Source organism: Chrysemys picta, chromosome 1, assembly GCF_011386835.1.
Source record: "Chrysemys picta bellii isolate R12L10 chromosome 1, ASM1138683v2, whole genome shotgun sequence".
Classification (NCBI taxonomy): domain Eukaryota; kingdom Metazoa; phylum Chordata; order Testudines; family Emydidae; genus Chrysemys; species Chrysemys picta.
Genome location: NC_088791.1, coordinates 161,878,878 through 162,114,914, shown reverse-complemented (window position 1 = coordinate 162,114,914; position 236,037 = coordinate 161,878,878). Strand labels below are relative to the sequence as shown.

The window sequence follows — 236,037 nt, the reverse complement described above, 5'->3', positions numbered from 1 at the left end:
CCTTTCTAACAGCCCCAGATTGCCTTATTTCAATGTGACTAGTATGGAATGTGAGGATGTGACCATTCACTTCCCAGCTTATGCTGCCTCTGCTACTTAGCCGAAGGCCTTAGCCTAAGAACAGGGCCTCAGACTGTCACAGTAAGAGAAGGCCCTTACACCGGCAGACTGTGATTTTGATTCTTTCTTTTATACCTCTATAACTAGCTAAGTGACAAGAATACACCTAAATTCTTAAAGGATAGGCCTTTGCAGACAGGCCTGAATATCTATATGCTAACAGTTACTAAAAAAAAATTAATCAAGTTCAACTCAAGTGTTTTCCCGGTGCATAGCTGATCCAAAGGATCCTACTTCATCACTGTTCAGTGCACAGTCTAGGTCCCCTTTATATCTCCCTTCTGTCGAGATGAATTAACAAGCTCCTACCTGCCTCGGTTGGCAGAAACCTCTTAATTCTTTCTGAGCAGAATAAACACCTGCTATCAATGGTATATTCTAAGGAGAAAGCTGCCAGCCTTCTATAGTTCATTTGTGAAAGAGCTTAAAGAAACACATCTTGAGGCTTCATAGCTCTCTGAATAGTTTCATAGGTTTGCAAGAGTATCTAGATTCATTGCTGTTCAGGTTACTTTTCTCACAAGTTGCACAGCAGTTAAATTTCCAATTCAATCACAAGTTTAAAATTGCAGGTTCACAGTTCTAGTCAATGCCCATAATTCATTAACTTGCATTATTAAAATGTTGGCATTTAATGCACTTCTGGACAGTCTGACTGACTTTCACTGATGAAATAGCTTGTGGCCCAATAGTTCCCATTAATTCCAATGGGATTTAAGGGCACTCAATGCTTCATGGAAGTTGGGTCAGCCCCTTGCAACATCAGAGCCTTAACTCTCAGCATTGTACAGGTCGTGCTCTTTTTTTTCTTCTTCTTCAATCTAAAGCATATAAACCAGATTGCAGTGCCCTTAAAGGTCTGCAGTGATGGAGATGCCCTGAGTCTGCAGCTCAGGAAATTGGTGTTTACAATATATCGCTTACTGTTCAGCAGAATGAGAAGAAAAAAGACCTGAAACGGATATCCTAATGACTTGAGGTTATTAAAGATCCCCGGTCCTGTGGTATTCTGGCTAAATGTTAAGGTCGGGTACTGAATTCTGCCTCCTGAACAACCCCCATAGTTTTCTACCCAAAGAATTGTTATGCACTGTTACTCTGTCTGTGTGACAGACCCAGACCCAGTGGGGTACAGGAATCTGGTAGAAGGCAAATATACTGGCCACTGGATGAATAGTTTTCTGTTCCCTGAGTGACCAGAGCAGGGGCTGCACTAGAGCAATCAGGAACGGGCTAGAACCAATTAAGACAGCCAAGCTAATTAAGACACCTGGAGCCAATTAAGAGCATACTAGAATCAATTATGGCAGGCAGACTAATCAGGACACCTGGTTTAAAAGGGACCTCCCATTAGTTAGTGGAGGGTGAGCAAGGAGTGAGAAGGTGTGCTGCTGGAGGACTGAGGCGTACAAGCATGATCAGGCTTCAGGAGGAAGACCCTGCAGTGAGGATCAAGAAGGTGCTGGGGGGAGGCTATGGGGAAGTAGCCCAGAGAGTTGTAGCTGTAGCTGTCCTGTAGCTGATACAGGAGACATAGACAGCTGCTATCCACAGGGCCCTGGTCTGGAACCTGATCTTGAGGGCGGGCCCAGGTTCACCCCATACTCCCAACTCCTGATCGGACACAGGAGGAGTTGACCTGGTCTGTGAGCAACACCAGAAGGGAAGGTTGAATTTGGAAAGGGACCTGGCCTGTCCCTGACCCACTAGGTGGGACAACAGAGACTGCAGAGATTGTTCTCCATTTCCCCCATGCTGGCCAGTGATGAGGTTAGCTGAGTGAACGGCAGGTTTGAGCCTCTAACAGAAGTGGCCAAACTGAGGGCTGCCGTGAACCTCTGAGGCAAGCAAATCCTCCAAAAAGCGCAGGACCCACCAAGGCAGAGGAGGATCTTTGTCACACCTGTTACAAAGCTGCCATATTTTACAGTAGAGGTGGCTATATCTCAGTAATGGATGATGTGATCTGTGTACAGTTTTCATTTGGGGTGCAGGTTGCTTTGGCATATTTCAGGAAGGTAAGTACTACGGCCATCTAAGTAGTACATTTGTTCTAGTACTTAACATTAGCCTGCCATTGTTAAACCTGTATTTCTTTAATTGGTTTCTTTTCTAAGAAAAGCTACATTTGTAAATCAAGGAAAAGGTCTTTGGGAGAACAATCACGTGATTGTTTACAAGCTTGTCCCTCCCAGTGTGTTTCCTATTTTAGGGGGAGACTCTAGACTAGAGAACAGGTCCAGTTACAAGTCTACAGTATCTGAAGAAAGAGTTTCAGGCTTCTGAAGTAGAGTGAATTGGCCCTTCACAAGGGCTGGCACTAGTGATGGATGATCCTGATGCCCCGCCCTGACACCAACATTTGGAGTCACCAAATCATTGCATTCTGAGTTGTCAAATCCTTGGAGGGTGGAGTGGAGGATTGGGGGATATTTTTGTGTTTTGCAATTCCAAGACCTAGTAAGAAGGGTACCTATGCACTACAAACTCCTCAACATTTTGCAGAGCATTGAGTCTAGCAAGTTGCCACTCCCCATTAATGAAGTCATCTTAAAACTTGCCAAGGTGGTCTGGCATACCCCAGCCTCATGCGCCCCCCGTCCCACTCCAAAGAGGACAGAAAAGAAATAGTTGGTGCCAGGGAACAGAATTTTTATTCACACCTCTCGCCAAACTCTTTTGTAGTCCAAGCAGTTACTGAAAGAAGCAGGCAACATCAATCCAGATCTACCCCGTCCAATAAGAAATATAACTGGCAAACTCATAGCTGGAGACCAGATCAGTTCACCTGTATGTTAGTTTTGCTCAAAATACGCATTAGTCTTATAAGAATGTATTTAGTGTTTAGACTCTATGAAATGCTTCTAAGTTGCCGCGTGCATCAGTCTCACTTGCAATGTCTGTATTCCATGCTATGAGAAAATGCCTCAGTTTTGCTTTATAACTTTGAAAATGTTTGCTCTGAACTTGTGAACCCAGACATGGGAATTTTCCCCCCCTGCCCATTCGGAAAGATCCAAATCAGAAGGGCCATCAAGGAACATCGCAATACAAAGACTTGGTTAATGGATATTGAGTAGGAGTAGAGAGGTTATTTTACTGCTGTATTTAGCACTGCTGGAACACTGTGTCCCAGTGAATTGGAACATCACAATTCAAGAAGGATGTTGATAAATGGCAGAGGGTTTGGAGAAAAGAGACGTGAGAATGGTGAAAGGGTTAGAAAACCTGCCTCATAGCGATAGACTCAAGGTGCTCAATATGTTTAGTTTAACAAAGAGATGGCTAAGGGGTGACTTGATCACAGTTTATAAGTACCTATGTGGGGAACAAATATTTGATAATGAGCTCTTCAGTCTAGCAGGGAAAGGTATAACATGATCCAATAGCTGGAAGTGGAAGCTAGACAAATTCAGACTGGAAATAAGGTGTAATTTTTTAACAGTGAGAGTAATTAATGATTGGAACAATTTACTGAGGGTCAGGGTGGATTCCCATCTCTGGCAATTTTTAAATCAAGATTGGATGTTTTTTAAAAATTTGTTCTGTGAATTATTTTGGTGAATTTTATTGGTCTGTGTTACACAGGAGGTCAGACTAGATGAGAACAATGGTCCATTGTGGCCTTGGAATCTGTGAATCTGTTAATCTTTAGCTGTCTCCACTGATCTAGCAATTTCTAATGTACATTTTAGGGCCACATCAGCCTCTGGTGATGGCAGTTTTTGGATTGCTTCGTTTTGTTTACCGTACACAACCTGATCCCAAATCCACATTTAAACTCTCTCAAAATTGGCAGTGTTCTTTTATATTTCCTTAATCCAGCCACACAGTCAAAAGTTATTTTTTTATTGTTTCGTATTTTTTCCTGTTTATAAAAGCAGTAATGTGCTATCACCAGTGGCTTTGGGGATTTTTATGGAATTGCTGCAGTGTCAGTGAATGCTTTGTCTGTGGGTTTAATAGAAACTGTTAAACTATAAATTTTAGCCCCCATTGCATTCCATAAAACCACCACCTTTTCCCATCAGTTATACTATCAGCTATTAACATAGTAACTAACATATCCTTAGTGAGAGACAGAATTACGTTCTCTATTTTACATTTATTGTATTCTGTTGCAGTCTCTTCCTAGAGGTGGGACAGTCCTTTACTGAACTACAAAATCCATTTCCCCCCATATATTTTAGCTGCTGTTCACAGGCTTTATAGCTATTGCTAAGTAAACGAAATACCATTCCAGTATAATGTAATATCTGTTTCGGGATCCCTTTTAGAGGATGTAGCACTTTTTGTGTATGTCCTATACAAAACTGTATAAGCAAATTATGATGGAGGTAACATACAAGCACCACTGTATGTCTGAGACCTGGAATAAAACCAGAGCAGAGTGTTGGATTTATTTAATCCATCAGTGTTAGAAGACTAGAAGTCAAAGAAATTGGGTTCTGAGCACTACTCAGGAAGCACATCAGGAGGGAGTCCAACAGAACTTTGGTTTAGAAAAGGCTCCACTCACACACAGCTTTGCTGTCTGAGTTCTCCCTCGCATCACACATGCCCGTTAATTCCTGACCTTTTCCTTCTTACTTACAACATGCATTGTAGCCATTATTTACAACCATTTAGGGATTAGACTTTTGTGTGTCATTAATAGTTACCATACAGTTTAAAGACAACCAGTTTGAGGATATGCTAACATATTTTTGCTAGTAGTTGCCTTAACTATCAGTGGGGAAAAAACTACTGGATAGAATCACATCCTTGGGAATTTGAAGAAACAATCTTTTAAGTATCCCTATTAGCTTTGACTTTAAACATGTTACAAAACCTTTCTGGTTTAAAACTGGGTATTGACGGTAATCTCACTTAGGTTTCTATTTTTAATTGGCTTGTATCGGCTCTCTCATAAGAGGTTTACATTAGCTCTTTAGGGGCAGGGCTTGAGTTTGAATTTTAGTTGGGTGCAAGCCACTGAAGTTGAGAAACATAAGTTTATGAAAAAAAGATACTCATTGTGTGACACTATGGGAGCCGGTGCATCAGCAGCAGATGATATCAATGCTCCAGAGATCCATCAATGGTACACCAAATTTATGAGGGAGTGCCCATCTGGGCAACTTAGTCTCTATGAATTCAAGACACTTCTGGATCTGCATGGTCTGAATCCACAGGCAGACACATATGTTGATCAAGTGTTTAATACCTTTGACTTGAATAAGGTAAGATTTGTTTAGTACACATTTGTTTAGTACACATTTTATTTTACTATGCAACCTGTGATCTGCTTTGAATTGCTCACAGACCTAACACTGCAGAGAGTTGCGTTAATATAATTTGAGTTGCTTGCAAATAAATGTGGCTATTTAGATATAGCTAAACTTCCTTTTGAGTACTTTAAAGGGCACGTTTGGAAAACTAAGACTGTGCTCATGATTTTTAATAATGATATTAAGAAATAGTCTTGAAAATTGGATTAAGTTTGCTATTTGTTTATATGCTTTATTCTTCCGCTCATTGCTCTAGTATTTGCGCACTTCTAAAACATACATGAATGTACTTTCACAACACCCATAGGGCATGTCTATACAACAAAAGCTGTGCACAGGCTAGCCTACCAAGCTAGCTTGAAGCCAGCACAGCATGGGTTAGCAAGTTGAGTATTTACCTCTAGTCTGTGCCAGGCTTGTATGACCCATGTTGTGCAGTCTTCATTGTTATTGTTACCTATAGCTGGAGTCAAGCTGGATCCGCTAGCCTGTGCACAGCTTTTGCTGTGTAAATATATCCTTAGTGAGAGCAGAATTATGTTCTCTATTTTACGGATGGGGAACTGAAGCAGAGAGAGAGCTGTGACTTGCCCAGAGTCACACAAGTGGCAGATCTTTATCTATCTATCTTTTTTTATTCCCTGTCAATACAATAACAGTTTATATAGTATATTCAAATTTGTCTGATTTACTCTGAAATAAATCATGTTACAGAAACAGTCACCTCTTCTATCTGGCAGCTATTATACAGTCTAATAATTGTATTTTACTTATATGCAGTCTAAATGTCCCTTCATTCCATTTTATACCATTACTTACAACATTTTATTTCCATTAAGTCAAATTACATTATTTATTCTTAATTTTAAAGGCCAAATAACCACTACTACTTAAAATACACTTTAAGCAAAAATAATAGAGCCAAAAACACATGTCCCCAATAATTTGTACTTCGATAGGTTTAGAATAAAATGGCACTGTGCCAAGCAGCAGTGAAAAATAAGAGTGTAATTGGTTATGTAATGTGTAAGTGTAGCCTTTGGGTGGGCTAGAGATTACTTTATTGCCCTTCCCCAGTGTCTAAAAACCCCAGCCCCCATGGAAAAGCACCTGGAGACCCAGAGTTCAGTCTCTAAGGATTTTCAGGAAGGATTACACAGGATCAACCTTCCCACATTCAAGTCCCCAAAAAAACAAAAGGAATTAACTTAATTTTCAAGTACCAATTTTATAAAACCGTATGATAAAGAAACATAATAATTAATAACTACTACTTGCCCTCAAGGAGTCTGACTCTAGCAGACTAACTCTTGGCACTGTGCCCTTCCCACTGGTTTTCTTTCTCACTTGTGCTGCCTTTTTTGACCCAGCAGCTAGTCAGAGTTCAGGGTTCTGGGGATGTTCTAGTTAGGGACAGAAATTGATGGAGTCTGGTATTTTCTGCAACCTTATTTATATACAAATAATGTACAACATCCTGCTTATCTGAATGCAGGAGGAACCAGAAATAAAAGAATAACTTCTTAGCTGACTGCCCCAAACCGGCCAAAACTAGATCCCAAAAAGCCCCCTTTCTAGATTTTTCAAGGGTCATATGCTATGCTCGCAGGCTACTTCTTGGATTTCTTGCTTTTTCCCTTCTGTGTCTGTTTTCCCTACACACCACAAACACACACACACACATACACACTCTTTCTCTCTAAAACAACACCTGGTAAAGGGAAAGTTATATTAACAGGTCAGAAATCAAATCCGATCCATTTTATAGTGTTTCTATATATTTAGCTTTTACTTGCTAACCTTATTGCTTCTAGCCAAATGGGAAGCTCCAGACAGACATGGGTAAAATACTTTTGCCATGTACGTTTTAGTCAAAGCGAAGGGTTTACTGTACATCATCTTGTCACCACACTCCTACGATGCTTTGCCATTGCTTCCTGCTCAGGAATGGTATTTCCAGTCTGTGATCATTGATTGAAAGCTCCAATCATTCCTCTTGGCAACCATTTCAGAGACGCTAGAAACTCAGGATTTCAAGATTCTGTGGCATCTTACTGCAGAAGACAGACAGCTTCCTTTAAAGCAACAGGCTTAAACAAAAACATCTGCTGCTTAAATACAGATTGTTTTAGACATCCAGCAGTTCTTGCCATCCATTTTAATTATTTGGAATATTTTGTTAGATGCTCCTCATTTGTGTACACGCCTGTTAGAATACATAATTGAGAGGGTCCAGGGCACATCCATCTTCTCTCACATTTTCTTCATGGTAGAAAGCAGCACATTTTTCTTCTAGGAGACAGGCCCTCAAACCTAGCTAGGCCACTGGAGATTCTGGGGAATAGTGAGGCCTATGATTCAAGCAAGATTGTCTTGAGGGCAATCATAATAGAAGCCAAATGTAAATGTCAAAACTCAACTTACCCTCCTTATTGATAAAATCATGTTTAACAATTGCTAAAATTGTTTGGAAATGTGGGGAGGGAGAGAGGGTTATGCCTAAACCCCACAAGTTTCCTAAGAGATTTCTCGTGAAGTCTGAATCAAAAGTGTCCCTTCTTCAAAATCATAAAAAATAGTGTTTATTTTTCTATGGCGCTGGGTAGCACAAGACTTGAAAAATTTGCAACGTTTTCAGTGAAATTTGTTATCAATTAATCTGTTTGGCGGGTGGGTATAATTTTTATGCAGAAACAAAACAGAAACTTCATGCCTTTGGGCTTGCAAAATCATTTCAGTACTTATGACATTTCAAATCGAACCCTCTCACCTCAAAAGGTGCACATCAGTCCCTTACTGCTTTCAGTCAAATTAGCCATATATTAATCTATAGGTGTCTGGCTGCAAGCAGAATTTGAGAGCTCCAAGGATCACTGTTGAATGTGTGGTCACAAGGAGACTGAGCTCACATCCTAAACTTATGTAAACCACCCTAGTCAGTTAAAGTCAATCAAGCAATAGCACGTCACATCAGGCGAGGATCTGCCCTTGTGTGCCCTGCTTAGAGGAGTCTATACAGTCATTGGGCAGAACTTGATCTGCTTCCACTGGGCCTGGCCAGAGCGAGCTATATTCTAATGCTTGATTTGGACAATGCTTCTGTAAGCCACAAGTTATATTTAATACAGTCTTTTGGAGGCAAAGGGAACTGTCTGTGCTATAAGTTGGTTTGTGTGTGTATGCGGGTGGGGGGGCATGATTAACGTAGTATCCCCATACTGGCAAACTTCCATCAGAAAGGCTTCTTATCTATCTTTAAACTGCTGGGTCAAAAAAGGCAGCACAAGTGAGGGAGAAAACCATTGGGAAGGGCATAGGACAAAGAGAGTGTCTGCTAGAGTCAGACTTCATGAGGGCACGTTATTGATGAATGGTGTATAATAAAATATAGACTGTCCTTGTAATGGAAAAGCTTTCACACCAAGTATAATACAAGAGAAGCACCAAAAAGAGGAGTAATATTTAGAAATTTGGTCACTCTTTCTAGCATACTCACAAGATGAGGGTTCCCCAGCCAGCAAACCAGGATCTTTAGCCAGGTTCTTTGAATATTAATTAGTAATGTACATATACAAGTAATATCAATATGTAACAAGTAATATATGATGTAATATGTTAATGTTTTATTGTAACTTTGCCTTAATAAAATGTTTATCTATCTATCTATCTAAAAACAATCCTGTGGGCTCACTCCCCTACTGGTTCTCCTATTTTCTCTGCTCCCTGGACATGCTGAATGGTCACCTGGTCCTCCACCATGCACTCCATGGATGTACTTCCAGGCAAAAGCTCCTTTGTTTATACAAATGTAACTAGTTTTGAAGTTGTGTTCCTTCAGCAACTCTGTGTGCATGACACAGACCATGTTTCAGAGATCTCATATATGTTGTGGGCACAAACACATTCAAGAAGCGAGATTACATTGACCCTAATGCAGTAGGCCTTTCTAGAGATTTTAATGCCTAGTGCATTGACTATAAATGACAACATGTTTTTTGAATCATTCTTAAACTGGAATATCAATATGGAAATATTTCCTAAATGTTAAATTGCTACTAATTAAATGTTCTCATCCTAACCTATAGATAAGGATGTCTTATTTGTCAGTTTATAAAAGAAACCGAATCATAATGGTACAGGCAATTAGGGTTTGATTTAGTGTAAGGAGAAAATCCTTACAACCCAAATGTAGATGAAATCTTGTTAAAATTGGCTACAATACTTTAATGAGATTTACTTTGATTTGAAAAGTTGTATTCAAAGACTTATTTGATCATTTAATCAATGTGTTGCCATGCACTTCCACTAACTTATAGATAAGCTACTTGTTCTATTCATCTCTGTTAAATGTAGTAAGTAAATAATGCAAGAATCAGTTGGTTAGGTTCCTGTGACCTGTGAAGAATGAGATTTTCATACTCATTTAGCATAGGGAACAATATACTGAAAATAGGATCTTGCTATCCAAGTTCTTATGCTACTTATTATGGCCGTAAAGGAAACTAGCCAAAGGAATAAATGACTGTCGTATTATAAGAAAATTGGATTTTAAAATGTAGGTTCTAATTAGTCCTCCAGTGCTACAAGCCAAAATCCTGTTGATCTTTTTTTACTTTTCTATTCTATTTTTTACTATTCTATTCCAGTGATTTTCTGCTAACATTTCAGAAAGCACTGGATAGACCTCATTTGGAGAATAGTGTCTTTTTTTGTCATCCCACCCGAGAAAGGTTGAAGTCCAGAGGAATGGAATCTCCACAGCAAGGAGGGGGAGGGGGTTATATATGAGGAGACAGTGATAAGAGTAGCTTCGAAAGCTGATGACCAAGAGGTGACATGAACAAAGTACTTACAGGTTAATGTAATACATAAGTAGTTTATCTGATATCACTGAAGAGATGAGAATAAGAAAAGATAGATTCAAGAGGGACTATTTAAAAAAGTATTTAAGGAAACATTTTAAAGAGAGACTGGTGAATACGCTGCAGGACTTCCAGGAGGTGAGGGCACAGCAGAAAAGTTTTAAGCAAAAATTGGTTGATAACATGGAATTTCATTTAAAAGAATATTAGTTTTATGCTTGGAAGGATAGTTATGTAGCCATGTAAACAAAATCATGTATTTTGACACAGTCCCACATGATTGTTTTTCTGTCTCTGGTATCCAGTGCTGAATTGGGTTGGGTTTAGCCAAGTTGTGCCTCTTTTTCCTGGAAACAGTCTTCTTTTGCTCCGGAATCTAAGCTTTCCTTTTTTAAAAAAAGTTTCTAGTTCTTGTACTTGCAAACAGAATCTTCAAAATGTGAAAGATCTAATGTTAACAAATGATGTCTATTTGAATCTGTAGACAGCTTGCTATAATTCAAGAGAGGTGTGAACTGCTCCTTTACATCATTTGGAAAATTAACAATGTACACATTGATATCACTAGGCTTCAGGCTTAACTTCTGGTCAAAGCACATAGGAAAGGAGAAGGGTGATCATATTATGAATATTCACTCCATCTACTGTGAGCAGTGTTTTCTTTTGGTATCGCAAGTGTGCAGAGTTTTGTGTAAAGGGAAACGTGGTGGAATATGTAACTTAGCAGTACCACTTCTTTCTTTCCCAGTCTGAGCCCTGCTTCTATCATTACCATCACCAGCAATCAAGTTTCTGGTATTAAAACTTTGACTTTTTCTTGTTTCATGGAAAAAACAGATCTTGCTCTCCCATAGCCTTGTTGTTTGCATGGTAAAGCAGTAATAAAAGCTTTTGTATCAATAAATTAAGCAGATTCTACACAAAGATCTAGAGGGAGCAGATAAATATATAGGAACAACACTGACCATCTTTCTTACTACAGCTGGAAATGACACCACCATTGTCTCTCATGTTTAAAATAGAGAGAGAGAAAGAGTGTGTGTGTGTCTGTGTATATATACACACAGTCTCTGCTAGTCTGAGACACAAACCAACAAAACTCATTTGCCCCCTCAATCAGTTTATTGTGCCCAAGTGATGCTGCAAAAACTTATCTTGTGTATATAAAGTAACTCACATTTTTGGTATGCAACACTTGGATATTACAAGGCATCTTATTAGTAAATTATGAATTGTCAACTTTGAAGATTGGGTTACATTGTTTGGGCCCCATATTCAAAGGACCCTTAACATTTAGTTCATCTTTATAGAAAATCCTGTGGAATGCAATAGAAATTAAACTGGTCTATGTTCTACAAATATTGAATCGGATTCTATAGAAACTACTCTAATAACCTATAAACTCTATTAGAGAATTACATCCTTTCCATAGATTTTAATTCCCTAAAGAATTGTATTATCAGATTTTTCTACTGCACTCTGCAGGATGGTTTAAAAAAAAATCTCAATCTGTTAAATTGTAAAAGACTTCCCCATAACAGCAGGTACAGACCTAAGCTTTAGAAGATTTCTTTATAACTGTATTGTATAATGGTTTGGCTAAGTGCACTCTGGCTGGTTATATCATTGTACTGTCAGCTAGGTCCCCAGGCTCCAGAGCCTAATATGGTTTCTGGTGAACTTTAGCTATTTTCTTGTTACAGTGAGAAAAATAACCTAGAATTCATCTCATAACATAAACAACTTTCCTGTCATATTCTAGACGTCTTTTTTTTTTTAATGTGGTAAACATCTTGTGCATCTGTTATGACTTTGTTCAGTGTTTGGAGATGTCTATTACCTGTCTCTCAAACAGAGTTGTGTTACCCTTTGACTATGGTAAGTCTGCTAGGAATTTTGCTGGCGACTGTTCACATTGCAGCAGTGTTGCTCTGTTGAGAAGAGCTAAGTATTGACGTTCTCTTTAATAAATTGCTTTTTGATCAAGTCCTTCAGTGTATGGACTTCTAATCTGTTCATTTCTGGGTGTATCTAAGTCTGCATGTCTTATGATGATATTCATGACTTTCAGAAAAGTCCAGGAACTGAGATTTAACATTGTCACATATGAAACTGTGGTATCTTCCTGCAACTTCTCAGAAGTAGTGACCCTGGAACAGTCCATTATGAATGATCATGAGGCTGTGTTCCCAATGTCAGTGAGGACTCCCAAGGGCCTGGGTTCTTTCCACTGAGCTTCTCTGTATCTCAGGAAGTCTCCTCACTTACTTCCTCTTTCATCTGTGGCCAGAATGATTTCTCTGACTTTCTGCTGTAGTCATTTGAAGACACTTTGCATTATCCTTTCCACACCTGACTTCTTGTTCCTGTGGTTTTTCAATTCTAGTGCTCCCTAAATCGTAGACAGTTCTTTTATACTATTAAAATGCAGGTGAGAAGGGTTAACTTCTCCATCCATTAATTGTAGCTTGTATTATTGCTTGAAATATGTCATCGTTGGTTATTTCTCCTTCCATTTCATACCATATTCCTGCTGATCTATCACATGATGCTTTTAGCATAATCTCACATTATTAGTGTTTGTGCCAGATAATCTGGTAGCATGTTCCTTGGAGATACCATTGCCCTCTCTGCCCCCCACTTTTGAGCACTTTAACTTGGCAGGGGGACAATGAAGGGATGGCATAATGGTGGAACCCCTTCTTTGTTGGCATGATGAGGGGTGAGTAGGCCAAATTTGAGTGGTGTTGTAACACTGTGCCCAGGTTGTAGCACCATTCTCTCAGAATTGGCCAGGTTGTTCCTTCCTGGTGCACGGGGTTGCAACACCACTCAAATTTGGCCTGTCTGGGTTGCTTCTGCCCCCCTCCCACCATGTTATCCTCCCCATAAATACTTCTTGCAATCCTTCTGGTGCCAATGCCTGGTTGTGTCATCAAACAAAGCATGCGCTCTTGACAGCACATCTGTTGTTAATGGGTGATGTCCTGGCTGGGACCAGGGTGCATGTTCGGCACTGAAAATCAGGCCCTTTTCAAATGTCAAATTGGGCACCTACAAATGGATTACTCTGTTTGTAAATCTTGGCCTGAATTTCCTTTATTTTCAGGTGTCTGTATGTTCAAAAACATCTGACTCTTAAAATAATGAAATGTATCCCCCGTGTGACCAATTTCTCTCAATTATTAGAAATTGACTCTTGGATTTATTGGTTGCTGCTTCTTGAAATTTCCAGTACTTTCTGCAGTTAATATTTAAGAGCAGTGCTGCCCCCATCCAGTTATCAATGTACATGTTCACTCCCAAGATCCAGTGTTCAATGTATTCTAAAAGGCAATATTGAGAAGCAGTAACTATCAAAATGCATTGAAAGAACAAATCTTGGCACTTTGAGTCCCAGAAAAAGAAGTTTCTTCAAGACATCCAATTTCTGGAAGGAAAGAAAAAAAGGGAAAAAACAGCTCCTGTCTTCTCTGTAAATATTTTTTTCTTTGTGGAAAAAGCGGAAATCTTCTTTTTTTTTTTTTTTTTTATCCCCGTTTTCTTGTTCAGCTCCTCAAACTCAACACAAAGTTTGTTTCCATCTTTGTAGCAATAAAAGGAGTGATCAGATTCAGAGTGTGGGCTCTTCTAATCTATTATTAATTATTTGTAAATTTATATTACAGTATTTCCTAGAAGGCCCAACCAAGATTGGACCTCATTTATTTAGGTACTGTAAAAATGAAAGCTGGTCCAATTTTATATTTTTGGGATGATTTTTGGTATTGAGAAATGGGGTTTTGATGCCAAACATTTTGTGGAAAAACAATTTCTAATGTCTCCATTTTAAATTTCAAAATAAAAAGTTATACCAATTCAAAGTTGGCTGAAAATTATCATTTTGAAAATGTGCAGAAATCCCAGTGTTTTTTTTTTTTTAAACTATCCACAATTTTTTTCACTGGGAGAAAGCTTTTTAAAAAAGTGAAAGGAAATAAGTGGGGACCCAGGGTTGGATATCTGCATAATAGTTCATGGAAGGGTAGCATGTGAGGGTCACTACAGAGAGCCAGTTACTCCCTGGTTGCCACAATAATTGTGAAACATATGTATGGATAGTATTTATGAAGCTATGTATGTATTCTGAAATCTATATGTTCTTAAGGTCCAGGAGTTAAGGCAGGTCACTGAAAGGTGACATATCTCCAACATGTTTCTTTCAGGCAAGAGGTAACAGACACCTATCTCCCTGTCAGGCCATTTGTGTATTGTGTATTTTATTCCACACACTATTTGCCTACTTAGCCAAGGACTAAATAAGTTTGTGAAATTGACAAAAGAGGAAATCTACAGAATGGAAAAAAACCAGCAGGGGGCAGGGTGCCCTGTTTCTGAATAAAGACCAAGAATTGTTCTAGTTTATCTTGATGTGCAAAGGAACACACTAGTATCTTCACCTAGGAGGCAAGCTGCCAGCCTGAATTTCATGAGGGGAGGATCACAGGCAACCCTGGCTATAAAGTGGTGCATGGATTTTGGGTGACCATTATGATACAAGATATGAGTATCTTGTTAAGTCTAAGCTCTAGAATGAGAGTTATGATTTTATTTTATATATAATCATTGCTTTCCAACTTGCTATTACTTGAATCTCTAGGCTTTGTTAAATACACTTATACTTGATCTCACTATAAACACATCTAAGTGCTGTGTGTTAAGTGTAGCGGTGATCGGAGCTGTAACTGGTAAGCAGGGGTGTATTGCTTCTTTGGGAACAGCAATTCTGTAAATACTGCAAGTGTCCACTGGCCATGTGGTTGGACACTTCAGGGAGATGTTCAGAGGACTCAAGAGAGCCTGTTACCTGTAAAGTAACAGCAGGGCTTGCAAGGCCTAGGAAGGGAGTGCTTGCGTAGCCAGTGGAGTTGAGGAGCTGACCTGCAGCAGGCACAGACAAGGTTTCCTTGCACTGGGGCAGGTGGTAGTGATGTGTGTGTCAACCCTGGGTACCCCTGCAGGGTATCACTGGCAGATTGGTAGCCCCTGTGAATACCTGAAACACATCAGATGTTCTTTCTGTTACAGGCAATTTACTTCATAACCACCGGATTAGCTGTAAACCTCAGACAGTTAGTCTAAGCTATCAAAATCTGATACTTGACCACAGCAAATACTTAACCTCTTCCTTCTATTTTATCAGGTTTCTTAAGTGTTTTAAAAGGTGTGGGGTGTGTTAATAGTCTAAGCCTTGGATTTGAAATCCCTAGACTCTCTAGATTTACAAGTTTATCATCCTGGTAGAGTCAACGCAACCCTTCTGATGTAGCTAAATAGAGTTCTGTGCAGTTTACTATATAGGAATCCTTCAGATGCAAACTTAAAACCAAGATCCTGCTTGTTTGCATAGCCCCTTAATGAGCCCAAGGTATTCTTACTAAGAGTGAGGGTTCACCATTAGTGTTCCTTGCCAAAATTTCCCCTCCCCACATCGTTAAGCAGTGGCAGAGTGCAACTGGGGGCAAGGGGAAAGTAATGGGTCATTGGTGGTGCTTCTCTCTTCAATGTGTGCATTCCGCTGCTATAATCTCCTCCTCGCCCTACTGAGGGGGAACAGACCACCTGCAGCAGCACCCTCCACCCCACCACCGCAACCCTTACATTGGCCCAGGGGGAGGGAAGGGAAGGGAGAGCAATTGAGCAAGCGTGCCCCACATTCACTCCACAGGGGCAGCTCCTGTCCCATGGCACTGGACCCAGCTCCCTATTCTAAGTGTTGTGACCTGACCCGTGGGACCATTCAGGTTTGGCCCAGCTGCCTTGTATCATGACAAAGGGGCAGCCAGAGCAAAGTGAGTGCTGTTGTGACATTGTGCATGAGGTCACAGCACTGTGTGATGTGGTGTGCCCCATTGCACTGCCCAGAGTGGGAGGCGGGACCCAGCCCCATGGGACAGGAGCTGCCACTGAAGCTGAGTGGGGGGCAGGCTCGCTCACCAGTCCATGTGAAAATTCATGTCCTGCACCTCCTATCAATTGCATAATAGGTTTGAAAAGGCACCACACATACACCTAACCACACCAGGCCTGGGAGGCGGGGGGCACAGTTGCCACCCCTGTTAGTTCTGCCACTGCTGTTAAGCAGTGTGCTTTGTGCTAATTGGTTGGCTCACACTCTCCCACAGTTGTCTGCATTTCAGTGGCGCTGCTTTTACGTGGTTAGGAAATTGCTTTGGGATACAAGGCATTATGCAAATTCTCAAATTATTACTAATGTACACACCTTTGATAGCACTGGCTGAATAGAAACATCAGCCGTCACATCTAACCTGCTTTATATTAATTCTGATTCAGTGCAAACGTGAGTCTCAGCCCTGTTAAAATCAGTTGTGCATTCACAACATCAGAAGTGACTGTTTAAAGTACTTGCAAATAAATTAATTAGGAAGAATTGTTTGAATGGCCATTGGGAGGGCAATGTTTAGAGCTTTTTAACTAATTCTGAAGATTATCAACTCTATTCTAGATACAAAAGGATAATGTTCTTGTTAAATTCCTGGTGCTAGAGAGTATTACCTAATTAGCGTTGCATAATGTCATAATTCCTTTAGTGCCCCATTTTCTTTTTACAGGCCACAGAGCTCTGGTGAGTGACTAAAGAGAACAGCCGCCAGCAACTGCACACAGCTGACATTCTAAAGCAATATCCTGTCATAAAAGGATGAAAATAAATTGCCCCGTTCCTTACGAGATGCAACTACTACTGAACAAACCCCCTTTAAACACCTCATCAGGCTTGCCAGCTGCACACTAATGTCTTCTCATTACATCCAGAGCAAGAGCTTTCCCCTTTTGCATTTAGTGTGATTAATCTGTCAAAATAAGTGCATAGAAATGCCTCACATAATCTGGTTTTGATACAAATGCCACACAAATCTTGAAAGATTGTGTATCTTTCCCTTCAGCAGAAGCATCATATAATTCAACTAAAATAATTAACTGGAAGTAAATAGTGCTCCTATTTAGCCTTTCAGTGTTAACCTTTGTTTAGTAACTAATCATTTAATTTCCTTCTCTCCAGCCAATTTTTTTTCATGGTTTCCAACCCAAACCATTCAGAATTTGGTTGCTTTAATTTAATTTTGCTGGGAATTTTTAAGGATATTTGAAAGCCAGCTCAAAACATAACTCCCCCGTCTCCAGTTTTAATGTCTGCTTTCTCCAGTGCTCATTAGAGCTGAACAGTTCTCAGGGGAGCAGGGGAAAATGTCCACCACTAATGCCCACACACACTGAGGAGTCTCCAATGACTCACTTGAGGAACTCCCTCCTCACATGTTCTGTTGACTGTCTCTGTGGGGCTTTTAACCCTGTAAGCATAGTGAGCAAGGGACAGGGCCTGGGAATGAAAGCTACTTCTCTAGCATGGCCGCGCAATGCATGTTGAAACCTGCTCTAAGAGGCAAAGGTTGCTTAAAGGAGGTGATGTGCTAGGAGCAGTGGAACAGAACTCTTGTCAATATATTTCAGGAGATTTAATAAAAATCAGGAAGTTGCCTAATAAGGGTAGCCACTTAGACCAGTTGCACTGGACTAGTTAAAGGGCTAGCAAGGTTTTTTTTGTTTGAAGTTTTATTCAAATGCAAGCTTCTGGTGTTATTGTAGGGTCTACATTGTCACAGTGCATTGAGAAAAATTGCATAGGAACTGAATATTAAAAAATGGATCCAAGAAATAAGTTTTTGGTGTGTGAATTTGCTCATCTGTACTAGAACTAGGTGTTGCTGTTTTTGTTTTGTTGGTTAGTGTTTTGTGGGTGGGAGTAGGGAGAAGGTTGGTTGCTAACCCCAAAACTGGGTGTATTAGGTCAGGGATCCATTTTATCTGAATTCCCCACGTTTATTTTGTGTAGTGGCTTAAATAAAGGGTTTTGGTCTTCATTATCTCTAGAGTTCAGTGTTCATGAAAGTAGCTAGGCTGATGTTTAGGTTTAAGACAGTAGAGCTGCCTCTGTGTCACTTTAAAGGAGTGTGATGCTCCCCGTGGGTTGCCAGGTTTGTGAGGCACCTCACCATCTCCTGCCTTTAGCATGATGATGTCTTGTCTGTGCCTGTCGCGGATCACCTCCCTGAAACCACCAGCCTCTGGCAGCACAAGCGCTGTTTTCCAGGCCTTGTTCTCTCTGTTTTGGTAACAATAGGCACACACCAACCCTGCAGCGTCCAGCCCCTTATCCACAGAACACTTACAGAATTAAGTGACCTGCAGTTCCCAAGGGAACAGTACACACCAGCTTGTAAGATTCAACTCAGAACCATCACTGTGCTTAACACCACAGCACTTAAACTTATTCTTGTTTTCATGATAAATATAGCTATTATCAAAGAACAAAGACCCAAGTGCTTGTGAGTAAGAATTTTGGAAACAAATGATTACTTATAAAACAAAATCGTAAAACACTTTCTAGAGACTAAACTTAACTAGCAGGTTAACCTCCCATCTAAAGAAGTTTATCTCAACCAAAGTTCTTGCCAGTCTTTTCTACCAAGCCTGGCTGAGATCCCTTTTTCCATCAAGCAAACTTGCTGTCCATTTACTTCCTCAGTGAAGGGTGCCTGGGTGTCTTTTTTGTAGAGTAGAGTAAGCCTTTAATCTGCACCCCCAGACAGGGATTCCCCTCTTCTGCTGTTTCTCTCTTCCCATTAGTGTCTTTCTGAAGTTCCCATCAGCTCTTCAGTAGCATTTAACATAAAATGCTAATAATTGCCCATTGTGAAAGAGACAATACTCAGTTTACATGTAAACAGATGGCTGAACACCTCTTGTCTGACAGAAAACCTGTTTTTCATCTTTGCTGGTGACCAATACTTAGAAACAAGCTGTAAGAAAGAACATATTTTCAGGGTATCTACATAACTCCTTACGCAACATTCGTAAATGCATTCTGCAATGGTATTGATGACCAATGTGACACCAGCTTTTGAGATCTCACATGACACACATTGGGAAACTAGATTGTAGATGCCAGACCCAAGAGATTCCTGTAACCCCTCTGAACCCCCTTGCCAGTTGGCATCTAGAGGTTCTTGGGTTACAGAGAGGCTGGTGCACAGCTTCTATGACATTGCACCCTCCTTTGTTTTCTTCTCCCCACTACTTTTCTGCATTTATACAGGTCTGGGCCCAGGACCTCCTAGAAGTTAAATGGAAACAAATTATAGTCATTGTAGGATTTTTGCCTAATTTTCTAGTGCTTGTTCCTAAAGTTGTACCCAGGTTTAGAGCTGTGACCAGAATAGTTCCAAAAAAAAAAAGCCCCAGTGGTGGCTGAGTGTTAATGGGCTCCCTGTTGTGCATGTCCTATATAGAGAAAGAACAGCTTAACTCTTTCTCATGGAGCCTCCGAGTTAGCACAAGAGATTAATAAGCACCAAATCCCCACGCTTGTTTGGAGTCTCGTCAGCACAGTTCTATTTTTTGTTAATCAAGCACTGATACTTTAAAAAACCTCAAAAAAACAAAAACAAAATACCCCAACCCTGCAATATAGTGAAATATAGATAAAACTCTCACATTTTGCCTCTCAGTCATCAGATCAAATTGGTAGGGGCAAAATCTATCTTTTCAAAGCCTATTAGATTCGGTGATCTGTGTAAAATGTGTTCTCAGCCCAGTTCCTAGTGGGCAGATCCTCACATTGCCAAATTCCTGTCAAGATGGTCACTAACCGACATTCTTGCTGGCCATCTTAGCAAAGAGGTTAAACATCTGAGTGGGCATGGAGTCTGAACTAACCTTTAACCCACTAAATATGGACGGGGTTTAGGACAGCCCAGGCAGCCTAGCATGGGCTACCAAATGACGAGGCCTGAAACTATAGGTGAGAAAAGGCGTAATGGGTGACACCTTGGACATTACCCTGGTGACCTTTTGGGAAGTGTGAAAGGCTCCCCTGGTCCCCCTTTCAGAGCAATGTCCCTGGTGGGGCCCCTCGCCCAGAGCATCTCCAGGTTCCTCTATATCCTGGTGACTATGGATTACACCACCCGCTTCCCCAAGACCATCCCGCTAAGGAACACCACCGCTCGAACCATCGTGGTGGAAGTTTTGAAGGTCTTCAGCTGGGTGGGCTTGCCCCGAGAGATCCTTACTGACCAGGGAGCAGATTTTACATCCTGGCAACTCCACCAGGTCTGTGGGCTTCTGGGATCAAGAAGCTGCAGACTTCAGTCTATCACCCCCAAACCGATGGGCTGGTCAAGCAGTTCAACAGAATGCTGAAGGACATGCTCTGCAAGTTTCCACCCAGGGACCTGCGCCAGTGGGACCAATTAATCCCACCCCTGCTGCTCACCATCAGGGAGGTGTCCTAATCCTCCACAAAGTTCTCACCCTTCAAACTGCTGTACAGTTGCTAGCCTCTGGACCTGCTCAACCTAATGGGGGAAACCTCGGAACAGACATCGTCACAGGCCCAGGGCCTCTACAATATCTGCTACAGTTATAGGATGCCTGGCGAGGGAGAGCTTGCAGGCTGCCTAGAGAGGCACAGGTGAGAACATACAACAAGGGAGCCTGGACACAGGCCTTTGAACCCAGTGATTGGGTTCTCCTCTTACTTTCCTTGGAGGAGTCAAAACTCCTAGCCCAATGGCAGAGGCGATATGAAATCCGGCAACCCGAATGACAAAGGAAGTGATAGCTATACCACGTCAATCTCCTGAAGCTGTGGCATGAGTGGGAAGGGCTGCTAATTGCCCCATACCTTCCAAACCAGACCTGGGTCCCCAGGTCCCTGGGACCGCTTACTCCAAAAAGCCCCTACTCAGAGACACCCTCATATAGGAGAAGCAGGCCATATGCCTGTTGAAGACCTTTCCCAGGACCTTCACGGTCTTACTGGGCCAAAACACCCTGGTCCAGCACACCATCATGACAAAATCAGGAGAGGTAATCCATGAGGCAACGTGACCCCTCCCGCAGCGAATGTGGGAGGTGGTAGAGAAGGAGGTCCAGGTGATGGTGGACCTAAGGGTTATCAAAAGGTCGAAGAGCACGTGGCGCAACCCCATAGTGCTGGTCCCAAAGCTGGAAAGGACCCTTTGCTTCTGCATCGATTTTCAGAAGGTCAATGCCTTCTCCAAATTCGATGCCTACCCAATGCCCCAGATTGACAAGCTGCTCAATTGACTCTGAGAGGCCCGGTACATAACAACCCTCAATCTCATCAAGAGTTATTGGCAAAACCCACTTGATCCAGGATCAAGGGGGAAAAGAGCCTTTGTCACCCCAAGCAGGCTCTATCAATTCTCCTGGATGCCTTTCAGCCTTCATGGCACCCCTGAAACATTCCAGCGACTAATGGGCCACCTACTCCAGCCCCACACTGAGTAGCCACCACTTATCTCGATGATGTGGTGGTATACAGTCGCCGCTGGGAGGACCATCTAATGCACGTGGCAACTGTTCTGAGGGCTCTCCCCAGGAAGATGTTAGGCAAACCTGGGGGTCTGTGGAGGAACAAACATAAGTGGTAAAATTACTACCCCTTCTGAGTGTACCTTGGTCTCTTGGTCCAGCTTTGGGACCAAGAGACCAAGGTACACTCAGAAGGGGTAGTAAGAAGTAGCCCAGGGACACCAGATATTAGTTCAGTTGTGTTGCCAGAGTCTAGGTCCACATGTTTCGGTGGGATCCCCGATGACCAAGTGGCAGAACTCTCGGCCACTGTCAAGGCCCTGAGCTGGGACCCAGTGGACTACAGCAGGCCCGGGTCCCCTTACTCCCTTGCCACCTCCTCCTTTTGGGGGCTGGTGGCCTACTCACTTGAGGCCAGCGGGTCTACTCACAGAGCCCTTAGGCTACTTATTGCTGTGTCCTATCCAGGGGGACAGAGCCCTTAGACTGCTAATTCCCCTGTTGAGCACTGCACTTATAGGCACAACATAGTGAGCTACATGAACCCTTCATTTTGAAAGGGGTATTATCTTTGTAGAGCTGATGGATGTCATGTAGCTGGAGACAGGAAATATATTTCAATCTCTTATCAGCACTCCTGTGTCACACTTCTATTACAGTATGTATTGGGTAGGCATGCCGTGTATCTGCCTGCATTTAAAAAAGAATTTTGATACGAGCTTGGGAGTCTAATAAGTGTTCTGCACAGCCTCTCAGTGCCTCAGCCAATTTCTACACTACTAAATTATGTTGGCATATAGCCACTGCAGTTATTAAGTAGCTTGTGCGTGTGCACACTCTGCTCCTTGTGTCAGCAGTGCGCATCCTCACCCGGAGCACTTGTATTGATGGTATTGTCAGTGTTGGGGCAGTGTGGGACTGCTCCTCAAAGCCAGTAACAGTCTACATAAGCAACACAGTGTCCACACTGACATGGTGTCAACCTAATTACATTAACTATAACTCTACGCTGCTCAGGGAGGTGGTGTTACTAAATCAGCATACAGAGGCACTTATGCCGGTGGGAGCCAAATTTTAGTGATGACACTTCCACAGCTAGGTCAACGTAATGCAGCTTACATTGGCCTAACCCTGTAGTGTAAACCAGGCCTCACTCTACCTAGATTACCAAATAGAAATGGATGAACTTCAAAATGTTCAGAGTTCTGTTTGGACAGGCATCCAACAACTTATCCTTCTTTAGTTTTTCCAGACATTTGAGCTCCTAATTTAAAACTGTCAAAATTAGCCAAACCTCCAGTCCTGAGTAAACAAAACTGAGTTGGAAATCTCAACTAAAAAAAAATATTGTAATTTTTTTTGGGGGGGGGTCTCTTTATCCTGGTACCAGATGGAAATATTGTGGCAATTCCTTTTCCAGAAAATGGTTACTAAATACTATTATGGGATGATGCTTCAGGGATAGATACTCAAGAAATACTCATTTATCAAAGGCTAACCCTGTCGCTGTGACAAAAGCATCTTTATCCCTCCCTTCCTCTGGTACACTGGCTGCTCAGGCTACGATGTGGCTCAAGGTTTTTGCAGGTCTATAGTTTTTGCTGGTGAGGCATGATTAGCTATGTTGGTTTCAATCTCACTGTTAGCCAGGCTTTTCATCTTGGCCTGACAGCCCATCATTACTTAGGGAGTGGGTGGATATGCACACATGCAAATGACAACTCAGCACATTATATACCAGCATCCTGTAGCCCAGCATGCTAACAGGTTAGCTAATAAACTTCCTCAACTGTTGACACTTTTAATAAAAAAAAAAAAAAAAAGTCAGAGAAACACCAGTGGAACCAGATTACAGGAAAGACACAGATGTGATAGCATTCTCCAAAAACCAAAATAAAATAGAGTGAGAGAGGGGGTATGTTTACACTACAAAATTGATTTCTATAAAATTGACTTAATCTTTAGAAATCGATTTTATACAGTTGATTGTGTACGTCCCCACTAAGTGCATTAAGTCAGCGGAGTGCATCCTCAATACCCTGGCTAGCATCGACTCACGGAGCGTTGCACTGTGGGTAGCTATCCCACAGTTCCCACAGTCTCCGCTGCCCATTGGAATTCTGGGTTAAGCTCCCAATGCCTGATGGGGCAAAAACATTGTTGTGGGTGGTTTTGGGTACATGTCGTCAGTCTTCCCTCCCTCCGTGAAAGCAACGGCAGACAATCGTTTTGTGCCTTTTTGCCTGGGTTACCCATGCAGACACCATAGCATGGCAAGCATGGAGCCCGCTCAGCTCACCGCTGCTGTTGTGAGCATTGTAAACACCTCACACATTATCCTGCAGTATGTGCAAAACTGGCTAAGAGATGCCAGCACAAGGACGATTGTGAGGAGGACATGGACACAGACATTCCTGAAAACACAGGCTTGATGTGAGTGTCATGCACCTTTCCCGGCCATCCCACATTGATGTCAGTGAAACGTCCCTTGTGATCCACCAGTGCTTGCAGCACCATTGAGAAGTACCCCTTGCGGTTTACATACTGGTTGACAAGGTGGTCCAGTGCCAAGACAGAGATATGAGTTCCGTCTATTGCCCCACCACAGTTAGGGAACCCCATTGCAGCAAAGCCATCCACTATGACCTGCACATTTCCCAGAGTCACCACCCTTGATAACAGAATGTCAGTGATTGCAATTGGGACATCATAGCAGCAGTGGGGCTGGTTGATACAGTGGAACATCTATTCTGGGCCTGGCAAACAAGCACAGACTGGTGGGACCACATAGTGTTGCCGGTATGGGATGATTCACAGTGGCTGCGAAAGTTTTGCAGGCATAACGTCACTTTCCTTGAACTTTGTAAGTCGCTTTCCCCTGCCCTGAAGCACAGGAATACCAAGATGAGAGCTGCCCTGACAGTTGAGAAGCGAGTGGTGATAGCCCTGTGGAAGCTTGCAACGCCAGACAGCTACCGGTCAGTCGGGAATCAATTTGGAGTGGGCAAATCTACTGTGGGGACTGCTGTGATCCAAGTAGCCAATGCAATCACTGACGTTCTGTTATCAAGGGTATCAAAAACAGCACAGCCCCACTGTAACAACCCCACCCCGAGTGCCGCCCTGCCGAAACAAAAACAAAACAAACAAAAAAACCCAAGTGCCGCCCCGCCAAACCAAAAAAAAATTAAAAAAAACCCCGCGTGCCACCTCGCCACCCCAAGATTGGCCGCCCCTTACAACGTGTCGCCCCAAGCACGTGCTTGGTCGGCTGGTGCCTGGAGCTGGCCCGGAGAACAGGAAATGAAATTCAAAATTTGCTGAGGCTTTTCCTGTGTACCTGGCTAGTGCATCAGAGTTCAAAGTGCTGTCCAGAGCAGTGACATTGGCGCACTTTGGGATAGCTCCTGGACGCCAATACCGCCGAATTGCATCTCCACTACCCCAAATTCAACTCAGCAAAGTCGATTTTAGCACTACTCCCCTCATTGGGGAGGAGTACAGAAGTCGATTTTAAGAGCCCTTTAGGTCGATGGAACGGGGTTGGTTGTGTAGACGCATTCATTTTAAAATCAACCTAACGCGGCTAAATTTGACCTAACCCCGTAGTGTAAACCAGGCCAGAGAGAGGGAAGAAAGTAGATCCTGGTAATACTTGCTGAGTAAGCCTAAAGTTTATCTGTAGTTCCATGAGAAATAAGCAGCATGAACTTCTCAAAAAGCAACAGTGCCAGACACATCTGATCACTTTCTTAACACAATTATAAAATTAGAGGAAGAAGGTCACACGCTCGGTATAATAAATCTGGGTTTCAGTAAAACTTTTTATAAATTGTTTCATGAAATCACACTTGAAAAATCAAAATTTAAACTGGTGTGGACATGATACTGCCATGGAGACTAGACACTGTCCAAAGAAGGTTTTGCTATATGACACACCAAATTCTGGAGAGATGTCCAATTTCATATTGTCAGGTTCAGTATCAGGCTTGGTCTTAATACCTTCATGCAATGGCTGGCAAATTTCATTGACAATCTGTTTATCCCCTAACCATGAATGAAGAATCTATCTTTATATGATTATTGGAAGGGTGTAAATGCTAAGCACCATATTCTTATCTATATTACACCAGTAAAAATAATTCCACTAGTTAATGGAGAAGTCCCTATCACTACAAGACCCTGGGATCCAGGTAGCTCCATCACACCTTTTGGGCTTGCCTCTTCCTGGACCAGAAAAGTATTCACACTATATTGGAGTAAGGGTCTGTGTTAGCCAGTTAGGATAGATCTAATCTTGCAACCCTTGGCTGTGACCAGCTTAGCAAGGTTGAAAATAATTTCTGAGCACCTTGATCTCATTAATAGTTAGCTGTGATTCCCAGAGGTCTTAATTGACTCGTGTTGTCTGTCTTCAAGCAGCTGACTTACAGACCAGAGACAGAAGGTACATTTTCACAGCTCTCGGTGTTCTTGCCTCTCACATTTTATATATGTGTTTCTTTTTGGAGAAGAAACAAGAAACTTCTTATGGTCTATTCAAATCCTGAGAGCCACCACCTACAAGAACAATTTCTATCATTTAAAACTTTCAAGCAAGGACTGATCTCTTTAAACACTTGAACATAGTCCCCTATTTTCTCCCTTTGTATAGTCTTCTTTTTAAAGAGTTTTTATTCATTAACATTATTGTTTCACGTGAGCACCAAATAAGGATTTTAGCATTTATTAATTGCAAAGTCCTCAACAATCCAAATGCCTCTTAATGTTCTGGCAGTAACTATAAGTTACAAATTATAACTTCTTAAATACCCAGGCAGTCCTTGCAATACTGCCTCTCTTTTATTATTAACATGAATATTGGCCAGATCCTTCAAAGGGATATGATTCAGACCCTTGAGGAAGATCACAAGAAAATTACCCAACTGCAAATTTTTGATATGTGATTGAGATATGACTGGAGTAAATTCCCCTTCAAATTCTTCTTCGCTTTAACCATCTTCAGCACTACTCCATATCATAGAAACTATCAAACTGGATCAGATCTGTGGACCATCTAATCTAGTGTCCCCTCTCTGAGAGTGGCCAGCATTACATGCTTCAGAGAAGGAGCAAAAAATGCTGCAGTAGGTGTGCCATACTGTCCGGAGTGGTTCATGAGCAAGAATACCAACCTCAGGGCAGATCATTACAAACCAGGGCACAAATCCCACTCTATCATTCGATTTCACAACCAAGTAACAAGTATAAACTCCTCAGGCACTATACAGTCTTAACTTGGAGCCACACACAGTCCCCTTGGGCATTCCGTTCTATCTTGTCACCCAGGCAAGCTTCACTCGGTGATATATTGTCTCTTTTACACACAAGATCACAAAATATTCAGGTTACTCCCAGTGCCAAAGGACCAGTCACTTACCCCATGTCAATTTGCACCCTAGATCTCACACCAAAGACATGGCTTGTAGCCAATCCTGTAACAACCTAACTAAAGGTTTGTTAACCAGGAAAAAGAAGTGAGTTATTTACAAGGTTAAAGCAGGTAAGCATACACACACACACACACACACACACAAATGAGATACAAACTTAAATTCAAAAGTTAACAGAAGCTTCTATAATAAGCAAGCTTTTATGTCATTCGGGGCTAACCCAAGCCAAGCAGCTTGGGGATCTCTTGCTAATGTTTAGGAATCTTTGTCCCTCAGAGTCCAGACAGCACAAAGAGACCCTAACGCCCTCTGGTCAGCTCAGGGATTTATTAGCTCCACCTCCCTAGAGCCCAAGCTGATAGGACAAGCACTTCTGCACATGGGTGGGTGGTGGGGGAGCAATCAACAAAGTCTTTGTTCCACAATGGCCCATTTGGATTCAATAGTCCTTCCTGATGGGCAGGAGATAATACCTCCTCTAGAAATCCAGCTTTTTGCATTAGGTGAAGTTTTTTTCCGATTTGGTGAGTTAACATAGTTTCAGAACAAATATTTTACAGTTATGGAGCAAAGACTTAAGTATCACCTTTTATAGTATGGGTTATTGATATAATAAGTAGGATTAATACATGCAGCATCCTACAAGCATTCCATAAAGTCTAAACACTTCACATATTCTTATAACACTAATATCTATTTTAACTATGCTAACCCACAGGTAAGCCAGACTGGTTTCCAGCTATGCACTTGTTAGTGTTCAGTGAGGCCTGGGCCATGGCATGATCTACCAGCGTCACAAGGCAGATGTTGGCTATTGTCCCCCATGAAGGTCTCCTCCTAATCCAATAGTAAGAGACTGGTTTAAATTCTGAAGCATGAGGTTTTTATAGCCATTCCAAAATTTGTTAGCTGGAGTCGAAGAGAGATTGGACACTTATGTGGATAAACAATATCCAGAGTTATAGTTATAGTTAAAGCTAAATTCTTGGCCCCAACGTCCTGTAACAATGACCTCCCACCAAGAGATCAAGTCCCTGCCCTTTTTCCCCACCCCCAAAGTGAAATTGCCTCTAGATCTCCCACTTGTGTCCCCAGCACTCCAAGGTCTTGCAACTGCTAATCTACCTAGCAGTGGTGGTGTTTATGCACTCTGGCCAGCTCTGGTCCTGTCGCTGCTGGAGCAATACTCAAAGCCTTCTGTGTTGTATCACTACTACTGTTCCTTTATAAGTAGGCAGCAGTCAGAAAATGAATGGGTTCTGGATCTCTGGGGGACATGAGTGGTGCCACAACAGGTAAACAGTAGGATGGTGGGACAAAGTTTTATTTACTTATGTTCTTTTTAAGAATTCATTGGGGGAGGGGTGGGGAGGATGGGAGAAGGGGAGATACCCACCCTAACGCTGTTTTACTGGTGGAGTTTACCACACGAACACCACAGGGAGTAGGTCTGCTGGGTATGAAGATGTCATTTTTCAGTCACTTTTTCAAAGCATTACATTTTAATGAGCATCATTTTGTATCATTAGTACCAGTGAAGACAGGCTGCTGGAATTCCTCTTTGGGGCATGAAAGTATATTGAGAAGCCATTTTCTGTATTCCATTCCAGACCATGTCAATATCAGCTGCTTAGCACAGAGCTTCCCCATGGCTCACAGGGGACGATATGATATGTACTAAGGCTCTTTTCCACATTGATTTAGGCTGAGCTATGTATTATTCTTTTTAAATGCCATGGAAGATTTTCACAGCAAGGTGCTTTATAAATGAGCTTATATTATATTGTATTAGATGACCTGCTTATGCAAGATTGCTGCCAGAATGAAAGCAGACCTTACTTGTTAAACACTACTTTTTTAATCTTCCTTAGGATGGATTTATAGACTTTTTGGAGTTTATAGCCGCAATAAATTTGGTTATACGAGGGAAAATCGACCAAAAACTGAAATGGTATTTTAAGCTATATGATGCTGATGGAAATGGATCTATTGACAAAAAAGAACTCCTAAGCATATTCACGGTAAGCAAGTCATATACAGTAGCAAGTCCATTTAACATAGCACATTGCCTTTGGTGGAGTGATTTGCCATGTAATGTAAATGATTCAACTACAGTTTACCAAATGTTTCTGGTTGGAGATGTTCTCGCCATTATTTATGCTTGTTGAAGTGCATGTATCTGAGTATTTTACTTCAAGCCTTATCCTACAGGTGTACCACTTGAGTCAAAGAGAAATACTATAAATCAGTTATTTACTGTAGAGAGATTATTTTGATAAACTGCACTATACAGAAGAACAAACCTGTACCAGCATAATGATTAGAGCTGATCAACATTTTTGAACCATTTTTTTCATAGAACAATGGCCTATTCTCAAACTAAACTTTTTACACACAAAAAATGATGCTATCACAATTTCCCAATTTTTGTAAAATTTCCCACAATATCAACTTTTATTGAAATAGTGTTCAGAGCAGTTACATTTGTTTAAAAACTCAATTATCAGTAAGCAAATGCAGTTTTGGTAAATTTAATGAATGTGTGGAAGAACCTCAAAATTATTGTGATATAATTTTTTATAAAAATTCAAAAAATTTCATGGAACCAAACAATTGCCAAATTATTTGCAAAATCATTTCCCTATTCAACCAACTCTGATGAATAATAATTTGCATTTAAATAGTTCATTTCATCTAAAATGGCTTAAGGTGCTTTGCAAACTTATGGAACTGTCTTAAAAACAAATCAAAAATATAGGAGGACTCTTTACAGACAGGTAGGACAAGGTTCTTGCTCCAAATAGCATACAATCTAAATGAAGTCAACGTGAGTCTTCTCCTGATTCGTTGCTGCTGCCGATGAGTGGCTGTATCTTCCAGAAGAGCTGAGACCCTTTTAAGGGCTATTACGAGAAAGGCAAGATGTGGTAGCTAGGTTAGCCATATGTTGGCAAGAGGGAAGTTGCTGGACCTCATACTTCTGAGCTGCTCTGAAGAGAGGGAGAGGAGAGGTTGGCAGGCCCAGATTGCTCACTGGCTCCATGTTGAACTTTACGCTTCTCTAATATAGGTGTTACACCTCTTGTGTAGCTAGGGAAACTAAGGTGTAGAGTCTTTGCGCTGGCCTTTATCTAACCAGGGAAATTGCAATGATTTAAATTAAATTGATTTTTAAACCAAGAGTTAAAGTCAGCACAGCCCCCGGTGTGGACATTCTTATTTCAGTTTGAACGTCTTACTTTAGCTTTCAGAGTTGCAGCCGTGTTAGTCTGTATCCGCAAAAAGAACAGGAGTACTTGTGGCACCTTAGAGACTAACAAATTTATTAGAGCATAAGCTTTCGTGGACTACAGCCCACTTCTTCGGATGCATATAGAGTGGAACATATATTGAGGAGATATATATACACACATACAGAGAGCACTGTATGTGTGTATATATATCTCCTCAATATATGTTCCACTCTATATGCATCCGAAGAAGTGGGCTGTAGCCCACGAAAGCTTATGCTCTAATAAATTTGTTAGTCTCTAAGGTGCCACAAGTACTCCTGTTCTTTTTACTTTAGCTTAACTTAATCCAGTTGCCAATTGATTTAACATAAACTTAAATAAATCACTTATGCCAAATAAGATTGTCCACACACTGGTTTGCATCAGCTTAACTGTACCACTCACTTTGTGCAATAATAACCAAAGTCTTCCCTACACAGGAAAGCTGAACCAGTGTAAACCTAAGATCTGAATGTAAAATGATAAAGTCCTGCTCCCTTGCTGAAACCACTACACTACAATTAACCGTGATACAGTGTACTACTTTCTACCCAAAGCTTCAGTAGGTTCATGTAGAATGCTAAAAATGGATGTAATTTGGAGTATGATCAGATGAATGCAGACTAATTCATATAGCTATGCTTAAAGACTGGCTATTAATTAAAGTATTGCCCATAAAATAGCTCAAGGCAAGGACAGTCATGATCAGATTCCCAAAGCAGATGCTGGATATGATACACTTTAAATTTCAATATTAAGATAAAAATAACAATAAACTCTAACGTCTGCTTTTTCTGTACCATGAGGACTGTGGCAATATCTATATCCATAACTGGTTATATCCACAGCAAATTTGTTGAGCATATATATTTAATGAGTCTGTTGGCATCATTTACAATTAAAGATAGACTTCCCGAGCCATACTTTGTGGCTTTAGCCCATTGATACAGAGAACACTGTTGTAGTGAGGCCCACTTTTTTGATTGACAGCATTTTACTTAGCCTGAGGGTTGACTTGTCATGTCTGTTGCTAGATTGAATCTTGGGTGGCAGTGCTTAGAGATGAACGCTAATCTTTCTACTTCATGATCAGCAAATATTTGTCCAATGACTTTTTTTGGTTTGCAAAAATATTCATGGAAAACAAGTCTCACATATACTCCTGTGACTGCATGCAAATTTGTGGGCATTTTGAAATGCCTGAGTCCTCTCTGCCTCTTCATAAGTGCCATCCAGTCAGTGAAGAGATTTACATGACCAATCACAAACAAATAATCAATAGCTAATCGTTACAAATAACCCATATACTGAAACATATTCGGATACAATGCTTGGGATTTATAGATTGTATTATTATTTATAAATTTGCAGGAGTCATTTGGGTTAAAATGTTCAACAAAATCTCTTTGGAGATGATTTAGGAAGAGGGTGACCAGATGTTCTAATTTTATAGGGACAGTCCCAATATTTGGGGTTTTGTCTTATATCAGCGCCTATTACCTCTCACCCCAACCCACCCCTATTTTTCACACGTGCTATCTGGTCACCCTATTTAGGAACAGAAATAAAGGACTAAAATCATAGCCTCCGTTCTCTTCTACCAGTGGATCAATAGCTATAATAGTAACTCTAAGGCCTGATTCAGCAGATCCCTTAAGCATTTGCCAAGTGCATTGTGGAACTGGAGTCTCAGTCATTATTAGTGGGCAATACTTCTACATCACGTCACAACTGGCACTAAATGACAATCTTAGCAGAGAAGACTGCAATGGAATGGGACCAATTTGCATTTTCACTCCTAGAGGTAAGTCCCTCCACTAACAAGAAAGTGGTAGAGAAGCTTCTGTTTAACTCAATCAGAGGATAAGTAAAGGCCTTCAATATCCAGGGCTATCAGTCTGACATTTATTTGTGATCACTGAAAAAAAAATTTTTTTCAATAGAAAAGTTACATAAATTTTCTCACCATGTTCATTCCACTGTGTAAAATATAGTTGTTGTTTTTTAAAATTGCACAGAACATTATGCATTGTCCAAACTATAGAATTCTCTAGAGCAGGATACAAGTCCTGCTGTGGAATCTAAAGTGTGTTTCAGAATTGAGGTGTCACATGGTTTGACTAGACCTTTAATGGTATGTAAATTAGGTCTATAATCCTTCAGGCTCTGTTATGATAATTAAATTTCCAATCCTCATTACTGAAGATTTACTTGAATTCATAGCTGTTTCTTTTAGTGGCTCAAATGGATTGTTAAGCTGAAGTGTCACAGCCAAGTGCCTCAGTTGCTGCCACGTCCTTTCTTAGTTTGAGGGAGCAAACCCTGAAAACTCTTCCTTTATTTGTGTTTTCAGGCTATCCAGGCTATTAATGGCAACCAGAGTATGACTCCTGAAGAGTTCACAAACATGGTATTTCAGAAGATAGATGTAAACAATGATGGTAAGAGTCTGTACCACTTCACTTGACTTTGTGATTGTTTTTTTCTGGGAGGAATGGGGGGAATATTGAATATATATGTATAAAAAGATTGAAGTGATTAGCAGTAGTAGTAGGCCTCATTCTTCTCTCATTTACGTGTATGTCAGAGGAGTTACTCCTGATTTCAACTGTTGTATGAACTAGAGCAGAGGTGCGCAAACTACAGCCCGCGGGCTGGATCCGGCCCATCGGGGCTTTGGATCCGGCCCGTGGGATTGCCACTCCTGTGGCGCCGCGGGCCCCGCGCCACTGCTGGAAGCAGCCGGCACCAAGTCCCTGTGGCCCCTGGGGGAGGGGAGACAGAGGGCTCCATGCACGGCCCTCACCTGCAGGCACTGCCCCTGCAGCTCCCATTGGCCAGGATCGGGGAGGTACCCGCAGGTGAGGGAGCCCTCTGCCCTCCCTCCCCCAGGGGCCGCAGGGATGTGGTGCCAGCCACTTCCGGGAGTGGCGCGGGGCCAGGGCAGGCAGGGAACCTGTCTTATCCCTGCTGTGTGCCACTGCCACCCTGGAGCTGCTCCAGGTAAGTGGTGCCGGGCCAGAGCCCGCACCTCAGCCCCCTGCCACACCCTGAGCCCCCTGCCATACCCAGAACCCTCCTGCACCCAACCCTCTGCCCTGAGCCCCCTTGTACACCCTGCACCCCTCCTGTACCAAACCCCCTACCCTGATCCCCCTAACCCCCGCCTTGAGCCCCCAACACACCCCTCCTGCACCCCAACCCCCTGCCCTGAGCCCCCTTGTACACCCCACACCACTCCTGTGCCCCAACCCCTTGCCCTAAGCCCCTTCCTGCACACTACACCCCCTCCCGCACCCCAACCCCCAGCCCTACATTCATGGCCCTGCATGCAATTTCCCCACTCAGATGTGGCCCTCGGGCCAAAAAGTTTGCCCACCCCTGAACTAGAGTATCATCAGGCCCATTGACTTACATGCACATAATGGCTGTAAAGTATCAGAGGGGTAGCCGTGTTAGGCTGAATCTGTAGAAAGCAACAGAGGGTCCTGTGGCACCTTTAAGACTAATGGCTGTAGGGCCCCCATATTGTTTTTTTCTAAAATACTGTGCATTACAAGACAACATAGAATTGAAAATGCATTTGGAAACTAAAATCTTGATCCACCATTTGGAGTTGGGGCAAATGTTTATAATATGAAGTCGTCAAACTTCTTCATAATTTGGGCCACAACTTAATAGTGTCTTGTGGTCACCTCTCCTGCCAGTGGTGATCATGCAGACCACCTCGCCCTCTCAGTAGCAATCACATAACATCTGTGTGACTATTACCACAATTGCTGACAAATCAGCAATATTAGGAAAATATTGTGAAGCAAGGTCATGCATTATCAGATTTTTATTGTATAGCTATTGGTACCTAATGTTTGGTTTTAAAAATAACCTGTGTGCAGTATTTACAGATCATAAATAGTATCCCCTTGGATGCACTTTTCCTGTCATTTGGCTCATCTTTTGTCAGAACTCAGATTCCAGGCTCCAAATGTCAAATGCCAATGTTCTGGACTCTACAATCAATCATATTGTTATGCTTTCTGCTGTTAATGAAACTGATTTATGTAGCAATTGGACTGTAATCAGTAATCCATAGCAAAAAGAATCTGTAAATAACATTGAAATCAGACCAGGATTTGGGCCTAGTATTTTGGAGGAGGTGCTCCAGTGCTTCTGATGGTAGAAAATCAGACTAAAAGTAAACTGTTTCTTCCTAGTTCTGATAGCTGCATCTCACCACTGTCTTTAAGTAATTCTGGTGTTCAGCACAGACTCCGGAAATCTGGAGCACTTTACATGAGTCTGTCATTATCTAATCAATATTTGTGCTCTGAGTGTCCAGTTACAACACAGGCTTCAAATACATCAGGACTAATTACTACAGCTGAGAATAGATGTTGCTGTGCAGCTGGCTAACTGTAAACACCATAGTTTGGAGGAGCCTGCATAAGTGTTATCATTTCCTTTATAGGGCTGTGCAGTTAAGTTTCGCCTTTATGCAGCTTTCACTAGTGGCCTTTCCCCCCTCCCCAACCTCCACCCCCAGGAAATGCAGAGCATTCACAGCTGCCATTGATTTCAGTGAGAGTTGTGGTTGATTAGTTCCTCTGTTAACAGACAAAAACTACCTATGATCTGATTTTCAGAGTTTGAAATAAAACAGGCAGGGTAGGCAATGCCAGTTCCATACTCCCAGTGATCTCTGTTCAGATCTTGAGTGAGACAGAACAGGAAAATAACAAGGGTCCCAACTCACAGAAAATAGCCATCCCTTGGGTAGTGTGTTAATTTAGATGGACTATATGGGTCCAAAGAGTCAAAGGAGTTAACATATCCCAGTCACTGCCCAACATTAAACAGTGTTAAACAAGATTTGGGGTTTAGTATACAGGCACCTCAGCTTGCCTAGTGCGATGGTAAACACATCATTAACAATCGTTTAAACCATTTATTAAAGATACAGAAAAAAAGGAAAAACAGTCAAAGCCTATGAAGAGTGAGATATTAATTAAGGCTTTCATTTCAACGACATCCCTTGTTCCCTTTCCCTTTAGCTGTAGAGAGCTTTTAAAAGAACACCCTTTGTTTGACAATCTTTTAGATGGTATTAAAGATGGTAACAACTGCCATTTTGGGGAAAAGAGAAGTTAGTTGAAATCGACTGGAGTTGCTGTTGTAAAGTTGGATCCCATTTCCTGATAGACAAAACAAGACAAACACACTAGGGGGGAGAGAAAAGAACAGCAAAGATAGAAAATGCAGCTTCTATCTCTGGTGTTGACTTTCACTTGCAACCTCACTTCTGGAAAAACACAGGCACGGCACACGGTCTATTGAGCCACTCCAAGACCTGGCAACCAGGACCTGTGTCAGGCTATTAGGGGATTGCTTTTAGCTGCCTTTCTGGTCACAGGTTTACAGCGGTATTGTAAAATGGCCAGCTAAGCTAGACTCTTATTAGACAGAAGGAAAAAGGAGAGGGATAGGAAAGAGAAGAAATTAGGTGTGGCAGGAAAAGGATAAACAAGGGGGGTGCGGCGGAGGGAGGTGATAGTCTTTCACAGCCCAGGTGGTGTTTGGGATTCAGCCAGCATCAGTGGAGGTGGTGATGTCATCTTAATTTCTCTCAAGGCCTGGTCTGGTCAGGACATTTCTCAATATCAGGTTGACAAATGCCCAACAGTATTACAGTAGATCCTGGGGTCCCTGGAGATGGTGAGAGTGTTAGCCATGATGGTTAAGCTCACTGCAGAGGTTGTCAGTAGACAGCTTCTTTTCAGCTTCTCTCCTAATTTCCCTCCCAAAGTCTTTTCTTTTAAGGCTCCCAAAAGGGATTGATGGACAGAATAGCTCATCCTCTCATTATTTTGTCCACCAGTTAGGCCTAATTTCTGACATATCAGTTTGGGTTCACTGATTTCCAGTCCCACACTCCTCTTGTTTACCAGGCATGATCTTGACACACTCCTTGAGTTATATCAGTAGGCCTTTTTGTTTGGACTAATTCTATCTTTCTGTTTCCCTTTTGCACCTTTTCTCATCAACATTTATTGTTATAGGTTATTGTGACATTTTATAAACTTTAATCTATTTTTCCACAGTGAAGCTCACAAGTGGAGTAAATTTGTAAGCCCAATTATTACAACAGGGCTAAGAGGGATCTAATAACCTGTGGCCTCCAGTTTCTAACCTGCATTTTATTTCATTTTAGGTGAACTGACATTAGAAGAGTTTATCAATGGTGTGGAAAGTGACGCAAGCCTCTTGGAACTGATTTCAAAAAGTTTTGACCTTTCCAATGTACTTAAAGTCATACAAAGTGGGAGGCGGCACAGCATCTGAGGTTTTCTGACCCTGAGTGGGGTCTGTGACACCACGGATATTGCAGGGAAGATAATATTTAGTACTTTCACAGAGCTTTAAATTTTCCAAGCTCTGCATAGACAGTCACTGACGTCAAACTCCAGGAATAATTGTCACTTCAGAGATTTCACCCTTGAGTCCGTACCTTTTTTTCCTTTCTTTCTTTCTTGTCAATGGATGCAGCAGCCACTGAACATCAAACTTTATCTATTTATTGCAGTACAACCAGCCTCTCTGTCACTATCAACACCGTTCTGAGTAATGGATAAACACTGATAACAGTACAAAAATTAACCTTTGCAGAAGACCTTGAGTTAATGAATTGCTTCTTTTAAGTACAGGTTGTTTAACCTGCTATTTACAATGTGGTGATAAACCATTAGATAGGATTGGCTTCTATCTGGATCAATTAAGAATGAAGCTTAAAATAGGAGTGGATTATCTGGGAAACACCTCAATCAGCTTACTGTGCCAGAGATAAACATCCATTTGGAAAAGCTGTTCTTGGTTTTATTACATCTGTAAATTAAAATGACTTAATGCTTTGATATTCGATGGGGGGCTTATTAAACCTAGTTTTCTTCTCACCTTAATCTTAATGCAAACATTAATCAATTCATTAGCCTTTGGAACTTCTCGAGTAACACAGCTCCTTATGGAGCAATTATTAAAAAGTTCAGAAGACAGTTTAAAAAAATCCCACAATTTTACTTTATAAATAATAAGATTAGTTGCCTGAGCTGAAAAGAAACTTCATGAGCGGACTGCAAAGGCAGAATTATAGTTCTCTCTGGTTCCACTGAGGATTGAGTCTCTCTCAAATCTGCAACAGTTATCAAATTACAAGCATTATATTATAAGAATAAATTCTCATTGGCTGATCATACCATGGGGCACGACACCGGTGCTAGTTTCTTTTGAAAGCACCAGCTTCATGCACATTAATGCTTGCCTGGGTTATTGCACCACATAGATGAAGGAAAATTATCAAGGCTTGAAAATGAAAATGTTTTTCTCCCAAATTCACCTCAAATCTGTGTCCAATTGCACATATGTGCCACATCATCTGTAATTATTATACCAGTTGCTGGCTTGATCAATACAGCAGACAGCCAGGGTATGCAACAAACAACACTTGACATTATAAACAGTCCTGACATTATAGCTTTGACATTTAAATCTTTCATTTCCCTTCCAAAAAATAGAATGATAAATGAGACTGCTGGTGGGTTAGAACTTTAAAATCTTCTATTTATTCATTATAGACACATTACTATGTCAACATCAGTCTCATTTTTTCCCCAACTTAAGGACTAAAAAAGTGAGCTTGAAAAAACAATAAGGGATATTTCTGTTTTTAGACTCTTTTGAGGGCATTTATAATTCAAAATAGGCTTTGATTTAACACACGAAGGTCAGAGTTAATAATGTTGTTTAATCAATTTGAGTACATTGAAATTGTTAGGTTATAGGCTCTTAAACAAGTGAAGTGATTATCTTTTCAAACTGACTACTAAACATCTATTGTGACCTTTTTCATAAGGGTTTTTTACTATGCAGAGATTTTTTTTAAATTGCCTAACTATTGTATCGAACTGTAATTACATATTAGAAATGACCAGGTCACAAGGAGTGTTATGGTCTATGAAAGGAATAATGAACATGAGAAATCTTAGTTGACTCTTTGTTAAACTATGGGCAGGTCTACTCTTAGGCTATGTCTACACTTACAAGCTTACAGCGGCACAGCTGTACCGATTTTTCACACCCCTGAGTGAACAAAGTTTTGCCAACACAAGTACTGGTGTAGACATGGCCTTAGACACTGCAGCTGTGCCGCTGTAGCACTTCAGTGGAGATGCTACTTACATCGATGGGAGGCCTTCTCCTGTTGTTGACAATACTCTACTTCCCTGAGAGGCAGTATCTATGTTGGTAGGAGAAGTCCTCCCCTTGCCATAGCACCGTCCACACCCTGGGGTTGGTGGGTTTAATTGCATTACTCAAGGGTGTGGATTTTTTACACACCTGAGTGAAGTAGTTATACCAACCTAATTTCCCTGTCTATATCAGGCCTAATACATAAATGAGGAACTGAAATGCCAAAATATCATACATTAAGATTCTTACTATTATTATATTTGTATTACTGTAACACCTAGGAGCCCTAGTCATGGGCCAGAACCCCATTGTACTAAGTGCTGTACAAATACCAAAGGACTGTCTAGCAGAAACCCAGGTCATTAAGAGACAATTAGCCTCTTTCTGTTATGCCTAAATATTGCAGCACATTTGTCATCTCAAAATTTTGCTCATCATTGGTCTCTGCATTAGTTCTTCGTATGTTTGGTCATGTACAAGGGTTTTTATGTATATACATATATATATAATTTTTTTCTTAGTTGCTTAAGATATATTTCCTTTAGCTAGCTCAGAAGACCATTTGAGGTACAGGTGCACTATGAAACAAATGCATTAGAGCTACAGATTAACCATTGATTCCACCCCTTTGAATTCGTCACCTGCTCATCTAGTATATGCAATGAAATTAGGTGATATCTGGAAAAAATGTGTCAGTTCTGACAGCCTAAAGGTTTGCTCAGAGCCAAATTACAACAGCAAGTCAAGACCCTGGGCCCCACCTGTGATGGATTTGGAGCTGTACTGTAATAATCTATGAATAGTGTATGTTGACCTGGTAACTGGAATGTTTACGGTATGGATATAATGGGTTTATCACAGGGGCAATGTAAGGAAAAACTAGCAGGAAGCCAATGAATAGCTCAAGATAAGCCACCTCTCAGCAAACACTTGAGAGTTGTTAAAGGACAATGTTAGAGGCATTTGGCTTGATCTCCTGCTGAGCCTACCAGAGCAATTTTGTCCCAAACCCTTGCTACACAGAAGCACAAAAGGATTATAGCTGTTTATAAAGGAACACTCTCGTCAAGAGAGGGGGAAATGATTTGGGGTAGCCAAACAGAGACTGACTTTATTATGTCGGCATAGCAGGGGAGTTACAGCAGCAGGAGGAGCATTTCAGTGTGTGTACTTCCACTGTTTTGTCAATAAAACTGTGTAGCATAGACAAGGCCTTAGAGTGGGACAATTGCAGAATTTCACTCTGAGATAGGTAAAGATATGAGACCTGAGAGGGAACATAGGTACAACCAGCCGTGTAACCATGTGTCACCACCTTGTAGCCACAGTACTCTGTGTGCCCAACTCAGAGGTGAGGGGTCCATGTGCATGGAGCAATTGCATGACTGAGCCCTAGATAGTTTCTCGGGATTGGCAAACCCCACCTACGCGTCTAAGCCTTCACTGAGCAGACAGTATAACTGAGGCTTCTTTGGTAGCTTTGCTCTCCGCATATGAGCTTTTTTAATGTTAAAATGCATTCATGTGTATATGCTCTTCTTATTCCATTTGGGGAACAACCAAAGGTAATCAGCGTTACAATCCCCCTTTCTTAACTAATTTATAAATCCTGTCAATTACTATCTTAATTTTTTTCAATGTTCTTCTCACAATAACTTAATTTAGTGAGAACCTAACAGCTAATTTTGTCTATGAGAGTCTAGGAAGCAAGGCTATAATGAAATTGCCTTTTTCTAGAGTTCAGCATTTGCATGTTCATTAAAGTGACATTCCTACACCTGATGGTAAATCCATACATCCCCAAAGAGGTAGGAAGGAAGTCTGATGTTATGTGCAAGAGATATAACTGCTCCATTTCATTTTTGACCTGATGCAGGATTGGTTCTATCATACAGGTCAACTAGCAGCTAAATGTTCAAAACTCTTTATGTGGGTGACTGCATGCTGGGAACCAGTGGAAATTTGTTGAGATGCTTAAGGAAGCAGAAGCTCAGAGAATTGGCTTTGGATTGACCAAGTGGAAAGGTTTAAAAGACAACTGAATTATCAGAAAAAGAGATCCAGAAAGCAACTTAGGATGTAAGTTGTTTGCACAGTATAAATTGTCAGCTCTGAAGTATATTTCAGAAGAGTTGAACCAAGCATGCCAGATCTTGTTTTTACAAATGCTCTATTGACTTTCTCTTATACAAAAAACAAACACACACGGGGATGATTCAGATTTGAATTCCATTTTATCCAGGCTATCAAAGGTCAAGAGTGATAGAGGATGGTGGTGTCAGGTAAATATTTGCTTCTTTTCAGTCTATATTTTTGAGTGCTTGCAATTTAAGGAACATGAGCTAAGGAACACACAATACATTTTTAAACTAACTGGATTATCTAGAAATATCCCATGACAGGGAACAGAAGCTCTCCTTGATTTCCAGAAAGCTGGGAATTAACGTCATGCTTAAACCTTGCATAAGTGTACCAGGTTGTGGCATTGAAAGTCTAATCCGGTTCTGAGGATCTAAAGGAAACTCTACAATAACTGCTATTTGCCAGAAGAAGGAAGGGTCTCCGAGGATATGTCTACCCTTAAAATGCTACAGCTGCACCACTGTAGTGCTTCAGTGTAGACACTATTGCAACAGGGGGTGTTTTCCCATCACTGTCGTTAATCCACCTCCCCGAGAGGTGGTAGCTAGGTGGACCAAAGAATTCTTCTGTCGACCCAGCACCATCTACTCTGGGAGGTAGGTCAGCATAGCTACGTTCTCAGGAGTGTGAGACCAGCCCCGAGCCAGCAGAACTGACTGTGTAACAGGGCTGAATTAAAACCCAAGACAGGATTTCTCAGTATGGCATTCAGCTGTGTAAAATGACATTGGTTTTGTTTTTCTAGTTATAATCAATGCACTCCACAAACCTCAAAAATGTAACCTGAAGGAAGAAATTTGCTGAATGCCTTTTTTTTAACTAAGCCAGCTGATCAACTTCATCAACTTGCAGATCCATTTTAATTAAAAATAGAAAGTTTGTTCTTGCCTTCCCTCACTCAGAGAAACAAACCACAATCATGCTCTCTGATGCCATCTACAGAAGCATTTGAAAATCAAACATCATTCAAACATATCTCCTGCTGAGCTTGGCTACCGAATGTAGATGGAACCTAACTGTGATGCTAGTAAACCAAGTGCCAGCTCTGGGCAAGGCTTTAGGCATTAGCTAAGAACTGACAAACTCATAGTTCAAAATAGGTATTAGTCTTATAAGAATGTATTTAGTGTTTAGATCTATGAAATGTTTGTAACTTGCTGCATGCATTAATGTCACTTGTAAAGTCTGTATTCCATGCTATAAGGAAATATGTATCGGGGGTAGCCGTGTTAGACAGTACTACAAAAACAACAAGGAGTCTGGTGGCACCTTAAAGACTAACAGATTTATTTGGGCATAAGCTTTTGTGGGTAAAAACCTCACATTTATTTGGGCATAAGCTTTCGTCGGTAAAAACCTCACTTCTTCAGATGCATCTGAAGAAGTGAGGTTTTTACCGACGAAAGCTTATGCCCAAATAAATCTGTTAGTCTTTAAGGTGCCACCAGACTCCTTGTTGTTTTTATAAGGAAATATGTAAGTTTTGCTTTATAACTTTGAAAGTGTTTGTTCTGAGCTTGTGAACCCAGGCATGAAAATTGTCCTCCTCGCCCATCCAGGTGGACATCAAAAATTAAGTGGGCCATTTTAAGACAAAAGTTTTGTTAGTTGCCCCATCCACCCATGGAGAAGTACATGCAGAAGGCCTTGTCCCATCGGTTTGAATGCTGGAAGAAGGAAATAAAATACTTGACATGAAGATTGTTCATCTCTTTGCTGTTTGAACTCTTACAGGGCCAGAGACATTAAACTAAGGCAGAAATCTCCAGGGATTACTCTTTCTTCTGCCCTGAAAGACATTTTGAATTGACAGATTACCACATCTCTGGCATTTTTAAGAATCAAAGATGGTAACTCATTTGTGTGCATATGCTTGCTTTCATTAACTTTTCCCCCTTTTTCTTAGTTAATACTTTACTTTCCTAGTTAAAAACGTTCTTTTCCCCAGTTAATAAAACCTTCAGATTGCTTATTACAGGATTGGCTTCAGCGGTTGCCTTTGGTGTAAGATCTAGGGCAGAGTTTCTCAACCCATGGGTCGGGACCCAAGATTGGGTCACCAGAATGTTTCAAAGGGTCGCAGTCCCTGTGGCTTGTGTCCAACAGGGCAGGCTGGGCTCACCTCCCTGCTACAGGCACTGCATCCTCACCGGTCATAGCACAACTCAGGTTTAGCCCAGCCATCATGACAATGGAGAATCCTGGTAAGCCATATTTGAGTGACTGGCACTGCAACCCCATGAGCCAAGTCACAACTCCACTCTCACAAATTTGGTCCAGTCAGGAGGGTGTGGCCAAACCTGAGCAGTGCTGCAACCTGGAGGTTGCAATGCTCAGAGCCAAACCCAGCCAGCCCCACAGCAGAGGAGTTGCAGGAGCCACCACTGTGGGGTGAGTGCCGGGCAGGACCGAACCCCCTCAGGGGGCAGGACCCAACTGAAACCACCCCAGGACCTCCACCCCCACACTATTTACTAGGTTGCAATAGGCCATAAATGTACAAATGGGTCCTGAGCCCAAAAAGGTTGAAAACCACTGATCTAGGGTACCAACTGATCTGGGGTAAATGACTGGTCTCTTGGGACTGGAAGAAACCTGAATATCGTATAATTTTTGGTACAAGTGACCATTTATCACTAAGTCCAGTTTGTCTGGGTGGCAAGATAGGCTGGAGGCTCTAAGGGGAACTGTCTGTGATTCTATGGTAAGACTATTATAGTGATTCAGGAGTTCACGTTTGTTACTGGCTTGGTGACTTCTAATCATAGAACACATGACCAGTTTGGGGTGCCTGTCCAGTTTTGATAGTCTTCCCTGAGGTAGGCACTCATGGACCTGAGCCACTCCATACAGCGTGACACTAACCATGTCAAGACAGTGTTCAAAAAATGTTTTAGCAGGAGAGCACCTGCTAGTAAGAGTCAAGGCTACAACGTAAATTGGACACTGTTCTAACAACATTTGGCCTAGCTCACGATGTCTGGCAAAACTATATTAGAAATATAGCTGGTCAAAAAAATTAAAAATATATATATTTGTGCTAATTTTGAGGTTACTTTCATTTTAAAGTGTTTGAAATGGAACTAGTTTAAAATGTCTTAAATTTTTACCAAAATGGTTAATGAAATCCAGGTTTTGGTCATCTAAAATTTTCTAAAACCATTGCAGCAATATTTTTTATGAAAAGGGTTTCCAAAAATAAAAACACTACATTTTTCATGAAAAACAAACAAAATCATTTTCAAAAAAAGGCCACTGATCATCTCTCATTGGAAAACAGTCCTACCATGAATGTAGTTTTAAAACGCTACATTGATAAGCCTAGTAGAGGTGAGATTCTGAGGGGACCCTTTGCAAACAAACAAATGGGAGTGCCTATCTCCCATTGGGACCAGGCACTTCTCTCCATGGCCTAGTCAAAGCCATGCCATCTTTGCCATTCTGCATGCATGCTCAGGCTTTGGTGATCCAGCCCTTCCCTCTTTCAAGGTTTGGCAGCTTCTGGTGACCTACGAAGCCAAGAAAGGAGCCACAAATGGTGTCTGGGGAAATGGACAGTTAGGAAATTCTTTCTGTCTACAATTGTTGGGACCACAGAGTGGAGAATCAAAACTCTGGCTAATGAATGAAGGGTGTGTTTGGTTGTGCAAGGCCTCTGGAAGAGTGGGGCCATATGCTTTAGGACTAAGGCATGCTTAGGCTGACAGCCACGCCTTGTGCTAATGAAAGGGTGCATTACTGGTGTGACATTATGGCAGTTGGTACATGTTATCAGTCCTGGGCCTCCAGATCACACAGAGCGATGAGGGTGGTAAGAGTATTTGTACAAAAATGTTTAAGCTTTAATATCTGTTTCTCTTCCAAATATGTGCCTGGGGTTAATAATGGCATAGCAGATGCATTGTCTCATTTTCAGATGGACAGATTCTGGGATCTGATACCAGGAGCCAACAAGGACGCTGAATAGATGCCACTAGCACTGTGGAACCTTGGCATAAGATGGCTGTCAGTGTAGCGCAGAAATTGGTGGCTCCACCAGAGCTATGAGAGAAGTTTTAATGATTTTGTTCAATTTTAGGAGCTGGAGCACCTGTCACTGATATGGCGGTTACAGAGGACTGGGTGCTGCAGTACGTGGTGTCATTAGCAACCTGGCTGCAGTACCTGGTGTCATCAACCATCTCCACTCATCTATTGGCCCTTACATTTGTCAGTAGGCTGAATGGTTACCCAGGTCGTCGTAGGAGGTTTTCAGTTCAGAGGTTTCTAGTAAAGTGGTCTTGAAGCACCAACTCTAGGCAGGATACATGTCATCCCATTGCTGTCAATATGCTTAGGGATCTGGTGCAGAGCCTAGAGTACATTGTTGTTGTGGACACAAAGGGGCCTTATTCAGGGCAGCCTTCCTGGTCGTGATTTTTGGAGCTTTTAGTATCAGTGAGCTAGTACCTGGGTCCTCTAGGGATTTTTCTGGAAGAGCTTCGGTATTGAGGAATATTCGTTGGGAGGGGTGATCAATGATATTAACCTTGAGGACGTCAAAGATGGATCAAGCAGGCTGGGGTGAATCCATTATTTTACAGGAGGGTGGAAAGCCCAGGATATGCCCTGTGGAGGTTGTGAGGGCAAATATGGCAATAAGACCACAGAGGTATGAGCCCCTCTTTATTCACAGTGACAGGAATCTCCTCACAATATACCTGTTCGTTATAATTTTAAGATGGGGCTAACAAGTTTGGAGCTTCCAACACATGAATTTGGTTTCCACTCATTCAGGATCAGGAAGGAAACAGCAGTGGCCCAGCTGGGTCTGAGGGCCAGGGAAATTCAGGCGCTGGCATTCTGAAGCATACAAAACATATGTGAAGCCCCAGGTAGGGAATTGGTGTTAATTTGTCTTTGTGCTTGCATCAGGATGCTTGCATATGGGTGGTGTGGATCTGTGGGCACAGTATTGTTCACTGGGCACATAGGCGGGCTTCCAAGTTGTTTGGAGGTTCGCAGCTGGGCCTTGGTGGTGAAGGAGTCCTGAGCTGGCATGGGAGGAGGGGCATATTATGGGACTAGCTGATGTCCCTTCTGTACACTGTGGTGGCCTGTAAGCGGGCACCACATATGATTGTAGTTCACCTTGGGGAAAATGTGTAACAGGGTTGATTTAATGATCAAAACTAAGAGGGACTTGGGGCAGATCCTGGAACTTTTCCCAGGAGTAAAAATTATTTGATCAGACATGTTGCAACACAAGGCATGGCAGGGAGCTGTTAAGCTCCCATGTGTTGACAAGGCTAGGAGGTAGGTGAACACGAAGGTGGTCAAATTCATAGAAGGCATGGGTGGGGGTTGGTAATTTCTCATCTTGGCATAGCATATGGGGCACCAGAATTATTTAGGGAGGATGGGGTCCACCTGTCAGACTTGGGAGTTGATACGTTTTTAGCCTATATTAAAAAAAGCATCAAGAGACATCTGGGAACCCAAGTAGGCAGCCGAGCTAATTGCTGTCGCTTTCTTGCAGCAGATGTCCAGTGCAGGTACTCCATAGGGAATTAATAAGGCGATCAGAAAAAACAGATTGGGAAAGGATTTAAAGGAAGTATTCTTTAAAGGAGCTTGTGATGAGGCATTCACCCATGGGGTTAATACAGCCTTGAGGAGGCTGCATGGGGACCTAGGGAAATGCAGCGGTAGTTGAGGTAAAGGAACACAGTAAGTGACTGTGGTTCAGAAGTTCCCTGGGTTGGGACCCAGACCCCTAACTCACCACTGGGGAAGTGGCTGGACAGTTGGATGGCCGTACTAAACCCCAGAAGGGGGACGCACACATAGGGACACAGCCGGAGGGCCGTGTCATGAAGAGCGTGTTGCGGTCCCTGGAGTGATGCAGGTCAGAGAACAGACATAATGGTGGGTTAGGCACCATTGGGAGAAGGCATACCAATCTGAGGAGCTAATCCCCAAGACGACCAGCAGGAGGTGCCAGTGTGGTGAGCAGAGCCCTGTCACAGAACTGAAATAGGGAAGGTTTGGGGCTCTTATGACTGGTATGGCAAGGAGTCAACTCCCCCTCCTTTATAGCCCCCCTTAGCCCTCATTTGAACAGTGGCCTGGAGGAAAGGTGAGGTCACAGCAGTGGGTTGGCTGTGGACCAGGATGGATAAGGAGAAGGGCTGCCAGCAACCCCCAGGGTATACATAAATGATTATGGAATTACCTTCACTGTTCAGTTTTATCTGCCAAATACTCCCAGACATTAAGAAATAAAGTTGCCATCTAATTAAATTACATCCAGTGTCTCCTGACCACCTTCCAGCATAGCCAGACAAAGAACTGATTTCTCATGAGCATCACTAAACCGGCAGTGCTGGAGATTGAAGTCCTCTATCGATTGACAGATCAGGGTACAGCAGCAGCAAAACAAATTTCTCCTCCAATGTCCCACATAGCTCAGTCTCAGCAGCCAATGAAGACTCTGCCTCTGAGGCTGCTAAGAGTGTGCTAGTTCTAATTGTGGCAGGGATTTTAGTGAGGAGGAGAACTCTCCACTTGGGAACTGAACAGAAACCACCAAATGCATTTTACATAGGACACCAGTCTATCTAGACTGGATTTGGGCAATTGATCTAAGGGGGAAATATGTGGTATTGCTTTCCCAATCCCCTGAGCCATCTAACCTTCCAGCTCTTCTTTGAATATACAAATTGATTACAGATTTTTTAAACGGTCTGATTTTCTTGGAAATCATGACGTATACTTAAAATGATAAATATTTCTGTATATAGGAGTCCCTTCCTGAACGTATTTAAATTAGTGGGAGTTCTGCCATTGATTTCAAAGGGAAACAGAATCTCTCTGTGACGTTGTGCATTCTATATGGTTTTATAAAAACATAATAAGAAGTGAATATAATGTAACTGGAATATGCTTCATGCAAAAGGTCTCTTGTAAGGTATCATTACAAAGCTTATAATCTACTGAGTGTGACCTATTTGTAGAAATGTACCACTCTTGTATCTAAAACTAGAAATATGAAATATAACTTTGAGGGTCTATTGTAATTATGCAAAGTGTGGGCCATTAATAGTGGTTTGGAATCTTGATGACTCCCATTAACCAGGACCATTGTGTGCAGATGGCTGTGTTTACCCGTTAGTCTTCCTGTATATGTGTGTGCTGGCAAGTGGGTAATGAAGTCTTGCAGTGACATGTGATCATGTCACCTGACCTGGAATCCATCTTTAACCTGGTGCTTTTCCAGTGAGGGGGGGGGTGGAAACCCAGAGGGACAAAGGGTTCCCGCCTTATATATATAAAGGGGTGGAAAAGAACACACTAGGGGAGGAGCCATCATGAAGAATCCCCTAGCTATCACCTGAGCTGTAACAAGAGCTGTACCAGGGGAAAGAATTGTGCCCAGGCCTGGAAGGTGTCCAGTCTGAGAAAAAGCTTACCTAAGCATCTCTGAGGGTGAGATTATCTGTATTCAGTTTGATTAGACATAGATTTGCGCATTTTATTTTATTTTGTTTGGTGACTTACTTTGTTTTGTCTGTTACTACTTGGAACCACTTAAATTCTACTTTCTGTATTTAATAAAATCACTTTTTATTCATTAACTCAGAGTATGTATTAATACCTGGGGGAGCAAACAACTGTGCATATCTCTCTATCAGTGTTATAGAGGGCGAACAATTTATGAGTTTGCCCTGCATAAGCTTTATACAGGGTAAAACGGATTTATCTGGGTTTAGACCCCATTGGGAGTTGGGCATCTGAATGCTAAAGACAAGTACACTTCTGTGAGCTGTTTTCAGGTAAACCTGCAGTTTTGGGGCACGTAATTCAGACCCTGGGTCTGTGTTGGAGCAGACAAGAGTGTCTGGCTCAGCAAGACAGGGTGCTGGAGTCCTGAGCTGGCAGGGAAAACAGAAGCAGGGGTAGTCTTTGCACATCAGGTGGTCGCTCCCAAGGGGGTTTCTGTGACCTCCACCATCACACTCTCCATACTAACATCTGAAGTATATGTCAAGCCCCTGATTTATTCAGCATTTTATTAACCTTTTATGTGGTGTTGCATTTCTGTGGGCTAGGGTGGAGGGAAAAATGCGGAAAAAAAGGTTTTCAGAACACATAAATGATGGCAGCAATGATACATTCCTTTTAAAAGCAATGAAATATTCATGACAAGCATTGGCATGGTTTTGAGTGTTCAGACAAACTGAATTCCCTTCAGATTTTAGGCATTAGGGTTTCATTTTCAGCATCCATTCCCACGTTTCTTCTATCTCCCTCCCACACCCCCAAGCAATAGAAGTGACAGTCTTTTGCCTTGGAGGCATTTCTTCTGGCACGCAGCTTTAGAGGGTCCAGTTAGTTAGGACCGTCCCTAGGGAGGTGCAGGGCCCGGGGCGGAAGTGACAAATCCATCACTTCCAGGACTGACCATGCTGGCCAATCGCACCGGCCTGAGGGTCCCCCCCCCCAAAGCGTGGAGCCCAGACCGGTTGCCCCAATTCACTGTACCCAAGGGATGGCTCTGCAGTTAGTTTAGGGTTTTTTTTTCTTATGTTTGTTCTTCTATAGCTAGTTCATCTCCCTTTAACTTCAGTATATTTGACAAGCATTATTTCTAATCTGGAAAAGCTCGAAATCCATAGAAATTCCAAATACAATGAACAGTTTTAATTTTAAAGAGCTGCTAACACCTGCTGGATGGCCCTGTACATTTTTATTTAAAACAAATCTGATATTTTGTAAAGGGTCAGAGGAGCTTCTTCCATTATTTCCTTATAATGCTAAACAGGATTACACAAAAAGAGGACCTTTGTTCCATAGGTTTCAGAGTAGCAGCCGTGTTAGTCTGTTTGTTCCATAGTTCATCATCTTTCACCGCACTTGAAGTCAGTTCTTGAAGAGAACTCTGCTCTTAGGTAATATGTTTTGTATGTTGATGTCTGAGTTTACTTTTCATTACTAGGGACATATTGCTGGAAAACATCTTATTTCTTAAATGTTCACCTAATGCTTATGGTGCCTCACCTGAAGTCATAATCCTCTTAGCACTATTCCTCTGTTACCAAGTTTGAATGGGAAGAAAATGTTTCCCCCAGCACCAGCTCGCACAAAAGGGCTGGGGAGAATAACTATCCCCTTCACTGGACCATTAATTTCCTCTTAATGGAAGATCCCTTGGCCTCTCTAGTCCCATTGGAAACATGAGAGAGAGAAATAAATTGCCCCTTCAGTTTCTCATTTCCTTAGATAGGGTGAACGAATGAGGGCAGAGTGAGTAATAACAGAGTCAGAGAAATGGAACCCCTCCTGGAGCTTCCTCTGGGGCAATGTTGTACTTTGCCTCCCCCCATAGCAGAGCTGCGTTTATCAAGCTAAATGGAACCCTTAATATGTAATGATGATTTCCTTTAAAATGTTGCCATGGATGGTATTAGTATTTGTGGCTAAGGATCCTGCCCCATGCCTCTCTGTGCCCTCATAGTGCAGAATGAAAAGCTGAAGCAGCCTGATTTAGCAGCATGTGGCACATGTTACTAAACTGATTACCTTGGTCCTTTATTGTAAGCCATTTAGCTGTATAAATACTAAATATAGCACATTTAAATCCATCTCTAATTCCCACCCCCCCCAAGCTAAAATTAAATCTATAACTATAAATGAAGCCTGATCCTTATGGGTCAGAGTGTTCCTTATATAAGACACTACAAGAGGTTCCCCAAAAAATAATGATTCCTGATGTCAGATTTGTGTCCATTAATTCTTTTGCGTAGAGACTGTCCAGTTTGGCCAATGTACATGGCAGAGGGGCATTGCCGGCACATGATGGCATATATCACATTGGTAGATGTGCAGGTGAATGAGCCCCTGATGGCATGGCTGATGTGATTAGGTCCTATGGATAGTACATCAGGAATCATAACATTCAAAAACCAGTAGGAGAACACTTTAACCTGTCTGGTCACTCAATAACAGACCTGCGGGTGGCAATTTTGCAACAGAAAAGCTTCAAAAACAGACTCCAACGAGAAACTGCTGAGCTTGAATTGATATGCAAACTAGATACAATCAACTTAGGCTTGAAGAGAGACTGGGAATGGCTGAGCCATTACAAACATTGAATCTATCTCCCCATGTAAGTATTCTCACACTTCTTATCAAACTGTCTGTACTGGGCTATCTTGATTATCACTTCAAAAGTTTTTTTTTCTTACTTAATTGGCATCTCAGAGTTGGTAAGACAACTCCCACCTTTTCATGCTCTCTGTATGTGTATATATATCTCCTCAATATATGTTCCATTCTATGCATCTGAAGAAGTGGGCTGTAGCCCACGAAAACTTATGCTCAAATAAATTTGTTAGTCTCTAAGGTGCCACAAGTACTCCTGTTCTTTTTGTGGATACAGACTAACACGGCTGCTACTCTGAAACCTGTTTTTAAAAAGTTTCCATGCAGCTTTCAGGCGTTTAACTCTTGTGACTGCTCCTTTTAATTTTTAAGTAGCCTCCTCATTTTTGTGTAGTTCCCCTTTTGGAAGTTAAATACTACTGTGGTGGGTTTCTTTGGTATTTTCTTCCCTACAAGGGTGTTAAATTTAATTACATTATGGTTGCTAATACCAAAAGCGGTTCAACTATATTCCCCTCTTGGACCAGATCATGTGTGCCACTTAGGACTAAATCAAGATTTGCCTCTCCCCTTCTGGGTTCCAGGACTAGCTGCTCCAAGAATCAGTCATTAATGATATCTAGAAATGTTATCTCTGCATCCTGTCCAGAGGTGACATGTACCAAGTCAAGATGGGGATAGTTAAAATCCCCCTTCATTACTGCATTTTCTGTTTTTGTAGCCACTCTTACCTCATTGAGCATTTCACATGCACTGTCATCATCTTGGTTGGTAGTATATTCCTACTGCTGAACTCTTTACTATTCAAGCATTCTATGGTACTGTTTTATTCATTTAAGACTTTCTTTCACATATAGTGCCACTTCTCCAGCAGTGCACTGTCATTCCTATATATTTTGTGCCCTCGTATTACCATGTCCCATTGATTACCATCATTCCAAGTTTTTGTGATGCTAGTACATCAATATCCTCATTAAATACCAGGCACTCATGTTCACCCATTTTAGTATTTAGACTTCTTTCATTTGTATACAAGCATCTATAAAATTTGTCAATATTTAGTTGTCTGCCTTCATGTGATGTAATTGATGTAATTTGTTTGACTGTTTCTCCGCTCACTGTTACCCTCTTCTAGTCCCAGGACAGCATGGAACTCTCTCCTCTGCTAGACAATGTGTCAGAAACTCTTAAAGAGCAAGGAAATCTCTAAGTGAATGTTACCTCATGCAGTATGAACAGTGTCAGAAATTTACAGCATAGCTGCCAACATTAAAAATAAAAGTACTCAGAATAAGTGTGCAAAGAAGCTAGACCCCTGTGTGAGCATCCTAGGAAGTTTTACATGATTTTTTGTTGAAAATCTGAAGTCTTAGGGCCTTATCAGGCTTGAGGGGGTTCAGCTAAGCAGTCAGAACCCAAAAAACAACTTCCCTCCCCGCACCCTTAACAAGCAGGCCCCCAGTGTGCAGTTGTCTTCCTGATGAGAGGCTCTGGAGCCTCACTCCCTTGCCAGCACCTTCAGGGAGAAGTAGCAGGCCCATACCACCTTCTGGGCTCTTCAGGGGAATTTCCCTACATTCATTCTTGGCTGCGATTGTGTGGAGTATCTTCCCCTCTCTTAAAGGGAGACTTCCAGGTATCTCCTATTTGTCTCTCTGGCAGGAGTTGGGGAGATTTTCAAGTTTCCTCCATTCGTTACCCACGAAAGCTTATGCTCCCAATACTTCTGTTAGTCTTAAAGGTGCCACAGGACCCTCTGTTGCTCCATTCCTTATGGCACCCCCTTTGTACTTCCCAGCCCTTCGCCCATGTGTTCCACTTCCAAGAAAAAGCAATTCTTCCCCCAGAATAACTCTTCACTTTACAAAACATCGACCCCATTACTGCCATGCCTCCAAAACAAAATCTATCTTCTCACTTTGTCTGCCCAACCCTCCCTCCTAGTTCCTACAAGCCTCGGCTCATTCTACTGCTTTCCGTGTGTTACAGGCACCCTCAGGCTTCCCTGAAGAGATAATACTGTTGCAGCACCGAAAGCACACATTACCTTCTCTAATATCCCCATTCTGGCCAGGATGGACCTATATGGAGGGGGAACAGAAGTCAACATCTCAGGACTCTGCCAACTTATTTGTCTTTCCACTGAGTGACATTAAGCATTGGGAGGAGTCCTCCCAGTTTTAGGAAGCATGGATTTACTTATTTAGTTTATATCCTGGCATCAGCAACAAGCCAAACAACAGGCTGGAGCTGAGTGAGCTGGAAGCCAGACCGAGTCACTCCTTTCTCTGCACAGTACCCCCTATTTGTCAGAGGCTGACAGTGCAGCAAACTCTACTCACCTGGCCCACTAACCAGGACACTAACCAGGTTTGCGAAATTTGACTATTCCAGCATATTGAGACTGTTGGTCGCTATGATTTAACATGAGCTTTGTAGGGGGAGAGGGAGAAGGAGTCCAATAATCAGATAGTATTCCTCCCCCTCCCGCCACCTTCCCAGTTTTGGAGATAGTGGAGCTCCAATGGAGGGTCTGCCATAGGAATGGGAGAAAGAGGGAATGATGGCGCAGACATAGCACTCCTCTCTTTCTGCCTCCTGCAGCAAGGATCCCTTGGGTTTTCATCTTCCCACTTGTGGGGCTGATCTTAATAACTGTCCCCAGCTGGTCTATTTCCTGTCTTCTCTTGGTCAGCATTAACTATTTCCCTGCTCTCCAGCTGCATAATGCTTCTATATCTCATTATGCCAAGAGTATTCATGCTAAAAGTGCTCCTGTTGCCATTTTGAAATTTTCCTTTCATTATTTACACAGTAGATTACTCACTCATGAACATTTGCATTCATGTTTAACTTGCTAACAGGGAGCTGGACACATTGTTTTAATAAAAGTCACATGATCCAATCAGGGAATGGGAACAATGCCATGTGGTCTAAGTGATTGGTCATATGGCAATATGAATAGCAATAATGAATAGCAATGCTTACAGTGACCAGTTCAAGAATAAGCCCTAGGCTAAAACTGGTTTGCCCCATTATTTGTTAAATATTTGCAAATAAGGAACAAATTCATAAAAATCACAACCTGTTCACAGATAATTTGTGCACAAGAAGAGCTACATTGCTCAGATAAATCATTTGCAATGAATAATTCTACCATTCTATATGGATGCAGAGCTTCTGAATTTACAGAACATTATGGAAATATATCTTCAGTCCTCATGAGACACAAAAATGTTAATTTCTGGCACAGAAGGAAGGCTTGAATGAGAATGTGATTAAACATTTATAACTGCTTGCTGTTTTCTTGGCTCAATCAATATTCTTTTCAACAAACACTTGGACTGTTTTAGAAACACCGCCAATATTTGCCATTCAATAAGTATTCTTCATTGTCATTGATCTTAGCAATGGGTAACATTGATTACATTGGGCACTGGATTCAGCTTTTTAAAACAATTGGATCTCCTTGTTCAGGAGGAAGGCTAGGGATTCATGCTGATTTTATTAGATCTTTCAGCAGCCTTTGATAGAGCCGATATGCTTTGTTACAGCCTTTGATACAGATGATCATGATCATTCATCTGTGCAACCTGGCAGGAATGGCTGGGATGACTTTAGAATGGTTCTTTTTGTTCCTTGCGGATAATTACGCATTCTTCACGAGGGCTACATAAGGTGGGGGGACCAGTAGACTTCCATCCTATCACTCATCCTGGTGTAAATGAAATAAGGAATAGCTATAAACATTTTGGGTTTCCTATCTATCAATCAGGGATAATGATACTTGCCCTCCTTAGTGAAGCAATTTGAGATCTATGGATGAGAAGTGCCATGCAAGTGCTAAGTATTATTAATACTATTAATATGCTGATGATATGCAGTAGCGCATCTCTCCAATAAATCCACGTTCTATAGTATCCTTGTTTTCCAAGTGGCGGTCTGAATTTAGGGATTGGATGAAAGTCAATCCAGGAAAGTCTGAGTTGATCCTGGTGGATTGGGGAAAGTACCTTGTGGCATTGAGAGGGGCTGTAATTGATCCATTGAGAGGGTATTCCTTCTCTTTGTCCTAACGGCTTGCAATAGTAGGGTCTTATTGGATCTGCTCCTGCTCTCAAATTCCAAGATGAAAAAAGTGGTCCAAAGTGCTTTTTATGATTTCAGTCTGCTACTTCAAGATGTAATGGAAGGTATTGTGTCTCTGAGCAATGAGTCTCTGAATAATGGGCACCTGGCTTTCCTAGTAATTGCCTCTCCACCTTGCTCTGTCATGGCAATTGTGATCAGCCAGAATACTTCTGCTGTCTGTCCCCAGGCCTGAACTCACTGCGGCTTAGTGACTGGCATTCAGCAAAGCCCGAGATGGACCAGTGCAAGTCATTGTTCACTCTGACTTTTTACTTAATTTGGGCCTGTAACCAAAAGGCTTTTTATTTCTTGTGTGAATAGGGCTGAGAAATAAATTAATGGAGATATCCTATCTTCTAGAATTGGAAGGGACCTTGAAAGGTCATCAAGGCCAGGCCCCTGCCTTCACTAGCAGGACCACGTACTGATTTTGCCCCAGATCCCTAAGTGGCTCCCTCAAGGATTGATTTCACAACCGTGGGTTTAGTAGGCTAATGCTCAAACCACTGAGCTATCCCTCCCCCAAAGAAAGGCTTGGATGGGTTTAGTTTGTGATAATGTTAGTAACCAGACATATGTTTCACTATGTGCATAGATATTCGGATGTGCATTCTATAGGAATTGTGACTATAGCTAAGGTACAGTGTGGTACAGCTTTCACACTGCCCCAGAGGGAGAAGTGGAGGCACTGTGCCTCTGAGAGACAGTACTGGGGCTCTGTGCCTGTCGTGGCTCCTCTTTTGCATTGTGGGGAATAATTTACTACACCTTTTTCGGTATACTTCCAGAGGCAGCAAGTACTGCTCTGTGGCTACATCCACTCCCTACCCAGATGCTCACAGAAGGTACAGCGAGGTAAAGTTCTTGTGTGCTGCCCAAGCACTCAGGGGTGTAATATACATAGACCTAAACCAAGGTGGGCCATGCCAAGGCTTGTGGAAAAGCAGGGTGACCAAACTCTCCTGTGTGGCCAAACAGATAGAACTATCTAGTCCTGAAGTGTAGACATGACTTTGCATCACAACATGGAAGCTTAACCTGACAGTGTGATTTGGGCTGCATATGGAGAGAGAGAAGTTTACAGAGTACACATGTGGAAATCCCTTTTTATGTGGCTCTACAAAGGCTGCTCCTAAATTATTTACAGTTATGAACACCAAATAGCAACATAAGAATGTCCATACTGGGTCAGACCAGTGTTCCATCTAGCCCAGTATCCTGTCTTCTAACAGTGGTCAGTGAAAAATGCTTTAGAGGGAATTAACAGAACAGGGCAATTATCGAGTGATACACTGCTGTTGTCCAGTCCTAGTTTTTAGTAGTCAGAGGTTTATAGACACCCAGAGTAAGGGATTGCTTCCCTAACCATCTTGGCTATGAGCCATTGATGGACCTATCTATCCTCCATGAATTTATCAAATTCTTTTTTTGAATTCAGTTATAATTTTGGCCTTCACAATATCCCCCGGCAATGAGTTCTACAGGTTGACTATGCATTGTGTGAAGAAGTACTTCCTTCTGTTCGTTTTAAACCTGTTGCCTATTAATTTCAGTGGGTGACCCCTGTTCTTATGTTATACGAAGGGGTAAATAACACTTTCTGATTCAATTTCTCCACACCATTCATGATTTTATAGACCTCTACTATTGCCACTCAGTTGTCTCTTTTCGAAGCTGAACAGTCCCAGTTTTTTTAATCTCCCCTTTATGGAAGTTGCTCCATACTCCTGGTCAATTTTGTTGCCATTCTTTGTACCTTTTCCAATTCTAATATATCTTTTTTTGAGATGAGGCAACCAGAACGACACGCAGTATTCAAGCTGAGGGTGTACCATGGATTTATATAGTGGCATTAGTATATTTTTTGTCTTATTATCTATCCCTTTAATAACAGTTCCTTACATTGTTAGTTTTTTTGACTGTCACTGCACAATGAACAAATGTTTTCAGAGAACTATCCACAATGACTCCAACGTCTCTTTTTTGAGTGGAAACAGCTAATGTAGACCACATAATTTTGTATGTATATTTGGGATTATGTTTTCCAATATGCATTTCTTTGTACTTATCAACGCTGAATTTCATCCTGCATTTTGTTGCCCAGTCATCCAGTTTTGTGAGACTCCTTTGTAACTCTTCACAGTTAGTTTTGGACTTAACTATTTTGAGTAATTTTGTAGCATCTGCAAACTTTGCCATCCCATTGTTTACCCCTTTTTCCAGATCATTTATGAATATGTTGAACATCACAGGTCCCAGTACAGATCCTTGGGGGACCCTGCTATTTACCTATCTCAACTGTGAAAACTGACCATTTAATCCTACCCTTTCCTAGCATTTAACCAGTTACTGCTCCATGACAGGACCTTCCCTCATATCCCATGACTGCTTACTTTGCTTAAAAGCCTCTTGTGTGGGACCTTGTCAAAGGTTTTCTGAAAGTCCAAGTAACAGGATCACCCTTGTCCACATGCTTGTTGTTGTTGTCAAAGAATTCTAATAGATTGGTGAGGCGTGATTTCATTTTACAAAAGCTGTATTGACTGTACTCCAACATATCTTGTTCATCAATGTATAAATAGTAAAAGATATTGACCAACTGGAGGGAGTTCAGAGAAGAGTAGCAAAAATGGTTAGTGGGCTCAGAAGGACTGATTTATAAGGAAAGATTAGAAGAACAATATACAGTATGAGGCTTGGCTAATTGATGATTTAGGGAGACCACAATAACTTCTACAAGTGCATGAAGGAAGTAAATACTAGGAAGAAAGAGAAATTATAGAAGGGGACATAACTAGGAGTAATGAGACATAAGTACGCATGGCAGAATTTTATCTGAATGTTTTTATATAATTTTGACAGGTAATATCACTATTTATTTTTAAACCTTTTTTCAATTTTTATCAATTTAGATTGTCACAATTGCACAAAATTATAAGTTTTAAGCATTCTTATTGATTTAAATTTAGATTTTCACAGTTGTAGGAAATTATGGGGATAGTGGGATCAGACAATTATTTAGTGGCAGACAGAGATTCATGAACTTTTAACTTTATAACAGTTAAAACACATATCATCAACCTCATATGTCAAAACACACAAATATCTTTAAATCAAACTCTAAAAAGTTCTCATGCAGCATTTTTCTTCCTTTGCCTATCTATAAATTTTGATTATTACTGATGAAATATTTTTTCATCAGTTTATGTGAGTATGGTGAAATCAATGTTTACCAATATTTACCAACAAAAATTTAATCCTTCCAAGCCTAGACATAAGGCCTAATCCCATAAACTACATTGCACGCAGAACTACTACTGAAATCAAATTAATTAAGGGGAAGTTTAGTTTGAATATTGGGAGAAACTTTTCTGCCCAGATCTGTTAAATAGACTTCCGAGAGAAACAGTGGAAATCCCATGCTATAGGAATTTCAAAACCTTGATTGGACAGAAAAGGTTCTAAAGCGATCCAGTACTAGGACCAAATAGGTTTTGTCCTTTAGAATTTCTATGCTTCTGCATCATACTAAATAACATTTGATTTATATCTGAAGGCACTAAATGGTTAATGACATTCCATAAAGGATTTAGAGGATAATGGCTATTTTCATTCCATAGGAAATATCTCTCTGACATAAGTAATGTTTTTCTCATCCTGTGGCTGAGCATCAGAAGGGGGATATTAAGCTCTGTGAGTGTATAGTCCCAGAAGTTACAGAACTGCTTTATCCAACCTCATCATATTGCTTGGGTTTTCTTTAGCAATAGCTTTAATTTTTATATAATTTTTCTTTTTTCCTTTTTCTCATTTGTTTTCCACAACAGCACTACCCTACTTTGCAGTCTACACAGGCACATTCTCTGGGCACAAGATTGACAACCATGACATTTGCTGACTTCATGAATCCTAAGGTCACTGAGGTTGGAAGTTTTGGTTACGTATAATTAAACAGGTGACTTCTGACATACAACAGCTCTGTGCGTAACTGCACAATGCAGCCCTCATTCTTTCAAATGGTTTGGAGAATAATTCCTTTGTAATTGAGTGCTCCTGTCATTCCTGTGAAATATACTATGAATTCAAAACAGCCAACATTAACTACCAGCTATACTGTGCTGGATGGCTGATCTTCTATTGATGATACTAGAATGACAAGAGCATACTCTATTTTTCTAGGTTAGTGCTCACTCCCAATACAAAATTCCTTTAAAAAAAAAGTCAAACAAATATTAATGTTGCAAAGTCAAGCCGTTAAAAGTTTGGAAATATTACAAATAAGACTGTGCCGCTTAATTCAGCCTCCTTGTGCTTATGCTGTATGATAGTCTTTAGTTACATGATCACATACTATTTTTTTCCATAAGAACCCTGCCTCATTCAGAGACTTGATTAGTTATTCAACATTTCTCCTTTTCTCTTCTCATTCAGTGTGTGTCCTGAGGTCTTGTTTAAAACACATCATCCAAAGCCTGCTCTAAATATAAAACTATTAATTTCCTCTTGGGTATCTGTGGGCTTCACAAACATTAATTAATCTTCACAACACTCCATTGAGCATAAGTGGTATTACTATTGCCATTTTACTCATGGGAAACTGAAGGTCAGAGAGACTAAAGCCACAACTGTCAGGTGTCCACTAAATTCGGAAGCCCAACTTAAGATATGTAGATTTTGAATTTTTTTCAGAGTACTTGGCATTTTTATAATACTTGATATAAGAATGTAAGAACGGCAATACTGGGTCAGACCAAAGGTCAATCTAGCCCAGTATCCTGTCTTCCGGCAGTGGCCAGTGCCAGGTGCTTCAGAGGGAATGAACAGAACAGGTAATCATCGAGTGATCCATTCCCTGTGACCCATTCCCAGCTTCTGGCAAACAGAGGCTAGGGATACCATCCCTGCCCATCCTGGCTAATAGCCATTGGTGGACCTATCCTCCATTAATTTATCTAGCTCTTTTTTGAACCCTGTTATAGTCTTGGCCTTCACAACATTCTCTGGCAAGGAGTTCCACAGGTTGACTGTGCATTGTGTGAAGAAATACTTCTTTTTGTTTGTTTCAAACTGGCTGCCTATTAATTTTATTTGGTGACTCCTAGTTTGTGTGTTATGAGAAGGAGTAAATAACACTTCCTTATTTACTTTCTCCACACCAGTCATGATTTTATAGACCTTTATCATATCTCCTCTTACTTGTCTCTTTTCCAAGATGAAAAGTCCCACTCTTATCAATCTCTCCTCATACGGAAGCCGTTCCATACCGCTAATCATTTTTGTTACCCTTTTCTGAACATTTTCCAATTCCAATATATCTTTTTTGACATGGGGCGACCACATCTGTATGCAATATTCAAGATGTGGGTGTACCGTGGATTTATATAGAGGCAATATGATATTTTCTGTCTTATTATCTATACTTTTCTTAATTATGCCCAACATTCTGTTTGCTTTTTTGACTACTGCTGCACATGGAGTGGATGTTGTCAGAAAACTATCCACAATGACTCCAAGATCTCTTTCTTGAGTGGTAACAGCTAATTTAGACCCCATCATTTTATATGTATAGTTGGGATTATGTTTTCCAATGTGCATTACTTTGCATTTATCAACATTGAATTTCATCTGCCATTTTGTTGCCCAGTCACCCAGTTTTGAGAGATCCTTTTGTAGCTTGTCGCAGTCTGACTGGGATTTAATTATCTTGTGTAGTTTTATACCATCTGCAAATTTTGCCACCTCACTGTTTACCCCTTTTACCAGATCATTTATGAATATGTTGAATAGTACTGGTCCCAGTACAGACCTTTGGGGGACACCACTATTTATCTCTCTCCATTCTGAAAATTGACTATTTATTCCTACCCTTTGTTTCCTATCTCTTAACCAGTTACCAATCCATGAGAGGACCTTCCCTCTTATCCCATGACAGCTTACTTTGCTTAAGAGCCTTTGGTGAGGGACCTTGTCAAAGGCTTTCTGAAAATCTGAGTACACTACATCCACTGGATCCCCCTTGTCCACATGCTTGTTGACCACCACAACGAATTCCAGTAGTTTGGTGAGGCGTGATTTCCCTTTACAAAGACCATGTTGACTCTTCCCCAACAAGTTATATTCATCTATGTGTCTGATGTCTATGTGTAGCTGTTCTTCAAATTCTTGTTTGGCCTTCCTAATTATATTTTTACACTTCATTTGTCAGAGTTTATGCTCCTTTCTATTTTCCTCACTAGGATTTAACCTCCACTTTTTAAAGGATGCCTTTTTGCCTCTCACTGCTTCTTTTACTTTGTAGTTTAGCCACAGTGGCTCTTTTTTGGTTTTCTTACTATATTTTTTAATTTGGATTATACACTTAAGTTGAGCCTCTGTTATGGTGTCTTAAAAACGTTTCCATGCAGTTTCCAGGGATTTTACTTTTGCTGTTGTGCCTTTTAATTTCTGTTTAACTAACCTCCTCATTTTTGTGTAGTTCCCCTTTCTGAAATTAAATGCTACAGTGTTGGGCCGCTGAGTTCAAAGCATGTCTACAGTCAACTTTATTTGCAATTGTGTGCTCAACACATCTGTAAATCTGGCCCAAGGTATCTCAGATTGAGTATCCAAAACATAAGGAACACACAATTAGTGACTATCTGTGAGAAATTTAGTTTAAAGTGACTTGTCCAGCAGCCTATGGGAACTCTGTGGCAGAGGCAGGGATAAAATACAGTTCTCCAGGGCAGCATTCACCTGCCTGAACCCTCAGGCCATCCTCTGCCTTCCTGCAAGCTGTTGCTTCATTCACTAAACACCTTCCAATTTCTGCAAAAACTCAGGCGGGGTCCTGCAGACCACAGGCCCATTTACTATATGTAACATCAAGACCACTGGGTGGATTTGGATTCTCTTCTGACACCTACAAAGTTCCCTAGTCTGGAGACCTATGGGGGGCTCAGCTGGCTGTCAGTAGCCGGTGCCAGGCCAGATCTCTGCCACTCTGGACGCTGGTCTCCGTGGGGCTAATCTGTCTGATCCTTGCAATCTTCCCACAGTAGTTCAAACACTCCTTTATGTGTAGTGGGAGTTAATCAGAGACTCCCTGAGCTGTCTGCTTCATTCTATTTCATTCTCTCTCTCTCTCTGAGTCAGACTGTCATCTCCCATTAAGGGGCTGAGCAACCCTGGCTCATCAGCAAACTGCTTGTCCAGGCAATTCCATGCAGCAGCCAACATATTGACCTCAGCCAAGTTTCTAGTCCATTCTGTCCCCACCCCTGACTCCAAACACACTGGAAAATAGTGTCAAAGAGTTCTAGTAGCCACTACAGTCATAGTTTGTTCGATAGAGCTCCCTGAGGCTCAATCTGGCACTCCAAGAGCTGGCAAACTGCAAGTGGGGGCACATATACAATGCCCAAACACCTCCAGAGCACTGGCCATCCTATGTACTGAATGAGTCAGGAGTTTATAAAAATGACCCTAGTAAATGGTAAAGTCTGCCAAGGCGGGTGGGACCAAATGGTGTCCTAGGTGTCCCCCTCCCCGATTTGTTAAACTTTTGAATACCTTATTTTTATTGCATTTGTAGCCTATTTCACAACTTTGATGCACGATTTGCATGCATGATTTATCCCTGTCAGGCTCAAGTCCTAACTTTTCCGCCATTTCTTTGGCAGCAGTGATGGCATCTTCAAATCCGTTGTCTCTGTAGGCCACAACGAAATCAAGGCAGTTTCTCATCAAAGGAGTAGTGGTTACGATGTCCATCGACTGAGTTAGTAATGCCTTGCTTACAAAGTTTACTTGGAACAGGATATTGTGCCAAACCACAATTGAGACCAGAAATTTGAAGTCAGTGATCTGGTTTGCCAGGCTTTGCACCTCGTGTCAGATTTCAGCCTTTGCTTTACTCGAGAGTGCCAGTTCCATTAGGGCATCCTAAACCTCAGTCACTTGGTACCTCACTGGCCTTATGCTGTCAATGCAGCTCTCCCAGTGAGTGTCACTTAGCGGCTTCATTGTCAGAATTGTAACATTGTCTATGAGGATCTTCCACCTGATACTTGATATACATCCTTTGCAGCACTCCACAGAGAGATACTGAATCTAAAGAAGATGACTCTGAATTTGACACAGCCAGATTGAGGGAATAGCAGCCATAAGGCACGAAGAAAGCTCTTGAATTCACTGCAAGGATCTTTGCCTGGACACCAGTGTTTCTTCTCTACATGTTGAAGCTTTATTTTATTCTCATTCAAAAACATTCATAAACAGTCCTGTTAAGCTTTTTCAAGTAGAGTTGTCCACAGACAAAAAAAAATAAAGAGTTCCTTTACTTGGATACAGCCATCCTTGTCATCAACAAATCTTACTGTAAGTGACATCTTTTCACTGTGACTAATGTCGTGAGTGCAGTGCACTTTGCTGAGCTGCATCAATATATTATCAAGCACCTTCCTTGCTATAAGATCAATCAATTTGTTTTTAATTGTTTTGCTGCAGTAACGGCCCATAGTTTCTTTACAAACTACTTGACGTAGGTGCTCACATATGACCTCATATTTCCCAAGGAACTGTACCAAACTGAGGAAATTACTGTTATGTTCAGTGAACAACATATCTGACGAGCCCTGGAAAGCCAAATTATTCTTGCAAGGAAGTGGGTAATTGAGATCAGATACTTAAGCACATTTCTCCAGTGCTGGGTTTCTACATTAATAACGTGCTGGTTGTCTGCGTATATGCATTTATTCAGCTTGAGCCTGGACTCGACTGCTATCCATTTGGAATAGTGGGCCATAAAATGTCTGGGTGACTTTTCATGTTGCTTCTGAGCATCAGCTAAGTTATGCCAATAATTGTACATGGAAAGCTCAAGCAACAACTTGGCATCCTTGTCAAATATTTTGCAACAAAAACAGAATACTTTGTCAGTTGATTTTGAGTAAATTAGCCAATGTCAATTCAGTTTCTCACCATTATCGAGCACTCGTGACTCTGAGAAGAGTTGCTTCTGCTCATTTACTGGAAATGTCATATCCTCGATTTGGCCCAGCCCATTTAAAATTGTATGATCAATATCATTACTCTCCTTTTCATGTGAGCCACATTCTTCTTTATCATCACTCTCCTTTACACTGCCAGGAAAACTGAATGATTCTCCATCACTTTCTTCACCATTCCATTCCTTATTTTCAGGTAAATCTGCTAATTCCTTAGTAATAGTACTTCTATCATTTTCTTCTGCACTGGGATGATCGCTACTGCCTAAAGCCTAGTCTATATTTTCCCCATCAAATTTGCCCCTTGCTACAAATAAGATTGCAATTGATCTTTACGCTTCTTATACTGAGCTCCCTGAAGGCTTCTTCGCGGGCATCTTTTATTTTCTATGGAAGAAAACGGACACTATTAGGGAGAGCAAAAGTCTACGTACCACAGTCTTAGAAAGTCATCAAACATTATATGTAAAGTATGGCAAAAGAAGTAACAGTATTTCTTTTCTACAGCTGCGTAGATAGGAGGTCGATAAGTATTCTGGCTTCTCATTGAATATGTCCTTTATTAGTCACTACTTGAATAGTTTAAATCTCACACAAGTACACTTTTGCAATTACACAATAAAACACGGTTCACAATATTGCAGCTGGGCTCTCACTTCACTTCACTTCACTTTGTTCTTATATCTCACTGACTGGCATCGCCCCACCCCTTATATACCCGCAAGGACATGGCTGACAACATTCTAGGAGGTTCGAGGAAAATATAGTTCTCAGAAAGTCTGGAAGGTTCCACGAGAACAAAAGTCCAGAACATTCTAGGAGGTTAGTGAAAAATTAATCCACATACAGAATACCTGATACATTTTACTTCAAACATTCTATTTTCCCTTTTTTCACTAACAACAAAAACAGGAAGCCTGGCGCCCCAGTGGTCACCTGGGTCGCCTGCCCCTAAATCCAGCAGCGAGAATACTGCCTTTTCATGTGATCAAGGCAACCACATGAGCAACAGTTTCTGTTTCTTTGGCTGAGGTCCGATAATTAGGGTTACTAGGAAGAGGCCGGTACTGTGATGGTGTGGGCTTCACTCCCTTTCCTTCCCTCCCTCCCGTTCTTCCCCCTTCCTTATTCCCAGGGATAAACTGAAGACCCACTTTTACTCTAGCTTTTTGCCTTTCTCCATGGGACTTGTGCTCCCTGTATAGCCTTGCTTGTATGTACAAGTCAGCTGGTTTTGCAGCTGCTTCTACTGATACAGGAGTTTTTTATCACATGGGGGGGTTGTGCTCCATCAGTGCAAACCTCAAAGAACTACCCTTGAGCTATTAAATCCACCAGCTTGTCTCAGGTGTCTGCCCCTTTACCCTTTATACACTTTTTCAAATAATTCACCTTTTTATGCACATATTCCCCATAGGGTGACCAGATAGCAAGGGGGTGAGGGGTAATAGGTGCCTATATAAGAAAAAGCCCCCAAAATTGGGACTGTCCCTATAAAATCAGGACATCTGTTCACCCTAATTCCCCATGATTTAACTTATTCATCTTTTTAAGGTTCCTGAAATTGAGATGGTGTGCCATTGACGTAATTTGAAACCTTTTAACACAGATGATTTTAAAACATCATATTTCACAGCTTCACTTACATCGTATTTTTAACAATTTGTAATGCTTTCCCCATCAGCTTAGAGAGCAAAACCATCATTCTTAAGGCTTGTTGAGTAATGATATTGTGGGGTGGGATAATGTTGTTTTGTTGTGGTGCACAGAAAGTTTTGAGGAGTGATATAATATGAGAACACGAAGCATCATAGTGATGTATTTGATAGCGTCATATCACAGTGTGACGATGTGATGCCATGGTATGTCGTCACTGACTCAGGATCAGGGTGCAGGCTGACCGTGAATTGATCACATTATGATGGGATCACATTGCACCTCAGGGGGTGGTGGTGCCTGGTACAGCATAATGGCTGCCTTGTGGTGTGGCATGATTAGCAGTGTGGTATATTAACAGTATTGCCATCTTTTGCAATTCTATTGCTAATCTCACAGTTTTCTGTCTTTTTTCTTAAGGGCCCAGCTCTTGGAGCCATTTCATTAAAAATGTTTTTTCCCCTCAATTTTCATTAAAAAACAACAGAAAGTTTCTGGTCATCTTAGTGGCAGGTAAACGCTTGAAAATCTGAATTCTGAAGCTCAAAAACCAGAAGACATAAAAGTACCTTAAACTTATTATTTTAGGGTAGTTTTATGATTGTAAGAGGGTGGGGCTAAATCATGTTTTTTGCATACTTGAAGTTGGCAATAAGTATCACTGCAGAAAAGTGTAATGACTTGTCACAGAGTCATCCCCTGAGGTGAGTCCCCCAGTCCCTGCACCCTCCAGACCAGTGGTCACCAACCACTTCCCAGTCAATCGTGATCTCCGGTGGTACAGCGGGGCTGCCGCTAAAGCAGTCTCCCTGCCTGCCCTGGCCCCACTCCCCTCCCGGAAGCAGCCAGCATGGCCCAGAGAGTGGGGGGCAGTGGTCTTCCCCCCCACGTGCTGCTCTGCCTGTGAACAGGGAGCTGTGGCCAATGGGTGCTACAGGGATGGTGACAGCTCAGTGGTTTGAGCATTGGCCTGCTAAACCCCAGGGTTATGAGCTCAATCCTTGAGGGGGCCACTTAGGGAGCTGAAGCAAAATCAGTACTTGGTCCTGCTAGTGAAGGCAGGGGGCTGGACTTGATGACCTTCCAGTTCTAGGAGATGGGATATCTCCATTAATTTATTTTTATTTTAATTTGCAGCGAGGGACCACGTGCCCCCTGCCCCAATCCAGGGGCACATTGGCCCCTACTGGGAGCAGCGTGGGGCAGGGGGAGGCTGGGAGCCTGCCTGATGGGAGGCTGCACCCCAAGCCCCAGTCCTGACCCCCAACCCAGAGCCAGCATCCTGAACCCCCTCCTGCACCCCACACTCTGCCCCAGCCCTGACTGCCCCAGAGCCAGCACCCATACCCCCTCCTGCACCCCAACCCCCTGCCACAAGCCAGATCCCCCCTCCCAGAACCAGCACCCTGTCCCCCCTCCTGCACCCCAGTACTCTGCCCCAGCCCAGAGCCCCCTCCTGCACCCAAACTACCTCTCAGAGCTTGCACCTCCTACCCTCTGCCCCAGGTTCAAACCAGAGCCCCCCTCACACTGGAAACCCATCAGCCCCAGCCCAGCCCAGCCCCCTGGCCCAGCCTGGTGAAAGTGAGTGAGGGTGGGGCAGAGCAAGCAAGGGGGAGAGAGAGGGGGAGGAAGTGAGGAGGGCGGGGCTTTGGGGAAAGGGGTGGGGTAGCTCCTGTGTTGCCTTAAATTCAAAAAGTGATCTTGGGCATAAAAAGGTTGGAGATCAGGGCTCCAGTCTGCAGCGGAAGAGAAACTACCCCTCCCCTTTTCTCCAGCATTTTCTCTTCATGGCTCTGGGGACAGCTGGGGTTTAAAAGAAATACTCAGGGCCGCAGTGACCAATAGCCGGCCACCAGCATGTTCCCTCCAATAGGAGCTCACAGTGGGCCGGTGTTGCTAGGTAGAACAGAGACCGTTCCCCCTTTTTCCTAATCCTCGTCCTTTCCGAGTCCGGCGTCCAATTAGAGAGCTCTGAGAAGGAGATGGGCGGGACACAAAAAGGAAAAAAGGGCGGAATTCCGTTTACGATAGCCAATCGACAGGAGAAACATTGACTCTAGGATCACTGATTCGCTGTTCCGAATAAAGTGACACGGCCAACCTCCAATCCGGTTGTCAGGGGCTGCGGAAGACGGCGCGAAGTTTGAATCGGCGCGAGGAAGCTTGACGAGGAACTGGGGAGCGACGGATACGCCCGGGGGAAGCGGGGGGCGCGGGGCGCCCCGCCCCGCCATGGAGGAGCTGGAGGAGAGGCTGCGCCGCAGCAACGCGCGGTTCGTGGACTCGCTGCAGCGGATCATAGAGAAGGTGAGGTGGGGGCGGGGCCTCGTCATTCCCCCCCCCTCGTTATGCCGGGAGTCGCGCGGCCCAGGCTCGCGCGGGGCGGGGGTGTCGCAGAACGACAGGCAAAGTCCAGCCGCTGGCCAGCCCCGCCCCCCCCCCCCCCCCCCCATCGAAATCAGCCGCCCGGGCCGGCGGCGCTTGGGGGCCGGGCGCTCAACGGTGTAAAACTTTAGGTGCCGCTTTCCAACGTGTCTGCGCATAAAGTTAGGCTCCTACATGCGTCGTCCGTCACTTAACTTCGCAAAGGTGCTGAGCCCCCCCAGTCCCGCGGAAGCCTGGAGAGCGCACGGGCGTGTCACCCTCGGGAAGTCGGGGGCCTTTTACTCACGTTTGGTTTGGGGAGTTAATTTTAGGAAGCTTGTAGCTCGGGGGTCTTGCATGTGGCAGCGATGTCACTGGTAACAAGCAAGTTATTGCAGCTTCCACGTTGTTGACAGGGAAGGTGGTGGCTCCCGTTTGATACATCCAGCGCCTTAGAGAGGGAAATTCCCCAAGTATTTTTGTTTGGTCTTCATCTTTATTTATAAACTTTAAAAATATGTATGCAGTATTTTTTTAAAACACCCTTCATTGTCTTGGTAATAGCATTTAGATCATGATGATGGTAAATGCTTTTTCTCATCTTGCCAGTCCCCTCTAGACTGTATTGCCATACGGGATCAGACCAGTAGGCCCTCTAATCAGATTCTCAGTCTATCAATGGCCAAAACCAGTTACTTCAGAGGAAGGTGGAAGAAGCCCTGTAAAGGACAGTTATGGGCTATCTTGTCCATGGTGCACATTTACTTCTAAACACCTGTCAATTAGTGTTTGGCTTATGCCCTGGAACAGCAGTATTTATAGCCTTTAAAAATGTATTTCATCTAAAGTAAAGTGGGTATTGTCAGATTGCAGACTTTAAAATACTTTAAAGTAAAAGTCTCTCTCTCTGAAACACACACACACACACAATCTACACAAGCTTATGAAAATCTTTGAACTTTATGTAAAACCTCTGCTGTTAGAAATTTAACCAATAATTTCTGTTAAAATGGTCTGTTTTTTTGTTGTTGTTGTTTTGTAATAGTACAATTATCCCTTTGAAGATGATATACTTGTCTCTATGGAATCATTGACTTACGATACACCCATTGGTAAGAATTCCTTAAAATAGCATTTTTCATTTTTTATTTTTTTAGACCTACTACAGTGTACAGATTTACACAAATAGGACTGGATAATGTCTGGGCAAAAAGAATTCACTCTGTGGTCCAGATCCTACAAAAACTTCAGTATCTGCTGTAGTTTGCCCATGGGCATAGTCCCATCGAAGCCATATGTAAAATGCAATGCATGGGTAATTTTTACAGGCTCTGGCTCTATGTCCATATGTAGCAATGGGTGAAGGGTAAAAGGAAATTACAATTTTAGTCATTATTTAGACCCCAAAAAAAGTCATTGGGGCTCAAGAGAACAGTGATTAATACTATAGTGAGTTGTAAGGAACAAACATTAGGGTAGAAGAGGAATTTAAAGGAAGGAAAGTAAGTGAGAAAAGAGAATGAAGGGGAGAACCCGGTAGCTGTTATGTAAAAGCTGTTGTGATGTGAATATTTTGCAGTATCTCATTGGATGGAATAGATTGCGTTATCTTAAGAAGACTTTTTCTTCACTGTGAGAGCACATGGTTAATTCACAAAAAGAACAGGAGTACTTGTGGCACCTTAGAGACTAACAAATTTATTTGAGCATTAGCTTTCGTGGGCTGCAGCCCACTTCATCGGATGCATGCAGTGGAAAATACAGTAGAAAGATATATAATCTTTCCACTGCATGTTGTTTGTGTGTGTATGTATATATATATATATATATATATGTGTGTGTGTATATCTTCCTACTGTATTTTCCACTGGATGCATCCAATGAAGTGGGCTGAAGCCCACGAAAACTTATGCTCAAATACATTTGTTGGTCTCTAAGGTGCCACAAGTACTCCTGTTCTTTTTGTGGATACAGACTAACACGGCTGCTACTCTGAAACCCATGGTTAATTCAGTTACTGTACTGAGATTGGGGGAGTACATGTTTTTCCAGGGTCTGATAAAAGTTGTCAGAAGGGTTGCATGTATATGAGGAGATTCTAACCTAAAAGGCTGAGATCTCTCTAAAATGTCATATGGTCTGCAGTTTAATAGGCATTGTCGTCTAATGGTTTGAATATGTTACTTGGAGCCAAGAACTGCTCTGCTAGCTTCCTACCTGTCAAATGAGGATTGATACCTAAGTGCCTTAACAAGGTTAACTTAACTATTGTACGCATATGTAAAATGCTACAAAAATACCAACTATTATGTAGTCCCAGGTCCACAATTAGGTTGTGTGTTTTTAAAGGCTTTTACAATCTTAATATGATTAAATATATCATCAGGAGTTAAGGATTAGTGTTGGATTTTTTGTGTGTTTACATTTTTGCCACTTGGAATGTGTGAATTTGCAATGGCTGGTAATGTGTCTGGTTTTTGTAACATCTGTTTACACGTTATAGGAAACACTATATATAGGTCCCAGACCTTGGAAGACTTAATCATCCGAGTTGCTGTACACTCCACAAAGGCTTGGTGCATTTAATGGGACTACTCACATATAAAGTTAGCTGCTTGATTAGGTCTTTGTAGGATCAGTGCCATAACATGCAATGGAGCTGAGTTATGTTATTAAGGAAACTAACTTTGAATTTACTGACTGTATCCAATTTAATCTCAAACATAGAACTGCATTAAAGAAGTCATTTTCATATAAATTGCTGGCCAACACACAGCGTAAATGACCTGCAGGTGTAGTTTGGTTTTGATGGTATTTTCATTGCCTCACACACACTCCTTAAATACAGAAAGATTATTCAACATAGACTTGTACTGTAATGTATGCAAAATGTTTGTAGTAATTTGTTTTGTTATATCTAGGACCACAGCTATGGGGTGATATGTCAGAAAAAAACATTAACGAATGGAAGAAAAAATTACATAAGGTATCTAATAACTCTCTTGCATGGTATGATTTCCTTAATTTAACCTTGCTGTTCCAAAGAATATTTGTGGGATACAATCAAAGAGAAATAGTTTTCCATTTCATAGTGACAAATAAGCTCAGCGGCCAAAAAAATATTGTGGAGAGAATACAGTTTGAAGCTCTTTTAACAGTACTCTTGTACCTCTTCAGCATATCACTGTTGACTTTAAAGTATACTTGAGGTAAAATGACAGCAGTTGGCTAAGTTCTGCCCTGGGGTCCCACCTCTAGCGTTATTAACATGCATTGTTTTGTAGAGATTGAAATAAAGGAATTACAATGTCTTTGCAATCTGAGTTGTCTCTAAGGCCATGTCTACACTACCGCTTCTGTCTGCAAAATTTAGGTCGCTCAGGGGTGTGAAAAAACACCCCCCTGAATGACATAAGTTTCGCTGACAAGTGCTAGAGTGCACAGCACTATGTTGATGAGAGATCTTCTCCCACTGACAAAGCTACTGCTGCTCGTTGGACATGGTTTAATTATGCCAATGAGAGAATTCTCTCCCACTGGTATAGAGCGGCTACACGAAAGATCTTACAGCAGCACAGATGCATTGGTACAGCTCTGCTGCTGTAAGGTCTCTCGTGTAGACATAGCCTAAGTGTGCACATGCCAGGCTCAATTCTCTTCCTCCTTTATTGTTGTGGAAATTATAGTACATGTGTTTCCTTTTTCCCTCTCTTTCTGCTCCACTCCAAAAAACAAATATTGGCCCCCTCAGCAAATGTATATTACAAACATTTGTAAGAAACCAAACCTTCAGTCTTCTCCCAAATGGCTGTTCTAAAAGGTGGGCTGTGTGGAGTGTCTTGAAGGTCAACAAATCTGGATTTTTTTGAACTAGGTAGATTAAAGGAAAGAAGAGTGAATTTTTAGTCTTGAGGGACCCAAAGGAGAATGCTCTCTCCTTAGCTCTCTGATATACCAAGGTAGCTGCAGCTTGCGTGTCTTTGATTTTAACAGTTAGCAGTATGGTCTGAGAAAGTAAGGTGGTGCTTCAGGTAAGATGATCCTAGGATAGTCAGTGCTTTGTAGGTCAATAACCTCTTAGACTGCAACCAAAAGCTGTTGGGAATTGAGGTTGAATAGTACTTTACAGAATCAGGACCCTTATAAATAAATAAGCAAAGTAAATAAGTGTCTTGCAAAATAACTTACACTGTTCTAAGGTTCTTCTGACTCTTCTCTTTTTTTGTTTTTAATTGCAGAGGGCCACACAATGTCAAAAAACCACAGGTAAAGGAAAAGTTTTGTATATTTCAACATGTACTGTATTTAATCTCTTCAAAAGGAAAATAAAAATGCCGTATCACTATGTGTGTTGTTTTAGAAATATACATTTGCTTTTAATATGCTATGCAGTATAAGACTGAAGACATCTGCTGTCTTCACTCCAGAAAATATTTTTACAGTGGTACTACTGGACATGTTACTATGCCTTTTTTTAAAAAAGCGTGAACTTTTTTTTTTTATAAGATTATCATTAGGGCTGTCAAGCGATTAAAAAAATGAATCTCGATTAATCGTGCTGTTAATAATAGAATACCATTTATTTAAATATTTTTGATTTTTTTCTACATTTTCAAATATATTGATTTTAATTACAACACAGAATACAAAGTGTACAGTGCTCACTTTATATTTATTTTTGATTACAAGTATTTACACTGTAAAAAAAAAACAAAAAAACCCCAAAGAAATAGTATTTTTCAATTCACCTAATACAAGTACTATAGTGCAATCTCTTAATCATGGAAGTTGAATTTACAAATGTGGAATTATGTACAAAAAAACTGCATTCAAAAATAAAACAATGTAAAATTTTAGAGCCTGCAAGTCCACTCAGTCCTACTTGTTCAGCCAATCACTCAGATAAACAAGTTTGTTTGCATTTGCAGGAGATAATGCTGCCCGCTTCTTGTTTACAATGTCGCCTGAAAGTGAGAACAGGCTTTCTCTGTGGCACTGTTGTAGCCGGCGTCACAAGATAAATATTCATATGTCGCTTCATGCTTCAACCACCATTCCAGGGGACATGCGTCCATGCCGATGACTAGTTCTGCTTGATAACAATCCAAAGCAATGCGGACCAACGCATGTTCATTTTCATTATCTGAATCAGATGCCACCAGCAGAAGGTTGATTTTCTTTTTCGGTAGTTCAGATTCTATAGTTTCCGCATTGGAGTGTTGCTCTTTTAAGACTTCTGAAAGCATGCTCCACACATCGGGTTGAGTGCTGTAGCCATCTTTAGAAATCTCACATTGGCAACTTCTTTGTGTTTTGTGAAATCTGCAGTGGAAATGTTCTTAAAATGAACAACATGTGCTGGGTCATCATCCTAGACTGCTATAACATGAAACATATGGCAGAATACAGGTAAAACAGAGCAGCGGACATACAATTCTCCCCCAAGGAGTTCAGTCACAAATTTAATTAACACATTATTTTTTTAAAGAGCGTCATCAGGATGGACACATGTCCTCTGGAATGGTGGCTGAAGCATGCAGGGGGATACAAATATTTAGCATATCTGGCACATAAATATCTTGCAATGCCAGCTACAAAAGTGCCATGCAAATGCCTTTTCTCACTTTCTGGGTGACATTGTAAATAAGAAGAGGGCCCCATTATCTCCTGTAAATGTAAACAAACTTCTTTGTCTTAGCTATTGGTGAACAAGAAGTAGACAAGAACAAGAGTGGACTTGTAGGCTCTAAAGTTTTACATTGTTTTGAGTGCAGTTATGTAACAAAACAAAAAAATCTACATTTATTAATTGCACTTTCACGACAGAGATTGCACTATGGTACTTGTATGAGGTGAATTGAAAAATGCTATTTCTTTTGTTTTGATCATTTTTACAGTACAAATATTTATAATAAAAAATGATACACACTTTGATTTCAATTACAAAACAGAATACAATATATATGAAAATGTAGAGAAACATCCAAAGTATTTAATAAATTTCAATTGGTATTCTATTGTTTAACAGTGCGATTAAAATTGTGATTAATCGCGATTAATTTTTTTTGGTTAATCGCGTGATTTAACTGCTATTGAGCTACAACCCTAATTATTGTATACATTTTTACTATGGGATATTTTTAAAAAGTCCTGTTTTTAAATCTGAACTCTTCAAAGTGCAAATTGTTAGTGAATGGAGGTCAGACGAATGCTCCAAAAGGTTCAGAAATGTGGATTTAAACAAAGCTTGAAATGAGTGCTTACACGGTAGGTGTGGTTGGTATCATTGCTTATTAAGATTTCCCAACACTTCCTGTTATAAGACCCTGTTTTCAGTTACTTATAGCAACCAAATCTTTCAAGCTGAAATTTTCCATGCTGGATGTTTGCCTCAGGCTGAGTTTTGAAAAATTTCAGCCAAATTATTCAACAGTCGCCACTCTCTGTCTGCCCAGCTCTGAAGACAATGCAGAAGTAAGGATGGCAATACTGTGACACCCCCCCCCCACACCCCCCGCAACTCCCTTTTGGGTCAGGACCCCCCCAATTTGAGAAACATTGGCCTCCCTGTGAAATCTGTACGGTATAGAGTAAAAGCACACAGAAGACCCGATTTCACGGGGGGAGACCCGATTTCATGGTCCTTGACTTTGGTTGGACCCTAGTCATCCTCATAGAGTGATTGAGCATGTTCCAGCTCAGGGCTATGCAGGCTAAGCAGGACACTCCCTCTAATGATTGCTCTGGGCCTAGGTGCTGCTGGGTATTGAAAATCAGAGCTCGGAAGCTTGTCTCTCCTGTGCTCGTAGGGACCCCTCCCCCCAGTTAGCACTCAGACGGCATGGAGGAGGAAGCAGTCTGATTTGAATGCAAAGTGAACAAAAGCTGTACGGGGGGAAGGTAAGGAGTAAATTAGGACAAATTGGTGAAACTGGGACTGGAGGGAGTGAGGGAGAGAAGCTGGAATTGAGGCTAGTGGGGGTAATGGAGACTAGGACTGGCTGGGCACGGAGATTAAGACTGGGAGGGGGTGGGGGATGGGGTTCTGGGAACTGGTTGGTGGAGCGGATGGGGTCACTGAGATTGGATGAGGAGCTGAAGGGGAGCAAGGACACTGGGACAGGCTGGTCTAAGAGACAGTCACTAAGAAACAGTGGGGGGAAAAGAATAGGGGTGTGGTGGGAAGAGAGAGTTAGATTGTATGAGGAGCATGAGGAGGGAGACTAGCGCTAGGTCTACACTACCCGCCTGAATCGGCGGGTAGAAATCGATCTCTCGGGGATCGAATTATCGCGTCTCGTCGGGACGCGACAATCGATCCCCCGAATCAACGCTCTTACTCCACCAGTGGAGTTGAGGGTAAGCGCCGTCGACGGGGAGCCGCGGAGGTCGATTTTGCCGCTGTCCTCACAGCGGGGTAAGTCGGCTCCGATAGGTCGAATTTGCGTATCTTAAATCGTCCTCCCCTCCCCCCCCCCCCCCCCCCGGTAGCGAAGACCTGCCCTAGGACTGACGGGGCAAGAAGAGTGGGACTAGGATGTGAAGCCTTAGGGGTGGAGACTTGGACTGGATAGGCAAGGAGAAAGGGCCTGGGACAAGGAGCCACAGGTGGGGAAGAGACAGGGCTGGAATAGACAGGTTGGGAAGGGGTCAAACTTGGGGGGGAAGGGAGGGAAAGGGGAAATGTGTTGTATTTTGTGTTGAAATTGAAATTAATATATTTGAAAATGTAGAAAACATCCAAAAATCTTTTAATAAATGGTATTCTGTTATTATTTAACAGTGCAATTAATCATGCAATTGATTTTTGTAATTGCATGATTAATCATGATTAATTTTTTTAATCGCTTGACAGCCCTAATACAAATACATAAACAAAGAGAAAAACTGGAAAATTTATTTTTTTGCCTCAGAACAAAAGCAGAGAAACATCCATGCTGTCCATCCATTTTTGATAACAAATGTAAAGTATTTCTTGCTTAGGAGGACTTAAGACTAGCATAACTAAATTCAAAAATACTTCTGCTATAGGGCTTACTTTAATAAAATGGGAAAAAAACAAACAGAAGGTGTGAAGTGTTTTTTCTTCTACATGGTCTTGCATACAATAAAGAAGATGAGATTTAAAAGTAGTTCAAATCAAGCCTTTAGAATACTAAAAAACAAAACAAAAAAACCCTCAAACCCAACAAATAAATTTATTTGGCATTAATTCCAATGCCATTAGCACATAGCAGGGCTAGGGTCAAATCCTTTGCTTAACGCGAAGACTTCCCAGTGCAGAGACATTAAACACTATCTTTTGAAGTCTTCATTGGAGGCTGTTCCAGTGTCTGAATTTCATTCCACTACCTAACAATATGTTTTAATTACCATTCTTTCCCCTCCCCCCGTCAACATATACATGTAGTATTATAAAATTAGAAAGTTAAGAGGTGTGATCAAATGACTTCAGTGGTCTTTGGATCAAGCCTACAGTTAACATACTAGAAACCTTTTTTCAGGGAGAATTTCTATTACACCATCTGATTTATGAATACTGCTCTTGTGCTCACACCTGAGCCATATAAACAGTGTAACTACATCAGTTGAACTTGATAGTAAAGGACAAGTGTTACATTTAAAGAAAAAGGCCCTCAACCCTAAAGGATAGTTGACCCCAACATCCTTTTGTTGTGCTATCTACATTCATTCCCCATTCAAGAGTCCACCTTTAACCCAGTCTAACAATACATTAACAAAGAAAAACCTAACCAAACCAAAACCACCCCTATGTTCAAAGAACATTCAGGATGCAAAGACAAGCATCAGTAGTTGGAAAAAAAAATCACGATTAATCGCACTGTTAAACAATAATAGAATACCATTAATTTTAATTTTTTTGGATGTTTTCTACATTTTCAAATTATATTAATTTCAGTTTCAACACAGAATATAAAGTGTACAGTGGGGGTAAGAGGACCAAGGAAGGAATGTGTTAAACTCCTGGCAGGATGATATTTCTGTGGTGTTTAACATATAGTCCAAATTTTTTCTTACTTAAATGAAGGGGATGTTTTGTTCCAGTTTCAAACAAACAAAAAACCCCTCTGTGATGTTTAATGGATTTTGCTCTATAGGGACAAAAGCAGAAATTTGGTTGATCTGACTACCCTTGTTGCTTCCCAATAGCACAGTTAAGTTGGGGGTAATATAACCCTGAATCAGCATTTTAAAAATAAAATATATTGCTAAAAGATATTTGCAATCCACTGTAGATGTACGTCATGTTCACAAAGTGAGCAAGATGTGATCCCTGACCCAAAGAACTTATAAGCTAAGGTCCTGATCCTGCAAACATCATAAACTCATGTGCTTAACTTTATGCATGCGAGTAATCCCATCCTCCTCTTGTTTGGTCCTCCTACCCTTATCATTCCATATGCATTTCTCTAAGGCCTCATCCTGCAAACTGCTAGGCATGAAATTAGTCCCACTAACTTCAGTGGGACTACTTGTATGTGTAAAATTGAACACAATGAATAAATATTTGCAGGATCCCCATATGCTTAATTTAAGAAGCCAAAAGGTTTTTCCCTATCATAATAAATATAAATAATGCTTTGATCTTTGACTAACCTCAGTTTATCTAGAAACAGACTTGAAGCAGTTAAAGCAAAAGCAACAAATTTTTCCTTCTGCAGGAACTTTTTTTTTTCCTATGTCAAACATGGATGGGTAGCTTTAGACTGTCTGGTTATACATATATTTTTATTATACATAATGTTTCCATTTTTTGCAGACCAATTGCATCACATGTGTTCTGTCATGAGAAGACATAAGAACTACAGTTTTAGTACCAGCAGATTAGGAAGATTTAGGTACAGAACTTTTATTAGGTATCCTTAGTTCTAGAGAGGAGAATCAAATTCTTGCTAATAGTGTAATAATATCAAACTGAGTTAATTACTCCTTTTCCCTGCCTCTCGTGCACATCAAAAGCATGTCCCATGTATAGATATTAGAGGCTGTACTACTATTGAGAAACTAGATCCTGTTTTCCAATAAAACAAGGAGTTATCCTTGTTTAAGATGCCTATTAGTATTATTTAATTCTGTTTCCAAAGCCAAAGGCTTTTTCTTCATATTTTCAGATTTCTTCTCAACTACTTCAAATCAGTTTTCAGTCTGAGAAATTTTATTAAGGATAGTATCTAGTTTAGTATATCAAGAATCAAATTACCCTTCAAGAGTATTCACAGCTCTAAATACAAATTAAACAAAGTTGGCATCAGATGTAATCACCGGTTTTAAGGAAATTTAATTATTCTTTTTTTAATCAGCTAGGCTGAGTGCTTCTGGTGCACTAATAAGCTAAGGGAGAAGATGGCGGGGACTGAAGCACAAAGTAAAATCTTTCACTGGATTCTTAAAGGAGAAAAAAGCTTGGAGCACATTTTAGACTCTTTTTATAATCACAGATGCTGTTAAGGTCTTTACATTTGTTTTGCTTCTTATGAACGAAAAATAAAATTAAAATATAAGGATGGAGACAAGTGCTCCCTTAAGCCAAGGAGGGCAAGCACCATTTGTAAAGGAAGAAACTGTTCTAAGATGGGCTGCCCAAAATATACCAGAAAGCTATGAAGCTCCTGAAGTAGCGGGTGGGGAAAAAAACCAAACTTCCCTGCTACCCCCTTCAAAATACATAGAAAATTGCCTCCCCTCTTCCTCTTCCTCTTCTCTCATGACTCTCAAAGACAGTACCAGGAAATGTAGGCAGAGGATATCCACCTTCTGGTGTCACTTGAGGGAGCACGCGGGAAGAGTATAGGAGCTCACACTGATGTGTGCATGTGGAGGTGTCGCTCCCTTGTTCAGTCATGGCACATTTGATAGTTGCAAGATGGTACTGGTGAAGCAGTCCAGGAAGGGTCAGATCTGGGAACACCAGCAGAGCTATTATGTGTAAATAGTGTTCATTTAATGCAGTGCTGTGTTTGAGGCAGGTATCTGGAGCAGGCAAAAGGCAAAATAAAAGTTACTTGAAACTAGACAAATGTATATTTATGATTCTCTATTTTTCCTTATATATTACTAAAAAATGTAGCTCTAGTCTAAATCATCTCCTTCCTTGCTTCCTAGCACATTTTTGGGCACTGTGTAAATAATCCACACAAAGAACACAGAAGAAGGCATGCTGCATCTCATTAGAACATTATAAATGGTTCTAACAGTATTTGCAACTCGTAATCAGTAATTACTAGTTGTAAGTAGTATAAATATTTATCTACCTAAAAGAGCAAATTAATGACTCTAGTGTAAGCCTTGTAAATCTTTTTGTTTAAAAGAGAAATTCTTATGCTTTGAATGTAATTTCCAGTATCTATGGCATGCATTTTTTTTTTGATGTGTACAACTTTAAAAAATTGAGTAAAAATGTTCAGGAACCAATGCTTATGGGAAAGCTTCATAGCTAGAAGGGATTATGCAGAAGTCCAGAACTATTGGATGACTTCTAGAGGTATAAAGGGCAGTTTAGCACGCAACTATACTTGTTCCCCTGAAAATCTCTCCCCCTAACATTTAAGAATGTTAATCATTCGTTTTGGGCAACTTGTATATTTTAAAGGCAAATATTACTTGTACTGTATAGAAATAGGCTCTGATCCTGCAAACACTTAAGTGTGTGTTTGTATAACTTGATTTGTGTGTAGTCCCAATGAGGTTAATAGAACTACCCACATAAATAAAGTTAAGACAGTTGCTTAAGTATTGTAAGATTGGGTCCCTAGAGATTAGCAGTGTTTTACAAATAGTTTGCAGTTGTCTGTTAGAGAGGTTTTTGAGTATCTGTCTAAAAGCATCGGGCGAGATCTACAGCTGATCTAATGAACATAGCTTCATTGACTTCAGTTACACTATGCCAATTTATATTGGGTGAAAATCTGACGTGGTGTGTCATTCTTCCTTTCTTTCATTCCTTTGTATGTGTGCTGAATTTGTTAAACTTTTCCGGAGTTTACTTATTTAGAAAATACTTTAATTATAAATATTTACGTCTAAATGAGGAATTAGTTAAATCAGTTTTTGGATGCAAATCTAACACTCATTTGCAATATGTCACGTTCTAAAAGAGATGTCTTTTTTTCATACCTTCTAATTAAGAAACACGAAAGCAATGGATCTCTGATTTTGAAGATGAAGATTTAAAAGTACCTCAGGTATGGACAAAGTGTTCTGGCAAATGTGAATGTGTTAGACATTAATGTATGACATGTAAATATAATTACTATGTTTTTCTTCCTGCAGGATTCTGTATGATTTTTATAAGAGCCTAACTTAAAATAAAAGTGTGAATTATTGAATTAAATTTCCATGCTGTTTAATACAGATCCTAATTTTTTCAAAAAGGTTGTATGTTTTCTTCCTTGGCTACTACAGTATTCCACCTTGGTTCAGACATTGTATATTTGAATTTTTGCAAAGTGTTTGCAACAGTGCATCTCCTTCAAGAATTGTCCATATAGTTCCTCAGCTGTTGAATGCACATGCTTCCTTTGTGGCCAGTTGCATCCTTTAGAAGAGCTCTTACTATTAGTATGTGCATGTTCCTTCATGGGTTGAAACAGAATTTATTCTCATAGTTACTGTGATCATCTAATTTACTTTTCCTATCTTTAAAGCAATGGAGCAACTCGCTGTGATCTGCAGTTGTTATGGGTTTTGTGCCTTATCATACCCTTTTCAGCTGTATCCCCCATCTGCCATCAAGATGAGTTTGAGGCTTCATTTTATCTGTGCTGGGGCACAATGGTTTCTAATTGCATTACTTGGTGCAATGGAGTCCAGATTACGTCAAACTCTGATCTAATGTGCCCTTGCATTTGGTGCACCCCACGTCATACAGAAGTTCAACTAAACTGTACTACTTAGGTGTCTAGCCCTGATGTAACTGGGCCTCAAGTTTTTTAGTAAATGTTCACAGTTTAACAGAAAGGCTGCAGGGGCTCCCTGCGCAGCTGCAGGGCCAATGACATTGCAGGCACAAGTTGCAGGGAAGTCTGCGGTCTTGATGGGGAATGAGCAGAGACCCCCCCAAGACCACGGGAAGGAGAGCGAGTCCCTGACTGCAAGGAGGCCACCCTGCTGCTGAATAGCTCCTCCTCAGGGATGGTCCCCACACTCCCAGCTGGTGAATGAGTGAGTGGGACTGTAACAGCAGGGCTGCAGAGAGTTTCCTGTGTGGCTGGGATACTGGACCCTATGGGCATAAGGTGTGTGGGAGACGTCATTTGCTAACTGCAATGGATGGATATGTTTTTCAGCCATTTCTGTGTGTCAGGTGACATCAGTGTTTACTAACGACTGAATCCTGCTAAGCTTAAGTCATCTGGCAGGCTGAGGCTTTTATGGGTAGAGTGAAGCAGGAAAGCCAGTGAGCAGTATGGTCCTTAGAGCAGTTATCATCTTTTTCTCTGGTTATAGCTCTCAACAATATTGGGAAATTATATTTGGACCTTGGTATTGGTCACCATTGTTCTAAAGTGGGGTGGGAGTTTTTTAAGCCTGTTCCTACTGTTTTTAAAAGTGTACTATAATCTTCTTTCCTCTTGTACTGCACATATTGACAGTTGTATTTTTATTTCACTTTTTATAGAGAAATGCATGTTGTTTATATGAAAGGCTGTATAGAAATAGTCTTTTGTATTATGTCTTCTATAACTATCTTTGTCCATCATGTGATTATCTCCTCCCTACTGTGCTGTGGATCTATGAACATCCACTGAATCCCAGCCTCTGTTTTAAATTAATCTAAAATGAAAGAGCTATTTCTTGTGGGCTTTGAAACCTACAGATGGGGTGGTGGTGGTTGTTGTTTTTTCCAATTGAAGACAGGTTTTTTTTTTAACCTTACTTATGTTTAAGGTGTTTTCAGTTGTAAACTCTACGGGCTTTTTAAGGGTTAGTTGCTTTGGGGACTTGCTCCTTCTCAGGATCAAATGTGAAACAGTACCTGAAATTCAGTATGGCAGGCTTCATGGATTTGTTGCACCCTTTAAGTAATGATGTTGTTTTTCTAGTTATTTGTTTCAAGTTCCTGAAAGTTTTTTGTCTGTCTGCATTTTGCTGTTGTCTTCAGTCCAAAGTGCATTTTTGAATTAGATAGAAAAATAGTGTTTAGATTTGTTTTACCAGAGTTCTTTAAGAACCTCGTTGCAAGATGTCAATTGAAAACATGTAGAAAAAGCTATTTGTCTGTATCCGTACCTTTGCATTGAATTGTAAAAAGTTACTAAAAAATTGACTCTGAAATTTTCTCTACTGAAACCTTTTTCATAAACCGTTAAGAGCCTCATCTGCATACATTGTGATTTATTGCCATTGACTCCGATTATTTTATTGGGTGCAGGATCAAACCCCTACATTCTGGGGAATATTAATATAGTGTTAAGAAAACCAGTTGCAGATAACCAGTCCCTTTCTTTGTGTAAGTAGAAAACTTCATTTGACTCTCTCCATAATGTAATAGTATCTGCAGTAAAGTAAGTTAATCAGTCTTGCAAATTTCTGTTTTTCTGTGGCACGCAACTATAATTGACAGGAAAATAAGATTTCTGTTCTTTTCATTATCCTTCTTATAATAGAGGATGAGGGAATAAACTTTTTTTCTCAGCTGGTAAACTTCCATGACCATTTTGCAAGGCAGCCTTCATATAAACACTTTAAAAAGCCTTTGCAGTTAAGTAACCTCAAGTGTGGTACTACTTCGAAACTAGGTGGCTCTGCTCTTGATTCTACTCCAAGAATAACATTGTGATGTTGAAGATTTGTTGTCTCTGCATGACACCAGATGAAATGTACTTAGTTTATAAGTATATGTTTTTTTTCCCTAATTGCCAGGTCTACAAACTCAACATGGAATCTGAACCTCAAACTGGATTTTTTTTGGCTCATAGATTACCTACAGTAAAGATACAGCAATCAAAATTCTTTTAGCTATTCTATTAAACTAATCTATCTGATCCCCATCACTATATCATTGTTGAGCTGTTATATTGTTCCCCTGAAAATCTCTCTCCCTAACATTTAAGAATGTTAATCATTCATTTTGGGCAACTTGTATATTTTATTGTATATTCTAAAGGCAAATAAAAAAAACGAGTACACACTAGCTTCCTTTCACTGTTATGTTGGCTCTCTGTGAATAAAAGGAGTAAAATGTAGTAAAAAACTGAGTATTCAGCTGAGAGTCAAGAACAGGCTTTAGGAGCAGTTTTGTTGATTACGATGCCATTTTGACATAGTCATTTTCACAAGAGAATTGGGCTTTCCAGCAGTAACAGTGGAACTAATGGCAAAGGGAATTTGAGTAGTCCAGATTATTAGAGCTAAACTGCTACTAGTTCTTGTGACTTTGTTCATGTGTGTTTTTATTTTAAGGAACCTGCTAGGAAATCCTTTATAGACTCCTATGAAGAAATTCAAGTTGCTGACACAGGTAAGATTTCAATAAAGTTATTATACTTGCCATTAGTATTTATTAATTTAAAATGCATGGAAGTCCTGCTAGTTGCCATTTTTCCAAAATAATTAAAATGGTGGGTTTAATCTGGGTCTGCTTTTTACACTCTTATTATGTTATAGCTGAAGTATTGACTAGGGACCATAAGAGACATTGCTAATGCTGACCAGTGCAATATTCGTGTTCTTGATTAGACTCCAGCACAGAAGTGACTGGTATGGCAGGCAAGAAGAGCTCTGTGTAAGCTCGAAAGCTTGTGTCTCTCACCAACAGAAGTTGGTCCAATAAAAGATATTACCTTACCCACATTGTCTCTCTAAGTCTGAAATAGGTTCATTTGCATCCTTTTGCCATTTCTATAAATCAAAAGGGGGAGAAAGTATGAAAACTTGTACTGCAAAGTAGAGATGAGTGGTTTATTATTTTTTTGTTTGGTTTGTGTGTATCACCATAGTGCCTAAGAGGTTTGTACCAGAAAGGCATGGGGAGTAATTTTAATGGACATGCAAGTGAAGTCATTGAACTGAACCATCATGATGTGTCTGCAAGAGAGACCAGGACTCCTGCAACTGTTGTCACAGTCTCCATTTCAAACTTTTGAAAATGTTTTGTATTCCTGACTGACTTATTAATTGATCATGACACTTTTACTAATACTGTTGTCTTCAAATAGCTGTGTTCTGAATGGCATTACACAACTTGTATACTTCAGATGAGATTTTTTTCTATCTGTAAGAGTAAGATTTGTCCCTTTGAGTAAGGTAATGGTTGGTAATGTTCTACTTATAATTCATATCCCAGTGCAGCAGTCTGATTAGTTGGTACATAATCTCTTTGGTATAATTATTGAAAATGAAACTTCTCCATAAGTAGGGTCCCATCAAATTCATGATCCATTTTGGTCAATTTCACTGTCATAGGTTTTTAAAAATCATACATTTCATGGTTTCAGCTATTCAAATCTGAAATTTCACAGTATTGTAATTGTAGGGTCCTGACCCAAAATGTAGTTGTGTGTGGTGAGGGAGTCGCGAGGTTATTGTAGGGAGGGTTGTGGTACTGCTACCCTTACTTCTGTACTGCTGCTGGTGGCAGTGCTGCCTTCAGAGCTGGGCAGCTGGAGAGTAGTAGCTGCTGGCCAGGAGCCCAGCTCTGAAGGCAGAGCTGCCACCTACAGAGCTGGACCCTCAGTCAGCAGCCACGACTCTCTGGCCACCCAGCTCTGAAGGCAGCAGCGCAGAAGTAAGGGTGGCATGGTATGGTATTACCATCCTTACTTCTGTGCCGCTGGTGGGGCACTGCCTTCAGAACTGGGCGCCTGGTCACCAGCTGCTGCTCTCCTGCCACCCAGTTCTGACGGGAGCGCAGAAGTAAGGGTGGCAAAATGGTGTGCCCCCACCCCTAAAATAACCTTGTGATCCCTCTGCACAACCTTTTGGGTCAGGACCCTCAATTTGAGAAACACTGGTCTCCCCTGTGAAATCTGTATAGTATAGGGTAAAATCACACAAAAGACAGAATTTACAGGGGGGAGACCAGATTTCATGGTCCATGAAGCGTTTTTCATGTCCGTGAATTTGGTAGGGCCCTATCCATAAGCATGTCATCGCATATCTCTTAAAATGCCCCTCTGCATTTATCTATCAATGGAAAACAACTATTTCAAGATGAGACATTTCTGACAATTAAACGGACAGTCACATTCGTTTTTTAAATGTCCTTATCTCTCTCCTCAGCATATTTGTACTCATGGGATCTTACGGCTACTGTAGCTCAGATGGTGGAAACTTCTTCTAGCAAGGCCTGTTAAAGCATTCATGCCGCCTCCTACTCATTTGCGTTCTCTAATGTGTTCTGAGAGCAAGGCTTTAAAAGGGGGCATGGCACCCTCTGCAGACTCAGTTCCTTCCAACTGCAGCATCAGATGGATGTAAACCTTCATTAATCTAGATCCTTCACTTAGATGATTATAGTGCTTTAGCTTTGTGTAGTTTACTGCTTTATAGTTGGTGTTAGTCTTGGCTTAAGTTTGTGATTTAAGGCAAGTTTTGTTCTTATTGAACTTTATAGAGACTTTGGTTCTGACTACTGGTTCCATGGTGTATCCAAAGGCAAAGATACTTGGCTTTAAAGCGTCTAGTAGTCTTCCTGGCATCGGATGTCCATACTAAATGATTGGTATGTCGTGGTGAGAGTCATTCTTCTTCAGAATACTTTGTCTGCAGTACGCTTACCCTGAGAGCATGCAAGGAGTGCAACAGCAGACTAAGACCTATTGCTTCAAAAAGCTTTAATAGCTAAGCTTCTCAGATCCGACACCACAAAGGGATCTGATGATAATGCAAAACGACCAGTATTGATGCTGGAAAGTTTTGGCTCTCAGAAGACCACAATGCAAAAAACACTGGGTTCAGCCCTGAGATCCAGTGACAAAACTGCTTTGCAGTTGGCTCCTAAATCACCAGATTCAACTTTGAAGCTCTTACTTCATAGCCCTGTGTGAGAGGCACAGACAGGGAAACTGTCTGTCTTGGTTCCAAAGAAGGTAGTATGGGACAAAAAGACTTCTGTTACCAGGACTAACAGAAGGAGAGAGAGACCCACACTCCTCAGATCCATTTGAGCAGGATCATAGAATAATGGATCCCAAATCAAAAGCTAGGTTTTCAAATGGGCAGGGTGGATTTGATTTAAATCAAATTGATTTAAATAATTTAAATCGCTAGTCAGGAAGACTCAATTTACTCATGGTTTTCTACATAAAAGGGCATTCTTGTTGGTTGTTATAACCTTAATACATATTCTTCACAACTCAGAGATAGATGTAGGTTTCATTTTTAGAAGGTACACACTATTCATTTTTAAACCATGTTTTATTTTGAAAACTTTTCAGATTAGTTTTACAGCTATATCAGAAAATGAATGATTGTTTGGTTATTTCATTTACCAAAGTTAATTGAAGCAGATATTTATGAAGTCATTGGGTGGTGAACTAGCTCCAATTCAACAGGTTAATCATTAATATTTGGAGGATTTTCTTGCCATGCTGTATTAGGAGGAGAACATCACCAGACAGACATTTAAATTGTTTTATTTAACTAAAACAACGTTATGTATGTATAATATTTTAACAAAACAAGTATATGTCCTTCACTTCGTACATTTATCTCCAGACTTCTTTTCCTTGTCCAGACCTATTCCACCCCCAACAATCTTTCTATTCATTGAACTTTTTGAAACTTTTCACTTTTAGAGAGAGGTAAGCAATTGACTCTGTGTACACAAATTTGCAGAGGGACAATAGAGTTGAGGTCTGTTATTTCTCACCTCTACATATTATTTATTTATTTATTTATTTATTTAAAAACATTTTTGCTGTTAACAAGCATGTTACCTCTGGAGACACTAATCCACAGTTTGAGAACTGTAAAACTAAGCATCTCTAATGGTATCTTCTAGACTGAGCACTGAGTCCCATTGGGTAGATAGAAGGATTAACCTAAATAATCTCTACAGATGCCTGTCAAACCCCATAAGATTGGGTCCCTAATCCATAAACTATTGGAACTCATTTACAAAACTTTTCTTAACATTACATGAATATATTGTCTCATACTATAGAATTAGAATTTATAATTCCATGATGAGATATCTTTGAGCTATTATTTATCTTAATTAAAACTACCTTTTAGATAGGCTTTCTCCTCAAAAAGCATTTTATCAAAAAAAAATCTGATTTTAAAAAACAAAAAAAAAATCTTTGATTTTTATCCACCCTGCAAATCGGTATAGCTAAGGATCCTCCAGCTCAGAGGATTGCATTGGATCTAAAGAAAGTTCCGGAAGTGGTGATAGCTTCATCACCAGTACTTTTAGCTTCTTCTGTCATGGTTTTAGATCAAGTGCATCACATAGGTTCACAGTCAGATTTCCCGGATCTGCACGTTACATTGCCTAGAAGGGAAGTGGGGGGGGAAAAGTTCTTGCACGTCTCACAACTCTCCACTTGAGAAAGCAAGGTTAGAAGACTTGTTTGATGTTCCCTGAACAGGGTATTGAGTGTCCATGAGTGGGAATATGCAGAGGACATTTGAAGGAAGAAAAACAGAGTTTACTTACCTCTAACCGGAGTTGTTTGAGATGGACTCTGCATATACACGCTCCTTGCCAACCTTCCTGTCCTCTTCAGAGTCCTAATGAAATATTGACTGAGGAAACCGTGGAAGGAATTAAGGCTGCAGAGGTCACCATGTCCCCTTTAATAGTCTTGCCCTTGGAACATTTGGGAATAAACAGTGGGGTAGAGGGGCATGTGAGCTCTCTAACAGTCACTCCTGTGAGAAAGTTCCACCATTTGAGTTACACTGTCCAGCACATCCCATGAGTGTGGATATATATAATCCATCTCAAAGAGCTCTGGTTACGCCATTTTTCAAAAGTGACTTACGTGCTTCGGAGCCCACTGACTTTCAATGAGATTTAAATTAAAAATATAACACAGGAACGTATTTCTTCAGGATTTTGTAAAAATGTATTTTTTTCAAGATATAATTTTTTGGGCAGTTTGGTCTTCACAATGTCAGTTTAAAATAATTCACAGAAATACAAATTTATTACATTGGTTTTGGATGAATTGGAATTTACTTAGTGTTTAACTTCAAATTGTAGATACAGAAAGCGAAGCTGATTTGGTTTCGATTAGAAGAAAATTTGAAAATGTTAACCTCAAGGTAAAAACAATTCTGCTTTATACCTTTTGCATTCACTTTAAGAGGCTGGATTTTTTTAATTTAAAATATTTTCATGTGGATTTTCTGTAGGTGACAAGTTTTGGACTGACAGCCACAAACTCTTAATTCCTGTTCATCCACAGGTCAATTACAGCACGGCCAACAGCAAGCACTGTACTAATACAACTTTCTCCTATTGTTCTCCACTGTGTTGCCTATACACCTCTTTGGTGCTAGTGACCAACTGTAGATGTGGGAGGGAGATTCATTTTCCATCCTTGTTCAGACCTGAGACTGTTTACAAGGGTATTGATTAATATTACAGGTCTGTCATATCTTATGCGCATTTAACATGCGCGATTTCAACTTTACGCGGTCGGCAAAAACAAAACAAAAAAAAGAGAAAAATAACAATTTTAATACTATACCTGTAGTGCGGGCGATTTTGCCTGCCATTGAACTTAACGGAATTTTGGCTATACACGGTTTTCGCTTTGCGCGCTAACCGCGGAATGGAACCCCTGCGTAAGATGAGACAGACCTGTATTAAACACTTTCAGTGCATTTGTGATCTGGACTGATACAAACGAAGCCATTTCATATAAGCTGTTGTTTAGGGTTTCTAGTTCCAGAGAAGACTGCAAAGAATTTCAGAGAGACCTAAACAAGCAATATGATGGCAAATTAAGTTCAGTGTTGATAAATGTAAAGTAACATACATTAGATGGGGTGGGGGGAATTGAACTATTCAGAACATTTTACAGGTTTCTGAAGTTATTGTTGACTCAGGAAAGGGACAGGAGTGTCAGACAGCTCAGTGAAGACTTCAGGTCAATGCACAACAGCAGTCAAAACAGGAAATGATGTTAAGATACATAAGGAGTGAGATGGAGAATATAAATAAATGGTGTGTCCTCATCTGAAATATTGTATGCAGTACTGATCACTGGTATCTCTAAAGGGATATTGCAGAATTAGTGAGTTCAGAGATTGGCAACGAAAGGATGTTGCAGAATTAGTGGGTTCAGATCAAGAGCATGAAAAACTCATCTGACAAGATTAAACAGATGGGGATTGTTCACATTAGAAAGGAGTTGAGTAAGAGGAGGTGGGTGTGATAAAAGTATATAAAATAATGAATTGTAAAGAAGCAATAGATCAGGAATTAGTTTTCCTTGTCTCTTAACACAAGAACAAAGGGCCATTTGGTGGCAAATTCAAAATCAATACAATGCGTAATTAGACTGAAACACCTTGCCCTCACAGGGCTGAGGCCAAGAATTTAGCAAAATCAAAAAGAGAGAGTTTTGATATCCATATGCAATCTGGAGTTGTTTTAAAAATCAAAAAGTTTGAAGGCATGTTAAATCTTATGCCTCAATGCATACGCCAATCTTTAACTGTTAGAGACCAGGATAAGACATTCCAGATGGGAGACAATCCAGAAGATTGGAAAAGGTCAAATATGATGCCCATCTATAAAAAGGGAAATAAGGACAACCCGGGGAATTACAGACCAGTCAGCTTAACTTCTGTACCTGGAAAGATAATGGAGCAAATAATGAAGTAATCAATTTGCAAACACCTAGAAGATAAATAAGTCAGCATGGATTTGTCAAGAACAAATGGTGTCAAACCAACCTGATAGCTTTCTTTGACAGGGTAACAAGCCTTGTGGATAGGGGAGAAGCGGTAGATGTGGTATATCTTGACTTTAGTAAGGCTTTTGATACTCTCTCGCGTGACCTTCTCATTAACAAACTAGGGAAATACAACCCAGGTGGAGCTACTGTAAGGTGGGTACATAACTGGTTGGAAAATCATTCCCAGAGAGTAATCCTCAATGGTTCACAGTCATGCTGGAAGGGCATAACGAGTGGGGTCCTGCAGGGATCGGTTCTGGGTCTGGTTCTGTTCAATATCTTCATCAATGATTTAGATAATGGCATAGAGAGTACACCTATAAAGTTTGCGTACGATACCAAGCTGGGCGGGGTTGCAAGTGCTTTCGAGGATAGGATTAAAATTCAAAATGATCTGGACAAACTGGAGAAATGGTCTGAAGTAAATAGGATGAAATTCAAGAAGGACAAATGCAAAGTGCTCCACTTAAGAAGGAACAATCAGTTGCACCCATACAAAATGGGAAATGAGTGCCTAGGAAGGAGGGATCTGGGGGTCTTGGTGGATCACAAGCTAAATATGAGTCAACTGTGTAATGTTGTTGCAGAAAAAGCAAACATCATTCTGGGATGTATTAGCAGGAATATTGTAAGCAAGACATAAGAAGTAATTCTTCCGCTCTACTCCGGGCTGATAGGCCTCAACGGGATTATTGTGTCCAGTTCTGGGCACCACATTTCAGGAAAGATGTGGACAAATTGGAGAAAGTCCAGAGAAGAGCAACAAAAATGATTAAAGGTCTAGAAAACATGACCTATGAGGGAAGATTGAAAAAATTGGGTTTGTTTAATCTGGAGAAGAGAAGACTGAGAAGGGAACGTAACAGTTTTCGAGTACATAAAAGGTTGTTACAAGGAGGAGGGAGAAAAATTGTTGTTCTTAACCTCTGAGGATAGGACAAGAAGCAATGGGCTTAAATTGCAGCAAGGGCAGTTTAGGTTGGACATTAGGAAAACTTCCTAACTCTGAGTGGTTAAGCACTGGAATAAATTGCCTAGGGAGGTTGTGGAATCTCTGTCATTGCAGATTTTTAAAAGCAGATTGGACAGCCACCTGTCAGGGATGGTCTAGATAATACTTAGTCCTGCAGGAATGCAGGAGACTGGACTAGATGACCTCTCAAGGTCCTTCCAGTTCTATGATTCTAAGATCTAATGCAGGGCTGCAGATTGCTCTACATGCCAACTGTGGGGTTCTGACACTTTTCTGTGATGCATCTACTGTTGGCCACTGTCAAAGACAGGAAAGTGGACTAGGTGGATCTCATGTCTGATCCAGGATGGCAATTCCTATGTTTTTGGTAAAGGCACATATTAACACTGAGAAGGCCAGAGAATCTAGAGTTAAGAGTGGAGACAAATCTCCCTTTTATGTAGGAGTATGGATTATCATTTGCATCTCATTTATTATTATACAATAGTTAGCATTTTTGTTATTTGCATCCAAGGATCTCAGTACTTTACAAAATTTTGTCTCAGAATATTTTGAAGTATTATTAACCTTTTTTACAGATGGGACTCTGAGGCTCAGAGGTTGACTTGTCTAGGATCACCCAACTAGTCAGTGATGTATAGCTATGAGAAGACAGTATCTTTCCATAAATCATTATCAGACTTCTCCTATTTAAAAATAAATTAAAGTTGAAGAAGGTCTGCTGGAAAGTAGTGGAAGTGGTATTGGCTTCTAGTTAGGCTATCTCTTTGGAGCCATGTGTACCTGTGAGGTCTTAGGAAGTGACTGTGAATTTCTTGTTTCCTATAGCTATTTATACATGCATCTAATGTGAACACAGTTTCATATTTTTCCTTAAAACAGATAATCTATATAATTGAAAAGTTAGATTAAAGTTACTGAATATTTTATACTGCTTTCTGTCTGGCTTCCAGTATAAACATCATTTACTTGACATGCAATGACCTGATTGGGCATGTCTTTATTGGTCAGTATTTATAGTGTTCTGTTTTAACCAATCTTTTATTTGTTTTTCTTCAAGTTTGAAATCCCTATGATTTGAATATGTATTGTGTTTTGTGAAGTTTTCTGTTACTAACTTGTTACTGTGTAAACATTTTTTGTTGTGGATGTTACATTTGACATGTTTTTGTTTCTGTGAATAAAAGGAGGACATTCTACTTGTAAACCCTTCTGAGCTGGAAATGAGAGAGAAAGTCAAAGTTCGTGTGGATGTGATAGTACAAGATGATGAAAGAAACATCCCTAAATGGATTATGGTAATGCATCTGCTTGGGTTTGTTAGAATTAATTCACTACTTAAAACTGGTATCTTTAAACTACTAGCCAAACCGTTGCTTGTTGTGCCTTGGCTAGGGGCAATCCAAATCTGTGAGAACTTCTTAGTGAAAAATAGGGTGAGTTTCTTGAAGAGGGAACATCTTATTCATTTATAAAAATTTGAATTGTTCGTCAATTTAAAGCAAACTTGTGAGTCCGTATACCAGTAAGTGTCATATTCAAATTTGTTTTCTTCCTATTCGGTTGGAGACCAGTGGTATGCCCCTAGAATTAGCTATCTTGGTTTATTAAGCCCTATTTTTGGCTGCTGAACAAAGACACAGTCTCAGTATATGGCAGGTACATTCATCACTGAACTAGCTCCTTTGTGTAACATTCCTTCAAACTCTCAAATATTGTCTTCAGTATCCCTGATTTTTTTTCTTTCAGCATAGGATACAGTGACCAGTATGCAATAGTAGTGGACTTTTTATTAGAATTGCATCACAAAGACCACCAAAATACCTTTCTTTGCTGCTTGTCACTTGAATTTTTATTGCCTTTTCTGGTGGAGTAGGGAGCGCTGGCTTTTGCCCATTGTGGAAAGCATTGCCCTGTTACCCTGTTTCCCCGAAAATAAGACATCCTCCGAAAATAAGGCCTACTTACAGTTTTGCCTCTCGTTGTAATATAAGGCATCCCCCCGATAATAAGACCTCCCCGATAATAAGGCAAAAAAATGTGTACCGTATCCTTCTTCATTGAAAAATAAGACATCCCCTGAAAATAAGACCTAGCGCGTCTTTGGGAGCAAAAATTAATATAAGACACTGTCTTATTTTCGGGGAAACAGGGTAGCTTTGAAACATTGTGAGATGATTCAAAGAAACTGAACAAACATCATTTAACTATTCTTTCCCGTTATACGTTATTTGCCTGTCATGCTAAAGGCTAACTTATGCAACTTAATAGACTTTCTCAAGAAGCAAATATTTTTGGGCTTGATGTTCATGGAAAATAAGAAATTGGAGGAAGTGGGGAGCTGTCTGGTTATGTAATAGTGTTTTATGTTATAGGGCTGCTGGGTTTTTTTTTAATTTATTGTATTTGTCAGATGTGCCTAGAGTGTTCAGATATGTGTTTTATAAATGGAAGTAAATTTAAATATTCAGGAAAGAAATGCAAACTTTATGCTTAATTTAGAAATTATACATGTCATGTAAGTTTTTGAATATTTTGCCAAATATCCTTTTTCTCAAGTTTTTATCTGTTGCTTTGTCTAAGAAAACATACTGCAACTGTAATTGAAGCAAAAGCAAATCTTAAATAGAACTTTTTCCTCCCTGTTTTACTGAGTTCTTCAGGGTATGGTTCATGTCTTTTGTACAGTGCCTAGCACAATGGGACCACAATCCTGAATGGGGCCTGAGTGCTACTGTAATATAAACATAAATTACTAAATAAGTTCTGTGGGTTTTTCAGGTTGCACCTGGTGAAAAATCAAAGCGTCTTCACATAACATCTCCATGGCAAGACTTGATGGGTATGACTAAATCTCCAGTTGGTGAGTATGACACTGAACTGTAGTTATTTAACAAATGAAAGAGAATGATAGAGAATCTCCAGGTTATAGTCAGGAGCAGAGGATGGAGGAGGATAATGTAAGGGCCAGATCAGATGATAAACATTCACATAAAAAAGAATCTGACAAATCAGAAAAGGGCAGACAAATAAACAGTGACAAGTTTTTAAAGTGCTTGTACACAAATGCTAGAAGTCTAAATAATAAGATGGGTGAACTAGAGTGCCTTGTGATAAAGGAGGATATTGATATAATAGGCATCACAGAAACCTGGTGGACTGAGAGCAATCAATGGGATACAATCATTCCGGGTTACAAAATATATCGGAAGGACAGAACAGGTCGTGCGGGGGGGGGGGAGGGGGAGGAGGGGAGTGGCACTATATGTGAAAGAAAATGTAGAATCAAATGAAGTAAAAATCTTAAGTGAATCCACATGTTCCATAGAATCTCTATGGATAGAAATTTCATGCTCTAATAAGAATATAACATTAGGGATCTGTTATCGACCGGCAATCATGGATCGGTAAGTCTAACGTCTACTGGGCAAATTAGTCGAAACAATAGTTAAGAATAAAATTGTCAGACACATAGAAAAACATAAACTGTTGAGCAATAGTCAACATGGTTTTTGTAAAGGGAAATCGTGTCTTACTAATCTATTAGAGCTCTTTGAAGAGGTCAACAAACATGTGGACAAGGGGGATCCAGTAGACATAGTGTACTTAGATTTCCAGAAAGCCTTTGACAAGGTCACTCACCAAAGGCTCTTACGTAAATTAAGCTGTCATGGGATAAAAGGGAAGGTCCTTTCATGGATTGAGAACTGGTTAAAAGACAGGGAACAAAGGGTAGGAATAAATGATAAATTCTCAGAATGGAGAGGGGTAACTAGTGGTGTTCCCCAAGGGTCAGTCCTCGACCAATCCTATTCAACTTATTCATAAATGATCTGGAGAAAGGGGTAAACAGTGAGGTGGCAAAGTTTGCAGATGATACTAAACTGCTGAAGATAGTTAAGACCAAAGCAGACTGTGAAGAAGTTCAAAAAGATCTCACAAAACTAAGTGATTGGGCAACAAAATGGCAAATGAAATTTAATGTGGATAAATGTAAAGTAATGCACTTTGGAAAACATAACCCCAACTATACATACAATATGATGGGGGTTAATTTAGCTACAACAAGTCAGGAAAGAGATCTTGGAGTCATCGTGGATAGTTTTCTGAAGATGTCCATGCAGTGTGCAGAGGCGGTCAAAAAAGCAAACAGGATGTTAGGAATCATTAAAAAGGAGATAGAGAATAAGACGGAGAATATATTATTGCCCTTATATAATTCAATGGTACGCCCACATCTCGAATACTGCGTACAGATGTGGTCTCCTCATCTCAAAAAAGATATACTGGCACTAGAAAAGCTTCAGAAAAGAGCAACTAAAATGATTAGGGGTTTGGAACGGGTCCCATATGAGGAGAGATTAAAGAGGCTAGGACTCTTCAGCTTGGAAAAGAGGAGACTAAGGGGGGATATGATAGAGGTATATAAAATCATGAGTGATGTGGAGAAAGTGGATAAGGAAAAGTTATTTACTTATTCCCATAATACAAGAACTAGGGGTCACCAAATTAAATTAATAGGCAGCAGGTTTAAAACAAATACAAGGAAGTTCTTCTTCATGTAGCGCACAGTCAACTTGTGGAACTCCTTACCTGAGGAGGTGGTGAAGGCTAGGACTATAACAGCGTTTAAAAGAGAAATGGATAAATTCATGGTGGTTAAGTCCATTAATGGCTATTAGCCAGGATGGGTAAGGAAGCGTGTCCCTAGCCTCTGTTTGTCAGAGGCTGGAGATGGATGGCAGGAGAGAGATCACTTGATCATTGCCTGTTAGGTTCACTCCCTCTGGGGCACCTGGCATTGGCCACTGTCGGTAGACAGGATACTGGGTTAGATGGGCCTTTGGTCTGACCCGGTACGGCTGTTCTTATGTAACATATTTATTGAAAATGCAAAAAAGTGGGTTAACCTGGACATAAAGATACAACAATTTGAATTCTTGAGGCGTTATATAGGCCCATTGTTAATGTTTTGCCATAGGCGTATTTTAAACATTTTTTAAAAAGGAATTATCTCTTATAAATGAACTCAGCTATTCTAAAATGGTCAGAGAAAAAGATACATTTAAAAACCCACCGTAATAAAGAATTTAAACATGGTCAAGTTATTCTATATTTTTGTGCTTGCTTTGGTTTAGCTGGTAGCACAACACAGTCTCATGGGTGTCTTGTATTTGGCAGTAACTGCTTGTGCAGGAGCAGCATGAAGATAATGGGCCTGATTTTTGCAGCCTTTAGGTAGGGAAAAACTTGCATTGAAGTCTGGTGCTCTTTTGCAGAAGGGTTTACTTTTTCCATGGTATTTTCACATCCTAACATTTGCTATCAGACATATCAAACATTCTGTTCCCTAGCATTTTAGACATAGCGGTTAGTGGGCTCCTAATTGCCGTTTGTGCCTTTTGAAAACATTTCCTTTCGGTACACAGTGCCCTGGGATTATAGAAAGTCCTCTTGATCCTTCCACATTTTTGGACTTAATGGGCTTCAATTACTAAAGGTGGGACAATAAAAGTCTTGGGTAAAAACTTGGCTTTTAAGGAGAATCATTGTACTTCTTTGAGGGAATAAAATAACCAAAAACTCTACATAAGGCTATGCCCTAGGCTTCATTATTCAATTGAACCTTGTTAATTTACACATTTGCTCATATGCAGATTGTAATTGACCCCAAAATCAGTAGTCTCCCCCGTGTCACAAAGACTTAGTAGTGGCATGCTGCCATTTATGAATCTTTGTTACTTTTACAGTAAATACTTCAGAGCACTTAGTAAGTTACTCATTATAACTTTAAAACAACATTACAATTGTCAAATGAACATAGTAAATTTTATGACACTTTTGTCTTTGCTAAGAAATTCACATTCTTTTCCCAGTCATTATTGCAGATTTGATAAGAGGAGAGGCTCTATTTGTCTTGGCAGTGAAAATATTTTGCACTAACATGCATTCACCACTGAGTGTTGTACATATTCTTGTTGCAAGAAGTCCTTTTTGGACGACTCCCACTTACACCTCAGAAGAACTTTAAAATAGTTTGTACTCCAAGACACTTGGTATCCATTTTCTACAGTCTGTTAATATAGCCTTGTACAAACTTTGATGAAAATTTACTAAAACGTATTTGTCCAGCAACAATCCTGTAACCTGATGGGAATCGTGATGAAAAACACTAGAAATTTTACTCATGAAAAAAACAATCTAGAATTTTACAAGGCTTTATTAACAGCAAATGAAGATCAACACTGCAAGAATATTTGTACACCTTCTAATATTTAAAATTAGATTTATGCTATGTAATTAATACATTATTTGAAAGGTTCTAATCACTGTTGTATATAACTTTATTTGGCCTAATACATAACCAAGCTAATGGTTTCAGAAGGAAAGCAGAATCTAGAAATGCACCTCCTGCATCCAGTCTCTCATACTATGTGTTTCTGCTTTTCTTATTTCAGCAGATAAGATAACTCTACCCAGACATGTACCTTTTCTGGAAAAAAATGAAACGGGCTATGATAGCTTCATGGAAGAGTACCAGTCTGCAAATGAAGAATGTTCCTGGAACAATGTCACACTTGCAGATTTGTATCCAGGAATGGTGGAGACACTTAGCAAGTTGATGAACAAACACTCTCAGAAAAAAGCAGCTGATTCCATAATCAGACACTACAAACACAGAGGATGGCCTCCTAGAAAATCAAAGCTTAATGTCACCATAGAAAGAATAAGAAGGTTCAGGACATCTAAATTGAAGCCTATGCTGCTTAATACAAATAGTAATGATCATAAATTGCCTGTTGGAAATAATTTAAATGAGCGTAACCAACTTCATGATGGCAAATGTCAGACACGGTGTGTGACTAATGGTGAATCTGGTATGGTATCTTACCCACATGGTAGTACAAGTGAAATGGAAATAGATTGGCCTGGAAATTTAGAAGATAATTCATACATTCAAAGAATAGACCAAAACATCTCCGAGTCTGTTTTTCCAAATGTTACTGCTAGAACAGAAGAAACATTTCTAACTGAGGGTCCACCTCAGACCACCGTGTCATTACATGACTCAAAAGGCAGCCCAAATGGGAAGCTGCCTGAAGTACTTTCTCTGGGATGCTTTTCTGTAACTTGCACAACATCTCCTTGTCTAGTGAAAGAGAGCAAGAACGGCAAAACTGACAATACAGCTTTCGATGGTACATCAGGGTTCCATTTGTCCACTTGCAACTTGAATGGTGATGCTAATACCTTTCCACCACTTAACAACTATTCTCTAGTAAGAACATCAAATACATTAATCAGAAATCCTGAAATAAAAACTTTCAGGGGAGGTTTTTCACTGCAGCGCAGTCATTCTTTTTCCTCACTTCCTGTGAATCAAAGTCCAGTCAAGACTCACCAGAAATGTGAAGATGAATTTGAAAAACTTTACCAGAAGCTGTGCCCCAAAGAACTTCAGAAACCTCTTAAGATTAGAAAGCCTCTTTCAAACACTAAAGAAAAAGAGAGACTAATCAAGTCTTACTTCTGTAATTCTGTAAAGTCTCATAAAAAATATGATAGTGCATTTGACGAGGTTTATCAGAGATTGTGTTCCGAAGGGTTTCCAAAACTGCCCACGTTTCTGAGAGCTTCGAACTTAAGGAAATATGAAGGCATACAGATGTCAGAAACTGTAAATGCTTTAATTAACTCACCCATACGAACTTTGCCTGCAGTTACCAGAATTAAAAGAGTAGCAGATTTCCACAATGAAGATCTTCTGTCTTCACCTGTAAAGAAACTGAAAAATATACCTGATGATATTTTTCCTAGAGCAAGTAATCAGTCTCCTCATAGAAAAAATATTAATCCTCAGACAACTGGCCTGGATTTCTCAAGTGTGATGGATGGGATTGTTCCTGGCATATTTGATAGTCCTAATTGTCAAAGTCAGGCATCTGAAAACTTTGTAAGGACACTTTTACTATACTATTTTTGGTTGATAATGTGCAGAAGTGTAAAAAATTATATCTTGTACTATAGTCATTTTGAAAAAGATTGATTTAGTCCAAGAGAAGCTTTAAGTCAATCTAAAATTTCTGCTTCAGTTTTTTGACCAGTATGGTTGAAATGCTTGAAATGTTATTAAAATCATGGGCCCCCTAATCCCATTTCCCCATTTTAGGGAATATGGCCCCTACAAATATTCAACAAAAGTATTAGTTTAATCTTAGTTCATTGCAATTGAGTTTAAACGGAATAAAATCTCAAACTATGAGCATTGTTAAATCCTCTTCACAGCCCTGTGTGAGAGAGGCAGGCAGAGAAACTGAGCCGGACAAGATAATGGCCTGGAATCATTAGACTCCTATTAACTTCAGTGGGTTTTAAATCAGGCCCTTAGTGCAGGATTCCCAACTCCTTGTTCTGACCCAGGCTGTTAACTGTAACACACTTGTAAGTGTCTACTTTGATTTAATTTCTCAGTGCTTCATTTTCAGGATTCTGGGTTTCATACTTCTTCAAATCACACTTATCCAGTTAGTCCAAGTACTTTTGTGCAAGGTAAGTTTCAAAAGGCATTATGAATTACTTTATCAATTAGGAGGGCTTTTCTTAAAGGGAAGCCAGCAGATCTCCAACTCATTCATTCTGCAGACCTCTTCCTAAGGGACACCCATTCTTCTCCCAACAATCCTTGGATATGTCTCAAAATGTTCCTTTCTGGAGATCCCCAAGAAGGGCATCCTGGACCACAGCTTGAGAGTTGTTGGGGTGTTTTACTTTTTTTCTTTGGATAAGATCAGAATTTTCTTCTTAAGGCTTCATTTAATAAATACTGGTTTTCCTGTTCCCCTTCTCTGCTGTATTGCTAATATCTTACATAGCTAATATCCGTTAATGTGTAATAGGGAAGTCGCTGATTAGTTAATCATGTTTTCAAGAACTAAGTTTTTTACTACCACTCTTGCGGAGTTCCTGCTTCCAGCTCTACAGAACTGGTGGTTACACAGTAACAAGATTACAAATATGTCCTAGGTCAGGTCTACACTGCAGACTTATATCAGTATAACTATCTCTCAGGTGTGTGAAAATCAAGGCTCCTGGATGACATAGTTATACCAACCTAACCTTCAGCGTAGACAGGGCTATGTCAGCAGAGAGCTTCCCCCATTGACATAGACGCTGTCTCTTGCAGAGGTGGATTAATTACGGCGATGGGAGAAGCTCTCCCAACAGCATAGGAGTATCTTTGCTTAAGTGGTGCAGCTGCACTGTTGCAGCATTGTAAGTGTAGATCTGCAGGAGGACTTAAACTAAATTAAAGTGCTGCCAGCGAGTCAGCAAGAAGATTTGCTCAAGTTCTGAATTTGAAAAATTAAACTGGTATGAGATTAGATGAGCACAAACTCCCGGGGCCTATAAAATTCCTAATCTTTATATTTACCATCAAAAAGACTTGCTGAGAATTGTAAATCTGAAGCTTGAGATTTAAAATAAGCTACTTCAGATACAACAGTACCTGCTTCAATAGTTCTCATAGTTAAAGTTGTCAATATTTCCAATGTAATACATTATTTTCAGGTCCATCTAAATTGGCCATAAAATCTCCAGGCTGAAACTTATGGGGACACTGTCAACTTGAAAAATCTCATTACTCATTGGAGGTGTTATACATCCTCTTGTTGCAAGAAGTACATAAGATAACCTGAAAGTGATTCAAGATTTTTTTCTGTTTCCTCGGCTTTTTTTACTTTGTGCATTTTGACAGCACTGTGTTTGTTCACTTTCATGATTCTGTTAATGGTGAGTTGTCATTAGCATGTCATCACTTTTGCATTGCTCTTGGGGGGAGCAGGTATGCCTCTCCTTAGTGCCTGTAAGGGGGCATTTACTTTTTACCAGAAACACAAGAGAAGAGCTTCTGCTGTTTCTAAGTTTGGTGCCATTAGAGTGTACCCTTTTCCTGGGAGCCCTGTGTAGGCAAGAGGCAAAAAGGGACAGCCAGGGGGACCCCCTTCTTCCCTTCACAGACCATTTTGTATGTGGCTGGGGGTGGGGACAGGAAGGTTGTTCATCCTTCTCCAAACTATAGTGTAGACAAGGGAGTAGTGGGAGCCAGGAGAGGGATTTTTCACTCTTTGGGACTCCTCTAGAGTTCAGAGGTTGGGAGGTCTTGCTTCAGTGCTGCTGCTGCTGAAGCTGGCCTGCAGTCAGTAGTGTAAACAGAAGCTGGAGACAAGTGGGAAATGGGCAGACCCAGACACATTTAATGGGTGTGCTGGCCTTTTCCCTTGATGAAAAGACTCTTCTAAACATCAGCAGGGGCGGAGGAAAGCCCTTAAGATTTTTAAAGAAGTCATGTAAGGGGAAAGAATTTTCTGGTCAGAGTCTTTCTTGCTCTCTTACAACAGCATTTAGTCAAGCAAAATTTTTCAGGTTATCCATAATGTATTAGCTATATTGGCAAAAGCTCAGTTTTGCCAGTATAAACTGAATCTGCACTAGGCATGCATTGCCACTGTGGTACACTTATACCAGCAAAGCTCTCCTAGTTGTAGAGCTGGGCTAAATCTGTACAACAGCTAACCTAGATTGGTGGTATCAACATAATTAGAGTAATAAACTTTCACACTTTGGGGACCGCATCTTTTTCCAGAGGTTACCCTTTGACAGAATAGCTTGATGGAGATCCAGCTTCTGGTCTCAAAGGAGGTGTCATTTACCTCTGATATCTCTTGTCATCCTTGCCTTACATCCCTGGATCTCCTAGTGATAACTTTTTGGTTCCTCTGATCTACCTTCTGTGATCTCTGAACTAGTTGTTTACATAAATATCCTTCTCCAAGGAGGATATGATATTCTCTCATGAAATGTCCATTCTGGGGTTCCCAAAGAAGGACACACTTGATATATAGGGATGAACAATTTCAATCATGTCAGAGGAAAAGTGGAAAATAGTATGTAAACAAACTTGACTTTCTTTTCTTTAAAGTTGTCGCCCTGATCTGCTTGTTAAAAGTGACAGTATCGGATACGTTTACAGAAAGTAGACATGAAACGTTCCTGTGAGGTTATCTAGCCCATCTCCATTTCACGTCAGAGTTTTATTTCCTGTTATACACTTTTGTTGTTTAGCACAGTTAGTCCTTGCATGTCCCAGGTGATGGAGCTTCCACCACCTCTGTTGGGTCAGGATTCTTCAGTCTAAATAGCTTTTGTTTCCCTCTGATATTCAACCAAAATGTTGACATTTTTATTATATACTGCCTTTATTATTGATACTCCCCTGTATCTGTGATATTTTATACTATTTAAATATTTTGTAGCCCACTACTATGTTCCAGTTCATACCTGATTAAATGCCAAACTATAAGTATTGAACTGTCCTAATCATTCTTTATAAATCAATCACAGCAGCCCTTCATGTCATTTCTTGTTGCTGTTCCCTAAGTTCTGTCCAGTTAGTATAGGTCCAGTAATGAGTAGCGCCCTGCAAATCCGCAGATATCCGCTTAATATTTGTATACATGAATCATTTTTGCTGATCGCAGATAGATGCAAATCCAAATTTTGCATTTGCACAGGGCTCTAATAATGAAACCCAGAATTGAATGCCGTATTCCATGTCTGATGACATACAAGCGATATGGAAGAGGGACTGTTCACTTTCTACTCCGATCTGATGTTTCTATGTAAGCAAATTGCACTAGCTTTTTTCCCTACAAGGTAGCATTGCAAACATGTATCTAATTTGTCTACTGCCATCAGTTTCAGCATTTCTGTTTGAGAAGTTTCTCACTCCCATTGAACATTTGTGTTCTGAATTATTTTCCCCAGATATATGAATGGACACTATCAAATTTAACTTCTTTTAGAAAAGTGTTTCTGTTACACTAGAATCTTTTCAGCAAGGGAAGAACTAAATATGCAGGGGAAATGGTGACAGACTACATAAAACAATCTCAAATGCACATAGTTAAAAGACTGGAAAAAATATACTTTTTTGTTAATGCCTTACAGTTTTAATAATCTGTGTTTCTGGTAAGTATAGTAGGTACAAATTCTTCAGAAATAAGGTTTTTTTCATGTTAACAGGTTTCAGGGTAGCAGCCGTGTTAGTCTGTATACTCAAAAAGAACAGGAGTACTTGTGGCACCTTAGCGACTAACAAATTTATTAGAGCATACAACCCACTTCTTCGGATGCATATAAAGTGAAACATATATTGTCTTGTAAGACAACTCCCACCTGTTCATGCTCTCTGTATGTGTGTATATATATCTCCTCAATATATGTTTCACTCTATATGCATCCGAAGAAGTGGGTTGTAGCCCACGAAAGCTTATGCTCTGATAAATTTGTTAGTCTCTAAGATGCCACAAGTACTCTTTTTCATGTTAACAGTATTTCTTTAGGTCTCATTTTTCCAAGATAAGTCTCATTTTATTGTTTGCTCTGAGTTGTTAACCTCTTATATCCCTTTGTATTATATCTCTTAACTGATGTTTGCAGCTCCCCGCAATGCCTTTCTGTGACCCTAAACCTAATTGCAAGATATTTCCATCCTTTTCTAATGCTGATAAATTATAAGGTCTTTAAAGGAAATTAGTTTTACATTTAAGTATGTTCACTGTTATAAAGTACAAATTGTATTTGAAATTAAATTTGGCCAGAGGCTTTCATGTAAAGAACGTTCATTATACTTCACAGATGGAAGTAAGTTGATGCTTTTTTTTAATACTTAGAACTGCTGCTCTGAGCTTGCTCCTAAGGTCAGAATAGTCCAGTATTGTACTGGATAGGTTGCTCAATGTGATGCTTAACCTTATGACCCCATTATTTTTATTATCAGAATCCAGGATTGCAAATGTCTATGCAAGTATCCCTAGAACATTGCAAAGTAATGGCTCATCCAGAAGTGCACAAAAATATTAACAAAGGCAAGTGACTTTTCAGTAGTTACAAAATAGCAGCAAAATAAGTTAGATTTTTTTTTTTTTTTAAGAAAATGTTTACAAATGTGCTGTGCTCCTTTGGAGGAGTGGGGGGGGCCTAGGTTATGGACTTAGGATAAAAAAATGATTGCAGCTAATCACTGAATTGATAACACTACATTACTCTTTGTATAAACCTATATTTTTAGGATCCATTTGTCACTGACTTTTTGTAATATATTGTATCAAGGGACTTTTTTACATTAAGATTTTAAAGGCTGTAGTTGGTATGTATACATGATACAGGAATACATTATTTAAATCTATGTGCACATGTATGGAATATATGATAAAGTATGAAACGTGACAGACATCTTGTCTGCCTTATCAATATATAGAAAGAGCACTAACGTTCCAATCTGCAGATTGACTTAACATCCGCAAGTATTTTTAAACGTACCACAGAATTTGCTTCTCTTCTCATCACGTGTCCTTCCCTAAATCCTATCCTCCGTCCGAAAAAAATTACTTTTCTGAGACCCAGGATTAATAACTTTAGTACATTGACAGGTTCAGGTTTTGATATCTTGTGGCATACTAGCTAGAAACAGGTACAATATTATCTACCACTGGAAATGGGAGACTTCCAGCTTTCCAGTGGGCAAATATTAATTTGTGATTTTTGTTTAGAAAGAAAATATTAAGGTAACAGATTTCTGAAACTTCAGCTCCCTCAGAGCCTTGTTCTTTTGTAGACTCATAACTAATCCAGCTTTATAGACAACAGAATACACAATACAGTAGACTCATAGACTTTAAGGTCAGAAGGGACCATTATGATCATCTAGTCTGACCTCCTGCACAAAGCAGGCCACAGAATCTCACCCACCCACTCCTGTAACCAACCCCAACCTATGTCTGAGTTATTGAAGTCCTCAAATCGTGGTTTAAAGACCTCAAGGTGCAGAGAATCCTCCAGCAAGTGACCCGTGCCCCACGCTGCAGAGGAAGGTGAAAAACCTCCAGGGCCTCAACCAATCTGCCCTGGAGGAAAATTCCTTCCAGACCCCAAATATGGCGATCAGTTAAACCCTGAGCATGTGGGCAAGACTCACCAGCCAGCACCCAGGAAAGAATTCTCTGTAGTAACTCGGATCCCACCCCATCTAACATCCCATCACAGACCATTGGGCTAATAATCAAAGATCAATTAATTGCCAAAATTAGGCTATCCCATCATACCATCTCCTCCATAAACTTATCAAGCTTAGTCTTGATGCCAGATATGTCTCTTGCCCCCACTCTTCCCCTTGGAAGGCTGTTCCAGAACTTCACTCCTCTAACGGTTAGAAACCTTCGTCTAATTTCATGTCTAAACTTCCTGATGTCCAGTTTATATCCATTTGTTCTTGTGTCCACATTAGTACTAGGCTTAAATAATTCCTCTTCCTTCCTGATATTTATCCCTCTGATATATTTATAAAGAACAATCATATCTCCCCTCAGCCCTCTTTTGGTTAGGTTAAACAAGCCAAGCTCTTTGAGTTTCCTTTCATAAGACAGGTTTTCCATTCCTCAGATCATCCTAGTAGCCCTTCTCTGTACCTGTTCCAGTTTGAATTCATCCTTCTTAAACATGGGAGACCAGAACTGCACACAATATTCCAGATGAGGTCTCACCAGTGCCTTGTATAACGGTACTAACACCTCCTTATCTTTACTGGAAATACCTCGCCTGATGCATCCCAAGACTGCATTAGCTTTTTTCACAGCCATATCACATTGGCGGCTCATAGTCATCCTGTGATCAACCAATACTCCGAGGTCCTTCTCCTCCTCTGTTACATCCAACTGATGTGTCCCCAATTTTTAACCAAAATTCTTGTTATTAATCCCTAAATGCATAACCTTGCACTTTTCACTATTAAATTTCATCCTATTACTATTACTCCAGTTTACAAGGTCATCCAGATCTTCCTGTATGATATCCCGGTCCTTCTCTGTATTAGCAATATCTCCCAGCTTTGTGTCATCCGCAAACTTTATTAGCACATTCCCACTTTTTGTGCCAAGGTCAGTAATAAAAAGATTAAATAAGATTGGTCCCAAAACCAATCCCTGAGGAACTCCACTAGTAACCTTCTTCCAGCCTGACAGTTAACCTTTCAGTATGATCCGTTGTAGTCTCCCCTTTAACCAGTTCCTTATCCACCTTTCAATTTTCATATTGATCCCCATCTTTTCCAATTTAGCTAATAATTCCCCATGTGGAACCGTATCAAATGCCTTACTGAAATCAAGGTAAATTAGATCCACTGCGTTTCCTTTGTCTAAAAAATCTGTTACCTTCTCAAAGAAGGAGATCAGGTTGGTTTGGCACGATCTACCTTTCGTAAAACCATGTTGTATTTTGTCCCAATTGCCATTGACCTCAATGTCCTTAACTACTTTCTCCTTCAAAAATTTTTCCAAGACCTTGCATACTACAGATGTCAAACTAACAGGCCTACAGTTACTTGGATCACTTTTTTTCCCTTTCTTAAAAATAGGAACTATGTTAGCAATTCCCCAGTCGGATGGTACAACCCCTGAGTTTACTGATTCATTAAAAATTCTTGCTAATGGGCTTGCAATTTCATGTGCCAGTTCCTTTAATAGTCTTGAAGATGAAGATTATCTGGGCCCCCCGATTTAGTCCCATTAAACTGTTCGAGTTTGGCTTCTACCTCAGATGTGGTAATATCTACCTCCATATCCTCATTCCCATTTGTCATCCTACCATTATCCCTAAGCTCCTCATTAAAGACTGAGGCAAAGTATTTGTTTAGATATTGGACCATGCCTAGATTATCCTTAATCTAGTAACCTTTTAAAAAACGACAAAAATATATTTTCAAAAACAATTTCTCTAACTTATATACAGAAAATGTAGTAGGCTGGTTATGTGTGTGTGTGTGTGTTTCTGCAGTTTCATCTCCACTTCTGCTTAGCTGTTTGCTGTTTTCATTTTCTTTTTTAATTAAAGTATGGAATTTCTCTCTGGTTAAGGCCTTTCATTTATATATGAGATTAAAAAATAGTTGATTTAGTGGATGATCTTGAGCAAGCTAATGGATAGGTGGTCTTTCTGTGAGCTTTGCTTGAGCTTGCTCACATAAATATTTTTTATTACATCTTTACTCAGTTTCTTAATTCATGCTTTTTTCTTCTCTCTGTTATAAGTGGAAACCTCTCCCTATGATATGGGCAAGTTGTTTTGAGCCAGAAACTTTTTTTTTCTTCGTGCCTACAAGTAACAGGCTTCATGTGAAAAGCATTAGTGACTCTTCGATTGCTAACTTATCTGGAATAGAAAATGTGTTCCTTAATTGCAAATCAGTGACTATACATTTGTGTAACCTGAATTAAGACTCAGATGGATAGTTTCCTCAGGCCAGCGCTATGATAGCTTTAGAGGTCCAAGAGATGACTGCAGTAAACATCCTGGAAATGGAACTTGCCCTGTGTGGTTTGAAGTCTTCAGAAATCTTAGTCAAGTAGATAACAAAGCTGCTGTATGTTCTAATCAGCAGCTGGGGAAGAACCAGCCAAGTCCTCTTGTGTCTGTAATGACTTTGGATTTGGTAATCTCTAGCAAGAAGCTAATTATTAAAGATCAACTTCAGAGATGGAAAGGTCAATAACTAACAGATTTATTATAGATCTGTTATGAATTGTTGGCTCAGACTGTATTCAGATAGACCACTTGAGGGTGTGATCACAGAGTGGATTAGTTTACAACAAATTTAAACAACAAGCTGCCAATCCTTCAATTCCTGAGGGGGGAAATGAAAAGTAGAGCTGTAGATGAATTCTGTATAGATGTATTTGCTTCAGTGGAGCAAAACTTTAATTTACCTTTCTGTTCGTACACATGCAGTAAGTTGTTTTTAAAGCTTTTAACCTAAATTAGGTTAAAGCAGATTTCATTTAATTTATTCATATTATTTAGGCATTAATACAATGAAAAAATAAAGGATTTTCGGCAGTTGGGTGGATGTGGGAATTCCTGTATTAGGCCTATTGCATTTTGCCATTAATATTTTAAGGTTACTAGATTCTTTGCTTTGGCATTCAGCTTCTGTTCTGTTCTTTGGAGATTCAGCTAGCATGGATGCTTTTTAATTACCAGTAACTTATGATCTAAAATTCTTTTCCAGGGTATCCAGAAAACTCAGCTACAATAATGGGAGAGAGAAAAGCGCAGGTGTTCTTTTGGAAGACTTCATCACTAAAGATACAGAAGGAGCATTTCTGGAAGGCTACAGAGAGAATATTATTTTATAAATTTGTAAAGACATCAAAGACATTTTAATTAACCATTGCAATCTGAAAATTGCATTTTTTGATAGGGAGAGAGCTGAGGAATAGTGCTCTAGTATATAGTTAGTCCTGCTATGTACATTCCCTCTCATCCAAAATAATATCTTGGAGACCAGCTTTGCCTTCAGCCAAGGTGGGCCGGGCACCTTTCCTTAATGAGGAGTCATTCATTTGGCCCCAGAAGTCCACCGGAGGGAATCAAGATTCCTTCTTTGGGCTGAATTATTTGTTAAACTTTTATATTTAGTAGTGTTTGCCATAATAGAATGTGATTTGCATTTCTTTGTTTGCTTATAGACATGGATTTTAATATGCTAATAATAATGTACATTGGCTTTGTATTCCACCAGAATTCCTAGCCTCTGCTGTGCACCCCTGCTTTATATATACACGTTATTAAGCTCCTGGAAACACTGGTCTGGAAGGTCCAAATGCAGTATAATGTATTATGACTTTGTAATGTACTATCAGATTTGCGATTTTAATGTTTAATTTTCAATTTACTTCATCATAAATCTTAATTGCGTAATAAATTTTTTATACATTCTTGGATTTGGCAGTTTTTTATAAAGTTTAATAGATTACGTTTGTTTTACTAAATTTAGGGCTGTCAGGCGATTAAAAAAATTAATTGCAATTAATGACGCAATTAAAAAAATTAATTTCATTGTTAAACAATAACATGCCATTTATTTAAATATTTTTGGGTGTTTTCTACATTTTCAAATACAGTATGTTGATTCCAATTACAACAGAGAATATGAAGTGTACAGTGCTCACTTTATATTTATTTTTTATTACAAATATTTGCACTGTAAAAAAAATCATATTCTTCAATTCACCTAATACAAATACTGTAGTGCAATCTCTTTATCATGAAAGTTGAACTTATAAATGTAGAATTATGTATACAAAAAAATGCGTTCAAAAATAAAACAATGTAAAACTTTAGAACCTACAAGTCCACTCAGCCCTATTTCTTGTTCAGCCAATCGCTCAGACAAACCAGTTTATTTACATTTGGAGGAGATAATGCTGCCTGCTTCTTTTTTACAATGTCACCTGAAAGTGAGAGCAGGTATTCTCATGGTACTGTTGTAGCTGGCATCACAAGATATTACATGCCAGATGTGCCAAAGATTCATGTCCCATCCACCATGCCAGAGGACATGCATTCATGCTGATAATGGGTTCTGCTCGATAAGAATCCAAAGCAGTCCGGACTGACGCATGTTCATTTTCATAATCTGAGTCAGATGCCATCAGCAGAAGGTTGATTTTCTTATTTGGTGGTTCAGGTTCTGTAGATTCCGCATGTAGTGTTGCTCTTTTAAGACTTCTGAAAGCATGCTGCACACCTCGTCCCTCTCAGATTTTGGAAGGTACTTCAGATTCTTAAACCTTGGGTCAAGTGCTGTAGCTATCTTTAGAAATCTCACATTGGTAACTTCTTTGCGTTTTGTGAAATCTGCAGTGGAAGTGTTCTTAAAATGAACAACGTGCTGGGTCATCATCCGAGACTGCTATAACATGAAATATATGGCAGAATGCGGGTAACACAGAGCAGGAGACGTACAATTCTCCCCCAAGGAGTTGAGTCACAAATTTAATTAGCGCATTATTTTTTTAACACGTGTCATCAGCATGGAAGCATGTCCTCTGGAATGGTGGCCGAAGCATGAAGGGACATATGAATGTTTAGCATATCTGGCATGTAAATATCTTGCAATGCCGGCTACAAAAGTGTCATGTGAACGCCTGTTCTCACTTTCAGGTGACATTGTAAATAAGAAGTGGGCAGCATTATCTCCTGTAAATGTAAACAAACTTGTTTGTCTTTGCGATTGGCTGAATCAGAAGTAGGACTGAGTGGACTTGTAGGTGCTAAAGTTTTGCATTGTTTTGTTTTTTAATGCAGCTATGTAACAAAAAAAATCTACATTTATAAGTTGCCTTTTCCCGATAGAGATTGCAATTCAGTACTTGTATGAGGTGAACTGAAAAATGCTATTTCTTTTATCATTTTTACAGTGCAAATATTTATAATCATAAATAATCCACACTTTGATTTCAATTACAACGCAGAAAACAATATATATGAAAATGTAGAGAAACATCCAAAGTATTTAATAAATTTCAATTGGTATTCTATTGTTTAACAGTGCGATTAAAATTGCGATTAATCGCGATTAATTTTTTTTGATTAATCGCGTGAGTTAACTGCTATTAATCTACAGCCCTAATTGTATACATTTTTACTATGGGATATTTTTAAGTCCTGTTTTTAAATCTGAACTCTTCAAAGTGCAAATTGTTAGTGAAGGGAGGTCAGACAAATGCTCCAAAAGGTTCAGAAATGTGGATTTAAAAAAAGCTTGCATGGTAGGTGTGGTTGGTATCATTGCTTATTAAGATTTCCCAACACTTCCTGTTATAAGACCCTGTTTTCAGTTACTTATAGCAACCAAATCTTTCAAGCTGAAATTTTCCATGCTGAATGTTTGCCTCAGGCTGAGTTTTGAAACATTTCAGCTAAATTATTCAACAGTCGCCACTCTCTGGCTGCCCAGCTCTGAAGACAATGCAGAAGTAAGGATGGCAATACTGTGACACCCCACCCCACCCCCTGCAACTCCCTTTTGGGTCAGGACCCCCCAATTTGAGAAACATTGGTCTCCCTGTGAAATCTGTACGGTATAGAATAAAAGCACACAGAAGACCCGATTTCATGGTCCTTGACTTGTTTTTCATGGCCATGACTTTGGTTGGACCCTAGTCATCCTCATAGAGTGACTGAGCATGTTCCAGCTCAGGGCTATGCAGGCTAAGCAGGACACTCCCTCTAATGACTGTTCTGGGCCTAGGTGCTGCTGGGCACTGAAAATCAGAGCTCATTTTTACAATGCAAATATTTGTAATAAAAAATAATGTAAAGTGAGCAGGGTACACTTTGTATTCTGTGTCGTAACTGAAATCAATATATCTGAATATATAGAAAAACATCCCCAAAAAATTAATAAATTTCAATTGGTAGTCTATTGTTTAACAGTGTGATTAAAACTGCGATTAATCGCGATTAATTTTTTTGAATTAATCACGTTAGTTAACTGCAATTAATCGACAGCACTACTAAATATGAACTTGGTGTTGCAATTTCATCATTCCCAGTCTTACAAATGACAATTTCCTCATGCTAATGTGATGTAATAAGGGTCCACATACTCTATAGCACAGAAAAAATAACATGCTAGTGACCCCATGTTTGGTAGGTACTTCAAGGGCAAATGCTCTCCCAGATTTACAGAGCACATCACTTCAGCTGGTGCACGTTTTGGCTTAGCTGTCATTGCTGGGTAATCTTTTCTGCTCCATGAAGAAAACTTTCTAGCTGTTGCAAGCACTTCATTGTGTTGTGGGTCTTTGTTTTGTTTTTCATGGCCCCACTTCCTGTTCCTTTCTTGGCAGGGAGATTGTTCTAATGTAATTGCTAGTATAACTGCTGCAAGCACAGCAGCTTTATTACAGCCCTCTTTCAGGCCACAGGAGCATGCTTCTCTTTCCCAACAGGTCCTGGGAGGTTTGATGCTGCTTCCTAAAAGTTAGAGGAATCATTTTAAGGTTCCTGGTGCCCATTAGGTCACATGCACATACATTCTGTGTCCACAATAACCCTAACTGGCCATTGTTGCACTCCTTAGGAAGGAAAACCAGTGTTCCGTATGCATGTGACTTTGTACCGAGGTAGTCATCTGGTTGGTTGGTTGGTTGCATGTATATATTACTGTAGTACCTTGGAGCCCCAGTACAAAAAGATGGTCCTAACCCAGAAGAGCTTTCAATTTCAGTGTAAGATGCGAGACTTCTCATCTGTTTTTTGAGAAACCAGAAAACTTGTTCTAAGGGCAACAACTCTCCCCAGCTAACAGTTCAGCTACCCAGTTCATATTGACTTTAAAGATAATTTTATTGGGAAAATAATCGAGTGAAAGGTAGGCAGAACCTCTCCTGAATATTACAGAAAGCATTGCTAAGTTGTCGCTAATCTTAGTAGTAGAAAAGGCTCTTGTGCATGTAGTTTTAGAAGTCCTTCATCCCAATCTCAAGCGCTCTCTTTTTGTTTGCTATACCCCCCAGGATAGGTGATATGGCACAAAGGAACATAAATCAGTTATAAGATTCCATTCACTGGGTGGGTTTTTTTGACTTTAGGAACACTGGATTCTTCCATGGGATGATGTCTGTCTTTTAACAATAAACACAAACAATTCTTTCTTATATATTTTTTGTTGGCTGATGTTTCTTCCTGTTCTAAACACACATGAATAGTAGTTGATATGCTCTACAAATACCCTTTCCAATGGATCTTTTAAAATAAAATTCTTCCCCACTCAATGATCCCAAATCCTCTCCATCCTTGAAATATTGCATGCATAATTTATCTTCTTTTGTTTTAACTCTTCTGAAACATCTTTAAAGTAGATTTCAATATGTTCCTTGGATGGGCCCTGGCTGTTCTAGGGGTAATATTTCCAATACAGGTGATAGAAGGTGATGTCCATTCCTACCTAGCAGTATTGTACAATTCTTACTCAGTTAAGCTATAGTAGAAATTATTTAGAGAGAAGCTATCAGATTGAGTTTAAATAGATATATTCCAACATACTTGTCCCAACAGACTAGAATTCTAGAGAAGTGGTCCAGGAAAAACCTCGAGGCATTTGTTTGATCCTGTATCTGATACTAATTTCTGTAAGTGAAAGAAGCTAGCAGTTCCCGATTGAGGATGCTGAGAGTAGCGCATAACAAAAATTGTGGAATTCTTTGTCATTTGTTTTTCAATATTTAGTTCTATCCACTATCTAAGAAATGGTGATGTATCCAGGGAGCTCTATTGATGTGCCAGGTGACACTGTTGAAAAACTTATAGACTAGACGGGTGATATCTGTATGACATCTTGGCTCTACATGGTACCTTTTCTGTCTGGTCTGCCATCTCTTGTCTTAGTCATCTTTCCCCTGTTCACTATGGCTTTGTTCTTTTTCCTCTCTTTGTTTCTTTTTCTTTTGACTTTAGTGAATGTCAAAAATTCTTTTGATATGATGAAGGTGGTTTCAGACTATACTGTATCATTTTAAAAGTTTGTTATTAACATTGTAAAATATTTAAATAGCGCAAGTGTTTATTCTTAATATTATCCTAATAAATTCACTTTTATAGTTCATTGTAATTATATAACATTTAATCAATAACACCAAAATATTTAATCAATAACACCAAAAGTTACGTCAGGTCCACTAGGTGATATGTTGCCTAAAGAGCAGGGAAGAATTCTCTGCCAGACAGCTTGTTTTTAAGAGGCATTCAGCAACCCCCAAAAAACCACTATCACAAAAAAAACCAACAAAGGCTATTGCTGGGCCAGGTTATGGCTTTCTGGGATGTAGTGCCTAAACGCAACAGGCTTAGTCCAGGTTAAAAAGTGAACCTGAGACCAAAGAGCCAGCAAAATGCTTCATTATATAGATATCTGCAGCCTGGGGAGAAAAAAATCTCTATCTCACACAGCAACAGTAGAAGTGTCTCAGTGTATTATTGACATGAACGTTACGGATATTTATCTTAAAATGGAGGCTGTGGTGACAACGGTAGATAATTTAACCATTGCAGTGATCAGCCAGGAAGGGAAAGCTAAGTGCGGGAGAGAATCTCTGATAAGTTCCATCTACACTTCTCCCACCAAACTGCGAAGGGACAAGTAAAAGAATATTGCAGGCCCTATGTTGGTGTAAATTGTCATAACTTGACTGAAATCAGTGAAGACTGACAATGCCACAGAGGGAACCAAGTGTACTGACTTAGGCACCAACTCAGTAAAGGACTTTAAGTACATGCCCTTAAGTGTAGCAAGCGCTTAAATGCCACTGACTTGAATGGGCATTAAGCATAAGTGCTTTGTGGAATTGGGGCCTTGATAAAGTTCTCTGAACCTTGATTATCAGACACTTGGGATTTTCAGCGTGAGAGAGGGAAGCCAAAGATACACTCCATGCACAGAGTACAAGCAGTGTGTTACAATGTCACTGGCCCCTTCGAGAGGGAGTGTGGGGTCCAGTGCACCTGGACTGATTACCTGGTGCCCAGTTGTGCTTAAGGGAAGGCACCTGGGCCTTACAAAGGGCTAGACAGCTGCAGGTTAGCAGCAGTTACAGGCACTGTAGGGCATAAGAAGGCCCTGGCTGGGCTGTTAATCAGTAGGAGGAAGATAGCAATGGAAAAGGCTATCCTTCAGGCCTCCTGGAAGGCTGGCTGTGCTGTGCTTAGCACAGCACAGGAGGTGAACAGTACTGGAACTCCATAGGAAAGACAGAGCCTCAGGGAGGAGGGACTGGTCCCAGCTGAAACTGGGATGAAGAGATTGTAAGTCTTGAGTTTTCTTTTGAAAGACTTTCTGCAGGTTTTAATAAACTGGACCCTAGGAGGGGGGAATGTTCTGAATATCTGGCCTGTGTGGACTTTTTAAGGGAGACTGAGTTAAATAGAAGCTAAGGCAGGTCTCAGCAGAGCTATCTAGCCAGGAAGTGGGTAATGTGGGGTAGGAGTGCCCTTTGAAAAAGTGAGAGAAACATAGGGAGTAACAGACCCTGGCCAATCTTTATTTAGATGAAAGGCTTCATAAATTGTATTCACTGAGAATATTATATTCCCTATTTTGTATTCCCTGTATAATATAAATGTGACAACATGAATACTTGTCCTGGGGGCTGTTTGCTTGTCTAATTAGTTAGATAAGCCTTACTTGTAATCACCTCGAAGGGGCTTGGTACTAGATCTGTTTGGTGTGTCAGCTTAGTTGAAATACTTATTTTACATCTCATCATTAACTAGGGTGACCAGACAGCAAATGTGAAAAATCGGGACAGGAGGTGGGGGGGTTAATAGGACCCTATATAAGAAAAAGACACGCAAATTGGGACTGTCCCTATAAAATTGGGATATCTGGTCACCTTACCATTAACAGAGATGCTGTTCAAAACTTTTTTGGCTCATGGGGCCAAGAGCTTGTTGATATAAGGCTCAGTCTTTACTTTGATTCAATCTCACTCGACTATGGTAACTAAGGTGACCAGATTAAGATAGCATTTCTTGTTCTGATGTTCCTGTGTTTAGGTTCAGGTTTACCTCTTTTGGGGGGGCAGGGAGGTATTAGCCTGGGGAATTGTTTTCTTATCATGCTTCATGTATTTTCTATTGATTCCATACTAGCGTTATTTCTGCCTCTGTAACATTAGTTGTCTACATCTCACTTAGAATGAAATAGTTTCTAGGAAAGCAAGTTAATTTGTGTGTTGCTTTTAAATGGGATCTTGAGCAATCAAGTTCTTTCTGCTTATCTTTGGCAACAGAGCCCATTATGCTTTTTATATGGGAAAAATCTACCCCTTTGCCCTGGCACCCAGATGCAGCAGCATTATAGCAGTGGTGTGTTATTGTTTGCTACTATTACTATTTACAAAGCACACAAAATGTGCCATACATAAAATTAGTCTTTGCACCCAAAGAGCTTTCAAACTAAAATTGTGCTGTAAGTTTTAAGTATGACATATGCATATAGTTACTGAATTGTTAGGAAAAGTCTTTTTATTCCCCAGTCTTCCTAAAATAGTTTTTACAGTGACAATGTAAAACCCAGTAGAAATCATTCTGTCCTCCTCAAGAGGCTTATTTTTACAGATCATTTGCCACTTTCTTTTATAGACTGTTGAATACAGACCGATAAAATGTAATTGGTACAGAAGTAGAGATTTGAGATTCTAGTACTGTTCACCATAGGAAGCTAAGAGTATACAAGGGATATCATTAAATTTGCTGGATGTACAAAGCACTAATGAAATGAACTGAAGCAGTTACATTATTTTCTAATTAACCTTAAATATTCCTGCAGGTCACAGTAGCAAAGTATTAAATATTGAACAGCAGAACAAGTTTTAACTATTAAATATGTCAGTCTTAAAGTGCCTCTGATGATTTCCCAAACTACTTCTGAAACAACATAGAATAACAGACAAAATATGCTAGCTTTCTACAGAGGGCCATGTGGCCCATTTTAGATCCCTTGAAGTGGGATCCATGGACAACAGAAATGAAGAAGTAAGTCCTGCTATAAAGTATGCAGGATAATTGCTAATTTGGGGGCAAATTCTGAGAGATACTTGGCTCTTGTAACTCCTTTACAAAATAGATACATATGAAGGCGGCCAGCTCTTCTTTGGGTTGCTTTAAAAATTAGCAGTCTGTGTCTAAAATCCTGCTACCTGCTGACCTAAATTAGTTTGCAGTTATGCCCAGCAATTTGAATGCATCACTTACCCATTTATACCATTGATCAGTGTTTCATTTGCCAAGCTATTCTCCCAAATTCAGGATACTATTTATTCAGTCTCTTTCCCCCAACATAAACAAGTGAAAGATCTATTTTATCTTGTGTGATCATTTGGATCAGGGATCCTCTTTAGGAGTCTTTTCCTATGTTGCATGAATCAACCCAAACAGTCTGATAGGGTCATCATGAATGGCTTCCTCTGTTGATTTATTTTCAGCGGCCAGCTGGTCACTGTTGAGATAAATGCTAGTTTGGGAAGCCAGGGTGCTGTTTTTAGATGGCATCTCTTCTTCATTCACTTCTAACGGAGGAGCTTTCTTTTTCCTAGGCTTCCTGTGTTTTTCCTTGATGCTGTGATCGAGGGAGGCATAGCACATCTGACCTTCAGCGTCCACCTGAGAGGAAAATCATTTTTGTTCAGTTTTTAATCCTTTTCTTAATCACTACACCTTTTAAGATTTTCAGCTTCTTAAGGCAACCCACCAGTCTGGAACCTTCAGCATAGTGTTCTTGTGAGATGTTTCAGTTTTGAAGGATGAGGGGTGTATTGTAAAAGTCAGTGGTTTGCAAGTTATTTTCTGCCAAGGACCCCTTTGGCATCTGACTAAATGTCCTGGACCCCTTTCGTTTCTGGTACTATTGGAACATATCTGCCAATGTGACCTCTCTCTCACAGCATGTGTGAGGTCATGCTATGCAGAGGATGCCATTTTGTTCTTTGTGCGGCAAAAGTGCCAGAATGCTGTTGTGTTCTGGCCTGGTTCAAGGGACAGACCCCTGCATAACCCAGGGTGGACACCCAGGAGTGTGGGAACCCCACTTTAGGAGTTACTGGTATAAGTCAACCCCAAATTTTTGGGATCAGAGACATCACTAGATGGTTTCCCAACCCTGTTTCTTCTTTTCCCTATCCTGGTATTTAGTAAAGAGTTAACTCGGATGCCAGTTTTTTTGCAGGGTGTGCAAAATCCTACACCGGTTTTGCTTTGGGAGTAGGGAGGATGTGTGGTGTTGGCCACAGGGTGTGGTATTGACTCTGGGCCTTACGTTTTTAGGGTACTTGTACTGGGCATGTTAGAGATAATCAAATATAGAACTCTATCCCTAATGAATTCATGATTACCATGTTTTTCAGCTTGCAACTTATTTGGCAACTTCTTATTAGCAATGGTTAGCAACATTTTTAATTTCAGGCCATTGCTGAATTTATAGTAGTGGATATGTCTTCCACATAACCAAAAATCCTGGTTTTCTAGTTTTTAATACAGTATCCTAATACTACATGGCTGAGCACATTACAAAACATTGGTAATCAAAATACTAAAATGACTTCAACATGTAATCTTTCATCAGACTAATGGATGAATTGACAAGTTTGACACATCTGACTGGTACTTAGCTGCTTGCAATCCTCAGACTTCCTCAATTAAGGTCCTGATGGAGCAAAACACCCTACATACATGCTTAAGTGCTCTGCTGAATTGGTGTGTCCATTTTTGTAAGGAGAAGACTGAAGTCTTGGGTTATATTCTGCCATTGGGTACATGTGAGGAGCTCTGAGGCAAAGTGCCTTCCTTAATGCAGAAGGCTAAGAGCAAGAATATAAATAAGGGTACCTTTACTTCATTAGCATTTCTCCGCGGGTGGGCCTTCATTTGTTCATAGCAACATTCATCTAGAGATTATTAGAAATGGAAAAAATTTCATAGTGGTTAGAAGATTCTTCCTCTGATTAAAGAGTAAACCAATACCCTGTTATAGAACTCAATTCTCCAAATCTACTTTAGTGGAAGTTCAGGTTCTAAACTATATTCCCTTTCTCACTCTCCCGGCTGCCAGGAAATAAAAAGCTAGGAAATCCCTGGGTAGAGTTTATTTTCACGGTATCACATTATTGGACAGTATTAGGTTGTCCAGAAAAAGTTTTACTGGAACTTTTAATTATGGGATAACTTAAAACATTGACAGACTTGATAGTGCCAGTCTCCATGTAACTTGTCAGGTCTCACAAGCTAAATATAGCTGAGAAGGGACAGTACCTGGGTAAGAGAAATACCCTGACTCCGGGTTAGAGTAACGGCAGGGCCTGGGGGAGGGGGCAAAATGACAAGGTTCTATTCCTCGCTTTGCCACTAACTTTCTATGAATTTGGGCCAAGTTACCTTTTCTTTTCATGCCTCATTTTATGCCCTGATAACATGGACATCTTCCCTCATAGAGCAGTTTTGAGGCTGAAGGTGTGAACACAAATTTGCACTGGTTCTAGTTAGACTGGTGCAAACCCCCTTGTGAACACTGTGTCTTCTTTGAGTTTAGTTTAAACCTATTGCTAATCTCTCTAAGAAAAAAACAAAATAAGCCTAGTTGAATCTGAAATAAGTCCACGCAGCCTTTTGTACTGGTTTAACATTGCACCTTTAGTTAAACTGGTGCAACTCTGCATGTAGACTAGACTAGCCCTTACGTGCTTTTGAGAACCTTTAAATAGCCCTCTTCATTCACATATCTTAATGTCTGGAGAGTAAAATAGCAAACTCAGTTTGCACTAGTCAATCCACTGTCTCAGCACAATCCCAGGTTCTAGGTTAATATTATGGGAATTAACACATTTTGGTTTTAAAATGAGCAACTGGAGGTTCACTGCTTCTCTCCCCTGTAACTGGAACAAGTGCGTATCCATTTTATCAACAAACAGTGCTTCAGAAATTCATGTTTTAAGAGCCATTCATAAAGGATGTTAATCATTCTGACTCTAAGTAATGTATGTTGATTTTAATAAGTTCTTAGAATAAGATATCTTACCTAAAATCTCCTGATTGAGGTTGCCATAAACTGGGCATTCTTCAGTATAATCATCTTCATAGCTATAATGGGGAATCATAAATAATTTTAATTTACTCTCTAATTGTGTGTTGAAGTATCTTATGCTGCACATAGTGAACCTGACCCTTTTTTATTTAAATTGCAGTGGTGTCTTGAGGCCCCAATCAAGGTTAGGAGCCCATTGCACTGAGCACTTTTCATATAGACCTACATACATAGATAACACTGGTCTACGATTTTTGAGAAGTCGTCTGCTTCAGAGATAAAATGTGCTATTTATTATGTATTTTGATGTGCTGAATTCAAATATGACAATTAAAACAACTGATTGGCTACTGTTTCTAAGATATTTAAGTTTTTACATTTTATGTCCATGTATATTGTGTAGATAGTAGAGTTTTAATCATAAATTGTAAACCTAGGTCTTTTCATGTGTTTATGGTTGCTTTACATGATGATATTTCACCTGTCCTGTTTATGTTACACTTTAAAAATCAGCAAAAGGGTTATATAAATAAAATGTATTATGAAACAAAAGGCAAAAAACTATTATGTACATAATTTAGTCCTATTCAGTGTCTACTTGGCACTTCTTGGCTTGTCACTTCTGCATGCTGCCTCCATGAATACAAGAAACACTTGCTGGTATGATCTGTTGGCTCTCTCCAAATCATTGGCACTGCAAAAGGCATAGATTTCCTTTTCCTATTCAACCACTGGCAAAGATTTGTTGCACAAGTGTTGCAGCATATGTGTGGGGTCCATGTCTTGTCCTGATCTCCAGTTTTGTAGCCAAAATAAAGGTGATAGGCTTTCTTAACCATAGTGGTTATACTGCGCTTTTGTGATGCAAAAGTCACTTCACCACAAACATAGCAGAAGTTATCTGCACTGTTCACACACGTACGAGGCATCTTTGCTCACTTTGGCTAAACAGAAATGTGTCCCTTTGCAAAATCAAACACTGACAAATAAGAGAGCACGACACTGTATGATTTCTAGAGCTGATATAGGGCAATTTGTTCTGCAGAGTGCTGTAAGCTTTGTTATGATTGCATCATCCATGACTTCTAGGAATAACATGATGCAATTCATATCATGTATGACGCAATACCAGCTTCAGATTGAATCATTCATTGTTTTGTCTAAAAAGCAAGTAGTGTCCAAACCCAGTCATAGATTTATTCATAGATCCAGTCAAAGATGTATTTTAGTCATTTCTGGTTTAAATTGAGATCCCTTCCCTTTATAACTCACTTATCCTCCGCCATTCCCAAGTCAAGGGTCGTATATACTGACCCAATAGCATATCTTGAAAACTAGAGCCAATCAACAATTTGAAGCATCATTTTCGTTCTCAGTGTCTCAGAATTAGTAAAGTTTTGACTACATTTATTTCAGAAGCATTTTGGCTGTAGAGCAGTGTAATTAACAAAAACCAGTATGTGCCTTAGAAGAGATTACAGTCCAAATAGCCAAGACAGGTGAAGTGTGGGAGACCACAGGTATCATTTTATAGATAGGGGACCTGGGGCAAGGCATCTGTGGAACAGCCAGGAGTTGAACCCAGATCTCCTGAATCCCAGTTCAGGATCTTAATTGTAATATCATCCTTGTAGTTCACTTGAAGAATTTAATATGCTTGTAATCCATTTTGTAAAAACCACACTTAGCCCAAATATTTTCTGACCTTCAAAGCTCTACAAACTGAAGGTGATGAAAGTGTAGAGGAGAAAAGCAGATCTGAAGAAGGAAAAAGAAATCATTGGCAAGTGCAATCCCCAGTTTGCATTATAGAACATCCAGAATCTTCCAGGTCTTGGTGCTCAAGAGCATCGTATACTCAATGAATGGTATAATTTAAAGGCTAGATGTTTTTAAATGGCGTGTGCCCAAAAAATGGAAATTGTGCATGCAGGCTTCTGCATGCTGAAAGATGTTTTGTATGACACATTCCTAGCTATGCATCTTATTCCGTGCCTGATCAGAATGAATGAAGTCATGGGGTATAGTTTTTCAAATGGTATTTTTCATTGTTTGGGCAGTTATGGCTGTCTACATGCTAACTTCAGACAAATCAACGGTAGGGTATTGTTGGAGAGCATTTTTGTATTAAGGTTTTTATGTGTTTGTTTTGAGGTGAAGAAGGGCTTTGTCAATGTCTCCATTTTCTGAAAAACATGAGGTTAGATCATCCAGAGCCATTTTTTTTAAACATATTCTGTAAAATATAAGTACAAATACTAAGAGTATGGAGTGGTAATTAATGAGAGCAGTTAGCAGTGAGTTCGGAGGGCTCATCTTCATTCTCGCTGAGGCCAAGCAATAATAAATACCCATTTAGCCTGCTATCCTAAACTGATTAACTCTATCATGCTTCTCATACTGCTAATAGAACTCCCTCCAACTGCTTAATAAAGTGAGCGCAGTATGTCCCATTACAAGTTGCATTCTTTCCTTCATTCCTTAAGTACCCCTTTTAGCTGTAAAAATGTTTCTATGTACAGTAACTCCTTGCTTAACGTTGTAGTTATGTTCCTGAAAAATGCGAATTTAAGCATTTAAAGATGTTAAGCGGGGTTAGGTTCCAGGGAAATTTTTTTCACCAGACAAACTATATATTGTATAGATATACACACAGTATACGTTTTAAACAAACAATTTAATACTGTTCACAGCTATGACGATTGTGAAGCTTGGTTGAGGTGGTGAAGTTAGAGGGTGGAAGAGGGAGGAATATTTCCCAGGGAATGTCTTGCTGCTAAATGATGAACTAGCAGTCGGCTGAGCCCTCCAGGGTTAACACATTGTTGTTAATGTAGCCTCTCACACAAGGCAGCATGAACACGAGGGAGGGGAGACAGCATAGCAGACAGAGACAGACCCACACCTTGTGTGTGTGGGGGAGAGAGAGAGAGAGAGATGTACACTGCCCCTTTAAGTAAGCTGACCCACTCTTAAATGCATTGTCTTTTTAAGTGGATCAGGAAGTTGAGACAGCAGCTGCTGCCCCAAGCTCTCTATGCCTTTCTCCGTCCGTGTCCCCTCCCTGCTCTATATTGAGAAAGGGTAAGGGGGGGAAGACCCTGACATTAGCGCCCCTCTTCCCCCTCCCCCTCCGCACAGCAAGCAGGAGTCTCTGGGAGCAGCTCCAAGGCAGGAGCAGCACATGGCAGTGGGGGGAGGGACAGCTGAACTGCCAGGAATTGATAGCCTGCTGTGCGGCTGCAGTACAGGGAACTTAGGGGAGTCAGGAGCTGATGGGGGGGGGGGGGGGAGGGAGCGGCCAGCCCACCCTGGTTACAAGCCCCCACCAGCTAGCTGCAACGGGCTACTCTTCCTGCAAGCAGTGGACAAAGCAGGTAGCTGCCAAATGATATTAAAAGGGAGCATTGCACAACTTTAAACAAGCATGTTCCCTAATTGATCAGCAACGAAACAACGTTAACTGGGACGTCTTTAAGTGAGGAGTTACTGTACATCAAACAAGACCTTTTATATGTCCTCTGGTCCATTCCTTCAAATCCAGACATTGTAACTTAATACTCTATTTTAACCTTTTTAAATCAGACATAATTTATTTTCAACATACCTTGGATTATATTCTTGATAGTCTCTGTACGTGTAACCTGGAAAATATTTTAAAACACAAGTAGTTTAAGCAGAAAGAAAATATTAATTGTGTAATTGTTGAACAGTTCCATTTGCTGTCTTTACGGCTTTGTTCTTAACAGAATTGTGTTGTGTGACTCATGGAGAGAAACGTGATGTGAGTCTAAGAATGTCTCAGTAGCATTATTCATGCTGTTTGTGTGAGATTGAAAGCTGTAGGCTCTCAGATTCAGATTGAGGATTTTTTTTTCCCCTCAGGAGTATCTAGATTTAAATTGTGGCTAACACAGTTTATTAATATTCTGTGTATTGTACTAATGCCTACAAGCCCCCATTAAGTCCCCATTTTAGTCATTGTGCCCAAAGAATTTACAGTGTAAACTTATGATGCACCACACTCGGTGGAGATAAACAGGATGTGGTAGAACAAGGAAACAATGAAAGAATGCTGTGTGAGTAAGCAGTAGCCTTGGTAGGCTCACCACCTTTTCCTCTTCATTTGGTTTTACAAACATTACTAGTGATGTCTCAGTAAGGGGGTACCTACTGTTACACAAATAGGGAAAGCGAAGCAGAGAGTCCCAGGACACAAAGGGATGAATTGTTGGAGCTGGGTTTAGAATTCAAGAATTCCTGTCTCTCAGTTCTGCGTTCTGGCCTCCAGAATGTGCCTCTCAGAAAATCTGATTGCATGGACATCACATCCTCAATCTCATTGCTCCCCTGCTTAGTTTTGGAAATAATTTCATTTTCATCATAAAAATATTTTACCTTGCAGCTCATTGAGTAGGTGTCACCTTAGCAGCTCTCAGCCAAATCGTTTTTCTTGTAAACAACTGGTACTAGCAGTGCACATAGGACTTCTTTATTCACAATTTGTATACCTGTGCACTGGTATAGTTAAAGCAATATAACCCCCTCTCTAGTAAGGACACAGTTATATCACTCCAGGGCTGGTTATATCAGTACGGCTTACTCCTATATAGGAAGGGGAATAAGCTATCTTTATACTGGTGTAACTACATCCACTCTAGGGGTTGTACTGGTATAGTTGTTTCAGTTTAAAAAAAAAAAACAACACCCCTATTCAAAAATAATTATACCAATGTAAAATCTGTGTGTAGACCAGACCAATAGTCATGGGCTAGCATCTATGAAGCAGAATAAGTCACCTCTTTGTCAGCAATAGGATGGCTTGACAGCTACCTTGGTGTGTGCACACTCTCACGCGCACACACACCCTTTGGAGCAGAGCTGAATTCCTAATGAAGAAAAAATAGAATTTGGATGAAATCTGAAATTCTAATAAGCATTCCTGAATTCAGAGGGAGAAAATCTTGCCGCCTAGATTCATCGCTTGTATTAATGTGTGCTTCTAGTGCTGTCGTGTCTGAAATTCAGGTAGCTAAAACTTACAGATGGGGGAAATTGTCTATGTGAAAAATGTTGAAAACATTATCTGAATTAAAATCTGCCCCTTCCTCATATCTGGCTGGCTTGTTTGGGGACAGTAGGTTGGAGGATTGTTTTTAGCCTTTTTTTTTTTTTAAATTATGGAGTAATACTGATTTGAAAGCTTTTATTTTTAGTTGTCATACCATGTGACATCAGGCATCCATGCCTTGCAAGTTAAAAATGCATTAGTACTAGAATAAATTTTTAGAAAAAGATTCATTTTAAAAACCTTGTCTGCTTGCCAGAAAATTCCCAGTGGTGATGAATTTGTTTGTAGTCTCTCTCAAATACTCAAACACAATCTTTTGCGTGCGCATGCACGAACGTCATTTCTTACCTTTTCGCTTGTTTGCTATGCAGTATGAAATATTTATGACCAATGAAACAATCAGACCCATAGTCATAAAGGCTAGAAGTCCCCAGATTGAAAAGTGGCATTCAAACTCCATTTCTGTAACAGAAAGCAAATTCCTGCATATTATGCGTTGTCTAATAGCTGCACTTCCCCTCCCCTCCCCCCCTTCTCGCCCCCTTTAGTTGAGGTGGTGACTTTAATTTTTTTATTCCAGGCACAGCCACTGACATGCAACCCAATTAAATGCTCGTGAGAACGTTTGGATGTCAAAGAGTACAAAACTAGTGTTGATAAACTACTTGTAGTGATGACATGTAACCCCAACTCTAGGTCAAACCAAAATGCTGTTATCAATTTATGATCCCCAAACTACTAGGAAAATAGAAAGGCTTCTACCACACAAATGCACAGATTATTTTTTTTTTCAAAAACTGCTAGTTTGTGGCTGAATTACGTGGGTTGGTGAGCCAAATTCTGAAGTTATAGACCAGCCTTTATATGAAAATTAATCTGGAATAAAGTATAGTGTGAATTGAACACAGATTAACTATTCCTGATTAACTCCATGTGTGGACACTCTTATTCCAGAATTAGAGTGCCTTATTCCAAACTAGTTTAAACTAATTCTGGAATATGAGCATTCACACATGGAGCTAATATGGAATAAGTGTTCTGGAATAACTCCCTGGATAGTCAAGGCCTTACTCTCTATTCAGGCAAAACTATTGGCTTCAGTGGGAGTTTGCCTCTTTAAAAGCTAAGACTTCATTATTTGGTCATATATTGGGACTTTTTTTTTTTTCCAAAAGGACCCCAAGGCTTGGTCTATTCTTGCATCTTCATATTTTCTGCTCCTTCTCCACATCTCCTTTCCAGTGAAAAATACATTAGCCCTGTTTCTCCCTCTTCCCCTACCAAAAACTGCCATTTTCTCCTCCTGACCAGCTGGGCTACTGGTCAGAAGTCTTTCTACCCCGTTAATGAGATGGGGGAGAGAAGTTGAGGACCCAGCGCTGTAAGAATATAAGCAGCTGGGAGTCCATGGACCTCCAAGGGGTTTCAGAGGCAGATCTTAGCAACAATAGCTTCAAAGGAACCCTAAAGTAATAACCAGCCAGTATTAATTGTGCATATAGTGGGGGGGATATGGGGGCAGCTTGAGGCCCCTCCATCCCATGTCCTCCTCTCCTTGGTGTCCCAGACAGGTACTCAGGCAGGAACCTCCCTCACCAAATGCCTTCCTCATTTTTCACAGTGGTTCATCTTGTGATGCTAACTTAGCTCATTCAAATTCTCCACCATCAAGCCTGGGTGAGAAGACCATAGTGTGTTTGCAACCTCCTGCTCTGACGTAGCCACAAAACTGGGCAGTGTGTCATGTGTCTGACTACTCTTATCTGCCAAGTAGTGGGAAAACTATTCCCAGAGAGAAACAGTCAACTGTATAAGTAGAGGCAACCTGAATCTACATCTGCTTCTCTGTAGGTTCTTGCTTCTCCCATCATGGCAGTATCTGAGCACTTGAAATGGATCCCTGCAGGAGAGGGAGGGTGTTGAAAGCACTTGAACGCCAGTAATGCTGCAGGAAAGGATTGAGCTGGAAAAGGGGCCAATGTGGGGGTTGGGGCGTGGGGTGGCAATTGGAGTGAAGGTTGATCAGCAGGTCTGATCTGACCCTTAATGTCATTCTCATTTGATTGTCCTTGAACTTCCTTTGCCTATTTTTTACAAATATCTAAAGGGGGGAAACTTTTTTTCCTTGCAGGAAGAGCCAGGGCTTTCACTCCTGTTGAGAAAAGACAGCTCAGCTCTTTAGTTTCTGCTTGTTAGCTGCTGCTCAGCTCATTAGCTGCTGCTCACCTGCAGCATTGCTCCCTCTGGTTGCAGCACTTTTTATTTCCTAATGATGTACATACTGCAAGAGCTGCTTTTTAAAAAAAAAAAAAAAAGAAGAAGAATAAAAGCCAAGCAACGGTTGCTTCTGTGTAAAATGTCCTTTTCATAAGGTCCAATACATTGGTCATTAAAGTCAATGGAAAAACTCTAAATGATTTTTAAAGGTATTGGATCACACCCTTAGAATTCAATTTTGCTACCATTGAGGCCAATGACAAAGCTTCCATTGATTTTACTGGGAGCAATGTCAAGCTCACAATTATTGCCCTGTGTCTGTACAGAACAACTGCTCAATAGCCAGAGCTAGAAATGTACCAGAAGAGCCAGGAGATGGTACTTGGTAGTAAAATTGCTCCCATCACAAATTGCACAAGTCTCTGGTATAAGATTCCTTCCCCCACAATTATTTCTCCTCACACACAATTATTTCAAATTTGGTGACAATATATACCCCCAGACCAGTGGCACTGCTATGGGCACCTGCATGACCCCACAATATGCCAACATTTTTATGGCTGACCTGGCACAACGCTTCCTCAGCTATGGTCCACTCATGCCCCTTCTCTACCTACGCTACATTGATGACATTTGGACCCATGGGAAGGAGACTCTGGAAGAATTCCACCACGATTTCAACAGCTTCCACCCCACCATTAACCTCAGCCTAGAGCAATCTACATGGGGCGGTCCACTTCCTAGACACCACGGTACAAATAAGTGACGGTCACATTAACACCACCCTATACCGAAAACCCACTGACTGCTATGCCTACCTTCATGTCTCCAGCTTCCATCCCAGACACCCCACACGATCCATCGTCTATAGCCAAGCGCTGAGGTACAACCACATTTGCTCCAACCCCTCAGACAGAGACCAGATCTTCAAGCATTCTCAAAACTACGATTCCCGCCTGAGGAAATAAGGAAACAAATCAACAGAGCCAGATGTGTACCCAGAAGCCTCCTGCTGCAAGACCAGCCCAAGAAAGAAACCAACAGAACTCCACTGGCCATCACCTACAGTCCTCAACTCAAACCTCTCCAATGCATCATCAGTGATCTACAACCCATCCTTGTCAATGACCCCTCACTTTCACAGACCTTGGGAGGCAGGCCACTCCTCACTCACAGACAACCCACCAACCTTAAGCATATTCTCACTAGCAATCATACACCACACCATAGTAACTCTAACTCAGGAACCAATCCATGCAACAAACCTCGATGCCAGCTCTGCCCGCATATCTACACCAGCAACACTATCACAGGACCTAACCAGATGAGCTACAACATCACCGGTTCATTCACCTGCACGTCCATCAATGTTATATATGCCATCATGTGCTAGCAATGCCCCTCTGCTATGTACATCAGCCAAATTGGACAGTCCCTACGGTAAAAGGATAACTGGACACAAGTCAGATATTAGGAATGGCAATATACAAAAACCTGTAGGAGAACACTTCAGCCTTCCTGGACACACAATAGCAGATTTAAAGGTAGCCATCCTACAGCAAAAAAACCTTCAGGGCCAGACTTCAAAGAGAAACTGCTGAGTTTCAGTTCATTTGCAAATTTGACACCATCAGCTCAGGATTAAACAAAGACTGTGAATGGCTAGCCAACTACAAAAGCAGTTTCTCCTCCCTTGGTGTTCACACTTCAACTGCTAGAAGAGGGCCTCATCCTTCCTGATTGAACTAACCTCGTTATCTCCAGACTGATTCTGGCCTGCCTATTTATATCTGCCTCTGGAAATTTCCATTACATGTGTCTGATGAAGTGGGTATTCACCCACGAAAGCTTATGCTCCGATACATTTGTTAGTCTATAAGGTGCCACGGGACTCTTTGTTGCTTCCCCCACAAATCTCCTTTTCTTTGTAGAATTGTTTTAATCATAACTTTCTCTCTGAAAGAATGTTGTTGGTTGTTGTACACTATCCATCCACAGCCACTTTTTTTGAAGCATTTTAAACTAAGCCATCGAATTTCCATTCCTTGCTTTTTTTTTAGCCTTTTCAGCCTCTCCCCTTCAGTATTCGTTTGTATAGTAGTACGATGATTTTATCTGTAGAGCACCAACAAGGTATTTCTCATTGTGTCCTATTGACCTCAGTCACTGCAGCTCGGATCTTGCTTCTGGTTTTCAGGGTGATTTGACCTGAGGCAACAAGGAGGTCCAACAACTTGCCAGGATACAGTGGCACAGTGAGTGTATGGCATGGCCTCTCTTAGAACTCCCTGCTTCTCAGCTGTTTGCTGAAACCACCAGCTGACATGGCTGCTTCTTCATTGACAGCCAACTGACTTGTAATCAACTTGATACCCAGGCTGCAAGTTGTTCTCATATTTAAGGGTTAAGGCCCTGATACGACAAAGAGAATGGCATACCGGGACCCCTATGTCTTTCCTGAGTCCCAGGGAAGTCAGAGGCTTCCCAGGTACAGAGATCTGCCAGTAACAGGGGCTAAGTGGTGTTACTTAATCATAGAAGATTAGGGTTGCAAGAGACCTCAGGAGGTCATCTAGTCCAATCCCCTTCTCAACACCAACTAAATCATCCCAGCCAAGGCTTTGTCAAGCCAGGCCTTAAAAACCTCTAAGGATAGAGATTCCACCACCTCCCTAGGTAACCCATTCCAGTGCTTCACCGCCCTCCTAGTGAAATAGTGTTTTCTAATATCCAACCTAGACCTCCCCCACTGCAACTTGAGACCATTGCTCCTTGTGTTGTCATCTGCCACCACTGAGAACAGTTTAGATCCATCCTCTTTGGAACCCCCCTTCAGGTAGTTGAAGGCTGCTATTAAATCCCCCACCACTCTTCTCTTCTGCAGACTAAACAAGCCCAGTTCCCTCAGCCTCTCCTCATAAGTCATGTGCCCCAGCTTCCTGATCATTTTTGTTGTCCTCTGCTGGACTCTCTCCAATTTGTCCACATCCTTTCTGTAGTGCGGGGCCCAAAACTGGATGCAATACTCCAGATGTGGCCTCATCATTGCCAAATAGAGGGGAATAATCACTTCCCTCGATCTGCTGGCAATGCTCCTACTAATGCAGCCCAATATGCCGTTAGCCTTCTTGGCAACAAGGGCACACTGACTCATATCCAGCTTCTCATCCACTGTAATCCCCAGGTCCTTTCCTGCAGAACTGCTGCTTAGCCAGTCCGTCCCTAGCCTGTAGCGATGCATGGGATTCTTCCGTCCTAAGCGTAGGACTCTGCACTCATCAAGTTTCTTTTGGCCTAATCCTCCAATTTGTTTAGGTCACTCTGGACCCTAGCCTTACCCTCCAGCATATCTACCTGTCCCCCCAGCTGAGTGTCATCTGTGAACTAGCTGAGGGTGCAATCCATCCCATCATCCAGATCATTAATAAAGATGTTGAACAAAACTGGCCCCAGGACCGACCCCTGGGGCACTCCGCTTGATACCGGCTGCCAAATAGACATCGAGCTGTTGATCACTACCCATTGAGTCTGACAATCTAGCCAGATTTCTATCCACCTTATAATCCATTCATCTAATCCATACTTTTTTAACTTGCTGGCAAGAATATTGTGTTAGACCATATCAAAAGCTTTGCTAAAGTCAAGATATATCACGTCCACTGCTTTCCCCATATCTCATCATAGAGGGCAATCATGTTGGTCAGTCATGACTTGCCTTTGATGAATCCATGTTGACTGTTCCTGATCACCTCCCTCTCCTCCAAGTGCTTCAAAATGGTTTCCTTGAAGACCTGCTTCATGATTTTTCCAGGGACTGAGGTGAGGCTGACCGATCTATAGTTCCCTGGGTTCAACAATGTATGGAATATTTTGAGCACTATAACTACATTGCTCCCTCTGATTCAATCTCTCTCCTGCTAGCATTCTCTCACATGGGGCATGAAACCTCCTTAGTGCATTTTCTTAAATATTAAGAAAAATATTTTCTTGGCAAGTGCAGTGCTGGTTTCAAGAAGCCCTATTTTTTTCTCCTTCTCCCAGAAGACACACTGCTGCAGTCAGATCACAGCTGTTGCTACTGTGAGACTTCTCCCATTATTTTGCAGTGCGTCTGAAACATCCTTCAGGCCTCTGCTTTCTGAGACTACAGTTCTGCCTGCCTAAAGTATTTCTAGGCTCTCCTTTGCTATGCTGGCTCTCCTTTGCTATGCTGTCTGAACACCAGTAACACCTTGTATGTTTACAAGTGCCTGCCATTTGAAGATCATGAATAGAACTTAGACTTCAGATCCCTATGAAATAGGTGTGCATTACTCCCCTTTCTTCTCCAGGAGGAAATGAGGAACAAAGGGATCTCCTCTTAGGGAAAATTTCCAGGAACTGCAAAGGGTTTTGGGTCTCCTGAAAATCTCCCCCAAATTTGCCCAGTGTCACATAAGTCTTGCAGCAGAGCCAGGAATTGAACTCTGATCACTTGAGTCACGGTCCAGTACCTTAATCACAAAACCATCCTTGCTTGTGTTGCTGTCTCACTCCTTCTGAAGATATTTATTACCCTTCTCCCCTCCCCAACCTCTCTTTTTGCTTTTCATTTTCTTTACTTTCATTTTATTGCCAGGCATGGGAGAGAGAAGGAAATGACGTGGCTTGAGAGGGAGGAAAGTATAAGGAGCTGTAATGGATAAAAATGTCACTCCTGCCTTCACTGGATTAGAAAGTTTTGTAGAAGAGAGTCTCCCAAAAAGTGAGTTTTAAGGTGGCTTGCAAGTGATGTTTTTTTTTTTTTTAAAGCGGAGATGGTGCCCCTTTCTGAAGTAGAGAAGGCCTGAAATTTAAAACAAACAAAAATCCAGTTTGTCCTTTTACTGAAGGAATATTGTGAATTTTAATCGTCCCTGACTTTGCTGGAGCAGGAAGAGCAGTCTGAGGTGTGAACTGAGCTTTCTCAGCCCCTAACTGAAGAGGCCGGGGTTACTGAACCTTTAAAATGAACAGTTCTCCCAGCAGTTTTGGGGGCATTTGATTTAATTTGGCATTAATAACAAACCAATATTTCAGTCTAGATAAAACTCACTTCTCAGTTAATCAGGTTTAACTTCCTTGGTATCTTAAGATGTCACAAGCCTCCTACATCTTTAGAATCTCCTAGCAAAACCAGGAGATGCAAGATCTGAATTTCTAATGTAAAAAGACAACCAGACAATTAAAAACAAACTCCACAACTATTTAAAAGGGAAAAAAAAAGGCTTGTAACTTCATTAAGAAATATTTAAAAGGGCTGAGGGGAGGCACACACCCAATTGAGCTTTTTCCTCAGGGGATCACTTTGCATTTAAATCTTAAAATTATTTTCCAAAGCCCTCATTCAAACATTCTGTTATTGGCTTTTATTTAAGTTGGAAATATAAATACACACACATCCCATTTCTGTTCTGAATCTTTAATCATTCTTACATAAGTGAACACATATTTGATCTGCTTGTCAGCCAACATTTTTTTTATATTTCATGAACAATGAGTCTTAAGATATCCATAAGGCCCCAAGAATGCCTCTCTGTGTGTCCGACCCTTTTTAAATGTAAATTTCAAGCTAATTTCACTATCTAAACAGAAAATGAGCAAAATCTTGTATTTCCATATTCCTAGCTTTATAGATATGTTCCCCTTCTTTTCCCCATCTGATCCTTTATCACCCACATGCTTGCAATAGACTCCTACCTGTATTTACTATGCTAAATGAATTATTTCAATATCCACAACTTTGGAGGCAGTGGTGGGGGAAACCCAATAGCTCTGCACAGAAAAGAATGTCTCTGTAGATAATTGAAGCTGTCTATATCATTTGGATTGCTCTATGGATTAATTTCTCTAATTTTAATTCTCATCCACATAATCTGCTGTTATATATTGCAAAAACAGTACATTTTGTGTAGGCGAGAGATTGTTTTTAAAGATCTTTATCACCACATTTGGTTGCATTCTCTCCATTTATATGTAAATAAGTGATCAAACTGAACCCTCTTTTAAAAAACAAGACAAAAGATTGAAACAATTGAGTTGTGTTTTATTTAAAAAAAAAGTCTCAGAACAAAGAAAATCTGTAGGAATAATAACTGTAGCTTGACTATAATAAATCTGCAATTTCATCAAGGGCTTCTAGGATCATTTTCAGACTCTGACAAAGAAACGTAAAGGGCTAGATTCCAATAATTTACTTGCTCTCAAAAGCAGCTTGCTCCAGGTACAAATCTTATCAAAGTCAATTGGGCTGCTTTTGGAGCAACATGCTCCTCTGTGTGTGAGGAAGAGGGTCACAATGTGTTTTCATAAAACAATTAATGAGAACCAGGAATTCTAGGTTTCAATTTTTGTACCTTGTGGGGGGATATATTTAATACATTACATGGTTGTATATTAAAAACATTTTGCATTTGGGTCTCTTCTGAATTAATGCCATTTCTCGTGCTACTCTATTGTTTCCCGCAGCCAAGGGATTACTGGTTTGCAAACTACAGGTCAAATTGAGAGGGGAGACTAAATGAAACACACACCTTCCTCTGGTCCCTTTAGTCCAGGGGTTTTCAAACTGGGGGTTGGGACCCCTCAGGGGGTTGTGAGGTTATTACATGGGGGGTCGCGAGCGGTCAACCTCCACCCCCAAAACTGCTTTGCTTCCAGCATTTATAATGGTGTTAAATATATAAAAACGTGTTTTTAATTTATAAGGGGAGTTGCACTCACACTTGCTATGTAAAAGGGGTCACCAGTACAAAAGTTTGAGAGCCACTGCTTTAGCCTGTAAATTTCAACAACTGGATGATGCGTGTGTGTGCTTTTTTTGGCTGCTGATCTTCAGGGCAGAGTTTGCCCTTTGTTTTAGCATCTTGTACATTGCCTTGTACATTAATGGTACTATCATAGTGCTAATAAAAAGTTTAAGATTCTTTTTAAATATTTTTCTAGCAATGCAATTGCTTTTTACTCTTTTCTAATTCCCCTCTTCAGATATCTTGTGAATATCTTGTCCTGTTTGCAGAGCCCACTCTACTAGAATTGCAATCAAAAATCCACTGTCTGAACTTCTGCTCATCAGCTCTGATATAATCAGAAAGGGGGGGACGCAGCAAGGCTTCTTACAGAATTAATTGAGTGCTGGTGAAAGGTGGTGAACTGACCGGTTTGGGGGCAATCAATCATTTATTTATCCAATAGCTATAGCTTGGGCTGTTGCAGTGCCAAGCTTCCCCACATTGCTCCTGTACCTGACTTAGAGAAGCCATCACTAAGCAGGATCAGACAGTTCATTCTCTGTTCGGTTCTTTCAGCTGAGACTGCTATGAAGGCTTCTCTAAGTCAGGTACAGGAGCAAGGTGGGGGAGCTTAGCACTGCAGCAGCCCAAGCTATAGCTATTCAGAGGATAAATAAATGATTGCCCCCAAACCAGTCAGTTCACCACCTTTCACCAGCACCCAATTAATTCTGATTTCTCATGGAAACCGACATCTGTCCACTTGGAACTGGATTCACCACATCCTCTAACACCTTGTGTCACAGAGGGAAATGTATTGAATTACTTCTGGGCACTACCAACATGATCCAGATTTTAAGGGGTGATTTGGAGGATAAAAGTCGGTGGATTTTGACTCTTCCATTGGCCATTCTGTTTCTCTGTGCAGACTAAAATCTGATTTTGTCTATGAAAAGAAAATATTCTTTCCAATTAAACAGTGGGATAATGTTCTGTAGTAATGACCCTTACCCAAAAATCCATTAAGTGACTGATGAATGTTAAATTAACATTAATAAAGCTTCCTCGGCTGTGAACTTTAAAGACAGGATTGATTCCCTGGAAAGGAGTCCTTAACTTGCAGTTAACTAGAGCGTGGCTAATTGCTTTTTAAGATCTCAAGTATGAAGTTTTTATAAGGGAAAAAGCACACAGTAAAATCAGATCCCCCTATGCAGACAAAAATTTTAAGTCTAAAAATTATGCCAGTGTTTCTTCTTCTTTAACAAATCTTCATGCACTCTGGCCCACTTAGCTGGAGATTAACTAAGGTTTATGGTGATGACTCATTATTATTAATATTCAGCCTTTGAGTCTCTAAGCAACATACTCAGGGGATATGTAATCCATTGAAACACTTTTTCTGTACAATACACCCAGAAACAAGAGATTAGGAAGAAAAGACGTACCTGTTCATATATTGCTGTTTTGTAGCAAGACCTCCCCCTTTATCTCAAACAAAATTTGGTTTTAAAACGTTGGCAGATGTTGATGTGCTGTTCTGCTTTGGCCTTGCAATTTGAGTATGTACCTGAAGACTTCTATTCAATCTTAAGTCTTAACATCTGTTCCTTGCACACTTATGAACAGGAAATGTGGTGGAGGCGGCTTTTATCTCGTATCAAATTGGCGATCTCCTGCATTGTTTTCCTCAAAGAGAAGTGAAACCTACATGTGTGAGCACTTGAATTTGTATTTGGTATTATCTATCTGTCCTGCCACCAAAAAAGCATGAGACTGTGAGACTTAAAATTCTCATGTGATGAGCCGGATTCTGCAATCCGCTCATGTTAGGCAGTACTTACATGAATAGTTCCATTAAATTCAATGGTATGGTTAGTATGTTTGAGTGAGAAACAAGGCTGATGCCAAAGGTAACAGTATTCAGTTACCTCAATAGCACAATTGCAGCACAGTCATGTATGCTGTGGAGTGACATCTTAATACAATGGATATATATCCTTCAGAATCCAGATTCAAACTTTGTTCAGTTTTGTGGGGAAACTGGACATGTATGAATGATACCAGAGTAGTGCTGAATTCAGGCCTGCCTGTGGTAATACCTTTTAACATTTAACAAGGTCTCTTTCTATAAGTCTATAATATATAACTAAACTATTGTTGTATGTAAAGTAAATAAGGTTTTAAAATTTTAAATTAAAATGCAGAGCCCTCCGGACCAGTGGCCAGAACCCAGGCAGTGTGAGTGCCACTGAAAATCAGCTTGTGTGCTGCCTTCGGCACGCGTGCCATAGGTTGCCTACCCTTGCTCTAGCTCAACCAGAATTTACAGGCTTGTTGTAGAAATCACTAAGTGAAATTCTATGGTCTGTGTTATGCATAGATCATAGTATGGCCCCCATCACACCTTAAAATCTATTATCTAGGTTCTTGCAATATGCAGATTTACAAGTATAACCTGCACAAGACCTGGAGCAGAGGCCAGGTCATAGTGTATTGTATCTTTAAATTTTTGTGGTATCTGCCTGCTGTTCAGATACTGAAGCCATTTTGTTCTTAGAGAAGCTATAGCTTGTTGTCGAGGAGACGTGCACACACTGCGCGTTCATGGAGACATGCCTTTTATTTTTGTTTTCCTCAGACTAAAATGCCTTATTTTAGGTTAAACCTATGTATACACTTTTTTAATGCAAAAACAATCATTCTGACTATATATAATTTCTGAATAAACCTACAGTAAGTAAAATGACCCTGCTGGTCTCTGCAGTCTATATAAGAGTTGTAATTTCATGTATGTTTTACATTTTTATCATACTGGTGCTGATTCCAGTCCCATTGGAAAAGACTCTGTGGGGAAAAAATATCCTGCTGTTTTCCATGCCTCTCCTACTCCAACTATTCCTTGAGGATTATTTTTATATATTAATTTTCTTAGATCAGTATTTAGAAAATGCATTTACTACACCAGTATCTTATCTAGGGATGAATGAGTAAACAAGCTGGAGAATAAGGCTATAGATTTCTAGGTTTCAGCTGAACTGTTAAACCAGACCCCATAAGGGGAGAATAATTACAAAGCACCAGCTGTGGTGAAAGGAGTGGGAAATTGAGGCAGTGGCCTGGTCTTAGATTGGTTTGAATAAGACCCATCTTTGTGGGTGTCTCCATATACTTCTGATTCTGAGCAGAGTACTCCACACCTTGCAGGAATAAGTTATTGGCCAGGGCACCAAGCTGCCTGAAAAGACTATCTTCGAGCAAAACTTTTTATCAAAAAGCCCATCCTTACCTTAATTGCTTTGCATAGTTCTCATCCAAACCTCCACAGCCTGCACAATTTGATTGGAAATCTCAGACAAAACCAGGTTCGAATCCACTCAAATTAAAAGGAATGTCAGGATTTGTCAAAAATGTGTCTAAATGATTCCACCAACCATCACCCTGCTATTTGCCCACTTCTAATGGGAACTAATTTCTAATGTTGTCAGAGAGATGAGATTTGTCACTCCCTCAAATAGTTGCCCTACTGAAATGTGGTTGTTTATACGGTCTGTCTTATAGTGCAAACACTAGATGGGAAGCCTCAGCAGTTTCGTTAAAAAAAATAAATTGCTTTTCAAAAATTGATGTAAAACAAATTAATCAAATAAGAGAAAAAACACGTACATAAATCAAAGGAATGACAGTCTAGACAGATGGTACAAGGCTCAGGTATACTTGATTAGAGTGGAGAGAACCATCTCTTTCAAGTAATAGGGTAAATTAGCTTCATAAATTGTATTCCATATTTGCAAACTCGCAATTTGCACATATTGCTGTAGGGGTTTAAGAATGAGAGTCATTCTATCAGTCTCAATAAGCATTGGTAATATAACTTTCTGGAACTGGGCTAAATCATCAGATGTGTTTATGCCCCACATAACTCCTACTGAAATTAGTAGCATAACTGACAGCAGAGTTTGGCCCTTCATGTGTACTTTGTGTATGAGCCAGCTTCCTAAAGGATAATGATTACCTGAATCAAAACCACTGAAAGACAGACAGACCTCAGCATAATAAGTGGCATCGTGGCTAACAATGGAATGCACTGGTGAACGGAGAGTGATTTTGTTTATGGTGAAAGTCCTGAATAGTTTCAGTGCTACTACAAGGTGCAGATAGTAATTCTGTTTACCGTGTGCATCTCTTAGGGCAGTGGTTCTCAACCAGGGGTATGCATACCCCTGGGGGTACACAAAGGTCTTCCAGGGGTATATGAACTCATCTAGATATTTGCCTAGTTTTACAACAGGCTACAGAAAAAGCACTAGTGAAGTCAGTACAAACTAAAATTTCATACAATGACTTGTTCATACTGCTCTATATACTATACACTGAAATGTAAGTACAATATTTATATTCAAATTGATTTTTTTATAATTATATGGTAAAAATGAGACAAAGCAATTTCTCAGTAATGTGCTTTATTTTTACTCCTATATTTTTGTGTCTGATTTTATAAGCAAGTAGTTTTTAAGTGAGGTGAAACTTGGGGTACACAAGACAAATCAGACTCCTGAAAGGGGTACAGTAGTCTGGAAAGGTTGAGAGCCTCTGTCTTAGGGCACACAGCAACTGAGAAGGTGCTTCCCCAGCGCAAGTGGGCAGAAATGTGCTAGGTCTGCACCACTTAAGCCTTTGGAGGGGGACTTGATTCTGTTTTCACAGCAATTTTACTCCAGTGTAATGTCAGTAGCATTACTCCTGACTTACACCACCGTGTAAAGAGGCCCATAAGCAGGACTTGGGGCTCAGATGTGTTGAGTAGTCTCTGTGCATTCAGTGTCCAACTGCGGCCAGCTTGGATTCCACTTCTGCAGTGCCATGCACAGTCCCCCTCAAAAATGTGGGTGTATTTCAACTATAGTTGTCTTTTCCCAGCGCTCCAGAACAGATTCACTTCAAGGGTGTGACTTCACAGCTGCTGGAGTGTATGTGGATAGACATGCACTAGCTCTGCTTCAGCTAGCATGCCGGTGCTACTGGTTGCAGCTGGATCTAGCCACCTGCATGCAATCCTGCCTGACCCCCGTGTATGTAGCTGGGTGACTACTAGCCTGATCGCTGCCCATGCTGCCACAGCCACACTGCTATTTTTAGCCCACTCACTCGAGCAAATGATGGCTTTTATTACAACCTGTATCTCAGATTTCCTGTGGGGAAACCACTACTTTTTTCCGATTTCTGCACAACCTTATTCTCAAGGACGCTGACACTAAGCTGAATCTGCAGAAAAACCTCTTATCTTTGTGGCAATCAGTGTCAAAATTTCCATTGAGAGAGAGAACACACCTTAGTCTTGCAATATTTAAGGACTACTTGCATGAGAAAGCTGAGTGGGTTTTGGACCCAGGTGGAATAGGCAGAGCCCGTTGTCCAGAATCCATTGAAGTCAATAGTAGCCTTTTCATTAACTTCAATGGGCTTTAGTTCAGGCTCAGGAGAGCTGCTACTGGGGGGAGGGGAAGAGAGAGACAGAAGTCATCCCTCTCTGCCAGTGGCTCTTTTGATAGCCACTGTAAAGAGGGACTTTTCCATTGGAGGAATGTTTTTATATATTCTACTTATGAGTAGATTTTTGATAGTCATAATTTCCCTTGACACTGTTAACTAAGCAACTTGTGTTTTTTTTTTTTTTTTTAATAAGTTTTCCCCTTTGTAAGTAGAAGTCTGATCCTGCTGCTAACATGACTTGCCCCACAGAACTCAAGGCGTCTGGTTCGCCTCTTTCTTGCTGGCTTTACCCCCTCCCAGCTCTGTGAACTTCTATTCTCTGATTTGCACCATAGTGTGAGGTGAATTCATAACACTGTGGGTAAAACTTTCAAACTGTGCTTCACTCCCATTTTTAAAAGTGACTTAGGAACCCATTAGAGAGACAAGGTGGATGAGGTAATATCTTTTATTAAACCAACTTCTGTTGGTGAGCGAGACAAGCTTTCAAGCTACACAGAGACCTGAAGAAGAGCTTGAAAGCTTCTCTCTCATCAACAGAAGTTGATCCAATAAAAGATATTACCTCACCCACCTTGTGTCTTTAATATACTGGGATCAACATGACTACAACACTTCAGACAATTAGGAGCCCATTGACTAGAAGTGAGAGAGAAGCTGCCAAGCAGCTGTCACTTTTGAAAATGGGACTTAGGCACTTTAGAAAATTTTACCCATTGAGTGTCTGAGACTCATGTATACACATGTATACACTTCTAGTGATACTGTGTTAACCCTTCATTCTAATCCCCTTTGTATTTACACAGTGCTTTTCAATAGATCTCAAAGTATTATTGCCACTATTATGTTGTCAGCTTATGTAACTTTGTTCCCTGCTTAGGTGTTTGAGTTCCAGTCATAGGTGCTGAGTTTCTAATCTGCTGGGGGGTGCTCCCCCCTAGGTCTGCCTGGCCCCACCCCCACTCCACCCCTTCCCCCAAGGCCCCGCAGATCAGCACCTCTCTCTCCCTCCCTGCGCATCCTGATGCTGTGAAACAGCTGATCTGCAGTGGGCGGTAGGTGCTGGGAGGGAGGGGGAGATGCTAATCTGCAGGGCCTGCTGGCGGGGTGGGGGGAGGTTCTGGTAGGGGGGCTACCAGTGGGTGCTCAGCATCCACCTCCTTTTTTTTTTTTTTTTTTTTTTTTCCCTGTGGGTGCTCCAGCCCCGGAGCACCCACCGAGTCCGCACCTATGGTACCAGTGCCTTAGAAAGTAAAAGAAGTGGTGTACTATATTGCAGTAGCTAATAGGTTGAATAACCAAGCTGCTTTTCAGCTCAGCCATGTTTTGCGGCTGGCTATTTAAAGAAATATCTGATAGATGAAAATAGTGATGTCTCACCACATTCTCCACTGTACTGCTTTAGCATTGTTCTTGTGTTCTTTCCTTTTCAACAGAATATGTGGGTTAAGAAAAACGTGCACCAACTTCTTTGTAATACAACAGTCGGTATGTGCCTACACGTGCAGTAGGGAAGAGCTCTGTTGCTAGTCCAGAAGACTTGTGTAAATTAGTGAGACCCCTATATGTGATTATCCAATTTTTTTTTTAATGCCTTTTGTGGTATTTCCTATCTCAAACAGACTCTCCTTGCTTTCTACTTCCTAAAGTCCTATTTTACACATTTTTATTTGGAGGTTATTGACACATTTGGGTCTAAAGACTAGCATTGCCATTCCTGTTGTATGCTAAAATCCTGTGTTCTAAAGAGGATGATGATCAATTGTTCTCCATGTCCATTGAAGATAGGATAAGAAGTAATGGGCTTAATCTGCAGCAAGGGAGATTTAGGTTAAATATCAGGAAAAACTTTCCCATTAGAAGAGCAGTCAAGCATTGGAATAAAGCTTCTGAAGGAGGCTCTGGAATCCCCATCATTGGAGGCCTTTAAAAACAGGCTAGATGAGCAACTGTCAGGGTAGGTCTAGGTTTACTTGGGCCTGGCTGAGCACATGGGGCTCTCAAGGTCCCTTCCAGCCCTACGTTTCTATGATTCTATGAAAAGGCAGATATGACAAGGAAATATTTTTAAGTCACTTGTGACTGTTTTCCCCACCATTGTAAGTGAATTTAGCACTCAAAAAAACTAAAGGCCATCACAGAGTCAGGTCATATCGTTAGTAGATGATGTATGATCTGCAGTGGGCCACTTTCAGTGATTTATTGTATTTTTAATATTGGTCAGAGGGGTTCAGTGGTGGTTTTCTTGTCCTTTCATAAAGATAAGCAAATCCATATAATGGCCTTTAAAAATAAAAGGTACCACTGTTGACATTAGCTGGCGGCTGCTGGGAGACTTCAGTTCAGAGCCTGATTTGACTGACAATTTAAAATGCTTGAGTCTGTTCACATCACTGAACTGTAGTACAGCACGCTGCTGTATGGCTGTCAATACAAGACCAGCCAAGCTTGTAATAATACTAAATAGACAGGCACCACTGAGAGAAATGGAATGTCTGACTTTCCCAATGAGTCATTCTTCACACTGTTTTAGGAAGGCTCCTGAAGAAGCCAACCATGAGGCTTACAAAATAACCTGAAGGGCACACTTTAAAATAATGAATTAAAAGGGAGGCTCTTTAGCCGGTAGTCAGAAGCTGCCAGTTCCTGAATGCAGGGTAGGCAATGAGAGCCCTAAGTGAAATGTTTGCTTTCATGTTAATTCACTTTCTCCATCAGTGACAACGCAGAATACTAGTATTAATAATATTACAAAGCAACAGAGGGTCCTGTTTAAGACTAACAGAAGTATTGGGAGCATAAGCTTTCGTGGGTAAGAACCTCGCCTCTTGCATCTGAAGAAGTGAGGTTCTTACCCACGAAAGCTTATGCTCCCAATACTTCTGTTAGTCTTAAAGGTGCCACAGGACCCTCTGTTGCTTTTTACAGATTCAGACTAACACGGCTACCCCTCGAATAATATTACAGTAGATTTAGAAGACTGGACCCATGAGGTTACTCTCTATAACACATAACACAACTTAAAGGATGAGCCGTGCCCCCAAAGTGGTTACAATTTAAATGAAAAGTAAGTGAGTTTAACATGCAATGGTCCCACATGTATGGAGCCCTTTGCTGACTTCAAGGTACAGTTTAAAACACTCAGCTTTGCTTCCAGGTGAAAGTATGATGGAAAATGCATTCATGTTCACCCTAGCGAAAGGGACTTCTCCATAGATGTAGTGAAATGTTAATGTAAGAGTAGGGAAGAACCTGTGCTGTAGCTTTGTTTGACACCTGTAGTTTAAAAAAATAAATGGACAGCTTTTAACACTGTTTTGTATATAATCCTCAGAAGGTGAGTGCTCAGTACTCAAACAACACAGGTGTTACAGCCTTTGTAAAAAGCCATGTGGTCAAGGCTGACCACGTTGGTTTGTGGGTTTTTTCCTTTTTTTACAAGCCCTTTTGTTCTTCCTTTTTAAATGTCTGTTCTGTGACTTTTACGGCTGTCCTGGCAGGCGTCACCAGCTCACTTTCTTAAGATGCTCACTGTAGAAAATGTAGCCAGACACTAATCATTTATAAGAAAATAAAGAATCAAAGACTTTGAGGTTTAGTTCATAGTCAGGGACCAAGCAAAGCAAAGTTCGGTCATCATTCTTGAGACTATGCAACTGATAACTTTTTTTCACCATGTAATTCTGCATTTTTAATATTAGTAGACCCAGAAGCCCAAGTTCTGCCCTCCATTATATGAGTGAAACCTTCTTGGAGTCAGGTACTACAAGGCACCAGAATTAGCTGTAAATGAGAACTGAATTTGGCCCAAAAATGAGGGTGAGGGGGAGTTTGGGCTAATTCCCTGTATATACCTGGTGATGGAGCTGATAAATGTATACACAACTGTGCAATACTTCATTTGTAAACACAAGCCCTTTGTCTCTGCGGTTACAGTGAGGGTATTTTTTTGATGTTTTTAAGTACATATTCTAGGAAACGATAGTATCTAGGAAAGGACCTGCCACCTCCTTTTTTTTTTTTTTTTTTTTTTTCCCTCCCTCTAAAGATCTTCCTTTAAAGAAGTTTCCTAATCTCTTATTTATGGTAAGAGAGAAGAAACATCTGAGGGATTTGTAGCACAACAGATTGTATGTTTAACATTTTCTTTGATGCTTGGGTCTGTCAAGTATGTATAATCGGATGCAAGATTCATATGTTAAAATAGTGAGTTGACAAGACAGGCACTATTTCCCTATGCGTTGGAATTCAGTATCTCAATATGCCATCTTCTATCAGCGTGGGTAAAACTAATCCCAAAATCTAATCCATACTGGCATGCAGGAATGAAAGTCTGATTTGAAGATTTGTTACAAAGGACTTAAATGGAATTCATGTTTTGCATGCTTGAAACATCTCAAATGTTTTACAAATTGAATTCAATAAATGATACATATTATTATTCACCAGGATCATTTCATTCAACATTGAATTGCAGCCAGTTTTGATGTAAAACATAGCAACCATTCAGCAGTAACTCTACACAAGAGTTTAAGGCAGAAATGGAAGAATGCGGCCTAATGGAAAAATACAGGGAGAATTCTACCAAGCAGAATGTAATTAGGCGACTTGGAATTTGGCCAGGATGCTGGAGTTAATTTCCCTATTCTTCTAAAGGGTGGTATGGGATCTTTAATTACTGTTCCAAAAGTGCCCCAAATCTTCTTTATATTTCATCTGAAAGACCGCACTGTCAGTAGCACAGTGCCCACTAGCAACATACTTGGAATCTGGTTTACTACTAATTGACGCCCTGATCATGCAAACTCTTTTGCACATGCTTCATTTGAATATGAGTAGTCCAACTGTCATCAGTTGATCTGTTCACAGGGCTAAAGCTAAGTGCACAAATGTGGAGGAGTGGGGCCTACTGCAGCATTTTCTGCTTATCCACTTCCAGGGGTACAGATAGGCCTCTGTTGTTCTCCTTAGTTTTCATTCTTTCTTTCCTTCTTCCTTCTTTTTCTTTTTCCATTAGCCTCTAGCAGTTGGGTCACATTAGGAAGTCTGTCTCTATGACCCTGAGTATAACAGATGCAGTAATGTTTGCAGAGAGCCGGACACAATAGCTCTGAAGTATGTATTGTCCTGTTCATTTCAGCGGGTGCTAACTGTGATGCCAATGATGATTCTTTAAATGTCAGCTTCAACTATTTTACTGCTCTTCACAACATATTAAAAAAGAGAGGGAGGAGTAATGGTAAGATCCACATTGTGTGTGTGTGTGTGTGTGGGTGTGGTGCTTGGGAATGCACAAAAGATTAGGTGTGGTAGAAAACAGAGGCGGTATATAGTGACGTATAGGCCTTTGAGAACATGTTGCAGGATTTCTTTTTTCATGGGGTAGGGCTCAGCTTTTAAAAGTTGGGAAATCACTGGCCTAACACAAGACTGCTGCCTGCTCCGTCCCCATTTAATGTTCAAATAGCGATCTGACTCAGCTCAGCATAATTTGTGAAGTGTGATGGGATCCCAGTATAAAGTGGTAGGGGCACACACCAGACACATTCCCCACCAGCCATATTGCCCAGGCAACGGAGGCTGCCCTGCCGTAACTCGGATGTAAAAATGTTGATGTCCTGGAACGGTTCTACTTACCTAGGTCTGGTACAATGATCCACGGGTCACACAATTGCAAGGCTAGCTACCCTTCTGTCCCCTTCTTGGCCTGAGCATACCCAGGGCCGGCTCCAGGGTTTTGGCCGTCCCAAGCAGCCCAAAAAAAAAAAAAAAAAAAAAAGCCGCAATCGCGATCTGCGGCGGCAATTCAGCAGAAGGTCCTTCACTCCACACACACTTAATGCTGAAGCCCTTCAGCCAAGTCTATTTTTAACACATATATTCTGATTCTTCTATTTGCTTTTACAACTTCAGTAACTTCCATTATTATGTCGATATGTTTGCTTAGCATTCTAGTGTCCCCCCAAACCAGACTCTCCAATATGGCCTTCGGGGTCAACACCTCCCTCCCCACATAGAGGAGTTCATGGTCACGTTCCAATATTGCAGCTTGAGCCCCTGACTGATTTTTCCACCACTGGGGCTCTTGTGCCAGTGCCAGACTAGGCCCTACATTGAATTTAGCCCAATGTCCACCCATTCATTCAGATTTTTTCCCCTGGTCTTCTTTAAAGGGAGAGTCTATTAACCATGTTTTAAGAAATCTTCCATGTTTAAATGTCTGTTGTACGGTTCAATAGCCTTTAACCCACTCTGATCCAAAAAACTGCTCACTGGGTGAAATGCCCCCTGTGCAGAGGCACAGCACAAGTCCTATGCATCACTTAAACCTGTTATTTGTACACAGGAACATAGGACTGGAAGGGACCTTCTGGGTCATCAAGTCCAGTCCACTGCTGTTGCAGGCAACTCCATCGTATAATCCCGTTTGTAAATTTATCAAGTGCTATTTTAAAATTAATTAGGTTGTTTGCCCTATTAGAACCTCACTCCTGGTAGAGACCTTCTAATTTCCAGCTTAAATTAAGCCTTATGCTGGCTCTCTGCTTTGGGGGTGAATTTCCCCTTCCCAGAACACAATCTAGGCTGTAGTATTTCATGTCCGTTAATGTCGCAGTGTTATGAATGAAGAACGTTGCTTTGCCTGCTTCCTATTTTAATGCAGCACAAAGCAAGAAGTCTGACCACAAACCCCACCCCCTTTCTCTCTCCCTCTGTGCACTAGCACCACTTAGTGTAGTGATAAATAGACCTGAGGCCACCAATAGACGAATAGTCTTAAACAAGACCATATTCAATTTCAAGATGAAATTGAAGTTTTGAGTATACCTCAAGTTGACACGGAGGGATCCTCTGTACCTGGGGCCTAGTAGGCCTACCCTGACTGTTAGTCTAACTCTGAGAGAGTGGATAAAAGTTGTTAAAATGTCACTAACCTGTAACAATAACTCGTGATGTGGAGGTGCAAAAAAGAGATGGACTGAATTGCCTAAACAAAAAGGCCTCAAATTCTGTGTTAGAATCATGCCCAGAAAACAGAACAATTATGGGCCTGGAAAGCAATGGATCAAAATTGGTATTGGAAATTCATCCTATTTGATGGACAAAATGACGAGGGGATGAGCTATTCCACTTATCACTTCCCTGTTTTGGGTCCTCAAAAACAAACAAACAAACAAACAAACAAAAAAAAGACAGACTTTGGGAAGAAAATGTGGTGGACACAGATGCTGAAAGATGAAAGAACAGGAAGGAGTGAACATCACCATCATGGCAGCCACCCCTACCACTTCCTGAGACCCTAGGATCTACTATGATACCACTGCGCTTCACTATCCTGAGCCTGTGTGGTGTCCAGACCAGGCCAAAGATGGGGACCCACATGACATCACCATCTCTGGCTAAGTTTCAAACCCACCTGGGATGTGTGAGACCTCATTGCCATCTCTTTCCCCTGTGTATCCTTTGTCTTCCCCACCTTATTTTTTTCTCTTTTCTATCCTTTCCTTTTGCCTTCGGTCTAAGGCGACTTTGGCTTAGTTGGCCTAGACTGCATATTTTGCAACACTGCTGTTAGCCTGTGACCAAAAAGCAATGCCCTAATTAGCCTGACGCTGGTACAAGTTTTCTAGGTCTGAGTGGCTGATAAGACCATGTGCAGTACCCATGTCTTTTCTAGCATATAAGTCAGCAGCAAAGACAGAAGCTAAATTTTTCATCTTTGCTATTGTGATGAAGTGGGGGGATTTTCTTATCTTTTCATTGTTTTCGAAGGGTTTGCACGCAGTGGGAGTGGGACTCAGTGCCCCTGGGTGTTACTGGTTTAACGAAGTGAGGGGAGAGGGAGTTTGTTGTTGCGGAGGACTGGAGAGGGAACTTGGGACCCCAGCCAATGCCCTGGAGGAGGCACACCCTGGCGACTGGTGACCTGATGACACTCACCGGAGACCCAGCTCAGGAGTCGCAGCCAGTTCTGGCCAGTGGAAGGACCATGGGCTGCGAAGAGAGGACCCCATGACCTAACCAGACGGTTCCAGCCCGAGGGGGGGTGGAGAGGAGAGGAGGCCCAGAGGACCCTGTTTACCTGGAAAGAAGACAATGGACAAAGGCGGGGCCTGGGGCCGGTGATATCAGATGCCCAGCTGGGAAGCAGGGGGGCTCTGAGCTGGAGAGGGCCTGAGGGTCAGAAGGTTTCCTGTGCTGTGCTGTGTTCAGTTGCTCAATAAACCCTCCTGTTTTACGCTGGCTGAGAGTCACTCCGGTCTAGAGAACAGGGTTGCATCAACCCCTTCGGGGGGGTGTGGAGGCCCCGGGGTCTAAAGCAAGTGGACTCCCTGAGGGGGCCCATGGCGAGAGACAGACGTGCTAAGGCTCAGAGCGGTGCAGCTCCAGGAGGTGGAGGGGCCTGGCCCCGAGAGAGATGGACCCCTGCGAAGGGCTGTCTCACTGAAAGGGGCTCCCCCCACGGACCACACGGGGCCAAGAGTGGGCATGATCTGTGAGTCCGTGACAGATATTCTTTCCTCTTCCCTTTTGTCTTGAACAATAGCAGCTCCAGCTCCTCTCAGCTAACATTTTTTTCTTTTCCCCAAAGAGAGTATAGTTATTACCTTTAATACTATCTAAAAGACTGTCAATTAGGGGTTTTTTCCCCTTATAAAGACTCCTAACAGCTAAAGGGAAAAAGGAATGTTGTTAAAATGAAACCTTTACTTAATACTTTACATTTCAAATCATAGAATCATAGAATCATAGAATATCAGAGTTGGAAGGGACCTCAAGAGGTCATCTAGTCCAACCCCCTGCTCAAAGCTCAAATGCTTAACTGTTTCTCCTTCTCTTGTATTTTTAATAAAAGGTTAACAAGATTTTTAATCATGTGTTTGCCATGGTAATAAGCGACCTGAGGTCTCTGTATACCAAACCCAGAAACTTGTTTAAAACTGTTTTAATGTTTAATGGACAGTGATAGTCATGTTAACATTTTTGAGACTCTAAGCTAGGGTGACCAGATGTCCTGATTTTTATAGGGACAGTCCCGATATTTGGGGATTTTTCTTGTATAGGTGCCTATTATCCCCCACACTCTGTCCTGATTTTTCATACTTGCTATCTGGTCACCCTACTGTAGGCCCATATATTTCATCTAAAATAATTCACCACCCCAAATCAGTGGATGAGTATTTCATTATTTGCATTCTTTCAGTCCTTTCACTCTCTACAACTGGTAACAAGAATGCCAATAGCAGTGGTATGTTTGTGAAGCGCACACTTAAGTTATTGGAAACTGGACTAAGACTCCTTTCACAGCAATTGCTGAACTTCAGGCACTATACATTTGGGATGATGCTATGTACTTTAGGACTCTGTATATCACAACTTTAAGTCTCTGTGAACTCTCCTGAATAGAGAGAGAATCATTTTTGTCCTTCAATTTAGTGCTGACGGTTTCAAGAAATATTTACAAATCACAAATTTTAATCTTTATAAATCTGTTCTGTTTCTCCATACACAAAAGGCAAACAAATACTTTGTCTGAATTAAGTCTTCCGGTCAGAATGCTTTCCCTTTGCATACAGAGAAACATAACAGATTTGAAAAGGTGACTTTGAAATGAATGGATCTTTATCTGTTTCCTGACTACCCTGTTCTGCCTCACCTCAGCCTGCCCCAAATGTAAACAAACCCTGCAAGAATTCTTAGCTTTGCAAGAAAATACCAGTTGAGAACAATGCTCCCATGCATGTTTAAAGATGACATTTCAGATACAAGATTGAAACATTACTAGTTATCGTATTCTACAGGCAATTTATTTCCTCTCGTTTGCAGGTGCTTGGCGGCTGCTGCTTTTGATCCAGTGACAAACTGATAATGCTTGTTTACTCATTTTAGCCAAAAAGAAAGTCAAGTCCAGAGGACACAGTGAGATGCAAAGTACAGATAGAATTCTCCCATGCTAGGTCATGTGCTCGGGAAAGGCAAAGTGTAGTTTGTATGGCAAACAAAAAAAGGTTTGGACAGCCTATATGTAGTGCTGGTGTCTATCTTCAAAATCCTCATTGGTAGAGAACCTGTTTGTGTCAGGGAACAGCTGTTCTTCCGCACCACCCTGCAAATACTCCGAGCAACAAGAACAGCCGAGTTGATGGAGCCCAGTGAAAAACCTTAGGAGTCAGAGACAGGGCTTCTGGAGTAGAAGGGCTATGGCTGTGAAGTTGTGGAAATCAGGCTGGGTTTGTTTCTCACTTCCTTGAGAGCACATTACAAGACACCTCTTAATGATTAACAAGTAGCCAAGAAGAAAGAAAAATGGTTCATCATTTGCCAGTGATAACTATTTCTTACTTGCTAATTCATTGCATTTGGTACCTTTCTACTGCAATGATGGGCATATTAAACTTATGTGGGAGAGGGGAAGGAGAGAGAGAGGAATGGGAAGCCCACCTGCTTCATGACTTTGCAAGACAGCAAACTGTTTATCTGCAGAGTTGAGGTTTACAAACTAGGGCCTTGCTCCTGCAAACTTATGCATGTTTAACTTTAAACACAGGAGTTGTCCCATGATTTCTGACTGCTCTCTAATGGTAGAGGGTTCCATAATTACAGACCTGGTACAGAATGAGCCCTGAGTTCAGTGGGATTGCCTGTGTAAAGTCAACAATGCTCATAAATACTAGGATTGGGGCCTAAATATCTTACTGTAAAAATTCACATGCATCTAAACATTTAAGGCCCAGCCTTCTTTTGCTCCAAAGGAAATGTAAGGATTTTCCAAGAAATACTCAAATACATTAAGCTACCCTTACATTAAACATTCACCTCAGAGCTACTTGTGACACTCCCATACTTTTTCAAACTGGTCTTTTATACTTTATCCTTAGGAGTAGGTGCGCTCAGGTGTGTTGTGAGCAGAGCAATGCCTGTAATGAGCATCAAATGCTGGGAAATCAACAGATCTTTTTCTCTAAAGATAGGGTTGCCTAGAGTTCTCTTTCAGGCTCCACCCACACAACACCAATGTAGTTTCTCTCTCAGCTCCAGAAAGAGGTTGTGTTCTCGTTTCAAGAAAGTAGAGGGCTTCTGGGTTGTGGTTTGCTGCTGACTTAAAATCAGTATTCCTGCAATTTGACTGTATCCCCATGCTACTTACCCTGGTTATATTAGTTTTGTTTTCTAACATGGAAAAGCAATGATCTGTCAAGAGAAACCAACTGAAAAACTGTTAAGAAATCCTGTAGGTAAGAAAGGTATAGTGCTCTTTTAATGATTGCATCAAAACATATTTCAGCTATAAAATGGTGTTTAGTTTCCTCAAAAACTCTCATCGCTATTTGATCTATATAGCTTACCTAACTGGAAATTTTCTGTTCAGGAATTTTTAACTCTGAGAGGAGTGACCCACAATGAGATTTCTCTCAACAATTATGTCATAATTTTTAAATGTGTGGTGGGGATATGAAAGCATAACAGTTTATCTTGCTGATGCCTAGGTTGCTCTCCTTTATACTCTGAGGTCTGAGGTGGTCTTGCAGGCTTGATTCCACTTTCAAAACAGGTAGTGCAGGAATGGTAGATTAGTGAGCTTCTCTGTACTCTTGTGAGTGTTTTCTTTTCTTTTTTTGAGAGGGGATGGAACTATTGAGTGGTGAACTGTTAAACTATAGATGATGGCTAGCGTTTCATGAAAGCGGGACCCCGAACACTTTTTGTGCAACGGATGACTCATGATTGTGGTGACTGGCTGTATCTGGACATCTGATTTTAAGTTTCTGTTTTAAATTTGGGAACTTTGTGATTTCTTTATGACTCAATTGTACTTGAAATGAATCATTTTTGTTAGCTCATGGAGGAGACATGGGGAACATGCCTTCGTGGGAACTCTTGGGTGTTACCCTAATAGTGAGGCAATGCGTGCTTTCTTGGTTGTGATGATTTAGTTTTCCTGATTTTTCTACCCCACCCCACCCCACCCCCTTGTCCCCTACCTTTTTGGACAGCTGTGAATGAGGAAGAACTTGCCTTCAAAGTAAAGCATGCCTCCATAACACCAAAAAATATAAATAAAAAAGACTGAGTTGATGCTGTAATCACTAACCTGCTGCTGTCTCCTCTAAAGTTTTGCTGGAGACTGGATCCTTGCAGGCAGACCTTTGCACCCATTGATCTAAGTGGGACACTAAGAGAATTCATAGGATCCCATAGCTGAATTAGCATTTGGCAGTCTTCTCCTTGCTACAAACTGGGGTGAGGGGGTGAACTCTGGTATCTGCACTACGGTGTTCCCAAGTGCAGGTCTTCTAGGTGGGAACATGGCTCAAACCTCCCCTCGGCAAGTCAACCTCATCTCAACCACCCAAGCAGAAGCAATCTGCTCTGTAGCTTTATGCATTACAGTCTGCTTCCTGCTGTTGCTGCAGAGGACAAATTTGCACTCTGAATGGAATGAGTGGTTCGTATAATGCTATCCCCTCCATTTCTTTTGCTGATCCCCCTACAGCCTGTGCAGCAGCAGCGTATTGCCTCTCCATCATGGAGATGGAAACCTCCTGCTTCCTGTGTCTGACAAAAGACGGGAAAGATCATTTGTAACTGCACATCTTCTAATTCCTCTCTGCTGAAGTACATTACATTGTTACTATTAATAATGTTTCCATGTATAATCTTCTAAGCTGACTTTCTTGTGCTTATTTAAGAATTAGGAGGCCAAGAGTAACAAAAATAGGTGCAAAAAAAGCTATTCTTTCTGTTTTTAAATATACAACTGTGTAGAAACCAATTTTCTTACACTGGTAGCAGCTGCTCTGCTTGTGTTCATAGCACAACCCTGGCTTAGTTTGTACTGAGATGTGCAGCGGACACAAGGTAAAACAACCAGAAACTCCATTAGGGTTGAGAGCAGATCATCTGCAGTGCTATTGTTGCTGTGGGCTAACCTCTTAACATTTTTGGAAGGATCATTTGAGGAAGGATGATCCTGTGGTTAAGACACCAGAATGGGACTGACATTAGTGATCAATTCTGGGCTCTGCCACACACTTCCTGTGTGACCGTAGGCAAGTCACTTAGGCCCCCAGGCTCAGAAATACTTAGGCAACCAATTCCAAGTAGGTGCTTAATTCCTTTGAGGATCTGGGCCTTTAGTCCATGTACCTGCATAATGGGGAAATATCCTTTTTTCTCTTTTGAAGAGCTTACAATGGGATTCTTGTGTCAGTTGGGACCTTTAGGTGGTACTGTAACAAAAATAAGCTATTTTTTTTTTTTTTAGCAAGACCACCTGGGGAGAAGAAAAATAAAATACCTTCCCTCCTTTTTTTTTTTTTTTTTTTTTTTTTTTATATAGACATAAGCTTATTTTCTGGAGAATGACTATGGGAAAGGGTGGAAGGATACAGGATAAAGGACTGAAGAGGAAGGGTAAGATGGTAAGGAAAACAGTAAGTGAAGATAATGGAAATTTGGAAAGAGATGGAGGAGGGGACAGTAATAAAGGGAGTAAAAGGAAATGCAATTGAATGGTCAAAACTATAAGGACAGAGGAATTAAAAAAAGATGAGATGCAGATAAAAGAGGACCTGAAGTGAACAAGGAGGTTGGGAGAAACCAGCAATGATGAAAGTTGGTTCCTTAGATAATAAACACTCTTGTTACATGCTATGATCTCTAAGCATTGTACACAAGTAAAAGTTCACAACACCCCAGTAGCTACCATGGCATTAATATCATTGTTGTTGTTGTTTTCCAGATATGTTAAGTGACTCCACCAGGATCATGCTGGGAATCAGTGGCAGAGCCAGCAATGAAATCCGGGGGTCCTGACTCTGCTAGCCAGGTTGCCTTCCTTGAAGTTTGCTAGCTGGTAAACTCTCCATACAGCATGAGGGGTTTCTGCTGATGAAGAATGTGATTGGAACAGCTAATTGGCTGATGAGGAAAGCCATGGGCGTTGGAGAATGAAGCACTGTTACCACTGAGTACAACAGACAACTACTTTAGAGATTTTAATTTGGTGAAAATAATATTCCAAAAGCTGAGCAAGGATTTGTTAGGCTGGGCTTTGTGCTACACAGTGAGGCAACCTAGAGGATTAAGATAATAGTTAAGAAGATAAATGCAAAGGATATGAGCAAAGGTTATTCACCTCCATTGATATCAGTCCCTTATTAGCAACATCACAGAATGCTAGATGACCTAATTCTTAACCTCATGTGCTTGACCTGCTGCTAAGCCAATTTAAAGCTTTATTATTCTTAGTTGATGAGATTTACAGTAACCTCTACAAATCTGTTTCTCTTTAATGTTAATTCGACCTCCCATTTTTATAATGTTCTTTGGAGCCATTAGCAGTAAGTGAGACTGATTATTCTGTTTAACGTTTTTCTGTACAAATTAGTTGTCCAGCTAACTCTCTTCCACGTAACATGGCTGAACCATCCTTTAGGTACTAAAAGCAGCATGTGGCTGGGGATATATTGTCCTGGTAAATTTGTCTCCTCCTGAGCATCTTGATATCTGTCTCCATGGGAACAGAATCCTAATTAATACTTATGCATAAGCTTACTGGGGCCTTTTCAATCTTACTCTTGCTTCTTTTAAGAAAAGGCAGTAGTGAGAGAATAGCACAAGTGAATTAACCCAAGAGAGAAGTCTTCTTCCTGCTTGACAGATAACTGCGATAATGCTGAGAAAAGTAAGTGATTCTCATGCTAGTTACACCGGGCTAGAATAAAAGATTTAAGGCATGTAGGTAAAGTATTAGAGAAGGTACTGGTAGCGTCTATCCAGAGAGGTTATTGGCTTGTGGTAACCAGATTAAAAGAAACATTGTAGTGGGCCTGGATAGCTCAGGGGAATTGGTAATGGGATACAAATAGTCTTTCACCTCACTGGTTCGAACATGGCTTAGGCTGAGAGTGAATGAACATTTGTCCTCTTTTGAAGGCTGTTAGGTTCCTATGAAAAGTGGAATTCAACTGAGATCAAGTCTACTGGATCAGGTATCCTTCCTCCCACACAAACCCAACCACTAATGGCTTTCTCATTTGGACAACCTAAGCACTAAATGCTCTTAAAAACACTTCAGTAATTGCCCTACCACAGCAGTATCGTAGCAATAGGATAATGACCGAAGTATTGTTCTATAAGAGTGGGCATGAAGAACCAAGTGCTGCTTACCCTTAAGTGATCTTGACAGGCAGCAGTGAGTGACATTTGCAGGGCCCTGAGCGGAACCTTGTATTGCCGCTTTTTTTGTCTCACCTAGCCTAGTGAAAGGCTATCAGTCTGAAACCTTTAACATGCACTAACAAACACTTCGGATTTGGAGAAATAAATAGAAGTGTCATTAAAGAAAATTATGTCTATAATGAAGACAGGCCTGGGTAAACCCTGGGTGAAAGTGCAGATGATCTATCCAACTACTGACAGTGCCCTTTCTGGCAAGTGCTTGGATGTTCTCTGTGTGATTAAGGATGAAAGGAACAGTTGATTCACCTGATTTTCATCCCTTGCTCTCTGCGGGGAAAAAACTGCTCTATAGCTATTTTTTTTTTGTTTAATTAAGCAGGACAGTCCCCTTCGTTTTTCTAATGATTCTCTTGGAAGAGAAACTTTACTCCGGATGTCTGTTCTGTATGTGTCCTCTAGTAGGTTTGAATCATGGTCTTTTCTGCCTCATTAGGTAGTTTGAACTGGAGCTGATTGGGAGTTTTCACACTAAATGTCTTTTGTCTGAAAATGCTGATTTGTCAAAACAAAGTGTTCACTAGAAAGGGTCTATTTTGATGAATCTCCTGATATTTAAAAAAAAGTTTCAAAATTGTCTTATTTTGACACTTTTGAAATGAAAAGTTTGTTTTGTGCAAAAAGATTCTTTGTTTCAAATTTTAGTGGTTTTTTTTCTACCAAAAAATCAATAGAAATTACTGACATGTTTTGGGTTTGGTGTTTTGGATTATTCGTTCATGAAAACTTAGATTTTTTTTTTTTTTTTTTTTTTTTTTACTTTGGTCCTGATTTGGGATGGAGTGTGGTTGGTTTTTTTTTTTTTTTTAACCTTGAAAATTTTCATGGAATGGGAAAACCATTTCCCACTTGGCTCCACTTCAGACAGCTGTGTGAACCCTTTAAATATGTATGTTTAAAGGATTCATGTGGCTCAAGTCTCATCTCACTCTTCTTATTTCAGGACAACTGGGTTACTTGAAGCCTTTCCAAAGAGGGACAGGTAGCTAAGTACCAGCAAGTAGGAGAAGAGATGAACTGTCCTCTTGTAGAGCTCTTCCCACCTCATCTCTCAACCAGATGTACCATGTTTCATATGGCTCCAACATATGTCTCCTCTTGATACCGTCTCTTCTTCAGAGGCTGGTGTGTGTGTGTGTGTGTGTGTGTGTGTGTGTGTGTTTCTTTCTGCTGACACTATTTTTAAAATACATATTGTATTCAGAAGGGGAAGATAACTAAAACTTCATACAGACAATTAGTGTGTGAATGGAATATGAAATAGAATGGATTAAGTCAGTGGTGCTGGAACAATTTTAGTATTGGGAGTGCTGAAAGCCATCTCCTTACCGCTGTCCGCGCTCCACGCCCCCCCTCTCCCCGGAGCTGAGGCTGGAAGCAGGGCTCTGTGTTTGGGAGTGGGGGGACCCGAACGGGGGTAAGGAGGGCCAAGGCTGTGGCCACAGCTAGGGGCGGGCATAGGGCCAAGAGCAGAGCCCTGGGCAGGGGCCGGCAGCTGGGACCCCACATGCAGGGCCAGGAGCAGGGCCCTGTGACCAGGAGTGGGGCCAGCAGCCAGGGAGCAGGGCCAGCAGCTGGGGCCCCAGGAGCAGAGCCCCAGGTGTGGGGCTGGGTGTGAGCTCTTCCATCAAGATGAATGGCTCCTTTACCATGTTCACTAGTTAGTCAGAATGCTTCATAATGCAGGGGTTCATGGTGATTGCTTTTAAAAACAAACCAAAAGAACTCTTGTCAAGTTGCTCCAATCGCTATTATTTGGGCAGCCACAAAAAGATTGGCTTCTTGTAAAGGCTACAATACAACACAAGTGGTAAGAGAAACCATAAAAAATAATTAAGATAATGTGCAACTAACAACAGCTAATCATTGAGCTCCATGGGACATAAGCACTTGCTTAACCTCAAGTGATACTTAAGTGCTTTGCTGACTAAGGGCCTGACCTACATGCTACAATAACAAATTCTAGTTCTACAATGTTTAAAAACAAACAAATCAAAATCCCACCAAACTGATGCTATTCTTAAGCATATAGTGCTCTATACCCATCATGCTTTATGATGAAAAAATATAATCATTCTAGAATTTCAACCAAGGCTGGGATAGCCACTTTCCAACATTTCTAGCTCCACAGTTTTCACTCATCACTCTTAGTACTTTCTTTTGCAAAAGTCATATCCACGTATATCAAAGAGTCTCTGCTTGGCAGTGAAGGAGAACTTGTGCAGGTAGGTTTTCTTCTAACCTGAAAAGAAAGCATTAAGATATATTACATAAACAGTAAGTGTGTGTGATCTGTTAAAGCTGCACAGGCAACTTATACACACAAGAGTTGACTTCTATTCTGACTTCTTAATTTGTCAGTGTTGCTTTATCACCTTTAGGGGTAAAGATAATGAGCTTCCTGTAACAAGTCCATTGCACCTGATTCTGCTCCCACTCAAGTTCATGGTAAAAATCTCCCATTGACATCCGGGTGCGCAGGATTGGAGTCAAAATTGTCCTCCGCCACACTGCTTTGCTTAAACAATCTATGTTCTTCAAATATAGCCTGTGAACAAACGTTCATGGAGATTTACCTATGTGAAAGTGTGCAGGAACAATAGCAACATGCAATTTTTGAGGAAGAGAGAAACATTAGACAACAGCTAAAACTTCAAATCAGGGTCACTCTTAATAACTAGTAACTCAAATATAGTTGAATTTTCTTCAAATTTTGCAAATTCCTTCTCTGTTTTCAGGATCAATATGGCAGTTTTCAGGTCAAGAACACATTTAAAGCCAAAGTTCTCAGAGTGCTAAAAGAGGCCTATAAAATGGAAGCTAGATGAAACTTTAATTATGGGGAAGCTGCTGCTTCTTTAAAACACAGACACAACTATAAGACCAAAATAAATAGATTGAATAAAACAATAACACAGTATGATCCTAATCATTGACACTGCTTGGGTGATTTGAAATGGTTGGTTTATCAGATAATTAGGAAGCAACAGTGCTGGAGAGACTAGCAGCTCATAAGACGAGGAGGGTCTTAGTGAGGATTTAAGTGATTCTACTGTAGTTAGTTATAACTTCACCAGTCACACACAACGTAGGATTTCTCTCCACCCATCCTCCCCCATCAGTGCTAGTTATTTTCTTCATATCTTTCCATCTGCCAGGGAAAATGCACTGCAGGTCTTTAAAATACCTTACACTAGATGAAAGACCAAAGGAAAAGCAGCCATTTGTAATAATATCTGATTCATTTCTTCAACCCCTTATGAGACTGATCAGGCCCTATAACACCCCATGCAAGACTTGACATCAGAAATGTTGATAGTCTGACAAAAATAAACAGATAATACCAAGTATTACTTTGAGCATAAAATAGAAGACACATGATCTTTCACAACCGGGGGCAATTGTCAGGTGGGAGTTTTTTCTTGTTTACATGTTGACATAGACTGTGTGTGATCCTTTATAGGCCATGGCATGACAGTGAGTCACACAGGAAATTAAACTACATATGTCTTTATGCGACAAGCCATTGCCCAAATTTAATTAGGTAGGATTACAAATCGATAATAGGCTTCATTAGCATAATGTTATTCCCATGAAAATATGTGGTAGGATTCTGAATTTAAATCATTTCTCCAAAGAACACACAGATTTCATTCATCAAAGCAACAGCAATTTTCACTTCAAGAAACATTCCTGATTTACATAATGATTCTCAACTCATGATGCAAGATTTATAAATCACATTGTCAATCTAAAAGATGCCCTCTATTCAAATTATGAAGCCTCTGTGACTAGGGACCCATTATTCTGAATGGAGAAGCCATAAAAACATCAGTACCTCTGACTTAAAATTGATCTATTAGGTAATAATGTTTCAAGTGGAACTTGGTACTCCATTTATCAAAAATGTATGTCTGTAGTTGGGTTTCACACTGGATATTAATGAAAGCCTGTATATTTCAATCATGATGTAGATCTTACAACCAATATGGACATAAAATGAAGTGGCTGAAGGAGAGGCGTCCAGGCTGTGAAGACTGTCTCCATCCAAATGTCCCAAAAGTCAGAGGTGCTTGGATCTGAGGCACAGGCCAATGTTGAGTAGTTTCCTTTTTTAATTCACTTCTGAGTGAAGCCAGTTTGCTGTTTGACACCTCCAGTATAAGTGGACAAGAACCCAGTCTCTTGGCCATCAGAATGTTCCACTATTATAATTCAGCATTTCCATTTTCACAGCAGCCTTAGAAAAGGTAGGCTTTTCACTTCTCATTCGTGGTTCCTCTGGACCATCAATCAGCTGCCTTACATTTTGGGTATAGATCAAAAGTAAAGGTTGAAAAATGAATTAATAAAATGCAGCAGAGTGGCATCAAAGGATTAGTAAGAGGTATAGGGAAGCTTGAGTGGGAAATCTCTTGGAAGAGAAGGGAGGAGGCAAGTCCCTGTTCCTTAGGGGGGCTGTGTGTGTGTGTTTCCACTTCAGTTTGTAAAGGGTGGCAAGGGGCAGTGTACTGTGAGAGAAGCAGAACCCTGATTGGGGTGGAGTTTCCCTGATTATGGGTCCTATAAAGACAGCTAAACAGTCAGCCAGTGGCACAGGAACCAGCAAACAGAACTGTAAACGGGGGAGTTTGTAAAGGAAGTTTGGGGAGGGGCATGTTTGGAGTCTTGGTTTTTCATTTTCCTTGACAGGAGGTTAGGCAGGAAGGCCATGATAGATAGTCAGCAGTGGTAGTGACCCAAGGAATGGAAGAAGCAATGAAGATGACTGGATGTGGAAGCTGTGGGCAGGGCCGGCTCCAGGTACCAGCCCAGCAAGCAGGTGCTTGGGGCGGCCAAAGGGAAGGGAGCGGCATGTCCAGCTCTTCGGCAGCAATTCGGCGGCGGGCCCTCACTCCCTTTCGGAGCAAAGGACCAGCCACAGAAGACTGAGTGGCGGCAAATCGCAATCATGGCTTTTTTTTTTTTTTTTTTTTTTTTTTTTTTTTTTTTGCTGCTGCTTGGGGGCAGCAAAAACCCTGGAGCTGGCCCTGGCTGTGGGTTGTTGTACATGTTTCTGGAGTGGGTACCTGAAAAGAGCTTTGTATGGAGTACCACCTGATCAAGCTGATGGAAGAAAAGATCTGAGGCTTGGAGACGCTGGTGGAAAGTATGGTTGAATTTTGAAGAGGATTCGAGCAGATGATGAGGGAAGGTGAGAGGAGCTGAAGGGAAAAGTCAAGACTGGTGGATGCAAGGTGGACTGAAGAACTCTAAGGGGAGACTGCTGGGTGAGGAAAGTGGCCAGTGGAAGCATGTGACTATGAGAACCAAGAAGAGGAAAAATAGAGCTCAGGAATAGCTTTGCTGAGTTGGAAAATGAAGAAGGGGCCCAGCAGGCAGTAACTGAAGGTGGGAGGGCCAGGAAAAAGAGAAGCTAGTCCTGTAAGAAGAGGGGAAGAGCCAATCGAGATATCCAGAGTTCAGAGCCCCAGAAGGATGCAGAATGCCTCACAGAAGATTGCAAGGGAGAATTAAAAAACAAGATGACTTGAAGCCAAAAGGAACAGAAGGAAGGCTGAGAATCACACCATCACCAAGAAAAGATAAGTCTACATTTTTGGTGACTCTCTACCAAGAACAGACAGGCCTGTCCCTAGAGCTGATCCAGAGAACAGAAGGGTGTGCTGTCTTCCGAGAGCTAAGATATGGGATGTGGACCCGAGGCTGAAGAGGATCCTAAAGACACTTAAGGAAATGGAGGCTCAGGTGATCTTCAGTGGGATTCTTCCCATCCCTAGAGGAGGAGAATGAAGGTATGATGATCAACAGATGGCTCAGGCAGTGGTGCTATAAGGAGGGATTTTGGATGTTTGACCACTGGGAGGCATTCATGGGGAGAGGACGTTTGTATGGAATGGACTCCACCTGCATAGGGAGGGAAATAGACTTCTGGAGTGGAGGTTGGCATAATTGATTAATAATAATATATGGAGATATACCTATCATAGAATTGACCCCAAAAGGTCATGGAGTCCAACCCCCTGGCTTCACTAGCAGGACCAAATACTGATTTTGCCCCAGCTCCCTAAGTGGCCCCCTCAAGGATTGAACTCACAACCCTGGGTTTAGCAGCTAATGCTCAAACCACTGAGCTATCCCTCCTCCCAGCTTTAAATTGGGAATTTGGAGGAGACAGTCAGGAGACACTCAGTAATCGCCACACCTGATTCTATCATTGAGTGGGAGAAAAATCAAATAAGAAAGATACAGCAATGGAGAAAGAAACAGCAGTGGGTAGGAGAATGGACAATAAGAGGAAAGTCAGGTAGGTAACACTGGCAGTAGAATGACTGTTCAGGGCTGCCGGGGGGGCAAGTGGGTCAATTTGCCCCGGGCCCCACAGGGGCCCCCATGAGAATATAGTATTCTACAGTATTGCAACTTTTTTTATGGAAGGCCCCCGAAATTGCTTTGCCCCAAGCCCCGTGAATCCTCTGGGTGGCCCTGATTCAGTCAGGAGGAATGTGGGCGAAGCCAAGCAGCAACAACTAAGATGTTTGTATGCCAATGCATGGTAACAAAATGGAGGCACTAGAACTACTGGTGCAGGAAGTGAAACCAGATATTACAGGGATAACAAACATGGTGGAATAATTGTCATGACTGGAGTATAGCTATTGAAGGATGTGTGCTGTTCAGGAAAGACAGAAATAAAGGCTAAGTGGTGTAGTAGCATTGTATATTAATGATGAGGTAGACTGTTAAAAAAAAAATTAGAAGTGTTGGATGGATAAAAGAGTCTGGGTCAAAATCAATTTGGGGAAGCAAGCTACTAGAGGTTCCCTTGGGGTAGTGCTTGGGGTATTCTACAGACCGCCAGAATCCGATTCAGATGCGGATAGAGACGTCTTTAATGTTTGTAATAAAATAACTAGTACTCAGAATTGTTTGAGTATGGAAGACTTTAATTTCACAGCTACAGATTGGAGGACAAGTGCTACTAATAATGGTAGGGCCCAGATTTTCTTGAATGTGATAGCTATCATATTTCTTCATTCCAATAATCACCGAACCAACAAAAGGTGATGCCATTTTAGATTTGGTATTTGTGAGTAGCGAGGACCTCCTAGAAGAACTGGTTGTAGGAGCAAACTTGGTTTGAGTGATCATGAGCTAATTCAGTTTAAATTAAACTAAATGGAAAGATAGATCTGCAACTTGGCTCCTTCATTTCAAAAGGGCAAACCTTAAAAAAAATTAAGGGAATTAGTTAGGGAAGTGGACTGGACTGAAGAACTCAAGGATCTAAATGTGGCGGAGGCTTGGAATTAGTTTCTGCAACTTTGACTTAAAGTATCCGAAGCCTGCATCCCAAGCAAGGGATAAAATACAACATGGTTTTACAAAAGGTAGATCATTCCTAATCTCCTTCTTTGAGAAGCTAACTGATTTTTGGCACAGGATGTGCAGTAAATCTAATCTACCTGGATTTCACTAAGGCATTTTAGACAGTTCCACATGGGATATTATTAGTTAAATTGGAGAAGATGGGGATTAATATGAGAATTGAAAGGTGGATAAGGAACTGATTAAAGGGGAGACTACAATGGGTCATACTGAAAGGTGAACTGTCAGGCTGGAGGGAGATTACTAGTGGAGATCCTCATAGATCGGTCTTCGGACCAATTTTATTTAACATTCTTATTAATGACCCTGGCACAAAAAGTGGGCATGCACTAATAAAATTGGTGGATGACACAAAGTTGGGAGGTATTGCCAATATGGAGGAGGACCAGAATATCCCACAAGAAGATCTGGATGACTTTGAAAATTGGAGTAATAGAATTGGGATGAAATTTAATAATGCAAAGTGCAAGGCTAATAATATCAATAATATCAATATCATGCACGTCGAGGCTAATATCAATTTTTGCTATAAATTGGTGACTTATCAGTCAGCAGAGACTGAGGAGGAGAAAGACCTGGGTGTATTGATTGATCACAAGATGACTGAGCCGCCAATGTGATGTGGCTGTGAAAAAAGCTAATGCAGTCCTAGGATGCATCAGGCAAGGTATTTCCAGTAGAGACGGAAGCGTTAGTGCCATTATATGAGGCACTGCTGAGACCGCATCTGGAATACTGTGTGCAATTCTGGTCTCCCATGTTTAAAATAGATTAATTCAAATTTGAACAGATGCAGAGAGAGGCTACTGACATGATCCACGGTATGCAAAACCTACCTTATGAGAGGAGACTCAAAGAGTTTGGCCTGTTTAGCCTAATTAAAAGAAGGCTGAGGAGAGAGATGATTGCTCTCTATAAATACATCAGAGGGATAAAAACTTAAATAACTCCTCTCCTTCCCTGGTAAAGTACCAGCGTGGATACAAGAACAAATGGCTATAAACTGGCCATCGACAAGTTTAGGCTTGAAATTACATGAAGGTTTCTAACAATCGGAGAAGTGAATTTCTGAAACAGCCTTCCCAGGGGAGCAGTGAGGGCAAAAAAACTAAGTGGCTTAAAGACTGAGCCAGAGGTTATGGGTCTATTACAGGAATGGGTGGGTGAGAGTCTGTGGCCTGCAATGTGCAGGAAGTCAGAGTAGATAATCATGATAGTCCCTTCTGGCCTTAAAGCCTAGAAGTCTATGCATCTCAGAATGAAATATAAAACACTAGCAGAAAATATAAAGAAAAGCGTATTATATAACTCTCGAGTCTCACTGTCCTGGAAGCTCCTTTGAGTGAGTAAATTCTGTGCATTAGGTAGTGAACAAGAATTCTGCACCACAGCCTGTACTTGGTTCATCTTGTTTGACACGTATAGTTTAATTTCACTAATTTCTCATGTACTTAGTGCATGTAAAAATGTTTAGTAATAAGACTTCATTATGGCAATGACTCTTAAATCTGTGAGGAATGGAGTAAGATGGCTGGGTTGTTGTGAGACTTAGGAGTTGAAGGAGTCCTGCAATTAGACTGGTAAGTTTCTCCTGCATAATGCAATATAGAGAGGCTCTACTTAGCTCCTACCCAACAACAAAGCCAATTTAAGGCTACACAGATTTGTAAATCATGTTCTGTACCCAAAAGCAGCTGAAACAAAACCCAAATACCCAGTGTATAATGTAAAACGCAAGCCTTACGACAGTATTCCTGCCAGCATGCCTTTCTGAAGACTTCCCTTGCACAAAGAGACTGCCTGATATTGATACCAAAAAGGGGTGGGTCAGGAAAGAATGGGTTCCAAGGCAGAATCTGTCTATAGCAGTTTGTTCTTAGTATTATCTATTATCATTTAGATCACACGATTAGGAGTACGTCTGTATATATAAGCAAAAGGCTGATTGATTAGCTATTTATTAAAAGTTCATTGTTTCTGTAGTTTATAATCATCCATAACATCGTCTAGAAGCATTTAGTGTGTTCTAGATGACTAGAAGCATATGACACTTTTGTCTGTAACATGCTTATAACATCTATCATTAATTAAAGCTTTATAAACAGTGCAACTGTTACTTGGATTGCAGTAGCAGCCATAATGTGCGAGGCACTTTCCAAACACAGAGGAAGAGACCGTCCTTGACCAAAAGTGCCTTTGATTGGAGGCTTTAAAATTGCTTTACACACACGAGTTTTCTCTGGTGGGGAAAGAGCAGAACTACCTTCTCTTGTTGCTGTCTTGCCAGAGGACAGAAACATCGTTTTTAATTTCTAGCTAGAGTTCAGAAGGGTGGACGACTACACTGTCTCTGTAAATCAGATCTGAGTTTGTTGTTAGTCCCTGTGCAGTTTAGACCAGAACTTTGATTTCTGGGATGATCATCAAAGCTGCAGCCTTTTCCCCTTCCTTCGTCTAGATCTTTTTGTTTTAGTAATTACAACTTTCCAAGCTGATCTGCAACTCAGTAGACACAAGGAATGGGGAAAATATTTCCAGTGTAATCTGGTATAAAAGACTAAAAATGTTACTATTTAATCTCCCAAATGTTGGCAGGTGCAGGGTGGGTTTTTCTTTTCTTTCTAATCAGATCTGGTAACTTTGGGAGTGACTGGTGGCACAGTAATAAACTTCAAAGAAAAAGTAATCTCCTAAAATGCTTTAAGATCCAAACAAAGAACAGTCAGACTGAAATAACGCAATGAGGGCAACAGCAGCCTGATCTAAAGAAAAAGGACCTGGAACTACAAGACTTGCAGCTTCTAATTCCTCATGGGAAACACTCCGATGTTGCAGTTCAAATAAACCCTCCAAAGTCTGGAAGGTTATTGCAATTTACTGGAGATGCTTGGATCTGGTTTTTTGACAAGAACATTTTCTTGTGGAATTTCTACTATTTCCTACTTCAACCTATTTGATATACCCCCTAGGAGAAGTTTTTGTTGTAGTATTATGCTGTTTCTTTCTGTTCTTATGTCCCAGACTTCCTGCGTGACCTTGGTCAAATCACTAAGGGTATCCCTACGCTGCAGCTGGAGGAGTGATTGCAGCACATGTAGACGTACCTGAGCTAGCTTTAATCTAGCTAGTTCAAGTTCTGAGAGCAGTGAAGCCGTGGTGGCTGTATGAGCTGTCTGAGCCCACCCAGGACCCTGGCGGTGGTGAATAGCCTGTGCTTTAGTCCATGTTGTCACAGCTTCACTGCTATTGGTATCCAAACTAGCTAGATTAAAACTAGCTCTGGTATGGCTACAGATGCTGCAGTCACACCTCTGGTTCAGTGGCTTTGGCCTCTCTGTGACTCCATTCCCAGCCTGTACAATGGGGATAATAGTACTTCCCTACCTTACAGCGGTGCTGTGAGGATAAATACATTGAGAGAGCCTCCATACTGCAGGACTGGGGGCCATGTAAATACATAAGATGTGTAGGTGGAGCTTCATATTTAGTTCCTTGCTGTATTGTAGGTTTTTCTCCTGTTGTGTTTACTTTGAGTTCAGGTTTGTACAACCTGCAAAAACTCAGTGGCATTCCCCCCAAATCCCTGCATTTCACCCTGGTTTTGGGCCCAAAACCATGAAAAGTCCCAGTGTGCTGCAGGATAGTTTGACCTGAAATGATAACTTGGTCCCTAGTTCTTTGGAAAGCTGATCCAAAATCAGTGGTTTGCTGTGAACGTGTTGCACAATTTTAATGCTTTTAAGAATGAAATTGTCTTTGGTAAACTAATAGAGTTCTTTCAAATCTCAAAAGGGGAAGATTCACGTGAAGAGTTGCCCATTCCCTGGTCCGGTCTGCACACCTAGATACCAGAATGGTGAGTGCATTAGACATGTCTGAATACATACTTCTTCCTGATGGCTACACTCCATGGCCTTGGACAAGTCAGTTATTTTGTAGTCCTGTCAAAACTGAGTACAAACAGGACCTCACTGTAAACAAAATGCTGCTATGTTAGTCTGGGAAATCTACTCATTAAAATGGTGTGCTTACCAGTACATAAATTATGGTAGTCATGATGATCACAAATGTATAGGCTGCCAGGGTCCCCAAGCATATGACAAATTTAGTTTCTGATGACTTGCAGGAATCTTGCAATGTATCTTCTATTCCTAAGCATAAAATATTACAATTTAAAATAAAACCTGGTTCTGAAGCATATACTCTCCCCTCAGGTTTCATTGAGCTTTTCACAAAAATGTAGGCTTTTGCCTTGTAGTTTAAAACAAACAAACAAACCAAAAAAAAAAAAAAAACCCCACACACTTCAAGAGAAATGTTTTGTTTTTGCAGAGTCAAAACACAGGGACTCCAAAAGGGCTTTTGGAAAACAAAATGTCAAGCCATTTGCAAGTTAGTATGCAAAAATGTTTCACTGTCTAAAAACAAGGCCTAGAAATTAGAAACCAGCTGGAAATATATGACTGTATTGGGACTCTAGTTTTAATCTTAAAAATCATGAACATTATTTTAATATTTAATGTCTGACACAGAAGGCCAATAGTTCATAGATTGTGGTTTTCCTAGTGTGACTTTAAGAGCATCTTGTTGTTCTATAGTCTATAATCTATATTTTATTGAAATGAATAACCATTTATAAATACACATTCAGCCCTGGATGGTATCAATAAATCTATGACTTTGTATGAAAGCATCATTTATCTGCTACAGCACATAGGTGTGGCATTTAAAAACGGGTTTTTTTTCAAAACACAAAGTTAGTGACTTAGGCTAAAGGAGAAACTTTTTAAGTGGAATACTGAGGATGTGATATTTACATAACAACACCCAATTTGTGCTAGGTACTTTAGTAGCAGTAAGGCTCTTCTATTCTGTAGGCTAGTCACTAGAGGGCAGTACTGTACCAAAACAGCAGAAATGCATGGTAGAGTGGGGAAACTTGTGAATTGCTGATGTCCCTGGCATACTGGGCCTGTGGATAAACCTAGAACTTCAGTCTCCAGAGCTGTTGTTGATGCAGCATTTTGCATTAGCATTAAAGTGTGGGTTTTTTGTTTTTGTTTTCAGACTATGGGAAAAAATGCCTATATCTAAGGATAAAGACTGCTCATTACATTTAGACTTAAGTATGGACAGTAGTTGCTATTTAAGAAGTCACCATTTGCCAACGAATATCATACAATGATACATGCTATATTTCTCATGCTACAGTTTCTCTCCGTAGAACATAACAGTCTGGTGTCCGTTGGCAATACTGGTATGTTAATAGCGACTGAAGTACGGTATTGTACCTTTAAGACTAACACAATTTAGTTGAAGATCAAGAAAAAGTTTCAAAATGAGGCTTAGCAAAATCCTACCACAGATGTAAGTTCCATTGCTACTTCCTTCTAGATATGGAGGTGGTATCAGGCGTGCCACTTTGCAGGTGTACAGACCAACATCCCGTGGTTGAAGATTCTTCACTTCTAAGAAGACTACGCCTTTTAGAAGATTGCCTGTGAGCTTGTATTTTCCATCATCCCTTGACAACAAAGCACTTTGGTTTAAAGGCAACCTCTTTGAAGACATGCTTATTTTCTTCATGGAATCATTAGAAAGCAGCAATTGTATATTCCAGTAGACTTCAATTTCAGCCTCTGATAGAAACTGGAAGTCAAATATACAATCAAGAAGTGCAGATGTGCCATATTTAATAGAGGCTACGGTGGGATATTGCATTACTGTGATATAGGCTGTGAAATAAAAGCACAAATCATCTATTAGTCCATGTTCCTTTCTTATCTCCTAGATCTTCAGCTACTGCTTCCAAATTAGTCCTAAATTTTCACACTTGCTTTAAGAGTTATCTGCCTCCAAATGTAATTAGGTACTAATCTGGTTGTTTGATGGATTAAAAATAGCCTTAATTAGAAGGCTGTGTGTTCTCTCAGGGGGCTGTTACATCAGCATTCCTGATTATATCACAGCAGGAGCACTGCTTTATCACTGTTTGCTTGCTTTAAGAAATCCCTCATCAGAAGGGGAGAGGATGTAAGAGGGTAATTAGAGATTAGTACAGCTCCTCTTCTGGAGAGAGGGATCTGGACTTTTCGTTCCTAATTCACACAGTTTTGTTGTTTTTCTTTTTAAAAATAATTTTTTTTGTTCAGGTTTCTCAAGCAAGTTTTTCATCTTTAAAAAATTGTCTTGTTAGGGAGGTGGGAACATACATGTTGTGTGAAAGCCCATGGCAGTGCCCAGTTGCTGTACTTCATCCAACACAGTCTGTTTCTGCAGCCCCAAAGCTGAGTAGTGCTTACACACACAAAAGTAATAATACCTGGCTCTTATATTGCGCTTTCCATCTAGAGATCTCAAAGCATTTACAGAGGAACTCAGTATTCTTATCCCCATTTTATAGATGGGGAAATTAAGACAGGGAGGTGAAGTGACTGGTCCAAGATCACCCAGCAGCAGAGCTGGGAATAGAACCTATGTCTCCTCCTCCTAGTCTGGTGCTCTACCGGTAAGGCCCCACTGTCTTCCCGATTGATGATGTTTGGGCAATACTGTTCATTGTGAGCAATCCTGCAGAGCTTGGCACTAATACTATGGAGGCGCACTTTACATGTGCAGCTACCACTGATGTAACAAGGGGATTGTTAAATGCTGGATATTTTCTGGTTAAATATTGGATCAGTTTGGACAACCGTGAGCCAAGGGAGCACTTTTGTGGAGAGAAGAGGATTGATGCTTCTTTCAGACCATAGAGTTCCTAAAATACTGGGGAAGCTGTTGTGATTCAAAACAATTCAGGGGCCTAGTTGTTTCCTCAAAAAGTTGTTAGCTTCATGCCTAATGTAATGTGCATGTCCTTACATAGATATTCAAATGTCCATAACTTGAGTTTCCAAAGCTTAACAAGGTTGGCTTTTCAAAAAGGGGCAAGTGATTTAGTAGCATGTTCCACTGAAAGTCAATGGGACTTGTGCTGCTAAATTACTCAAATGCTTTTTCAAAGGTTCAGTTCAGATTCAGCTTTTTTCACATGCTATTGCCAAAACTACCTAAAGTGCATCCATTTTTTTTTCTTATTTATTGAGGAAGTTTTAACAAGTTTACAAATCCTTGCCATGTACATATGAGAAACAAAACAATCATTAGAACTGTTATCTTCTGTTTAAAGAGACATTATACAGGAATCTAGTCATCGGATCTTTCTATTTAACAGGGTGTTGCCATATTACAGAATGAGCATCATTACAAGACCTATGTTGTTTCTAGTGATTTCATTAAACTTAGTGAAATCTCTCTATATATGCTAATCTCTATATTTAACAGACCAGGAGTCTCTATCAAATGTTAATATTAAAAAAAAAATAAAAAAGGGCAGGTGTGCTGGGGTGGAGATTAGGTGAATGTACTTTGAGTACTAGGGTGACCAGACAGCAAGTGTGAAAAATCGGCACGGGGTGGGAGGTAATAGGAGCCTATATAAGAAAAAGACCCCAAAATCATGACTGTCCCTATAAAATCGGGACATCTGGTCACCCTATTTGAGTAAAAGATAACCAAATATCTATCTGTCTTTCTCTTATTTTGCTGCATAGATCATTGGTGTGTTAATTTTTTTCATAACCACAACTTACATTTTTTGAACCATTGCTCAATGGTGATTGTTTTTATTTTTCCATTGAGACATGACCAGTTACCAAGCAGCCTCTAACAGATAAGAGAATAATTCCTCATTTCCTTTTGTGTGACCATTTCCACTAGGAAGCCCCAGGAGGTTTACCAAAGGATCATTTGATGATAAATATCCAACAAGTTGGTTACAGATTGCATCCCAATACACTCTGACTGAACATATCCACCTCCTATGCATAGAATCTCTTCTTCCACCATAATTTTGCCAACATTTATCCCCATTCAGTCTCTCTCTCTCTCTCTCTCTCTCTCTCTTTTTTTTTTTTAACCTGGCTGGTGTGAGGTACCACTGAAATAGTATCTTAAAGGAATTTTATTGTATTGTGCTTCAGACTGAAGTTGCTGGTCCTCTTTTCCAGATTAAATCCTATTTCTCTGGGGTAATTTTTCTAGACACATACTTTTCACAAAGTGTTATATAGGGATACTTTTCCTTTTTAAAAAAAAAAATCTGTCTGCAAAGATTGATATAAACTAGTGGTTTGTCTGGTTTTGTTTCCTAATTGACCAGACACCATCACTTCTATTAAAGTTAGCTTTCTGCATAAAACAGATTTTCTAGAAAGTTGAGGAACACAGTGCCTGACTTGAAAGTACTGGTACCAGGGGAGAGTGGTTCAGTTAAAATTAATTTTGATTGCTAAATAACTTGCCCAGCCATTCAGCAAAAGTGCCTAACTGTGAGTATTCCATGGAGTGGTTTGACATTTAAATCATAAAGCTCTTCCAAGTTGTTTGAGATTTAAATGCTCACATCTCTTATAGAATTGGTTGCCTATTTATTTTCTGGAAGAGTGACTTTTAAGCTTCTGACAAATTTATATCTAGCATTTCAGATTTGGCATAATTTACTCTAAATCCAGATGCTTTACCAAAATCTTAGATTTCTTTAGACCCTAATTTTAGGGAAATATTTGGTTTAGGTAAAAATTACATCTGCATATAATGCTATTTTCTGATGTGTTCCTGCAATTTTTATTCCTGTGATGGATCCATTGTTCCTTGTCCTCTGTGCAAAAGACTCCATAGCCAGTGCAAAAAGTAAAGGAGACAGTGAACACCCCTGCCTAGTCCCACTGTGTAATTCAAACAGAGGAGATTTAACCTCATTAACTTGCACCGCTGTTTTTGGGCTGGTGTAAAGAGCAGCTATCCATTTAAGGAAATTGGGGCCGAAGCCCATGTGGGACAGGACTTGAAACAGAAAGTTCCACTCTACTCTATCAAAGGCTTTCTCTGGCATTATGGATGATTCCAAGCACTCCCCAGATACTGTCTGATGTTTGTCTATCCTTAATGAATCCAGTTAGATCTGGATTTATATAAACTGAGAGCATACACTGCAATTGGCTAGCGAATATTTTTGCTAAAATCTTTGTCACAATTCAACAGAGATATGGGCTTATGGGAACTGCATAAGGTAAGATCTTTTTCCTCTTTAGAGAGAACAAACGCGATAACTCTTTCTTTCACAAGTTGTAGAAGTTCCTCCCCTAACAGAATTGCATTGAAGCTACCTCTCAAAGCACCCACTAATACCTCCTTACATAGCTTATAAAGTTCAGCTGGAAAGCCATCAGGTCCTGGAGTTTTACCACTTTTCATACTTGCTACTACTTCTAGGATTTCTTCTGTTATTTCTTTAGATCAAGTTTCTTTATCCATTTGGCTTCTCTTTGGAGAGCCTGCAACTTCCAGATCTTTTTTTAATAACTTCACAGCTTGGAGTATCTGAGGTATAGAGTTTATTATTAAACAGCAAAAGTAGCACATATTTCATTTAGGCTGTGTAACAATTGTGACTGTACCTCCCATAAGGCTTTATGGGAATATGACATAACTGGAATATGTTTTGTATTGCCTGTGCCATGTAACATATCTCTGTAAAGGTTATGATCTACTATATCTATTCATCCTATTTGTACACACATCATTTTGTACTTGAGGTTAAGAATATTGTCTGTATACTGGCTTGGTTTCTAAGTAAGCTTTGTGAGGCATTTGGTCAGCTTCTTTAGGAAGGAATTTGCAAGGTTAAGTACCTGATCAGAAAGCACTTGGGGAACAATGCATCTTGGAATGCTCCAATCCACATAAGAAGTCTTCCTGGAGACATACAAGATACCATGTGGACAATGGTTTCTACCTGTAAAGACTGACAAATTTGAGTCATGCATGGACATGTGACTTGCCCAGGTGACCCCAGAACTCCATCTCGGAGCTGGATTTGCACAGGAGTGAGGAGGGGGGTCTCCATCCAGGAGAGAGAATCTATTTAAACCCAAGAGTTTAAATTTTGTCTTCAGCTGGCTAAAAAGGGAGCCTCTCCACCCCCCCAGGATACTTGGAAGAAACTGGAACAAAGGGGTGTGAGTGATTGCTGGACGCAGGCTAAAAGGAGATTAGTCTGTAAAAGGGAGCATTCTGGAACTGGTGGGATCTTATCTGTATTTAGTTTGATTAGACATCGATTTGCGTATTTTATTTTATTTTGCTTGGTGACTTACTATGTTCTATCTGTTACTACTTGGAACCGCTTAAATCTTACTTTCTGTATTTAATAAAATCACTTTTTACTTATTAATTAACTCAGAGTATGTATTAATACCTGGGGGAGCAAACAACTGTGCATATCTCTCTATCAGTGTTATAGAGAGCGAACAATTTGTGAGTTTACCCTGCATAAGCTTTATACAGGGTAAAACGGATTTATTTGGGTTTAGACCCCATTTGGAGTTGGGCATCTGAGTGCTAAAGACAAGCACACTTCTGCTAGCTGCTTTCAGGTAAACCTGCAGCTTTGAGGCAAGTAATTCAGACCCAATCTTTTGCTGATTGCTCTTAATTGGGGGGAATAATGTTGCTCTTGAATCCCTTTAAGCTTTGAAGCTAATAGCCTATCACTTTCATTTCCTTTTACATAAAACATCTGCTTTGTATCTCCAAGGGCTTTTTCACTGGCATCAACATACTCAACTTCCCTCTAAAATTAGTTAATTGCTTGTTTTTTCTGCACTTGTGTTTTTATGAATGTCTTGTAACCTTTTAATCTTCTGTTCTACTTCTATTTTTTTCTAGAGCTTTCTTTTTTCAATTGAGAGGCTCTGCTTATCAGCTAACCCATAACTATGGCTTTACCTGACTCCCAGAGAAGGCATCTTTTTATATTGTCCATATCATTTAATTCGAAGTATTGAACAATGTCCTCTTTTATTGCTGTAACCCAATCTTTCCTTGGAGAAGCAAGCAGTTCATTTTCCAGTATAGTGATCTTTGGGACCCAACCCAGCTATCAAATATTACTTCCACTGATGCATGATCTTGTAATGTTGCCAGTTTCTGCAAATCTTGTCTGCTTCATTAAGGATTTAGAGATTGTAAGGTGTAAATAACATGATTAATCTCTTTCCCCTTGGCATAATTCTCGCCAACAATCTGAAAGAGTGAATAGTTGGCACCAGGAAGTCAGTGCTGTACCTGCTTCCCTATCCAACATGGGGTGTATTTTTTCCTCCCCCCAGATGTGTCCCAGTACGATTGAAGTCTCCTCCAAATATAATTTCCCCTTCCCCAAAGTTTTGTCGGGTTTTAAACTGATCCCACTGTTATTAATAACCCAGCAATATAAATCGTCCCTTCTTATCCTTAAATTGATGTTTAATCTGAAAAGGTACATGTTTAGCAAATATTATGCCCACTCCTCTTTTCTTTAGCTGAAGTAAGATATGTCTGTTGAAACCAGTTGCCTTTCATGCCTATAATTTTCGCCTCCTGAAGATGAATTTCTTGAAGTAGAATAATCTGAGAGTGGGTTTTTAAGTTCCACCAGGGCTTTTTGTTCCTTTTAATGACATTATTTAGCTCTTTGACTTTCAATGATATTTTAAAAGGAAAAGACATTGACAGTAGCTAGTTTAACTTAAACCTGAAATTATGATTCTTTAGCTGTTTGATGACATGAACACTTGTGTTGCCAATTTTTCTTGTTTCTAATTATGCTGCATTTACTTCAGTGTGCCAGAATACGGCATGATTTATGTTTGTGAACTTCCATGTCTATTTCTTGTATTAGTTCCTCCCTACCTCCCCAGTTACCTCCCCTCTTCTCCGTTCCCTTTACACTAAATCCACAAATGAAATACCAACATAACATGTAAAACAGTACCCAAATGACTGATTTGCTGACCCCTGAGCCCATGTAATCTCCACAAAAGCACTTGGACTGCTTCTATTGCAATCCAAAAGAAGGTACCTGGTCCACCTATAGGACCTTGTTCCTCAACCTGAGGGATAGATTACCATCTGGTCATTTGAGTTATGTGATGGGTTCCCACAGACCCTCTAAAGGTTCCTTCCCTCCCTGTCATAACTATAAAGGGAAGGGTAATAGCTGTCCTGTGTACAGTACTATAAAAATCCCTCCTGGCCAGAGACTCCAAAATCCTTTTCCCTGTAAAGGGTTAAGAAGCTCAGGTAACCTGGCTGGCATCTGACCTAAAGGACCAATAAGGGGACAAGATACTTTCAAATCTTGGGGGGGGGGGCGGAGGCTGTTGTTTGTGTTCTTTGTTTGGGAGTGTGTTCGTTCTCGGGACTGAGAGGGACCAGACCTCAATCCAGGTTCTCCACATCTTTCTAAAAAAGTCTCTCCTATTTCAAACTTGTAAGTAAATAGCCAGGCAAGGCGTGTTAGTTTTCCTTTGTTTTCTCAACTTGTAAATGTACCTTTTACCAGAGTGTTTATCTTTGTTTGCTGTACTTTGAACCTGAGACTAGAGGGGAGTCCTCTGAGCTCTTTAAGTTTGATTACCCTGTAAGGTTAATTTCCATACTGATTTTACAGAGATGATTTTTACCTTTTTCTTTAATTAAAAACCTTCTTTTTAAGAACCTGATTGATTTTTCCTTGTTCAAGATCCAAGGGGTTTGGATCTTGATTCACCAGGAGTTGGTGGAGGGAAGGAGGGGAATGGTTAATTTCTCCTTGTTTTAGATCCAAGGGGTTTGGATCTTGATTCACCAGGAGTTGGTGGGAGGAAGGAGGGGAATGGTTAATTTCTCCTTGTTTTAGATCCAAGGGGATTGAATCTGTATTCACCAGGGAATTGGTGAAGGTTTTTCAAGGTTTCCCAGGAATGGAATCCATTGAAATGGTGGCAGCAGAACCAGAGCTAAGCTGGTAGTTAAGCTTAGAAGTTTTCATGCAGGCCCCTACATTTGTACCCTAAAGTTCAAAGTGGGGATCCAGCCTTGACATGGTGGTAGAGCGGTGGGATCATTTTAAACCCAAAAGCCAGTGAGATTTTTTTTTTCCTTCTAGCTGCTTGGAAAGCCGAGCTGGAAGTAGATAGATGCATATCTTATCTCTCCTTGCCTGAAGGCAGAGGTGTTAAGTTTTTTTAAAAGGTCCTTTGTTAAGAGAAGGGTTCAATTAGCAAATGACTGGTAAAAAAAAAGGTAAAAATCATCTCTGTAAAATCAGTATGGAAATTAACCTTACAGGGTAATCAAACTTAAAGAGCTCAGAGGACTCCCCTCTAGTCTCAGGTTCAAAGTACAGCAAACAAAGATAAACACTCTGGTAAAAGGTACATTTACAAGTTGAGAAAACAAAGGAAAACTAACACGCCTTGCCTGGCTATTTACTTACAAGTTTGAAATAGGAGAGACTTTTTTAGAAAGATGTGGAGAACCTGGATTGATGTCTGGTCCCTCTCAGTCCCGAGAACGAACACACTCCCAAACAAAGAACACAAACAGCCTCCCCCCCCCCCCCAAGATTTGAAAGTATCTTGTCCCCTTATTGGTCCTTTAGGTCAGATGCCAGCCAGGTTACCTGAGCTTCTTAACCCTTTACAGGGAAAAGGATTTTGGAGTCTCTGGCCAGGAGGGATTTTTATAGTACTGTACACAGGACAGCTATTACCCTTCCCTTTATAGTTATGACACTCCCCCTCTCTATTTTCTCCAATCTCCTCCAACTTTGAAATCCCACCCCCACTTCGCTATTATTGTCCTTCATTTACTCTATATTTTAAAATACAGAACACACCTATTACTCTTCCCCCCCCAATTAAAGTGAACATCATACTATTATTTTTATAACATTAACATAGTTACTGTTCAGCTGTTCATTCCTGGTGACTCCTAAGAAGTCCCTTCTGATTAGTTTTTTGGATTACTATTCAGGTGTCTGAACTTCTGCCAGTGACAGTATGGTCTATAGAGTCTCTTCTGTTGTCTTTTTCCTGGTTTTTAACCATTTGCCAAGAGTTTTTCAGCAGTTTATGTGTAGTTACTACCTCTGGAGAGCTGTCTTGTATTTCTGAGATTTGGATTTCTATCCCAAGTGACTGGAGTGTGTTTCAAACCCCCACCCCCACCCCCGTTTAGTCTCTAATACTGATTTTGGAAGCTGAATGAGGGTTCAAATGGGAATCTCCATCTCCAGTGGATATCTGCCCTCCTGAGTGCAGTTATAATCCCCCCCCCCCGCCCCCGCCCAACTCTTCTCCTCTTTTTAAAAGTTAGGGCAGAAGAGGTCATGGAAAATTTGCAGCTAGTGGTCTTTTGAGTATGAGTTCTGAATGCACTCTGGCTTTTTTCACAATTATTTTTTTTCTGCTGATAATCATGAAATTTCAGTTGGGTCTCTGGGTTTTTTATGATTAGTATGAGGCCAGGTTGTGGGAGCAGCACTCAGTTTGCTCTCTCCACTTTTACCTCTTCCAGAGAGCTCAGATGTAACAACTCCACAATTAAATTTTTGGGTGGTGGTGTGTTTTTTTTTTTTTGTTGTTTGTTTGTTTTTTTTTTTTTTTTTTACACATGCCAGATTGGGTTTCCTCTCTCAGCGTGTTGAGGCAGTCCCTTAATTCTGATATTGTTCCATCTTGATCTGTTTTCTATATCATCCCATTTAAATTGAGCAGAGAGAGAGAGAGAGATGCAATTAGTGTCATGCAGCTCTGGTTCCCTCACTTGCTTCTCTTGGACCAGCCTCTAGCGTGTGACTCTCTCAAATCAGCTACTTCCTTTACTGTGAAAAGCTTGGTCATCAGATCATCTCTCATGGCCTTATATTCAGAGATCCTCCCCAAATGGCTTGCAAAGCAGACCACCTGATTTTCTTCAACTCTGGAATTTTTGCCTGGTTTGGCTGTTATGTGTTCACTTGGAGTCTGGGCGGTTTCTTCATGCTGTGAGCCAGAAGCATTCTTTCTAGCGAGCTAGCTTGAAATTTTCAGATTTTCTTGGAGAATCCATTCTCTGCAACTCTGTTCTGGTTTTGTTTTGGGGTGTGTGTGTGGCAGGGGGAGGGGGATTAGTAGGCTTGGGGGGTCAATGGAAGCAGATTGCTTTGCTATCCTCTCAGAGCTCAGGCTTCAGGCAGCGATGTTATTCTGGCCCCCTGCTGGTCTCTGGTGCATCCATGCATTTATTTACGTGTATAATAGGGAAAATTTTCCCCTTGCCCACTTTTAGTGAAAAACAGCTGAAAGGATTCAGGAGGTGTTTGGAAAAAAGTGAACAAACCGTAAGGCAGAGACCAATCATGCAGCCCCCAAAATGTGAGTGTTGCTGAAGACTTAGGTGTACATGCAAATGGAGTGGGGACTGGATTTGGAATAGAAACTGTTTGCAACCTTAGCAACGTATCCACTACCATGAATAAAAACTGGATTTAATTGTGTCCATCATTAACAAGGAGCAGGTATCATAACCTCCATTTCCTGTATACCTCTACCTCGATATAATGCTGTCCTTGGGAGCCAAAAAATCTAACCGCATTATAGGTGAAACCACGTTCTATCGAACTTGCTTTGATCCACCGGAATGCACAGCCCCGCCCTCCCAGAGCACTGCTTTACCGCGTTATATCCGAATTCGTGTTATATCGGGTCGTGTTATATCGGGGTAGAGGTGTATTTACAAAAAGCAGCTAGGAGAATGTGAAACCCAAGGGTTTGATTGTCCTCCTCCAGAATAGGTGTAACTCCCTTTGCTTACAAGTGTAAAATAGCCTACAATATGAGTTATTCCTTTCATGCTGGAAAAGACTCAGATCCCAATAATGTTAGAGGGGAAGAAGATAGAGTAGGAGGCACATTTCAGCTGATTTATGAAATGTAGCATCCAAGCATGTTGACTAAGGGAGCAGCAACATAGCAGCTGGGAAGGGCCGTTCCCAGCTTGGGTAGAGGTACGCATGTTAGCTTTGCTTGAGCTGCAGCATGGGCAGTGGCTCAGGTTACCTGGCCGAGTACAGTCCCACCCGGTCCCTGAGTACATACTCAGCTAGCCCAAGCCACTGCTCGTGCCGCTCTGGCCACACTGCTATTTTTAGGTGCTAGCTCAAGCAGAGCTAGCGCATGTATGTCTACCTGAGCTGGGAATTACACCTCCCAGCTGCTGTGCAGATGTACCTTAAGGTTTAAAAGAAAACTCTCAAATCAAGACTGGGGGATATATCTTCTAAAGGAAAAGTAAGGTCTCTTTCTCACTCCTTTCTTGATGTTGCCAATACTTTGGGCTAGTTAATTTACCCCAGGATTCTGTATATACACTGGGATCATATATGTGGGCAAACTGGAGAAAGTCCAGAGGAGAGCAACAGATATGATAAATGGTTTAGAAACCCTGACTGGCATGCGACATAGCTCCACTCCCGCCTTCTTCCCCCAGAAACAGCTCCTTATTCCATCCAGCTGGCCAGCCTGATTGTCTAATTACCCCCATCAGCTTTCTCAAGGGGAACTAATTAACATCTGAGTGATCAGAGTTCAGGCTCGCCTCCCAGAATTCAATAGGTGCACTCTGTCATGCCAACCTATGAAGAAAGGTTAAACAAGCTGGGCATGTTTAGGCTTGAGAAAGGAAGACTGAAGGGGGGACTTGATATGTTAAGGGTTGTTACAAAGAGGACAGTGATCAATTTTTTTTCATGTCCACTGATGGTAGGATGAGAAGTAACTGGATTAATCTTCATCAGAGGTTTATTAGGTTAGATATTAGGAAAAACTTTCTAATTACAAGGATAGTTAGGCACTGGAATAGGCTTCCAAAGAAGGTTATGGAATCCCCATCATTGGGTTTTTAGCAATGGGTTAGACAAACACCTGTCAGGGATCGTCTAGGTTTACTTGGTCCTGCCTCCTTGGCCTTGATGACCTTCCAGCCCTATATTTCTATGATTCTATAACCATTGATGTTGAAGATGGAAGCTTTAGTGAGTTATAAATATGAGCTTATTTTACAATATTTAATTATAAATCTCGTAATTCACTTCTTACTTCCTCTCGCTTATTTATGAAGTTCTGAAGAGCTCCTTAATGGCCTATGATTTATCTGTCAATTGTTGCTGGTTGGTACTCTCCTTATTGTAGAATGTCTGTTAATCACTTCATAATGGATGACTAGAGCAAAGTGCTGCAGAAGGTTCTAATTCCTATTTCCTTTACATTTCATTCGCTTGTTTTTCAGAATCAACCTTCAGGCGGGAATTAAAAGCTCCAGGACTGCGTGAAATCTGGATTACAGTCTGTGACTCTTGCCTAGCTGCACTAATGGAACTGAATTCGTGGCTCAGAAATGAAGATTTTATTTGGGATGTTTGTGGTAAATAGAAATTGCCTGTCTGCCACAGCTGTATGTAAGGCATAGGCACCAAAGGCCAGTGCCTAGGACCCCATCTCTTGGAGTTCCATAATGAGATCAGGATATTGGCTTTCATTTTAAGAAGTTTCTGGCCCACATGGATGCAAAGAGAAGCTTGAAAATGTGAATGGAGTGAACTAATGGTTGTCTGAGTCTGCATGTGGCCTGAAACAATAACTCAGAAAGGCCTCAACTGAAATAGCTGCCATCCTATGGAAGGATGGGGCCATAGAGTTGAAACAGAGACATGGTGTGGGGGGTCAAGACATGGGGGACCCATGTGGACTTTGCCTGTGGTGCCAGATAGATATGGTAAGGGGAATAAATTAAGGCTAACAATGGTTTGGCTACTGTCATGCCAGAGAGGGCTATGTGGCTTATGGTGTACCAGTATGAAATTCTATGGGTTTTGCATTGTTGTGACCCAATATTGGGTAAAATCTAGCTGTATTAGCTGAATTTATTTGCAATTTTTGGGTTAATTCACAACGGACGCGCAAGAGGTACAAATTTCCAAAGCAAATGGTCACCTGCAGGAGGATTAAAAATCCCCATGCAACTGGCTTCAATTATCCAATCCTCCCAAAGGCTGGTGAAAGGGGCCTGCAGCCTATGTAATCCAGACCCAGCTCTTTCTAGAGGGAAAAGACACTACTCAAAAACTCTTGGGGGGTGGAAGGAATGCTGAGGGGGGAAAACTGCTCTAGAAAGGAGCAGCAGGAGATCCAATCATCTTGGGGAGAAGGGTACTTGGTGTGGAGAGAGTTGGACACCAACAGAGCTCTGCCTGACTCTTTAGGAAGCTCTGGACTTGCCTGAGAGGTAGGAGAGCTTATGGGGAAATGGGACTAAAGACTTCTTATGTGTAGATAACGACAAACCATATACTGATGATGCTCCCCTTTATAAATACTACTACAGTCTCCCTGGATTCCTGTCCACCACCCCCTTTCTGTGGTTGTTTTGGTGTGACCGATAATTGCGACCCCATGCAGTATCTTAGGGCATCACTGTATTAAATTTGTTAATGGTTTTGGTATGATTGTGTTCTACTCCATGGGGGCGGGTAACCACAACTCCTACAGGAGCTCAAAACAGTGTGTGTGTGGGGGGGGGTGGAGGGGGGGTGGGGGGTGATTAAGGTGAGTTGCTCAGATTATAAACCACTCCAGAGAGGTACCACCTCCTGTGGCGGCTTGTATATGCTAGTCAAACTGAGTTTTTCAGAAATCAGGAGATAAAGAAAGGCTTTTGATATATAAAAGGCTGAGTTTACACAGACTCAGTGTTAGTATATAGACCTGTTTGTTAGGCTGGGATAGAACTTTGGGTTTGACTTTTTGTTCACACATATTAGCATAAAAGTATCAAAGTGTGTGTGTGTGTGTGTGTGTGTGTGTGTGTGTGTGTGTGTGTGTGTGTGTGTGTTGCTTCTGCCTGGCCAGATGTTTGTTAGTAATATGGGAACAGATAAGAACAGTTAGAAGTGTTACAGGGTATGGTGGGAGTGTAATATATGAGCATACACTTGTAGGCTGCCTGGCTCCTCTCTCAAGCCAAGGTCAAGCAACCAGTTAGGAAGGGCAAGGGGGTTTGGGGTGGGAGGCATAAGACCCTAAAACCCAAAGAAAGTCCTGGCCTTGGCCAGAGCACAGCCTCACTCCTTACCCCTCCCATGGGATACAAAAGAGGTGGGACAAGGACCCCAGACTCACGACCCTCCAAAATGGAACATGTAAGGGGTGTGACTAGGCATGTGCACTGCAGGTATATTTGGGCCTGCTAAGAAGGAGGAGGTGGGAATGGGGAATGAGGCCACAGGCAAGGCTCTGCAGCATCAGAGCTGGCAACGGGGACACCGGGAAACAGACTCTGGCAGCGTGTAGAGCTATGGACATGTTTGCTTGGAACTAACCCCAATAAACATCGCATTGCTTGCACTGCGGACTGCTGGTTTTCTGCTTTCTGTCTGACAAGAACCAGGGGAGGGTGGCAGGGAAAACCCCTAACATCAGGGTTTTCCTTTTGATTTGGAAAACAAGCAGGACCTTTGGTTCTAAGGAGATTCTACCCTTGCTGAAGGACTGGAGCAGGTGTTGGCCTCCCAGCCTCCCCAAGGGGAAGATGGGTGATTTCTGGTATGTTTAGTAAGCGTGTAGGAAGAACTTTTATTGTTTTTTGTATTTTCCCCACCCCACCCCCGTGAGGCTTTTACCCTAAGGATAAAGTACTCTGCCGAGAAAGCTGTGTGGTAACTTGTAACTGTTCATAGCTCTGAGAGAGAAAGCAATGCACAGGCACTGGCCGCTAGGCAGACAGCATGCTGAGGATATCACAGTGAGGAAGGCATGTAGCCTTGACATCCCCACTCAGAAGGGAGCGGGACATTGGTCCCTGCCCAGAGACAGGTGATAGCTGGAGCCTGAGACCTGACTGGGCACTCCTGGAGCGGATCATGAAGTGGAGATAAAGGTGCAGTGACCCTGAAACTGTGACAATGGTCAAACTGTCTGAAATGGGTCATCTGGATTATCACTACAAAAGATTTTTTTCTCCTGCTGATAATAGCTCATCTTAATTAATTAGCCTCTTAGAGTTGGTAGGGCTACTTCCACCTTTTCAAGTTCTCTATATGTGTGTGTATATATATCTCCTTACTATATGTTCCATTCTATGCATCAGATGAAGTGGGCTGTAGCCCAGGAAAGCTTATGCTCAAATAAATTTGTTAGTCTCTAAGGTAACACATGTACTCCTGTTCTTTTTGTGACAGTCAGTTCATCTTGACCCTAGGCAATAGTTTGGTGACAGTAAAGCTGTGCAAATCTCTTGCCTAGCTTATGACAAGAGTTACATGATCTCAGATTTTATTGCAAACTTGAACCTTTGGTCACGTTCACAAGCATTTTAAGTAAAACAGGGTCACATTTTAGGTGCCAGACAGGGCTAGGTGGCTTGGTACCAATGTGAAATTCTTTGAGATTTTGAGTAAATTCAAAACTGAAACTCAAGAAAGTACAAACTCTGAGCAAAAAACCAAGAGAAGCTTTGCACAAACCCCTTGAGAACAAAAGCTGCCAAGTTTTATACTGCATATCAAGGCTGTTATAGTGCTTAGGGCTGTCCTGTAATGTTGTTGGTTATGAAGAAGTGCAGATAAAGCACAAATACATTGCATAAACCAAATAAGAGTTCCTTGCCATATTTTTAGTCCATTAGCTAGAAAGAGAGCAACAAAGGGTGGGGGCAAATTAAACATGTTTGATTCCAGACTAAAACATTCCACATCATTCCTCTTCCCAGCTAAAGGATGCAGGCTGCTCTGAACTTGGAGCATCCCCTTCTGGCTGATGCCTGCAGCATGACGGAGAGCTTCTTGGAACAAGACACACGTGTTCCATGGTCTACAATACAGAGTTGACTGTAGTATCAGCTACTACAAAACTCCAAAACCATTAGGTCTGGCTAGGTAGCTCCACTCCTGCTTTAAGGTTGAGCTTGCATTCCAGATATAGCTGTGCAGTACTATAGGAATTTGGTAGCTGGTGGTCAGAGCAGGACTTGGCTACCTTCTCTGGTTCCTATTCCACCTGATATTACAGAATTGTTCCGTTAAAAGCCACCATATATAAAATGCAGTGGGACTTGGCTGGTGCAGGTCTTAATCTGGTAGGATGGGACCCTTGAACAAGGTGCTTTGAAGTAATTGGGTGGGAGGGCAAGAGGTATGTGCTGGGGAGTTTTTGCTTTTTTGTTTCCTGTGGTGGTGTAAGATCAAGCCATGATCAATTAAATTGACAGAGCCTGAGATAAATTGTCTGCTTGACCTTAGAATAAAGCACAAATTAACGGTCATTAAATTTGTACATGTTGACAAATAATCTCGGTAGTGCTAGACATAGATGTACATATATATGAATAGGAAAGAGAGGTCAGATTTTGCCAGCCAGTCAGCCTGCAGATAGGAACAGAATCTAAATCTGCGGACGGTTTTGCTTCACAAGTTTGCACACAGATTACTTGCTGTGGTTCTAAAAGTCACAGCACAGAACTTGCAGCTCAGGGGGAGGGGGCCAAGGTACCTTGAAGCTATCTTTGTGCCCTCATGATTCTGGACTGCTGGGGACTGGAGAGGCCTGAGGCATAATGTGACAGTCCTTGAGGGGTGTGGAGGCTCTCCAAGTTGGAAAAGCCTCCTGGGGCTGCCCTTTGGGCCTCCTCACTGTATTTTGTGGCCCTACTCCCAGCATGGCCTCTACACCAGGGCTTGCAATAGGAGGAATTGTTTTTGGGTGGCAGATTTACTGCCGTTTGCCACAGTGCCTATACCAGGGGAGTCCTATTCTGCTCAGGGCTTCTTTATGCTGCTTTGACCCTTTCACCCAGTGTAAAGGGGCCAGAGCAGGTATAAAGATCTCACCCCTGCAATCTTAAATGAAACACTGACGTTTCCATTGGTTACCATCATTCTCTGTTTTAGATTACCATAATTTTCTAGCGAGGTCTCCCCACCATCTTAGTTTCCTATTGGCAGCAGAGCTGGAAAATGTTGACCCTGGTGTCTAAATCCTGCTGAGGGCATAATGCAGACCTCCAGCCCAACATAACACCAAGACATTGGGTCAATAGTGGAAGCTGCATAACGCATAGTTTATCGAGGATTATGTTGTATAACAGATTGCTGAATATGTTCAAGCCTGCATCTGAGCTTTTAAGCTTCTATGTTTAAGAGCAATAGACACCAAGAACAAGTAATGTGTCAGACTGATGTTGTGGTTTTAGAGTAACAATAGAGAAACACTAAGGGCTGGTCTACGTTTGAAACTACAGTGGCGTGGCGCAGCTGTGCCGCTGTAGTGTCTCCGGTGTAGCCACTCACTGCAGTGATGGAAGGGGGTCTCCTGTTGGCGTAGTTAGTTTAGATTGATGAAAGAATTCTTCCAGCAACCTAGTGCTGTCTACTGTGGGGGTTAGGTCGGCTTTAGTATGTCGCTTAGGTGTGTAGATTGCTCACACCACTGAGCGAGGTAGGTGGATTGACGTCACTTTTGACTGTAGACCTGGTCTTAGTGTCCATCTGTTCTTTGCTATGCCTACTCCAGGAAAACTGAAGCCCATTCAGATTAAAAATACCTGTCTCAAACACCTACTCAGCGAACTCCTATTTCATTATAGGTCAAGGTCACGCACTTAACTTCACAGTACCACCTACTTTTTTAGCTCAGGTGTTCATGCTTAATTATTATGAGGCTTTAATTTTCACTAGCAAGACTTTTTTGTAAATGTCCAGCCATCACTATTAAGGCTTGCTCATTCGTCCTGGTGATGAAGTATATCCACTTAGGCAATGTTTTCTTGAGGAAGAGGGATCTATTTTCAGTACGTGGTCATAATTTATTGTGAATAATGTATCATATAAACTCGGGCAAGGAACAAAATCTGCAAGATCTCCTAATATGCCAGCGATTTATCTAGGCCAATATCCTGTCTCTAACAGTGGCCAGTACCATATGCTTCAGATAAAGGTTTAAGAAACCTTGGTAAGGACACTACATTGCTGCCTACCACTAGGTACGTTTCTTCCTAACTCCGGCAATTAGGGGTTGCCTTATGGCATGAGGGTTTATATTCTTCATACTTGGTAATGTTTGGTCTCTATAACCATGCTGGGTGGTGCAATGGAAGAGGATGGGCCAGGGATTAGGGTACTATCCTAGGCCTTGAAAGATGAGAGTTCAAATCCCTGCTCTACACCAAATTTCCTATATGACTGTGGGTAAGTCCCTTAGCATCTCTGTGCCTCAGCTTCCCCCTCTGTAAAAGGGGAATAATCGCACTTCCCTACCTCTCAGTTGTTATGAGAGTAAGGCCACGTCTACACTCTCACTTATGCCAGCAAACTTTGTCGCTCAGGGATGTGAAAAAAACAAACCCCTAAGGGACATAAGTTTTGTTGGCATAAGTGGTAGTGTGCACAGCACTATGCCGGTGGGATCATTTCTCCCTCTGACCTAGCTACTGCCGCTTGTTGAGATGGTTTTATTATGTGGATGGGAGAGCTCTCTCCTGCCAGCATAGAGCAGCTACACAAGAGATTTTACAGCAGTGCAGCTGCATCAGTACAGCTGTGCTGCTGTAAACTCACTAGCGTAGACATGGCCTAAGTACATTAAAGATAGTGAGGTGCATAGATACTATGGTGATGGGGATCCTATTACAATGGATTGCCAGGTCTACTATAGTTAAGGTTTAGTCTAGCTATCTGTTCAAATCTTTGTTATTCTAAGTACTCTAAAATCTGCATGGTTACTTGGATTGCTTTGGCAAGTGCCTTAGTTAGTGACTTGTACAGTTAAATTAGGCATTGTGTACAGTTTATTTCTATCCATTTTAAACTCATTCTCTTTCAATAACATTGCTTAATATTAATCTTCTCTCTAAAATTAAATAATCACAATCTTATTCCTTTCTTCTCCTAGAAGTCTTTCAGCACCTCTAGCTTGTCTGTCTATATGGACTCCGTTTTGCTTCTGTAAAATCTTCAAATTGAGTGACCAGAACAGAACACGGTATGTCAGGTGAGTGTGTTGAGGGTTGTCTCGCACCTTACAAATTGGAAATTAACAGGTGAACTGTTAAATCTCAAACTGTGTTTAGACCACAAAACTGCTCTAGTTGTCATAACTAATTATAATGGATGCTCCAAACTGTCACCTTTTTTAAAACACGTTCCAAAAACAGAAGACTCGTGTCTGCATTATTTAATTTTCAGGGTATTTTTGAGGTGGATGAAATAACCACTTAGAACCAGGTTATGCACATCCTGTTGTGGCATACTGATCTCATCTGAACCATTGGTGGTTTTTCTCCTCTTCCCACCTCACCCCACCCCCAAAGGTCTTCAGCTTGTTCACCATGTGGTTTTTTTAAATTCTCACCTTTTCAATCTCTGGAAACATTAACAACAAACTTAAGCTAAAGTGAGAGGCCAACCATACTTAAAGCAGTATCAGTCTGAGCATGTTGTTGCACTCATGGGTTTGGGGAATTCACCAGATGTATGCAGGCCAGCTCTGCAGCTCAACCTTAGTGAGGTTTGGTGTGAAATACTGACACAGTCTTTGGAATAGTAAAAGCAAGAAAAGGGTTTAGTTGAAACTCCATTGCAAATGATCAGAGGAGGGGTGTGATCGTTCCCATGTTAAGTTAAGTTCGTTATGTATTTGAGTTCCTTGTTCTCACAGAAAATTCTTGCTATAAGCTCAGATCAGCTCCTTGTGTGGAAAAACAAATAAGCAGAGGCTCAAGGAGAAGACACTCAGGTGAAGTTTCACCTTGCAGAAATTGTCCTGCCCACATTGTTTTGTTGAGAAGAGAATTTTTCCCCAAATCCAATATATCCCCTGGGTTCCTTGGAAGGCCAGGGCCATTAGCACAGAGAGGCTGTGCTTCTGTCTCAACTGAGCCCCCCCTTCCCCAATGGGGCCCCTCTGGCTCACTAACAGTGCAGTTCAGGGAGGTTAATGCTGGCCACAGATGGGTGGGGGTGGGAGATACTCTGGGAAAAATACATAACCTGGGCTATCTCTGCAGGGGTGGTGAGGGAACTGATGTGCATTCCCCCAGCTCCACCCCTCCTCTTGAGCCCAATTTGTCCACCAAGCCAATGGCAGAGCTGGGAAAGGACTCCTGAGTCAAGTACTATGCTTCAACCCCTAAACCCTCCCATTCATTTCAGTGGAAAAGCAGTTGAGCCAATGCTGGGTACTTCTGAAAACCCTAGCCTGTATCTCCAGTTGGCATGGAGCCTGCTGGTGAACAAGGCCAGGCCTGTGTATTTTAAGGGCATAACTCTCCCTCAGAGGACACAACCATTTGTTGTCAGTTGAGCAAAATGGCATGGATCCGAAGGATGGTGGGTAACAGGACAGATTAACCCTTTCCATGGAAAACTCCTGTCATCTCTTAATCATTATTTTTAGGGTGATTTCCAGTTGTAACCAAACCTGAGGGAATATGTAGCGTAGCCAAAACACTAGGCCTGATCTTTCACTGGAACTAAAACAGGTTCTCTGCTTGACAGCGAGGAATAAGAGCTTTTAACTTTTTGGCAATGCTAGTCAGTTAGCCCATGTCCTCAACGGTGTTTAGGTGCTTAATTCCTATTTAAATCCACAGGAGTTAGGTGCCTGAATATCCTTAGTGACTCTAGCCTAGTGTTCAATATGTTACGTTTTGGGTAGTGTCTAATTTGGCCGGGCCTTGTAATCTTGAGCCTGTTCATTATTTTTTATTTCCTTAGGCATCACCTGCTAATGATCCTGCTGTCACATTAGGGATGTCATTTGTGGTAGAAGTGGAGGAAATGTGCATTCCCCCAACTTCCCCCCCCCACACACACACACACTTGTGCCCAATCTGTCCAGTCTCCTACCCACTTCCCATGGAGAAGTCCCTGTGAGGTTTAGAGGAGTGGGGGGATTGTGCTAGGGGAGACATCCTCAGTCCCCCACTGTGAGGGAGACATAGACACCTGGAATTTGGCAGGACAATCCAGGCCAAAGTAACATCTACCAAAGACTGTTCCTGGGCTAACTGGAAAATCACGGGTTCAAGCTCCTGCTCAGCTAGTATTGCAATAATGGCCATTACTGCCTCAGACTGCAGAGTTCTTCATTAGGCACTGCTTATTGTAGCACCCGCAATGTGCTATTTCCTGTCCAAACCTAAAAGGTACAGTCCCTGCCCCCAAAGAGTTTGCAATGGTCCTAATCCAGCACAGTTACACATTGTGATGATGATAAATGGCAGAGAGTTCGGAGAAGAGCCACAAGAATGATTAAAGGATTAGATAACAGCCCTTATAGTGATAGTCAAGGAGCTTCATCTATTTATCTTAATAAAGACCAAGGTTAAGTGGTAACTTGATTACAGTTTATAAATACCTACATGGAGAACAAATATTTACTAAATGGATTTTTCAGTCTAGCAGAGAAAGGTGTAACATGATCCGATGGCTGGAAGTTGAAGCCAGACAAATTCTGACTTGAAATAAGGTGTAAATGCTTAATGGTGAAAGTAATTAACCATTGGCACAATTTATCAAGGGTCGTGGTGGATGCTCCATCACAGACCATTTTTAAGTCAAGTTTGGATTTCTTATATAAAATCTAAAAATTATTTTGGGGAAGTTCTCTAGCCTGTGTTGTCTGGAAGGTCAGACTAGATGATCCTAATGGTCCCTTCTGGCCTTGGAATCTCAGAATCATGTGAGGTGTAAGTGGCTGCTGGATAAGGCTGAGTGAACAAGGAATGTAAGAACCTCATGATTAGATGTACTGGGCCCAATTCAACTTTTACAACTAGTGTAAATTCGGGTAACTCCAATGTAATAAATAGCGCTCTGCTAGAGTAAAATTGAGAGATCAGAACCAGATCCATTGTGGGGCTTCCCACTAACCTATGAATTATCCAACATTGTCATTGTTGGAGAGAAGCTACAGGACTAAGTCACAAAAGTAGCAGATATGGGAAAGACTTGTTGGATTAGTTTGTCCAATACCAGGATTTTTTTCCCTGCAGTGTAACAGATGAGCCATTGAGGTTGGGATGGAATCTGTTAATTATTTTTCTTTGCTCTTTACAGCACACATGTGAGGCAGGTAATTATGCTCTTGTGCATTTCTGAAAATGCAGGAGGGTCTTCAAGACAGTGTCTTCATCTCCTAGCACCCTAGACTGCAGCCCTGGAACTCACTGCTATAGATGGAGCTTCAGGGAACTCCAGGCAGGGCATTCTTTGTAGTGGGGCTGTGTGCCTAGTGAAACTACTCTGAAGCACAAGCTTAGCCACCTCTAAGTGTCAAGGTTCATCTTGCGGCCCAGGCTTTTTCAACTGACCGAACTCTGAAGTCCTAGGGTCTTAGTGGCACTTAAATATCAAAGCAATAATCTTAACTAGCCCTAAGAAGGTTGGACAGTAGCTGACTGGCCAGGTTCATTGCCTTTGTTTTTAAAGCTGCTGGGAAGGATGGTGTATTTCTTTCTGGATTCACAATGACCCAATTTCAGCCACGTCAGTTGCACCCAGATATCACAGTGATGAGTGCCTTTATAAGTCTGTCACAACTGTAATCTTCCAGATAGGTGCTCTTCCCAAACGCTGCTATCAGTTGTCTAATCTGTCCAATACAGGAAGATATCTGGTTATGTTAGATCTCCAAAGATCAGCAAAAAATACAGTAGAAATTCAAGTGAAAAGGACAACTTTAGCTACTGGTCAAAACTATTTTCTGGCTGGAATTCTTGCTCTAAAATTTTAGAGTGGTTTTTTAAGAGCACCTCTAGTATTTTAAACCGCTTCTCTTAGAATGTATCATTTTTCACTCGTTGATGCAATTTCCATAGAAAAACTTTTATACTACAAAGGCTTGGCCTCTAGTGACCCTAGATACTTAAAATTGCCATAAACTTCAATGGAAGGTCTGTAGAATCAGACTTTGTATGAATTAACACACAAGACTTAATTCTGCAAGGTGCTGAGCACACTGCCCCTGACCCCACGAAGCACTTAAGTACATGTTTAAAGTTAAACACATGTTCAGCCACACTGAGCTCAAAAGACAACTTATAGGCTTAAAGTTAAGAATGTGCTTCAATGCTTTGCAGGATAAAGGGCCTCAGGAATTAGCCTAAGGTGCGTAGCCATGACCTAAACATTTTGGCTCTACAAAATAATATTTGGAAGATTGATTGTTTATTCTTGCTTTCCTATTTAAAAACTTCATATGTTTATATATTGGGTTTATCCATGACAGTTACCAATACTTCAATATCAACCATGGGAACAGCTATGGGTACTGGATGGCTCTCCAATATGCCAACCTCTTCAAGGGCCATCTTGCGGAAGAATTTCTGGACCAATGCACCACAAAACCAATGATATACGTTGATATTTTCATCCTTGAGACGTACCACCTAAACTCCCGCATAGATTTCCACCACAACTTCAACCACCAGAATCCATCCATCTAACTCTCTCTCGTATACGCCCACACCAGAATCAACTTCCTGGACAACATGGTGGGCTTCAATAATAGAACCCTGCAGACAACTATATATGAGACACCCATGGATCACCACACCTACCTTCACAGACCAAGTAACCTCCCCAAAAACTCCAATAAATCTTCTCTATCGCCAGGCCCTTAGATACCACACAATGTGCTCCAAAGAGAAACTCCGGGATCCATTTCTTAACACTTAAAACCACCTTCACCAAACAAGGACATTCCCTCCAGAAGAGTAGATCACATCATGGAACAGGACACCTAAATACCACCAGCACACCTGTATCAATACAGGGGAAAACCCTCTGACTGAACACCCCTAGTTGTCACCTTCCACACCACACTGGAACCTATCCGAGGTATCATTAAACAATTACAACCCATACTAGATAGGGACCACATCCTGAAAGAAATCTTTTCTAAACCCCCTCTTCTGGCCTCAAAACACTGCCAACCTTTCCAACATAGCAGCAGTAACACACTCCCTAGAGACCAGGAGCCACCAACTCAAAGCAGCACCAGACTCTGCCAGAATCACTGATACAAAATCTGCAGATGCTGATCAATATCCCCCACAATACACCTTGCAAGATCCATGCCATGCCTATCACAATATGTGATGTACCTCATCTAGTGCACTCTAAATGCCCCAATAAAAACCATGACTGAACATAGTGATCGTCTGGTTTCTTGAAGGAGTTCACACAGAAATGTGATAGAAGAAGAAAACCATGCCGCCTGCATGCAGATGCTTTTCACAAAACAATTGCTCCGTATCTGACCTCTCAATCCTCATCCTCAAAGAAAACCTGCACACTACCTTCAGTAGATGAGCCTGGGAGCTTAAATTCACAACTTTGCTAGACATTAAAAATCATGGTCTTCATAAACACTGGATTTATGGCTTATTATAGCAATCTGTAACCCACCAACCCTTCTTTTTTTGTCCTATGACTGCAGGGGTGTGAATGTCCCTTAGAGTATGTGTCAAATACGTATGCTAAACCTTGTAATTAGCTGTGATGCTCTGAGTACCTTTGCCAGACCTGAAGAAAAGCTCTGTGGAGCTTGAAAGCTTGTCTCTTTCATCAAGAGAAGTTGGTTCAATAAAAGATATTACCTCACCCACCTTGCCTCTCTGTTACCAGTACAGTGCTGTTCATGGTAACCATTCTTCCTAGACTTTGTATTCATGTTATTCTTAATGGACAGAACAGGGTATATGTACAGAATAGAACAATGCAATCTAAAATTAGTTAATTCTTGCTCTCAAATATTGTGATGATAAAGAAATTACAAAGCAAAGATTTACATTTCTTTGTTTGAATCTTATCTGCTATTTTGGACTTTATTTTGTATACATTGATTTAGAATGTTTCTCCTGTGCTTTGCTATGAAAAAAATTAAGTTCTGACTGGGTCTCAAACATTTCATTCCTCACCCTCCTAAAAACAGCTAATTGAATTTAAATGGATATTTCAATGACAAAACCACGGACCTCCCTGATTCTTGGTTGCTATGCTACTGTAAACATGAAGCTGCTCTAGTCACGTCATCTTTTATGGAGAAAGTATTCCAAAATAAACCACCTTTTCTATGTTAGTGAAAGAGAAGGGTAATCCAAACACATGGCTCTGAAGCGGGATATTTGGGTTTTTGTTCCTAATTCTGCCAGAGCCTTGCTGTGTGATTTGAGGCAAATCACACGTCCTCTGTGCTAATTTTTCCCCAGCCGTAAAAAGCAGATAAGAGGATTGCTCCATTTAATGTTTGCCAAATATTGTGACTGCAAAGAAGTTGTTAAAATGAATTCACAATAACAAAACATTACTATGCCTCCTTTTTAGAAATGTCATTGAGTTTGGCCATTATTTTGAAACATAGGTGAAGTCTGTCATCAGCAAATGTATCCAAGCCAGTCTAATATAACCCCTTGTCCACCAACAAGAACTTTTGCCTAATATAATGACTATAAAATTAAGTTTAAAAGAGATTGTGCTATAAAATGACAAAGGCAAAGGATCCTGAAGCTCTGCCTTTTGATTTTAATGAAGTACCTTTAGTTTCATGACTATACATTTCTATAAGAGAAAAACACTTGACATGAAATCCACACTGACGTGCCCATTGACTTCAATGGGACCAGGATTTCAGCCTGATTTAAGATCAACATAGTGATAATGAAATAAACTAAACTTCCCCTCCAAAATTAGAACAGTATTAGTAGCTAAAGAAATAGATCTGTAATATATTATGACCATACCTTCACTTTGGACAGTTAAGCTCTTCCAAGCCTTAATTAGGAGAAAATAAAATAAACCAACTATGACTGGAGAATGCATTGCTTTTCTGTTCTGAGTTCCCAATTTAAGCAAACTGAAGGCTCGCTTTAATAAAACTGACTTTTTTCCCTCTTTAACTCTGCTAGAAATACAATAACACAAATAAGATTTACAATCATTCATGTTGGGCTCTTTGGAGGGGGGGGAATGTGTTAACCACAACAGGAAACTTAAAACTAGACTGTGTTCTTATTGGGGGAAAGGACTGTAATGAACACCTACAAAATGAACAGAAATGAGACAAGCATGTTTCTGCAATTACTGTAAGAGCCAAACAGTCCTCACAAGATTGCAGGATGGTTTTATAAGTATTTCCTTTAGACATTGATTTAGCTAGTTGCACCTGCAAATCAGACTTGTTTTGTGCCCACAAAATTGAACTCCTATTTGGTTGTGGGCACAAAACTGGAAACCAGAATTCAATCTTTGTTTTAATCATTTTTGAACTACCAGACAAAATATGTTAAGTACAGTTAATCAATAAACAGGAAGGTAAATAAGCATGCAACTAATGTATCACATTAAACCATACATTTTGTTCTGTTGGTTCATAAATCCTACCAGAGTTGGTAAACACCTATTAGGTAATTTCCTCCATCCCTCTGTTGATATAGCAGTGTTGTATGGTACATGCCCAAGTACTATGTTCTATTTAACTTTGTATGAGATGGGGATTCTTCCACTTCTTTCAAGACTCTTCCACAGTCTAACAGATCTCACTTGTTAATGGAGCTATTTTAAAGACTGTGATAGAGAACACTGGATGTTCCAAAAGAAGTAACATTGATAAATTAACTTGAATAAGAGGAGGATGATAGTATGTGCAGGGTTTTAATTAACCAAACTTTATTATTTTAGAGATTTATTTCTTGAAAGTAACTTCCTCTAATTAAAATTCAGATGTATGGAATTACCCTAGTCTAGAGGGCTTGGCACTAGAAAATAAAGTACCCAAAGATGATACCATATGTATGTCCATGGAATTGGAGACAATGTGATGTACAAATGTAACCTGACTCTTTCTTTGCCAAACTTTTTCTCTTAAAATAATAATACCTAGGTTTTATACTGTGCTCTTCATCAGTAGATCTCAAAGTGTTTTACAAATGGAGGCAAGTATCAATATCCCCACTTTACAGATGGGGAAACTGAGGGGCAGGGAGGACCATAGCTTTCAGAATCTGAGTCAGGGTGTGAAAGTAAACATTTATAGACAGGTTCTGTCTGTAATATCCACCTGGAAATGGTTACTGGAGTGTATTATTAATGGTGAGGTTGTTTGACTTTTTAAACTACACTTCGGGGTTGATGATCTATTGTCCCTCTGACAGATTCTTGAGAATTCCATCCTTTATGCTCTGGCCACACTTGTATACGTGTCATGCCAATTAAGTGCTGAGTCAAGTGCTGAAGCAGCAAGTGAGACGAGTCTGTCTGTTTACTGTACAATAAATGTTCTAGTAGTCATTCCACACCTACATGCTCTGGTGGTCGCTTCTGGCCTTAATCTCTGACTCTATGACCCAGGAGCTCTGACTGATCTTGGTCCAGCTCAAAACAGTACACAAAGTTGCTTAGACAGTAGCTATGTAGCAGGGGGGATACATGTGCATTAATATAAAGATATGTTGCACAGCTACTCACTATGAAATTCACCCCAGATCAGAGAGGCCCAGGCCCACTGTGACGTTGCACTCTATATGATTTTATGAAAATATGCTAATGAGTTTGAATATAATATAACTGAAATATGCTTCATGCAAAAGGTCTCTTGTAAGGTATCATTTCAAAGCTTATAATCTACTGAGTGTGGTCATCCTATTTGTATAAATGTATCACTATTGTATCTGAAACTGGAAATATGAAATATAACTCTGAAGGCCTATTGTAATTATGCAAAGTGTGGGCCATTAATGGTGGTTTGGAATCTTGATGGCTCCCATCAACCAGGACAATTGACTGCAGATGGCTCTGTTTTACCTGTAAGTCTTCCTGTATACATGTGTGCTGGCAAGTGGATGATGAAGTCTTACAGTGACATGTGATCATGTCACCTGAACTGGAATCCATCTTTAACCTGATGCTTTTCCATTGAGAAGGAGGGGGTGGGAACCCAGAGAGGGACAAAGGACTCCCACCTTGTGCAAAAGATATATAAATGGGTGGAACAGAACAAAGGGGGGAGCCATCATGAGGAATCCCCTAGCTACCACCTGAGCTGGAACAAGGGCTATACCAGGGGAAAGGACTGTGTCCAGACTAGGAAGGCATCCAGTCTGTGAAAGAGACTTATTGTGAAACATCTCTCGGGGTGAGATTTTATCTGTAATCAGTTGTATTACTGTATTAGGCTTAGATTTGGGTGTTTTATTTTATTTAACTTGGTAATTCACTTTGTTCTGTCTGTCACTACTTGGAACCACTTAAATCATACTTTCTGTATTTAATAAAATCATTTTTTACTTATTAATTAACCCAGAGTATGTATTAATACCTGGGGGGCAAACAGCTGTGCATATCTCTCTATCAGTGTTATAGAGGGTGAACAATTTATGAGTTTACCCTGTATAAGCTTTATACAGGGTACAATGGATTTATTTGGGGTTTGGACCCCATTGGGAGTTGAGCGTGAGTGTTAAAGACAGGAACGCATCTGTGAGCTGCTTTCAGGTTAAGTCTGCAGCTTTGGGGCACGTGGTTCAGACCTGGGTCTGTGTTGGAGTAGACTGGTGTGTCTGGCTCAACAAGACAGGATGCTGGAGTATCAGGCTGGCAGGGCAGGAAAGCAGGGGCAAAAGTAGTCTTGGCACATCAGTTGGCAGTTCCCACGGGGGTTTCTGTGATCCAACCCATCACACCCACACAAAGCCCTGTGCAACAATTAAGTCTTACTCCAGTCCTCAACATGGAAAATTGTACCCAAAATCAGCTTGGTGTGGGTCCCTTCCTAAAAATCTCTCTGGGAAGCTGAATGTTCAGCTTTTCCATGCTGCTAAATCTAAACCGACCAAACCAAAAGCTAAAACGGAGCACATCTGAGCCACGAAGCTGCTGTTCTATAACAGCCTTCACTCTGGTCACAAAGTAAACTCACTTTAAAAATAAAAGGCGGGGTGGAAGGAAACCAACTGGCTGCAGAAATACCTCTGAGCTATGAGCCTTTGTTATTGTATGGTTGTAAGCATTGTCCTCCTGCAGCCTGTCCCTGCCTTTCATTATTTTTGTCTATGTTGTCTGACTTGGACTATAAATTCTTTGAGCCAGAAACCTGCCACAATTTGCCTATAAATGGCAATGAACCCCTATGGTGCTGCATTTATAATAATGCATGTTGGAATCTGGAGTGCTTCCATACTGGGTGATGCTGGAACTAAGAGTGCTGGGGGTACAGCAGCTCGCCCCGGTTTGAAGTGGTTCCCATCACATACAGGGTTTACAGTTTGGTTCAATGGCTCTCAGCACCCCCACTATACACGTTGTTCTAATGCTGCTACTTCTATATTTTCTGACTCTTCATAATTGTAGTAGATGGTGAGCTCTTAATCATAGTCTGCCTGCACTGTCACTCTTGGTAGCTGCGGAAAGGATCAGGGCCTCACATGGAGAATATGGAGTCGGAGACAATAAAACAAGAGAAAAAGTCAGTCTAATATCCTGGTAATAAAAAGAGAATCTCCTAAAATGTGTTGACAGAATTGTGTGTGAGGAATGTTTGAAAACTTTCCATGAGGTAGCAGTGCATTTTAAATTTTTTTTTTTTTTTTTTTTTTTGTTCTGTGTACCATAGAGGGTCTCTGATCACGGCCAGCATATGTGGTGTTAAACTGAAACCCCAGTCTTGTGGGTTTTAGTACGCCTTAGCAGTTAGTTTAGCGTCTGTGGTTTATTGTTTACTGCTTTGCTCTTATGCCTCGAAGCATATGTTAGTGAAGTAACTGCAGTATTCAAGCTGAATTTCCAAACTGAATGAGTTGTACTATACTTGGTTATTTGTAGAACTTAAACAATGCTCCCTAGATTTAAAATCCTGTCTCAAAGGGGGGCGGAAAAAACAAAATACAAACCAAGTAGGATAGGTGCTGATGGGATCCAAAGGGATGAATGATGAAGGACAAAGTACCCATTGATCAAGTGGAGAAGTTGCCATAAAACATGAAGCTAAATTTAGCCCTGACAAAACAGCTTATTCCAATGCTGACTTTGGTCAATTCTGTCACTTTGTAAAATACCCAGTGAGCTAAATTAATATTTTTAGTCTAAATTTTGTCAATGATAAGCAGTGATTTACCTTTAAAATGGGGTTTGGCTCCTGTGCTATGACCCACCTGGCTATTCTGGAAGGAAATATTCTGATTGCTTGAAAAAGATTCTTTTCATTTAATTAGAATTTAGTGCTGGTGATGAACATTTGACCAACTCATGAGTTAGACATTTTCTCTCTGTAAAACACGGATGTCACAAGTACTAGCAGTTCAAGTTTCTCAATGGAACCTAACCCTGATCCTCTGCAGGCATTGCCTGTAGGGACAAGAACATAATTCAGTCTTCATGATCAGTTATGGGGTTTTTATTTGGGGGAGGGGAGTAAGAGTTGGCTTCTCCGTCCTGTCCCTCCCACCCCCTCAAAATTTCCCTAAATGGTACAAAATAACAGCCACTCTGGTGGCTTTTGTGATCTGGATGCCTGCCAACTTAATGGACCAGGCTATCAAACCACCCTCAGATGGTAATGGCTTTCCATGCCTAATAGGTTGAATAGACTTGAGAATTGGCTACCACTAGTAGAGGGGAAAGACATTATTACCCATAATCTCCTGGGCCAGGCAGTCCCACTAATGAATCTGCCTATAGATCGACAAATAGTATGCTGCTAACATGAAGTCTGATCTAAAGCCCACTGAAATCAAGGAGTCTTTTCATTGACGTCAATGGGCTTTGGATGAGGCCTGTATTAAAAAAACACCATATATAGTATTTTGTATAAAAATACTGTTGCAAAGTCAAGCACTCAAAACTTAAAAAATGGTAGACTTTAGATTGCCTGTGCAATCATAATTTGCCCCCACTCTCATGAATTATAATATTCTGCCGTTACATGATCATATACTATTTTTTCCACAAGACTCCTATGTCCTGCAGTATCCAGGACTGACAGTGCTCATTGAATTGGGTGGTTCAGTATTGCTTATCGTCTCTCTGTGTGGCAGGGATTTCCCTACATCCCCCCTGAATTTCCCCAATCCCCTCCTCCCCCCCAGTTTTGTGAACTAGTTACATGCAGTGTTGCCAATTTAGTGATTGTTTGGAAATTTGAATTAAAATTGAAACATTGATACACACTTTAAAACATATACAGTGTATGATAAAATAAGTGTATGTGAAAAAGTATAATAGATTTGAAAAGTATGAACATAGACTAGCTTCCTTATACAGCTGTTTTTTATGACCATGTCGGTGCATTCATTTCGGTGATGTTGGCCAACCTAATAATTTCAAAATATGTTTTGTAAACAAAGTCTAAATGAGCTCTCCCTGACAGCTAGTGATGAGCTGGGGGCTGGGGGGAAAGGCTTCAGGACCAGATTGTATTTACATTCACACCTAATCTACCTAGGTATCCAGCAAACTGAGCTGCGTTGCCCAAATGATAGATTTTTGGCTGGGGTTGGATTACAAATCACTTGAGTGTGCGGGGGTAATGAAATGTTGTTGTTCTTATTGTATGAGTAAAGGGCAGTAGAACTGTACTTAGCCTGTGCTGACTGAGGGCATCAAGAGAGAGGGTGGGGACAGGTGTTTTGCTTGATGGTCTGCCTGAGTCACAAGTACTATTTGATTTGCCCCTCTCCACTGTTTAAAGACAGAGCTGATTAGGCTCCAGAGATAATCTTTTGTTTTGTTAAGTGACCACTACAGCTGAAATCACTATGATCAGGTCTAAGTGCTTAGATCTGCTGTGGGACAGTGTATCTGTGGAAGAGACGGCCCAGTCTGCACTAGCAGTGAGATTCCCCCACTGAGAGCTCAGCTGAAATCACTGAGAACCTCAAGAGACCAACTAGTAGAGGTCACAGTGGCAGGTGGCAGCAGAAGGTGATGGTGTGACAGATTTCAGTTACCAATCTGCCTGAGGCGTTAGGTGATCAGGCTGAGGCCACAGGATTGTTTGGGGAGGAGATGATGAAACACACCAAGCTTTTAAAGCTTTATTAATAAAATAACAGAGGAGAGTGATGGGTGCTCCCCATGTCACTCAGAGGAAGGAAGAAAGCGTTAGTGCCCCAAGCCCTAATCCACTTTCATACTCACACATACTCTACCCACGGCTGGCCAAGCCTGGGTGTAACATAAGAAGAAGAGGGGGAAGGGTGGACAGGAGTTTTGTTCTGGGCCCAGGTCATCCGGGGTCCACTGTAATCCTCTCCTTGCTTGGGCTTTTGGGAGGGTTTTAAGTTCTGGGTTTCTTTGGGGGTGTTGTTGTCCAGGGCCCTCTGTGCCTTGTGTTCTTTGTACCTGTCCCAATTGGGCTTGCTGTGGCCTTCACCAGCTCTGGAGACTTTGTTTTCCCTCCTGTTGGCCTTCACCGTCGCTGCCTTATTCGCTCTCACTGTTCTCACTGCTGTCTCTGCAGCTCTGCTTAACTTAGTTGTATTTTTTTCTTACAGCTGGGCAGGTGTAGATTTTTTTGTCTAGCCCATGACCTTGGGCTGGGGCCAGCGTCTTATCTCCACACGGAGCTAGCTGAAGTGCCGAGTTAACCCGTTCTCTGCTCTTTTCCTTCTTTCCCCCTCTTGGCCTCTTGCACCCTGCAAGGAATCTTCCATTCCACATTCACATCTTTGGCCTTCCCCCAAAATGCCTTGTGATGCTTGCAACCGTGTTAGCAACATACCATGCTGATTTGCCTTCCATGGGACTCCCTGAGGGAGGGAGACCTTGGGCCTGTGACAGTCCCTCTCCTCTCCCCCCCGACCCCAAATCAACATTTTGTTGTGAGGGGTCCCCATTTTGGTTTTTACCCTTTTTTTGACACTGTGGCTGGGGTTACTATTGGCCTTTTACATTCACAGCAATATAGCACCACACGCTACAAATTTGTTGGGTTAAATATTGTTGGAGCTGGGAGCACACCGAATTTTATATTAGTTGGTTTTTTGGCCTTAATTATGGTTTTAATTAGTTTTTGCAAGGTATTTTGCGTGTGGAGGGCCAATTTGGCAACAGAACGATGGAGTGAACGGTGGCACAATGAACAACAGTGGCCAGAGCGACGAGTCAGCAGCTGGAGGAATGAGCAAGGTGTCTTCTTGCCCCCGACCTGGGAGGTGAACTCATGTGAAAGCACCTGTGAACTCTGAGTCTCCACTGACCAAGGACAACACCGGTGAGTGTTAATGAGGCTGTTAAGAATGCTGGAGACACAACACAGTTCATGTGAACAAACAAGGCTGTGGCATCATACTTTCTATTTAAGCAAGAAATACCACACACTACAAACTGGAGGCCAATGTTTAGTGCATTGTCACTTGTTCATCCTGAAGTTGAACACTGATTCCGAACAAGACCAGCAAATGCTCACTATCTTTCTGCAAGAAACTCAACTGACTGACTAGAAGCATGTAGTGCAACACTGAAAGACTCAACAGTTGAAAAAGTGAAGAACTCTCTCACCACATTCAAAAAATGTACATACATGGCTGATGAATGCACCGATGCAAATGGGCATCAGGTATTAAGTCATTGTGTACGTTATCTTGATGTCAGTGATAGGCCAGTCGATGCATTTCTAAATGTTCAAGTTATAGAATCCACATCGGCTGCATCTTTGACAACCCACATCTTAGAAGACTTAAATGCTTGTCAGTTGAACCCCAAAGAGATGGCTGCTTGTGCATTTGATGGAGCTGCAAACTTGTCTGGAAGACATGGTGGAGTACAAGCTTTGCTCAGAGAAAAGTGTAACCCTAATCTCTCCTATACACACTGCAGAGGCCATCTACTCCAACTAGTGCTAGCATGAGCTGCAGACTCTTCAAAAGACATTTAAAAAGCTATACATTTAATGTTTTCATTATATTCTTTTTTCAGCAAGAGTCCAAAAAGACTGAATATCTTGGAAAATATAGAAGGTACACTGGAACTGAAGTTCAAATTAGTCCAACCTGGGAAAACCCTCTGGTTTTCTCGTGAGCGATCCTTGGCTGTTGTCTTAAAATTACTCCAGCCGTTATTACTGGCTTTGGAAAGTATCTACCAAGATGGGATGGATCTAAGTAGTGAAGCTGGTGGATTACTTTCGCTATTATGTTCAGAGAAGACTATTGCCGTTCTCTCTCTTGTAAGTCTACTGTTGAAACCACTTGGGTCATTAAACAATGCCATCCAGGCATCTGCTACAACAGTAGTAGATCTTTGTCCAGCAATAGAAGCTACATTTGGATCAATCAGAGAGCTATCCATTGCAAAAGTACTGGAAGAAGCAAAACTTCAGTCCAGAAGTTGACTAATGAAGACATTTATATTGAATCCTTAAGTGAAGAGGACAAGAAGTGTTTGTTAAGACAACTGAAAAAGTACACAGACTCTATTCTTAAAAATCTACAACAGTGACTTCTAGATTCTACTCAACCTCTATGTAGCTTTTACAGATCCCTGTCCTATAAAACACTGACAGTTGAGTGAAGTGAGGCACTACCAGCAATGGGGCTGACATGTGCTCAGCACAGAATAGAGAATTTGAACACAGAGTGGAATATCATACAACGAATGAATGAAGATTTGATTTAAACTTCTTTATCATCACTAGTGGCTCAACCCAATCTTTGTGCTATGTTTCCTGGGATGAAAGAAGTAGGAATTCGTCTCTTGCTACTCCCAGTCACAACAGCTACAGTTGAGCGTTCTTTTGCCTCATTGAATAGAATTGTGTGTTCTGAAAGAAGTCGCCTTCTGCCTGATCATGTGAATGAACTAATGAGCATATCAATTGAAGGAATGGAAGTACCGGACACACGAAAAGCCACCAAAGATGAACGCACTGCATTTAATAAGTTCATTAACAGAGTTGGGCAAAATTATAACAAGAAACCAAGAAGGATGTAGATGTAATGCTTCATAGAAGGCTTGAGTAGCCAACTTTAATTTGTGTGATAGCTTTAACTTATGTTTTAAAACCAATAAAATGGTCATGAAACATTTTTCAATTTTTACTATGGTGCGATATAGTCCACCTTCACCCTCACGGACTCACCCCTTCATCAGCCCTCACCCCTCCCTGTAAATTCGAACACCTCCCCTAATTTCAATTCCTGGGGAAAACACTGCTGTGTGGCGCCATGCCTAACTTACTCTCCAAGCCCTGTACTACATATAAAATTAATTTATTGAGATTCCTTTTGTTGCAGTTTGTACAAAAAGACATTCGAGATGAAGGGAGATCTTATGATGAAGGAATTGAACAGACTCAGGAGATCTGGGTTCAAATCCCCAGTATCACTAGGGCTGTGTGAATAACAGATTTTTAAATCTTTGTCAATTCCAAAAAATCAGAGATTTTTGTTTTGAGTCCAACTAAACATTTTGAGGATGAGTGGTTAATGTTTAATTAAACCTGAAGGAAACTTCTAAACAGTTACTTCAAACCAAAACACAGTTACATGTTCATTTAGACAATGTTGAAATGTTTCATATCAACTATTGGAATTCCCCCATTTGTTTGTTTTTCCCTGCCATGAACACTTTGGCGAAACTGATATGAGTTTGTGAAATATTTCAATGTCACCAAAACTGCATTTTTCTCTGAAAAAAGTTTTTGACAAAAAATTTCACCCCGCTCTAGTTGTCATAGACGTCCTGTATTATGTTGCACAAACTGCTTAATTGCTCAGTACCTCAGTTCCCCATCCATAAAATGGGAATACTTACTTTTGCCCACTGTCCATCTTTTGTGGAAAGAACTGTCTCTGACTATGTCTACACTTATGGTGGCATGTACAGTACATACACTCCACACACCTGTAGAACAGGTCTATATAGCAGTATAGACTGAGAGGCACTGCTTGGGCATGTAGAGAAATATGTAGAATACATACCCTAAGGTTCTCCTGTGTCTTTGCTCTACTTGCCTAAGCAGTGCCTCTCAGTCTATACTGCTATATAGACCTGTCCTACAGGTGTGTGGAGTGTATGTACTGTACATGCCACCATAAGTGTAGAAGTAGTCGAAGACCCACAAGAACCTTAGGGTATGTATTCTACACATTTCTCTACATGTCCAAGCAATGCCTCTGTCTTCTACACTGCTCTGTGTAGCACTGAAGTGTCCCACTGCTGGAGCCTTTCCCCACAGCAGGGAAAGGCTTCCACTCCCCCCTGCCGGAGTCTTTTGCTGTCCTGTGTAGCTAAAACACTGCAGCATGGATGAAGCCCGCTTTTCACTGCGGGGCGTGGCTACACATATACTACACAGTACCACCCCCAGTGTAGCCAAGGCATCTTACTATATCTAAAGTATGGTACTTGGCACAATGGGCCTTGGCTCTTGTTTGGAACCATTAGGCATTAATGTCATACAAATAATCACATCATAATCCAATGCAGGATTGTGCCTGTATATTGAAAATCTGATGACCTATAAGGTCTCCTTCTCCTGAAGGGTTGAGGCGTCAATACAAATAAAAAAAGTTGAAGGGATTGAGCATAATCTATTTGGAAATAAAAGTAGAAAGGAAACAGTACCTGTCCTATTTAATAGATGAAGTGGTGAGATATTCTTCCAACATAAAAAGTATAATCATGTTAATGCAGAAGACAAATGAAAACAAACACCAGCTCTCCACCATTATAACTCCATTGATTTTCTGACTTACAGTGGTCTCCTCCAAAAGAAAAACCAAGCCTTAGGGGTCTGTCAGTGATCACTGATCTTGCTATGACCAGGCTTGGCACAATTCGATTTTTATTTTTAGTCATAATTTTGACAAATAAGATCAATGCTTATTTTTAAGCATTTTTTCCATTTGTATATATTTAAATGTTTACCGTTGCAGGAAATAAGGGGGAGGGATCAGACAATTATTTAATGACAGTAAACAGAGATTCAGAAAGTTAAAGCTTTAACTATTAAAACACACATCAATATCATATATCAAAGTATACAAAGTAAATAGACTTAAATCAAACTCAGAATTCACAACAGCATTTTTCTTAATTTGCCCATTTATCAATTTTCTCTTATCGTTGATGGAAATATGTTTTCATTGGTTTGTGCATGTATGGGGAAATCTGTGTTGATTGACATTTACTGATAATCTAATCCTTCCAAACATAGTTACGAGTGAACTTCTGCATTGACAGGGATCTAACACTTAAACTCTAAGCAGGGGATTGCAAACTTTAAGTATCTGACAAAGGCATTTTGCTCTTTCTACAGCTACAGTTGAAGCTCGCGTTTCCTTTGCAGCTGTTGGAAGTAACACATGATGATAAGCACTGGAAAGCAAAACTGTCTCTGGCACATGCCCTAGCAATATTGTTTTGGATTGCCAAATGGAACACCTGGGTATGGTTTCTGATCTTAAGCTCTTGTTGCTCAGATCTTTGTAATTTAATAACAGGACATATTGCAGAGCCATATAACACTACTTCAATAAGCCAAAGATTTAAAAACCTTAGTCTCTTTGGGATTCATTTTTACTAAACTCATACTTGGGCAGCAATGCCCTAAAGTTAAGATGATTTATATTTATGCAAATGAAGCAGCAAAATCTAGAATTTCTTAATTTGTTAGGGTTGCCATGGTCCCAATCCAAATGTGTGGAAAGAACTTGCTTGCACATTTTTCATCTCTGCCTTTTAATTGAACTTCACATCATAATTTCTCTAAGCACATGTTACTAGCCATTAATAGAGGGTTCAGTCCTTTACAGTACTGAGCATGTTAGCCCTTATCCAATAAGATAGCTAAGCATGTACTTAAGCGGTTTGTTGAACAGATGCCAGAGTGCTCAGCATCTTGGAGTATCAAGCTCATAAGAAATGTTAAAAGGGCTTGTCTACATAAACATTTCATTTGAGGCAAGCTGGGGTGTAAACCCCAACCCCCCCCCCCCCCCCACACACACTAGCTTGCTGTGCACTGAGTGTCCATGTGGATGGTTCCTTACTGCATGGTAGCTCTACCCCACTTTGGAACAGGAGTTGATCAAAGTGCACTAAGGAACTGTTACTGTACATCAGCAGGATCCAGGTGGACACGGCAGCCTAGTGCCGGGTAGATTCAGACCCCAGCTTGCTGTGAACTAAATGGGTGTGTAGAGATTGGGCCCTAGGACACTGCTTCAATGAAGCTGGAGATCTGACAGTAAAAACCAATATTTAATTTAACTCTTCCTATCTGGGGTTTGTTTTGGCTTAGGTTTCCAGTGGATCTAGTCACAAGACTTCAACAAAAATAAAACAGGAATAAACCATAATTTTCCCTCTTTGATCTCAATAGTCTGCAGAAATGTAGCCCCTTTTACAGATAAGGATACTGAAGCAAATAAGCTATGTGATTTGCACCTGTTGACCCAACCACAGTTGGACCATGATTTGGAACCAGCTCTTTTTAACTTGAAAAGGTGCGTGAGGCAGGATCTTTTATTGGACCAACATTTGTTGGTGAGAGAGACAAGCTTTCGAGCTTGCACAGAGCTCTTCTTCAGGTCTTTTTAGCTTATCCGTGTCGCTTTTCACTTTAATTGCCAGGACGTTGGAGAACATGTGCAGATATCTCACAATTCAAAGCTCTTTAAATAGCGATTATGGCAGTTACTGAGGAATAGAGATGACTTTTTCTCATATTAAGCAATCTACAGTAGAGATCTCTGACCATTACCTGTTTTAGCATGACAAAAGTATATCATACTTCTCATCTGAGGACATCAAAGCATCAAATTATTCACAATAATTAAACTTATTAAAGTCATGTGAGAAGTATTTATGCATTTTACATGTGTGGAAACTAACCCATGCAGGTTAATTAATCCACCCAAGGTCCCACAGTCTGTGGTTGAGATACAAGAGCCCAAATTCCTAATACCCTGTTCTAGCTAGAGGTTTGATATAAGGTTTAAAACTCTTGCACTTTTCCATATGTGGATCAAAGAGTGCTTTATCAATAATAATGAATTAAGCACCACAACACCCTGGAGAGGCTGCTATTGTTCCTGTTCTGAGGTATTGATTGTGACCAGCCTGCTACAAAGTATGTCAGTGGCAAAGCTGGAAACAAAAACCTGATCTCTGGGCTTCCAGGCTTGTGCCTTAACCATAAGCCTGTCCCTACTGCCCACTCCTCTAAGGCAGATGCCTGCTGAGAATAGCAAGGGCCCATCCCAATATCTAAAGGATCTAAGCAATCAGCCTCTTCCCCTTCAACTAAAATGCAACAAATTCTATGCTTTGATGTTGCTGTGACACAGCGCTTGCATTCAAATGAATTGCTTTTGGGAACAGTGACATGAGGGCAAGAGATTATTCATGCAATATGGTAACTATGTGATTTCTCGCCCTCTCCATCAGAGGTTAGCTAAATGGTCACAACTGGTAGACAAAATGCTATTTTTAATAAATTTAAACTTGGAGCTTGAAATCTGAACACAGAAGGCCAGATCCAACCTCTCTTGATGGATTGACACATACAACAAAGTCTGAATCTGTATGAAGGGAATTCCACTGGTGCAGGGAAAAACTTTTTGTGTAAAGTTTGTGAAGGCACTGTATTCACCAGCTGTCCCACCCAGCTCTGGTGGAGGGGACATGGCAAGGCAGGCCTATCCTATTCTGGTCAGCTCAGAATTGAAAATTTGCTACTGCTATGACTATAAGCGGTATAACTTGTAGTGGCCAACGCCGAGTGCTGGGAGGCAGTTAATTAACCCAGAAACCTCAGGACATGCCAATGGCTTTGGGCTGATGAGTGCTTGAGGAGGGTAGTGAAACCCTTGATGGAGGAAATGCCATTAAAAGGCGGATGAGCAAATTTACTCAGTGTTTTTGCCAATGACATCCACGCAGGACAGATTGGCTCCTTCAGCTGTGGCTGATAACCAATGTAGGAATGGAGCCCCGAAAGGTAGGCAGATGGAAGATCTCTGCCGCTCTGGCAACTCCTGCGGCATAGCTGGTTCCAAATGTATCAATGTCCATCCTTCCTTTGGTCCAAACCAGTGAAGTCACAAGAGGGACGCTGACACATGGGCAAAGCAACACCTCCGTATCAACTGCCACATGCCATGGAGAGAACACTCCATCCTTGCTGGCAACATGGACACAACACAGAAGGTGGCAGTTATGGGTTATAAGCTTCCATTTGATTAGCGTAGAGGAGGGCACCATGGGTCACCTTAGACAGTGAGAGGAATCACTGTGTTCCATTGGTCAACCACCGCCCGCCACAAAGCTGAGCAGCCCCCGGACAGTTAAGTGATGACCCGCCACAGTCTGCCCATTTCAAGCGGTGTATGGGGCTAGACCAAAAGTTGAATGGCAGATGGAAACTTTTCACCTGGCAAAAATAAGAAACCAAGAACTTTCTGGCTTGGCAGCTGGAATGTCAAGACCATGTATCTGGGATAGACAGACGATGACTACCTACAATACACAAGCAGTACATGGAAGTCAGCTTTGATAGACTATGAGCTGTATAAACTAAATGTTGACATTGCAGCACTTCAGGAAACAAGACTTGTAGATGCTGGTTCTGTCCAAGAGGCCAATTAAACCTTCTTTTGGCAAGGTAAAAGCAGAGAAGAAAAACATCTGCATGTTGTCGGTTTCGCTGTGAGAAACAAGTGGGTAAAACGCCTAGAAATACCCATTGGGAAGTCAGAACATATCATCTCACTTAAACTTCAGACGACCATTGGCTCTGTGAACATCATTCGTGCCTATGCACCAACACTCAAATCTAGCCCTGAGATGTAGGATACATTTTACAGGTCTTTGCATCAAGTTGTCAAAAAAAATACCATCAACTGAGCAACTTTTTCCTCCTTGGTGACTTTAATGCAAGAGTTGGTGCAGACAATAACTCATGGCCAGATTGCCTAGGACATTTTGGCATTGGCAAGATGAATGAGAATGGCCAATGACTTCTTGAATTCTGTGCCCAAAACCAAATGTGCATTACCAATTCATATTTTACAGGAAAAGATCGCCACAAACTGTCATGGCATCATCCACGATCAGGCCACTGGCACCAATTAGACCTTGTTATTGTCAGGAGGAAAGACCTACCCTTAGTGCGGAACACTCGCATGTTCCCCAGCGCTGCTTGTGACACTGACCACTCCTTGATTATTAGCAAAGTGACAATTGCAGCCAAGAAACTACATAGAGCAAAGTTTAGGAGCAAGCCCAAAATCAATACTATTAACACCAAAAACCAGAGGAAATGCCAGGAGTTTGTGCAGGCTTTTGAACTTAGCATGAATGGGAAGTCATTACCAGAGAGGGCAGAGAAATTTTGGGAAGATTTAAGAACCACAATCCATGAAATTGCTTTAGCTATATTTGTGGAAAAGAGACCATCAAAAAAGGACTGGTTTGAAGGAAATGAAGCGGAACTGTTACCTCTCATCAATATTAAGAACACAACCTTTCTGGAACACAACAAGAGGCCAAGAGAGAGCACCAATGTGAGACTTTGATATGCAAAAAACGAAATATAGAGAGCAAGCAGACACTGTGCTAGTGTACCTTATTGAATATTTCCCTTTATTTAAGTTCACAGTAGGAGAGCAAATTTTAAGTAATTGCTTGTAAACAAGCTCAAACAAATTGGTTCTTTACTTAACTGCATTTAGAGAAAGGCCCAGTTCAAAACTAGAGCTGTTTGAGAAGACTTGATTTTTTTTTTTTAATCCTGCAGGTAATTCCAATATTTTGACACTAGCAGTACCTTTTGCAGAACAAAATTCCAAAATATTTCAATTTGCAATTTTTGTTTTGAATCGTCAATCAAAATCAGAAAATGTAATTGAAACCCATGTCGGGATATTCCAAACTTGAGTAAATTTAGATCAAAATCTGAACTTCACAGTTTAGGATATATTGGAGATGAAGCTTTCTTCCAAAAGATCTCTTTCAATACCTGGTATTCTTCATTTGTTTACTTCACAGTGAGGTGGTTTCAGGGCTTGGTATGTGAACAGTTCTCTGGCCGTATTTTCTTCATTCTAGGTGAAAATGTGGTGATCCTTGAGTGTTTGGATTTGGATTCAGTTTAATTTAGCGAGATGCAGCTGTGAAGCTGGTATTTGAATTTTTCTCAGTCTTGGGGTTATGCCTGAGGTCCATCTCTAAATAAAATACATCTAAGTGCAAGATCAGGTAGACCCTGCTGCCAAATCATTTCTTATTGCTAGCTGCATTCCTTGTTGATGTATTTTTGTAGATGAAGGCCAAAGTATCTGCAGTCTTGCTAGGAACACAGAATGTAAAAGATGACTAATACAAAGTGAAATAAATAAAATGCAGTCTTTAGCATGCATGTGCAATATCCGTTTGTTTCCTATTTTTGGTTGAAGGGGTTTATAGAGGGGAGGGAAAAAGCAGCAACTGCAATTCTGTAAACGAACATTTCACTTTCTATAAATTGATAAGACCAGGGTGGTTCTTGCTTTGCAAAACATAAATTAGATCCACTCCCCATTTTATCTGAACTGCCTACATTTGGGAATTCATGCAAAACCTTGCCTACTCACTTTTATAAACTGATTGTTCCATTTAGCCTAACTATAAATCTGCCTCGGTCCAAACATTATACAACTCCTTCAGTCCTGTGGTAGTCAAGTTGCAGATTACACCAAGTAGCCTAGGCAGAGGTTCAAACTTTACACTTGGGTTCGGGTCCATTGTCAGCTCCATCATGCTAGCTGCACGGTGTAGTGCAAGGTTACATCAATCGATCTAAATTACCGCTCCACTGCAACTGCAGAATGCCCAGCAAAGTCAGCTATTTGGCCATCCATCTGCTTTCCTGGATCCAGGGTTCACACCAGCCAGAAGCCACCAGTATATCGCATCCAGCACAAGGATACAGATCTTTACCCTGAGCTGATTATATGACATGTTCCAGTTTTAGCCCCTCTTATATCCTTTCTGCTTTAAGGAAATTCACATGAACTATATCCAGGATGAGCCCGGTTACTAGATACGCTGCGCCACTTTAAAGCAGCATTTATGCCTGTGCAGCTTAATCTAGTATCCCAGTGAAGTAAACTGGGATTAGCCCCACTTTGGACTGGTACCGTTTATCTGTAATCGGGACTTGGACCAGTGAAGCTGCACGGGAGTACCTGTACTATGAATTTCCTTAATGTAGATAGGGCGTCAGACTGAACAAGGGATAGGTAAAAGAGGTGGCTTATCAACTGGAGTTTGTTTTCCCAAAACAAAGCGTTGGTTCAGATCTGGAGATGAAATTTAATGTTGATAAATGCAAAGTAATGCACATTGGAAAACATAATCCTGACTATACATATACAATGATGGGGTCTAAATTAGCTGTTACCACTCAAGAAGGAGATCTTAGAGTCATTGTGGATAGTTCTCTGAAATCATCCATGCAATGTGCGGCGGCAGTCAAAAAAGTGAACAGAATGTTGGGAATCATCAAGAAAGAGATAGATAATAAGACAGAAAATATCATATTGCCTCTATATAAATCCATGGTATGCCCTCACCTTGAATACTGCGTGCAGATGTGGTTGCTCCATCTCAAAAAAAGATATATTGGAATTGGGAAAGGTTTAGAAAAGGGCAACAAAAATGATTAGGGGTATGGAATGGCTTCTGTATGAGGAGAGATTAATAAGACTGGGACTTTTCTGCTTGGAAAAGAGGCAACTAAGGTGGGATATGATAGAGGTCTATAAAATCATGAGTGGTATAGAGAAAGTAAATAAGGAAGTGTTATTTACTCCTCATAATACAAGAACAAGGGGCCACCAAATGAAATTAATAGGTAGCAGGTTTAAAACAGACACAAGAAAGTATTTTTTCACGCAATGCACTGCCAACCTCTGGAACTCCTTGCCAGAGGGTGTTGTGAAGGTCATACCTATAACGGGGTTCGAAAGGGAGTTATATAGATTCATGGAAGATAGGTCCATCAATGGCTATTAGCCAGGATGGGCAGGAATGGTATTCCTAGCCTCTGTTTGCCAGAAGCTGAGATTGGGTGACAGGGCATGGATCACTTGATGTTAACCTGTCTGTTCATTCCCTTTCGGGCACCTGCCATTGGCCACCGTCCGAGGACAGGATACTGGGCCTGATGGACCTTTGGTCTGACCCAGTATGGACGTTCTTATGGGTAGTAAAGTTCAGGTACAGGTAGGCTAAACAAATGTTTCCACATGTAGTCAATTGCTATCTACCTGCCAGAGCAGTTAGGTGGCCAAACAAAGGTAATGTGGGTTTCCATAAAGTCTTACAATGTCCTGAAAGGACACAAACGTTTGTTGCTTCATGGTGGCCATCAACTTCCTGCTCTGCTCAAGCATCCCAGCATGCAGAAGACTGAAGCAGGCCAGGAGTCTGCTTCTGAGGACTATTTGTTTTGTTCAATGCAGGGAAGCTTGCTAAGGATTTTTTTAAAAACATATACAATGTGAAAAAAGAACCTCGGCAAACCAAACAATATGCAGAGGTATCCTTCCTTGTAACCAAGTTCTCCTGCTGTAGCATTGCAATGGTGGTCAATGTCCTCTAGGAAATAAGGGATGATTCTGGAAAGCAGGAAGGTAATCTTGGAGCAAGCCATTTGGGTATGTTTACACAGCAGCCGGGAATGAGGCCTGGTTGACAGACTCGCTAGCAGGGCTCAATCTAGAATGCTAAAAATAGCTGCAGCACCCAGCAGATAGTTCCGAGCCTGAACGGCTAGCCCAAGCCCCTGCCTGTGCTTCAATGCAAACACTGCTGTTTTTAGCATGCTAACTCAAGCCCTGCTAACACAAGTCTTGCTCCCAGCTGCAGTGTAGCCATACCCTTGAGGACCTGGATAATTTAAACATACTGTAGATGCATGTTGAAATGATTGTTTGGCTATTCAGCTACTTAAGACATTAGCGTGGCATGGCTAAGACAAGTGCCGTTCACCTTTCAAAATGAGAGAAGAAAAGAATCATGCCAACTGGCTGTGTGTGTAAGAGAGAGCGAGACTCCTGCAGCTTTATCACGTGTCAGTAATGTAAAGATCAAGGAGTTTGCTTGTTAAAATATTATTGCTTAGTTTACCTCTGCAGTTAAAGCTGTCTTGGTTTTCTCTTTCAATTTATGCCTTCTAGTTTATTCCTGCTGCTCACCGAGATCTGAAACACAAAACTCAGGAAAAAGAAGAACAGGAGGACTTGTGGCACCTTAGAGACTAACAAATTTATTAGAGCATAAGCTTTCGTGGACTATAGCCCACTTCTTCGGATGCATATATTACATGCCACCTTTATGCATCCGAAGAAGTGGGCTATAGTCCACGAAAGCTTATGCTCTAATAAATTTGTTAGTCTCTAAGGTGCCACAAGTCCTCCTGTTCTTCTTTTTGCGGATACAGACTAACACGGCTGCTACTCTGAAACAAAACTCAGGAGCAGTCAGTATTTATTTAAGACTTTGACACAGGGTAGTTGTGTAGCAGAAGGATACTCTGCTCCCTCTTGGGCTTGGTAAAGAAATTGGCTACATAGAGAGATTTATCTAAGAGTTCTAAGAATATCAGCTGCAGTAATGATTATTTCTCCTAACACTCTTATTATCCACAAAACAGAGGTCAATCAGCTTAACTGTATGTTTACACTGATGTGAACCAGGAGAACATCAGGCACAAAGTTTGCTACATCTGCACTCCGCTAAATACTTTGTAAATCTCTGAGGCCCAAATCCTCAGAGACACTTAGGAACATAATTCCCATTGATTTCAATGGAAGTTAAGCACTTTCTAAGGTTCTGGGCCTGAAATCCTTCGATGAAATCACAAATACTGAGCCTCAATCCTGCCTGTAAGGCAGACGACTTTACAGCTGGATCAAGAGACTAGAGAAGGTATACTGGTTATCTAAGGTAGCACTGTGGGCCTCATCTCTCATATCTGTTTTTATCTTGAATAGTTACTTCTGATTAGCATGGGAGTAACTGAGAGCAAAAACAGTTGGCATTGGCAGAGTGGGAATAAAATGTAGGGTCCTAAAAGCAGTATCTTCCTGTGATCCTAAGAGTCCCCCAGTGCCAGTTGGCATACAGTTATAGTGATATATACTCAAAAGGTGGCATGTAATATATCACTGGAAAACCAGCAACTCACGGATCATTAATATTCTTGTGTGTTGTATGTACAGTAAACCCACAAAGAACTTTATATATATGTGCTGGGAATACATTCTTAAAAAGTATTTGGCAAGCAGTGTCTAAGCCATGCCTGATCCAGACAATGGAATGTGGTTCCACCTGCTTGAATGTCTCCAAGGTAAATTAAGAAAGGTGTGCCCAAAGACAAAGAAAAGCAAGGTAAACAAAAGAGAGCAAGTAGGGAAAGATGACCACTTAACAATCTCGATCGGGGATGGAGATTGCACCTCCAGGAAGCCTCCCTGCCTCTTGAAGCAGGGTCAATGAACTTGGGGAAGATATAAGCAGAGGGAAAAAAAGACATTTGGCATCTTTCACCCAAGGAGACAAAGAAACCAACCCCTTTGATCTCTGTGAAGGGTCCTGGCCAGAGAGTCTGGTCAGCCTTGCTGGAAAGAGACTTGGTGAGAAACACTTCTTCAAACATGAGACTCCAGGTTGTTAAATCAGGTTTTAGTCTTGGATGTGTATTTTTACTTTTTTGTTGTTGTAACCCTTTCTATCTTTATTCCTTATACTTGATATCACTTAAACCTATGACTTTTTGTTTATTAAACTTACTCTACTTTAAACCACTTCAGTGCTTTGATTAAAATAGTGTGTTTGTACCCAGATAAGATGAGCTGCTGGGTACTGTCTCATTCAGTTCGCTGCTCCTTTAAAAACCTCTGTGTGTGCTCAGTGAGAGAGCAGGGCAGAGCAGAGAAATGTCTCTGAGGAACTTGGGCATTGGAGTTCACTGCCTGCTGGGCAAGGTTTGGCCTAGCAGTGTGCTGAAGAGTTTGCTGGCAGGGCAGATAAGTTGGTATGTCAGGAAGCTGATACATAGCTCAGCAGCTGCAAATCTCGAACTGCAGCTTGAGGGTGAGAGGAGTAACACGTTAACTCACAATTCGGGGAACTGCAGCAGATTTGTCACACTGGCTCCAACCTCTAAACACTTCCATTCACTTCAAGGGAAGCATAATGCTGGGTTCTTTTGAAAATCCTAGCCTCTCTCTCTGGTTTGAATAGAGCTTGTTAGTGAGCAAGGCCATGCCCATGGATTGTAATGCCCAGCACTCCTTCAAATGCAAAAATTTGTGGTCAATTGAGCAAACGATGTAAAGCAGATCCTCGGTAATGGGTCAGATTAACCTTTTCCATGGAAAACTTAATTTCATTATTTTTAGGGGTGAATTCCAATGTAATCTAAACATAAGGGAATATGTAGTATAACCAGAACACTAGCCTGATCTTTCACTGGAACTAAAACAGGTTCTCTGCTTGTCATTGAGGAATCAAAGGTTTTAATTTTTTGGCAACACTAGTCAGATCCTCCAAGGTGTTCTAGGTGCTTAATTCCTATCAAAAACAATGGGAGTTAGGTGCCTACCTACCTTTGAGGATCTGGGCCTTAGTGACTCTAGTCTAGTGCTCAATATGTTGTGTTGGGTAATGCCTAATTTGGCAGGGCCTTGTAATCTTGAGCCTGTTCATTAGTTATTTCCTTAGGCATCACCTGCTAATGATCCTGCTGTCACATTAGGGATGGTGCTTGTGTAAAAAGTAGTTAGGAAAATGGCACCAATTTTTATAAAGATAATTTAAGCAGTTTAATCCCACTACAGAAACAGGAGAAATATTTGTGCCTGTTCCAGGACAAGACACAGTATTACCTTATATATGCTTTAGCAAGATAATGATAATCATACGGCTGATTAACCCTTCATTACTGTTGCGTAACCACACAATCCAGCTATAGAAATGAAAATCATTGCCTCTTGTGCATACAACCATGCAATGTTAATCAAGTATTCAGCCCCTAATTAATTGTATTGAAGCTTGCCAGTTCACTTTCTTTAGGAAAAAGCTGGGCACTTTGTTATGCTTATCTATTAGCTATACTTCCCGCATTAGCTACGAGCAACTTCTGTAAGATAATTTGTCAAGCATAAGCTTATGTTGTGACCGAAGAACTAATTAACCACTATAAATTAAGCTATTACTGCACTTGCCCAATATATAAAGAACTCGAAGCATATTGCTTGGCAGCTATAAATTCTTTTCCACCTGGCAGTTCAAAAATTAACTGTTTTGAATGGTATTGCTCTCTGTGTCTTAGGAACTAATACAGAGGCACAGTGCCACCTAGAGCCCGTAGAAAGTTTTTGAAAGGATTTCCGCTCTGATTTAAAATAAATAAGAAGCTTCAAGGCTATGTACGTGCATGCAATCAAGCCTCTTTGCTTTCAGAACAAAACAGTACACTGAGAGAATGACTTTTACTCTTCAGCTGTAGCCACTGTCCCATCACCATTTCCACATTAGTGTCCAGATCCTGATGCTAAAAATTAAGTTAACTAATTCAAAGGGGATGGAAAGGAAAAAGGCAAGAAAATAATTGAAATAGTCACATAGGTAGCTACAGTTGTTTTAAGAATTATGTTGCAGTCACAGATGGCGCTGTATTCACTGTAAAAAGAACAGGAGTACTTGTGGCACCTTAGAGACTAACAAATTTATTAGAGCATAAGCTTTCGTGGAGAAAAGCTTATGCTCTAATAAATTTGTTAGTCTCTAAGGTTCCACAAGTATTCCTGTTCTTTTTGCAGATACAGACGAACACGGCTGCTACTCTGAAACCTGTATTCACTGTGTAATCTTTGTGGATGTCAGAGTTGCTATAACTGACGTGTGTTGTCCTTGTCTCAGCTGGTTTTCATTGGCTCGAAGAAATCCCTTCTGTGTTTCTTGCCTTCTCTTAAGCTTTATGTGGTGAAAATGTGTATATTTGGATTGTAAAGTCAAGTAAAAGTCTGTCTTTGCAAAAATGTACCATTACACTTATTCCTATGAAGTACAGTATCTAAAAATGTAGTGAAACAACTGAGTTAATTTCCATGGAATGTTGTTCTGGTTCCAAAATCTGGGAAGAATACAGATTTAGCAAAACCATTTGGCCCTTGCCAGTAAAACTGAAATAATCCTTCAGGATGATCCATACCTATAACTATTCCACTTTCATTCTCCAACAGACTTTAACTTATGTCCTGTCATGAAAGAAAATCCTTCAGAGTTTGAGGAAGGATTCTAGTGTCAATTGGATATTATCAGCTTAAACAAACAACTTTCCATTCAGGTGGTTTGAGGGTCTGAATGCAGAGTCAAGGTAGAATGGCCTCAGGATGAAACATCAGTTTCGGGAGTTGGGCTAGGTAGCTTAATAAGTCTTCCATATCTCTGGTTTCTTCTATATGGCACTCAACTGGTTAGCCAAGAATGGTTGATCAGGTGGTTGCTAGCATATTAGAGAATTTTACATGGTTTTAATGAGTATTTCCTCTCTCAGGGCCTCCAGAGGTTGGTGAGTAAGCTAAGCAGTCAGAACTCACCAAAGGGCTGACTTCCCCACCACTGCCCAAAGTCACAAATGATCACCTTTGTTCCAACAGGTGCCCCCCCCCACTCTTTTTGGGGGAAGGTCCAGTGGTTTGCAATCCCCTGTAAACGATTCAGGGAGGAGCAGCAGATCCACAGTATTGCCAGTCCCCAAAATGTCAAAAATTGTGAGGTTGGCTTAAAAATCATGAGACTAAAAAAATGGGGTTCTTTCTGTTTGCCACCTCATGCCTGCTCTGGGGTTACCCTTTCAAGCTTTCCTTTGCAACCATGAAGGCTAAAACATTTTTATGAATTGAAAGCTGAGAATTTCATGTAATTGGTTGTCTTCACTGGGTGTGGGTTTAAATAAAACCTCAAATATTGCAGGACTTGTAATAAAATAATGAGAGTTGGCAACATGGGGCCTACTCCCTCTACTGATGTTTTTCAGAGAATATTGCTTCTGTGTCTCTTGCTGCAGAATGGGGGCAGATCATGGGATCTCACTCTCTCAGGAGCAGGGCAGAGTTAGGCCTTCCCTCATCTGTCACTTCTCCCCTCCATCTTTCTGTGGCCTTTTTGTCAATTTGAGATGTCCACGTCCATGGGCCCTATTCATCTCCATTTCCTCCATGGCTGTGAGTTGCCCCATGAACATCTGTCCCTGTGCTCCCACCCAGAGGAGGAAGAGAACAAAGAGGTGAGAGCTACAGCAGCACGTGGGAGCCTCTGCCCCCTAACTACTAACTGAGAGAGACCTAGGAGTGTCACAACCAGAATTGGGCAGCCAGGCCTAGTAGTTGAAGCAGTTGCGGTCGGAGGCCATGAATAGCACCAAAGTTCAGTGCCAGGGTCAGGACCCAGGAGTCAGAGCCAAAGGTCAGAGCAGGGGTCAGGAGTCCAAGCGCAAGCCAACAGGCAGATCCATCACTACCGTTGTCAGTGGATACCACCTTGTTGCACAGCCACTTCCTGGAACTCCTCCTCGGATTAAATAGGACATCTAGACCAATCGGGGCCGCAAAGGAATCAGTCCAGCCTTCCGCGGTGGCTTTTCCTGTGGTGTTTATCTCCACAGAGTCTATGTCATAATGTGTATGGTCTTATCACAGCTTCCAGGTAGTGTTATGGAGGTATCAGCTATCCCACACCTGGCAGAAACTCACAAAGAGCTGCTGCTGCAGGCACTAGCCCTGCCACACACATTTAAACACCAACTCCTGACCTCTCTGCTTTTTTTTTTTTTCCTCCTCCAGTAAAACTACTATCAGATATTACTGGGCCAGGAACTGCATTTTGTTTCCCTGGATGGGAAGAAGAATCAGAGCAAGGAGCTTGCCAGTTGCCACAGTCCTGGGAAATTGGCTAGTAGTTCAGTTCTCCCAGACTGATGTTCAAAATCTTGGGCCTGGTCTACACTAGGAGGTTATGTCGAATTTAGCAGCGTTAAATCGAATTAACCCTGCACCCGTCCACACAACGAAGCTATTTAGTTCGACATAGAGGTCTCTTTAAATCGATTTCTGTACTCCTCCCCGATGAGGGGAGTAGCGCTAAATTCGACATGGCCATGTCGAATTAGGGTAGGTGTGGATGGAAATCGACGCTAATAGCTCCGGGAGCTATCCCACAGTGCACCACTCTGTTGACGCTCTGGACAGCAGTCCGAGCTCGGATGCTCTGACCAGCCACACAGGAAAAGCCCCGGGAAAATTTGAATTCCTTTTCCTGTCTGGCCAGTTTGAATCTCATTTCCTGTTTGGACATCGTGGCGAGCTCAGCAGCACTGGCAACGATGCAGAGCTCTCCAGCAGAGGTGACTATGCAATCGCAGAATAGAAAGAGGGCCCCAGCATGGACTGATCGGGAAGTCTTGGATCTGATCGCTGTGTGGGGCGATGAGTCTGTGCTTTCGGAGCTGCGCTCCAAGAAATGGAATGCGAAGATCTACGAGAAGATCTCCAAAGCCATGACGGAGAGAGGATACAGCCGGGATGCAACGCAGTGCCGCGTGAAAATCAAGGACCTGAGACAAAGCTACCAGAAGACCAAAGCGGCAAACGGACGCTCCGGATCCCAGCCCCAGACATGCCGTTTCTACGAGGCACTGCATTCCATTCTAGGTGCGGCCGCCACCACTACCCCACCACTGACCGTGGATTCTGACAATGGGGTATTGTTGACGGCCGCTTCCTCGGAGATGTTCGCGGACGGGGAAGATGAGGAAGGAGATGAGGAGGACGAGGCAGTCGACAGCGCATACAACGCTGGTTTCCCCGACAGCCAGGATCTCTTCATCACCCTCACAGAGATCCCTTACCAACCCTCCCAAGGTGTTAACCCTGAGCCTGAATCAGGGGAAACATCAGTCGGTAAGTGTTTTAAACATGTAAACATTTATTTTGATCAGAACAGGAATGGAATATTAACAATGGGTTTTTCATGATTACTTTGCCCTAGGTGCTTTACTTTTTAGTCCTTGCCAGTGCAACTACTTCAAAAGTATCTCAAAATGTCCGGTTTTGCATGATTACTTTGCCTTAGGCGCTCTACTTTTTAGTCCTTGCCAGTGCAGCTACTGGAAAATTCTGTCAATATGTCCGGGGATAGAGCAGAAATCCTCCTGGGACATCTCCATGAAGCTCTCCTGGAGGTAATTTGAAAGCCTTTGCATTAGGTTCCTGGGGAGAGTGGCCTTATTGCATCCTCCATGGTAGGAAACTTTTCCGCGCCAGGCTAGCAGCAAGTACTCCGGGATCAGTGCCTCGCACAGCATGGCCGCATATGGCCCTGGTTTTTGCTGACATTCACGCAGCATGCAGTCTTTCTCTGTGTCTGAAATCCTCATCAGAGTGATATCACTCATGGTGACCTGCTTTAAATTAGGGGAATGTTAGTATTGGGACTCAAGTATCAGGGGGTAGCCGTGTTAGTCTGTATCTACAAAAACAACAAGGAGTCTGGTGGCACCTTAAAGACTAACAGATTTATTTGGGCATAAGCTTTCGTGAGTAAAAACCTCACTTGTTCGGATGCATCCGAAGAAGTGAGGTTTTTACTCACGAAAGCTTATGCCCAAATAAATCTGTTAGTCTTTAAGGTGCCACCAGACTCCTTGTTAGTATTGGGACTGATTGCCTTTTCCTTTACATAACTGTAACCGCCGATTTACCGCCACGCGGTGAAGGCGGGAGAGGGGCAGCATACAAGGATCTTTCCCAGGGACAGCCGCGAGGGGGGTGGGACAGGGGCAGAGTTCATGCTGGCCGGATTGCCGGCAGCAGGAACTGGCCAATGCTAGGGGCATTGCTTTGAACGTGAAAGGAGGGCACAGCTATAAATTAAGCTTTCAGCAGCCAAAAGTCTACGGCTTACCATGTCCACCTGCTACCCGAATTCTGCTGTCCTGCCCCGCTTGTGTAATCTGTACTCCAAGACCCCAGGCACTGAATGGGAAGGCCGAAAATTCGACCTTGTCCTGAGTGTGCATGTGATAGGTGCTGTGCATGGTCTTGTTCACAGAGAGAGAGACTATGTTGATTGTTCACAAAAATGTATCTTTGTGAGGAATTCGCTCCCTTTTTCCCATCCCACAGCTGCGAGTGTCGCCCAACCTACCCCGGCATCCCCCTCCCAAAGGCTGGAGCAGATTAGGCGCCGAAAGAGAAGGACACGGGACGACATGTTCTCCGAACTTAGGGCTGCTCCCGGGCCAAGGCGGCACAGAATATCCAGTGGAGGGAGAACATGTCGCAATACCAGCGAGCACACAGTGAACGGGAGGAGAGGTGGCGGCAGGAAGACCAGCAGGCGACTCAAACGCTGCTTGGACTACTGAGGGAGCAAACGGACACACGCCGGCGCCTTGTAGATGTTCTGCAGGACCAGAGGCAGGAGGACAGAGCCCCGCTGCAGTCCAAGTCCCATCCCCCCCTCACCCAAAGTCCCAAGAAGGAGGGGCAGCAGGGGCCGTGAAAACAGTCACTCCACCCCTGCAGACTGCTCAAGTACCAGACGGCTCTCATTCCCAAAGTTTTGATAAGTCCTTTCCTTCACTGCAAAAGCACCTCACCCAAGCCCCCGTCCCAGTGTCATCCCCTAACTGTGTAGTTGTTAATAAAAAATACGTTTCTGTTAATTACTGTTTCTGTCATGTTATTTTAGAGGAGAGTGTGTTTGAAGGGGGGTAGGGGGTTGGTAATTGGAGAGGACAGTCACCTTTACCAGGGTACAGACACGGGGACAGGTTCAGCAGAAGGTCACACATACACTGCAGTCACTAGGCACCCTGGTCAGTCTGGCAGGTGGTTTTCATGCTCTGTGTGGGGGGAGCTATGTGAGTTTGTGGCGGGGGAGGGCGGTTACAGATCTTATGCAGCGGTCCTTAGCCTGGATGACAGAACCATGCAGGAGGGGATCTGTAACCATCCTCCCCCGCCACAAAGTCACATAGCCCCCACACACAGAGTCCCGAAAAGGAGGGGTGGCAGGCTCCATTGAAACAGCCAGTCCACCACTGCGGACCGCTCTAGGAGCGGGAGCCTGTCATTCCTCGAGTTTAGAAGCGTCCTTTCCATCACTACTCCCTCTCCCCACCACAGTCTGTGTCCCAGTTTCAACCCTTTACCACAAAACCCTTAATAAAGAAAACGGTGTTAATGAACAAAGTTCCATTTATTTTATTTTTAAAGGTGTGTTGGAAGGGGGACAACGGGGTGAGGGGGGTATGTAACTGGAGAGGATAGTCAACATTAAGTGGGTAAAGAAACAGGGGCAGATTCAGCTTTTCTTTAAACAAACTTAATAGTCACAGGTTACCCTGCTCACTGTGGAACCTAGCTTTCAAAGCCTCCTGGATGCACAGCGTGTCCCACTGGGCTCTTCTAATCGCACGGCTGTCTGACTGGGCGTAATCAGCAGCCAGGCGATGTGCCTCAACCTCCCACCCCGCCATAAACATCTCCCCCTTGCTCTCACAGAGATTGTGGAGCACACAGCAAGCTGCAATAACAATGGTGATATTGGTTTCGCTGAGATCAGAGCGAGTCAGTAAGCTTCTCCATCTCCCCTTGAGACGTCCAAAAGCACAGTCCACCACCATTCTGCACTTGTTCAGCCGGTAGTTGAAGAGTTCTTTTTCACTGTCCAGAGCGCCTGTATAGGGCTTCATGAGCCAGGGCATTAGCGGGTAGGCTGGGTCCCCGAGGATGACTATAGGCATCTCCACATCCCCAACAGTTACTTTGTGGTCCGGGAAGTAAATACCTTCCTGCAGCTGTCTAAACAGACCAGAGTTCCTGAAAACACGAGTGTCATGAACCTTGCCTGGCCATCCGACGTTGATGTTGGTAAAACGTCCCCTATGGTCCACCAGTGCTTGCAGCACCATTGAAAAGTAACCCTTTCTCTTAATGTACTGGCTGGCCTGGTGCTCCGGTCCCAGGATAGGAATGTGAGTTCCATCTATAGCCCCACCGCAGTTTGGGAATCCCATCGCGGCGAAGCCATCTATGATGACCTGCACGGTTCCCAGGGTCACTACCTTTGAGAGCAGTAGCTCAACGCTTGCGTTTACTACTTGCATCACAGCAACCCCCACAGTAGATTTGCCCACGCCGAATTGATTCGCGACTGACCGGTAGCTGTCTGGCGTTACAAGCTTCCAGAGGGCTATGGCCACTCGTTTCTGGACAGTCAGGGCTGCTCGCATCCGGGTGTCCTTACGCTTCAGGGCAGGGGATAGCAACTCACAAAGTTCCAGGAAAGTTCCCTTACGCATCCGAAAGTTTCGCAGCCACTGTGATTCATCCCAGACCTGCAGCACTATGCGGTTCCACCAGTCCATGCTTGTTTCCCGGGCCCAGAATCGCCGTTCCACAGCATCAACAGGATCCATTGCCACCATGATGTCCACGGCGCGGGGTCCCGTGCTTTGCGAGAGGTCTGTGCCCCTCTCAGACTTAATGTCCTCACCACGCTGCCGTAGCCTCCTCGCCCGATTTCTCAGCATCTGCCTCTGAAAAAGGTGGATGATAAGGTGTGAGGTATTGACAACGGCCATAACTGCAGCGATGGTCGCAGCGGGCTCCATGCCCACAGTGCTGTGGCATCCGTGCTGTCACTCACCAGAAAAGTGCGCGAACTGATTGCCCGCCGGCGCTTTCAGGGAGGGAGGGCAGGAGGGAGTGATGGTTGAATGACGACAGTTACCCAGAACCACCCTCGACACATTTTTTTCCCCAGCAGGCATTGGGGGCTTGATCCAGAATTCCAATGGGCAGCGGGGACTGAGGGAACTGTGGGATAGCTGCCCACAGTGCACCGCTTCTAATGTCGACACTTGCCCTGTTAGTGTGGACTCACAAAGTCGAATTACTGTTCTTAGTGTGGATACACACGTTCGACTTTGTAATATCAGTTCCACTAATTCGATTTAAGTAAAATCGAACTACTCTCTTAGTGTAGACATACCCTTGGACTAATCCAGCCAAACCAAGACCGTTGACAGTGTGCTTGCAGCTTGACAATGCAAAAGAATTTTTAATTGCAAATATTACATTGCTCAGCATTAAGGTGCTAGGGGTCTGGAAAGGGCTTTGCAATGTATAGGTTGGAGAATGTTTCTTTTTCTCTCTCTTTTTTTTCCTCCCCACAGACTTAATCAGTCCCTTTCAGGAGTGTGATCCTGAACCCAAACACAATGGCTTTGTAGCTCCAGGGGCTAGAGACTGGAGTGGATGTTGGGAAACCTGAGTTCCCATCCAAGGTCTGCTACTGTTGCCTCTGTGCCTCAGTTTCTGAAGCTGTAAAATGAAAATAGTTACCCTCCTTGTAAAAGTGCTTTGAGATCTATGAATGCAAAACACTTTGTAGAAGTTAGTATTGTTGGTGACTGAACTAGAAAGAGAAACTTCTATCTATGTCTGCTGCATGAAATGCACTAAATAAACAGCTTACATACTGAAAAGGATATTTTATTTTTGAAATTAGCAGTATTAATAATCTATGTTGGATATAAGTAAGGATGCTTCTGTGTAGTCCCCTTGTTTCTATTTCTGGCAGATACTAGTCAAGAGGAGAGTAAAGTAGTTCTAGTTGCTTTTAAACTCTAGGATTGTACTGCTGAATGTCTTAACATTTAAGGGTTAAAAAAGATTTTTCTTTACAAAACTTAAGAGTAAAACGTGTTCATTTTTTTTTTTATATTGTGGCAAGTTTTGGGATGACCTTAACACTCCACGGCAATGTTAAAAATGAATGGAGAAGCAAAATGGATTGGAAATTAAATATTAGGAATTTAACCTGTTATAATAGTAGCTACTGGACACTGACTGCCACATGACAGGGACAATCTTTTGTTACCTTGATGCATTCTATGAGACCAGGGACAGGAAATAAAGATTGGTCTTGTTGACACTTCTGTTTCTCACCTTTTAACACACCAATCGAACTTATTTAGGTTCAACTGAGGTCAAGCTTACACTTCAAAGCGAAGTCAAAGTATTTACATCAGTCAGGGATGTGAAACACCCCCCCACACACAAACCTGACCAAGATAGCGACCACGATCTAACTCCCAGCACAGATGCCGCTGTGTCAATGGAAGAATGTTTCCGTCAACGGAAGCAAACTTCATTCAGGGAGGTGGTGTTCCAACGCAGATTGGAAAAAAGCAATATAAAAAACAAAACCCTTCCATTGGGGTAGATTGCATCTACACTACAGGCTTACACTGACGTATCTATGCCAGTATAGTTTCCATAGTGTAGACACAACCTGAGTGATATGGGAAAATCTGTGTAAACAGAGAAGAATGAACATTACATTACATTTGGCCAGTCCCATGGTTTAAAATCATGTCAGCCACCTCCCAAACCCCATGAAATTAGCTTTAAAATGAGGATTTTTAAAAATTGTCTTTTTATTTGCCTTCTGGTTTTTGAGCCTTTAGTTTGAGCCATCAAGGTGTTTTTTTTTTTTTCTGCATCTAGGAGGGCTAGAAACTTACCTTCATTTAAAAATTAAGAGCAGGGATTCTCATGTAAGAACATGATTACAGGAGCTGCAGCTTAACATAAAACATCACATACAGTGAGGCTTGCAATAACGACATCACAAGAGTTGGCTGCACTGTAATAAATGACTAAAACTTTCTAGTTTGGGCCCCAGCCCTGCAAAGGGATTTGCACAGATGGAACATCCTGCCAATCTAGAGTCCAACTGAAGTCAGTAGGACTCTTCCTGGGTGTAGGACTCTGGATTCAGCTCATGTGGATCCCTTAATAGGATCAGTGTCTTAGTACTACAAGGTGGTGTTAGTGTAACACAGGGAAGGAATCTGTTTTATGTATAATAATTAGCTTGCCAGTTTCCCTTTAACATTCCATATGTAAGTGGAGTCAGAATGAGCTCTACCCTGACATCTGGTGGTGAGTTGTGGAAAAGGACTTCAGGGGCTGATCTTGTTTGCATGGGCACACTCACCCCACCTAGCATGATGGACTGCTTGCCCAAATGGTCACTTTGGCTGCTGTGGGACCCCCAGTCTCTTTGTTATTGGGGCTGGAGTAATAAAATCTTGTTATCCTGGTTATGGAATCAAGGACAGTAGAACTGTACTTTGCATTTTATGATGGAGGGACTCGCCCCCAACAAAGTAGCACTCGCTAGGCAAGGGCCATGGGTTCCAAAGCCCAGTGAACTGAGAGAGGCTAGGGATAGGTATGAATACCTGGTAGGATAGGTCTCTTCTGAGGGCCCTAAACACCACTTTGACCCTCTCCTTTCTCCATTGTGTAATAACAGAGCTAATTTTAACTCCATTAGGGGTCTTCTTACATGCTGCAGAGTTGAAATCACTGACTCCTAGGTCTAAGCATTAGACCTACTTTGGGCAAGTGGTTTGGAATGCGCCAGCACTGGGGCTTCCCTACTAACAGCTGAAATCACTACAGAGCTAAAGTTACTACTGAAATCACTGGGAGCTGTGGTAAGGGGCCGGGGGGGGGGCTGAAGACATATTGGTGAGCAGCTAGCAGGATGGCTGGCAGAGAGGAGCAGCTGGTGGTGAAAACTGTAGCAGAACCCTGCGGAGAGGTGTGGCAATCGGCCGTCGACCCGAGCAACGGAGCATGTAAGCTGCCCTTCATACCTCCCCCCACTTCCACCCAGGCTGGGAGGTAAACTCTGCAGATGAACTTCTGAATTCTGGGGGCTGCACTGACCAAGGACAGAAACTGCGGGTGGGGGTGACTGTTGGGTTGCTGGACTTAGGATCCTGAGGGGAAAAGGACACTGCCAAACTTACTTGGGCGTGGGTCTTTTGCTCATGGTTTGTTTTATGAATCCTGTTTGTGGTGTTTCCCATAATACTGCAATGTTTCCCTCCTTTATTAAAAGGCTTTTCCTACACTCAGACACTGTGCTTGTGAGAGGGGAAGTATTGCCTCTTAGAGGCGCCCAGGAGGGTGGTAGGTAATTGTCCCAGGTCACTGGGTGGGGGCTCGTGTCGGTTTTGCATTGTGTTATTGAAACGGAACCCCTAGATACTGAACCCGGCCCTTGTTGCTGCCAACTCTGATGGGCAGAAGCTTTACACATATTTAATTTAGTAGCGCAAAAACAATCTCAGTGAAACTCTATAACATGACTGAGAAATGTTTTACTATTTCTTCTTGAAAGTTGTTTCTTGTGTATTTCTTTCTCACTAGTAAATGTTGATGTTTGAGCTGGTAGTTCAGGACTGGGAGGTATGCTCTGCGCTGACTGCATTTCTTTAAAGTCTGTCATGCAACTGGAGTTTACCTTCCCATTGTCATATATTCAGTACAGCTTTAGTGTATTTGCTTGTAACAATTTGAATGACATTTTGTTTTACAAAAGATCTTGAACAAGTCTATGGAGCTGCTTTTAGACTATGACAGAGCAATTTGTTGAATCATTTCAGCATGAAAAGCCAGCATGACAGACCTTGCTTATTTGTCAGCAGGCAAGAAAATAACTCCTAGAAAATAACTTAGCATGGAGTTAATAGGCACGGCTGGGGAGCAGAGGGTCTAATCATGCTCTCAGAGGGTGTACAAGAAACAATCAAATAACCTCTTGATAGCTTAGGGATTGGGTGGCTTTGAGATGGTGTTACAGGGTGGAGTTAGTTTTCTAGGTGGGTGAAAACCACTTTTTGTTTTGAAACCATCATGCTTTAAAAATCTCAACAATAAAACGAGGAGTAAACTTGCTCATGAAGGCGTGTAATGACCCGCCCCTCTTCCTGGGGCCCGCTTGCTGCCCCCAATAAGGCTCAGAGAGGCTTCAGGGTTGTGCAACACCCATGTCTTTATTTACATATGGTTCTCCCACCACCAGTGTCTATCTATCCAGAAGCCTTGCAGGATTAGTCACCTCCTTTACAGGCAGAGTCGGCCTCCAGCTGCCTCCCTGACCGACTTCTCCCTGGCTTCCCCCTACCTTCTGGCCCCTCCCAGCCTTTATAGCCCTTGGCTTGTCAGGCCAGCAGGTGTTGCCAATCCTCAGCCCCGCATCAGGCCTTTTCATCAGCCCTAATCTGCTTCCCCTGATTGGAGCTGACTGGGCAGGGGCTAATTAGGTGCTTTTGCACCAGCACCCTGCTACATACCTCCCCACTTAAGCTGATGCCAGGCCTGATCTTCCTCAGCCCTGCTTTCCTCAGCCTGGGGTTTTACTCTGGGGGTGGCCTCCCTACTCAGCAGGGTGGTCCCCGGGCTCAACCCTGTGGGGTTTTGGCATGCTCCACCCAGACAAGGTGCACTGGGTAAGGGGTGGACCACCCCACAAGTCCACCTCTGCCCAGAGGTTGTCACACCAGTCACAACCTTGAGCAGGTCGCCTGCTAGACCAAAGAGACTTTGGGATTGGTGGACTTTTGGGACTTTGGTGATTCTTGGGTCGCTGGTTTCAAGAACCAACAGGAGAGGACACGGCCCAATTTGCTGGGGTGGGTCTTCGCTCATGGTTTGGTCTATGAACTCTAGTTGTGGTGTTTTCCCAATTTAATGCTATGTCGTTTACCTCATGTTATTAAACATTTTCTGCTACACCGAGGCTCTGTGCTTGCGAGAGGGGAAATATTGCCTCTTCGAGGCGCCTAGGGGTTTGTGTAAGATTTTCCCAGGTCACTGGGTGGGGGCCTCGAGCTGGTTCTGTGTCACGCTGTTGGGAAGGGACCCCTATGTACTGAACCCGGCCCTTGCTGCTATCAACTTGGCCTGGCAGAAGGGTTACATGTGTTTCTACTCTGATCTTTCTTTAGCTTCTCTGCCTCTATCACGGGGATTCTCTCCCCTGGGTGGTCCTGTCCTGGGACCTCCATTCCCTCTCTCCCAGGAGGGTCCCTATCCTGGCTGTGTTGTCTAGGGTTTGTATCTTTCTCCCTTTGAGGTTGTGGGGACTCCCCTTTCTCAGCTTAACCCCTGTAGGGGCCTGGGCCCTTCTCTCTCCCCTTTTCTCTGTTGGTCTTCTCCCCCTTCCTTCTTTCCCTTTTGGGGAAGGGTTCCAGTCCAACCCCAAGACCATGGTGTAAGGCACCCCCTTTATTACTCCCACCCACTTCCAGGCAAACCTTTCCTGCACCTCCAGGGGTACCTGGGCCATGGGACAATACTCCCCATCCCCGTGGATGCATTCCATCAGCATCCTTTCCCCTGGGATAAGCCAATGCAGCTTTACCAAGTGCCGCTGTATGAGGGAGCGGGCTGAAGCCATATCCACTAAACCCCTCTGGGGCTTTCGCCCCACCCGCATGGGGATGGTGGCTATTCCACGCCTCTTCTTCTGCCCCCCACCAACCTTCGTCCACCCACAGACTTCAGCAACCCCACAGTCCATCACTGGACAGTCATGGCTCTTATGCCCCGGCTGTCCATAGCGCCAGCACATAAGCTGCCCTGGGCGGCTAGGGGTTCCCTTGTGCTCCTCCAGTCACTTGTCTACCGGCTTCCCAGCGGTGTGCTCACGAGGTTTCTTGCCTCCCTCTGCATCTCACAGGGTCCGATGCTCCCTTGGGGGGGGGGAGGGGGGAAGTCTGCCTCTGCATATTCTTCCGTCCTTTTGATGGCGGCTCCTACGGTAGCAGGCTAATGTCGCCACACCCAGACCCGCATGCTATCTGGGAGGCACTGTACAAACTGTTTGAGGATCACCTGATCCATGATCTGCCCCATGGTTTGGGCGTTGGGCCTCAACCAGCATGTCACCCAGTCCGTCAATCTCTGGGTGAAGGCCCGGGCCAAATGCCCCCCGGGCTGCCCGAAACTTTTGCTGGTATTTCTCTGATGAAAGCCCCAGCAGGCCAAGATGGCTGCCTTCACTGTGTCAGTCCCTAGCCTGGGCATCTGTCAGGGCCACGTAGGCCACCTGCACCTCCCCAGCAAGATATGGGGATAGCCACAGGGCCCAGGTTGTCCTGGCCCATCCCACGCCCAGGGCCACCCACTCAAAGGTACCCAAAAAAGGCATTGGGGTCATCTGCTGGGGCTGAGGCTTAGGGACTGGATGCCATCTCCCCCTGCAGGACTCACCAGTTTCTGCAGGAGCTGCTGCTGCACTGTTGCCTGTTCCTTGATAAAGTCCACAAAGTCTGTTGTTGCTCAGCCTGCCAAGCCAGTAAAGCTTGCTTCTCTAGCCGGTGGGACTGCTGCAAGGCCTGCAGTGTCTTTTGCATCTCCCCATGTTGCTCTGTGAGCCACTGCAGAGTAACCTCCATCTCTGGGTCACCAAACTATGTCTCTGGCAAAGGATCCTGGATGAGCCTCCACATGTAACAGGGTTCACAACCCGCCCCTCTTCCTGGGGCCTGCTTGCTGCCCCCAATAAGGCTCCGAGAGGCTTCAGGGTTGTGCAACACCTGTGTCTTTATTTACATACGGATCTCCCACCACCAATGTCTGTCTATATACAAGCCTTGCAGGATTAGTCACTTCCTTTACAAGCGCAGAGAGAGCGAGTGTGACTGACTTCTCCCTGGCTGCCCCCCTGCCTTCTGGGGCCCTCCCAGCCTTTTAGCCCTTGGCTTGTCAGGCCAGCAGGTGTTGCCAATCCTCAGGCCGGCATCAGGCCTTTTCCATCAGCCCCAATCTGCTTCCCCTGATTGGAGCTGACTGTGCAGGGGCTAATTAGGTGCTTTTGCACCAGCACCCTGCTACAAGACCATTTAGTTTCAGAACCAGCTGCTCCACTTATACATTTTGCAGCCACATTCCAGGTTTCTTCATTGTTTTTTCCAGGTTTCAGGACAAGTTGGAATTTGACACCCTGTTTTCTCATGTCCTCAAAGTACCTCTCCATACACAGGCTTCTGGTGATATCAGAAATACAACATCAAATGGAGAAAAGGACAATGGAAAGGGAAAGATGCAGAGTACAGAAACACTAACACAGGTAAGATTGTCCAAAGCATAAATACAGCACCGTACAGCTACTCTAAGGTGCCTTCTAGCCTTCAAATTTCTGCATGTTAATATTCTTGCAGCCCAGTGAAAGAAACAGCAGTACCTTGTCCTCAAGCAACAAACTTGTGGTGGAATGTGGTCAAAGTATCTTAGCCTTCAGAATGTCATCTGTTCAGTCCTTAGGGTTATTTCTAGCTAAAGGGTTTCTGCATTTCAATCCCTTCCGGTAAGTTGAAAATCACAAAGCTGCAGCATATGACTGCCCTTTTGCTCATGCCTCAGCATGAGTGGTGTTTCACAGGGCCGGCTCCTGGGTTTTTGCTGCCCCAAACAGCAAAAAGAAAAAAAAAAAAAAGAAAAGCCGCGATCGCGATCTGCTCTACTGCCGCCATTTCATTCTTCAGCGGCAATTCGGCAGCAGGTCCTTCGTTCTGAGAAGGAGTGAGGGACCCACCGCCGAATTGCCGCCGAAGAGCCGGACATGCCGCCTCTTCGTTGGCCGCCCCAAGCACTGCTTGCTGGGCTGGTCCCTGGAGCCAGCCCTGGTGTTTCATGCCACACTTATACTACACTATGTGTTTAAAAACTTATGAATTGATTGAAAAGCCTTATGAATTGATTCCCAATGAAGCATCTACCCCAAATAATAAAAGGTTGGGAAGTGGACAACAATCAAAAACAAACACAGCAAAGCAGCAAATAAAAACTTGCTACACTTATAAATTTGTTCTGCCATTTACACTTGCATTAAAAAAACTTAATTTGAAGAATGTTTGTTAGGCTGCACAGTCAAATACTCAAAAGTTAGAAATGCAGAGGCAACCTTAATTCTAGCTACTTTAATTTTAGTTCCTTTATGCATTATCATAGTCTTTAATTACATGATCACATGCTATTTTTCCCCACAGGACTCCTTTATGTATCTCCATCAGCTTCGCAGACAAGGCCCTGAATTTACTAAGGATGCAGAGGTGGAAATTTGACACTACTCATTTTCTTTGCTACTGCTTCTTTTGTAATGAATATAGTTATCAGTACGATGGAGGAGATTTTCAAATGTACAAAGGGCAGTTAAGCAACCAATTCACAGTTATTTCCTTTCAAAACTCTCATCTTCTTCTGAGGTGGAACCACATATTTAAAGTGCACCTTCAGTAGAAGGCAGGCATTCATTAGAATTGTTTATCTGCTGTGCTGAATTGAAACAAACCAGAACAGAACTTTATGAGCAAGAGTTACTGAGTTGTACTAGTGATACTGTCATATTGAGGAGGCCTTTTATTTTAAGCCCCTCTTCTCAGGTATTTAACTTTCTGGAAGGATGTCATCCTCTAGGCCAGTGATTCAAATCCAGTCAAGTAACAGAAAACTATTACCAACTGATGGCAGAGTGACCTATGAAAAATGAATTCCTGTCAATACCAAACATGATGGTAGCTAGTTAGCACTAAGACCTGGATTAGTTGTCAATCTTAGCACAAAAGCTAAGTTAGCAGGCAGGCAGTTCACCAAAGGTAGATTCTCTTTCTTTTCAAAATGATAGAAAGCTAGAAGACCAGTTAGGGATTCAGGATAGCATTGTTCACTAAGCAGCATAGGTGGCTTTATGTATAGTCTGATGGGTGGCAAATGGCACCACGGTACTGTTTGCTGATATCCTCGGAAATCCTCAAAACGGCTATGGGAGGAACCCAAGTGGGAATTACTAGTGCTGATTTCATAAAGTACAGTACTGGATAAAGAAGTAGTTGAACCAATTCTGTCTTACCAGAGATGTCACAGCATTTAGAGCATTAGAGCTGACACAGTGTGCAGTTCCTCAGTGAAGCAATAATAATGCGGTCACACTGTTTTACAGTGCAGTTTGTGGGTTATGTTCACATGGAAGCCAGGTTATTTCCCAGTAAAACCATGCAAAGTGCTAGAATTGTCACTTCTACATGAGCAGTGCTTAATTATTAAATGTGTTTAATCAAGTGATCAAAACAACTGGCTACAGAGGAGAAGGGGATGGTAGAGACAAAAAAAACCTCATTACGTGTGAGCATCACAAGAATTCAGAAAACTTAGAGCCCTCTGGAATTTGATATTTATCTAAGTGAAAGCACTGTCATTCTGTTTTAAAGCATGCAATGGTGGATTAACATAGTGAAAATAATCTTACTTACACAATATCTTTAATTTAGAAAGATCCTTGAGGATTTTGTAAACTGAAACCATTCAGGTTTCAGAGTAACAGCGGTGTTAGTCTGTATCCGCAAAAAGAACAGGAGTACTTGTGGCACTTTAGAGACTAACAAATTTATTTGAGCATAAGCTTATTTATGCTCAAATAAATTTTTTAGTCTCTAAGGTGCCACAAGTACTCCTGTTCTTTTTGTGAAACCATTCAGTACAATTCCAATGCAGCCACCTCCAGGGTGGCAGACTGTAGCCAATGGACACCTAGTACAACCATGGACATTTTGACCAAGGACACAGAGATGAAATCCTAATTTTAGGAAAAGCCCTGGCAAAGAAAAACAGGGCCAAGATTTTAAGGGCTCAGGAAAATTGGAGAGTAGACATTATATACTGTTGCCATGGAAATCATTAGTTTGGATAAACTTTTTCTAAGAGGCTAAAGCAGACCATCTCAGCCAGTCAGACTCATACTCATAAAGGGTTTGTCTACAATGGCAAGTTTTGTCACCAAAAACTGCCCTTTGGCGACAAAACAACAATAGTGTACACACTGCAATGGGACTTTTGTCAAAAAAAATGCCCAGTTTTGGCGACAAAAAATTTCCACCCCTGTGAGAGACTTTTGTCTTTTCCCCTCCCTTTATTGTCGACAAACAGCCAGTGTAGACACCACACCTTTTTTTTTTTCTCGATTTTATTGGCCTCCAGAAAGTGTCCCACAATTCCCATGCTGCTGCTCTTTTCAGCGGTTTGAACTCCACTGCCCTGCAGCCAAACCTTTGCAAGCTCCTGGAATTTTAAATCTCATTTTCTGCTTGCTGGCTCCCGCTTGGACCACCACTGAGCTGTTGGATCTGATCAGTATATGGAGAGAGGAGTCTGTTCAGTCGCAGCTGCAATTGACCCATAGGAACCGGGACACATATGGGCAAATTTCTCAAGACTTGTGCGAAAAGGGCTATGATCAGGACACGCAGTAGTGCAGAGCAAAGATAAAGGAGCTGAGGCAGGAGTACCATAAGGCGCGGGAGGCAAACCATCGCTCCAGTGGTGCACCTAAGACCTGCCGCTTCTATAAGGAGCTGAATGCTATCCTCGGTGGTGACCCCATCTCCATCGCCGATAGCCCCATGGATACTTCGCAGGCAGCAGAAAGAGGGGGTAACCCGGAGGCCGAAATTCTGCATGAAGAAGTGGAGCTATTAACATCAGAGAGGCTTTGAGGAACCACTTTGACAATGAGGGGCACTAACAGGTGTCTGCTTTGGAGTTGCTTCTCTGGTGCATCCATGTACAATTTTGGGGCCCAAGATCCATGCAGCAAAATACTTTAGAAGCCTGTTCCCTCACTCAGGGATATGAAAAATCCATACCCTGGAGCAACATTGTTAAACCAACCCAACCCCCCCACGTAGACAGAGGTAATCTGCCTTTCGGGGCAGTGTCCACCCTGATGAGCTACAGCAGCGCAGCTGTGGCATTGTAAGTGTAGACAACTGGTTTCCCTAGGCTTCAGCCATCCCATTGTCCTAAGGTGCTCCCTCTGAAGGGGCCCGCCCTCACTCTAGTAGGGAGGAGACTAATGAGCTCTTCTGGGCTCATTCAGCATTAGCCGGGTGCACCTGTAAGGCTTGTGCTGCCTGGAGGGGGAGTTTAGAAGGGGAAAACCTGCCACAGGAAGGAGTGGTGAGCAGGAAGAAAACTGCTACACCCCAGAGACTGCTGACCACTGGGACAGATCAGCCAAGAGGGAGACAGTTGCAGGCCTCAGTACCCCTGAAACTGCACAGACCTGCTGTAAAGCAGGGTGCCTGAGGTAGACCCTTATTAAAGACAGTAGACCAGCTGAGAAGCCAATCGCCAACGGGCTGACCCCAGAAAGAATGCCTAAGAAATAAGCCATCTTTGCCTTTGTTTCACACTGATCCCATGTCTCATGAGGGAAAGAGAGAGAGAAAAGGGCCTTTTGTTTTGTTTTTGTTTTTTTGAGAAAACCATTATGCTACAAATGGGGAAGACTTGAATTGGGGTCTGGTGGAGACTTGGGACCCCCAATCCTCTGACCCCCCAATCCCATTAAAATGTAAGATAGTCATCTTAATAACCCTCCATCGTTCCTCATCTAGAAGGGATATGACACCAGCCCTGTTAGCAGATTGCTGACTCCACATACATGGAGGCATTCAATGATGCAGCAAATTCACAGGCTGTACATAGAACTCACATATGGTTACATCTCTTCACCCCATTCTCCCTTCAAAAGGAATGAAGCTGGGATACCTCCCAAGTACCCCAGAAGAGCTCTCATACTCCTCATCTGCTATTACCTCTTATTGTTTCAAACATTAATGTAAAACAGTCCCAGGAATCATCCCACCAATATGCAGTTTTCATTACAGATCAGTTCCCACATACGTCATACAAATCTCTTCTGTCATGATCCCACAGGACAGGTACACATGGGCAGAGTTTGTGTGCCCCATATGGGTTTGTCAATACTTCTGAGTGGTTGAGGGGGGGCTACAAAAGGCCTGGCTTCCTGCTGAGTGAGCCTTAGCCCGGCAGAGCTTCTGGTAGATATGAGGTCCCTGTTCCCAAGTGGGGTAAAGTCTCCCCATTTAACCCCTGAGTCAAGTCCCCAGCTCCTTCCCACCTGCTGAGGAAAGATGAGTGGCACTTGTTCCCCCATCATTCTCAGGTTCATTTATGTTTAGACTGACCAACCTGTTATGGATTTGGGAGAAATTCCCACCACCCCCTTTTTTCTATGATTCTCCAAGCAGTTGCTTTACATTTATCTGGAGCTTTTTCCACCCTCTGATGAATATCATACATTTGGCTCTGTTCTTTCCCAACCTCTATTTCCCTTCCCCTAGTAGCATGTTGATTCTCAGCACCTGTCCGCTGCATCTCAGTTTCTCCTGCTTCCAAGCAGGAGTTCTGACCAAAAACACAGTTGGCACTGACTTTGTTTCCCTGGTAAGGGTTAGCAGTGAGACCCCTGCTTGCAGTCTGGCTTTGGTGGGTTTGCATCTGAGGCCATGGCTACAGTACTGAATCCATGTTGGCCTAGCTATGCTGGCAGAGCCCCCTAAAGTAGATGCTGCATATGTCAATAGAAGCAATTCTTCTGCTGACAGAATAAAAGTGCAGGGAGGACATTAGATAAGCTGATAGAAGCACTTTTCTGTTGACTTAATTGCGTCCACTGAAGGGATTTTGCCAGCATAGATATGTCACCTAGAATAGCTTAGTTCTCATGCTGTCGCATTAGTTGCCTCCATGATCTTCTGTCTTGAGCCAGATCTTGTGCACTCTGGGGTAGGATGCCAGTGAGGGACAGGTGTCCAGTGACACCATCCAGCCATCATATCTTAGGTCTTCCAGGGGGGTCTTTTCCATCCTGCTTTCATTGGGTCAAAGTCAAAGATGATTCCCCCAGAGAAGTCGGTAGGCATTCAGAGCAGCTGATCCTACTACCTTAGAGAGTTGGGCGACTGTTTGAGAGAACAGCATTTGTCGTCTTTTCAATCTTCACAGGGAGGGGCCACATTTCAGTCCCATGCTGACCACTAAAGCATTATTTATCTTTAGCTTTGTCTCTGTGGGTATCATGGTGGTTTGGTTTGTGAAAGATGTTCTTGATGAGGAACCTTCTTACTGACTAAGCTTTTGCAGTATGAGCCTCAAGTTCTTTCTCAAGGCCACCCAGGTTATTGACAACAGAGCTGAGGTAGGTGAAATCACTGACAATCTCAACTAGGTGGTCACCCATTAAGATTCTAGAGCCTGTAGCATATTTCGAATTACGTGCAGGAACTATTTTGGTTTTATCCCAAATAATTTTCAGTCTGAATTTTGCTGCTGAACTTTCCAGTGCTTTAAGTGCCAAGACTAGCTCATTTGTTGATTTAACAGCTAGCGCTATGTCATTCGTGAAATCAGTGCCGGTGAGGTTCTTATCAAGGCATATGCCTAAAATATATTTATTTAGTGTCTGATCAAGTTCATAGTATATGATGACATTGAACAGTTCTAGGGTGGCAACACATCCTTGTCAAATGCCTGACCTAATTTGGAAGAAGGCGGTTCTTTTACCATTAAGTACTCAGCTTGAGGAGCTATTCTACAGACCGTGTCCAGGAGGCCTGCGAGTTTCAAGATCGGCCAAAGCAATTCCTTGTCAGAATCAAAAGTGGCCTTGATATCTGCAAATGCAACGTGAACAGGGTACTTGAATTCTCATGACTTCTCAATAAGCTGGTGCACTGTGAAGATTGCTCTGTCATGGAACAGCTAGGAGTAAAGCTGGCTTATGTTGGTCCTCACTTGCCCTTAAGATATTAGCAGCTCTGGCCAACAAGACGGAAGCAAAAACTTTCCCTGGGACAGATAGAAGGGTAATGCTGTG

General features: G+C 41.4%; 4 protein-coding genes and 1 long non-coding RNA gene across 19 annotated transcripts; 3 read left to right on the top strand and 2 right to left on the bottom strand.

The window, feature by feature from the left end:
* Window positions 1-4,867: 4,867 nt before the first annotated feature.
* Window positions 4,868-37,743, top strand: GUCA1C (guanylate cyclase activator 1C). Its single transcript, XM_042840118.2, has 4 exons — window positions 4,868-5,342; window positions 28,953-29,102; window positions 32,707-32,794; window positions 36,559-37,743. The coding sequence occupies exons 1-4, from the start codon at window positions 5,118-5,120 to the stop codon at window positions 36,687-36,689; spliced, it is 594 nt and encodes a 197-aa protein (XP_042696052.2). The 5' UTR covers window positions 4,868-5,117; the 3' UTR covers window positions 36,690-37,743.
* A 30,012-nt stretch (window positions 37,744-67,755) lies between these two features.
* On the top strand, window positions 67,756-108,700 carry HJURP (Holliday junction recognition protein). Of its 13 annotated transcripts, none has more exons than XR_010599569.1 (14): window positions 67,756-67,960; window positions 69,063-69,129; window positions 70,939-71,003; window positions 72,256-72,283; window positions 80,165-80,220; window positions 83,441-83,498; window positions 88,191-88,252; window positions 92,056-92,166; window positions 93,650-93,731; window positions 97,327-98,822; window positions 99,355-99,418; window positions 102,442-102,549; window positions 103,710-103,797; window positions 107,991-108,700. XR_010599569.1 is itself a non-coding variant. In XM_065588281.1 (13 exons), exons 1-12 carry the CDS (start codon window positions 67,886-67,888, stop codon window positions 103,790-103,792), a joined length of 2,244 nt encoding a protein of 747 aa, XP_065444353.1. In that variant the 5' UTR covers window positions 67,758-67,885; the 3' UTR covers window positions 103,793-103,797; window positions 107,991-108,700. The 13 variants fall into 13 exon arrangements, 11 of the variants coding, with proteins under 11 accessions (XP_065444353.1, XP_005283764.1, XP_065444376.1 ...); XR_010599570.1 differs by lacking the exon at window positions 67,756-67,960 and adding an exon at window positions 68,036-68,242; XM_065588281.1 differs by lacking the exon at window positions 102,442-102,549 and having other exon boundaries at window positions 67,758-67,960; window positions 97,330-98,822.
* A 5,497-nt stretch (window positions 108,701-114,197) lies between these two features.
* Window positions 114,198-179,944, top strand: LOC135982311 (uncharacterized). Of its 2 annotated transcripts, none has more exons than XR_010599585.1 (5): window positions 114,198-114,571; window positions 152,215-152,296; window positions 152,617-153,003; window positions 165,297-165,360; window positions 178,677-179,944. It is a non-coding gene; the product is annotated as an uncharacterized LOC135982311 (long non-coding RNA). The 2 variants fall into 2 exon arrangements; XR_010599586.1 differs by lacking the exon at window positions 178,677-179,944 and adding an exon at window positions 166,899-167,037.
* On the bottom strand, window positions 115,778-135,083 carry LOC101952624 (T-cell receptor-associated transmembrane adapter 1). 2 transcript variants are annotated; one of them, XM_065588342.1, is made up of 7 exons: window positions 134,828-135,005; window positions 127,449-127,586; window positions 124,762-124,875; window positions 122,950-122,986; window positions 119,337-119,398; window positions 118,151-118,209; window positions 115,778-116,929 (listed from the first exon to the last, which is right to left on the bottom strand). In XM_065588342.1, exons 3-7 carry the CDS (start codon window positions 124,871-124,873, stop codon window positions 116,678-116,680), a joined length of 522 nt encoding a protein of 173 aa, XP_065444414.1. In that variant the 5' UTR covers window positions 124,874-124,875; window positions 127,449-127,586; window positions 134,828-135,005; the 3' UTR covers window positions 115,778-116,677. The 2 variants fall into 2 exon arrangements, with proteins under 2 accessions (XP_065444414.1, XP_042709529.1); XM_042853595.2 differs by lacking the exon at window positions 127,449-127,586 and having other exon boundaries at window positions 134,828-135,083.
* On the bottom strand, window positions 154,762-192,437 carry LOC135982309 (uncharacterized). The gene is made up of 4 exons (XM_065588329.1): window positions 192,183-192,437; window positions 166,865-167,239; window positions 165,537-165,655; window positions 154,762-156,357 (listed from the first exon to the last, which is right to left on the bottom strand). The coding sequence occupies exons 1-4, from the start codon at window positions 192,382-192,384 to the stop codon at window positions 156,250-156,252; spliced, it is 804 nt and encodes a 267-aa protein (XP_065444401.1). The 5' UTR covers window positions 192,385-192,437; the 3' UTR covers window positions 154,762-156,249.
* Window positions 192,438-236,037: the final 43,600 nt, after the last annotated feature.

Bases quoted from the DNA above. Each gene is read 5' to 3' on its own strand.
- GUCA1C (XM_042840118.2), top strand. From the start codon at position 5,118: ATGAAAAAAAGATACTCATTGTGTGACACTATGGGAGCCGGTGCATCA. The intron at 29,103-32,706 runs GTAAGCAAGTCA...TTGTGTTTTCAG, and splicing joins AACTCCTAAGCATATTCACG to GCTATCCAGGCTATTAATGG. The intron at 32,795-36,558 runs GTAAGAGTCTGT...ATTTCATTTTAG, and splicing joins GATAGATGTAAACAATGATG to GTGAACTGACATTAGAAGAG.
- HJURP (XM_005283707.5), top strand. From the start codon at position 67,886: ATGGAGGAGCTGGAGGAGAGGCTGCGCCGCAGCAACGCGCGGTTCGTG. The intron at 67,961-69,062 runs GTGAGGTGGGGG...GTTTTGTAATAG, and splicing joins TGCAGCGGATCATAGAGAAG to TACAATTATCCCTTTGAAGA. The intron at 72,284-80,164 runs GTAAAGGAAAAG...CTTCTAATTAAG, and splicing joins ACAATGTCAAAAAACCACAG to AAACACGAAAGCAATGGATC.
- LOC101952624 (XM_042853595.2), bottom strand. From the start codon at position 124,873: ATGGAGTTTGAATGCCACTTTTCAATCTGGGGACTTCTAGCCTTTATG. The intron at 118,210-119,336 runs GTAAGATATCTT...AATAATCTCTAG, and splicing joins CCTCAATCAGGAGATTTTAG to ATGAATGTTGCTATGAACAA. The intron at 116,930-118,150 runs GTACCCTTATTT...TTTTCCTCTCAG, and splicing joins GAAATGCTAATGAAGTAAAG to GTGGACGCTGAAGGTCAGAT.
- LOC135982309 (XM_065588329.1), bottom strand. From the start codon at position 192,384: ATGAATGATTGTAAATCTTATTTGTGTTATTGTATTTCTAGCAGAGTT. The intron at 165,656-166,864 runs GTAGGATTTTGC...TTTTATGCTTAG, and splicing joins CAATGGAACTTACATCTGTG to GAATAGAAGATACATTGCAA. The intron at 156,358-165,536 runs GTAAGCACACCA...CTTTCTTTTCAG, and splicing joins CTACCATAATTTATGTACTG to GTTAGAAGAAAACCTACCTG.